Raw genomic sequence first — 288,358 nt, 5'->3', positions numbered from 1 at the left:
TGGTACACTGGCTCCTTCCTTAGATAAGAAGACCAAAACTGTGCACAAACCTCCAGATACGATCTCACCAAGGCTCTATACAATTGCAGCTACACCAGGAAAGATAGAGCTATTCCTTTGGGATGGGCTCCACTTAAAATGGATGGGGACTGGTATCCTGGCAAATCGTATAACTCGGGCTGTGGATATGGAAGCAGGGTGGAGGAGGCGTGGAAGGTGATGGGTGGGTGGTGGTTGGGTGGGACACTTTGAATGAAGGGAGGTTTAGAAATCCGAAGAGGTGTATATGCTGTAAACAGTTAAACAGTTGCCTGTAACACTGTGGTTAAATACTCTGCCCAGTATGATGGTCCAAGGCAGGACCCTGACGTATGTCATGGGAACATTGGAGCAGGCGTAGGCCATTCAGCTCATCAAGCCTGCTCCACCATTCAAACAGATCATGGCTGCCCATCTACCGCTAAGCTATTTTTCCCCAGTAACCCCAAATCCCTTGATGCCATTAGCATCTAGAAATCTATCGATTTCTGCCTTGAAAATGCTCAATGATTGAGCATCCACAATCCTCTGGGGTAGAGAATTCTGAAGATTCGCCACCCTCTGAGTGAACAAATACCTCCTCATCTCAGTCTTAAGTGGCCTGTCCCTTATCCTGAGAATGTGTCCACAGGGTCTAGACTCACCAGCCAGGGGATACATCCTATCCACATCTACCCTGTCACATCCTGTAAGAATTTTGTAAGCTTCAATGAGATCACCTCTCTATTCTTAGAAACTCTGGAGAATGCAGAACCAGTTTCCTCAATCTCTCCTCATAAGACAATCCCACATCCCAGGGATCAGTCTGATGAATCTCTGCTGCACTCCCACTATGGCAAGTATATCTTTCCTTAGATAAGGAGACCAAAACTGCACAGAAACCTCCAGATGCACCAAGTCTCTGTACGATTGCAACAAGACATTTTTACTCCTGTACTCAGTCCCCTCGCGATGAAGCCAACATACCATTTGTCTTCCTAACCGCTTGCTGCACCTGCCTGCTAGCTTTTAGTGATTCATGAACAGGGACACCCAGGTCCCTTTGGACATCAATACTTCCCAGCCTCTCACCATTTAAAAAATACTCTGCCTTTCTGTTTTTTTCTACCAAAGTGGATGACTTCACACTTATTCACATTATGTTCTGCCTGCCATGTTTTTTGCCCATTCACTTAGCTTGTCCAAGTGCCCTTGAAACCTTCTTGCACCCTTCTCATAACTTACATTCCCAGCCAGTTTGGAGTCATCAGCAAACTTAGAAATATTACGTTTGGTCCCCACATCCAAATCATTTACATAGACTGTAAACAGCTGTGGCCCCAGCACTGATCCTTGCAATACCCCTCTAAAAACAGCCTGCCATCCTGAGAATGACCTGTTTATTCCTACTCTCTGTTTTCTATTAACCAATCCCCAATCTATACCAATAGATTACCCCAATCCCATGTGCTCTAATTTTGCTTACTAACCTCCTGTGTGTGACCTTATCAAAAGCCTTCTGAAAATCCAAATATACCACATCCACTTCATCTGTGCTACAAGTAACATCCTCAAAAAACTCCAACAGGTTTGTCAAACATGATTTCCCTTTCATAAATCAATGTTGACTCTGCCCAATCATATCATTATTTTCTAAGTGTCCAGTTACCACATCCTTAGAAACCATAGAACCATAGAAAAGTTACAGCACAGAAGGAGGCCATTTGACCCATCTTGTCCATGCCAGCCCAAGGACACTCAGGTGCCCTTTCTAATCCCACCTTCCTGCACCTGGCCCATAGCCCTGCAGCTTACAGCACTTAAGGTGCAGATCCAGGTGCTTTTTAAAAGAGTTTAAAGTTCCTGCCTCTACCACCAACTTGGGCAGTGAATTCCAGACACCCACTACCCTCTGCGTAAAAAAGTTCTTCCTCATGTTCCCCCACGCCTTCTGCCACTTACCTTGAATCTATGTCCCCTAGTTCTAGAATTCTCCACCAAGGGAAACCATTTTATCCTGTCCACTCTATCTATTCCCCTCATAATTTTGTACACCTCAATCAAGTCACCTCTCAGCCTTCTTTGTTCTAAGGAAAATAACCCCAACCTATCCAATCTCTCCTCATAGCTACACTTTTCTAACCCTGGTAACATTCTTGTAAACCTCCTCTGCACTCTCTCCAGAGTTATTACATCCTTCCTGTAATGTGGTTCCCAGAACAGCACGTAATACTCCAGTTGTGGCCTCATCAGTATACAATCTTTTACAATTCCAACATTATATCCTTACTTTTATATTCTATACCTCTGCCAATGAAGGAGAGCATTCCATATGCCTTCTTTACAACCTTGTCCACTTTATATTGTCTTTTATAACAGCTTCTAAAATTTTCCCTACTACTGACATTAAACTAACAAGCCTGCAGTTCTCCTGTTCTCTCTCCCTCCCTTCTTAAATGGTGGGGTTACATATGCTACTTTCCAGTCTGCAGGAACCTTTCCAGAAGCTGTTGAATTTTTAAAGGTCACCCCCAGTGCATCCATTATCTCTATAACCAACTCGTTTGATCCTCTGGGATGTACTCATCTGGTCCAGGAGATTTATCAACCTTCAATCCAATTAATTTTTCAAGCACTACCTCTTTATTAATAATAATTTATTTCAGTTCCTCATTTTCACTAGTCTCTTGGTTCCTTAGACATGCAACTTCACTGCCATCTTGTCGCTATACATGTATAAAGCCTTATATCTATTAGCAATTTACATGGCAATTTTTAAAACGTTTTATGTTGTCTCAAAGTTTGCTTTATTCCAGAGTTTTTATTTGTCCATGACCTTGAATTTTTATGTTAAAGCAAATGAATTTTTAAGTAAGATTTGATTAGAAATCTACCACATCAGATGGAATAGACAATTGATGCTGTCACTGCACAACAGTTCACAATTTTGCATTCTTATGTAAAATTGAGTCGTTTATGGATCCATGATGAGTCCTATGGGATTGATTCTAAAGAACTGTTCTCTGAATGCTCCATTTCCTCTTGAATTTGACAAAAGGCACCCAGTGATATCAATGATGAAGACAGATGCCTTCTAATCCTAAACAAAAACAGAAAATGCTGGTAAAGCTCATCAGGTCTAACAACATCTGTGGAGAGAAAGACAGAGTTAGTGTTTCGACTCTGTATGACTCTTCTTCAGAGTCTTTTAATCCTAGCCAGGTTAGGTTAATAGACTGTTGTGGCTTCAAGCCCCACTCAAGGGAGTTGAAAACAAAAGCCCAGTGCAGTGAGTGCTGCACATCTTCCATTAAAATTTGGAATCATAAAATGGTCACAGCACAGAAAACGGCTATTTGACCAGACGTGTCCTTGCCGGCCCCTGTAAGTGCAATTTATAGTCCCACTCCCCCTCCCTTTCCCCATAGCTCTGTAATTATTTTCTCTTCAGGTGCTTATCCAATTTCCTTCTGAAGGCGGCCATTGACTCTGCCTCCTCCACACTCTCGGGCAGTGCATCCCAGGTCCTAACCTCCCAATGCATAAAAAAAGGTTGTCCGCATGCGGTCATTTCTTTTTTTGTCAATCACTATAAGTCAGTACCCTCAGGGTCTTGATCTTTCCACCAACTGGAACTGTATCTCTGTCTGCTCTGTCCAGACCCCTCATGATTTTGAATTTCATCTCACCTCCCCGCAACCTTCTCTTCTCCAAGGCAGAATAGCCTAGTTTCTCCAATCTACCCAAGTCTCTCATTCCTGGAACCATTCTCATAAATCTTTTCTGCACCCTCTCAAAAACTTTAACTCCTTCCTAAAGTGCGGTCCCCAGAATTGGACACAATACTCCAGTCAAGGCCAATGTTTTGAGGCCTGTAGGTTGCTCGGCTTATCCTTAACCATTTTTGAACAAGGATATAACATTTGTCATTTTCGGGTGAGGTATTACACCAGGGCAACCCCCTGCCCTCCCAGGTGAATATAAAAGATATTATGGTGTTACTTTGAAGAAGAGCAGGGAAGGGCTGCTTGGTGTCCTAGCCAATATTCTTCCGTCAACTAACATCATTAAAGAAAGATGATCTCTGGTCCTTTGTTATGTTGCTTTTTGTGGGAGCGTATTGACTACACTTCAATAATTGCATTTTGGGATGTCCTAGAATTGTAGACGCAAATTATTTTTTCCCTTTCTTTTTGATAGTTACTCATAGTGTGGAGTGTGTAGTTTGAATAAAAATTAAGGAAACAAACTTATAATTGAAAATGTTAGCCTAAGCCAATGAGCAAGCAAAATTGCAGCTTACTTTGAGATCATTGACTTTTTTAAAAATTAGGGTATGCATAATAAGTTGATGGAAATGCATCTCATTAAAATAAATTGATATGTGCTTGAGGTGCCACGACTGCAGGGCTACTGACTAAGAGTTAGAAGGTGGCATTAGATTGGATAGCTCTTTTTCAGGCAGCATGCACAGAATGAGCCAGGTGACCACCTGTGCCATAGGTCTTTCTGTGTTTCTATAAACTGAATGCCAAGTCAGTCAGGACTGATAACCCTGCTTATTTCTTTCCTGGAACCCCTTTGTTATATCATTGGATTTTCACTCTTTCTTGCGTGTATGTGATGTTTTCTTTCGAACTTAATACAATGGGAGCAATTTTAACCTAATTTGCCATGTCGAGTATCCATAAGATCAGGTGGAATGCTGATCCTGCCCAATATTACTCTTTGACTTTAATGGACTGTAAAAGTGGGTGTTCCAGCTGACAAGTGAGGTTAAAATTGCTCCCAATCTGTTGTCTTGTTTGGTGGCCATGGTTGCTTAACTGCACAAGGGTATCTTCCTGCCTTTTAGGGGTGTGTATTTTTTTCACATTGTGCCAAAAATGTATTTGAACACTTCCTAATATTTGTAGATTTACCCATTTTTAGGAAAATCAATGGATATGAAGATCACGAGGGAAAGTGGAGTTGAAATAGAAGACCAATTGCGCTCTTACTGAATTTTGGTACAGGCTTGAGTGGCCATGTGGCCTACTCCTGCTCCTATTTCTTATGTTCTTAACAGCTCAGCCCAATTTATTGTGGCCAATTTATTTCTCATTCCAGCACAAAATGGAGATCCTACAGGGTCAAGCATCACGTTCTATAAAGAATTTCCTGCTGAGCCATCGTGGGAAGTTCTCTTAAAGGAACTACTGAAGAGCAGATGCAAAGGATTCAAATCCATTCTAGCATTCTTCTAGTAGAAATAAGAAGAAGCCCCAACAGGAGCTAGAAATTTGAACGATAAAGCAGATCCCTAGAGTACAATGATTCTTTATCTCCATTAATAGTTCCCTGCTTTCCTGCTATTCACTTTTCAGATCATTCAACCCTGTCTTCAGGATGAGATATTAAACCAAGACCCCTGTCTGCCCTCTCAGGTGTATATAAAATATCGCATGATACTATTTTGAAGAAGAGTAGGGGAGTTCTGCTCGGTGATACCAATTGTTCTTCTGCTGGATGTGGAAAGGCTGTGGCTCGTATTCTGCTCTGTCAAATCTTAAATACATACTGCCACCATGTTACAATCTTCTCTATTTAATGTTAGAGTAGTAATCATATATCGAGGATTGGCTAAAAAATATAATGTGGTTTCTTCATTTGAAGATCAGGCGATACACAGATAGAGTTAACTAAGAGGCTAAGTATGTGCTTCTCACTCCTGCTGCTGCTGCTTGTGGACTGAGTAACAAACCATGGAGTTACTACAGTACCTCCTGTTGAGGTGGTAGTGGGTGGCAGCAGTTTAACTTATGCCCTCTTAAAGGTACGTTTACATTATATCACAACAGATGTCGTGGTAAATACTTAATGTTCAACGAAAATCATCAAGAAACGATTTGGTCACTGTCACGTTGCTGTTTGTGGGATCTTGATGTACGCAAATTGGCTGTTGTGTTTCCTGCAGAGATTACCTCAAAAAATAATGCATTAGCAATAATGTGGTTTCAGCTGCCCTGAGACTGTAAAAAATGCTGTGTAAATGAGAGCCTTTCTTTGTTTCCTTTTGCTTAATTCTTTTTCTCTTATGGGATTTTCTATGGTTCTACTTTTAACCCAACACCAGCAAAATGCTTATCTTTTCAGTTTCCAGTAAGTTATTCCCGAAACATTAACCTCTCTCTTTACCGAACACTCACTACCACCTTCTCAATGGCAACTAGGGGTGGACAGTAAATGTCGGCCTTGCCAGAAATGGCCCTATCCTGGGAATGATTTTTTTTTTAAAGTAATGTCCTGATATGTATTTCGAACATTCACGGTTTTTGTTTCTAGCACTTGTTCAGTGAACTTTAAAAATAGATTTTGTTAAAATTGTGATGACATCTTCAGATCACTAAGTAAGCCAGTGTGATGAACATGAATTGACATACAGCGTTCATGCTGAGTCACCTCTACGTTCATGTCGCTATCTCTACTGATATTCATTCAGGCCCCTGACTGTCAGGCTTAGTAATTCTTTTCAGTCAGTGTTCCTAATGACATCAACAACATTCATTAATTCAACAGAACAGTAGCTCAAAGCTGGCAGCAATGGATTGAAAGTAAGTGAGATTGATGTTAAATGTATAGTTTGAATTTTAAAAGAGAATTTGGTTGGGGAGTTTATTCTTTTATAAGTAAGGACAGGTGCCCTATTCAAACTGTAGTGCTCTGGTCACACTGTGCAGTACTCTGATCAAACTGTACAGTGCTCTGGCCACACTTACAGTCAAGCTGTATAGTGCCCTGGTCAAACTGTGCAGTGCTCTGGTCACACTGTGCAGTACTCTGATCAAACTGTACAGTGCTCTGGCCACACTTACAGTCAAGCTGTATAGTGCCCTGGTCAAACTGTGCAGTGCTCTGGTCACACTGTGCAGTGCTCTGTTAAAATTAAACAGTGCTCTGGTCATACTTACAGTCAAACTTTACAGTGCTCTGGTCAACCTGTGTGCATGCATGCTCCTCTTAAGACATTGGTTGAGGGTAGGATTTGGTTCAACTGTGATGCCTAAATAGTTGAATATCCAGCTGACACAGACTCTTACATGAAGAGAGACCACTTGAACAAAGCATTAGAGAAGGGCTGATGCCTGTGGCACTATAATCTGCAAATGATTTTGTTCCTTTGGTTCAAGTGATGCAATTTGATGTGTATCAAAATGTATTGTGAACCTGGAAGCTCAGAAATGAGGAGCAGTTTTGAGTTCATTACAAAGCAGCACGAATTAACACACAAACAGGCCATGTGACCCAACAGGCCCTTGTTGGTGTTTAATGCTCAAAACAAACTTCCTTCTACCCCTTTTCAACTAACTCCATCAATAAATCCTTTTATCTCTTTCTTCCTTGAGGACTTTTTTAGCTTCTCCTTAAATGTATCTGTATCATTCACCTCAGTTCCTCCCTGTGGTGACGAGTTCCACAATCTAAGCGCAGTCTGTCTAAATATGTTTCTTCTAAATTCCCTATTGGATTTATTAGTGATTCTCTTATATCTATGGCCCCTATGACAGGTCTCAGTCACATGTTTTTTTTATTCATTCATGGGATATGGGCATCACTGGCTGGGCCAGCATTTATTGCCCATTCCTAATTGCCCTTGAGAAGATGGTGCTGAGCTGCTTTCTTGAACCACTGCAGTGCATGAGGTGTAAATACACCCACAGTGCTGTTAGGGAGGATGTTCCAGGAATTTGACCCAGTGACATTGAAGGAATGGCGATATACTTCCAGGTCAGAAAGATGAGTGACTTGGAAGGGAAATTCCAGGTGGTAGTGTTCCCATGTGTCTGCTGCCTTTGTCCCTCTAGGTGGTAATGGTCATGGGTTTGGAAGCTGCTGTCTAAGGGGCCTTGGTGAGTTCCTGCAGTGCACCTTGTAGATGGTACTCACTGCTGCCACTGTGCGTCAGTGGTGGAGGAAGTGAATGTTTGTAGATGGGATGTCAGTCAAGCAGACTGCTTTGTCCTGAATGGTTTTGAGATTCTTGAGTGTTGTTGGAGCTGCACGCACCCATGTAAGTGGAAAGTATTCCATCACACTCCTGACTTGTATTTTGTAGATGGTGGACAGGCTTTGGGGAGTCAGGAGGTGAGTTACTTGCTACAGGATTCCTAGATCTCTGACCCGCTCTTGTATTTATATGGCTAGTCCAATTCAATTTCTGGTCAATGGTAACCCCCAGGATGTTGGGAGTGGGGGATTCAGCAATGGCAATGCCATTGAATGTCAAAGGGCGATGGTTAGATTCTCTCTTGTTGGAGATGGTCATTGTCTTGTACTTGTGTGGCACAAATGTTATTGGATATTGTCCAGGTCTTGCTGCATTTGGACATGGCTGCTTCAGTATCAGAGGAATCGCAAATGGTTTTTTAAAATTAATTCACGGGAAGTGGGCTTCACTGGCTGGGCCAGCATTTATTGCCCATTTATTACGCATCCCTAGTTGGTGCTGAACATTGTGCAAACATCCCCACTTTTGATCTTATGATAGAAGGAAGGTCATTGATGAAGCAGCTGAAGAAGGTTGGGCCGAGGATACTACCCTATATGAGGAAGCCCTGCAATGATGTCCTGGATCTGTGGTGACTGACCTTCACAAACCACAACCATCTTCCTTTGTGCTAGCTATGACTCCAATCAGAGAAGAGTTTTCCCCAGATTCTCCCTGACTCTAGTTTTGCTTGGACTCCTTGATGCCACACTCAGTCAAACGCTGCCTTGATGTCAAGGGCAGCCACTCTCACCTCATTTTCTCTTTGTCTAAACTATCAAGCCATTTCTTACACTTGATGACCTCTATCAGTTCACCACTTAGCTTTTTTTTTTAGAGAAAAGAGCTCCAGCCTGTTCAATCTTTTTTGACAGATATAACCTTTCAGTTCTGGCATCATTCTAATACATTTTTTTGCACTTTTTCCAGTGCCTCTATATCTTTTTTACATTATGGAGACCAGAAATCTTTGCAGTGCTCCAAGTGTGGTCTAATCAAAGTTTAATACCCATTTAACATAATCTCCCTACGTATGAATTGTATCCCTCTAGAAATGAATTCAAGTGTGTTGCTTGCTTTTGTTTTATGCCTTATTAGTCTGTGTTTCCACTTTTAGCGATTTATGTGTTTGTGCACATGATCCCCCTGTTCCTCTGCCCATTTACCATATATTTTCTAAGGAATTACCTCCTAGTTCTAATGTGTTAATTCATGCTACTCTATAGAGAAATTTGCTTCTCAATTCATGCCTATTTGCAAGTTTTTTAATGGTTTCCTGTATTTTTGTTGCGGTCCTCCCATGTATTTACTACATTCCCCAATTTGGTGTCATCTGCAAATTTTGAAATTATACACGCAATTCCTGGGTCCGAATCATTTGTGTAAATAGAAAGCAACAATGCTCCTTCTGTACTTCAGCACAATATATACTTCAGTCTCAGTCACTTCTCTTCCCTGTACAAACCTCGGGGTTATTTGTATTTTGGCCAGAGGATGGAAGTGGAACCTATCTCGACGAAAAGCCATGATTCATTTTGATGTGTGCAGGCTACAGCCTATTTAATCAAAACTCATGCTATCTAATATCTTTTGCGTGCTGACTCCTCTTTGTAAACCAGGTGCCCTGCTTTAATTAATAATTCAATGGAACTCCCCAAATTCAGCTTAATACATAAAAGCCCTTATTGAGGTCCTGGCACTAATTTATTTTCTTATGATTGCAGCTAAAAGATTTAAGCCGAATTATTTTCATTTACCCGATAGTATTCATTAGCTGACGTGTTTATCTGCTCATATATGAACTGAAAATGCTGGAAAATACTCAGCAGATCTGACAGCAACTGCGGAGAGAAGAACAGAGTTAACATTCCAGGCTTATGACTTTAAACAGAACCCAAAGAAGTCAGAGATTGAGCTGTTTATTTAGCAAATGCAGGTAGGTGGGGAAAAGGGAAATGTGGGGGGTAAGAAAGGTATTCAGCAAAGACAGTGAGAATGTAGGCTCTTTATGACATCGAGACAACTCAAATATGGTCCTCATGACCCTTCAGCAGAACTGGGTGAATCCTTGATTGGGTCATGAGGACTCGAAACGTCAACTCTTTTCTTCTCCGCCGATGCTGCCAGACCTGCTGAGTTTTTCCAGGTAATTCTGTTTTTGTTTTGGATTTCCAGCATCCGCAGTTTTTTGTTTTTATCAAATATGGTCCTGCAGCGACATGCTACCAGTCTGTCATGATCTGTTGAGACTCTTCCCCTTTCTGCTAGAAAACATGAGAAAGAATTCATAAGATTACTTACAGATGAGAAAGCCCAATTCACCCATCTTAATTCACTCATCCAAAAAAATACACTGCCGACAAACATTTGGTATCCAGCCCCTTTGAGGTGGCTTATGTGCACAAAAATGAGGTCACACTGACAAAACATCCTTTTGTCTTTGCCATTATTTAAAATAGGGCTAGTGAATACAAATATCACTTCGGCTTAAAATTTGCCACATAACCGAACACACAAATCTTTGCCTAAATTTACTTGATAATATTTCAGAGGCTGGGTTTGTCCTCCTTCCCAATTAGTTTGCTAAATACCATGCATGTTATTTAAGAGCTAGTCTGTGAATCTTTTTTCCATTGTATAGCATTGCCTAGGACTAATGTATCCACGGCCAGGAATGTTCTTGAATGCTCTACAATGGTCTTCGCATAAATAATGGCTAAATAAACAGTGGCACAAGAAAGTGCAGGCCTAAAGGGAACAGAAAATGTTAGTTAAATATCAAACACAATACGTTTCTGGCTTAAAATTAAAAAGAGCTTTAGAAAACACTTGGAGATCACAGAATCACAGAATCACACAGTGCAGATGAGGCCCTTCGGCCCATTGAGTCTGCACCGACATGTGAGAAACACCTGGCCTACCTACCTAATCCCATTTACCAGCACTTGGCCCATAGCCTTGAATGTTATGACGTGCCAAGTGCTCATCCAGGCACTTTTTAAAGGATGTGAGGCAACCCGCCTCCACCACCCTCCCAGGCAGCGCATTCCAGACCGTCACCACCCTCTGGGTAAAAAAGTTTTTCCTGACATCCCCCCTAAACCTCCTGCCCCTCACCTTGAACTCATGTCCCCTCGTGACTGACCCTTCAACTAAGGGTAACAGCTGCTCCCTATCCGCCCTGTCCATGCCCCTCATAATCTTGTACACCTCGATCAGGTCGCCCCTCAGTCTTCTCTGCTCCAACGAAAACAACCCAAGTCTATCCAAACTCTCTTCATAACTTAAATGTTTCATCCCAGGCAACATCCTGGCTGACAGATGCCAAACGCTGTAGCGAATTCAGCTACGTTTTCCAAATGGGGAATCCTGCATATCCATACCATGCCTGATTAGATTGTCTCTGTTTACCTCTGTACTCCACAATCACAGAGGGCAGAATCTTCCGGTCAGCATGTGGGGGCAGGCCTGACGCACGATGATGCCGGGCGTCTGTCCGTTATTTCATTCGGCAGTCGCGCGCTGGAATCGGCTGCATGCCCGCTGAAATGCCAGCGGCCTATTAAGGCCATTAAGAAAGTAATTAAAGTAGTTAAGAACTCTGCCCGTCCAACCTTAAGGTTGGCGGGCAGGCGAAAGGCCCAAGCAGCCTTCACATTTTTCAGGAAACCTCATCCACGGGCAGGGTGGGGTTTCCCCGAAGCTTTTATAAAATCAATAAATTAATTTTCCCATCCATACAGACATGTCCCAACTCTTGTGACACTGTCACATGAGGGGGGCATGTTTGAATAAATTTGGAAATACGTTCTTTATTAATTTTCATAACCATTCAATCTCCCCGAGGCAGCTCCGTACCTCTGGGAGATTGCCGCACCCTTTCGTGCGCTGGCCCCGACTCTCCCTCCTCCTCCTGCCCGCACAGGTGGCGTTGCTGGCCCAGCATTACATAGGGCAGCCCCTAGTTGGCCAGCCCATGTAAAATGGTGGCAGGCAGTGATCGGCTCCACGTCCGCCCCTGCCCGTTCCCACCAGCCCGGCTGCCTTGGAAAAATCCAGGCCATAAAAAAACACACAGGTTATCTGGACCTTAAAAGGAAAGACTTTCATTTATAAAGCAGCTTTCACAACCTCAGGACATCCCAAAGTGCTTTACAGGCAATGAGATACTCTTGAAATGTAGAAAACACAGCGGTCAATTTGCGCACAGCAAGATCCCACAAACAGCAATGTGATAATGCCCAGATCGTTAGTTTCAGGGATGTTGGTTGAGGGATAAATCTTCGCCAGGTCAACATAGGGGATCTCCCCTATGCTTCACATTCATACCATGGGTATTTTTTAGGGAGCACACAGGACCTCAGCTTAACAGCTCAACCAAAAGACAGCCACCTCCAACAGTGAAGCTCTGGAGTATCAGCCTAGGCTTTTGAGCTCAAGTCTCTTTGGACTTGAACCCACAACCTCTAACTCAGAGATGACTGTACTACTAAATGAGCACTTTATCACAGTGCTGTTTGTAGGAGCTTGCTGTGTGCAAATTGGCTGCTATACTTCAAAAGTACTTCATTGGCAGTAAGGTTCATTGGGGTGTCCTGACACCATGAAAGCCTCTTTGTAAATGTAAGAGTTTCTCAATCGGCATCCAGATATTTATACAGGATGTGAATCCAGAACAATATTTATGCATATAAAAACAAAAAAACTGCGGATGCTGGAAATCCAAAACAAAAACAGAATTACCTGGAAAAACTCAGCAGGTCTAGCAACATCGGCGGAGAAGAAAAGAGTTGACGTTTCGAGTCCTCATGACCCTTCGACAGAACTTGAGTGAGTCCAACAAAGGGGTGAAATATAAGCTGGTTTAAGGTGTGTGTATGTGTGGTGGGGGGAGGGGTTTGGGTGGGGGGTGAGAGAGAGAAGTGGAGGGGGTTGGTGTGGTTGTAGGGACAAACAAGCAGTAATAGAAGCAGATCATCAAAAGATGTCACAAACAACAGAACAAAAGAACACATAGGTGTTAAAGTTGGTGATATTATCTAAATGAATGTGCTAATTAAGAATGGATGGTAGGGCACTCAAGATATAGCTCTAGTGGGGGTGGGGGAAGCATAAAAGATTTAAAAATATTTAAAAATAATGGAAATAGGTGGGAAAAGAAAAATCTATATAATTTATTGGAAAAAACAAAAGGAAGGGGGAAACAGAAAGGGGGTGGGGATGGAGGAGGGAACTCAAGACCTAAAGCTGTTGAATTCAATATTCAGTCCGGAAGGCTGTAAAGTGCCTAGTCGGAAGATGAGGTGTTGTTCCTCCAGTTTGCGTTGGGCTTCACTGGAACAATGCAACAAGCCAAGGACAGACATGTGGGCAAGAGAGCAGGGTGGTGTGTTAAAATGGCAAGCGACAGGGAGGTTTGGGTCATTCTTGCAGACAGACCGCAGGTGTTCTGCAAAGCAGTCGCCCAGTTTACGTTTGGTCTCTCCAATGTAGAGGAAACCACATTGGGAGCAACGAATGCAGTAGACTAAGTTGGGGGAAATGCAAGTGAAATGCTGCTTCACTTGAAAGGAGTGTTTGCGCCCTTGGACAGTGAGGAGAGAGGAAGTGAAGGGGCAGGTGTTGCATCTTTTGCGTGGGCATGGGGTGGTGCCATAGGAGGGGGTTGAGGAGAAGGGGGTAATGGAGGAGTGGACCAGGGTGTCCTGGAGGGAACGATCCCTTCGGAATGCCGATAGGGTGGGTGAAGGGAAGATGTGTTTGGTGGTGGCATCATGCTGGAGTTGGCGGAAATGGCGAAGGATGATCCTTTGAATGCGGAGGCTGGTGGGGTGATAAGTGAGGACAAGGGGGACCCTATCATGTTTCTGGGAGGGAGGAGAAGGCGTGAGGGCGGATGCGCGGGAGATGGGCCGGACACGGTTGAGGGCCCTGTCAACGACCGTGGGTGGAAAACCTCGGTTAAGGAAGAAGGAGGACATGTCAGAGGAACTGTTTTTGAAGGTAGTATCATCAGAACAGATGCGACGGAGGCGAAGGAACTGAGAGAATGGGATGGAGTCCTTACAGGAAGCGGGATGTGAGGAGCTGTAGTCGAGGTAGCTGTGGGAGTCGGTGGGTTTGTAATGGATATTGGTGGACAGTCTATCACCAGAGATTGAGACAGAGAGGTCAAGGAAGGGAGGGAAGTGTCAGAGATGGACGACGTGAAAATGATGGAGGGGTGGAGATTGGAAGCAAAATTAATAAATTTTTCCAAGTCCTGACGAGAGCATGAAGCGGCACCGAAGTAATCATCGATGTACCGGAGAAAGAGTTGTGGAAGGGAGCCGGAGTAGGACTGGAACAAGGAATGTTCCACATACCCCAAAAAGAGACAGGCATAGCTGGGGCCCATGCGGGTACCCATAGCCACACCTTTTATTTGGAGGAAGTGAGAGGAGTTGAAGGAGAAATTGTTCAGTGTGAGAACAAGTTCAGCCAGACGGAGGAGAGTAGTGGTGGATGGGGATTGTTCGGGCCTCTGTTCGAGGAAGAAGCTAAGGGCCCTCAGACCATCCTGGTGGGGGATGGAGGTGTAGAGGGATTGGACGTCCATGGTGAAGAGGAAGCAGTTGTGGCCAGGGAACTGGAAATTGTTGATGTGACGTAAGGTGGCAGAGGAATCATGGATGTAGGTGGGAAGGGACTGGACAAGGGGAGAGAGAAGGGAGTCAAGATAACGAGAAATGAGTTCTGTGGGGCAGGAGCAAGCTGAGACGATCGGTCTACCGGGGCAGTTCTGTTTGTGGATTTTGGGTAGGAGATAGAAGCGGGCCATCAGAGGTTGGGCGACTATCAGGTTGGAAGCTGTGAGAGGAAGATCCCCAGAGGAGATGAGGTCAGTGACAGTCCTGGAAACAATGGCTTGATGTTCAGTGGTGGGGACATGGTCCAGGGAAAGGTAGGAGGAAGTGTCTGCGAGTTGACGCTCAGCCTCCGCGAGGTAGAGGTCAGTGCACCAGACAACAACAGCACCACCCTTGTCAGCGGGTTTGATGACAATGTCAGGGTTGGACCTGAGAGAATGGAGTGCAGTAAGTTCAGAGAGAGACAGATTAGAATGGGTGAGAGGAGCAGAGAAATTGAGACGACTAATGTCGCGCCGACAGTTCTCAATGAAAAGATCAAGAGAAAGTAAGAATCCAGAGGGAGGGGTCCAGGTGGAGGGAGAATATTGGAGGTGGGTGAAAGGATCCGTTGAACGGGGAGAGGACTCCTGCCCAAAGAAGTGAGCTCGGAGACGAAGACGGCGGAAGAAGAGTTCACTTATCACCCCACCAGCCTCCGCATTCAAAGGATCATCCTCTGCCAGTTCCACCAACTCCAGCATGATGCCACCACCAAACACATCTTCCCTTCACCCCCCCTATCGGCATTCCGTAGGGATCGTTCCCTCCGGGACACCCTGGTCCACTCCTCCATCACCCTCTACTCCTCAACCCCCTCCTATGGCACCACCCCATGCCCACGCAAAAGATGTAACACCTGCCCCTTCACTTCCTCTCTCCTCACCGTCCAAGGGCCCAAACACTCCTTTCAAGTGAAGCAGCATTTCACTTGCATTTCCCCCAACTTAGTCTACTGCATTCGTTGCTCCCAATGTGGTCTCCTCTACATTGGAGAGACCAAACGTAAACTGGGCGATCGCTTTGCAGAACACCTGCGGTCTGTCCGCAAGAATGACCCAAACCTCCCTGTCGCTTGCCATTTTAACACTCCACCCTGCTCTCTTGCCCACATGTCTGTCCTTGGCTTGCTGCATTGTTCCAGTGAAGCCCAACGCAAACTGGAGGAACAACACCTCATCTTCCGACTAGGCACTTTACAGCCTTTCGGACTGAATATTGAATTCAACAACTTTAGGTCTTGCGCTCCCTCCTCCATCCCCACCCCCTTTCTGTTTCCCCCTTCCTTTTGTTTTTTCCAATAAATTATTTGGATTTTTCTTTTCCCACCTATTTCCATTATTTTTAAATATTTTTAAATCTTTTATGCTCCCCCCACCCCCACTAGAGCTGTACCTTGAGTGCCCTACCATCCATTCTTAATTAGCACATTTGTTTAGATAATATCACCAAATTTAACACCTATGTGTTCTTTTGTTCTGTTGTTTGTGACATCTTTTGATGATCTGCTTCTATTACTGCTTGTTTGTCCCTACAACCACACCAATCCCTCCACTTCTCTCCCCCCACCCAAACCACCCCCCACCCCCCCACCCCCCACACACACACACCTTAAACCAGTTTATATTTCATCCCTTTGTTGGACTCACTCAAGTTCTGTCGAAGGGTCATGAGGACTCGAAACATCAACTCTTTTCTTCTCCGCCGATGCTGCCAGACCTGCTGAGTTTTTCCAATATTTATGGATACTCTGGTCTGGACTTCCCCCGTGAGTTTCTGAACCCTGCTGTCAGTCTCAAGTGTGGATCAGGAGCCTGCAAAGTGTGGAAACAGTCACTCACTGCGATTTTCCCTGAAACGGCCATTTAACGGACAGCGGGTGAGGTCACCATCCAACTGAGGACAATGGGCGGGTTCTCAAAGCTGGAGGGCCCAGTCTAAGGCCTTCCTGCTTTATAGTCGCAGCAGGATGACAATGTGGGTAAGTGAGGTCGAGCGTGCCTCAAAATGGAGGTCGTGCCTTCAACTTTCTCAAGAATTAAATGATAAATGGTCTTTGCCGGTGAGCCACACCCCTCTGGGTGGGTTTAGGGAGGAGAGCGAAACCCCTCCAAAGGGCAACCTGTGGCTACTGCTGCACCCAGGCAGGCAGGGGGGCCCTCTAAGCCTGGCTGGAGTGCTGATCCCCCTGGGCTGCTGCCAGCAGGGGCCCCACCTCCCAGAAGCTAGACTGGCCCCCACGCCACCCTGCTGCCTCCTCCCTGCATCCTGCCTCTGGGAAAGTGGCCTGGGGCGGGGGGGTTGGGCTGGAGCCGGGGAACCGGCACACAGGCCAGGAGTACTGTCCTTAGTGAATACCCATGAGGCTTGGGGGTGGGGGGGGGCTCAAAACTCAGCCCTCTGGGCCAGATGGACAGCAGTTCAGGGTGAGAGGAACAGATATCAGAAAGTATCTCTTTACATAGAGGGTGAGTAACAGTGGAATGGTTGCAAGATGGATTGAACTTAAGAATAAGCCGGACCTTGTAATGGGGAGAGAGAGCAGCATTAGTATCCTGGAGGGGTGGAATGAAGTGGGCTGCTGCCTTCTGAAACCCATTGACATCTTAGATTGTTTGGTGTATCCCTTATTCTGAGAGTCGAAACCAGGCTTCTTGTCTTCAATGAAGCTAGTTCATTCTGAACTTTATGTGACCTTGTACAGAATCACAGAATCTTGACAGCACAGAAGGAGGCCCTTTGGCCCATCATGTCTGCACCATTTCTCCAATGAGCATTACGACCCAGTGCCATTGCCTTGCCTTTTCCCTGGACCCCTGCACATTGTTTCTATTCAAATAATCATCCAGGATGCTTTTGAATGCCTCTGTTGAACCTGCCTCCACCAAGCTTCCAGGCCGTGCATTCCCAGACCCAGACCACTCGTTGTGTGAAAAAGGTTTTTCCCACATCACAATTGCTTCTTTTGCAAATCATTTTGTATCTGCGCCCTCTGGTTCTCGATCTGTTTATGAGCAGGAACAGCTTCTCCCTATCTACTCTGTCCAGACCCCTCATGATTTTGAGAACATTTCTATCAAATCTCCTCTCAGCCTTCTCCCCTTCAAGGAAAACAGTCCCAACCTCTCCAATCTATCCTCATACTGAAGTTTCTCATCCCTGGGACCATTCCTGTAAACCTCTTCTGCACTGTTTCCAGTGTGTTCATATCCTCCCTATAATGTGGCGCCCAGAACTGTATACAATATTCCAGATGAGGTCTAATGAATGTCTTATATGAATTCAACATAACCTCCCTGCTCTTGTACTCTATGCCCCTATTAATAAAGCCCAGTATACGATACGTTTTATTGACTGCTCTCTCCACCTGTCCTGCCACCTTCACTGATCTTTGCACATATACACCCAAGTCTTTCTACTCCTGCAACCTCTTCAACATTTCACCCCTCATTTTATATTGTCTGTCCATGTTCTTCCTACCAAAATGCATCACCTCACACTTCTCCACATTAAACTTCATCTGCCACTTATTTGCCCACTCCACCAACTTATCTATGTCCTCTTGAAGTTCCACACCGTTGTCCTCGCAGTTCATAACACTCCCAAGCTTCGTATCATCTGCAAACTTTCAAATTGTCCCCCTGCACACCAAGATCCAGATCATGAATATATTCAGGAAAAGCAAGGGTCCCAATACCGACCCCTGGGGACTCCACTACAAACCTTCCTCCAGCCTGAAAAACATCCATTGACCATTACTCTCTGATTCCTATTTTTCAGCCAATTCTGTATCCACGTTGCTACTGTTCCTTTAATTCCAAGATCAATAACTTTTCTCACAAGTCGTTTGTGTGGCACTGTGTCAAATACTTTTTCCAAAGTCCTTGTACACCATATGGGAAGCTGTCAAGCAACATGAACCTCTCTCTGAAAGACGCCACTATAACTCTGCCAAATACCCACCTGGTTTATGGAGCCCCATGATAAAAATATTAAATTATGGGATATTGCAGGAACTAGCCAATGTAATGTATGGATGATACGCTTGAGAGAGCAAGAGCACATTTGGCACCTTGCTGACATATTTTGACATCAAATATTTTCAGGGAAAGGAAATCTTCTGCTCCACAAACATCCAGTAGCACCATTTATATGGTATTAGCATAGCAATTGCCATGACAACGAGTCAGCGCCCCAAAATACTTACGGACATATTGAACTTTTAAGTAAGAAGTGTTTTTTTTTTTAAAAGGACACACAAGCAAAAACTGAGACTGTAAAGTAACCGCTTGCTGGAAAACCCTGTGTGAGTTACTCTTAAACAACTAGCTCAGAGAGAACGGATTGTCGCACCTAAAAAGTTATTGAAGCCTACTTCAGACAAAGGCACTTCAAAGGAAAGGATGAAATACAAAAACTGAGTGTCTTATGGTTGCAGAGATAGTGAAGGCTGATTACCATCTTAGCAGAAACCATTTCCTGTGATCTATATCCCAGACTGTGGACATGATGCGAGTTGAAAGGAAGCAGATCTGGGCAAAAGCATGTTTGTTTTTTTTCCATTTCAGGAATACACAAGAAAAGGGGTTAACAGCCAACTGAAATCCTGGTGCCTATGTGCTAGTTTTGGTGTTCCAGGCCTAGTGTGCGAGGGTGTGCTGTGTTAAAGTCACAACTGCAGAACATCAACTAGGCATCCCTGCACTTGCAGGTAATAAAAAAGTCCTCCCTCTCTCTGATTGCTGGTAGCAAGTCACAAGTCAGCAAAGCCACAGTTGAAAAGGAAACAGATGAACTGCTTTCAGCTCACCTGCAAAATCAATAATCTCCAAACCAGCTGCTCAACTGCCAAAGTCAGTTCTACCAGAATCATCCAACTTAACAACCACAGCATTTCATCATCTACCCCTCACGGACCAGCCAAAGACTGATATGTATATCTTTCTAACTTTTATTCCTGGACCCACTTCTCATTTCTAATCTGTATGCAAGCGTGTTGCATTCTTACTTTTTTCTGTCACATTTTAGCAACTAATAAACTCACTCCTCCTTTAACTTGAGAAAGCCCAATTAAATTGCCTCCTTTTGAAACATGAATACATTTCCACTGGGAAAAGGTATCTACAAGGGAAGGGATCCTTTTAAAGTTAATGTTGTTGTGACTAACCGAGGGGGATGAATAAAAAAGGGGAGCTAGTTCATTCCCCCCTCACCCAGGATCATAACAATTTGAGTTATCTTGTCCGGGATCCTAACAAATTGGGTAGAGAATTCCAAAGATATACAACCCTCTGAGTAAAATAAAAGTTCTCCTCATCTTGGTCCTAAGTAGCTTCCCCCTTATTTTGAAGTTGTGTCCCCTTGTTCTAGACTCCCCAACCAAGGGAAACACCTTACCTGCATCTAACCTCTCTATTCCTTTAAGTATTTTGTAGGTTTCAATTAGGTCACCTCTCATTCTTCGAAACTCTAGAGAAATACAGGTTCAGTTTCTCCAAGCTCTCTTCACAGCACAGTCCAGCCATCCCACACAGTACTCCAGGTAGGGCCTAACCAAGGTTCTATACAACTGAAGCAAGAATTCACTACACAAATCCTCTTGCGATAAAGGCTAATGTGCCATTAGTCTTCCTAACTGCTTGCTGCACCAGCATGTTAGCTTTCAGTGAATTGACACCCAGATCCCTTTGTGCTTCTACACTTTCTAATCTCTTACCATTTAAGAAATACTCTGCACATCCATTCCTCCTACCAACATGGGTAACCTCACATTTTTCCACATTATAGTCTATCTGCTATGTTCTTGCCCACTCACTGGACAGAATTTTCTGGCTGACGCATGGGTGGCGGAGCCCATACATCAGCGCTTAAAATGTCGCATGCACGTCCCAATGTCAGGGCGCGGCATCGCGATATTTAGCTGGGCGGGCGCTATGAAGTGTGACGCGCGTCTGCAATTATTTAAACGTCTTGTTAAGCCCCTTAACTCGGCAGCTGAAGCCCATTTTGAGGAGCCCGTGCGATCTTCACCTTGGTGCACAGGCCCAATGGGCAGACAGATAACTGATTTTTTAACAAACCTCATCCATGGGCGGGATATGTGGGCTCAAAGGGGTTGTTCGTGCTTTTTCTGAAGTATTTAATGTAGAAAGTGTTCTAAACTTGCCTGTGTGATTGTTGGCAGTTCAGATCGATTTCCAATAGCTTTCTCTGTACTTTGAAGCTTCAGCTCAGCAGTCTGCAGACAGTAATCTTTATAGCGCCTGCAGCTTTCCGGAGGCCTCCATTTAGCCTGGGGGTATGGGTTCTGACATCTCCACTGGAGGCAGCTCCTCTGAGGAGGATGGGAGGTATAGAATAAGGAGAAGGCCAGGAGTGGACAATCAGCCTCCAGGGGAGCCACCTTTGGGAGGCCAGGCGCAGGCACAAGGGGCGCAGAGCCAAGAGGTTGTCCAAGATGGAAGGGGCCGAGAAGATGCCACTATCCTGCTGCCAGGGTATACAGGTGGCGAAGCAGTTACCTCAATATGACTGAGGTGCAGTGCCAAAGGAGGCTCCAACTCTCAAGGGAGACAGTCAACTATATCTGTCAGATGATTGGGCCTGAGATCTCCCCTAACTGTGTGACTGGACACCCCATGCCAGTGGCTCTTAAGTTCACAGCTGCCCTCCACTTCTATGCCTCTGGCTCCTTCCAGGGGTCGGTGGGTGATCTTTGCGGTGTCTCCCGATCAGCTGTTCACACTTGTGTCAAGCAGGTTACAGACGCTCTGTTCAGATGGGCATTGACCTTCATCCACTTCCGCTGGGACCAGGCAAGTCAGATACAGCGAGCCAGAGGCTACACGGCCATTGCTGGCTTCCCCCGTGTCCAGGGTGCTATAGACTGTACACATGTGGCCATCAAGGCGCCAGCAGGTGAGCTCGGTGCCTTCGTCAACAGGAAGGGCTTCCACTCCATGAACGTGCAGATAGTGTGTGATCACAGGATGCTGATTCTACAAGTCTGTGCAAGGTACCCAGGCAGCTCCCACGACGCCTACATCCTCAGACACTCCCAGGTGCCGGGGCTCTTCAGTGCTCCAGCCCGGCTGGATGGATGGCTGCTGGGTGACAAGGGCTATCCCCTCAGAAGTTGGCTCATAATGTGTCTCCACCATCCAAGAACAGAAGCTGAGCAGCAGTATAATAAGAGCCAGGGCACCACAAGGGCTGTGGTGGAGAGAGCCATTGGTCTTCTGAAGATGCGCTTCCATTGCCTAGACCATTCAGGAGGCGCACTCCAGTACCCCCTAGATTGTGTCTCTGTGATAGTGGTAGCATGCTGCGCTCTGCACAATCTTGCTCTGGAAAGGGGGGATTCAGTTGACAATGAGGACCTTGACGCAGTGGATGAGGTTGCACGTGATGAATCCAGCAGTGATTCAGAGGATGAGGAAGCACAGGGCAATGATGAGGGGCAGCATGCCGACCCGCTACTACACCAAGGAGGCGTGCTGTCCCTCATCAAGGCTTCCTCAGCCTCTGAGCCACTGCTGGACTCATCATGTGCAGCCCCATCCACTGCGTCAAGGTCTTCATCGTCAACTGCTTCCCCCTTTCCAGCGCCGACACAAAATCACCAGTGACAAACCCATGGAGTGCCTGACGTGCCTTATGCTTACGTTTGCGGGTGCTACGTCTAGGTGCCATCGCTCGGAGTGGCTTGTGAGACAGCCTCCTGACTCTGCTTGGCCTCGATGACCTTGGCAGCCATCCTCTGGCCAGTGGAGCCTGTGCTGGCCCCACCTGGGAAGGAGTGGCCAGTTCCAGAACTGGCACCTCCCCAGTTGTCGTTGCCTCAACGAATGCAATGGTCACTGGCAGAGGGATGGAGGAGCTGCTGCCCTCATCTGGAGTGCCCTGAGAGGAGCTCGCAGCGATGACAGGCAGCTGCTGCACCAACGTGAGGTCACAAAGAACAAAGAACAAAGAAAAGTACAGCACAGGAACAGGCCCTTCGGCCCTCCAAGCCTGCGCCGATCGTGTTGCCCGTCAACTAAAACATTTTGCACTTCCGGGGTCCGTATCCCTCTATTCCCATCCTATTCATGTACTTGTCAAGCTGCCTCTTAAACACCGCTATGGGGATAGTGGTCACAAATGGGATAAGGCGACTTTGGAAGGTGCTAGAAACGCGCATCCTCAAGGGGCCGAGGGACATTTGTGTATGACCCACACATCTGACTGTATCAGTCTGTGAATGAGCAGTGTTGCTGCATTAACGATGGCAGCAATCATCAGTGCTTTGGATGGTGGGGAGACAGAGTGGATGGGACTGCGGCCCTCAAATACCTGGTCACTGCACCCCAGACTCGCCGGCACAAGCTGCCCTGGCACCGCCTGCCTCCTCCCCAGCTCCACGGCCTGATCCTCATAGGTGGTGAGGTGCTGCAGCACGGTGTGCCCACCACCAGTCCGCTGCTGCTCCCGCAGATTGCTCTCACTTTTTGCCTGCAGAACATAGAAGAGGATTTAAAAACAAAAAAACTGCGGATGCTGGAAATCCAAAACAAAAACAAAAACAGAATTACCTGGAAAAACTCAGCAGGTCTGGCAGCATCGGCGGAGAAGAAAAGAGTTGACGTTTCGAGTCCTCATGACCCTTCGACAGAACTGTTCTGTCGAAGGGTCATGAGGACTCGAAACGTCAACTCTTTTCTTCTCCGCCGATGCTGCCAGACCTGCTGAGTTTTTCCAGGTAATTCTGTTTTTGTTTTTGTTATAGAAGAGGATTTATTGGGGCTGATCGCTCATGTACTCTGCACCCGCACACCACACCCCAACCACAGTGGCCCATCTGAGGCCTCCAGCGGTTCCTGTCCACACTACTGGTGATCAGTTACCAGAAGATAGTACAGCTGCTCCCAACCCCCTCCCCCAACAGATACCTTGGACACATTTAGCGTCCATCACTTTGAATAACACACGGGTCTTAGCGCCCATGGCAAGGAGGCACAACTAGGTGCGGCACTGATGCCAGCAGATGGCATTTGGCTACAACACATTGAGGCTACCCTTGCACCATCTCATCACCATCAATAAGACATGTGTTGGAGTTCTGAGTATGTCGAGCTGCCTCCCCTGCAGGTTGCCCCCAGACTACTCAAATGCCACAAACACCAACATATGCTGCGGGGAGAACCCATCTTCTCCTCACCCACTAAGGCTGATGTAAGCATGGTCAGTACCCGTTTGCCCACCCAGCGTGCGCCAAATGCCCAATGCAGTAACGACACTAAGACAGGGAGGGGGTGCCTCAAAGGCTAAGGCTATCTGCTGGGTAAAATGGCCAAGGCCGACATGGTACTCACCCTTCCAGAATGCAGCAAATCATTGAAGCGTTTGCGGCACTGCATTCCGGTGCACCACACGTCGTCATGGGCACTGACGGCCTCCACCACCTCCTGCCACGCCTGCCTGGTGACGTGGGGAGCCCTCCTCCTCCCATCCTCCGGAAACAAGACATCCCGAAGGTTGGACACCTCTTCCAGGAGGACAGCAAGGCAGGAATCTGAGAACCGAGGGGTACAGTGGCCCCTCGCTGGCCTATCCTGCAACCTGCCCCCCTCCTCCTCCTCTGCCCTCACCTCTTGTACTCCCCGATGACTGGCCATAGTGAGCAGCCTAAAGGAGGCTGCTGGCTGCTCTTTATACAGACTGCCGGCTCCCCATTGGAACTGACGGTCTGAACACGCCCACCGCTGATTTAATTTTCCTGATGAACACGGGAGTCGGAAGCCCGATGGGCGGGCCTTAATTGGCCCGACTGCGCAAAATGGCGGCGTGGCCCATTTCGGCGGGATCGGCTGCCCGCCCATCAAGCGCAATATTCAGCCCTAAGTCTGGTGGTGGGTGGGAAAGTCCGAGTGATTCCCACTGTGCGATGGGACAGGTGAACACGCACGATCTTCTGCTTTTCGGCTCATTAATTATGTATCTGCCAGGAGACCGGCAAATCTGACATTTGTTACCTTCCAAGCTGCAGGAACCGTTCCAGAATCTATAGAATTTTGGAAAATGATCACCAATGCATCCTCTATCTCTATACTTACCTCTTTCAACACTCTGAGGTGTCGAATATCAAGGCCTAGGGAGTTATCAACCTACAGTCCCATTAATTTCTCTAATACAACTTTCTTACTAATACTAATTTCCTTCAGTTCCTCATTCTCCCTAGTCCCTTGGATCTCTAATCCTGGGAGATTTCTTGTATCTTCTTCAGTGAAGACAGACACAACGTAATCATTTAGCTTTTCTGCTATTCCTCTATTCCTCATTATAGATTCTCCTGACCCTGTCTGTAATGGACCCACATTTGTCTTAGCCAAACAATTCCTTTCTATGTACCTATAGAAACTTTTACTGTCCAATTTTATGTTTTTTGCTGGATTACATTCATATTCGATTTTCCCTTTCTTCGTCCGTTTCTTCGTGCTCCTTTGCTGTGTTCTAAAAACCTCCCAATCCTTAGGTTCACTACTATTGCAACTTCATAGGCCTTTTCTTTTAATCTTATACAATCCTTAACCTCCTTTGTTAGCCACAGCTGACTGATTTTTCTTTTTGAGTTTTTGTGCCTTGAACGAAAGTATAGTTGCTGCAAACTATGTAATAATTCTTTACAGACTATCCATTGCCTATGCACTATCATACCTTTTAATGTATGTTCATAATCCACCTCAGACAAATTGCCCCTCATACCTTCATAATTTCCTTTGTTCAAATTTAGCACCCTGGCTTCAGATTGAACTACCTCACCTTCAAACATCATGTGAATCTCTATCATATTATGGTCACTCATCCCTAAAGGTTCTTTTACAAAAGATTATTAATTAGTCCTTTTTTGTTTCATAATACTAGATCTAAAATAACTTGTTCTCTAATTGGTTCCTCAACATTCTGCTCTAGAAAACCATCCATAAACAGAATCTCATCCTCTATAGCATTAGTGCTCATTAGGCTTATCCAGTCTATATGCAGGTTGAAGGCACCCATGATTACTGTATTACTCATGCTACATGCTTCTCTAATCTGCTGATTAATACCATGCCCCACACTACCACTACTGGTTGGTGGCCTATAAACAACTCCTACCAATGTTTGCTGCCCCTTGCTGTTTCTTAGCACCATCCAAACAGGTTCAACATGTTGTTCTTCCAATCAGAGATCCTCCCTTACGAATGTACTAATCCCATCCCTTATTATCAGTGCAACACCACTTTTGGCCGGTCCTTCCTAAGTGTCAAATAACCTTGAATATTCAGTTCCTAGTCTTGGTCACCCTGCAGCCATGTTTCTGTAATGGCAATTAGATCATATCCATTTACTTTTATTTATGCCTTTAAATCATCAACCTTGTTGTGAATGCGGCATGCATTCAGGTAGAGCCCTTAACTTGGTCTTTTTGACATTATTCCACATTCTAAGCCTAGTTGATGCTTGCCTTTGTTTTGCCTTCCTTCTAACCTCACCTGCTACTTTTCTACTTCCTGTACCAGCTTTGCTTTCCTCTAATTTGAGCTACCCCTCAGGTTCCCAACTCCCTGACAAGCTAGTTTAAATCTTCCCCAACAACACTAGCAAATTTCCGTCCGAGGGTTTTAGGGCCAGAGGAGGTCGGGGAGAAGGAAGAGAGGTTATGACCCCCTTCCAATCAATTTGCATAAGCAAAATAGTGAAGATGCTGGAAATTGGAAATAAAAGCAGAAAATACTGCAAATGCTCAGCAAGTCTGGCAGCACCTGCGGAGAGAGAATCAGAGGCTGGAATCTTCTGCCCTGCACGAGTGGGCCTGATAATTTGGTGGGTTGGCGTCAGGACCAATATCAGACACTTTCCCATCTCCACCGGAAGTAAGTTCTAAGCAGGAAGGTCCATATTGTAATATATTAAGCAGTAGCAGCTTGCCATCAATAAAAAGAAAGTGTTTCATTTGATCAGATCTCAGTTTCACTTTGGCCTGTGAGCAGAAGACAGCATTAACAGCTCTATTGCTGATGTCTTCAAGTTTTCTATCCATGTATGGATGCTGTCACGCCAAACTGTCAAAGGCCTATTAGGGCCGTTAATAATCTAGTTAAGCTGGTTGTCTGGGCTGTCCATCCAATCTTAGGGTTGGCGGGGGGGGGCCGGGTGCGGGGGGGGGGGAGGTGGGGCAGGCGAAGAGACCAGGCGGCCTTCGCATTTATCATGAAACCTCATCCACGGCCGGGATGAGGTTTCATGAAGGCTTTATAAATTGAATAAAAATTTTTATTCAAATTCATTGACATGTCCCAGTTCATGTGATGCTGTCACTTGTGGGGACATGTCCGAATATTTTTTGTTCCTTTATTTCAATTCATAATAATCAAACTAATCTCCCTGATGCAGTTCTGTGCCTCAGGGAGATTTCTGCGCTATTTCACATGCATGGGAGACTCCCTCCCACAGCACCCCCCCAACCACACAGGGAGCACTCAGCGCTTTCAGGTGCGTATCATACCGAGATAGATAGGTTCCTGATTGGTAAGGGGATCAAAGGTTACGGGGAGAAGGCGGGAGAATGGGGTTGAGAAACTTATCAGCCATGATTGAATGGCGGAGCAGACTTGATGGGCCAAATGGCCTAGTTTCCGCTCCTATGTCTTATGGTCTTATCATGCTGGGTGGGCCTTAATTCGCCCACCCATGTAAAATGGCGGTGTGCAGATGATCATGGGCGCCAATCGGCTAGGCGCCCACTCCCGCTGAGCCCCCTGATGGGGAGAAAATCCTCCCCATGGTGTTCAGCAGTGGTCAAACAGTATGACAGCAAGATTGTGTTAGGAACAACATGATGAACAGCCTTAGATCATGCTACATGGCATGAGGCAACCCTTGACTTTTGGACAGACTGCTACAAAATCATAGCATTAGGGAGTGTTGCAAATGCAGCACGCTGACTGCAGAAAAGTTTGGAAGACGCGGTGAGATAGGATTCAAGTAAAGAGCTGGTAAACAGACAAATCCCTTGTGGTGAGTTTGCAGTGTATAGCCTGTCAGTTCCATGAGTGGGACAATGCATTGAGGGGGCCAGCACCGGCTTAGCTGAGTTAAGAGAGGTGAGTGACCAGGGTGTGGGCCAGATCGCTAATGAGCAAGGGAGAGTCAAGCAAAATAAAACAAATAAAGCTGTCATAAAAATCGGGAAGAAAAGTTTACAATTATAATGTGTGGCTTTAGGAGTTGCTGAACGATAAATTAAATAAAAGAAGGAGGAAGGTTAAAAGGATATTGTCAAAACGTTCACAAAATTTCCCAGTTTGAATTGGGATGCAGCTGACCTACTATCTGAATTCAAAATGTTTAAACAGTGTACAGAGCTATGGGGCAGTATTTTATGGCCCTGTCACAGTGGGGGTGGGGTAGTAAAATGTGGCATGCCATTCACAAGTCCATTGACTTCAGCTGGACCATAAAATCCTGCTGGTGTAAAATTCTACCCATGGTTTCTTGATTTTGGTGTGTCTGAAACAGATAGACAAGCCATAAAAATTTGCCTAGCAATTGGGAATGAAGGTCTACACAGGCTGAAGACATCAGCTAAGAGCAGAAGGGCTAAAGGATCCTCAAAAGATATGGAATACATTGGAAGACCAGTTCAGAAACAAGTTAAACTTCCGTATTTATCGACTAAAGTTCATGTCATTTCGACAACAGTCTTCAGGAACCATAGACTACTTGGTCAACAGGTGCACAGAAAAGGGTGTATACTTTGATTTTTCAAAAGCAGAGCTACCGGACAGAATTGTTAAGTAGGTGATTGCATCCGCTCTCATGGAAGAATTCCAGAAAGATCTGCTGGACAAGCCCCAAATGTATAGCATCGAAGAACTACTCAAGGATGGATATAAGTATAGAGCGACCCTCACAGGTCAACGAAGTTTACAGGTCCTAAGAGCAACCCCAATTGTTGATGCAGTCATGAGAACATCTAAAGCTAGCAGGACATATGGAGGGTGTGGCCTTCTACATGCACCAAGGAAATACCCAGCTTTCCAGCAATTCTACAAAGCAATAATAAAAACAAAAAAACTGCGGATGCTGGAAATCCAAAACAAAAACAGAATTACCTGGAAAAACTCAGCAGGTCTGGCAGCATCGGCGGAGAAGAAAAGAGTTGACGTTTCGAGTCCTCATGACCCTTCGACAGAACTTGAGTTCGAGTCCAGGAAAGAGCTGAAATATAAGCTGGTTTAAGGTGTGTGTGTGGGGGGCGGAGAGATAGAGAGGTGGAGGGGGGGTGGGGGGTGGGGGGGGGTGTGGTTGTAGGGACAAACAAGCAGTGGTAGAAGCAGATCATCAAAAGATGTCAACAACAATAGTACAATAGAACACATAGGTGTTAAAGTTAAAGTTGGTGATATTACCTAAACGAATGTGCTAATTAAGAATGGATGGTAGGGCACTCAAGGTATAGCTCTAGTGGGGTTTTTTTTTATAATGGAAATAGGTGGGAAAAGGAAAATCTTTATAATTTATTGGAAAAAAAAAAGGAAGGGGGAAACAGAAAGGGGGTGGGGATGGGGGAGGGAGCTCACGACCTAAAGTTGTTGAATTCAATATTCAGTCCGGAAGGCTGTAAAGTCCCTAGTCGGAAGATGAGGTGTTGTTCCTCCAGTTTGCGTTGGGCTTCACTGGAACAATGCAGCAAGCCAAGGACAGACATGTGGGCAAGAGAGCAGGGTGGAGTGTTAAAATGGCAAGCGACAGGGAGGTTTGGGTCATTCTTGCGGATAGACCGCAGGTGTTCTGCAAAGCGGTCGCCCAGTTTACGTTTGGTCTCTCCAATGTAGAGGAGACCACATTGGGAGCAACGAATGCAGTAGACTAAGTTGGGGGAAATGCAAGTGAAATGCTGCTTCACTTGAAAGGAGTGTTTGGGTCCTTGGACGGTGAGGAGAGAGGAAGTGTAGGGGCAGGTGTTGCATCCTTTGCGTGGGCATGGGGTTGTGCCATAGGAGGGGGTTGAGGAGTAGGGGGTGATGGAGGAGTGGACCAGGGTGACCCGGAGGGAGCGATCCCTACGGAATGCCGATAAGGGGGGTGAAGGGAAGATGTGTTTGGTGGTGGCATCATGCTGGAGTTGGCGGAAATGGCGGAGGATGATCCTTTGAATGTGGAGGCTGGTGGGGTGATAAGTGAGGACAAGGGGGACCCTATCATGTTTCTGGGAGGGAGGAGAAGGCGTGAGGGTGGATGCGCGGGAGATGGGCCGGACACGGTTGAGGGCCCTGTCAACGACCGTGGGTGGAAAACCTCGGTTAAGGAAGAAGGAGGACATGTCAGAGGAAATGTTTTTGAATGTAGCATCATCGGAACAGATGCGACGGAGGCGAAGGAACTGAGAGAATGGGATGGAGTCCTTACAGGAAGCGGGGTGTGAGGAGCTGTAGTCGAGATAGCTGTGGGAGTCGATGGGTTTGTAATGGATATTGGTGGACAGTCTATCACCAGAGATTGAGACAGAGAGGTCAAGGAAGGGAAGGGAAGTGTCAGAGATGGACCACGTGAAAATGATGGAGGGGTGGAGATTGGAAGCAAAATTAATAAATTTTTCCAAGTCCTGACGAGAGCATGAAGCGGCACCGAAGTAATCATCGATGTACCGGAGAAAGAGTTGTGGAAGGGGGCCGGAGTAGGACTGCAACAAGGAATGTTCCACATACCCCATAAAGAGACAGGCATAGCTGGGGCCCATGCGGGTACCCATAGCCACGCCTTTTATTTGGAGGAAGTGAGAGGAGTTGAAGGAGAAATTGTTCAGCGTGAGAACAAGTTCAGCCAGACGGAGGAGAGTAGTGGTGGATGGGGATTGTTCGGGCCTCTGTTCGAGGAAGAAGCTAAGGGCCCTCAGACCATCCTGGTGGGGGATGGAGGTGTAGAGGGATTGGACGTCCATGGTGAAGAGGAAGCGGTAGGGGCCAGGGAACTGGAAATTGTTGATGTGACGTAAGGTGTCAGAGGAATCACGGTTGTAGGTGGGAAGGGACTGGACAAGGGGAGAGATAAGGGAGTCAAGATAACGAGAAATGAGTTCTGTAGGGCAGGAGCAAGCTGAGACGATCGGTCTACCGGGGCAGTTCTGTTTGTGGATTTTGGGTAGGAGATAGAAGCGGGCCGTCCGAGGTTGGGCGACTATCAGGTTGGAAGCTGTGGGAGGGAGATCCCCAGAGGAGATGAGGTCAGTGACAGTCCTGGAAACAGTGGCTTGATGTTCAGTGGTGGGGTCATGGTCCAGCGAAAGGTAGGAGGAAGTGTCTGCGAGTTGACGCTCAGCCTCCACGAGGTAGAGGTCAGTGCGCCAGACAACAACAGCACCACCCTTGTCAGCGGGTTTGATGACAATGTCAGGGTTGGACCTGAGAGAATGGAGTTCAGTAACTTCAGAGAGAGACTGGTTAGAATGGCTCCCATTCTAACCTGTCTCTCTCTGAACTTACTGCACTCCATTCTCTCAGGTCCAACCCTGACATTGTCATCAAACCCGCTGACAAGGGTGGTGCTGTTGTTGTCTGGTGCACTGTCCTCTACCTCGCGGAGGCTGAGCGTCAACTCGCAGACACTTCCTCCTACCTCTCCCTGGACCATGACCCCACCACTGAACATCAAGCCACTGTTTCCAGGACTGTCACTGACCTCATCTCCTCTGGGGATCTCCCTCCCACAGCTTTCAACCTGATAGTCGCCCAACCTCGGACAGCCCGCTTCTATCTCCTACCCAAAATCCACAAACAGAACTGCCCCGGTAGACCGATCGTCTCAGCTTGCTCCTGCCCTACAGAACTCATTTCTCGTTATCTTGACTCCCTTATCTCTCCCCTTGTCCAGTCCCTTCCCACCTACAACCGTGACTCCTCTGACACCTTACGTCACATCAACAATTTCCAGTTCCCTGGCCCCAACCGCTTCCTCTTCACCATGGACGTCCAATCCCTCTACACCTCCATCCCCCACCAGGATGGTCTGAGGGCCCTTAGCTTCTTCCTCGAACAGAGGCCCGAACAATCCCCATCCACCACTACTCTCCTCCGTCTGGCTGAACTTGTTCTCACGCTGAACAATTTCTCCTTCAACTCCTCTCACTTCCTCCAAATAAAAGGCGTGGCTATGGGTACCCGCATGGGCCCCAGCTATGCCTGTCTCTTTATGGGGTATATGGAACATTCCTTGTTGCAGTCCTACTCCGGCCCCCTTCCACAACTCTTTCTCTGGTACATCGATGATTACTTCGGTGCCGCTTCATGCTCTCGTCAGGACTTGGAAAAATTTATTAATTTTGCTTCCAATCTCCACCCCTCCATCATTTTCACGTGGTCCATCTCTGACACTTCCCTTCCCTTCCTTGACCTCTCTGTCTCAATCTCTGGTGATAGACTGTCCACCAATATCCATTACAAACCCACCGACTCCCACAGCTATCTCGACTACAGCTCCTCACACCCCGCTTCCTGTAAGGACTCCATCCCATTCTCTCAGTTCCTTCGCCTCTGTCGCATCTGTTCCGATGATGCTACATTCAAAAACAGTTCCTCTGACATGTCCTCCTTCTTCCTTAACCGAGGTTTTCCACCCACGGTCGTTGACAGGGCCCTCAACCGTGTCCGGCCCATCTCCCGCGCATCCGCCCTCACGCCTTCTCCTCCCTCCCAGAAACATGATAGGGTCCCCCTTGTCCTCACTTATCACCCCACCAGCCTCCCCATTCAAAGGATCATCCTCCGCCATTTCCGCCAACTCCAGCATGATGCCACCACCAAACACATCTTCCCTTCACCCCCCTTATCGGCATTCCGTAGGGATCGCTCCCTCCGGGACACCCTGGTCCACTCCTCCATCACCCCCTACTCCTCAACCCCCTCCTATGGCACAACCCCATGCCCACGCAAAAGATGCAACACCTGCCCCTACACTTCCTCTCTCCTCACCGTCCAACACCTGCCCCTACACTTCCTCTCTCCTCACCGTCCAAGGACCCAAACACTCCTTTCAAGTGAAGCAGCATTTCACTTGCATTTCCCCCAACTTAGTCTACTGCATTCGTTGCTCCCAATGTGGTCTCCTCTACATTGGAGAGACCAAACGTAAACTGGGCGACCGCTTTGCAGAACACCTGCGGTCTATCCGCAAGAATGACCCAAACCTCCCTGTCGCTTGCCATTTTAACACTCCACCCTGCTCTCTTGCCCACATGTCTGTCCTTGGCTTGCTGCATTGTTCCAGTGAAGCCCAACGCAAACTGGAGGAACAACACCTCATCTTCCGACTAGGGACTTTACAGCCTTCCGGACTGAATATTGAATTCAACAACTTTAGGTCGTGAGCTCCCTCCCCCTTCCCCACCCCCTTTCTGTTTCCCCCTTCCTTTTTTTTTTCCAATAAATTATAAAGATTTTCCTTTTCCCACCTATTTCCATTATAAAAAAAAACCCCACTAGAGCTATACCTTGAGTGCCCTACCATCCATTCTTAATTAGTACATTCGTTTAGATAATATCACCAACTTTAACTTTAACACCTATGTGTTCTATTGTACTATTGTCGTTGACATCTTTTGATGATCTGCTTCTATCACTGCTTGTTTGTCCCTACAACCACACCCACCCCCCCCCCACCCACCCCCCCCCCCCCACCTCTCTATCTCTCCGCCCCCCACACACACACCTTAAACCAGCTTATATTTCAGCTCTTTCCTGGACTCGAACTCAAGTTCTGTCGAAGGGTCATGAGGACTCGAAACGTCAACTCTTTTCTTCTCCGCCGATGCTGCCAGACCTGCTGAGTTTTTCCAGGTAATTCTGTTTTAATTCTACAAAGCATGTGGCAGAAAGGGTCATTGGTAGTGGCAGTGCACTAGAACAAAGGCTGATGCAGCTACAAAGAGCTATGCTCAGATCCAAACAGACTATCCATAACAGGTAGCTTCAAACAATGAGAACAACCATCCAGCATCCCATAAGTAACACATACATAGGGTGATTGACAAACCAGTAAATGATGATAATGTACACAAGACAAAGAGCAGATACCATTACACCATACAAAATGTTTGCCAAGATTCAAATTATCTGTCCTAAGAAAGTTGGCAACAACTCGTTATTGGCCAAGATTGACACAGGGGAAAGTGCCAACATGCTACCCCTATCAATTCTAAAAGACATGGAAGGCCATGATGAAACCTATGACTGCATGACTTTCAGTGTACAATGGTTCACTAATTACATGTGCAGGATCCATAGTTCTGGAGTTCAGGTACAATCAATCTTCCTGGGTGTCACAGATGTTCTACATCATGGAGTCTAAAGGCTTGGTGATTGTAGGTCTGCTGGCATGCTGTGACCTCACACTAGTGACAATCCATGGAAGCAGTCGGACTTCACACAGCAGATCAACCTCAGAATCCAAACTTATTACATCAGGTCACAACCTAACATTGAAATATCAAGAATGTAGTGACAAAATTTGCAATTTCAAGGGAGCTGCAACATTACACTTGCAGGAGAATGCAAGTCCGTCAATTGATCTGGTCCAATTTGCGCAACACATATACCAGCAGCTACAATAACAAGCAATGAAAGATTCCGCACTACAGAAACTGTAGAAAACCATCATTGAATGTTGCCCTGATTCAATTCAGCATGTCCATGAACATTTGAGGCCATTTTGGCCTTAATGGGACCAGCTACACATCTCCCAGGAGTCATTTTTAAAGGCAGGCCATAATACCTGAATTTTTGCAACCTGATAGTCTTAAACAACTTCATCACTCATACACGGGCATAGATTGGACAAGAAGACCCACATGAGCTACAGTCTATTGGTCGGATATGAACAATGATGTTGAAGTCATCATCAAGAAATGCAATGCATGTCAAGAACATATGCCAAGTCAGCACAAAGAACCCTGCTTCAATATGAAGTTCCTACCCATTCTTGGTCCAAAATCGCATCCAGCCTCTTTCATGTCCATGCTACTGACTTCATCGCCATCATTGACTACTGTACCAATACCACGTTATTCAACAATTGCACAACACTTTGAGCACGGCAGTCATGCACACTCTGTGTGCTATTTTCAGTTTATTGGGTGTGCCTAGAGAGAACATTATGGGTAACTGTCTGCAATTTATTGGTAAGCCATTTCAGGATACATGTGAGAAGTGGAATATCGATCACACTGCTTCTTCTCCTCATTACCTTAGCTCTAGTGGCCTAGCTGAATGAATGGTTTTTAAGGTGAAATCTCTAATTCTCAAATGTAGACAGACCAAGCAAGATCTTACATTGCAATGTTGCACCTGTGATCGACGTCTTTAAGTGCAACCATTCCATCACCGGCATCGTTCATATTTGGCAGACCAGTCTGTGCCCATTTACCTACTATTACCCATTCTACACTCTCAGAAACTAGAGATCAACTTTTCAAACTGCAAAGAAGATGACCAATGCACATGATAAAAACGCTGGTACAGAATTGCCAAGTTTACAGTTGGGACAAGTTTGCATCCTGGAGCCCACAAAAGGTACTTGACAACCAGCTGAGGTGACAAGGTTTTGTTTGGAAACATGCTCTTATGAAGTCATTACATATAAAGGTGCATCAGTGAGGTGTAACTGAGGACAGATCAGATCCATTCCAACTTCTCAACCACTTTACGGTTCCATTGTATGGAGGACAAGATCCCAAATGAAACCAGGAATAACATCCAAGAATGACAATCCCAGAGATCATTTTGAGGAACTAAAGAAACATCTAGACAAGTTTACCATTACAAGATGTGGACATACCAGCAGAACAGCTCTAGGCTTTAGAGCATCACAGAGCCATCAGTTCTATATACTTATGTATTGGTAACTAAACATGAACATGCATTGTAAATAGCCCTATTTCTTTGGAAGGGGGAAAATATATTTAAAAAGAAAGAGGGTTGTTGTAATATGCCATTAAGGGATAGCAGTGTGCCATCACTGGAAGGGAAGTATTTCATGTGGTCTAGTCTTAGTTTCACTTTGGCCTGTGAGCAGGAAACAGCTGACACAGCTCTGCTGAGGTGTCTTCAAGCTTTCTCTCCATGTATATATGTGCTTGCATGCCTAGTCTAAATAAATGAACCCAAAATATGTTTACCCAATCCCTTATGAGGGATTGGTGTCCTTATATCATTAAAAAAAACGACAGCCCATGGTCAAACTTTCCACCTCACCTCCACTTGATTCCCTTAAGTGACCAATCTGTGAACACTTAAGGACCTTTTCCTGCCTCACCTGCAGTCTTCCCAGTTCCAAGTGTGTCTGCCAACATGCGGCCTGCCTGACTGGTAAAACTGTACCAGCTACATATCAGCTGTGTGGGGCGGGTGCAATAAGGCTCATACCCTGTTTTCCCCACACACTCCCCCTGCACCATCCATGCCTACTCATGCCACCTCATGCCTCCCCACCATCCTCTATGGCCCCACACACCCTCCATGCCAACCCATACCCCTTCACCCACTCCTCATGGCTACTCACACCATGCCAACCTATGTTATGTCGCCCATGGTCACTCATACCCTCCATGTCCAAAAGCAATGTTGAAATAAAAAGATATAGTACAAATGGTTAAATTCTGCAAAATGTAATAGAGAGTGGAGGTGGTGCTGCTAACATTCAATACCGGAGCATTTAACTAGCCAACTGAAATGCCAGGAAAACCTGCTCTATTTAAAGTCAGGGTCGAATTCTATCTTTGGATGTTATTATTGGATTAGGAAATCTATACAATGGGAAGCATGTTGGAATTCCACACTGGATGAGTTTTTCTGTGGTCACTATAAAAGAAACCTAATAGGAATTTGTTTGTTTTTGTTCTTTTGCTTTTGGGATCGCTGGTCTCCCTTTTTTGGAAAGCATTGATCTTTGCTGATGTGATTATACACCCCACTAAACATTCTGGCTCAAAGCAACTGCCTCAGAACAGCCTGGATTGCATCTAAAATTATCTCATCTGTTTGGTTTCGTACCATTCCTTTCAGTTCATTTGCCTGTCAGGCTATCAGGGAGCTTTGGGAAGAATTTTAACCCACCCTGCCCAATGGAATAGGGGATGGGTACATGGTTAAGATAGCTGCGCATAGACTTACCATCCTTGTTCCACTCAATTCCTGACTGTTGCCATTTTAATTTGATCCTCATTTTAGGTGGCTAAGGTGCCCACTAGAGTTATTAACTGGGGTCCTTTGATGTCATTTCTTACATTGCAACAGTGACTATAGTTCAAAAGTACTGTATTGACTCTAAGGACTTCTGAGTCTTGGGGTCATGAAGGTTACTATATAAATCCAATTTTTCTTTCCTTCTTTCATTAGCACCCCAATGGCATGCTAACAGCCTACTGAATGGGGTCAGTGTAAAACCTACTAAGAAAACAGAAGAGGCTTCTGAGCTGAGGAGTGGAAATGCTCCTCTGGACCCCACAGGGAGATCTGGGCCACGCTGCCCAGACATGACTTGGTGCTAACCGGAGACGCATCAACTTTGACCAACCTGAAGCCAGCTAGCTGCTCCTTTCCACCCATTTTGGGGATCAGCTGGGTGCCAGGATGTAAAGGAATTCCAGGAAACAAAATAGCCCAAGCCTTAAACTGATGGCACAAAAGGGTGTTTGGTGTTCACCTCACAACCCACGTGAAACCTGCACCCAGTTACAACACAGCCCATTTCCCTTTATTCCAAATGTAAAATAACATATTTCAAAATAAATGAGTTGATGCAGGATGGCATCGCTTAGCTTTGCTTCTTTAATGTACATAAAAATGGAAAATAGTTATTTTAACAGAAGGGGAGCATGTTTCATAAATGTCTCTTGCAATCACTAGCAAACTATTTATGTGTGACTTAAGGTTCATTTGAAGTGTCATGAATATCATGAAAGTTAATAAACTTACCAATAATACTATTAGTCATCAGCTTATGCCAATGTATAATTTATTTCATTTGTCATCACAAAAATGTCAGTGTGATTTGGTGACTTTCTCCAAGCATTGTGTTTGTCTACATTTCAACCAATGTGTGCAAGAGCTCAGCGAGACCTGACCACTTGCTTTTCCCTTTCTGGTCCAAATGAGATGCTTGGTCTCAGCTTGCTGCATTTCCTTCCTCTATTCTTCAATGCTTTCCCTCTCTAGCCCCCCTCTCCTTCCCCCTCATTTACTCCCTCCTCCTCCCTTTCTCCATCTCCCCTTCTCCCTTCCTCCCATCTCTTTCTCTTCTGCCTTTCTCTTCTCCATTTCCCTTCTCTTGCTCCCTTTTATTTCTTTCTCTTCTCTCTCTCTCTATTCTATCAGTATTACAATAGTCATTGCTCCTCTCTTGTTCTCCCTGAGTTCTAGGTATCCCACCTGACACATTCTTCTTTTTCCCAGCATCTTCACTGTAGCATAACCAAAACATTTCATTGTCTCCTATTCCCTTATTCTTTCCCATATCCTCAAAACTGTGGAACTTCTTAACTCTCCTCATTCTTCCTACAATGTACAAGCTTTTAAAATTGAAATTTGACATTGTTAAACACTACACTTCAGCTTATCATATTTTCTTTCTTGTCCTTTACATTTGCAGTTTTAAAAAAAGTGACCCCCCGATTGATTAAAAATAATACAACTTACATAACTCACGAAGAGAAAGAAAGACTCAACGACTTTAAGTGACCTTAAATTGTCCCAAAGTGCTTTACAGCCAATTAAGTACTTTTAGTCTAATCACTGTTGTAGAATAGAAAAATGTGGCAGCTAACTTGCATAGAGCAAGATCCCACAAACTGCAACGTGATAGCGATCAAATGAAATGGCTGGGATTTTCCAGCCCCTCCCGCCACAGGAATTATTGTGGGCGAGGCGGAAAATTTGACAAACTAGCAAAAGGTCCGGTTACTTTAGCGGGCAGGACCGGAAAATACCGCCCAGTGTTTTTAGATGTTTGTTCATGGATAAACATTGGTCAGGACATTGTCGATAACTCACCTATTCTTCTTCAAAATAGTGCCACGAGATCTTTTACCTTCACCTGAGGGGGCAGGCGGGCCCTTGGTTTAACATCTCATCCAAAAGATGATATGTCTGACAGTGCAGCACTCCCTCGCCACTTACCTGAGGTATTAGCATATATTTTGCACTCAAGTTTCTCAAGTGGGACGCAGAAAGTGAGAGTGTTTCCAACCAAGTGATGGCTGACAGGGTGTTCGAGGTACAGCCCCTGTTCCGTATGTTCTGAGTTAGCTGAACTGTGTGGAAAGGGCAATTTCATTTTCTTCTGTGTTAAGGAAGGACAAGGCCTAAGGATTCATAGTCCTTACTACTCTCTGTTAACCCCTGACATGAAATGTAGGGGTATCAGGTGAAGGCAGAATTAGGGTCAGTTGTAATGCCTTATTGCCCCTGCCCTCCAGCACCACTCCACATTCTAATGGTACCCCCAAACAGCACCTCAGGAAAGGACAAGCGAAAAGGGAAGAAAATGGGTGAAGAAATTATTTTTAGCAGATACCACTCCATTAGTTATCCTGTTACTTTACAGCAAGGAACAGGCAGCTGTGTAAATAACATCTGCTCAGTTGGGTAAAGTAATTTACGTAAAAAGATGTTCCTAATGCAAACTGCTAATATTAATCTAGCGTAAAGTATAACTAATATAACTAAAAGGATTAATAAGCTCTGGGTTTAAGTGGTCTTTCTTGTCGTCACAACATAAACTCCTCATCTTGGAGACTTGGACTTTGATTCCTTGGTAATTAAGAGAAAGCAGTCGCACTTGTCTGGTTGCCAGGCACTGCCACATGTATCAGCAGGAGCTAATGAGGTGGTGTACACTGTCACCATTCCTCCTGCAGGCAACATTGTGGATATGCACATGAACAACAAGGCCATACCGGCCTTTTGTTTAGTCTTGTTCGTCCTTCGAGGCAAAGTTCATCATCTGGAGTGTTTGGTAGGGTTCTGTTGGGCACGTAACTTTCGCTTGCTGCCCACCATGTGTCCTGCTTGCACATCCCCAGTGAACAGTTCCAATATCTAGAGCAGTGGCCTGGACTGAGACTGTGGGCGGAATTTTATATTCAGTGTGCGGATGCAGAGACGGGCCCGATACGCCTGAATGTAAAATGACGCGCGGTGACATCGAGCCTGCGTCCTGGTGTCACCGTGCACCCTTGCGATATTTTGGTAGGCGGGCACACAATGATGACGGAGGCGCGCCTGCCATTAATTAACGGGCCAGTTAAGGCCCTTGGGGCACCAATTGTCTGTGATTTTACGCAGCCCGTGCGATTTTCAGGGCGTCGCACGGGCACAACGAGCAGGCGGGTAGGCCACATTTTCAAAAAAACCTCATCCACGGGCGGGATAAAGGGCGGGGTAAGTGGGCTCGCGAATGTGAGTTGCTGTTAGTACTTCAGCTTATAACTTACTGCTGCTTGCTTGTGTGAACAGGACAACTTCATTTCGCTTCAGAGCTGCTTTGACAGAAATAAGAGGCTTCAGTTCAGGATTCCGGAGGAGTTATAACACTCGGGGCCTTCCAGGTATCAGACAGCCTTCTCTTACCTTGGGAGTGGGGATTGTGCTCTCCGCTGGAGGCACCTCCTCTGAGGAGGAAGAGAGGGCCAGATGGGGGAGGAGGCCAGGTATCCCTATTCAGCCTCCAGGGGAGCCACCTTTGGGAGGGCAGGCACAGGCACAGGCACAGGCACAAGGGTTGCAAAACCAACAGGAAGTCCAAGGTGGAAGGGGCTGCAGAAGGTGCCACTATCCTGCTGCCAGGGTTTACAGGCAGCGGTGCAGCTATCTCAATATGTCAGAGGTGCAGTGCCAAAGGAGACTGTGCCTCTTAAAGGAGGCAGTGACCTCCATTTGTCAGATGATTGGGCCTGAGATCAGCTTCAACTGTGTGGGTGGACACCCCATGCCAGTGGCTCTGAAGGTCATAGTGGCCCTTAACCTCTATGCCTCCGGCTCTTTCCAGGGGTTGGTGGGTGATCTTTGTGGAGTCTCCCAATCAGCTGTCCACAGTTGTGTCAAGCTGGTGACAGACGCTCTAGTCAGACGTGCATTGACTTTCATTCACTACTGCACGGACGAGACCAGCCAGTCAGAGTGAGCCAGAGGCTTTGCAGCCATTGCTGGCTTCCCCCTTGTCCAGGGTGCTATAAACTGTACACAAGTGGCCATCAAGGCACCAGCGGGTGAGCCCGGTGCCTTCGTCAACAGGAAGGGCTTCCACTCCATGAATGTGCAGATAGTGTGTGATCACAGGATGCAGATTCTGCAAGGTACCCAGGCAGCTCCCACGATGCCTACAGCCTCAGACACTCCCAGGTGCCGGGGCTCTTCAGTGCTCCAGCCCGGCTGGATGGATGGCTGCTGGGTGACAAGAGCTAACCCCTCAGAAAGTGGCTCTTGCGCTTCTCTGCCATCCAAGAACAGAAGCTGATCAGCGGTACAATAGGAGCCACACCTCCACAAGGGCTGTGGTAGAGAGAACCATCGGTCTTCTCATGATGTGATTCCGATGCCTGAGCTGTTCAGGGGACGCACTGCAATACCCCCCAGATCGTGTGTCACTGATAGTGGTTGCATGCTGCACTCTCCACAATCTGGTGCTGAAAAGAGGTGATGCAGTGGAGGAAGAAGATGTTGACACAGCTGCTCTGGCTGCACACCATGAGTCCAGTAGTGAGTCCGAGGACGAGCACGCTCAGGAGAATGCTGAGGGGATAGACGCTGACCTGGGGAACCTCCAGGGAGGCAGGAACACCCAAGAGGCTTTGATGCAACATTCCTTCAGCTAGTCTACCAAAGATGAACCACCACCACATGCCAGGGCTGCAGGCTTCATACTCGATACCTGGAACATTTGCTTGGTGAACAACATGCACCATGTGCCATTTCAATAAAGTTCGATGACAAACAAGTCATTCATGACACCATGGGTTACCCTGCACCTGCAGAACTAATGAAGCATCCAGAGGCTTGTTGAACACAAACACATTTAATGGTGTGGTGCCTGGCATACATAAAACAAGTTAAATGGAAAGGTGTGCTCCATCACACCTATTCATAATTAACGTAAAAGTGGGGGAAGAAAATATCACCAGTGGTAAGCCCATGTTGTGCTAAAGGTGCTTTAAGTTTTCGTTTGTGGGTACGATGTCTATGTGCTTTCACCTCACTGGCATTGGCATTGGGGACAGCCTGCTCACTCTGCTGTCCCCTTGGCTTTGGTGGCCTTGGCAGGCATCCTCTGGCCTGTGGGAGAGGGTGACCAGTGCCACAGCTGGCATCTCCCCAGTCGCCGCCGCCTCATTGGATGCCACGGTCACTGGCAGAGGGGCGGAGGAGCTCCTGCCATCATCCGGAGCGCCCTGAGAGGGACCTGCAGAGACAACAAACAACTCGTGCGCCAATGTCAGGTCGCTTTGGTCCTCCCTGCTCACCAATGATGGACGGGCACCTAGCTGGATACTGGGTGCCCAATCCATCTCCCAAACTGACACTGACCAGCTGAGGTCATTGCCAGTATGAGGGCTTGCAGGTCCGAGCGCATCCCCAGGAACCCCTGATCCTGTCCCTGGAGCTGCCTCTCCATGAGAATCGCCAATCTCTCCATGGAGGAGGCAGTGCGCTCGGCCATGAGGGTCATTGCTCATGCTCCTCCATGGACTCCTCCACAATGGAGACCATGGCACCCATTCCCTCATGGATCTCCGCCAGATCCTCCCACACACCCTGCTGGACTTCCAGCATCTGCTGCTTCAGGGACGACTCCAGAGGCCCATCATCAGCCACCGACTTAGCTTGTTCCTGTTCCTCAGCTATTACAGACATTCTGACCTCAGTGGACTGCACTGTTACCTCCCTGTGGCACCCCAACCTCACTGCGGCTGGTTGACCTAGGCGCATGGCACCTCTCCAGCTCCAGTGCCTCCTGCTCGTATCTGGACGGGATTAGAAGGTAAGGCCCTCCTCCCCCAGACCACAGCCTCTCAGCGTTACTGTGGGCTTTCTTGTCCTGAAAGGACAGAGGAACATTGATTGGTCCACCCTGTACCTGCAGTGCCATTGCAGCCTGGCCAACCCCACCTGAGGAACACCCCACGAGGCTCAGCCGACTCATGGCCCTGGAGTTGCAAGGCACTCATTCCAAGCAGCCAGGGCTCACCCTCCTGCCCAGATGCTGCCTCATTGACATTTTGCCATTCACACTCTAAGAACTATGAGGTCCGGGTTTGGGGGATGGGGCCGCCATTCATAACTGCTGTGCTAAGTGACCCATGCCAACACGATTGCAGGGATCATTGAAGCGCTTACGGCACTGCACCCATGTGCACTTCACCACGTCATGGGGCCTTGCCCAGGATGCCACCTCCTTCCAGGCATTTTTGGTGAGGTGGGTGGGTGGGGCCTCCTCCTCCCGTCCCTGGGGACAAGTACATCCCGGCGTGGCTGCCACCTCCTCCAGGAGGGCAGCGAGACGCTGATTGGAAAAACGCGGGGGCCGTCTGCCCTGCCAACCTGCACCAGGACTAGGGTCCTCCACGTCAATGGCAGCCTTCGCATGGCTGCTTTTGAATAGGCCACCGGGTCGCCATTGGACCCGGCGGACATTGAGCTCCCACCCCCGCCCGCCCCTTCTCACTGATGCCGGAGTCGTGTATTATGCCGGGCGGGCCTTAATTTGCGTGCCCACATAAAAAGGCAGAGTGGAGCCGATCGTGGGCAGCGCTCAGGCTCCTGACTGTCCCCGCCCACTCCCGACGAGCCTGTCTGACAAATGTAAAATCCTGGCCTATGGAGCAGCATTTACTTTGAGGTGAGAACCAATGCGTGGCAAACAACCTCATCCAAAGGGTGTTTTTCACAATTGTCATGCCCAGCAGAAGCACGTCATATTATGAACTTTCAGTCAATACTTTTAAGATTGGGCACAAACGAGCTGTCAAGGTGGCTGCCACAAATCATGTGACTTTTGGTAATTGGACTACAGACAATATGACGTCTCCTGTGAATATCTAATTAAATATGGACATAGGTGATGGTAACTCACAGCCATTTGTGGAATTCACACATCTTACTGTTGAAGTATGACACAGGCTATGGTGTTTCCAGACTGCCTGTCTCTATATACATACTGGACAAAAGGGAAGAATGAAGCTCAATGGCTACTATCAACTTCCCAATGTACTACAATAGCCTCCTCCATTCAAACTGGATAGGGTGGGCCTCAGAAGTGTTAACCCAGCAGTCATGTGATCGAAGCTGGTTTCAGGGACTGCATTCTTAGCACCCCAGGACCCACTAGGCATATCAGAACTGTCAGTCTTCAGCCAGTCTGAGAACCAGACTCAGAAACTAGGTGCAAGTTAGCAAGCAGCCAAAGTAGTTGACCTGTTCCATTTCAAAGTACACCTGAGAACAAACCTCCTGGGAACTTGATGACAAGAAACCTCATAGTCTGCTCTGAGCCCCTCACTTTAGAAGATCCTCACTCCAACTTTAGATTATCGAAACTATTCAAGAAGCAACAGGCCTGCCACGTGGGATACTGGAAATTGTAAATCAGAGACTGAATTAACAGTAATCTAAACCAGTGCACTATTTTTGTCTGTATCCAATCTATATGTGTATGTTTGTGTGTGTGTGTGCGAGCATATAAAACTGAGTGTGTGATGTTACGCTAATTTGAGGTGTGTGTGAGAATAAATAACCTTCTTTATTTTAAACTTGCAAAAGCTTGCTGCTGACTTTTTAACAGAAATACATATTCCAAGTTAAGAAAATACACAACTCTGTCCATACAAAACATACTGGGCAGGATTTTCTGCCACACCCACCGCCGGGATTGTCTGGCCCTGCCAAAGGTCAATGGACCTTTGGCTGGGCCACCGCATTCCCCACAGTGGGTCTCTCCACCCCCCCCCCACCATGGCAGGGCTGGAAAATCCCCCACCACTGATTATGAGCAGTAAGAGAGCAGATACTTTCTGCCTATGACGCTAGCCTGACGACTTACACAGCTCCCACTAGTGGTCCTAAGCATCACTCCATTCGGAAATTGCATAGGTTGGCATGCTGAATGGGTAACAGTGAAACATTCATCCAAACCCAGCTGGGAGGTAGGGAGTGGAGAGGAGGGAGGGGAAGAGTGGAAATTACATCACCTGATTGTCCAGTTAGAATGAGCCGTGGAGATCAGGATAGCCCCAGCTTGTGGTCCAAACGGAAACTATCAACAGGGATTTATGCTTCTAAATACTGTTGAACGAATGCTGCTGGAAATTGCATGGGAACAGGCTTGACCATAGATGTAATACTTCCCCTTCTATCATTGAACAGCCGGTTGAGCTTCACACATTGGGTCATATATCAAAACTGGGCCCTTTTTACCAGATCATAGAATCACCCGGGGAGAAATTTAGCTGCCTAGTCAAACTCTCAGAGTTGGGCAATGCATTTGCAGGCAACACCTGCAATGTCTACTCATAAGAAAGGGAACATGAGGCTGCGGGATGGGATCTGCAGCAGCATTAGTTGAAGGGACAGGCACACTGAATGCAGGTAGGTTCCATTTTTGGAACTTTTTCACATGCTTTCAAAACTCAAGCACTGTGTCCAACATTAGATGTGATCCCGCGATTGGACAGCATTTACTAAATAATCCCCGATATGCTAAAAATTAACCTGAAAGCCAGTTTAAGATTGCCAGTTGGACTCACAGTGTGGCACATGCGCATGTACTAGAAGATACATATAATAATACACAGGGCCCTGTTCTTTGCAGACAGAAAGAACATGTACATGCATTATGCCTGTTTCAGCTAAACACAATAAATGATAGCCATTCGCTGGTTCACTCCTCAGGGCAATGCTTTGACCAATCAGGGTCAAACTGCCTGGTTTAAATTTCAAACAATGCTTGTTAATGTCAGTCACCATTAACTGGCACATTCTCCATGGCAATGCCGATCAGAGACCACTTGCCAATCAGCACTCTCATCTCATATAGTTTAAAATTGTTATTTCCCCTGACGTTGGAGTTCTTGCAAATTGTCCTGATAAGTGCAAGATGAAAAGCTTTGACGAAATGTCATCTTTCAGCAATACTCAAGTTCTGCATTACCAAACGGCTATTTGTATGCTTTGTGCATCTTGACAGTGACAGGAGGGTGTCTGGTGGGCCAGCCAATGCACCCAGAATCTTGGTGTGCTTGCCTGTTCAGCACTCTCCTGTATTTTGGCCCACTGTGGTCCTGTTCTGAGTTCACTGTTGCAGAACTCATCTGTGAGCAGCGAGCTGGCAAGTGAACCACGCTTTTCCCCTTGTCAAGCTGCATCTCACTCATACACAGTGACTCACCGCATGCTAATTCCAACTCCATACTCATCTCCAAGATTTGTGCTGTGCCAGCATCTGAGCTGGTGGCCATGAGTTTCACACCAAATGAGGGGACCTTGTCATCAGTGCTGTGTTGTTTCTCTCCTTCCTCATCCTGAGGATCCTGTGATTCCTCGGTGTTTGGAAACAGGAATTCAGAAGGGTAAGCTTGGGTGAGGAAAGGGAGGGTGGGGTATGAAGCAAGAGGTCCATGGTCTCAGCATGCAATTTGCTCATCATGCCAGATAAGAGAATGAGGATGAAGTGAGAGATGGGAAGGGGCACAATGCAAGAAGATTCTGTCATCCTCAATGTTCCCAGTAACATTGGATGGCACCAGCCCTATTGCAGCGTGAAACATGATGCAGAGAATCACCTCCTCCGTGAGGCACGGGAGACGTTGGCATTGTTTTTCCCTACTGGTCCTGCTTTGCTCCCTCCTATTCTATTCTACCTTGGTCCTGCAAGAAAGAGGGCAGAATGTCAGTTGTTGTGCAGCACTGTGTTTTGCTGATATGCCTGCCGTAGCCGAATAGCTGGAGGTACGTGAGTTCAGTGAGGAGTGGGTGTGAGGCTAGTGAGGTGAGAAGTACCTGGATGTTAGGCATGAATGGCAGGGTAAAAACAGAATTACCTGGAAAAACTCAGCAGGTCTGGCAGCATCGGCGGAGAAGAAAAGAGTTGACGTTTCGAGTCCTCATGACCCTTCGACAGAACTTGCGTTCGAGTCCAAGAAAGAGTTGAAATATAAGCTGGTTTAAGGTGTGTGTGTGGGGGGCGGAGAGATAGAGAGACAAAGAGGTGGAGGGGGGCGGGGTGTGGTTGTAGGGACAAACAAGCAGTGATAGAAGCAGATCATCAAAAGATGTCAACGACAATAGTACAATAGAACACATAGGTGTTAAAATTAAAGTTGGTGATATTATCTAAACGAATGTGCTAATTAAGAATGGATGGTAGGGCACTCAAGGTATAGCTCTAGTGGGGGATTTTTTTATTTTTTTTTATATAATGGAAATAGGTGGGAAAAGGAAAATCTTTATAATTTATTGGAAAAGAAAGGGAAGGGAGAAACAGAAAGGGGGTGGGGATGGGGGAGGGAGCTTACGACCTAAAATTGTTGAATTCAATATTCAGTCCGGAAGGCTGTAAAGTCCCTAGTCGGAAGATGAGGTGTTGTTCCTCCAGTTTGCGTTGGGCTTCACTGGAACAATGCAGCAAGCCAAGGACAGACATGTGGGCAAGAGAGCAGGTTGGAGTGTTGAAATGGCAAGCGACAGGGAGGTTTGGGTCATTCTTGCGGACAGACCGCAGGTGTTCTGCAAAGCGGTCGCCCAGTTTACGTTTGGTCTCTCCAATGTAGAGGAGACCACATTGGGAGCAACGAATGCAGTAGACTAAGTTGGGGGAAATGCAAGTGAAATGCTGCTTCACTTGAAAGGAGTGTTTGGGTCCTTGGACGGTGAGGAGAGAGGAAGTGAAGGGGCAGGTGTTGCATCTTTTGCGTGGGCATGGGGTGGTGCCATAGGAGGGGGTTGAGGAGTAGGGGGTGATGGAGGAGTGGACCAGGGTGTCCCGGAGGGAGCGATCCCTACGGAATGCCGATAAGGGGGGTGAAGGGAAGATGTGTTTGGTGGTGGCATCATGCTGGAGTTGGCGGAAATGGCGGAGGATGATCCTTTGAATGGGGAGGCTGGTGGGGTGATAAGTGAGGACAAGGGGGACCCTATCATGTTTCTGGGAGGGAGGAGAAGGCGTGAGGGCGGATGCGCGGGAGATGGGCCGGACACGGTTGAGGGCCCTGTCAACGACCGTGGGTGGAAAACCTCGGTTAAGGAAGAAGGAGGACATGTCAGAGGAACTGTTTTTGAATGTAGCATCATCGGAACAGATGCGACGGAGGCGAAGGAACTGAGAGAATGGGATGGAGTCCTTACAGGAAGCGGGGTGTGAGGAGCTGTAGTCGAGATAGCAGTGGGAGTCGGTGGGTTTGTAATGGATATTGGTGGACAGTCTATCACCAGAGATTGAGACAGAGAGGTCAAGGAAGGGAAGGGAAGTGTCAGAGATGGACCACGTGAAAATGATGGAGGGGTGGAGATTGGAAGCAAAATTAATAAATTTTTCCAAGTCCTGACGAGAGCATGAAGCGGCACCGAAGTAATCATCGATGTACCGGAGAGACCAAACGTAAACTGGGCGACCGCTCGGCAGAACACCTGCGGTCTGTCCGCAAGAATGACCCAAACCTCCCTGTCGCTTGCCATTTCAACACTCCACCCTGCTCTCTTGCCCACATGTCTGTCCTTGGCTTGCTGCATTGTTCCAGTGAAGCCCAACGCAAACTGGAGGAACAACACCTCATCTTCCGACTAGGGACTTTACAGCCTTCCGGACTGAATATTGAATTCAACAACTTTAGGTCGTAAGCTCCCTCCCCCATCCCCACCCCGTTTCTGTTTCTCCCTTCCCTTTTTTTTCCAATAAATTATAAAGATTTTCCTTTTCCCACCTATTTCCATTATATAAAAAAAAAATAAAAAAACCCCCCACTAGAGCTATACCTTGAGTGCCCTACCATCCATTCTTAATTAGCACATTCGTTTAGATAATATCACCAACTTTAATTTTAACACCTATGTGTTCTATTGTACTATTGTCGTTGACATCTTTTGATGATCTGCTTCTATCACTGCTTGTTTGTCCCTACAACCACACCCCCCCCCACTCCACCTCTTTGTCTCTCTATCTCTCCGCCCCCCGCACACACAACTTAAACCAGCTTATATTTCAACTCTTTCTTGGACTCGAACGCAAGTTCTGTCGAAGGGTCATGAGGACTCGAAACGTCAACTCTTTTCTTCTCCGCCGATGCTGCCAGACCTGCTGAGTTTTTCCAGGTAATTCTGTTTTTGTTTTGGATTTCCAGCATCCACAGTTTTTTTGTTTTTATCTTATGAATGGCAGGGTGTCCTGCTGAGTGAGTGATGGGATTGTGCTGTGCTGAGCAACATGAGAGGTTGGGGGTAGCGCTCTGAAGAAGTCATACGGACCCGAAACATTAACTCTGTCTTTCTCTCCACAGATGCTATCAGACCTGCTGAGTTTTTCCAGCAATTTTTGTTTTTGTGTGAGAGTTTGGTGGTATGATTGATAGGAGAAGGCATGTGAAGATACACTCACAGACCTAGACTACCCGCTTGAATTCATTAAACTTCTTCTGGCTCTGCTGCCAAACCATCTGGGAGTTGACCTTCCTGGCCAGCTGCTCCCACTGCCTTCTGAGGGTGCTCCTTGAGGGTCCCTGATCTCTGTGGATCCATGGCATCTCTCCTCCTGCACCACTAATGCCCCCACCGCTACATCAGTCCCTATGGATGTCTAATTGTTTAATTTGTTCATGGGATGTGGACATCATTGCAAAGGCCAGAATTTATTTGCCATTTCTAATTACCCCCGAGAAGCTGGTGGTGAGGGAGAGCGTTCCAGGATTTTGACCCAGAGGCAGTGAAGGAACGATATATTTCTAAATCAGAAAGATGCCTGACTTGGAGAGGAACTTGCAGGTGGTGGTGTTTCCATGCATCTGTTGTCTTTATTTTACAAGGTGTTAGAGGTCGCGTGTGTGGGAGGGCCTGTTGAAGGACCTTAGTGAGTTGCTGCAGTGCGTTTTGTAGATGGCACACACTGCTGCCACTGTGCACCAGGAGTGGAGGAAGTGAATTTTCAAGGTAATGGATGGAGTGCCGATCAAGTGAGTTGCTTCTTCCAGGATGACATAAAGCTTCTAGAGTGTTTTGGAGTTACGCTTTTCCAGGCAAGCGGAGAGTATTCTATCACACTCCTAACATTGTGGTGGACAGGGTTTGGGGAGTCAGGAGATGTGTTACCCACAGCAAAATCCCCAGCCTCCTCCGACCTACTCTTCTAGCCACAATATTTATATTCAGTTTGCAAGAATTTACTTTGCAGCAATTATTTTGTGCGCCTTCTCTCTGAGAGACAGACTGCCTTTATATTGACCGAGTTTCCTGAAGTGGTCTGAAAAACAATGCTGCTGTCGTTAGGTGCACAGAGCTTACCAGTAGCATTAAGAAGCAGAAAGCAGGGCTAGATGTGCCCCAGTTTGTGCCACAATCGTTCACGTGAAGTCGGTACACAAATTTTGTGTGCTTCCAGTCTCAATCAGAATAGGCGCAGGCAAATCATAAATCAGGAAACACAACTTCTAGCCCGTAAAATCTTTCAGCACAGAAGAAGACCATTTAGCCCATCATGTCTGCTGGCTATTTGAAACAACTAGTCTGACCTTCTTGCTCTTTCAACATGGCCCTTCAGGTTTTTGGGAGAGAAGGGATGCATATTGGGTCTATGTTCATGTTTTGTGCAATTGCCCAGATTCTTTTATTTTAATTTGACTAAATTGTTGAATAGCCAATTAAGTTCACTGTGAAACAAATGGCTGATTATAATCTGGAGCTAAATAAAGGTCCTATGACAAAACGTAATTTGGTTCCAGGAAGAAAAATATGTTGGCAAACTGTTTCTTCTGTTCATCTGGATTGAACCTTCCCATGCCAGGATTTAATCTAAAGGTCACTGAGGCACTGGGCCACAGAACCAGATACTGGGAAAAGTCACAACCCCACAATAAAAAATGCAGAGAATTATTAACAAATCAGAAACCATGAACATAGGAACAGGAGTGGCCATTCATGCTCTTAAGCCTGTTCTGGCATTTCCTTAGATTATGGCTGACCTGTATCTTAACTCTATCCAGCTGTTTTTGGTTCCACCGTCCCTCACCTAACAATAATCTGTCGGTCTCAGTTTTAAATTTTCAATCGACTTCCAGCCTCCACAGCTTTTTAGGGGAGAGAGTTCCAGGTTTCCACTACGCTTCATACGAAGAAGTGCTTCCTGGCATCACCCCTGAATAGTCTAGCTATAATTGTTAGGTTTTGCCCCCTAGCTCTGGTGTAGGGCTTGTGCCCATAATGCTACTTTGTGTGGACTCAATGAGAAAATTTTATTTTTCTGCTTTCATTGAAGTACCAGTGTTACAACTTTGTTTTCATTCCAGCTAGCTCATTATATTTTAGGCACTTGTATATACTTAAGCACAGCTAATCCAAGCTTCCACAAATCTGAAACATCTGTCCCATTATTGCTCGGAAAATTCTGCCAAGCATACGCTCTCAATGAATTCAAAGAAGCTGGACTGGAAATGGTAAATTTTCAAGAATTCATTGATGGAATTTGAATTGTGGAAGACCCATTTTTTGGGATAGATCAGTTTGTGCACTGAACTCGATGAGTCCTTGTTGTTTGCACCTTGGGTCTTTTTCTTAGATCTTTTGTCACAGAAGATGAAACCTCACATAGCAAGTATGGAACAGGAGCAAAAACATTCTGCCAACATAGAACACAACAGGAAGCTGGAGAGCTTGGGTAAAACGTAACATGGGAACAGAAGGAGGCCATTCAACCCTTTGAGCCTGTTCTGCCATTGTATTAGACCATGGATGAGCTGGTTGAACATGGTTGAACCATCTAGCCATTTTGGTTTGGTAACCCTTAATATCCTTCCTTGACAAAAATCTATCAATCTCAGATTTAAAATGTGCAATTGACCCACAGCCTCAGCTTTTTTCTTGGTGGGTGAGGGGATGCGATGGCGGTGGGATAGTTGGGGGGGTAGTGGGGGGACGGGGGGGAGAGTTTTCCCCTATAGAAGTGTTTCCGATCATTACTCCTTGTAGTGTTCAATTGTTCTGGTGTTTGATTTGTTAAGCCTGGTTGTGAAAGCAGAGAAAAGTAAACAAAGCTGTAGAATAAGCTGGAAGCTAGAGCCAGAAGCATGGAGTAGACATTTTAACTCACTTAAATAAAACCTGTTACGCACCTAGAAATTAGTGTGTAACAGGTTTTATTCACAGTGTTTTAAAATGTCTACTCCATGCTTCAGTTCAAGCTTCTAACTCTTTCCTCTGAGTCCACACACAAATTTAACCATTCAAGCAAAATGAGCATCAATAGTTAACAGGCTGACATAATAAAACACAAAACACTACTCCCTGAAAGGTCTCTCTCTAATTTTAGGGTTATGCCATTTACTTTCAGACACACATGCCAGAGGAAATGTTTTCTCTTTATCTGTCTTATTAACTCCTTCCAAAAGAAAAAAGAAAGACTTATTTCTAGAGCACTTTCCATGACCTCAGGGCATTCCCAAGTGATTTATAGTAATTGAAGTATTTTTGAAGTGTTGTAATTATAGTAATATAGGGAACCTTGGATCATCTTAAATACCTCAATTAAACATGCTAGGATATGTCTGTTCAACCTTTGGTGCACTAACTCTGCATCCATTTCCAGGGTATCACAATGTGGGTGGACTCCCAGCATTGCAAACCGATGTGATTGAGGATGTTTCTTGAGCCCCATACCTTGACGTGGTCACTGAGGGCTATTTGTGTAGCATGCTAGAAATGCCAATCCATTGGCCGCATGTACACAGTCTGCACGCAGCTTTTGCAACACTCAAGTCCGCTGTGGAGTGTTTGGCAAGCCAGTTACAGCTGCATGGGACACTAACACATACTGCACCCCTCCCCATCACAACCCCACTAGGAGTCCTGATGAAAGATCCATGGGTATCATTGTTTGAATACATCCAGCTCATGATGCCAGCTGTCAGGACAGCATCATGCCCAAATCTAACAACCAGCCTTCTCCAAAGCCCGCACAGAGTGCTTGGGTCCAGCAAGCTCCAGAATTGCAGATGATGCTAGGGTTAGAAGAAGTGGGGAGCTAAATTGGATAGGCCCTGAACTCAGGCACGAGATCGCCAAGCATGATTTACCCATGGCTGTTCAAAGAGAAGTAAACTTCAAGCAAGCAAACTTCATGATGCCCGCTATTTACATTGACTTAGCCCTGTGCTGTATTATCATGGCTTTTATTTCAGAGCTGTGGCCAAGAGGATAAAGAGTGGGATGGTCAGTGACAGAAGAATGGTAATGCTTGGGAGGGTTGCCCAATGAGGATCTGGAGTTGTTATTCATGGGAACCAGAGTTGAATGTGCTCACAGACAGCCCATCCAGAACATGGATGTATTGGCTGACTCCTCTCTCCTCCTCCTCCTTCTCCTCCTCTTCATCTTCCTCTTCATTTATACATCATTACATCCTTTTCTAATATATGTCCTTAACATTGCAGAGATACAGAACAGAACTGTTGAATGATACCGCACAGAAGGAACCAATTTAGTCCAATTCAGTCGGTGCCAGCTCTTTGATCGAGCTATTCAATTAATCCCACTCCTCTGCTCTTCCCCTTAGCTCTGTAATTTTTGCCCCTTGGAATGTTTATCTAATTCTCTTTTGATGATTACTGTTGAATAAGGTATTAAGTAACAGGGCTCTGGAGTGAAGCTTTGATTGGCCAGGGCTCACCCTGTCAACCCTTTCCTTTGCAGATCGAATCCTGGTAGCAAGATCAATTGGCTTAAAATTAAAACATTGCATTTGAAGAGGGAAATTGAGCATTCATTTGCACAATCCAGCGCTGATGCATGGTCACAAGAAGTTAAATATCCACTGAATGGAAGTCCTTCCAATTCAGGTAGATGTTATTATTGTGTGAGGAAAGTGAAAGCCACACAGGTAGAGTCTATCATCCCTTGAGCATGTGGGAACCTACCTGCTCTGTAAAGTTGCGCAGTGCCCTCAGACTGTTGCCAGCTGTCCAGCGGAATGAGGAATACATGTACGTTTGAGCAGATACAAGGCACTGTTATTGCTTTCTTTTCCATTGATGAATAGCTGATTGGCTTATGTTGCTAAGTGGTAACCTGGATTGATCCCAAAGTGCAGAAGTGGTTGAAAGTTTGACAGCAACCAGCTGTAGAAGAATGACATAAAAATAATAACATAGGAACAGTTTGTTTTGAGTTGTAGTGTTAATATTATGTGTCTTATTATGCCTGTTTTCCTTTCTTTTCATCACCTATTTATAAAAACAACCTCATGCATTTATCTAGCATGTTTCACACAATAAGTGATCCCAAAGTACTTCTCAGCAAACAAAATTTGGCACTGAGCCATGTAGGGTTAAAAACTTGGTAAAGGAGCTTGACTGGGTAGACACCGAGAGGTTGTTTCTGCTGGCTGGGGAGTCGAAAACATGGGGGCACAGTCTCAGGATAAGGGATCAATCATTTAGGACTCAGATGAAGAGAAATTTCTTCACTTAAAGGGTTGGGATTCTCTAAGCCAGAGCCTTATGGATGTCTGTCATTGAATATATTCAAGGCTGAGGTGGACAGATTTTTGGTCACTCAGAGAATCAACTGATATGGGGAGTCAGGAGATGGGTCACTTGTCACAGGATTCCCAGACTCTTGCTTGTCAGAGGTGGTCATTGCCTGATGCTTGTGTGGCATGAAAGTTACTTGACACTTGTCAGGCCAAGCCTGAATGTTGTGCAGGTCTGGCTGCATGCAGGCACAAACTGCTTCATTATCTGAAGGACTGAAAATGGAACCGAACACTGCAGGCATCGGTAGACATTGCCATTACTAACTTTATGATGGAGGGAAGGTCATCAATTAAGGAGATCAAGATGGTTACATCAAAGACACTGTCCTGAGAAACTCCTGCAGCAATGCCTTTTGTCTTGTTAAACCCCACCTAAATCTGTACCCCTTAATCATCTCTAATAATCTTCTCGATGGGACCTTGTCAAATAATTTTTGAGAATTCATATGTACCACATTTATTGCATTTCCCTATTCATCAAATCTGTAACCCTTCAAAGAATACTCTGAGGCTGGTTAAGCATGGTGTTCCTTGCTAAACTCTGCATTAGATTCTCCTAATTATTCTTCTGTTCATCTAGATATTTAGTAATTTCAACTTTATTTTGATTCCAAAATTTTTTCTCCCACAGAACATAATCCAATTGGTCTATAATTTCCCAGATTGATTCTGTCTCTCTTTTTGACAACGGGTCTTTCATTGGCCACTTTCCAGCTCTCTGGCATAAATCCATTCTCACTAAAACACAGAAATATAATTTCTTGGATCTCTGCTATTTCTTTGCCCATTTCCCTCAGGGCCGTCACTTATATTCCATCAAGTCTTGGCACTTTGTCCTCCTTTAGGTTAATTAATTACTCATACTTTCCTGTGATTCATTATACGTCTCACCTGGCGTTCAGCCAATTCCAGATTTACCACCTCTTCAATATCCTTCTCTTTTGTAAATGAAAACAAAGTACTTGTTAAGTATCCCCACCAATTTCTACTTATCCCCAACTAACTCATCCCCTCCTCTTAGGCATTCCACCTCACAGCTAACAACATTTCCCTTACTGGAAAACTTGTATAATATTTTACTGTCCCACCGCAGACACTTGAGCACAATATCTAGGCTGACAATTTGCTGACGTACTGAGGGAGTGCTGCACTGTCGACAGTGTAGCCTTTCAAATCAGAAGCTAAAACAAGACCCCAAAAGGACATAAAAAATAAGAGCAGGAGTAAGCCATTTGTTGCCTCTAACCTACTTTGCCATTCAATAAAATCATGGCTGAAAACCTTTTTTGGTGAAAAAAAAATCACATGGAACTATTTCAAAGAGGAACAGAAGATACCTCCTGGTGTCCTGACTAAATATTCATCTCTTAACCAGCATCACTATAACAGATTAGCTGTATATGCTCTCTCCTTTAATCTTAGCTCGTCTCTAACCTCTTTCTTTAGCCAGTGTTCTGAAGCTTGAAGTAGCCTACTTTTTTAATGGCCTATATTTATTTTGCAACTTTAAAATCTCCTTTGGAAAAGATCCAATTATCGACCTCCCTATTAGTCCCATGTGCCAATTGTACCTCAACCTCACCTCCGCTAATTTGGTTGCAGGTTATCTGCAATAACTCTGATGTCACATCTTCTGAAGTGAAGCCTCCACAGGCGCTTGTGCAACAGCCAAGCAGAAAGTACCAGTGAATGGGTATGTTCGCCAACCTCTGCTCCTGTGTGTAGTCTTTAGTATAACTCAGGCTCACAAACTCTTGATTCAGACAGGTATGCACACCAATATGTATATCAGTCAATTAAATCTTTATTTAGGCAGAGTTCTACATATTCCAACAAATATAATGATTAACTATTACCATTTGAGAGTATGCCACTATGGGGAAACATTAACTGACAGGGTATCCTGGGAACATGGGCTGCTGATCTGTCCTCTCTGTAGACACTTCACCACACTTCCTGGGTTTATCCAATGCACACTTCCTTATCACAAATGCTTGACAAGATTTATTTCTCAGACTCTGCATGACCTTTAATACATTTGGCTTGTATTCCCTTGAGATGAAAAGGTCAAGCAGTGATCCAATTGAGGCCTTTGAAATATTAAAAGGATTTGATAAAGTAGATGCAAAGAATCTATGCCCTCTGGTGGGGGATTCAAGGAGGGAGGTTTGGAACCACTGAGCTCACCAGACATGATTTTACTCCATGAAGGTGGACAATTTAATTAGATACATGCAACAAGCTAAATATCTGTTTATATATCATCAGTACAACTATAGATAGCTAATAATAACTAATATGGTATTAATACGCAGTTCATAGGAATCTTGGGCACTCTGGCTGGCTGGCCAAGAGGCACTAATTCCAGTTGGACTCCCACCCGCTCAGAGCATGTTGAGTAACAGGAATTCTTGGAATTGATTTAAAATAAAAACTGGCAGCAAATACATTCTGATACAACTGTCTGTTAATAGTTACAGTGTCAAAATGTGAGGGTTGCATTGCAGAATGGATGAGATAGAGTATTTTTTTCTGCTTATGCAGCTTTATACAAGCCCAAAAAAGGTTTGTCAGGTTGTTTTTCAAGTCTTGGTTGGGGCTGTCACTCGCTGCATCCAACACTCACATAAGAGACCGGCTGCCTGGTCCATGGTGCAGTGGATAGCACTCTTGACTCTGAGTCAGAAAGCTGTGGGTTCATCATCTTACTCCAAAGACTTGAGCATAAAATCTAGGCTGACACTCCAGTGTTGTCCTGGGGAAGTGCTGCACTGTCACAGATCTTGTCTTTCAGATGAGATGATTGCCTTCTCAGGTGAATGTAAAAGCTGCAGTGATACTATTTCGAAGAAGAGCAGGTGAGTTCTCCCCAGTGTTCTGGCTAATATTTACCCCTCAAATAACATCACTAAAATAGATTATCTGGTCATTGTCTCATTGCTGGTTGTGGGGGCTTGCTGTGCACAGTTTGGCTGCCACTTTTCCTACATTACAATAGTGACGACAATACAATATGTGTTCATTTGTTCTAAAGCAGGTTGGGACATCCTGAGGTCATGAAAGGTGATCTATAAATGCAAGTCACTCCTTGTCAATTCTGCTGTTTATATGTAAATGAAATCATTAATTTCTCTGCAGGTTTGTGACCAATCCAGCATGACTAATCCCTTCCTAAAATTAATACACTTGTGGGCTGTTTGGCAACAAGTTTATGATGCATGGGACAACATGTTCTGTACTTATAAAACCTTAACAACACTTTAAAATCGGAGACATTATTAGTTAGAGCTTGAATCTAAATAACATGTGAGGACCTGTGCCAAACTTGGGAAAGCTGTCCCACAGGCTAGTCAAACAATAGACTGACATAGTCATACTCATGGAATAACACAGTACACCCAATGTCCCAGAGTCCTCCGTCACCATCCCTACATATGTGCTGTCCCACTGGCAGTGCAGACCCACCAGAGGCAGTGGCACAGTGATAAACAGTCCAAGGGAGTGGCCCTGGGTGTTCTCTACCTTGTGTCATGGCATCAGGTCAAAGATGGTCAAGGAAATTTCCTGCTGATTACAACCTACTGACTCCCTTAGCTGATGAATCAACACTCCTCCATGTTCAGCTCCATTTGGAAGAGGCATTGAAGGTAGCAGGGGAACAGAATGTACGTTGAGTGTCCATCACCAAGGGTGGCTTGGTAGCACCAGTACTGACTGAACTGGCTGAGACCTGAGGACATAGTTGCCAGACAGGGTCTGCAGCAGGTGTTGAGTGATCAAGCAACCGCACAAGGGAAAATTCTATTTGATATCATCCTTACCAATTTACTTGTCTCAGGTATATCTAGCAATGACAGTATTGGTAGAAGTGACCACCCCACAGCCCTTTTGCAGACAAAGTCCTGTATTCACGTTGCACCATCCACCGTGCTGTGTGGCGCTATCACTGTGCTAAGTGGGATAGAGTCAGAACAGATCTAGCAGCTCAAAACTGACATCCATAAGGCCCTATTGGCGATCAGCATCAGTAGAATTGTATTCAGCCATAATCTGTGACTCCATGGCCCAGCATATCCCTCATTCTACCATTACCATCAAGCCATGGGACCAACCCTGGTTCAATATGAAGAGCAGGAGAACATGCCAGGAGCAGCACCAGGCGCAGCACAAAATGAGGTTCCAACTTGATGAAAATACAACACAGGACTACTTGCGTGCTAAACAGCAAAAGCAGCGTGAGACAGAGAGCTAAGTGATCCCACAATCAATGGATCAGATCAAAGCTCTGCTGTTCTGCTGCATCCAGTCTTGAACAGTGGTGGACAATTCAATAACTATCCAGAGGAGGAGGCTCCATGAACATCTCCATTCTCAATGTTGCAGGGACGCAGCACATGAATGCAAAAGACAAAGCCGAAGCACTGCATCCATCTTCAACCAGAGTACCAAGTGAATGGTCCACCTTGGTTTACTCCTGAGGTTCCCCCCAACATAGAAGCCAGTCTCCAACCAATTTAATTCACCCCACATGATATGAAGAAAAGGCAAAACACATTGGATACAGCAAAGGCTATATGCCACAACAACATCCTGGCTGTAGTATAGTGCTGAAGTCTTGTGCTCGAAAACTAGGTGCAACTCGAGCCAAGCCATTACAGTATAGCTACAACATCGGCATCTACCCAACAATGTGGAAAATAGCTCAACTATATTCTATCCACAAAAAGCAGGACAGATCCAACTCAGCCAATTACTGCACAATCGATCCATTCTCAATCATTAGCAAAGTAATAGAAGAGATTGTTGACAGTGCTATCAAGAGGCACTTATTCACCAATAACCTGTCCATCGATGCTCAGTTTAAATTCTGCCAGTACCAGTCAGCTCCAAATCTCATTAGATCCTTGATCCAAGCACAGACAAAAAGTCTGAATTCCATATGTGAAGTGAGTGACTGCCCCCAACGTCAAGGCAGCATTTCACCAAGTGTGCATCAAGGAGGCCTACTCATAATGATAGGAATCAGGGAAAACTGCAATAGTTACAGCCATACCTAGCATAAAGGAAGATGGCCATGGCTGATGGAGGCCAATCATCTCAGCTCCAGGATATCGCAGCAGGAGTTCCTCAGGGCTATGTTCTATGCCCAACCATCTTCCACTGCTCATCAATGATCTTCCCCCCCCAATCATAAGGTCAGAATTAAGGATGCTTACTAGTGATTGCATCATGTTCAGTTCCATTTGTAACTTCTCAGCCACAGTCTGTGTTTGCATGCAGCAAGATCCGGACAACATTCAAGCTTAGGCTGATAAGTGGCAAGTCAAATTTGTGCCACACAGGGCAACGGCCATCTACACCAAGAGAGGATCTAACTATCTGCCCTTGAAATTAAATGAGTCCCCCACCAACAACATCTTGGCTGTCACCATTGACTCTATAAATTTAACTGGACTAGCCATATAAAGATTCTGGCTGCAAAAGAATGTCAGAAGCTGGGTTTTCTGCAGTGAGTAGCTCAACTCTCTCTCCCCAATATCTTTCCACTATCTACAAAGTACAAATTAGGAATATGATGGAATACTATCCACTTACCTGGATGAATGCAGCTCCATTAATACTGAAGAAGCTCAACACCCTCCAGGACAAAGCAGCCTGCATGAATGGCACCCCAACCACCACTTAAACATTCAATTCCTTCACGAATGGTGCAGTGTGTATCATCTACAAGATGCGCTGCAACAACTTGCCAACTTAAGAAAACCTTCCAAACCCATGACCTCTACCACCTAGTAAGACAAGGGCAGCAGGCACTAAGGAACACAACTATTCCAAGTCCCACCAAGTTCCTCTCCAAGTCACACACAGTCCTGTCTTGGAAATATACAGCAGTACCTTTACCGTCACTGGGTCAAACTCCTAGAGCTACTTCATTAACCTGTGGGAGTAACAATATTGCTGGGATTGTAGCAGTTCAGATAGGCAGCTCACCATCACCATTTTTAAATTTATTCTTTCACTGGATGTGGCCTTCACTGTCCAGGTCAGCACTTGTTGCCCATTCCTAATTTCCCTTAGATAAAGGGATTAAGTGTATCATAAAAAAGTTTGTTATGATACAAAACTAGGTTGGAAAGTAAACTCTGAGAGGACATGAAGAAACTGTAAAGGTATATAGACAGGTTAAGTGAATGGGGAAGAAGGCTGGAGTATAATGTGCGGAAATGAAAGGTTACTCACATTTCAGGGAGAAAGAATGAACGGTAGTTTTTGGAAAAAAATTAGTAACTATTAAATGTTAGTGTTCAGAGAGATTTGGGTGTCTTTGTACATTAAACATAGAAAGCTAACATGCAGGTACAGCAAGCAAACAGCAAGCAAAATGGCATGTTGTATTTTAATGTGAGTGGGTGAGACCGCACCTGAGTACTGTGTACAGTTTTGGACTCCATACCTATGGAAAGATATACATGTATTAGAGGGGGTGGGTGAAACAAAGGTTCACTAGATTGATTCCTGGGATGAGAGGGTTATCCTATGAGGAGACATTGAGTGGTTTGGGCCTATGCTCTTTGGAGTTTAGAAGAATGAAAGGAGATTTCAATGAAACATATACGCTTCTGAGAATGCTTGCCAGGATAGATACCGACTGGCTGTTTCAGCTGGGTGGAGAATCTAGAACTATGTGTCATAGTATCAGGGTAAGAGGTTGACCATTTAAGGGAGAGACAAAAAAAAACGTCTTCACTCTCAAGGTCGTAAATCTTTGGAATTTCTGACACCAGAGGGCTCTGGAATCTCAGCCATTGAGAATATTCAACACTGAGGTCAATAGAGTTTTGGGGCAGAAATTTCTGCCTGTCGGGCAGGTGGGCCCAACCCAATCTCCGGCGGGCGGGGAGCTGATCCCTGCCAGAGAAGAGGGCCCCGCTGCCATTTTAAGTGGGTGGGCCAATTAAGGCCCGTTCAGCGGGAAGCACAATGCGCTCCCTGTGCAGGCAGGGGAGGGGGGGGGGGGGCGGGATTTCCTAAAGTCGAGAATGCGCGCATGCGCACAGAAAAACACACAGATCTCCCTGAGGCAAAGTGCTGCTCAGGGAGATCAGCTCCGATTCAAAAGCTAACAATTAGTTAATAAAAAAATTCCCCTACCATGTTCCCTCATGTGACACTGCCACATGAGTTGGGACATGTCCATAACTTTTAATTAAACATTTGATAAAAATTTTAAAACCCTCATGAAACCTCATCTCGCCCGTGGATGAGGTTTGATGCTTTTTCCGAGGCCCACCTGTGCTCCCGGGTTGCACACCAACATTAAGGTTGGACACGCAGGTCCCGCATTGAGGCTAATTAGTTTTTTAGTGGCCTTAATAGGCCGAGCTGAAAATCTGAATGACGTGCAACGTATCCTCGCGTCATTTTATGCGTCGGCGAGCGGTACCCGCCTCCGATCGCCGACCGGGAAAACCTGCCCACAGAAGCAGGAGTAGGCCATTCGATCCTTCGAGCCTGCTCCTCCATTCAATATGATCATGGCTGATCATCCATCTCAACACCATATTCCCGCTTTCTCTCCTTAGCCCTTGATGTCCCTAATATCCAAAATCTCATCAATTTATTTCTTGAACATACACAGTGACCCAGCCTCCATAGCCTTCTGTGGTAGACCATCCTCTGAGTGAAGACATTGTCCCTCATCTTAGTCCTAAATGGCCTGCCCCATATCCTGAGACTGCAGCCCTTGGTTCTAGACTCCCCAACCAGGGGAAATATCCTCCCTACATCCAGTCTGCCTAGCCCTGTTAGAATTTTATACGTTTCAATCAGATCCCCTCTCATTCCTCTGAACTCTCATGAACACAGGCCCAGTCAAACCAATCTCTCCTCATATGATAGTCCTGGTATCAACCTAGTGAACTTTCACTGCACACCATCTCTCTCTCTCTCTCTCTCTCTCCACAGATGGTGCCAGACCTGCTGAGTTTTTCTAGCATTTTGTGTTTTTATTTCAGGTTTCAAGCATCCGCAGTATTTTGCTTTCATTCCTTATTTTAGTATTAAGTCCACTACTTCACCTGCTACCTGTTGAAGTTGTTTGTTGCCTTTTGTTATTATATGATTGTCAAAAGTTTTGATGTGTCTAACTTGATTACTTAGCCAGATATGAATTTAGTGGGTTTTTAAATGAAAGTCACACTTGAAGGGTTCTCAAAATTCCCACATTTTTCATATCATTAACAAGGATATGACTTTTGGACTTTTACATGAAACCAGACAACGAGAGGAGACAGAGACAGAGACAGAGACAGAATACGCATTCTTCCCTTTAAAGCAATCAACCCAGAGAAAGACTAAAGCCCATCAAAATCTTGCATAAAGAATCGTTACTAGCTACTAAGACAGGAAGATGACAATCAATTCAATTATGCGAACCCATCAATACTCCACACATACAATGGCTTTCAGTTCAAAACTAGTAACGGGGGCAGGAAGACAATGATAAACATCATGCGAGCCCATTAAAAACAACGAGACAACAATCACCTGGGGAAGCCCACCAAAATCAAACAAAGAACTAACCTTGGTTTGGATTGAGACAAGAAATTTGAAAAAAAATGGTATAACTAGGCCAGCAGATCTGAAGTGAGTAGTTTTGGGCAGGGACTTAGGAGGGTGAGCAGAGTTTAAGCAGGGAACTGAGCCAAGCAGAGGGAGGAGATCTGGAGGTTTGCAGGCCCGCAGGCAACATCACGGCGAGGGGCATGGGGTGGCAGGCTCAACCGAAGACAACAAGGCCGCAACCGCAGCCCTCCACGAAGATCGACCACCCACAACTGTGCCCTCCACCCAACTCCTCCGTGTGTTCCCATTCTTAACTAAGTGTACTTTGTAGGTCTGTATAATCTCAGTGTGATCCTAATGTTATAAATTCATTTGTGACTTCAATAAACTCAGTTTTTTTTTCTTGCACCAAAACCAGTTGTCTGCTGCACTTTGTCACAACCCCCAAATAAGTCCAAGGTCTAGAACCCAGGGAGTGGCAGTGATTCGAACCGCTCAGAAGTCAGAGGTGAAGCTGACACACACACCACCCCCTACACGCTGCAATTCACTGTGAATAAAATACCATTGTTAAAAAATATCATTATTAAGTTTTCGTCTTGGTTCATCTCACTATGATAAAGGTGCTACATTGATATGAGTTGTTGCTGCTATCAGCAGTTTCCAAATTCAGATTTTTTTGCAATGTGTCATGAAGAGATATTAATGTCTCTAATGTTATTGGAAATTATTTTAAAATGGAACTGTAGTAGGGTCCAAGGCTATGTGTATGACTGTGTGTGGCTTAATTGGATTAAAGCAAGGTAGTCTGGGTGCTTTGGTGTAAAGCAGTTTTGAGATGTTAATTAGATAAAACAGTAAGGAGGATAGAAAGTAAAGTGTAAATTTGCATTTGTTGAATAAAGCATTCAAGAGTAGGAGTAAAATCTTGCACCTACCTGGGAAATGCCAAGCAATGTGTTTATATTCCTAAGAAAATTAGTGGGATGAAAATGTTATTGTTAGAAAATGTAACGTTAAAAGTCTAGACACCATGGAAAATTTACATTCAAAGGAGAATGAGGTATAAGCAAAAAGGAGTTTGCGTGTGCAAGTCAGAGGCATGGAAGATCTAACCAGCCTGTAAACCCAAAACTGTGTCTGCAAAGGAACCAAATTGCAAGGAGCCTCATTTTGAATTGGTAAGGTCAAATGTGCTTTGCCTGGTGTCTGTTTAAAGTCTATGGGTTACTGTTGCCTTGGTGAAGGTTTACCTAGGAGTGATTAATTTGGGGACTTGTTTAAAAGTTATTGTGGTAGTCATTTGTAGACATGTATATGTGTTTAATTTGTTATTAAATTAATAAATGTATAATTTAGTTTTATATAAAAAAATCTTCTTGAAGCTCAGTGGTCTTATTCCTGAATTCAGAGCTGCATCTCATATATACCGAATGAAAAATATAGGTTATGACAGTTGTTTCACTCTGCAGCTTAAACAACTCAGCCTTTATCAACTGCTGTTTCATAACACAGTGAGATCATTATAGTCCTTAGCGCTGGAAAAAATATTGGACTGGCTGTATGATTTATAGAGCTCTTTTTTTCAGAGATACTCAAGTGTACAGGATGTTGTATATGTCTTTTCATCTACAATAAGGCTTAAATTAGCAACTGCGCCAAATTCAAAGAAAATCCCCAGGTTTACAAGTCTGTGTTATAGGAGACAGAGCCAAGTCTTGTTTTACAATGTGACTGATAGTCAGATATCTCACTCCAAGTTCATCACAACAGATTATCTGGTCATTATTGCATTGCTGTATGCTGGAGCTTGCTTTGCACAAATTGTCTGTCAACTTTCCTAGATTACAACAGTCACTATGTGTTGAAGGTTCTGAAGTGCTTTAGGATATCCTGAGGTTGTGGAATGAGCTTAGAATTGCAAGTGTTTTCTTCTTTGCTCTGGTGGGTTTTAGGGACAATTCAACATTTCCCTTGAGCTGTTGCATTTTCTTTCTCCAAGGTTATGTTTCCAATGGTTCTTCAAATTTCTTTCTGTCTCCATAATGGTGGTGTCGCATCCATAGGACCATAAGACGTAGGAGCAGAAGTAGGCCATTTGGCCCATCAAGTCTGCTTTGCCATTCAATGAGATCTGATAACCCTCAACTCCACTTTCCTGCCTTTTCCCCATACCCCTTGATTCCCTTACTGATTAAAAATCTGTCTAACTCAGCCTTGAATATACTTAATGAAACAGCCTCTACAGCCCTCCGTGGCAAAGGATTCCTCTGAGAGAAGAAATTCCTCCTCATCTCTGTTTTAAATAGCACCCACCCCCCCTTACTCTGAGATTATACCCCCTGGTTCTAGACTCTCTCACAAGGGGGAACAACCTCTCAGCATCTACCCTGTCAAGCCCCCCAAGAATCTCAGATGTTGCAATAAGGTCGCCTCTCATTCTTCTAAACTCCAATAAGTACAGGCCCAACCTACTCAACCTCTCCACAGAAGAAAATCCCTCCATCCCCGAGATCAACCTGGTGAATCTTCTCTGTACTGCTTCCAATGCTTGTATATCTTTCCTGACATAAGGGGACCAAAATTGTTCACGGTATTCGAGGTGTCTTCTAACTGGTGACTTGTATAGTTTTAGCAAGGCTTCCCTATTTTTATACTCCATCCCCTTTGAAATAAAGGCCAACATTCCATTTGTCTTACCTATTACTTGCTGGACTTGTATTATAGCTTTTTGTTATTCATGCACGAGGACCCCCAAATCCCTCTATGCTGTAGCTTTCTTTAGTCTTTCGCCATTTAAGTAATATTCAGCTCCTCTATTCTTCCTGCCAAAGTGCATAACCTCACATTTTCCCTCATTGTATTCCATCTACCACGTTTTTCCCCACTCACTTAACCTGTCTATATCCCTCTGAAGACTCTTTGTGTCATCCTCACCACTTGCCTTCCCACCTCTTTTTGTGTCGTCTGCAAACTTGGTGATAGTAGATTCATTTCCCTCATCCAAGTCATTAATATATATTGTAAATAATTGTGGCCCCAGCACTGACCCCTGTGGCACTCCATTAGTTACAGCTTACCATCCTGAAAATGCCCCCCTTATCCCAATTTTCTGTCTTCTATTAGTTAGCCAGTCGTCTATCCATGTTAATATACTACCCCCAACACCATGAGATCTTATTTAATTAATTAGCCTTATGTGTGCTACCTTATCGAACCCCTTTTGGAAATCCAAATATAATCCAATGCCCTGAACATGGAATCCTCTAGAATCAGCAACCAGGACATTTGCAGGTAGAGAGTTTTGTATCATGTAAGGAGTGAGGGTATAAATCATTACTGAGTTCCCTAGTTAATCAATATATGAGAGGCAGTCGTAATGAAGCTGACTATCTATTTCTAAATGCTGTGTAGATTAGGGTACAAAGGGATCAGAAAGGAAATTGGGACTGTAAAGTACACTTTACTATAATCATGTGTAAATGGTCATCTGAAATTATTTTGTCCATTATTTCAAAGGTCACATTAACCAGTTTATCTTAAATGAGTTAGTTGCTTCCATCAAAACAGTGCATAGAGGTATTTTGAGCAAACATGTTGGGCTGTTCATGTTAACGCAGCATGGAGTCATTTTAGACTGATATCTTGTGCAATTTCATTGCAATGGGATTTTTCTGGGACAGCTTTTTTTCACTGAACATCTTTTCTTTCCATTGAACCTTGGAGGTTTACAACTAGAGGGAGGTCATTTGGCTCAGCGTGACTGAGCTGGAGCTTCACTACAGTAATCAGAAATAATCTCTCTGGGCTTCTCTCTCTCTATTACCTTGTAACTTGTCATGGTCAGGGATGTGAGTTATATGACTGTGACATGGATGGTATCACTTACATCGCCTCAATGTAAAAGCCACAATATAGTAAGTGTCTTTCTAAATCATCAACAATGGGAGGAAGAGCTTTCCAAACCTTCATGGTGATAGCAATAGCCTTTTAAATTTTCACAATGACAATATAGTTGCCCATTTAAATCTTCAATATAATAGCAGTTACCCTTTTAAATTTTCACAACGATAGCTAGGTCCCCTTAAATCTTTGCCAAAAAAGCTTTTCTGTCCATATCTTCCTCTCGTTTTATTCTCCTGCTCCCCACCACCCAAACTTCGTCTCTTGATCAGATCCTCCAACCTGGATCAGGGATTAGACCATCATTCCCACCCCAACCCCACCCCCCGACAAGACCGCACCCCCACCCCACCACCAAACCCATACCACCATCTATGCAGCCGTGCCCTGTCAAGATCATTGCCTCTGCAAGTGACCAAATATCTCCCCATGATAGTAATTAATGGAAGTGAGCACTAGATATATTTAAGCCAAGTGTAGATTTCAAATCCAGAAAATAAAACAGATGGAATGAAAAGCAATTCTTTTTTGACATGTTGCCAAAAAATCAGCATGTACGTTAAAAACATACAAATAAAAAAAAGTGAATCTCAACATCACAGTCCCTGCTTTTCAAAAACCACCAATGTTACTAAATTTAATCTACTTTCATATTTTTATACTTATCCCTGTTAACTTCCTTTTGAATGTTTGTTCCCTACTCTCTCAAAGGAGCTGCCTTTTGCGTGGGCCTGTTTTCCACAGGCCCAGGGAGCCTTCGGTATGATATGGCTTCATTTTAGATGATGAATGTTGGTAGGCTATTTTACCATAGAGGGCATCAGAAAGTCAAGGATCATTTTCACCTGATGTCCCCACAAATGCATTTTCTAGCTGGAGTCACTGGATAGAAATCCAGGGGTGGACAGACCTTAGCTCAGTGCTATCCAAATCCTTTTTCAATGTGACCCCATTTTAGTACTTAAGATGAATGTGACCCCAGACACCAATGAAGACAAAAGACCAATAAAGCAGCATAGCAACATTCAGTATGTAATTGTTAAAGTTTACATATTATAGATCAACATATAATATACATCTATAATATAAAACATACTTCATATAAGTATGAAAAAACCTGAGGTATTAAGAGTACTTTTAAAAATGTTATTATTTTAGATACTCAGGTAGGTTTTAGCCAAACTCTCCATATTCCCTGGTGAAACCCATCTCCCCCAACCCTACACTCCATATCGTAATTAGCCTCTCTCCTCCCACTACACACATGCACACAGACACACACGCGCACACACACACACACTTATTCCCAATCCTCCTCTCCCCCACCACCCCACACACAACTCTTCCTGATCACCCCCACACACAATCACTCACTCAGCAGTCTCTCCTCCAATCCCCTCACTCACGCACAGCCCCTCTTCCCAACCCCTTCACACCCCACTCACTCACTCAGCAGCCCCTTTTCCCAATCTCTTCCCACCCAGCCCTGACAATCACTCACTCACTCACTCGCTCACTCACAGTCACTCAGCAGCCCGTCTTCTCAAACTCTTGCCCCCACTCACTCAATCAGGACTATCCAAATAGTTTCATTCCCCTGTTCTTTCCCTGTAGCCTTGTAGTTTTTTTCTCCTTTTTAAGGATTTATCCAGCTCATTTGTGAAAGTTGCTACTGAATCTGCATACTTTGCCCTTTCAGGCAGTGCATTCCAGATCATAAAAACTCACTCTGTAAGAACTACTCTCTTCCTCTTCTCCTCACCCCACCCCCACTGACTTTGTTTTACTAATTATCTTAAACTGGTGACTGACCCTCCTGCCATTGGAAATGGTCTCACCCTATCTACGCAATCAAATCCCTCATAATTTTGAACATAAATTATAAAATAAGAGCTAACATAAATCGAAATGCAGAATATTTATTTTAATTGAAAATTACTTGTTTCAAATTATTTACCCATTTTGAATTGGGATTGTGCAAAATGGTTTCCAGTATTGTTCAATGATTCTAATATTTCAAATGGAGAGCAAAAGAGTTAATGTTTCAAGTTAAAGACCTTTCACAACTGATGAAAGGTCATCCACCTTCTTTTCTTTTTTTCTCTTATGGGATGTGGGCATCTGGCAAGGTCAGGATTTGCTGCCCATCCCTAATTGCCCTTGAACTGAAAGACTTGCTAGGCCATTTCAGAGGGGCAGTTAAGAGCCAACCATATCGCTGTGGGTCTGCAGTCACATGTAGGCCAGACCAGGTAAGAATGGCAGATTCCCTTCTCCAAGGGCAAGATTTTCCCCTCGTTGGGCGGGTGCGGCGGGTGGGTCTGGGAATGGCCGTGAGACTGACTGCTGCCCGCGGTCAGGTTCCAGCTGTGATTTCACATTGGTTGGCTGTTAATTGACCAGCCTGCGTGAAACGCGCACTAAGAGTCTCAGTGCTGCTGGGGTGGGAGGTGGCGAGTACTGAAGTGTGGGCACGGGCCGGGGTAACGTGCAGTGAAAATTCATTGAAGGCACGGAGCTGCCTCAGGGAGCTGAAGAACTTTAAATACAAAAATAAACTTTTTACAAATGATAGAAACATGTCCCCACATGTGACTCAGTCACATGAAGAGGGACATGTGAAGAAGGATGTTGAAAGATTTTTACTGCTTTTTTTTAGTAACCGTTGGAAACCTCATCCTGCCCTTGAATGAGGTTTTGTGAAAAATGCCTGGCCTGTTCTCCCACCCGTCAACCCAACGGTTGAGCGTGATGTGAAAAATGCAACCTAATTCATTGCTTAAGGGCCTTAATCGGCCTTTTACTTGTCGGCGGGCATGTTACCGCCTCTCACGTGCGCCTGACGACCGAAAGATTGTGAGAGTGCTTGATGATGTCGGCACACTCGGCCTACATCATCGCGCACTGTTTCACCCCTATTTGGGTCGTGCACGCGGGATGAAAATTTCTGCCCTAAAGGGCATTAGCGAACCAGATGGGCTGTTACAGCAACTGATGATAGTTGTTATGGTCACTGTTACTGAGAGTAGCTTTATATTCCACATTTGTTGACTGAATTTAAATTCCACCAGCTGCCACGATGGGACTTGAGCCCATGTCCCAGAGCATTAGCTGGATCTCTGGATCACTAATCCAGCAGCATTATCACTGCACCACAGTCTCCCCTTAACCTGAGAGGTTAACTCTCCTTCTCTCTTTCCATTGATGCTGCCAGAGCATTCCTAGCATCTTTTGGGTTTTTTTTCAGGTCTTCCCAAAATATTTTACAGCCAATGAAGTAACTTATGAAGTGTAGTTACTGTTGTAACATAGGAAACACGGAAGCTAATTTGTACAGAGCAAGCTCCCACACATGGTGCAATGATAATCAGTTTTTGTGATGTTGGTTGAAGGATAAATGAGGTGAGGACACAGGGATGGACTCCACTGCTCTTCCTAGAAATAGCACCATGGGACCTTTCATGCCTGAAAGGGCAGACAGGACTGTGATTTAATCTGAAAAAGAGCACCTCCGACAGTACAACACTGCATTGTCATTCTAGATTAAGTGCTTAACTACCTGGAGTGGGATCTAAACCCCCAGCTTCGGACTCACCAGGAGAGAGTGCTACCCCCAAGCCATAGCTACCATCTAAGACAAACAGGCCTCAATGGCTTTGCTCACCTATATTTATTGCCTTTTTATTTTCTTCTTAGGCATCAAGGCTGGTTTGCTTCCAATCCAGTTTGATGGGTTCTGAGAGAGCTGATAAGTTCAATGCATGATCTGCAGACTCTGCCACATGCGTCGGAGGCGACATTTGGAGGTTCAGGTGGATGGGTTGTTGTGATGTTTGTACAGTCTCTTTGAAGTCTCAACTGCATGTTCCTGACAAAGTTACTCAATGCGCTCAGTGCCTTCCCAAATGAACATTTCCCTTTTTGGATGGTGTTAACCAAGGTAAACTTACCTTGGTCCAGGCAAAGGCCAAGGGCTCCATTTCCTAGAAGGCCACGAGTTTCAGTGCAAGCGCAGTGCGCAGCAGCATGTCTGACCGCCCATGTTCTGTTCTGGGTTTCTCCTACTGCAGTTACAGGGTTCAACCATCCTGACAGCAGTGCACCTGTGTGGAAAAACAACTCAAAAACCCAATCACAGGAACCAGGCTTTGGTGCCAGAAGATGGGAGATCTGCAGGACTGAGAGGAGGGAACCCAGGGAGTGGGAAAACAGCAACTGGGGACACAGGGAGAGGGAAAAGGGAGAGGCCCCAGAATGAGAGAGAGAGAGAGAGAATCCAGAGAGGGAAACCACTGGAGCAGAGAAGACCGGGAGGCAGTGACCACTGATAGAAACCACTGGGGAGGGAAACCATTGGGGAGGGAAACCACTGGGGTGGGGAGAAAAGTAAGGTGAAGGCAGAAAAGAAACTACTGATAAAGACTCCAGATAGTTGGGTCTAAAGAAGCGTGGAGAAGCTGTAAAGGTCACTGGCTCCATGCTGGAAAGGGTTGGGGCTCAGAAGAAGCCCTGGGGGCCATTTATAGCTTGGTGTAGCTGGAGAGCTTGGAGCTGGGTGAAATCCAGGGGCAGTGTCAGCCCAGTGAAGCTTGCCAGCTAATGAAGAGCTGAAATCGCACCAGTAATAGGAGGCTGAAGTGCATTCTCAGGGATCCAAGGGAATGTGGTCTCAAAAGACGAGATTGAAACCCTGTTGCCGAGGAGATCTGGTTCAGAGCAGCTTTGAGGGAATTCAGAGGCTTGATATTCAAAAGTGAAAAGTTTGGAATCCCTCATGAGGAAGACGGAGTTTTAACCAGATTGATTAACTCACAGTGTTCACTGATGCCTGAGTGGGTTGCTGAGAAATCCTTGGGATCTGTCTTGGTCGCATTTGCTATTCAATGGCCTGAATTTTACCTTTGGTGGGTGTGCGCAATTGGCGGGCCCAGGAGTGGTCGGGAAACGGACCGCTGACACCGATTGGCCCCCCCGGCCATGATTTCACACAGGCTGGCCAATTAAAGGCCAGCCAGCTTGAAACGTTTGCTGAAAAGCTCAGCACTGCTGGGGTGGGGGGCCGAAGAGAGTGGACAATGATGTCACCGCAGGCGCTGGTGAACACTGTGAGAAAGCTCCCTGAACGCAGATGGCTGCCTCAGGGAATGGCAGAGCTGAAAACCTTCAAATAAAGTTTAAAAAAGATGCCAAAAAACGTCCATGCATCACAATCAGCCACCTGACATTATAGCTGATAAAAATGCTATCCACAGATATTTATTTTTATTTTATTCCATAACAGAAATCTCATCCCGCCCTTGGATGAAGTTTGATGTAAAGGCCGCCTGGATGATTCGCCCATTCGCCAGCCATAAGGTTGGACAGGCCACGAAAAATCGGAGACAATTCACAGAATCACAGTGCAGATGAGGCCCTTCAGCCCATCGAGTCTGCACCGACATGTGAGAAACACCTGACCTACCTACCTAATCCCATTTACCAGCACTTGGTCCATAGCCTTGAATGTTATGACATGCCAAGTGCTCATCCAGGTACTTTTTAAAGATGTGAGGGAACCCATCTCCACCACCCTCCCAGGCTGCGCATCCCAGGCTGTCACTACCCTCTGGGTAGAAAGGTTTTTCCTCACATTCCCCCCTAAACCCCCTGCCCCTCACCTTGAACTTGTGTCCCCTTGAGACTGACCCTTCAACTAAAGGGAACAGCTGCTCCCTATCCACCCTGTCCATGACCCTCATTATTTTGTACACTTTGATCAGGTCACCCCTCAGTCTTCTCTGCTCCAAAGAAAACAACCCAAGTCTATCCAACCTCTCTTCATAACTTAAATGCTTCATCCTAGGCAACATCCTGGTGAATCTCCTCAGCACCCCCTTCCAGTGCAAACACATCCTTTCTATAATTGCGCCATTAATGGGCTTAATTGCCCTCTTAATTGTCGGCGGGCGCTTCCGACTTTCACACGCGTCTGCCAAGCGAAATATCGCACAGGTGCGCGATGACATTGGGACGCTCACCCAACATCTTCTGGCACAATTTTACATCCGATCAGGTTGGGTGCACAGCTGCCCACGGCACGTAAATTTCAGCCCAACGTGCAGTGCGGGTGTTCGACCACAGTTAGCCTGTTAATTCACATTTACTGTTAATCCTCAATGCTAGTATCGGATAGATGTTGTAAATTGTTTCATTTTTCTGACCTTGTATGGTTAAGTTTATTGTTCTGGTTCACAAACCATGGAACCTTGAAGCTTTATTCTCTTGGATCTCAAACTTTGTCTACTTGAAACAAAAAGTTACAGGTCCCCATCCGGAACGTATCAAAAGTCGGAGCTCTGGTCCACCTTGGAGGCTCCTTCCGTGACCGAGTTTGGAGTAGAACAGTTATTTTGGGAGTCTGGTGTCAGGCACATGAGCGACATTTCCTGCCCAGCAGAGCTGGTTTTGTGTGATTACCGCCTCAATACTGAGCATGTTGACTAGGGAGAGGGCAGTGCTATTAGACTGCCTTTCTTCTGATTGCATTTGGAGAATCTTGCAATGGCACCACCGATGATATTTCTCCAGTGCTTTGAGGTGCCTGCTGTAGGTTGTACAAATCATAAAATCACATAGGAGCATGGAGATCAATGCTACTCATTAAACCATGACCTCAGTTTTGGGTCTGATATCCTGATCGTCAAATACCCCTTTCCTCAGTCAGCTGAAGGCTGAGCTGGCACACTGGAGACGATGATGAATTTCATCACCTATGTCTGCCTTTGTCTAGAGGAGGCTCACAGGATAGGAAGTGGCCCACCTTTTTCAGGATCACACCATTGATCTTAACTGATGTAGGGAGGTGTTGCGCTGTGGGAGCTGCATATCTATTTAAAGTGCTATTTATTGTATCCTTATCAAGGCAACTTGTGTGAAATAACCCACCTATAAGATGTAATTAAGGTGAAAATATATGATTGGGCAGCTTGTATACTTATAACAGATTTTGCTGATTAACAATTTCTCCAGACAAGGCAAAGTTATCTGAATACTTTTCAGCGAGGGAGCCTGGCCCTAACAAGTGAAGCATAGCTGCTTTAAGGGAATGCAATGAATGGAGAACCATTCTGTGGTTGCTGCTCCCTTGAATTTGTTTGGCCAGGCAAGACAAGCTTTGTCAGTTCTCAGCGGACATAATAGGTGGAGCTCCATCTAAACTGTTTCTTTCTTGTGAGAAAAGATCATGTGAGGTTGACGTCGTACATCACAAAAAAGGTGCGCATGTAATGCCAACTTTCCCCTGATTTCCATGTTCTAACGTGGAACTCATGATGGTGATGATGGAGACTGCAGCCTACCTTGTCCTATATTCTCAACTAAAGGGGCAAAATTGTTTGACTATAATAATAAATTATAATACATCTATATATATATAAAGCTTTGCACAGATTTCCAACTATTCACTCCTGTTGTAAAACAAAAGGTATTCTTAATTGCTATTGCCTCCATCTGAAAGAAAGACTTGCATTTATATAGCACCTTCCACAATCTTAGGCTGTCCCAAAGCATTTTACAATCCAACTAGCTTTTTGAAATGTGGCTTTTGTTGTAATGTAGGAAAAGTGATAGCCAATTTGTGCACAGCAAGACCTCAAAAATTGCAAATGTGGTAATGCCCAGATAATCTGTTTTCAGTGATGTTGGTTGAAGGATAAACATTTGACATGGCACTGGAGAGGACTCCCCTCTTTTTCTTCAAAATAGTGCCATGAGAGATGCCATATCCATCTGAGAGGGACCTCAGGTTAACATCTCACTTGAAAGTCAGCACCTCTGACTGTGTAGCACTCCCCCAGTATTGCATTGGAGCCTCAGCTGAGATTTTAGGCTCAGGTCTCTGAAGTGGGGACTTGAATCCCACAATCTTATAGTCAGAGGTACAGGTGCTAGCAGGTGAGCCCTGGTTAACACCTTTCTGCTCACCATTATCTCAGCACTCCAACAAAGTTTCACATCACTGAAACTGTTTGCATGTCACAGTGATGCAATTAAAACTATGGCATGCAAGATAATGAATTGTCAATCTCTTAGTGTTAGAGGGTCATGGGGATGGGGTGGGGAAGGAGGTGCAATAAGCCTGGAACATAAAGCTCATCTCAGTAATGGGGACTACAACAACAATCATTGATTGTTGTATGAACCCATCTGGTTCATTAATGTCCTTTAGGGAAGGAAATTTGCTGTTCTTACCTGGTCTGGCCTACATGTGACTCCAGATCCACAGTAATGTGGCTGATTCTTAACTGCCCTCTGAAATGGCCTAGCAAGTCTTTCAGTTCAAGAGGTATTAGGGAGGGGCAACAAAGGCTGGCCTTGCCAGCAATGCCACATCCCATAAAACAGTAAACCAAAAAAAAACATGGGACATGCTTCTTATCCTCTCAGCCAGAAGGAAAAAACAGTTTGGACCAGTATTCTAAATCCCCACTTTTTACTGGTGTTCCATTTTAAGGTTTACAAGACCAGTTTGGACCAGTATTCTAAATTCCTGGTTTTTCCTTCTGTGAGAATGTTGGGATTTCTCCCATTGTTCCCTCCCCTTGATCTCATATACCAGTCCCACTGGACGGTGCATCGCCTGAATGGTATAGCTGCAGTTCGCGTAAAACCATTTACTATCACATTGACAGTGATGTTGGCAACAGTATTAATGAATTGAAAAATTTGCCACATGTGGGATTAAGCTAGCCGGAGCATATAATTTTGTGAAATTTCTTTACAAGCAAGCCCATTGGAATCCTAATGCAAGTGTGATATTTCTTGGCAAACTCGCCTGGCTGGGCTAGATACATGATGCATATGCAGGGCTTCAGAGGGGTCTGGTGTGAATGTGATTCTTGTCACCCTGGCCTGTCCACTTCTAACTTCAGGATAGATTTGAACTGGTTCAAGTGGCGCCCACTGGGAATAATTCCGAAACATGGTGAGAATCTCGGATGAGTTTGAGAGAGAATGACAGAATAGCTATGGCGTAGATGGAGGCCATTCGGCCCATTGTGTCTGCACTGGCTCTCTGAGCAGTTTAACGTAGTGCCAGTCGCCTGCCTTTTCCCCGTAACCCTGCACATTGTTTCTATTTAAATTATCATCCTATGCCCTCTTGGATGTCTCAAGTGAACCTGCCTCCACCACACTTCCAGGCAGAGAGAAAATAAACACTAGAATTTTTAAAACGTAAAATGTCACAGAATTTTGCAATAGATCAAGTGATGATAAAAGATCAGGGGTGACGGGAGATGTCATTAACATTTCTCGCTGGTCTTTTATCTCCTGACTTCATGACCGCCAGGTGACGTGGAAAAGAAACGTAATTTTGCAAGTGGATTCAATGCCGCCAATTGATCGCTTCAAATTGTGGATTTTATTTCCGTGCCTCGAGTTTGAATGCACTGAAACCCCTCATTGAAAGTTTGTTAAGGCTGTCTATGCGTCAGCTGGTGTTTTACACCTCCAGTCAGCAGAGTTGACGTTTAAAGAGAGAGGAGAGAGAGAGAGAGAGAAAAGCGCAGTGAGGTTTACCTTTTCTCTCAAGTCTTATTCGTGAGTTACCTTAGCTACCAGAGAAGCCAAGAAATTGGAGTGATTCCGTAGAATCTACAATTGAGGCACGCACACACACACACACACAGACACAGAGACACAGACACACAGACACAGAGACAGAGAGAGCTTAGAAACTGCGAGCGCTGGGTTCCTCCTGAAATTGACATGCGATGCGCTGACACTAACAAGGGCTGGTTCAATGTAACAACACGGGCGATGGAGGAATACGAGACTCTAGCGTATGACACAGCCCTGAGCACCTTGGTGGCGGTCCTGGTCTATGTCCTCCTGAAAGTGAGCGTCGATGGCTACCGGCAGTGGCGAGCCCGGGTGAGGGTGCTGATCGTGGGCTCGGGTCCCGTGGGGCTGACGGCCGCCCTGATCGCCGCCCGCTCGGGCAAAGTGCAGCGCCTGGTGCTGCTGGAGGAGCGCTGCCGGACGGCGCTGCTGGCCAGACCCCAGCAGATCGCCCTGGACCCCGGCAGCGTCCGCTTCCTCCTGGGGCTCGGCGTGGACTTCGATAACATGGAAGGGTGCTGGCACAACGAGCACTTCTTCACCAAGGTCGGGGTCTTCCAGGAGTACTTGCTTAGCCTCCTGGAGAAAAGGAAGCAGGAGATGGACATCCAGATCCACCTGGGCACCAAGGTAAGTGAGGCAAAAGGTTGGGGTCACCACTTACTAGTCATCTACAGCCGAGAAGGGAGACCGTCAATCTGGAGGGGTCAGTGCATGGGACCCTTAATTGATAACAGATTTGGTGACTATCACACCCACTGCTGGATGTTTCTTAATTAAAACCTTTTCTCCTTGCGTTACCCCCCAATCCCCAAAGATGTTGATCTTTTAAAGTGTGCTTCATGTTCTCTTGGGGTGCGAGAGAGAGGGAGAGAATATTTACAGGGGGTCCTCCAGGAGTGTGTAAATCAGCCGTGTTTCCCTTGCAAAAAAAAAGTTAAACAATCAACGGTGAAGTCTTGTTGACATTTTTTTTAAAAATCTGAAACATTTGATTCAATTTTAATGCCCATGTGACACGTTGGTTTCTGTTCCGGTTTTCTTTATTTCAATTATTAAACTAGCAATTTCATTTTCTTAAAATGTCATATTTCAATACACACAGGCACTTTTTTTCTATCCTTGCCATGTTCATGTCTTGTATAGAACCCAGTTTGTTTTAAAAGATGACAACCCCATTATCATTTTGTTTTTAAAGATAAGTTCGGTGCAAGTCACACTTGTCTTGCTCATTAACCGCTGCCGCACATACTGGATTATGTTAAACCTTTCATTCCTGGGATCGTTCTCGTGAACCTCCTCTGGACCTCTCCAGGGCCAGCATATCCTTCCTGAGATACGGGGCCCAAAATTGCTCGCAATATTCTAAATGTGGTCCGACCAGAGCCTTATAAAGCCTCAGCAGCATTGCTTCTCTCAGATTAGCTAAAATCTATTTTAAACCGGGAGTTGTTGTGGGATCTGTGCATGCAGGCAAAGTAGATGTTAAGCGCGCCCTATCTGCAGGTTCCCGCGGTGCCAAGTCTGATGCTGAGGGCGTGGGGTGATTTTGACTGGATGTGTTTTGCCTTCCCCATTTATTTGACCTGGGCTATGACTCCGTCTTTGCTGTAACCTACACCAACTGCCTTAATTTCTTATGTCCTGTGACGCTATGCAAGGTTTCTCTGCTAGTAAATGTTATGCCCTGCTTTAATGCTGATGTTTCACTCTTTACAACGCTTTACTCAGTTAATTTCAAACTTCTCAAATGCTCTAAGCCCTTCAAAACATGCCATTTTTCTCATGTTATAAGACTATTTTAAAGCACAGCTTACAACTTATTTACAGCATTTATGTTCATCTTTAGCTGGTTAAGCTGCATCACCGTTCCTTCACTGTTGTTGGGTCAAAATCCTTGGAGCTCCCTTCCTAACAGCGCTGTGGGTGTACTAACGCCAGGGAAAACAGCAGCGATTCAAGAAGGTGACACTTAACCACCACCTTGAGAGTAATTAGGGATGGGCAACAAATGCTGGCCTTGCCAGAAATGCCCAAATCCCATGAATGGATATAAAGCAAAAAAAATGTTCAATTGCATTTGCTACATCATCTTTTAACTGAGATGTCAGTACATTACTTTGTTCATGCATTGTCATTGCTATGTCGTGGAGCAATTCATTGTGTTCATAATCAATTTGCTCCTCTGTAGTGGGGAAAAGGACAAATGCTGGAAGCACAATAGAATTGTGGTGTAGAATTTGTTGGGAAATAAATGTGGGTTTAATGTGCAGGAGGAAAAAGAGACTCCGTGAGTTACAAATCACCACAATTTGTTGAATGGTTTGTGCTACTCTTAACCTTGCGAATAGGGGAGCTCTTTGTCCATATTCCTGAGTTTCAAGAAGTTGCTGCATTTGCCCAGTAAATATATCACAGGAAGCTAGGGCAGGTATTTGACAATATAAGAACCATTTTTGATTAGATTTAAATTCCTGCAATCCCACTCTTCCTCAGCCTAGAAACAAGAGCCACTCGTTTGTGTAATGTCTTTACTGTAATATTTATAATGTTTTTCACTGTAATAAGTCCCAAATTACTCCACAGAAGCACAAATAAAACAAAATATGACACTCAGCTGCATAAAGAGGAACTTAGCCAGCTGACCAATGGCTTGGTCCAATAGTGATTTTGAGGAATGTCTAAAAGAGGAATGTGGGGTGGAGATGTATAAGGAGGGAATTCCAGAGATTAGGGCCTTTTCAGCTGAAAGCATAGCCCCCAGTGGTGGAGAGATTAAATTGGGGATGCTCAAGAGGCCATTATTAGATAAGCACAAGATATCTGAGAGTTGTGGGCCTGGAGAAGATTACTGAGTTAAGGAGGGGTTGAGGCCAGGGAAGAATTTGAAAACATGGATAAGAGTTTTGGAATTGGGAAAGGGAACAATTTTAAGTTGTGGAGTTTCATTCCTGTGGACTTCAAGAGTATAAAATATTTCATTTAATTTCCCCACCCCCCCCCCCCAACTCCTAATTCAGTCTATCTTTCCCTTTCTGTATCTAATTTGACTGATTTCACTCCATTCCCTATCCCTTTGTTCCTGTTTTTTTTATTTTTTAAACCTCATTAGTTTAGGAGATACCCTGTTGCTTTGAACATTCACCATGGTCCCAGAAGACTTATTGAGCTTGCTGTGCTGTTATCAGATTGCACTTCCTGCAATTTGTGGTGCAAAAATTTTGAGTTCGAGCCTAAGGAAAATATCTAATTAAAAAGGGGCCATGCTATGCAATGTCCTGCTCTAAATGCACAGTGGGACAGTTTTAAGGTTTTGTGTGTAAGTTCTGACTAAGCATTTCAAGTCACAATTCTAGCCAGTTTTATTTTCTTCTTTGAGCTTCCAATATTTTATTTAGATAACCCTCTGGTCTTGCCTTGTAAAACTGAAGCGTGAAACTTATGGAGATTTAGCCTCCTGTTATGGTATTATATTTTATTTTATTGGCACTTTGCAGCCAGCGTTATTCATTTTATTTTCTAACCAGCCCCCAAAACATATTCTGTGCTGCTACAAGGTTCTGATTAACTCATTCCAAAGAGGAACTTGCAATTATATAGTGTCTTTCACATTATCAGTATATCCCAAAGTTCTTCACAGGCAATGAATTGCAATGAATTAAGGGCCCAAACATTCCTTTCAAGTGAAGCAGCATTTCACTTGCACTTCCCTCAATTTAGTCTACTACATTCGCTGCTCCCAATGTGATTTCCTCTACATTGGAGAGACCAAATGCAGACTGGGTGACCGCTTTGCAGAACACCTTCGGTCTGTCTGCAAGCATGACCCAGACTTCCCTGTCGCTTGCCATTTCAACACTCCACCCTGCTCTCATGCCCACATGTCCATCCTTGGCCTGCTGCAATGTTCCAGTGAAGCTCAACGCAAACTGAAGGAACAGCACCTCATCTTCTGACTAGGCACATTACAGCCTTCCAGACAGAATATTGACTTCAACAACTTTAGATCATGAACTCTCTCCTCCATCCCCACCCCCTTTCCGATTCCCCTTTTTCCAATAATTTATATATATTTCTCTTTCCCCAACTATTTCCATTATTTTTAAATATATTTCCATCCATTGTTTTATCCCTACCTTTTTTAGCCTATTTAGACCCCTTCCCTTCCCACCCCACCCCCACTAGGGCTATCTGTACCTTGCTCATCCTGCTTTTTACCCTTAATGTCACCATTTGCACATTTCTTAGCTAATATCACCACCGTCAACACCTCTTTGTCCTTTTGTCTATGACATCTTTTGGCAATCTCCACCTATCACTGGCCATATATCCAGCTCCACCTGTCCCACCCACCACCCCCCCACACCCCTCCCCCCCTTAAACCAGCTTATATTTCACCTCTTTTCTATTTTTCCTTAGTTCTGTTGAAGAGTCATATGGACTCAAAACGTTAACTGTATTCCTCTCCGCAGATGCTGTGAAACCTGCTGAGTTTTCCCAGGTATTTTTGTTTTTGTAATGAATTACTGTGGTGTAGCTACCGTTTTATATTAGCAAGATTTGACATTCAGTAAATGGGATAAAAGGCCAGTTACTCCATTTTGTTGTTGGTCGAGAAGAGGTAGGTCACTGAGATCTCCCTTGCTCTACTGATCAGAGTTTGGTTTGACATCTCATGCTAAGTAAAGCTCCTCTGACAATGCTGGAGTGAATCAGCCTAGATTGTGATACAAGTGCCTATTCTTGAATTTGAACCCACCAGCTGCTGGCTCAGAGGCGCACATCCTATCACTGAGCCAAGCCTGACACTTCACTCCCCTCTGAATTGTAGATATGCTGTAATGCATGTACTTTGTTCTCCTTGTATCACACTCCTTTCAGATAAGACATTAAATGAAGGCTGATAAAAACAAAAAAAACTGTGGATGCTGGAAATCCAAAACAAAAACAGAATTACCTGGAAAAACTCAACAGGTCTGGCAGCATCGGCGGAGAAGAAAAGAGTTGACGTTTCGAGTCCTCATGACCCTTCGACAGAACTTGAGTTCGAGTCCAGGAAAGAGCTGAAATATAAGCTGGTTTAAGGTGTGTGTGTGGGGGGCAGAGAGATAGAGAGACAGAGAGGTGAGGGGGGGGGGGTGGTGTGGTTGTAGGGACAAACAAACAGTGATAGAAGCAGATCATATTTGCAATCTTGGTGGATGCAAAAGATGCCATAGCACTTCTTGAAGAAGAAAAGACGAGCTTACTTCATATTCTGCTCAACAATTATCCTTCAATCAATATTCCTTTCTTTTTTAAAAAAAACCTGGTCACTTGTCTTATTACTATTTGAGAACAAATTGCCTGCCATATTTCCCTACATTGCACTGAAGTACCTCATCGACTGAAATGTTTTGCAACATCCTGTGCTCTTCTTTTCAATTTCCTTTCCAGGAATTCAAAAGTGGAATTTTTTTTTTACTGTACCTAGCCTTCTCTTCCTCTTAAAGTCTACAAGCTACTTAAAATTCCAGTTTTGCATTATTTAACACTACTTCATCTGTCCTTGGTGGGATTCCACTGTGACCTCTGTTTCTTAATTTTAAAGTTCTCTCTGCTAAAATAAAATACTTGGATACATTTTTCTAAGCATTAGTGCTGGGCTGTGATGTACTATTGAACTGTGACAATGTTCTAGGAATGTAATTGTTTTGCCGTCTGCAAGGATTAGCAGGATTGAACTAGCAATATACTAATGCACTGCTCAAGATCGGGAGATGAAAAAGTCATTTATATTCTAATGCAATAGGCAACAGTTTTATGTACAGAGGAAATAACCAGTTTGGTTTTACACAATGTCAGTATGCCCACTGAAGCTTCCTGAAGGGTTTAGCTTAGTCAATAGTAAATCTGCTATACACTTCAACATACTTTCTTGGTGCCATAATTTTAATATCAACATATTTTTGGCCTCAAAAGTGTGGCTTGGTTGGTAACACTTGAGTCAGAGATTTGTGGGTTCAATTCCTCATCCAAGAACTTGAGCAAAAAAACCTCTGACATTCCAGTGCAATACTGAAGGAGTGCTGCATTGTTGGAGCTACCTATTTTTGGAAAGGCCTGGCTGCTGCTGCTCAGGAGAATTTAAAAGATCCAATGGCACTTTCAGAGTAGATAATTCTCTGGAAGAGTTATCCCTGATGTCCAGAGCAAGTATTTATCTCTCAACCAACATCATGAGAACCAAATTATCTGGGCATTATCATACTGCTGCTCGAGAGCTTGCTTGGTCCAAATTGACTTATGTTTCCTACATTACAAAGGTGAATGTATTTCAAAATAACGTCATTAGCTGTAAAGTGCTTTGGTAGGGGATAGGATTCGGGTATGAAGTACCGCATCGGCTGAAGTGTTTTGCAACATCCTATGTTCTTTTTAATTTCATACCTATAATAGGTTTTCATACCTATAAAATTGAGCCTGTACCGATTCTCCAACCTCTATCCCCCTCCCACATGCCCCACCCCCTCCACCTATTTGCTTTCTTCTCCTCTCCAAAGAAACTTGGTCTCATTGAGTTTTAGAGTTCCTCTATAACTTGTCCAAGTAGGATCATGTATGAATTAATATTCCCCCAAAATGAATAATATTGATATAAGACCTATAGTAAATGGTGAAGCCAACTGATGGGAGAAATATTTCTGCCACCTTTTTGGCTGTGAAGATCCTATGTAAAATAATTTGCAACTCAACACTGACACCCTTTATCTATATAGAGTCTTTAACATCATGATACTTGCCAAGTTGTTTTGCAGAGACTTCAGCCCAATTCTTGATGATTGGCACCTAAATAGCTCCATATTCAACTCTAGAGTAGTCAACTCTTGCTATAAGGGATCGTGAGGCTTGTGGCTGCTGGGAATAGAGGGACAGAAGTTCCATTGATACAGCAGGGGTGACCTCAGAGACCAGTGCCAGGGCACATTGTTGGAGGGGTTAGTGCTTGAACTGCTAGTGGCTGATGCTGAAACTGGGTGACAAAATTGATTCGAATATATTTCATCCCTCAACTGAAATTCATCTTAGATGCCCCTCACACAAACTTCCTGTGATTGGAAAATCCTATGTTGCATTTATGAATCAATATTTATAAGTTCTTGAAGTATTTCAGTAAAATTAGCCCCATCCTCACCCATGAGTTTTCTCTGGAGTCTGAGGGGGAGAGAGCTCTTCACCGTATGGTCAAGACCTGCTGAGCAATTGTACTTTCTTCAAGCAAAAATCTTTGCTTGTGACCCAGCATGTCCATTTGAAAGGAGTTTAGATTTCTTTCCTGTGCTATTTTTACCCAAAATGTCAGTCCTGAGAGGTCCATTCATCACTTTTATTTTTGCTTGAAAGTCCAGGAAAGACCCGTTATTCATTTGAACAATTATTTCTTTGTTGCATCAGGAAACACACACAATTCTCTTTTTTTCAGCTTTGTTGTCTCCTATTTTCTTCCTCCCCAATTCTTTGAGGCCATTGACCCCTTGCTTGGAGATATCTCAAAGTCCCTCTGCTACTTGGTGAAACAACAATTGCCCATCTGTGAATTCAGACTGTAAATGCTACTGGAATTTTTTTTAACTGTTAGGAAAATGGGCGGGTATCTCTGTCAAGCCTGGTCCTGTCTCCTGATGTTCATACTGGCATGCTTCCAATAGAAAATTTACTGTCAACCTTTGCTCGTTCGTCCCCCTCCCCCTCCCACTCCGAGTCAGACAGTTGGAGATTTCAGTGCATAACCTGGACTGATTGCAGAAAATAAAAGCTCATGGTATAGTGGGGTAACATATCGGCATGGATAGAAGATTGGCTGGCTAACAGGAACCAGAGAGTAGGCATAACTTTTCAGGCTGGCAAGATATAATGAATGGTCTGATCCACAGGGATAGGTGCTGGGACCTCAATTGTTTACAATTTAGATAAATCCCTTGGATGAAGGGATGGATGGGGTGGCTGCCAAATTTGCTGATGACAAGATAGGTAGGAAAGTAATTTGTGAAGAGGGCATAAGGAAGCTACAAGAAGATTATAGGTTGAGTGGGCAAAGATCTGATAAATGGAACATAGTATTGGAAAATGTGAAAATTGTCCATTTTGGCAGGAAGAGTAAAAGAGGCATATTATTTAAATGGTAAGAGGATGCAGAGGGGTTTGGGCGTTTTAGTGCTTGAATCAGAAAAGACAGGTAAAGCAGGTAATTAGGAAAGCTAATAGAAGGTTATCATTTATTGCAAGGGGCATTAAATACAAAATTAGGAAGGTTATGCTTCAGTTGTGCAGAGCACTAGTCAGACCATCTGGAGTACTGTGTACATTATTAATCACCTTATTTAAGGAATGATGTAAGTGTGTTGGAAGCAGTTCAGAGAAGGTTTACCAGACTAATACCTGGAATGGGCGGGTTGTTTTATGAGGAAAGGTTGGACAGGCTGGGCTTATGTGCACTAGGGTTTAGATGAGTAAGAGGCAACTTGATTGAAACCTTTAGGATCCTGCGGGGACTTGACAGGGCGGATGTGGCAAGGATGTTTCCTCTAGAATCTAGAACTAGGGCTTATGGTTTGAAAATAAGGGGTCGCCCATTTAAAACTGAGACTAGGTGAAATTTTTTCTAAGGATTGAGTCTTTGGAACTCTTCCTTTATGAAAAGGCGATGGAAGTAGAGCCTTTTGAATATTTTTAAGGCAGAGGTGGATAGATTCTTGGTAAGCAAAGGGGTGATAGGTTATCAGGGGTAGGCAGGATGCAGATTTGAGGTTACTATCAGATCAGCCATGATCCTATTGAATGGTGAAGCATCGAGGGGCCGAATGGCCTACTCTTCTTGTTTGTGTGTTTAATGCAGTGTTGAGGGTAAATATTGTGCAGCACGATTTTGAAGGAGGGTATGGAGTTCTCCCCAGTGTCCTAACCAACATTTTATCCATCGATCAGCCTATCAAATTGCTATCTTTTTGGGACCTTGATGCCTGGAGATTGGCTGCTGAGATTCCTGCATTGCAGCAGTGACTGCATTTCAAAAGTGCTTCAAGTAAAATATTGCAGATGCTGGAAATCTGAAATTGGAGGAAAATGTTGCAAGTGTTCAGGTCACAGAGCAATTGGGAAGGAAAACATTTGACACTAGGTCAGCATTTCTGTTTTGAACTTCAAAAATATATCATTAGCTATAAAGCATTGAGACATCCTGGAGTGTTGAAAGGTGCTACATGAAAAACAAAATTGCATTTTTTAGAAATCAGGGAGGAGGTGATTGGTAAGAGCTGGGGGAAGGGTAGGGTAGAGTGCGGTCCATGTAAGGTTCACCGTGTGCCTGGAAAGGAGGGCCCCTTGCCTGAGCTGCCCTCTGTGGGATGTGACCCTTAATTGGCCACAAGTGGCTCTTGGCCCTTGGGCAGGAAGGATCTCCTCCATCTTCCTTTGCTGGTAACATGGCATGGTGGTGGGAGGATGATGTGCATTGCCTCTTCCCTTGCACCCTCCCCCACCCCCCTCCCCAATACCCATTCCTGGAGCTGACCATGTTAGGGTTAGGATGGAATATGGGGAATTGGGCAGAGAAAGAATGAGACAGTGGCCTTTAACCACTGGGATCTGGGTTCATGTCAGTCGTGGGATAATAAGTCTCCTGTGCCTACTAGCAGCAAAGTTTCAAGGTGAAGTGAGTGTGGTCTGCCTCCAATCCATTTCATTCAGATGACTCTAAGGATTGTTTGAGTAGGATGCATGTAATTGGGAGCAGTTATCTGATGCTAGTATTCGGGCATGTTAGCAGACTCCAGAGACTTCAAATCTGGCTGTGATATACCTGGGAGTGCTTGAAGCTGACATTGGCTGGAATAAGCAGACCTCTGATCATATACTTTCCTTCAAGAGGTATCTACACTGATCCCTGCAGTGTTTCTCCAATGTGTAAACATTGATCTCTGTACAACACATTGAGACAATCCACAGTGATGAACCTTTGGAAGTTCTGACAGTTCATCATATTATTGATCGTAGTTGAGACTGATATTAATAGTTCAGGTGAACCTGTCTTTCTGAAATGTTAAGATGGGATTCATTTAAACAGATAAATGTCAATGTTGATCTTTTTTTAGTCGCACATTGTGGAGTTTGTGCTGGATACGCAAATATTGAAGTCTTTCTTCACTTCAGAGGATTAGTTGGATTTTTTCATCTCATGAAATAAGATGATGGAGCTAATTTTAAAATGTTTAAGGGGTGATGAACATTCAATTCTGCTATCTGGTGGCAGGATGCCTTGTGAAACCGTGCTTCCTGTACTTCTAATACATGTTCTTGTGCATTACAATTGCTGTCAAGAAGGAACGAGAGTCCTAATTGTTGTCACGTGTTATGGAAACATGCATAGATTCTGATTCTGCCAGAACACTCCTTTATCACTGAGTATTATCATTATGGAATTCCTAAGTTTCTACATAAACAACATTACTACCTTAATTACTAAGAAGGAAGTGGATAAGAATCAGAGTTTTCTGCAGTATTACTTTGAGTCTGAACAAACTTCTAATGAGCTTTAGCTGTGTGGACTTTGTGGTTGCCTGTCCATAAGGCAGGGTATGATGGTTTCTCATCAGAAATCAATGTCCCTTTTAAAATGCTAGTGTGCACGGCTCGATTTTACCAATGCGCTGTATTTTTAAATTTTTCTGCATGACCAGATACTTGTGGTATTTAGTACGGAACAAGGCATGTGTGGTATCTTCTAGGTTGATGCACGTGTGTGCAGCTTCGCAGGAACTTTAAGCAGTAAAGGCATTGTTTGCATTTGTGATTTTATTTTAAAATGGGGGGAAAAAAACAAGAATTTTCAATTTTAGTCTTCCCAGCACACAGTGGGAACTCATACTGTGAAATTCTACCATTCCCACACCAATATTTTTATTGGATATAAAATTATAGCTTGGGGATACACAGACTCCCAATTTGCACTCTTATATTGTCAAGAGTGATGGAATGGAAAATGTCCCCTATGGTTGTTTTGCATTTTATAATGTCCAATATTATTTACTTCATCTGTACTTGTGTGTAAATAAATTGAATGAATTATTTTAGACTGAAAATCTAGTTTTGGCATGCAATTATCCAAAAAAACACTGAAGACATGGTGGAAAGCCTACATGAATTCTAATATGCACTTCACCACAATCTATTGCATTATTAGATGTGGGCCAATTAATTTGAGGACAGAGACCAAATGACAGAAATTTCAGGTTGTGAAGACCATTTGAGTGAGAATGTGGCAGTGGTTGTGGTGATCTTCAATCAACGGTCATTCAGACAATTGCAAAAAAAAAGCAATTCCACTAATGTGAGCTTCATTTTGGTTGTCCTGATTGTCCGCTGCTTTTTACTATAATAATCTTGAGTGAATGCTGATTTGAGATAAGCAGGCCTGACTTGTGGAATGCAATTGAACCTGGTGGTGTGGGAGAGCAGAATTAAAGATGGCATGGAATCTAATTGATTTTTGTATTTGAGATGACATTAATTTTTTTTTTATACTATAAGGTTTACTTAGACAGTGTCAACAGGCTATTTGACTACTAGGGGCATCACAGCTGCATTCAATCCTTTGCTGGAATGACATGCCTGCATGTGGCTGGATACCAATCGGAAGCAGGAGAATTAATTTGTTTTTCTTCACTCCGGGGTCCACTTATACCCTGAAGATAGCAATCTGGTCTTGCAAAATGGCTCTAATGGCACCAGGCTGGCTTAAAATAAGGCTGTATAGAGTGACATTACATGTTCTGGTCAGAATGGAGGGCTTGGGTAATTCTCCTGTCAATCACTTCTAGAAATAACACTGGACATGACTGGGATTGATTCTATGCAAATAATTTATGTAACAAAGTACTGTCCTGCCTCCAGCTCATTGGCTGACTCATTACTTCTTTCAAATAATTGCTCTCGGCAAAAGTGCCAATGTTTCTCTGTCATTTCTGTTCATTCTTCACTCTCCCGTTCTTGTGATGTTGAGTCCTTGCCAATTCTAATTTGGAATAGGCTGGGCAGCAAGTTGTCTGAGTGGTTTTTTTTTGTGTGTGTGCAGTTTTGTTATTTTCATTCATTTTCAACACATACAACATCTGATCTTTCACGGTTGAGGGCCTAATAGTTCTAACCTTTGTGGCTGAAAGGAAAATTGAAGTGAGTTGAGCATGGATGAACAATTTAGCATTACATTTAAGCAGAGGCACTCCACTCACTTTGATCAAGGGATTGATTTTTGTGGTGCTCCTAGAGCCTTGAATAACAATCAATTGACTATTCATCAAGCACAGGAATTGAAGCTGTCATTCCCATCCAGTACGTTATGATCCCTGTGGTGACCAATAACTTTCAAAAAGAAATGAATTTCATTAACAACAAACAGAAATAACCGAAGGACAAGATTTCACGTTTTAATACTTTTAAGGGTAAGCAACAAAATCAACTAAACCGAACATTGCTGAACAGATGAGTAATGCATTGAATTAAGGAAAAGGTGCTTTTGCATTAAATAACAGCCGAGATATGCCTTACAACCCCTTGTAATGCTAAAGATCTGATACAAGTGTGGTGCACAACACAAGAATAAATCCAAAGTTGCTCCCAGCTCTCCAGCAGGGTTCACTTCTCTGTCACTCTTGGTCAAAACTTCCGGTGTCCTTTGAAAATCATTCCACTTGGCCTGAATCTTTCAGATTTGATGTTCACTAGCAAAGCCCACCTTCTTCCTGTTCCTTTAAATCTCAAAAGTCCTATCTGCTCTACTCCCTTTCTTTTGAACAGAAAACACATTCTCTTAACATTCTACTTTTCCATAGGGGTATATATTCCATACACTATAAGATTTGCCTTATCAGCAACCGCATAAAAGGGCCTGAGCCATTTGCTCACCATGCAAGCTTGATGCTGAATTAGGGCATGTCAAAGCTATGCTGTGGGATAATGGCTACCCTGATCAGATCATTGCTCCCTGTATATATCTCGCACTTGTGAATGGGCCTAAGGCTGCCACTTTCAGTCCTGAAAAATGCCCAGTCTACCTCTGATTACCCTGGAAGGGTAAGGGGTCTCAGAAAATTGTGCAACAAGTGAAGCTAGCAGGTTCACCCTGCTACTATGCAGTAGCAACACAAGTGGTATTCTCCACTAATAGGATGCTTTCATCAAGCCAAAAAGATGTTCTGCCTATCACACAAATGAGTAATGTGGCATTCTGAATTTCGGATGCTCCAGAGCTCTGAAGAAGAGTCATCTTGGACTCAATGTTAATGCTGTTTATCTCCACAGATGCTGCCAGACCTGAGTCTTTCCAGCATTTTCTGTTCTTATTTCTGATTTGCAGTGTTTTGCTTTTACCAATCAGAGTCCACTTACCAACTAATCAGCGCACTCTTCTCATGAAGTATAAATTGTTGTTCCTTTTAGATTTTGTATTTTTGCAGCTCTGTTTTGATGAGTGCAAGATGAAAAGCTTCGACAGCATGTCTCTTGTTTTCAGCAATACTTTTTTTGTACAATACTTTTTTGTACTATCAAAAGGATTTGAAAATTAATCCTTTTTATATTTTAAATGGTACCTAACACAGTTTTATTTATCCCATCTGAAAATGGGTTAATCACAAAAACTAAACAATTTTAATAACAATCTGGTCCACCAAAGTAATCTGATTTTAAATAACTTCAAAAAAACTATACAGAACCATTTGCTAGTTATATTGGCATGCAGTAGTCAGCTCCTCCCTTAACTAAAAAATAATATTTACAAGCTTTTCCTGTTAAAAGTCCCTGTTTGTATCCTTATGCCAAATGACCAGCTTAATTTGGACACCTGCAAACAAGCAATTTGTGGAATATGCAATGATGATGAATTTGAACTGAGAAACTCGATTTGCCCTTGAAATTCAGCAGTCACTTGGTGTGGCCAATGTTGTGTAAATTGTTTGCGCCTCCCCCAATCCAATGGAGACTTTCACCCTAGACGTGTCTCATTGTTGCAGTATTTTGCCATCGATTGTGTGTTTATTGAGTAAATGATCCATTTCGTGACGTACAATTTATTTCAAGTTTAAACAGTGTGAAATAAGACAAAAATATTCTGGAAATCCAAAAAAAAGATGGGCATTAATCATGATTTCAGAAACCTACAAATATTGGCATGCTGTAATGACATCAGCTGAAGTGAAGTATGTGATTTGAGCGTATCCTTTTTGTCAGTATTACAGCTAATCTGATTACATCTAATTGAGCTCTTGAGGATGTTGACATTATTGTGAGCTTTTAAAAAAATTTAGCCCAAAATAAACTGGTTTACTTTCTGCAAAACATCTGCAGAAATAGGTGTCCGTAAGTTCAAATTATTTGCTTTCTTGTGGCACTTTGAGATAGAAGCAGAATATGTAAAAGGTATGTATTCATTAGGTAGGATGTGGTGGGATCTTAAAAAATAAATAGCGGTACAGGTGAAGAGGTCAGGATGTACATCAAATTGTCCTGCAAAAATAAAATTTAAGACATGTTTGAAATCAGACTATAGTCTCTGAGAGAATACAGAACTCTGTGGTACGGAGGGATCTGGGAGACCTGATACATGAATCTCAATGTTAACCTGCAGGTACAGCAAATTATTAGGAAGGCAAATGGGTGGTGGCTTATATTCCATTCCCCTTGCAATAAAAGTAGGGAAGTTGTGTTGCAGTTGTATGTGGCATTAGTGAGATCGCATCTGAATATTGTGTACAGTTTTGCTCTCACTTGAAAAATGAGATGATTGTATTAGCAACAGTCCAGGGAAGGTTCACTCCACTCAGTTCTGGGATGAACGGCTTTTCTTATGAAGAAAGGTTGGACAGGTTGGGCCTATACCCATTGAAGTTTAGAAGAATGGGAGGTGATCTTATTGGAGCATACAAGGCCCTGAGGGGACTTGATAGGGCAGAGGCAGATATGGGGCGGGGGGGTGGTGTACCCCTTGTGGGGGCGGCTAGAACTAAGGGACACAGTTTGAGAATAAGAATCCCCACTTTTTAAGGTGAAGATAAGGAGGATTTTTTTTGATGGTCATTAGTCTGTGGAATTGTCTACTATCCCCACCCCCCCGCCAAAAGGATCATTGAATATTTTTAAGGCTGAGTTAGATAGATTTAAGGCAGTTGAAAGTTAAAGGAGGTAGACAGGAAAGTAGAGTTGAGGCCACAATCAGATCAGCCAAGATTTTATCAAATAGCAGGCTTGAGGAACCAGATGGCCAACTCCTGCTGCTATTTCCTATGTTTGTATGTAATTAACCTTGATTCTAATAAAATTTTCTTGTTGCTTTGAGCTGATTGTTTGGACTCCACACTGGGACTTAAATGAATCATTGAGGCTAACACTTGATGGTAGGCAAAAGTACCAGAGGTGACAGCAAGAAACTATTTTTAATGCAGTGTGTTGTTGTGGTTTAGAATGTACTGCCTGAAAGCATGATGGAAGCACATTCAATGGGAGCATTCAAAAGAGAATTCGCTAAGTATTCAGAGGACGATGAGGAAAGGGAGTGGGAGTGGGATAACTCTACTAAGAGCTGGCACACAAAGGATGGACCAAATGACCACCACCTGAGCTGTGCCACTTTATAATTCTATCAACACTGAGCACTTTAATGGTTGAGATCCTGTCCTTTGGATGAGATTTTAAACCAAGCTTCTATCAACCTGTTGATGTGGCATTTTGAAGGATGTTTGCCAAACCAACAATACTCTTTCAAATAATACCACTTAAATCATCCACCTGATTTATTTTTTTTTAAATTATCTCATTGCTGTTTGAGGGGCTATGGTGCAGAAAGGCTGCTATATTTGATTAAATGAGTGTTACCAATAGCAATCACTTGTAGCACCTCTGTGAAAGTTCGAGATGGTCAACTTATTTCTTGGCACACAAGATTATCAGTGTTTAACTTGAATTCCGTATTCCTCTTTTTTTATATACCCAGAATGGCAGAAGACTAATAGAAAAATTCAAAATAAAGAACTTGCCTTTGAATACCTCTCGAAGACCCAAAGCACTTTACAGCTAATTAAATACATTTTGAACTCCCATCACTATTGTGATATGTACCAACCAATTTGCACACAGCAATGTGATGATGTTGATTGAGGGAATAACGCCAGATCTAACTCCCTCGCCCTTCTTTGAAATAGCGTCGGGGCTTAATGTCATATCCAAGGACAGAACCTCGGACAGTGTAACACGTCCTCATGTGATCAGATCTGAGCTATTACCTCTTTAGAAAAGATTCTCTGTTAAATAAACTGTTTCATAGGTCCTTGGGGCTTGGATTTGTATCAGACATTGGCCACACCACTCCCCATCCTGTGCTGTAGCATATTCTAATTATATTTTCAGCAAATTGTGGTGTGAAGTTTTGACTCCAGGAAGATTGGGGCACCCAATAGTCTAAGTTATGGCCTTCATTACCAATATCTCAATGTAGTGAATTCCAGGCTGTAGTTCTTGTATTTTGGTCTTTGCAGTGTTTTGGTCTCAAGCAAGCCCTACAAACAGTAAGGAGGTGAATGACCTGTTCACCTGTGTTTAAGCAATGCTGTAATTGGGGTTTAGCCTGCAGATTGTAGGAAAAAAGGGCAATTGAGTGATGAGATTGAAGAAAAGGATGAGGTGGAGTGTGAGGCCATGTGATGCAGTACTTAAACTCAAGATGTTACTATGGTTACAAAGGATCATAATGGCAAAGCACTTATTTAATTTTAGTAGCTTTTCTCATCATGTAGATTCATCTGTAGTTTCTAATTCTTGTAAATAAATAATTGAGAGCTGATGAAATTTTCCAACAAATTGACTTCAAGGAGTTCCTGAATCTGATGGGAACATGAACTTTCATCAGTGTTTGTGTACATAACTGTTGACCCCAACAATGTTTGTCATTTAAATTGTTAGTTCAAACATCTCCCGTCAATAGACTTAGACTTGGAAGGAATATCTAAGTCTAACTCAAAAGGCGACTTCTGTTGTCTAAACCAAAATCAATTAACTTCCTCCAATGACTCAGCAAACTTACAGCAAGTTGCTAAGACATAAGAGAGCTGGAAGTTTTCAAGGTTACTGCCTGGTCAGTGTTGAGTTAGCTGACTCACCCCTGCAGAAACTGGCCCACTCCAGCTAGGACAATGACCCTGTTCTAGGAATTTGGAATGGGGTCTTCAGCTTGAGACAAGAACAGTTGGCGATCCTGACCCATCACCCTACCATAGCAAAGTGTGAGGGGGCCAAAAATCTCCAGGCCTCAGGATCTCAATTCCAATTCCCCAATCTTTATGCTTTGATATCTTATACCCTAGAAATAGGGATAGTGAGGGAAGATAGTGCTGAAGTAGATCAGCCATGATCTAGGTGAATGGTGAAGCAGGTTCAAGAGGCCAAGTGGCCCACTTCTATTTTCGATATTTCTATTAACCCCATTTCACTAAGTACTCAAGAGAAATCTGAGTGAGAATTATGCAATTGCCTATCCTATTTGTGAAATACCATTGTTAAAAACAACTGTTGCTCTGTTAGAGACTCTTTTCAAAGACAGTCAGGATTGTAGATTTTTTATTTTTAACTTTTTCCTTTCCAATTTTCTTGTCTCATTGGTGCTGGGCACAGATCTGTTGCTGATGACCAGTGTGGTAGCTTGCTGAATCTGATTGTGTTCTCACTTGATATTTACACAAATGCATATCTGCCTACCTAAGCTGCTGGATGGGAATTATGAATCTTAGTTTTTTTTTCATTTTCCTTGCCTCCCTATTTCCTAGGTAGGGGTGCTGGTCAATTTTGGTGGGTCAATTGCTGCCTCAGCTAAGGGTAGCTAGTTCACCACAGGCCAAGGATCAGAATGGGCATGTTCTTATCTGCACATTTCTATGGATCATTTTTTTTTATTAGTCAGTCATGGGATATGACAACACTGGCTAGGCCGGCATGGATTGCCCATCCCTAATTGCCCTTGTTCAGAGGGCAGTTAGAAGTCAACCACATTGCTGTGGGTCTGGAGTCACAAGTAGGCCAGACCAGGTAAGGACAGCAGATTTCGTGCCCTAAAAGGAAAGGACAGTAATGAACCAGATGGTTTCTTTTTATAACAATCAGCAATTATTTCATGGTCATTGGGCTTTTAATTCCAGATTTTTTATTGAATTCAAATTTCACTATTTGCCCTTGGTGGGATTCAAACCCTGGTCTCCAGACCATTACCCAGGGTTGCCTGGAATACTAGTGACAATGCCACTATGACATCACCTCAGTTTACCAGCTGAGCATTGTGTCAAAATTTGTTGAAGGAATAAAATGAGTAATTTAGAGACATTTATAGAAGCTTCTGGATGAATGATGTGTTAGATTTGTGCATTGTTCTGTATCATTATTTCTGAATCTATTCACCAGGAATTTTGGAGTAAGTATGGTAAATTTTAAGCTGATATCTATCAACTTCTGCCTTGGTTTTGTTCATTTTTGTTTGAGAAGCAGGGGAGAATGAATGCCAAGTCCTATCTTGAGTCACTTGTGTTAATTCCTAACAATATTCACTGCTGGGATTTGATCTCTTGGCTAACCAATTTATGGGCTCATTGAAGGATATTGTTTTGACCTTGGTTCAGTGGTAGCACTTTCTCACCTTGGAGTTAAAAGGTTGTGGGCTCAAGTCCCACTCCAGGGACCTATGTTGACTATCCAATGCAGTATTGAGTGTGCTGCATTGTCAGAAGTGTCGTTTTGGTCCATTGACATTGTGGTTTCACGAGCTGCTAGATACAAATAATATCCTTCAAAACATGGTAATGGTGCTGGGTGTTAATGCTGATGAACAGTAAAGTGTGAGATTTCCTACTGTGATCTGCCTTGGTTAATGTTGTAGATGCAGGATCCTTTTTTAGATTTTGGAGGGTTTAAGACCTGAAACAAATGGGTAGAAATAGTGGGGGTGGGGAGGAAGGAAGGAGTTCAGGAGTGGGTGTGTGCAGGTATGCCCCTCATCGGGGATGTGCTGCCATTTTACATGGTAATTAAGGCCCGCTCAGCGTGACTGTCAGATGAGGGGACATGTCAGGGAAATTCTTTTTCTATTTTTAACATTTTTGAATTTGGCACTGATCTCCCTGAGACAGCACTTAGCCTCAGGGAGAAGATTGCACTCTTTCGTGCACATGTGCAAAAGAGCGCACTCCTGGCTGAGGGAATTTCTCCCCCCACTCCCCACCCACCCGCACCGGGAGCGCATAGCGCTTCCTGGCAGATGTCATGCTGGGCGAGCCTTAATTGGCCCGCCCATGTAAAATGGCGGCACACCCCCAAACGGGGGTGCCGATCGGAGGTGTGCCTGCTCCTGAACTTCACCGCCAGCCCCCACCCACCCCCCCACAACAGCGAGAAAATTCAGCCGATGCTTTCTCTGAACCTCGCCAGGGCTCCTGGCCTGCCCATTAAGGTTGGACGGGCAGGTCCTTTAACTACTGCAATTACTTTTTAAATGGCTTCAATTGGCTGTAGGCTGGTCGGTGGGTGCACAGCTGACTTTGGCTGCGCTCCTGCCAAACTGAAAATTGAAGTGAAGCGGGGTGATGTCAGGAGTTCTGCCCGGCATCATTTTATGCGTCGGTGTGCAGGTACCCCACCACCCCCCCCACCACCACCACAAACCCCCACCCCCCTCACCACCACAAAAACCACTGCACACCAGCCAGGAAATTCTGCCCATTAACTTCTGTTCTCTCTGGATTCTGCTTGACAGACTGAGGATTTCCAGCCTTTGCTGCTTTTCTTTAAGTTCCAGCATCCACCAGTATTTTTCTTCTGTTTGGGCACAAGTGTTTTGATTGTGTTGTATCTTTGGTTTACTTTTACTGAATTATTGTTCTACCAGGCATTGAGGCACAGCTACATGAAGTCGAAATATTCGTGTTACATTTACCCAAAAGTCAGCAAAAAGATAATTTAGAAATGTTTGTGTTTTGACTGTTGAAAGTGCTTTAGTCCTGTAGAATGTTTGAAAAGATAAAGCAGTTTTGTGTTGCCTCACTATGGTCTGGGGATAAACCCTGCATTCTTATTTATACCACTGTTTTAATTGTTCCAATTGCTGTTGTTCTGTCAGGGGTTGACTTGGAGAACAAGCTGGAAGCACATCCTTATCTGGGCTACTTATGTCCCTTTGGACTAGGAGGAAGCCTTCCTGTATGAGTTAACCAGAAAAGGGTTCCAGAGTCCCATCGGCACATGGGCCTTTCTTCCCCTGAAGTCCATTACAAGGATCCACCTCAGTGAACACAGGCCAGACAATGGGAGTTGAAATCAACTCGAGTGAAGATGAAGAGAACAAACTTCCCTTGTTTTATCCTGCTGGAAGAGGCAGATTTGTGGACACATGGTTTCACAATCCAGACTGTCATCAGCATTCTGTGGGAGTTGTGGCTTATACTTGGAGTGATGGGCAAGGCTTGGAGGCACTTTGCATGTGGCTGCACCTTCTGTGTAGTTAAAACTCCCCAAGATCAACACACATTTGGCTTTGTTATCCTGAAAGAATGCATACAACTAGAAACATTTGTGCAGTCTGGTTGGAAAACAAAACATAACCAAGGTTTTAGCATTACGTGACTAAACAATCTCCCGTTTTAAGACATTTTTTTGGTCAAGGTGGGTAAATGCCAGTGTAGTAAGGTAGAAGAATTAAATGCTGAAATGGTCAGTCACACTGAAAGACTTGGGCTGACTAGAAGCAAGCCTTGCCGTTGGATATCCTGTAACACATGCCGAACCAGAGAACATCTAATGGTTTGTTTTAAGATTTAATATGTTGTAGGAGGATATTTTGATTCTTTGTGGTAGCAGTTCATTACAGACCTGTTGGGGGTTAGGAGATAACTGTCTCCTTCATTTGAGTACCAATTCCACTGCGGCTTACAAATAGAGTAATACGCTTGTCCAGCAACTGCTGAGGGATATTGACTGACTGTGTACATTTTTAATACTGAAGCAAAAATCATGTAGGAACTCTTGGTTCCCCTTCTCCTGATCACATCACAGAACTTGGGTAAGAGTCTGATCAAAAGTTCCCTGCTATTAGGAAGGAAAGAGTTTATATAATGTCATTCACTACTTCAGGATATTCCAAAGCACTTTACAGCCAAAAAATAACTTCTTTTTGAGAGTAGTCTCTATTGTGATGTAAGAAATGTAGCAGATAATTTGCGTACCGAGGTTCCACAACTGGCAATGGGATGACTGGCCACCTAATTTGATTATTTTATTGGTTTTGTTTGAGGGATAGATATTGGGCAGCACACCATCAAGGACTCTCCTGCCATCTTTTTTTTTGAGTACCACATGACCTTTTGCATTCATCTAGAAAGGAAGACCAGGCCTTGATTTTAATAGCTCCTCTGATACAGCAGACTGGGTTTTTGCAGAGTCTCCCCAACTCCTCAGACCCTTAAAAATGGCAGATGGGACCCAATTCTGTGATTCCCACCCCCATTCCTTGTGGCCCCAATTTTTGCTAGCACGGGAGAAGGGTGTGGACAGTGATCCCACACCCTGCAGTCCTGACCTGGCTACCTTTTTATTGTGAGGATCTCCTAGCTCCCTGCAATTTTCATGAAGTTAGGCCAGCTTCTCAAGGGCTCTTGGTCCAAGACTCTTCTAAGGGGCCGTGAGCCACAATCTAGATGAGGGAACCTGTTTGAAAGAGAACTTCAAAAGGCCATTAGTATACACATCTGTACAGAACCAAAGGCATATGTGGAAGAGCTTAAAAAGCATCCATTCATAATTTTCATGAAATCAACTATTGAAACCCTATAAAAGTGTCAATCAACCAGACTTTTTAAAGTTTAAATAGCAGCAACTTGAAATCTCTATCTTGTACAAATAAACATGGATCTATTTTGACTGGCTCAAAGAAAAAAGCTGTCAATCAAGCAACGTTTGCCTAAGTATGCACCTCTGTTTTGACAAACTAATGGAAGTTTCAGCTCTCAGCCAAGCATGCAAGCTTGGAGGGGCATGGACTTGGGTGAAAAGTATGAGGAGCCATTGGGGTTTGGGAGACATGAGTTGGCGTGGATGGGGAGTGGGTGAGGGTGGGCGAAGTGATGTTAGTGGGTCTAATATTGAACAAAACAACCAGAAGGAAGTCCCAGACAACCATGGCAGGCCTTTCAATCAGCTCGCTTTGGCACCTGGCATCCCCTGCGGCCACATCTATGCTGTTTCTGGGGGCAGTGGGTCTGACTCTCTGCACCCTCCCTCCGGAACAAAAATATCATTTCAGGGCACTTTTTCCTGTGGCCAGTGTGCCAAGCTGAGATTTCCTGACTCCTGCAACCTGCCTCTAACATGAAAATCCAGCCCTGTATCTCTGACTGTGCAGCACTCAAGCACTCCCTCAGTAGTATCAGCCTAGATTTCTGCTCGGACATTAGAGTTGGGTATGAACCCACAACCTTCTGACTTGAATGTTTGATCATTTTGGAACTAGATGATTAGCAGTCTATTTCACAGATGAATAAAAACTATAATCACAATTCAATACCAGTTTTATTACAAGTTGGTAGTTAAGCAGCAAACTGGGTGCCTCCATGGTGAAGAGGGGGTGAAATCTGAGAAGCTAACAATGCAGCTCATAACCAATAATTTCCAAGTTGATAGTGTTTTACCACTTGTATTTCTCTCTAGCTTCATTCCTGTTAGTGGCAGGTATCTGGGAGAATGTAATTTCCATTTTGCAAAGGTTATATGGTTTTTAAATGAAGTATGGCAATTTAACTACAAATTAAACAGCCTACCTTTGAAATCTAGTACTTCAGCAGAAATTCCCATTGACCAAATGACACCATTTTCTCAATCAGACAGGACGTCCTGAGACCCTTAACCATACCCTTAGAGAATCCAAACCAAGCTGCTGAGAAGCCCATAGACAAAAGCTCTCCATCTGCATGTGGGGTGCATGGTCTTCCTTAAAGGATACACCTTATTTAACTAAATCCAGCAAATTCAAGTGAGAGCTGGTGTTTGGGACCTTCATAAACTGTGTGGTGTTTAGCTAGAATGAACAAAGCAGCTTACAAGTAGAGGGCTAGCTGTTAGTCCAACTGGGACCACCCTATACTTCAGGTGACTGACTTGAAGCATTAGCTGAATAGATCTTGAACTTGGTTTAACAATTTGATAAGTACACCCTGGCACCTTGTAATTATCCTTCTGGATTTTGAAGCCTGGTAGTGCCATGTTATCTGATTCTGCAATTGATGCCTGTTCTTTCCATGAGTTGGAAGGAGTAAATTTAGCAGAGAACTGCTTCTGACTTCTTCCCTCTCCCAAAGGTTGAGTCCTTTATTTTTTCTCTACATTCCTTCCAATTTCCTTCACCTCCTTTCTCTGAAAAATGACAGACTTATAGGATCCAATAGCACTTTTTTTTCCCTGTTATTGTTAGATTCTTCCTGTGTGAGCTTGAATAGCGACTATTGGCAAATTATTCAATTGTCCAATCATTCTCCTCCAATGACCATATGCTTGCTCTCAGAATGCAAGTGTTGCTGGAACGGCTGTATTCAGTTCCTAGCTGTCGTGAATGTATTGAGCTGTTGTGTAGTGTGGAACCAGGGTCTTGTACGCTGCACTGTAAAAAGATGGCAGCTTCCCTTCCCTGAAGGACATTAGTGGGTTTCTGTACTAATCTGGCAGCTTTCATGGTTACTTTATAAAAGCACAGATTTTTAATAAGTTCAGGTTCCCAATGTTCCATGGTGAGATTAGAACTCTTGACTTCCGGGTTACTAGTACAATACAGTCAACACTAGCTGGCTATGCCCATTTCTTATGTGTGGTGTTGTGGTGGACACGGAAAATCAATTAGAAAACTTAAAGCTATCTGACATTCCATAGAATCAGAGAAAAGTTACGGTGCAGAAAGAGATCATTCAGCCCATCGTGCCTGCGCCGGCCAAAAAGGGAGAAAAAGAAACTAGCCGTTCATTCACTTATAATCCCACTTTCCAGGATATGGTTGGTAGCCTTTGCAGGTGACATCACTTCAGGTGCAGATCCAGACACCTTTTTTTAAATGAGTTTGTTTCAGCCTCAACACCGACTTAGGCAGTGAATTCCAGATGCCCTCTGAAAAAGTTTTTTCTCATGTCCCCTCTAATCCTTATACCAATCAAATTAAATCCACAAATAAAAATACCTGGGAGAAAATCAGCAGGTTTGACAGCATCTGCAGAGAGGAACACAGTTAACGTTTTCTGTATATTCCTCTGTGCAGATGCTGTCAGACCTGCTGAGTTTTTCCAGGTATTTTTATTTTTTGTTTTGGATTTCCAGCATCTGCAGTTTTTTGCTTTTATCTTTGGTGTTTAATTGACTGCCACTTCTCTTCAAGGAATGCCTACCTTGAAGTATTGCTCTTCTCTCTGACAGGATTTCCGTCTATTGCTCTTATCTCCGACAGGATTTCTGCCTCTCCTGCCTTGTTCACCTTCATTGCTTTCTCTACCTGTCCCACCCCCCTTAAAATGCTGGAAATACCCAGCAGGTCTGGCAACATCTGTGGAGAGAAAGAGTTAATGTTTCAGGCCTGTGACCCTTCATCAGAACTGAAATGTTAAACATTCTCTCTCTCTAGATGCTGCCTGACCTGAGTATTTGAGATTTTCAGTATCTGCAGTATTTTCTCGGTTCTTTAATCTGAAGGCATGAATCAATGGACGCAATAAAACTGCCTTCAACTTTTCTTCAAATTTTTTGGAGAAAAACATTGTGTTTTTTGTCTCTGCTGCACTCTGGGGGCTTGAGTTTTCAAAGATGGCTTTTAGTGTCTCCAGACCATGCTGGGATAACCTCATGATGGTCTCTTTTGCTTTGCACTGAGAGCAGATACGCTTGAAAGTGAGTGGCACGGTGCAAACATGCATGGAGCTGAGACCTTCAGGTCAGCAGCCGAATGCAATTCCACATTTAAGTCTCCTGCCAAACGCAGCGCAGTTCAGAACCGTTGTACTCCGCATTGGAGTGGTGAGGGGTGGGGTGGGTGTTAACCGACAAGGAGAGTGGGCAGGTTGTGGCACATACAAAGTTTTGAAGAAGTAAAAAAAAAGCTAATCTGTCAAGAACCCAAAGATTTCCATATTTAACTGCAGTACGTTCCTAAGAATGCTGGAAAACCTCGAACTGAAGCATCGGAGATTGAAGTGTGCAGAAACTAAACTGGCTGCAGCTTTAGCCCTGGATTCTGACTTTAACTTTGCAAACTGTTCGAAATTCACCAAATTCAAGATGGGAGCACAGCAGAGAGATTGATGGGGCTGAGTAATTAACAGGATGGGAAACATCTAAATATAGATCAAGACAAGCTGCTGCTTTGCTTATGGGAATGTTTTTTTGCTCATGGGACTCATTCTGGACAGATGTGTTTTTTTTTCACAGCTTGGAAGTGATTTCCAAACGCTGTCGTTTTCTGTTTGGCTTGTGTTCTGTGCTTTCCAGCTCTTGGCTTTCATGGAAGTACAATGCATCTCTATCCTAATGAGGAACCAGAGGAGCAACACTAGCAGGTGCCTTTTCAGGCACCAGCCACTTCCTAGGGCAGAGCTCCGGCTCATAGAAGGTGAACATTGGGTGTACAGATGGAGGATTTCTGGACAGGACTTGAGCATTTGTGCATCCATAAACGCAGCCCCCTTGAACAAGGCCTCCTTACAAGATGGGCACATTAACAGTGACTGCCAATGTCATAAGACAAAAGTAAAAATACCTGGAAAAACTCAGCAGGTCAGGCAGCATCTGCGGAGAGGAACACTGTTAATGTTTCGAGTCCATATGACTCTTCAGAACTATTTAAAAATAAAAAAGAGGTGAAACATAAGCTGGTTTAAGGGGGGGGGGTGGCGGTGGTGGGTCAGGTAGAGCTGGATAGAGGGCCTATGATAGGTGAAGATAGCCAAAAGGACAAAGGTGTTGAAGGTGGTGATATTATCTAAGGAATGTGCTAATAGGTGACATTAAGTGTACAAAGCAGGATGAGCAAGGTACAGATAGCCCTAGTGGGGGTGCGGTGGGGGGAAGGGATCGAAATAGGCTAAAAGGTAGAGATAAAACAATGGATGGAAATACATTTAAAAATCATGGAAACAGGTGGGAAAAGAAAAATCTATATAAATTATTGGAAAAAGGGGAATTGGAAAGGGGGTGGGGATGGAGGAGAGAGTTCATGATCTAAAGTTGTTGAACTCCATATTCAGTCTGGAAGGCTGTAAAGTGCCTAGTCGGAAGATGAGATGCTGTTCCTCCAGTTTGCGTTGGGCTTCACTGGAACAATGCAGCAGGCCAAGGACGGTGGAGACTGTCAATATCATCTTAGCTCTGAAGTACTATGCCTCCTGGCTCTTTCCAGAGATTTTCGGGTGACATTTTCAGGCTTTGAAAATTGGCTGTGCATGTGCACATCTCCCAGGTGTCTGCCATGACTGCCAGTTACATCCACTTTGTTACCGATGAGGTCAGCCAGAATGAGAGGGGCCCTCCGATTTACTGCAGTGACTGGATTCCCCCAGTTCGAAGAGTCATGGGCTGCATCCATGTGGACAATCACCTTGGATCACCGAGCAGTATTCATCACGTGAAAGGGATTCCACTGCATTAATGTTCAGCTGGTAGCTAACCACGACATGCCTGTGTGAGCATGATGCCTTAATTCTGCCAGTTGGAAGTCCACCACAAACATCCATGCCTCTAAGCAGAGTCAGTAGATGGTTCCTCTTAAGTATGTAGCTGATGACACCCCTGAGAACTGCTGTCACAAATGCACAGGAAAAGTACAACCAGTGCCACATAGCACATTTGAGCAAGCCATTTGTTTGCTGATGCTATTCAGGTGGCTGGATGAATCTGGAGGTACCTTTTTTCAGTGTACACGAGTAAGGGTATCCATGATCATAGCGGTGTGCAGTGACTTACACAACTTAACACAACAGTGGGGGCCAGACCTTCAGGAGGAGGAAGGTGACAACTACCCGGTACCTTTTGGAGGAGGGGGCTGATGTAGCCAGAGTTCCTCCTCCATCTGTTCACTTAGCTGCCAGGGATCCTTGATGGACTCATACATGCACAATTGAGTTAATCTGCAGACATGCAGCCATATAAATACATCAATGCTCCCTACCCGCCTGACCGCCCCCTCAAATAAACAAGCATTCATACCGTTGATAATTCTTCCATCTCACTGACCTGTCTTCTACTTTCCCAATTTCTTCCAGACTGGCCACTTGACAGGTGAGAAGCCACAATGGAGATGACTGGACAAAGGAGATTTGAAATAAACTTTATGCTGTATAAACATTGCTAGCAAAAGTGACAATCAGATGCATTTTTTTTTAAACCTCCAAGTACTTTCCCAGTTGAAACTACAAAATCGCTCTCTACCTTTTTCTTGTTTCTACATGCTGCTATCCCTGATGGCTTCAGAGTTAGAGACAGGCTGCTCATTTCCCTGGGCTGACTGCTGAGATACTTGTGGATGACATCCTCTGTCTTGGAGCACCTGAAGGGCCTGCGTAGGCTGTCTCCCTTATGTAGAAGAGGCCCTGTCTTCGGAACAGGAGGCAGCATGTGGGGCTCTGACCGAATGGGGTTGGGGGGAGAAGTGGGTGCACCCTGAGCAATGACCCCGATTCCAAGTGCCCTTTCTCCATCATGACCCACCCACACTTGCTGCTAGCCAAAAACTGGAGAGCGCTTTGCTGCAGTTTAGTGAGATTCTGAACGGTCAAGGTGAGGTCTGTCTCCATTGTCGCTAAGGTGACATTGAGTGTGCATGTTGTTGGGTAAAGGCCAGCTGGCTCCACTAACAGGCCCATCTGGTGCTCCGTGCAGGTAACCATTCTTTCCATGGATGTAGACATCTTGGCACTCAAGTTGGAGACACTCCATCAATTATGCTCAGTGTCTCTGGAAACATTGACTATGTTACTTTTTCTGCTATTTCTCCAGAACAGTCTTCTCTGCCAATGATCCTTGAGGCTCAATATCTGTGTCCAGCTGAGCAGGTCTTAGAGGCTCCTCCTTCCTCCAATGGGGGCTCTCCACAGATGTCCCTGTTACCAACGCCTGCTCTTGCTTGTTGTGGTGTGTAACTCATCATGTGACAACCCAGCTACATGTCCTGGAGGCCCCACAAACATGTATCTGAGCTGGTGAATGGTGTTGCTTCCTCAAGAATGTGAGACCTCCTCTGAGCAGACTTACCGCTTCTCTGGTACCAGCGCCTCTGACACTTGAAGGACCTGTGGGAGATGAATGGCATGAATTAGAACTGACAAGGTGAAAGGGTTCAATGGTCTCATCTTAGAGGGGAAAGCTAGCTTGGGTATCAACTCAGTTGTGCATAAAATGGGTTTGGATGTAACTGAATACCGAAGTGGAAAGGATAGTCCAAGATTTCATTGACTGAACACTCCAGGGGCTAATACCTGCAACCTAGGAAGGAAAGGGCTTGGCTCAACCACACTGCTGACTAATGTGGGGGAATGTAAGCTCCGAATATCATTAATCATATATAGCTAGGCTATTTAATACGCTTTAATATTCAAAGCTTTTAACTTGTCAGCTATCTTCTAAAGAATTACCCTTTAAAATAATATTGCAATTTTATGATCTCAGACTTTGACTGCTGCTGTCGTTAATGCCCAGCATTCATTGGTGTTGATTTTCAATGGTGCATTGAATTGCCTATGCTGTTGCTACTCATTTTATGTTGCTTGCTCAGTAATTAGATTATTTTTATTCATTTATGGGATGTGGGTGTTGCTGCCTGGCCCAGCATTTATTGCCCATCCCTAATTGTCCTTGAGAAGGTGGTGGTGAACTGCCGCCTTGAATCACAGCAGTTTCTGTGGTGTAGGTACACCCAAAGTGCTATTAGGGAAGGAGTTCCAGGATTTTGACCCAGTGATCGTGAAAGAATGGTGCTATATTTCCAAGCCAGGATGGTGAGTGGCTTGGAGGGGAACTTCCAGGAGATGGTGTTCCTATGTATCTGCTGCACTTGTCCTTCTAGATAATGGTTGTCGTGGGTTTGGAAGGTGCTCTCTAAGGTTGGATGGGCGATGTAAAATGACAAGACAACTGAGCTATAAATGGGGTTAATTGTCAGCGGGCGCACTTCTGGCTTTGGCGCGTGCCCACTGACCACAATTATCGTGTGAGCGCGGGATGACATCTGGATGCTTGCCTGATGTCATCCCGCTCGATTTCACACCCGATCGGGTCAGGCGCACGCCCGCTGGCCTGGTCAACGTCAAACTCAGCCCCTTGGGTGTACGTCTGATGCTCTGGAGACCAGAAGGTCTGGGGAAATGGAATTTGTGAAAGCTTACTTTTGATACAATTGGGGACTTTTTTTTTAAATGGACACTTAGTGTTTTGTCCTTTTTTTTGGTTGACGTGACCTTCATTATTTAACTGGAGGCTTCGAATTATTTTGAAGTCTAATAAATTCCATTTGCTGTTCATCGGTCAAATTTGTGAAGATTTCTTTCTGCACCCAGCCGTATATACCTAAAAAAGAAGTTGATTCAGTCAGAGTTCGTGGGCATATATCCCAGTTATCTGATTCACAAAAGTGCACACGTGTCCATTGTAATGGGTCATACAGAAACTGCTATGCATTTCCATCTGCTTTGAATGCATTTGTGTAAAGAATGTGTAGACAGAATCAATAATTTGCCCTTTTGACACTGCAGGACTAAAATGACCATTTAATGCAGTCTGTTTCTCAAGTCTGAGTGGGTAGGCACTACTGAGAAGGAGTTAGATTATGCTCGACCTACAATGAGCTGCGTCACAGAATCATAAGGAGGCAGGACTGCATTTATGATTCTAAAAGCTATTAATTCTAGCTCTGTAATAAGGATGCAGACCAGGCCCTTCCATTTTCCATCTCCTGCAGAAAGAGTAACTTGGATAATCACTCAATGCACCCAACTCTACCACTCCTCAGTGTGGTCAATTCAGGATTGGTGTTGACAAAAAGGCCTTAGCCTTTGCCAGACAGCTTGATTGGATTAAACTGTATGACATGGGGGTGACACAGCAACATCTGGTGTTGGGTGAGGAGTTGCTTTAAAAATATTAGTCCCAAGTGCTTTCATGGGCATTAAAAGCAAAATTTGACCTGGGCCATGTAAGACCATACTAGGGCAGATGGCCAAAAGCTTGGTCAGAGAGGTACATTTTAAGAAGTGTCTTGAAGAGAACTTGAAGGGGGGACTTATTTTGCTTTTAAAAGTTTGAATTTTATATTAGTGATTTAAAGTGTTTAAAAATAAAATGCCTTATAACATGTTACAAATCACCAGTCAGGAGACACCCACGTTTGCTGGTGTCCTTACAGGACTCAAAAATCCTTGGATGTTTGACTGGAAAAGCCCCCAGTGAGATATTATATGGACACTTAAGAGAGTAGTAACACTTGGCTTTAGTATGTTGGTTATTCCTTCAGAGCAAGAGAGAAACCGGTTCTAGAATGATCAAAGTCTGAATAGAAATGTACAGCAGGTCAATGGGGGAAGGTGGGAAAATCATAACTAGAATAGATCTGACTGTGGGTTGTTGTTGTTTGAACATCTTTTTAATTTTCTTGAGGGAGCTTTTTGACTGAAGATCCATCAGTGATGGCTTCTATATGGTGCAATATGTGGTGCCCTAGCCTAATGAGCCGTCCAACAATTCTTTGTTCTATCCTCCCAATTAAGGGATATATAGAAACAAGAGACCAAACTTGTCTAACATGCAGCCCATTGGCCAGAGTCCAGCCCGCCAATGGTTTCTATCTGGCCCATGGACCAGTGTCAAAGTACAAGTGGAAGTGGCAGATTCTGAAGGGAGCTGTTCCTCCAAACAAGGGCTATTTCTCTTCCTGTGTTTGCTGATAGGTCACTAGTGAGAGAGAAACAGTCTGTGATTGGAGGAGCAATGAGCAGTGGGAAGGTGCATAGCGGCACTCGGCCTGAGGCCTGAGCTGACCCACAAATTCTTGCTCATGAAGGCCACATTTCAGAACTGAGAGTTTTGCAGCCAAAAATGGCAACACTCAGCTGTGCAGTGTTCCATGACAACATCTCAAAGCAGACCCTCCCTCAGGTAGGTCAAGCACTTCCACCCTATCCAGTTTTGGGTTAAATATGCTGGTATTTGAACAGTGTGCCCAGAGATGGAAACTAGGCAAAAAGAAAACTGCTTTATTTCAGCCAGGGGGTCTTGAGCACTAGAACGGTGGTGGTGGTGCGTCTGTGTGGAGAGCTGGTGGGGAGAGGTTGCCCGCTGGGGTGGCCGTAGGCAGTAGGTTGATAAGTGTCCTCTAAGGTTTCCTGCATAGTGATGCATGATAGACAATTTTTAGTAGTGTCGTTATTTAAGAATTGCCTACGAGCTTGGTGTAGCTGCAGCAGTTACAGTGCTAGATATCTCGCTAAATCAGTGTTCGATATTGTGACGAGAAAGTAAACTAATTACTCTTGTTTGAAGCCTGCTCATAAAAATGCACCTTTTTTGTTGTCGTTTTGATTAATAGCGCAATTTCTAATACCTTTGTTTCCAAAATTTACTCGCCAGTTCAGTGAGTGAGAGAAAATTTAAAATGTGGCCCTTTTACACAATAAGGTCGGACAAGCTTCCTGCAGATCTTCCCTTACAACTTGGAGCTGGTCCAGCTGGTTGACCTCAATTGAAAGCTGGAAAAGAACAGCCACCTTCTGTGGCTTGGTGCGTGTGTGTTTGTGTGTGTGTATGGGTTACATCAGTGGTATTTATTTTTAATTAGCTTAGAAATCAGGAGAGGTTTGTATAGAATTTGGAGGTAAATATAAGAATTGCAGCTCATGTGACCAATATATAATATGTATATTAATGGAATATAAATTGGGGGATTTGGATGATCAGCTCTACCATGTTACCATCCAGGCAGTGAAGACAGAAATTTATCCCTGTCCAAAATCTCTCACTCCTCTGGACTCCATCCCTGCTGCTCCCTCACCCCCTGTTTACTCTCAGTATCAGCCTTTTCAATCACCTCTGTTCATTCCATCTCCGTTCTTTTTGGTTCTGACAGTCTTTGCAAAACAGCTCTATGGCAGTCAAGTTAGCTTGGTATTCACGGTGTGAAAAACAGTCAAATCCCTTTCACTAACACAGGATGCCAAAGAGATCAAGTATTTTTTTTCTTAAAGAAACTCCAGCAAATGGGGATAACGTGATAATGGAACTGAATAGAGTAATGGATCAAACCACAAGAAAATGTGTTGTGAAGTGGGGGAATCAATATTAAACTCTGTAGATGAGCAGGAGAGAAATTTGAAATTGAATTTAAAATATTCCTAACATATTTGTAAGACACAAATATTAAATGTAGACTAAAGTCTCCTTTTTGGGCCCAATTTCCCCGGTCCCACCCTGTCCCTGTGCGGAATCATAAGGTTTCAAATGTTGCGAGGTACCCCTGTAAGTGTCAGCTATGGTTCCTTGCTGGCACCCTGTTGTCTCTATCAGAAGTTTATGGATTCCAGTCCCGCTCCAGATGCCAGTGCAAATTCGAGGCTGGCGTTCCTATGCTGTACCGCGCTGCTAGAGATGCTGCCTTTCAGATGCAACATTAAATCAAGGCTCTACTTGCCCCCTCGAGTGAATGTCAGTCCTTTTCCTGGGCCCTGTGTGCCTGTGATTGTCATCCCTAGCTCCTTGCATGTCATAATCCACGCAAGTTGTAGGAAAATGGGCAAAAATTCTCCCACTAATGGTCCCTGCTGCTTTAATCGTCAGAATGGTGGGAACATCAGTGTGAAGCCCATTGCAAGGCACCACAACTCATAAGTGAGAGCATCAGAAGCTGTAGCGCCATTGTATCCCACAATGGCGGTGAACATTTCCGCATTCACTGCAACTGGGAAAGGAAATTCCAGGGCATTAGTGTTAATACTCCAATGGACTGACTTGGGTCACACAGACCTATATTTTCTGAAGTTGTGAAGATGTCTGTGATGTGTATATTGCTGGCATATTATTAACTAAACATGAGTAGGGTCAAGGATGGGAGTAAGCACTTGGAGCAATTGCACTTAAATTCTCTCCTGTATTAATTTGCTATACGTTGACAGGAATGGTCTTGAGGGCCTGGAAATAAAGACTCTTCGATATTCCCCTCAGCAATGAATGCATGTTTAGAGAGTGTGTTTTGTACATGAAGTCTGCTCAGCTCATGGGGAGATATGATAAGATGTGGAGAGAACAACATAGGATTTTAACAAACAAAAAAAGAGTTGGAAAAGTTCATATCCTGTATCCACTTTTTAGACAGTTTATTGGCAAAGAAAGATTGTTCTTTTCTCAAATGAGCTGAATCACTGAACTGGTTTCAGCTGAATAAACAAACAATGAGGGCATTGGCTGAGATTCAAAAATGTCAGCCTGGCTCCATTGGTAATTTGTGCCTCTGACCAAGCAGGATGAGCACATAAGATTTCAGTAATTGCTCCACTAATTTGGTCAACAGTGCCATTCAAAGAGGGAGGGGAGAAAAACTGTATTCCTGACCAGCATTCCTCCCTCTGGCAACATTGTTTTGATTGGTCATGTCTCCATCGCTTACTTGAGATCCTGCTGTGCACAAAATAGCAGCTGCATTTCCTTTACAGAACAATATTAATACAGTCTGGTGTGCCAACATGTTTAGATTATATCTAATTCATGTTAATACCCTACCTACTGTTAGTTTATATTGTCATTGCAACTAGACTCATTTTGAAGAGGTAGCCAAAGAGAGGACAGGGAAATGTCTTATAGATGTTATTTATATGGATTTCCAGAAGGCATTTGATAAAGTTCCTCATAAAAGGCTGTTAGCTAAAGGTGAAACTCATAGAATTGAAGGCCCATTCTTGGCCGCCTTGGTTAGAAAGTTGATTTTTGTGGCAGGAGACAGTCAAGATAAGGAGCATGTACTCTAATTCAAAGCATGTGACTAATGGTGTCCTACAAGAAACTCTGCTGTGGCTTCAACTAATCGCCATGTTTATGAACAACTTAGATAATGGGATAGAAAGCCATATATCCATATTTTACAAGGACACAAAGATCTGTCACTAGTTTAGGCAGAAGTGTAACATTACAAAGACATCTTTATAAGTTAAGTGATTGGGCTAGATTCTCAAATCGATTTCCATGTAGTGTGAGTTCATCGACTTTGGGCCCAAATACGGTAGAACAGGTTATTTTCTAAATAGTGAAATATTAGAGACAGCAGCGGTCTCTGCAGACTTGAGGATCTAGGTAGGCGGATCATTAAAATGCTATGAACAGGTACTGAAATAATCAAAAAGTCTCATGGAAAATCTCTTGATCTAGAGAACTAGAATACAAGGGAGGTAGTGTGGCACAATGGGTAGTGTGTCTGCCTCTGAGCCAAAAGGTCCATATTCCAGTCCCAATCCAGGACATGGCCAAGAAAGGTTTGTTCATAACATGGCCAAACAGGTTGAGGGTCAACTTGTAAACCCTTCCAACATGTACCAGCGGCAGGCAGTAAGAGTGGGAGAGATTCCTGCTCGGCCATGTGATGAGACCCAGGAGAGAGGGGTGCAAAACACTGCGGTGTAAATGGAGTTCTCATTTTTGCCCAGATAGAACAGCAAGAGCTTCAGACTTGAAAGACAACTTAACAAAAAAAAAAATGGAGCTCTCATGTCTGAATCACGGACCATTGCTGATCTGCTGCTTCTGGCCTTTTGGGCAGCTTCATGGTTTCGATTTTTTTCTTTTAAAACTCCACCAGAAAACCACAAAAGTTGCCCGAATGTCAGTAGCAGCCCGAAATAATACCTTTTATAAATGTTCTGAGCTGGTTCTGGATATTGGAAAGGTTGATCAGAGGTAAATACTTCATTTGAAGGGTAAATTTAGCAAGGGTGTAAAGCAAATATCCAACCTAAGCCTGTCTCTACCTGGTAGCTGGGATAAAATTGGGTCCCCAAATCCTTAGTTCCAAGTTTATAGATGGTTTGTTTATAATATGAACACAAACAACTGCTATGTATAAGTCTGTCATATTTCAAATGGCGCGCGCTCTCGCTCATCTAAACTGGATCTAGGTAATATGAAAGCAAAATACTGCGGATGCTGGAAATCTACAGCAAAAACAAAAATACCTGGAAAAACCGATGTCTGACAGCATCTGCGCAGAGGGATACAGTTGACGTTTCGAGTCCGTATGACCCGAATGATCAGAAGATCTGCTTTGGCCATGCTGGTTGTGGGAGAAATATGACACACACAACACTAGAAACTGTATAGTTGAAGCATTTATGTCCAGATGAGCAGACAGTCTCCATGTAACATCACATCCAAAATATGGCATTTCTGATAATGCAGCCCTCCCTTGGTGTTACACTGAAGTGCAGCTCAAATCCATAACTCCCTGACTAGAGGGCTATCAGACCTGCTGAGTTGTTCCAGGTATTTTTGTTTTTGATCTAGATAATGTTTTTTCATAATTTGCCATTCAAATTTTCAAAATTTTGAAAGAACCAAAAAAAAATGAAGAAACTGAAGAGTAGCATCTGTTGAACTCACTATTTGCTATTGACTCATCCTGGGCACTAATGAGCAATACTGCTCAGACTGTTGAATCTGCCTTTGGCTGGCTGCATCACAGCTCCAGGCAAAAATACTATATTCGTGTCAGGGCTTTGGGTGAGGCTGAAGCCTTCAGGTGAAGGGTGACAGAAAAAAATAAGTCATATATAAATGCAAATTATTAAGTTCTCAAAATCTCAAAACGCTTCCTGACCAGCGACTTGCTGTGGTCCCTGTTGTCCGGTTGGCAAACCAGTGGCAGACAAATACAAATTGCATAAACAGGAAATGAATGATCAGAAGATCTGCTTTGGCCATGCTGGTTGTGGGAGAAATATGACACACACAACACTAGAAACTGTATAGTTGAAGCATTTATGTCCAGATGAGCAGACAGTCTCCATGTAACATCACATCCAAAATATGGCATTTCTGATAATGCAGCCCTCCCTTGGTGTTACACTGAAGTGCAGCTCAAATCCATAACCCCCTGACTAGAGGGCTATCGGCTGTGGTAATTTGAACCCATAGGTATTAAAAGCTGGTAACCATGTTGCTGTGAAATATGTAATTTTAAATATTTTGTTCAAAACCTTATTTCGGATCTTAGACATTTCAATTACTAACACAACTTTTGTATGTTTAATTGGCTTATCTTTATTCCCATTTCATTGGCAGTTCAGGATCAGCTGTTTTTTCTAAGAATTGAGCAGATTCCCTTTGGCTATTTGCTAGCTTTTTTATTCATTCATGAGATGTGGGCTTCGCTGGCTAGGCCAGCATTTATTGCCCATCCCTAGTTGCCCTTGAGAAGGTGGACTGCCGCCTTGAACCTCTGCAGTCCATGTGGTGTAGGTACACAGTGCTGCTGGGGAGTTCCAGGATTTTGACCCAGCGACAGTGAAGGAACGGCAATATATTTCCAAGTCAGGATGGTGAATGACTTGGAGGGGAACTTCAAGGTGGTGATGTTCCCATGTATCAGCTGTTCTTGGCCTTCTAGATGGTAGTGATCGTGGGTTTGGAAGGTGCTGCCTAAGGAGCCTTGGTGAATTCCTGCAGTGCATCTTCCAAATGGTACACACTGCTGCTACTGTGTGTTGGTGGTGGAGGGAGTGAATGTTTGTTTGTGGATGTGGTGCCAATCAAACGGATTGCTTTGTCCTGGACGGTGTCAAGCTTCTTGTGTTGTGGGAGCTGCACTCATCCAGGCAATTGGGAAGTATTCCATCACACTCCCGACTTAAGACCATAAGAAATAAGAGCAGAAATTAGGCCAATCGGCCCATCAAGTCTGCTCCGCCATTCAGTCATGGCTGATAAGTTTCTCAAACCCATTTTCCTGCCTTCTCCCTGTAACCTTTGATCCCCTTACCAATCAAGAACCTATCTATCTCGGTTTTAAGTACACTCAATGACCTGGCCACCACAGCCTTCTGTGGCAATGAATTCCATAGATTCACCACTCTCTGGCTAAAGAAGTTTCTCCTCATCTCTGTTCTTAAAGATCTTCCTTTACTCTGAGGCTGTGCCCATGGGTTCTAGTCTCTTCTACTAATGGAAACATCTTCCCCACGTCCACTCTATCCAGGCCTTTCAGCATTCTGTAAGTTTCAATCAGATCCTCCATCATCCTTCTAAACTCCATCGAGTATAGACCTAGAGTCCTCAAATGTTCCTCATATGTTAAGCCTTTCATTCCTGAGATCGTTCTCGTGAACCTCCTCTGGACCCTCTCCAGGGCCAGCACGTCCTTCCTGAGATACGGGGCTCAAAATTGCTCACAATATTCTAAATGTGGTCTAACCAGAGCCTTATAAAGCCTCAGCAGCACATCCCTGCTTTTATATTCTAGTCCTCTCGAAATAAATGCCTTCCTAACTACCAACTCAACCTGTGAGTTAACTTTAAGAGAATCTTGGACTAGGACCCCCAAGTCCCTTTGCACTCCAGATTTCTGAATTCTCTCCCCATTTAGACAATAGTCGATGCCTCTATTCTTCCTACTAAAGTGCATGACCTCACACTTGCCCACGTTGTAATCCATCTGCCACTTCTTTGCCCATTCTCCTAACCTGTCCAAATCCTTCTGCAGCCTCCCTGATGCCTCAATACTACCTGTCTCTTCACCTATCTTTGTATCATCTGCAAACTTAGCCAGGATGCCCTCAGTTCCTTCATCTAGATCATTAATGTATAAAGTGAGAAGTTGTGAAAAGGGTCCCAACACTGAACCTTGCAGAACTCCACTAGTCGCCGGCCACCATCCTGAGAAGGACCCCCTTATCCCCACTCTCTGTCTCCTGCCAGACAGCCAATCTTCTATCCATGCTAGTACCTTGCCTCTAATACCATGGGCTCTTATCTTACTGAACAGCCTCCTGTGTGGCACCTTGTCAAAGGACTTCTGGAAGTCCAATTAGATAACATCCATTGGCTCTCCTTTGTCTAACCTACTTATTACCTCCTCAAAGAATTCTAACAGATTTGTCAGACATGACATTCCCTTAATGAAACCATGCTGACTTTGCTCTATTTCACCATGCACTTCCAACTATTCTGAAATCTCATCCTTAATAATGGACTCTAAAATCTTACCAATGACCGAGGTCAGGCTAATCAGCCTGTAATTTCCAATCTTTTGCCTCACTCCCTTCTTAAACAGGGAGGTTATATTAGCGAATTTCCAGTCCTCTGGGACCCTCCCTGACTCCAATGATTCCTGAAAGATCACCACTAACGCCTTCATTATCTCTTCAGCTATCTCCTTCAGAACTCTGGGGTGTAATCCATCTGGTCCAGGTGATTTATCCACTTTCAGACCTTTCAGTTTTGCTAGCACCTTCTCCTTGGTAATGGCCACCATACTCATCTCTGCCCCCTGACTCTCTTGAACTTTGGGGATGTTACTCGTGTCTTCCACCATGCAGACTGATGCAATGTACCTACTCAGTTCCTCCGCCATTTCTTTGTTCCCCACTACTACTTCTCCAGCATCATTTTCCAGTGGCCCAATGTCCACTTTTGCCTCTCTCTTACCCTTATATATATCTAAAAGACTCTTGCAATCTTCTTTTATGTTACTGGCTAGTTTACCCTCATATTTAATCTTCTCCCTTATTTCTTTTTTAGTTGTCCTCTGTTGGTCTTTGTAGGCTTCCCAATCCCCTGCTTTCCCACTGCACTTCGCCGCATTGTATGCTTTCTCTTTAGCTTTTATGCTGTCCCTGACTTCCCTTGTCAGCCATGGTTGCCTCGTCCTCCCTTTTATGCTGCTGCTTCCTAGGGATGAATTTTTGCTGTGTCTCCCAAATTATTCCCAGAAACTCCTGCACTGCTGTTCCACTGTCTTTCCTGCTAGACTCATCTCCCAGTCAATTCTGGCTAGCTCCTCCCTCAGGCCTCTGTAGTTGCCTTTATTCAACTGTAATACCGTTACATCTGATTCCAGTTTTTTCCTCTCAAATTGCAGGGTAAATTCTATCATTTTATGGTTACTTCCTCCTAAGGGTTCCTTCACCTTAAGCTCCCTTATCAAATCTGCCTCATTACACATCACTAAATCTAGAATTGCCTGTTCCCAGCTCCACCACAAGCTGCTCCAAAAAGCCATCTTGTAGACATTCCACAAATTCCTTTTCTTGGGATCCACTACCAACCTGATTTTCCAAGTCTACCTACATATTGAAATCCCCGATGATCACTGTAACCTTGCCTTTCTTACATGCCTTTTCTATCTCCTGGTGTATCTTGTGCCCCACATCCTGACTACTGTTTGGAGGCCTGTACATAACTCCCGTTATGGTTTTTTTACCTTTGAAGTTCTTCAACTCTACCCACACAGATTCTACATCATCTGACCCTACATCATTTCTTGCTATCGATCTAATTTCATTTCTTACTAACAAAGCAACCCCACCCCTTCTGCCAACCTGCCTAACTTTTCAGTAGGATTTATATCTTTGGATGTTTAGCTCCCAGTCCTGATCCCCTTGCAGCCATGTCTCCGTAATGTCCACCACATCATACCTGCCACTTTCAATCTGCGCCACAAGTTCATTTACCTTATTTCGTATACTGCGTGCATTCAGATACAACACCTTCAGTCCTGTATTTCCCGTCCCCTTTCTCATTGTCGTCCCTTTATCTGATGTGCTTGAAGTTAGATTCCTAGCCTTTTCCAAACACTGTCCTATTTTGTGTTCTGGAGACTTTAATAGCCTCTCCTGGGCTCTCCTTTTTAGTTTTTTCATAATTTTCCATAAAGTTGAATCCACCCCCCCCCCCCCCCCAACACGTTAACCTTCTGCTTTGTTTCCCATTAGTCATACTTCTTGGAGTTTTTACCCTTTTTGCTAGAACATTGGTCCCAGATCGGTTCAGTTGGAGACCGTCCCAACGGTACAGATCCCTCCTGTTGAGACTTGTAGATGGTAGACAGGCTTTGGGGAGTCAGGAAGTGATTTACTCATTGCATGATTCCTAGCCACCATTCAGGAGCCTTTTAGCTGCTTATCTTTGTCCATTGATCTGTAAAGGTTGTCTAGCAAAGCACTTCATTTTATGCATGGAAAAGGAAATTATAATGTGTGAACGGATCTGCAAATGTGGATGTACTGCTGAGGGCTTTCTTTTTGAAGCTCATGTTCCCTTCCCTTGAAGTTGCTAAGACCTATTGAATGTATTCTATTAGGAACACCAAAAGATAAGACCAGGCCTTACATTTAATGCTCAAGTTAGTCATTGCCCCAGCTCTTCTGATCCTAGGTTCCTTCCCTCCCTCTTGCCCCACCTCCAGAGATAGAATCTATGATTGGAGGAGAAGCAAGGGTGGGAGATAGGGAACCTATGATTGGAGAAGCTGGAACACTTATTCTGGCTGTTGCTATTGGCCACCATGCTAGAGTCTTTCAGCTGCATTGAACGATTTGTGGCGACTTATTCTGAGAGGTTAAGGGGTAGAAAAATAAACGAAAGGACAGAAGGCAGTCCCTGCTGGTATTGAGACCAAAGCAGGCCAGGAGTACTGTCACTCCACCTCAGGCCAGACCAGGTCGTCATCCACAACTGCAACACCAGCCACTCCAGGGGACTGAAACTTGCTTCTTGTGATACCAGTTGTCTTGAGTGAGAAGTGAATGCTGTGTCATATGAATGTACAAATTAGGAGCAGGAATTGGCCACTTGGTCCTTCAAGCCTGCTCCACAATTCAACGAGATCATGGCTGATCAGATTGTAACCTCAACTCTGTTCCCACCTACCCCCAATAATGCTTCACCTCCTTGCTTATCAAGAATCTATCTACCTCTGCCAAAAAGAGTCTGCTTTCACTGCCTTTTGAGACAGATTCTCCCACAATTGGAAACATCCTCTCCATCTTGATCCAGTCAAGACCCCACCAGGGTCTTTTGTTTCAACCAAGTCACCTCTATTCTTCTAAACTTCAGCAGTCTAGCCTGTCCAGCCTTTCCTCATTAGACAGCCTACCCAATACAGGTATTAGTTTAGTAAACCTTCTCTGAACTGCTTCCAATGCATTTACATCCCTCCTTAAATAAGGAGACCAATACTGTACATGATATTCCTGATGTGGCCTCACCAATGCCCTGGATAGCTGAAGTATAACCGTCCTACTTTTGTATTCAACGCCCCTCACAATAAACAACATTCTGTTAGCTTTCCTAATTACTTGCTGTATCTGCAAACTAGTGTCTTGCAATTCATGCATTAGGATCGCTGGATCCCTGTGCTCTGCAACCTCTCAACATTTAGATAATGAGTTTTATTTTCCTGCCAAAATGGACAATTTCATACTTTCCCACATTATAATCTGTTTGCCAGATCTTTGCCCACCCACTGAACCTAGCTATATCCCTTTGTGGCCTCCTTGTGTCCTCCTCACCTCTTACTACGTACCTATCTCTGGTTGCTAAATTTGCTGATGAGACACATCTTTGGTCCCTTCATCTAAGTCATTTGTATAAATTGCGAATAATTGAGGGCCCCAGCACTGATCCTTCTGGCATACCATTTGTTATGTCTTGCCAACCAGAAAAAAGACCCTTCTATGCCTGCCCTCTGTTTCCTGTTAGCTAGCCAATCTTCTGTCCATGCCAGTATGTTACCCTCCACACCGTGAGTTTTTATTTTTTCGTAATAACCTTTGATGTTGCAACTTATTCAAATACCTTCTGGAAAGAGTCAGTCTTCGGGGAGGCAGGAGTGACCTTAGACAGCAGTAAGTGAATGGGACCGTCCCCTCTTGTCCCCTCATGTCTCCCTTCCTTTCCCTTGTACAACTCCTCCAGTGTGAGCTGCAGCATGGAGATGGTCTGTCTTTTCTTTATAGAACAGGTACTTGAAATATGAAACAAAACCTGAGGTTTCCTTGCAGTCTGGGTTGTAAGTATTGATTCCTTCTCCCAAATATGAAATGTACTGTCACCATGCACATATGGTGCAGTGTGCAGGAATGTTGATGATAGTTAAGGCAGTCACTGAAATCAGTGTTAATGTCTGCACGGTGTTTAAAAACAACTAATGGGAATATTTCCTGTCAAATTCACAATATTAATGCTGTTAAAATAAAATTTGTGCAACTTTTTTAATAGTTGCAATGGGATCACCTAAAGGGTGCACAAACTAATGCTGCATTATATTGCTGCTGCTCTTAATGTTAATGACCCATGCTGCATATACGTGGGAAATATTTGAAACCAGCTGCCAACAATGTGCATAGTTTTTAATAGTTTCTCATTGTTTGGTGAATCTTGAAAAGAGAAAAAATAACTAGCATGATTGAGGGAGAAGGTTAAAGTGGAGCAGGGGAGTCCAGGACAAGTAACAGTGTGAATAAGGGGCCCAGAAAAAGGTCAAGCACTAGGACCCTATGACTTGTCTCCCTGGCTCTGCAAGCGATGGAAAGGAATTGGAACCTCTACCCTAGCTATCCATAACTCCAGGCTACAGTGTGGTAAGGTAATATTAGACTTGGAGGGAGTGCAACATAGATTTACCAGAATGATACCTGCACTCTAAGGATTAAATAAGACCATAAAACAGGAGCAGAAATAGGCCATTCGGCCCACACAGTCTGCTCTCATTTAATGAGATCATGGCTGATCTGAATCCTCAACTCCACTTTCCTGCTTTTTCCCCATAACCCTTGATTCCCTTACTGATTAAAAAATCTCTCTATCTCAGCCTTGAATATACTTAATGACCCAGACTCTGCAGCCCTCTGGTAAAGAATTCTGCAGATCCACCACCCTCAGAAGAAATTCCTCCATCTGTCTTAAATGGGTGACCCCTTACTCTGAGATTATGCCCTCTGGTCCTAGATTCTCCCACAAGGTGAAACTACCTCTCAGCATCTACCCTGTCAAGACCCCTAAGAATCTTTTGTTTCAATAAGGTCACCTCTCATTCTTCTAAACTCCAATGAGTACAGGCCCAACCTACTCAACCTCTCCTCATGAGAAAATACTTCCATACCTGGGATCAACCTAATGAACCTTCTCTGGACTGCCTCCAATGCCAGTATATCTTTCCTTGGATAAGGGGACTAAAACTGTTCACAATATTCTAGGTGTTTTGCCAAGACTTCCCTATTTTTATACTCCATTTCCTTTGAAATAAAGGCCAAAATTCCATTTGCCTTCCCTATTACCTGCTGAAATTGTAAGTGGGTTTGTAGTCCTTTAAGTTTAGAAATGTATGTGGTGACTTAGCCTTGGATATTAAGGGCACAAATGGGTTAGAGAGAAACTGTATCTGCTGCTTGGAGAGCATAGGACTAGGGACATAGCGTTAAAAACTAGAACCAGACTTCAGGAGCAAAACTAGAAGCATTTCTAAATGCAAAACATGTTAGCAGTTTGGAACTCTTTCCGGGGTCTGACTCCAGACTCACAGCAATGTGGTTGACTCTTAAATGCCCTCTGAAAAGGCCTAGCAAGCAACTCAGTTGTTTAAAAAAAAAAGAATGAAACAGGGTGGACCAACTGGCATTGACCTAGGATTGGTGCCAAAATTGGGAGAGCTGTCTCACAGACTAGTCAAGCAACAGCCTGGCATTGTCATCCTCACAGTCATATATCTTGGATAATGTCCCAGACACCAAAATCATCCTTGGGTATGTCCTGTCCCACCGGCAGGGCAGACCCAGCAGAGGTGCCGGCACAGTAGTAAACAATCGGGAGGGCGTTTCCCTGAAAGTCTTCAACATTGACTCTGGACACCATGAAGTCTCATGGCATAAGGTCAAACATGGGCAATGAAGTTGTACCACAGCTGACAGAGTTCTAAAGGATGTAGCTGCTAGACTGGGTCTGTGGCAGGTGGTGAGGGAATCAACAAGGGTGAAAAATATACTTGACCTCATCCTCACCAACCTGCCTGCTGCAGATGCATCTGTCCATGACGGTCATCGTACCGATACTATGGCACAGTCCTTGTGGAGATGAAGTCCTGCTTTCATATTAAGGATACCCTCCATCGTGGTGTGTGGCATTACCACTGTGCTAAAAGGGATAGATTTCGAACAGATCTAGCAACTCGGGACTGGGCATCCAAGAGGCACTGTGGGCCAACAGCAGCAGCAGAATTGTACTCTAACACAATTTGTAACTTCATGGTCTGGTATCTTCCCCAATCTACCATTACCATCAAACCAGGGGATCAACCCTGGTTCAATGAAGTGTGCAGGAGGGCATGCCAGGAGCAGCACCAGGCATACCTAAAAATGAGGTGTCAACCTGGTGAAGCTATAACACTGGACTACTTGTGTGCCAAACAGTATAAGCAGCAAGTGATAGACGGAGCTAAGTGATCCCACAACCAATGGATCAGATCTAAGCAACTCACCTGGAGGAGAAGGCTCCACAAATATCCCCATCCTCAATGATGGGGGAGCCCAGCATGTCAGTGCAAAAGATCAAGCTGAAGCATTTACAACAATCTTCAGCCAGAAGTGCCGAGTGGATGATCCATCTCGGCCGAACCCAGAGGTCCCCAGCATCAGATGCCAGTATTTATCCAATTCCATTCACTCCGTGTGATATCAAAACTGCTAAAGGCACTGTATACCAAAAAGGCTATGGGCCCTGACAATATTCCGGCAATAGTACTGAAGACCTGTGCTCCAGAGCATGCCACACCCCTAGCCAAGCTGTTCCAGTACAGCTACAACACTGGCATCTTCTCAGCAATGTGAAAAATTGCCCACATATGCCCTGCACACAGCAGAACAAATCCAACCTGACCAATTACCGTTCCATCAGTCTACTCTCTATCAGTAATGTAATGGAAGGGATCATCATCAATGCTATCAAACGGCACTTGCTTAACAATAACCTGCTCACTGACACCCAGTTTGTGTTCTGCCAGGGTCACTCAACTCTTGACCTTATTACAGCCTTGGTTCAAACATGGACAAAAGAGCTGAACTCCTGAGGTGAGATGACAGTGACTGCCCTTGACATCAAGGCTACATTTGACAGTGTGGCATCAAGGAGCCCTAGCAAAACTGGAGTCAATGGGAATCGGCTGGGGGGGGGGGTGGGGGATGATACTCTCCACTGGTTGGAGTCATACCTAGCACAAAGGAAGGTGGTTGTGGTTGTTGGAGGTCAGTCATCTCAGTTCCAGGACATCACTATAGGGGTTCTCAGGGTAGTGTCCTCAGCCCAGCCATCTTCAGCTGCTTCATCAATGATCTTCCTTCCATCAGAAGGTCAGAAGTGGGGATGTTCACCATTCACAACTCCTCAGATACTGAAGCAGTCCATGTCCAAATGCAGCAAGACCTGGACAATATCCAGGCTTGGGCTGACAAGTAACATTCATGCCACACGAGTGTCAAGCAAGGACTATCTCCAACAAGAGAGAAACTAACTATTGCCCCTTGATGTTCAATGGCATTACCATCGCTGAATCCCCTACTATCAACATCAAGGGGGTTACCATTGACCAGGAACTGAACTGGACTAGCCATATAAATACTATGGCTACAAAAGCAGGTCAGAGACTAGGAATCCTGTGATAAGTAGTCCTCCACCTGACTCCCCAAAGCCTGTCCACATACGAGGCACGAATTACGGGTGTGATGGAATACTCCCTAGTTGCCTGGATGAGTGCATCTCCCACAACACCACCATCCAGGACAAGGGCCACTTGATTGGCACCCCATCTGCAAACATTCACTCCCTCCACCACTGACACACAGTTGCAGCAGTGTGTACCATCTACAAGATGCATTATAGGAATTCACCAGGGCTCCTTAGACAGCACCTTCAAAACTCATGATCACTACCATCTAGAAGGACAAGGGCAGCAGACACATGGGAACACCACCACCTGGAAGTTCCCCTCCAAGCCACTCACCTGCTCACCATCCTGACTTGGAAATATATTGCCGTTCCTTCATTGTCGCTGGGTCAAAATCCTAGAACTCCCTCCCTATATACATCCTTTCTTAAATACGGGGACCAAAACTGTACTCGGCACTCCAGGTGCGGCCTCATCAACACCTCTGTACAGTTGTAACAAGTCTTTTTTTTAAACTCCAATCCCCTAGCAATACAGGCCAAAATTCCATTTGCTGTCTTAATTACCAGCTGCACCTGTATGCTAACTTTCTGTCATGCACAAGAACACCCAGACCCCTCTGCTGCACATTTTGGAGCATCTCTCCATTTAAATAATAGGAAGAATCAAAAGGCAGACTATAAAAGTGTATGACCTCACTTTCCTACTCAATAACTGAAGTGTTGTTGTGTATTTTATGCCACAGGCATGACACTAATTTGTGTGTATAGGAGTTTTACTTACAAGAGCTTTTTTTAAATGTCTGCTCCATGCTTACAGCACTTAGTCCACAAACTGTGGAAGTTGATGAAAGCAGAGTAAAATAAACACGCAGGCTTAATTAATCAAGCACAGTAGGCATCAATAGTAAACAGACAAACTTTATTAAACACACAATAGGAACACGGGAGCAGGAGTAGGCCATTCAGCCTGCTGAGCCTATTCCACCATTCAATTAGATCATGGCTGATCATCTACCTTAACTTTACCATGTTATCCCCATATCCTTTGATGTCGTTAGACTCCAGAAATCTATCTTTGTTTTGAACATGCTCAATGATTGAGCTTTTATGGTCCTCTGAGGAAGAGAATTCCAAAGATTCACCACCCTCTGAGTGAAGAAATTCCTCCTCATCCCAGTCTTAAATTGCCTACCCCTTATCCTGAGATGTCCCCTGGTTTTAGATTCACCAGCCAGGGGAAACATCTTGTCTATCTCCTCCTGTCATGCCCTGAAAGAATTTTGTATGTTTCAATGAGGTCACCCTTCATTCTTCAGGGAATACAAACTGTCTGCTTGATCTCTCCTCATAAGACAGTCCCGCCATCCCAAGGATCAATCTGATGAACCTCCATTGCACTCTATGGAAAGCATAAGCAGGCTAAAACTCTACACCATACTCCAGGTGATGTCGCATCAAGGCTCTATACAAATGCAAGACATCTTTTCACTCCTGTATGCAAATCCCCTCATGAAGGCCAACATACCATTTGCCTTCGTAATTGCTTGCTGCATCAGTATGCTAGCTTTTAGTGACTCGTGAACAAGAACACCCAGGTCCCTTTGGACGCCCATACTTCCCAAATCCCCTTCATTATAAGAAATATTTTGCTTTTTGTTTTCTGCGAAAGTAAATAACTTCACACTTATTCACATTATATTCAACTTGCCATGTTCTAGCCCATTTACTTAGTCTTGCATCTTCCTCACAACTTACATTCCCACCCAGTTTGGTGTCATCAGCAAATTTGGAAATATTACAATTGGCTCCCACATCCAAATCATTTTTATATAGATTGTGAATAACTGGACCTAGCACTGATTCTTGTGGTACCCCACTAATAACAGCCTGCCATCCTGAGAATAATCCATTTATTCCTACTTTCTTTTTGTCTGTTAATCAATTCTCAATCCATACTAGTATGTTTTTCCCAACCCCACGCACTCAAATTTTATTTACTAACCTCCTGTGTGGGACCTTATCAAAAGCCTTCTGAAATTCCAAATACACCACATCCACTGATTCTGCTTTATCTATGCTACGAGTAACATCAAAAAGCTCCAAGTTTGTCAAATATGATTTTTCCTTTCATAAATCCATGTGGACTCTGCCCAATGTTATCGTTCTTTTCTAAATGTCCAGTTATCACATCCTTTATAATAGATTTTAGCATTTTCCCTACTGTTGACATCAAACTAATAAATAGTTTTATAGTTCTCCATTTTCCCTTTTTTCCTCCCTTCTTAAATAGTGGAGGTACATTCTGCAGTATCTTTCCAGAATCTATAGAATTTTGAAAGATAACCACCAATGCATCCACTAACTCTCTAGCTGCCACCTTCAACACTCTGGGATGAAGCTTTTGTGGTCCAGGGGATTTGTCAACCTTCAATCTAGTTAACTTTTCAAGTACTACCTCTTTACTAATAGTAATTTCTTTCAGTTCCTCAGTTTCACAAGTCCCTTGGTCGCCGAGTATTTCTGGGAGATTTTCTATCTCTCCTTCTGTGAAGAGAGATGCAAAGTAACTGTTTAGTCTCCCCCATTTCCCTGTTCTCCATTATAAATTCTCCTGTCCCCACTTGTAATGGGCCTACATTTGTCCTTGTTAATCTTTTCCTTTCACATACCTAAAAGCTTTTATAGTCCGTCCTTATGTTCCTTGCTAGTTTGCATTCATATTCTCTTTTTCTTAATTTGTTTCTTGGTCCTCCTTTTGCTGGGTTCTAACTTGCTCCCAATCCTCAGGCTTACTACTTATTTTCTGGCTTTTAATAATTGGAAACTACAATAATTAGCCATGTTTTAATTTTCAGATATAAATCTATGATTTATGTAACTGCCTCCTTTTATCCTGTAGAATGAAACCCCTTGATTGTCCCTTGTTGTAAGTGATGGGTGATCTTTGATCATAACCATTTTGGTTTCAGTAAATGATACAATGAGGCAAATTGACATCAGCTTCACATTTAACTCGCATCATATAAACCTACTTTTGTGTGTTTGCATTCAAAATTGTTACCCAAGAGATAAATGGCAGATGTCACTGGCTACAGTGAAATACTGGGTTAGAACACATGCCCATAAGGGAACCCACCCAAGTTTTCTATTCATAATGAGACTTGCTGTTACACCCTGGGCACATGAGGTATTTTGTCGACAATTCAGGCAACTTTTACATGTGTATTTGAACATCATCTGGTGATTAAGACTGTGAAATCATGCATGTGGGAAAGAAGGCTGACTTTGAACCTAGAGTGCCCACAACTGGGGTTTTTCCTTGTCTCCTTTCTAGATCTGTTGTAGACTCATCAATTGCCATGATTATTCAACAATTCCATTATCACAGCACAGAAATAAAACATGGCAGATGATGAAAATCTGAAATTTAAAAAATGCAGCAAATAGCAGGTCTGACAGCATCTGTAAAAGGAGAAAACGTTTTGAAGCTTAGAATAGATCATCTTTTGACCTTGATGGAAGGTCATTGACTTGAAAAATTAACACTCTTTCTCCTCTCGCTCCTCCAAATGCTGCCAGAGCTGCTTAGTGTTTACAGTATTTTGTATTTATTTCTGTATCATATGACTAAGAATGGTAAAAAGGTAAACTAGATGAACCTTTTTTGTCTGGTAATTCCTCTGTTATATTTTTTAATATATATAAATTGAATTCGGTTTTCTTGTGTCCTCTGAGAACATACTAGTGAAGTAGAGCATTTCTAATACCTAAAAATTGAAAACTTGCATAGCTTCAACCAATTTATTAGATGGCTAGTTTATTCATGGTGGTTAATCACGTTTAAATACAATGAGTACTCTGAATAGTGGGGGAATGAGAATTTCCCACCAAAAATGACCAGATTGTACTGATGAGGATGATTTGCTTGTTACCAGTGATTGGCTTTCACTCATTTTAGAGGAACATTTTTAATAAAGCTATCTTAATCACTCTCAGAAGATAAATGCCCATCCAATGGGGAAGAATTGGTTTTCATGCTCAGAGTTGCAAAATTATTAATACTTTAAATAGAGTTTTTCCTAACAATTAACTAATCTCCGTGTTTTTGAATGAGATCTTTCTCTTGTTGAAGCCTCACTCTTTCCCTGCTCTATGCAATAAACCTGCTTTAGCTTCTGAACATCTATTCTTATTTTCTCTGTTCTATCTTTTGCACTAGACAGAATGAAAGGTTTGCATATTTATGTTGTGCCGTTCACAACCTTGACATCCCAAAGCGATTTACAAACAATATAGTCATTCTTGTAATGTAAGAAATGTGACAGCCAATTTAGGCACAGCAAACTCCCACAAACAAAAACATTATAATGTGTTTTCTTTACTGATGTTAGTTGAGGGAAAAATATTAACCAGGGCAAAGAGGGGAAAACTCCCCTGCTCTGAGTGGTGTAATGGATTTTTTTTACCTTGAACCTAAAGACTTGCTTTTGAACTTAACTCAGCAAAAGACAGAGACCTTTATATAAAAAAAAAACGCTTAGTCTGAAGAACTAAAATACCAGATTAATTTTTCAGCATCTTCCAATTGTAAATCTAATCCCCTTTAAGTGATTGGCCTGTTTTGCATTAGCTGATAACCCTTTTGATAAAAGACAATACTAACATTGTCTGATTGCGGTCTTCCTTTTGTTACCAAAGCAAATGCTGATTAATTTTAATAATATATGCCTCTGGTATGGTTGCTATGGAGATTTGGATCCAAGTTTGACCTTCTGTTTCCGGGGACTGCAGTGAAATTTGATAATTTATTTTGACTGCTGACTGGATCCACGTTTTATTAACAAAGTAGCAAATCACATTTTAATCCTATTGACTTGGTGGAATTGTGTAGGTAACGTCTGTCTTTTCCTTTTATCCCCACCCTGCACCTGCCAGTTCAATGAGGAATACCTGAAGAAGATCCCAGCATGCGACTTGCCCCGTGTGATTGTAGTTTGTGATGGTTCATGTGGCGGCTCGAGCTCTGTGCTTGGAGTCAGCTCAGACTACATTGTGGAGTCCTGCAATGCTTATGGTGCTAATGCAGCCATAGAAAGAGCAGACCAACGACAGGTACAATTTTAATTTCCTTGTGATTTATTTTCAGCTAGCTTTTATATTGGCTTCTTTCCCCACGCTATCCCCCACACATAGCAGATGAAGATTCCCCTTCACAAAGACACCACCACTTATTCTTTTGGTCACTATCTAATGCAGTGGGTCTCCCATGGCATTGCTCAATGAGTCAGTATACTATCAATAAAGTGTAAAGTGTGATGGTGCGAGGGCTGCAGAAAGTAAATGGGACACTTGGGTGATCTATGGTCTACATTTCAACATATTCTAGACAAAACAACCCTGAACTAGCTCACGCTCCATCTTATCTGCCTCATCTTTAAATAAATTGAAGCTGTTTGGTTGCAAATGAGGTAGCATCTGCACACAAGGGCAAGTCCCGTCTCTCCTTTTTACTGTAGGAAAATGTCCCAAGGTAGCACACAGCACTATGCAGCCCAGCCAAATGGGAACATTGGAGCAGGAGTAGGCCTGCTCCTCTATTCAATAAGATCATGGCTGATCTGATTGTAGCCTCAACTCCACTTTCCTGTGTGCCCCATAACCATTGACTCCCTTGTCTATCAACAATTCATCCAACATGGCTTTGAAAATTCAATGAGCCAGCCTCCACTGCTTTCTGGGGAAGAGAATTCCACAGACTAATGACCCTCAGAAAAAAAATTCTCCTCCTCTCCTGTCTTAAAAGGGAGACACCTTATTCTTAGTGTGCCTCCTATTTCTAGTCTTCCCCCATAAAGGGAATCATCCTCCTTGTATCTGCCCTCTTATAGTCCCCTCAGGATCTTGTATGTTTCAATGAGATCACTTCTCATTCTTCTAAACTCCAATGGGTACAGGCCCAGTCTGTCCAACCTTTCTTCATAGGATAAAGCCCCACATCCCTGTAATGAATTGGATGCACCTTCTCTGGGGACTGTTTCTAATGCAAAACTGTACACATTACTCCAGATGTGGTCTCACCAATGCCCAGTACAATTTCCCTACTTTTTTAATCCACTCCCCTTGCAATAGACACCAACATTCCATTTGCCTTCCTACTCACTTGTTGTAACTGCATACTAACATCTTGTAATTCATGTACCAGGACATCCAGATCCCTCTGTACCACAGAGTTCTGCAATCTTTCTCCATTTTAAATAGTATACCGCTTTTCTATTCCTGCCAGAGTGGACAACCTCACATTTTTCCACATTATACTCCATGTGCCATTTTTTTTGCCCAATCACTTAACCTTTCTATATTCCTCTGTAGACCCTTAAGCACCTCTTAAATTTATTTTCCTATCCATCTGGGTGTCATCCAGCAAATTTAGCTGCCATATATTTAGATCAGGAAGTCCTGACTCATAGAACTGCCAGCCAATTGGAGGCCAGCTCCTCTGCAGTACTGGCAGCAACACGAGACAGTGACCAAGAAAGAGACATTCAGCGATGAATTCTGACCAGCAAATAAGTCTGGGATCTCACCGGGGCCAGGCTGGCAACCCCCAGAAAGGGCAGTGGAGCGTGTTGGACAAGGCAGGGGGCTGGGTGGACATGGAGGGAAAGCTGTCGTGGGAGGAGGGTGGCAATGGGACACAGAAGGCATTCCTGCTTTTCTCACTGGCCAGCAGCCCTCTGAGGCAAACCTGAAAGCCAGGCTGAATGTTTGGTGCAGGCCTGTCCTCGCGCTTGATAAATCTGAGCACTGCTTGGATGAGATTCTTAGATGGGCTTTAATTGCCCACTTACAGCCCCCATATGGGCCACAGGCAGTGTAGGCTCACTGACACCTCCCCCCACCACCCATAAAATGGTCGTGGATGTAATGGGTAGGTGTGCCCACCAATGGCATGGTGCCTCTTTTATGGGTCCACCCAGCCATTTGCCTGCCAGTCAGTGGTCTCAGTTCTAACACCTTCTGTGTGAAAATTGGTTGCATTTCCTACCTTACAAGAATGGTTATAATTGTAACAAGTACTCTCTGGTTGTGACTCACTTTGGGGATATGTTGAGGTTGTGAGAGTTGCTATCTAAATACGATTCTTAACTATGTCAATTATTTTTGATGCTTCAGTTCATTACATTATTGTCAAACAAGTGTTCTTGATAAAGCAACGTATCAAATAATAATTTCATGAGTTAGCATAATGGTTAGCATTTCCTCATTCGTGAACATGTGGTGCCTTGTGGCCGTTTTATGTTGAATTACGGTGAGCAGTGAATGGTGGCCAAGCTGAAAACTGATCTAATTATCCTTTCTAATTTTGCTTTCGGGTGGGCTCAGATCCTTTATTGAGGGATAAGCTGGGTAAGTAGGATGGTAGTTCTGAGCTGGTTCTTATCTGTGGACCCTAGGCATGGTACCTGATTACTAGATGGACTGTAGTCATACTCTGGTACTTGCTTGACACTTGTTAGCACCACTTCTAACCAGGTTAGAGTAAGCCTGTTGTTCCTGAGCATTGTGTTTCAATGTGTCTCTCTTGAAAGTCCAACTCGTGACTGTCAGTGATAGGTCATAAATTAGCAAATCCCACCAGTTAACCCTATATACTACAGTAGTCTGTAGTATGCATTCCTTTTAATCACACCTATCGGAATTTTCAAAATGTTGAGCTCTGGCACATTTTCTTAATGTTACTGGGCTATCAGGAGTGGAATAGGAATAATTGGATAGCTCTTTCAAAACAGCTGATGCAAATGGGTAGGGCTGAATGGCCTCTTGTCTGGTTTCAATCAATGCTGGCAAGAGGGAAACAGAATTTGCACTTGGCTTTTGGCATGTAAATGACGTGAAATCAAAGGTCGACAAAACGCATGAGCCACTGCACTTTATTTTCATGCTTCTCTCATAATTCTTGATCTATGAAATTTATTTTAGCAACTTTGAAATATTCCAGAACACACAACACTACCTAGGTTCCTCGATTTAATCTGATGTTTTGAAAGTTGCTGTGGGAAATAATATTATCTAGTTGTGTGGAGGGGGAAGGAAAGGAGATGTTCTATATCCAGTAACCTTAGTCAAATCAAAATAATTTAATTTAGATCCATTAATAAAAATACGGATGTGGTCATAATTTTAAATGTTTTTCTCCTGTAATTAGTTATAAGAGAAAAACAATGAGCTTTGGACTTTTATCAATCCTGTGTCTCCACATATATATTTTGTTTGGTTATTTCTGTTTAGTGTAAAAAGACAGTGCATTGAAATCAGGATTTATCTCAAAGCATGTACTTATGTCCAGTCTTCGCTCTTGTGGAACTGTCTTTCTGAGGGTGCTGTCTAGGTCCTTGTAACTTGCCTCGCAAGGTGGCATCTCTCACTGTTTCAAGTATACATGGGGAAAAATGTTCCCATCGGCGAGCAGGGGCGGGGCCCGCTCACCATGTAAAATGATGCAGGATGATGTTGGGTGGAACTCCCGATGTCATCCCATGTCATTTCCATTTTCAGGTCAGCGGGGGTGCAGTCGAGTTAGCTGCACACCCATCAACCTGTCAATGACCTGTTGAGGCCATTGAAAAAGTAACTAACGTTAATGGACCTGCCCGTCCAACCTTAAGGTTGGTGGGCAGGCCGGGAGCCCTGGCGGGCTTCAGAAAAAGCATGAAACCTCATCCATGGGCAGGATGAGGTTTCATGAGGGTTTTTAAATTTTTAATAAAGGTTTCAGTAAAAGTTATGGACATGTCACATGAGGGGACATGTCAGGGAAATCTTTCTCATTTGTGTAACAATTTTTAATTTGGAGCCAATCTCCCTGAGGCAGCACTTCACCTCTGGGAGATCAGTGTGCGTGAAAGAGTGCACTCTTGGGGGAATTTTCCACCCCCCCTACCCAGCCTGTACAGGGAGTGCATAGTGCTTCCTGGCGGATGTCACACTGGGCGGGCCTTAACTGGCCCACCCACGGCACAGCCGATTGGAGGTGGTCCCACACTCCCCCACCCCACCCCCAATGAGGGGGGGAAATTTTTCCCATAATCTGTCTGCATTGTAATAATCTTCAGCCTTAGATACTTACAATTTATTGTTATATTACTGATTGAGTGTGGCTGTAATGATACGCTGTATACTTAAGAAGCCCACAGGCCACTTGTTTTTCGATCGTGAAGTGAGAGGAAGGGAGCAAGCATAGAGGCTGATCATGGTGACAGTGTAAAGAGATAATTGGGTGCCCTGTCTATAGAGAGAAGAATTGATGGATAGGTTGAGAGAACGGTTATTGGGCTGGACCTGTGAACATGTTTGTTGGGCTTAAAGGACTTAATTCCTACTAAGAAAGTTTGCTTGATTGCCCATGGGAAAATTTCAATTTGGGAAAAATAAAACAAAAGTCCTATCATGTAAGTACTGACTTCATGCAAAATCCAGCAAAGGCAAGACCAAACTACAAACTGTGCATAAACATATGAAATAAAGCTATAATCCAGTGAGTAGAACAGGAGGAACTGTTTGAGGGACAAACCAAAATATCAAGGAATTATCATATTTTTCCTAATATTATTGAGATATTGTAAATCAGCTTGTGTGTGGGGGGTTTCTGTGGGTGTGGGGAGGGTGGGGATGTGGCTAATTTAATTAAACTAGAGATGGGCATACTGCAAGGTTTAAATTATCAAAGAAGTGAGGTGTAAAACAGGCATTTGAAATGGAGATGAATAGAGCTAGTGTGTGAATGAAATTTGCATTTAGGTAAGTGAGAAAGGTATTTGATTTTCAAAGGAATGTGATAAGACTTTTACAGCTGGCAAGATAAGTAAGGCAAAGTTATTAGCTTGATTTCCACCACCACCCCCCCCCCCCCACCCCCAAAAAGTGCTGGCCATAATGATAACATGAAAGATTTTATATTCTGGGAAAAGTAACTTCTAAAGACGAGTGGAAATGTGATTTACAAATCAAAAATGATAAAATATAATTAAAGAAGGGTGGAAGGCTGTGTGAGGTGTGATCATGTGAGATCTGGAAATGTGACTGTGTGAAACAGGCTTGGGGTGGGAGGGGCCTGAAGAAGTTTGCTGTTCCAGTAACCAAAGTTGCACTAGAAGCCTTTGGAAATCCATGATCCAGTTAGTGCTTGTGGTTGAATTGCTGGGTGACTTTATACATTTGAAATCTATTTGGACTGTTCCCATAAAGTGGGTGTGTAGTTGTGAATCTAGTTAAGTAGAATTTTAGGAACTGTATGTGTAATCTTGTGTGCATTTAAGTTTTTTTTCTTAATGTTTTAATTTAATCTTTAAAATCTCAAAGTGGTAGTGGACTCATGGCCTCCGACTTCACTCAAGCCACCTTGGGATGAATACAAATTGCAAAATAGTTGTGAAAGCGTGGCTAAGTTTCCCTTGTGGATTTGGTCACACTAGCAATTACTACCTTCCATAATCACTAAAAGAAGGAAGTCTATTGGAACAATGAAGATGAATTATTTGGTTGAGCAAGTGTGTTTAATTAGTGTCAATACAAAGCCTTGCATATCACCAGGCTATTGTTGTTGGGTCAAATTGTTTTAAGGGGCCTTGCAGAGAGAAAACAGAAGGGAAAGTGTTGGAAAAAGGGCTTAGAGCAAGAGTTCCAGATAGTGGTATAATGAAGCAATGAGAGAGTCAGCAATACTGTTAATATAAATGTTCATTTAAATTTCACTCTACAGTTTCTCTATGCATGTTCCTCCTTTCTACCCTGCTCTCTAATCAGAAAATTGTGGGTTCGAGAACCTAAGTTCATGACCTTGGTTGACACTTCAATGCAATACTGGAAGAGGACATGTCCTTTGTTTGAAGTGAGGAAACTCTCGCTTTGGGTTCCCCTGAAGATTCAACTTCGAGAGATATAAGATCAGCTTCTAATGTACACTGACACCTAGCTGTATCTGTAACATTTTTGACCTCTTCATTGCCTCTGCCCAACATTTAGTCTTTAAGCAATAATTTATTCTAGCTAAATATGAAGAACAAAGCCATTGCCATCTTCCCCTACTGCAAATTCCATGCCCTTGCTTCCAGTTTCACTCCTTACCTGCCCATACAGCCAGCTAACTAGGGCTGAACCAGGTAGTTCAACAGAACCCCAAAGCTGTAAACAAAATTTCTAATGCCACATCCCCTCCATCACAAAGTCTTCCATCTCTGGCATATACTTTCCTCCTTCCCAATCTGCCACTGAAAGTGGTAACAATTGCCTAATGATCTCATCGATTTTACCATCCTCCAACTTCCACAAACCTTACCTCAACAAAAACTTGCACCATATTTTTTCCCACACCAAATCCTTGCCCATTATATGTGAATGTTGACCTATATTGGCTCTAAACTTGACCACTGGCTCAAAATTAAAGCCAAGGCAGGAATTTTAAATCCCACCCCCTACTTTTTTTGAATTTACTCCTGCCCTAAAACAACTTTTTTTTCCCCCTTCCCTGCAACTCCCATTCCTCTAATTCCAGCCTCTTGTGAAACACCCCCAGGTCCTTTCACCCCAGTATTGTTTGCCATGCCTTTGTGTGCCTAAATCTTGTGCCAGCAGGAACTGTCCCTATATATTAGCTGATCATCAACCCAAGAAACTGAATCAAGGTTCCCCACTGGGACAATGCAGCTGTGAGAAGAATTCTAGCCAAAATTTCTAACAGTGCATTGTTCTACCAGTACTGTGCTGAAACATCACTTCAGTTTATATTCTGCATTCCTGCTGTGGGGCTTGAAACCACAATCTCCTGATCCAGGGAATAGATAAATATTTGGCATACTTTTGTTTTAAACCATGAAGCTGAACAACTGACATCAATTGCATTAAAGGATTGCTATTTTCTTTGTTCTTAAACATTTCTGACACACATCTTATTGCCTACTGTTGCTCTGGGAAAGTGGTGGAGGGCCAACTGCTTGAAATGTTCTAACTCCATAGCTGACTAGGCCACTTTGGAGGGCATCAAGTGTTAACACCATAATGTGGACTGAAGTCACTTGTAGGCCTAGTCAGGTAGCAGTGGCAGGTTTCCTTTCCTACAGGGCATTAATGAGCCAAGTTGGATTTTCATGACGTTCAAACAATGCTCATCATTTTCTTCTGGCAGTTGTTGAGCGTGATGTTTTTTTTTGTGCCAATTGTATTCGTAAGTTGGAAGTAGTGCTGCTTTCTCTGAAGAAAAGTGTTTTACTGAACACCTTTTATTTCCACCAAGGCTGGGCTCTTTAAAATGGAATGCCCACTCCAGCTTTGAAGATGCATTTTCAAAAATATTTGCATGAACACAAGGTCTGTAGTAGCAAACCTGGTTTCTCAGGACTCTGACACGTGGATCACACTGCTCGTTTAGTTTCCCCGCATTATAGGTGTTTCATTCAGAGTGAGAAGGTATAGAATTGCTGCTGGTTGACATTTGGACCAGAATGTCCAGTTTGTGAGTTGATTGCTCATTACAGCTGGAATTAAACTGCACTGTGAACTGAAATTGATGAGAGATCATCATGAGGGTATTTATCTCACCTAGCATCAGGTTCCATACGTAGACTTACGGTGCCCATCTCCAGCTCTCTGCCACCTCACTCATCCCCTCCATTGTCCTTGTGATCTGCCTACTTGTCTGGCATCCAGTCTTGCATAGACTGCTCTTGCCTCTGGTTAAACTTGGAAAGACCAAAGACAATGTCTTTGGTTCATATCAAAAACCCTGTACCCTTGTCACTGAGTCTATCCCTCAAGCTGCTCAGTGTCTCAGATCGGAGCTGAATGTTTGCAAACCTCGGTGTCTTTTTTGAGGCTGAACTGAGTTCTGGCCCCTTACCCTCTCCATTGCAAATACCAACTATTTCCACCTAAGTGGCAGTGGACTTCTTGGCCCCAGGCTCAGCCAGCTGCTGTCGAATCACTCATCCATGTCTTTATCACCTTCAGACTTGATTAGTCCAATGCTTTCCTATGGGAATGGGAGAGGATATCCCACTCTCCACAAACCTCAGCACATCTAAACCTCTACTGCCTGTATTCTAATATAGTTTCCCATCTCTGTGCATTGTGACCCCTCCCAATACTACTTTTGGTTTGATGTCAATATTTATTGATTCTGGCTCTACAAAGCATCTTGGAAGACTTTACAATGTTAAAAGGCACAATATAAATACCAGTTACTGTTGTACTATTCTGTACTATTCTGCTTTGTCTTGATCCATATCTAAAATCAATCTGTTGGGACAAAAGGCATTACAATTGCACTATAAAATGTTCACTGAGTTCAATCCTGTTGTATAATGAATCATTTTGTCACTTCTGAATCTCACCATGTGAAGTCATTAGTTACTTAAAATGGATAACTAATCATATATAAATTTATATGAATGGCAACAACTTGCATTTATCTAGCCCCTTTTAACAAACTTACCAAAGCTTCACAAGACAATTCATGGACACTTTGGGGAAATTAATGGACATTGATCAATGGTTGGGAAGAGTTAGAATAAATGATTTGAAGGTTTTGAAATTGAGGAGAGTACTAACCAGGAGAGATTGCTGAGTTCTGGAGAATGGGGCCAAAGTAGCTGAAGATTAATTTCTCCCACAACAATTTGCATTTATATGGTTCATTTTAAAGTAATGAACAATCCCAAGATGCTTAACAAGTTATCAAATAAAGTTTAAACTGAGCCACAAGGTGTTAGGACACCTGACTGAGGTTTAATGGAGCATCTTAAAAGAGGAGAGCAAAGCTGAGCAGGTTAGTGAGGAAATTCCAGAGTTTGAGGCCTTAGCAGCTGAAGGCATGGCTGCCAATAGTGGGAAGATTAAGAATGGGAATGTGCAGGAAGCCAGAATTGGAGGGGCATACTAATTTGAGTTGTAGGATTGTAGGTTAGAAATAGGGAGAGGTAAGGCCAGGTAAGGATTTTTTTAAAAAAAGTGTCATGGACTGAATTTGTTGTTCAAAATGTGTTAATGTGAGGTTAGTGTTCCTTAGGCTCAGTCAGTTCTCCCAATTTACATGATTTCCAGCAGCAAGCTTTAGTGAATTAAAAAAATATTTTTATCATTCACTTGACCTTGAGGTTTAAAAACATGATGTGTGTCTCAAAGATTAGATACAGATGAAGGAAAAAAGTGCAACTGCAATCTGGAATTACTTTGGTCTCTTTCATGGCAGGCATGTAGTTTCTTGGGTAAGTTGATGCTTTAGCTGGAGTGGAGGCCTTGCAAATGCAGAGGATTCTCAGTAAGCGCTTATAGTTGAATTGCCAGAAGTTGGGCTCTCGGGTGAATTTGAAGTTGGAACAGGTTAGGGGGTGGTGGAGACCTCCCACTTTCTAGGTATGGCTATATATGGCCTTGGCTGTGTAGTTGTCTTGCACTGGTTCCAAAGCTTAGATGGTGTTTCTGATGGTATCTGTCCCAGAACAGTTACTGCTGTTATTTTTAAAAGCAGGTAACATATACATGGCAACCCATGTGACCTGTTTCAAGTCCAAAGTTCTTTTCCAAATAAGGTGCTGTTAGGTCAGTGAACGTTCTGTGTATTGGCTTATAACACCTTGAGAGTTTGAGACCTCCAAGTTGTTTTTGTGTTTGTATTGTGATGGCTCCACATCCAATGAAAGGTCGATGGGATCCTCCTTATTTGTCTACCACCCATGACGTTTCGATGTCTCTTTATCCCTGGTGAAACATGGAGATGAGTTGTCTGCAAACCCATTCTCTGTAGGTTTTGGTCCATTCTAAACAAGATGTGTGAATCTCACGTGGTTGAGATTCTTTTGATCAGGCCCATACTTGATCAGGTATTGGCTGCAGACTGTTCTGTTAACAGTTCAAATGCCAAAAAGTCACATGGTATGCTGCAGTCAGCTTGACATTTTTTGTCTTTTTTTAAAAAAGAACTAATGTGAAGTTTGTAATAGCTTTGTGCCTGTATTGGGCATGACACAAGGACGAGAATTTTTTAAGTGCTTCCTGGTCAGGCAATGCCCCAATGTAGATCGGGTAGGGTGCTGATTGAGATTAATGCAAGATTGGATTGTACAGTAGAGTTTTGGAGGAGCTCAGGCTTGAGTGGAAGATGGGAGGCCAACCAGGAGAGCATTGGAATAGTCAAATCTAGAGGTAACAAATGGGTGAGGTTATTCAATGAATTTAACTTTCTTAGGTGATGCATGCAAACATAAGTGGGAACCAGAATAGGCCATTCAGCCCCTTGAGCCTTCTCTACCACTTGATAAGATGTGGCTGATCTGCTTGTAGCCTCAACTCCATTTTACTTTCTACCCCCATAATCTATGATTCCCTTGTCAATCAAGAACTTATGAAACTTGGCCCTAAAAATATTCAATGACCTGCCTCCACTGGTCTTTGGGTAAAGAGTTCCACTGATTAATGACCCCTGAAGAGAAGATTTTTCCTCATCTCTCAAGTGGGAGACCTCTTATCTTTTAAACTCTATCTCCTAGTTCTAGTCTCTCCCGTAAGGGGAAATGTTTTCTCAGCATCCACCCTGTCAAGTCCACTCAGGATCGTATGTTTCAATAAGGTCACCTCTCATTCTTCTAAACTCCAATGGGTATGGGCCCAACTTGTTCAATTTCACTCAAGGAATCAATCGAGTGAACCTACTCTGAACTGCTAATGCTATTATATCCTTTCTCAAGTAAGGAAACTGAAACTCTGCACAATCCTCTAGATATGGTCTAATCTACACAAATATAGCAAAATTTGCTTACTTTTATATTCCATTCCCCTTTCAATAAACTCCAATGTTCCATTTGTCTTCCTAATTACTTGATGTACCTGTGACACATGTACCAGGGCACCCAGATCCCTCTACTCCAGAGCTTTGCAATCTATTTACATTTAAATAATATACTGCTTTTCTATCTTTCCTGCTAAGTGGATGAGTTTACATCCTACTCCATCTGACATTTTTGCCCACTCCCTTATCCTGTACAAATCCCTTTGTAGGCTCATTATGACTTCCTCACAACTTGCTCTTCTACCTATCTTTATGTCATCAGCAAATTTAGCTACCATAAATTTGGTCCCTTCAACCCAGTCATTGATATAGATTGTAAATTGTTGAGACCATAGCATTGATCCCTGTGGCACTCCACTAGTTACAACTTGCTGACCCAAGAAAGACCCAAATACCCCTACTCTTTGCTTCCTGTTAGCTAACTGATCCTTTATCCATGGTAATATGTTACCCTCCCACCCCACACCATTAGCTCTTGTGTAGTAACCTTTGTGACCCCTTGTCAACTGGCTTTTGGAAATCCAAATGCACCACATCTACAGGTTCCCCTTTATCCATGTTGCTTGTTACTTCCTCAAAGAACTCCAGTTAAAAATTAGTCAAACAAGATTACCCTTTCCCAAAAACATGTTGACTCTTATGATTTTCTCAGTGCCCTGCTATAACAATCTTCATAATAGATTCTAACATTTTCACTACAGCGAACATTAAGCTAAGTGGCCTGTAGTTTCCTGCTTTATCTCCTTTCTTACTTGAATAGAAGAGTTATGTAAACACTATTTTCCAATCTGATGGGACCTTTCCAGAATTGAGGTAATTTGTAAAATTAAAACCAATGCCCCTACTATCTTTGCAGCCACTTCTTTAATATTCTAAGATGAAGTCCATCAGGTCCTGGTAACTTGTCAGCCTTTAATTCTAATAATTTTCTCAGCTTTTCCCTCAAGATTGAAAGTTTTTAAGTTCCTTCCTCCTTTCACCTCTTGATTTACAAGTAATCCTGGGATGTTACATGTGCCTTCTACAGTGAAGACAAGATACAAAATATCTGTTCAATGCTTCTGTCAGTTCCTTATTTCCCATTAATTCCTGGAGACAATCTAGAGGACCCACGCTTACTTCAGTTACTCTTTTCCTTTTCAAATATAAGGTACTTACAGAAACCTTTACTTATCTGTTTTTATATTTCTAGCTAGCTTTCTCTTATATTCTAATTTCTCCAACCATATTATGTTTTTAGTCTTTCTTTGTGCAGATTTTAGAAACCAGCAATCTTCTGACCCACCACTAATCTTTGCAGTATTGTATGCTTTTTCTTTCACTTTGATACTATCCTTATCTTTCTAGTTAGCCACAGATGGTGCATTCTTCCCATAGCCTTTATTTCTCAATGGAATATATCTTTTGTCTCTCACTGCATTTCTACTGACCTACCCTTAACCTATTTTCCTACTTTATTTTATCCAGTTCTATCTTCACACCCTTTATAATTGCCTATATTTGCCTTTATTTAAGTTTAAAACACTAATCTTAGACGAACACTTCCCTTCTTCGAACTACATGCAAAATTCTAGGATAACTGCTACCTAGAGGTTCCTTTACTATGTAGTTATTGCACACTACCATGCCTAGAATAGTCTACTCTCTGGTCAACTCTGGAATGTACTGCTCTAAGAAACTGTCTCAAAAGCACTCTATGAACTCATCTTCCAGGTTACCTTTGCAGATCCAATCTGTCCCATCTATATATGTAGATTAAAATCACCCATGATAATTGCGGTGCCTTTTTTAAGAAGCCCCCATTATTTCTTCCTTGCATCTCATCCTACAGCACCATTACTGTTAGGAGGCGTATAAACAACTGTCACGATTGATTTATTTCGTAAGCTATTTACCTCATCCCCACCCAAACTGATTCTACACCTTGACCTTTAGAACTAAGGTCATCTCTCTTGTACTAATATCATCCTTAACCATGCATAGGTTAACAAGTTCAGATCAAATTTCCTGTGTATGCCATTTTAACATATCAATTAACCAAAGAAAAATAAAATTGTCCGAGCCCACAGCAAAGCATTACAATTGATGTGCAGCAGTATTATGCCCTAATGTAAACTCGTGAACTTGGCAAGGCTCTGAACAGTTTGAGTAATGTAAAATTAGACCGTGCAACAAAACTGATAGTTTTCTTTCCTGAGTTTGATTTGAATGGTTGATACATTAGAAACTCTCCATGAAGCTGAATTTGTATGACACGAGTTCAAGTTTACTTTACTTGTTTGTAATGGATGCAGACCAATGTTTAACCAATGATTAAATATAAACTGAAACATTCTTGTCCATCTCTAGTCCTGAATCACAAACAGCTTTGGGTGAGATTTTTGTTACTGAAGTTGAAGAAATGAGCAGGAATTTTCTGCTATTGTATACAAGAGGAAATTGTTGAATAATATATATATGTGTAATGCTTTCTGAAAAATTGAGTAGTTGCCTGTTCACTTCAATATATAGTCTTACATCAAAAAATCTACTTTGTGAAACATTTCCTATTTTCCTGTGGTCACTTCTGACCTGGAGTTATTCTAATTAGGTGTCAACAGTGGCTTGTTGGTAGCTGTCTTGTTTCTGAGTTAGATGATGGGTTCAAGCTACACTCCAGATCTTGAATACAAAACCTAGGCTTTAAAAAAGAAAGCACTTGCATTTATATGGCACTTTTCATGACTACCAGATGTCTCAAAGTGCTTTACAACCAAGGTAGTACTTTTGAAGAGTAAACACTTTTTGTAATGTAGGTAACGTGGCAGCCAATATGCTTACAACAAACTCTTACAAAAATACAAGGTAATGCCATGGGATCTTTTACATCACCCAGGAAGGCAGATTGGGCCTGTGAATTTCAGATGAGATGTTAACCAGCAACAGTGCAGCACTCGCGCAGCACTTCACCGGTTTGTCAGCTTTGATTTTTGTACAAACCCTGGAGTAGGACTAGTACCCAGAACCTTGTGCCTGAGGCAAGGGTGCTACCAACTGAGCCACTGCTGACACTCCATTGCTCTGCTGAGTGAATACTATAATATCAGTATTGCTGTTTTTTTTAATGAAAAATTAATCTAAGGTCCCCTTGGCCCCTCCCCTTAGGTGGACATAAATAAAATCCATGACACTATTTCAAAGATGAGCAAAGGAGTTCTTAATGGTGTCCTGGCCACCATTTTCTCCCTCAAGCAATTACATGAAAAACAGATGACCTGGCCAGTAACTCATTGTTGTTTGTGGCACTACATTGGCTGCCATGTTTGCTACATCACAACAATGAAGAAACTTCATTGGCCGATAAGGGCTTTGGGATCTCTTGGAGGTGAAAACTTGCAAAGGGCGACTGGTCCAACATCGTCAACTTCACATTGCCCAAAATTAATGTTCAAATAACTTACATGTTTTTACATCAACACTTTGCTTAACCATTAGAAGATACGTTTATTATTAAATTGTGCTTTAGTGTGCAGAGGTTTTAGGGGAGAAAAAGAACAGCTTACTTGGAAGGCATTAAAAATATTGTCTCTGCCCATTAATGTAGCAGTGAGGAGTAAATGTATTGTGTGACTTGGCATGCAGGCCAGTGAGATCCAGGTTGGGGGTGTGTGCTATAATGTGTTTACTCACATCTCCTGAAGGGATGGTTGGAATGTTACAAGTATTTTTGGTAAAGAATAAATGGACACACTACCACTATTGTCTGAAGAAATGTACTATCTTTGCGTGGAAGGGTGGAGGGAGAATGTTAGAGAAAAGGTAGATAAAAGGAAGACAAGATAGAATCAATATCTTATCAGAGTATCTGATCAAGAAAGAAGCATTAGTCTCGAGTTGTGTACACTTCTTTCTTCAGATAGAAAGAAGGGCCAGAGGTTAATTGTTCTTTAGCCTGCATAAGGGCTCAGACTGCAGCTAATTGACTGGAGTTCAAAGATTAGTGTTTTGCAGTAAGAGTAGTAATCTGATTCTCACCATGTATTTTAGTCTTTGGCACATAACTACACACAGGCCCCCGCCCACCCCTTCTCCAGCAGAACTGATCTTGGTAAAAGTTCAGCTCTTGAGAAACTGGATAGTTCATTGGGGTGGACTGTTCCATATTCCATTTTGCAAATTAGAGCAATGAAGAAGCTGAATATTGCTGAAAGGGATATGGTGCTGAAACTTTTTGTCTTATACTCATCAGTGTTGTAATGAGTCTTTAAGGAATATCAACATGACACCTCCAGAAGGGAAATGTCATTTGATTAGTTTTGCTTCTGCTTTGAGCAGAGCACACAGCTCTGATGCCTTTAATTTTTATACCTATATATAGCTGCTTTCATGTGTCTAACCCACAGCGTGTTTACCTAATGCCTTATGAGCAATTGTTATCTTGTACAGTAAGCCCAAGATATTATATCATTATAACATGACAGGACAAATTCCCGAATGTCAAATTTCCACAATTTATTGTCCTATAGTACAGATTAGGTAAAGTCCTGCTTGGTAACATTTGGGGGCCAGTGCTAAAATTGGCAGAGCTGTCTTGTAGACTAGTTGAGCAACAGCCTGACTGTCATAAGGAATCATACCTTACAGATAACACCCCAGACGCTACCATCACCATTCTTGGGTATGTCCTGTCCCACTAACAGGACAGACCCAGCAAAGGTGGTGGTACACTGGTATACACTCTGGAGGGAGTTGCCCTAGGAGTCCTCCAATATCAACTGTGGACCCCATGAAGTCTCATGGCATCAGGTCAAACATGGGCAAGGAAACCTCCTGTTTAATTACCACCTCAGCTGATTCATCTGTATTCCTCCATGCTGAACGCCTGAAAGTGGCAAGAATGTACTCTGGGTGGGGGATTAGAATGTCCAACACCTATGAGTGGCTCGGTAGCACCACTACAGACTGAGCTGGCTAAGTTCTAAAGGGCATAACTGCTAGCAGCTGGGCCTGTGACATGTGGTGACCAAACCAATGAGGGAAAAACATACTTGACCTGCTTGCCACGGATACATCTCTCCTTTTACAGTATCAGTAGAAGTGACCATCGCACAGTCCTTGTGGAGACAAAGTCAAAGTCCTCTTTTTACATCAGTGATATTCTCCATTGTGTTGTGTGGCATTACCACTGTGCTAATTGGGATAGATTGAACAGATCTAGCAACTCAAGACTGAGCAACCATGGAGGCGCTGTGGGCCATTAGCAGCCGAATTGTTTTCAAACACAATCTAACCTCATGGCCTGGCATATCTCCCAATCTGCCATTACACCAAGCCAGGGGATCAACCCTGGTTTAATGAAGAGTGCAGGAGGACATGTCAGGAGCAACACCAGGCATACCTAAAAATGAGGTGTCAACAATGAAGCTACAACAGGACAACTTGCGTACACAGCAAGTGATATACAAAGCTGTGCAATTCCACAACCAACAGATCAGATCTAAGCTCTGCAGTTGTGCCACATCCAGTCACAAATGATGGACAATTAAACAAATCAGTGAAGGAAGTGGCATCACAAATCCCTATCCTTAATGATGAGGGAGCCCAGCACATCAGTGTAAAAGATAATGCTGGAGCATTTGCAACGATATTTCAGCCAGAAGTGCTGAGTGGATGACACTACCTCAGGATAGTGCCCTAAGCCCAACCATCTTCAGCTTCACGAATGACCCTCCTTCCATCATAGGGTTGAAAGTGGGCAAATTCGCCGATGTGCAATCATCAGCGCACAACGTTCAGCACCATTTGTGACTGCTCAGATACTGATACAGTCCATGTCCAAATGCAGCAAGACCTGGACAAAATCTCCTTAATGTTCAACAGCATTACCATCATTGAAACCCCCACTATCAACATGCTGGGGGTCACTATTGACCAGAAACTGAACTGGACTAGCCATATGAATACCATGTAAATACTGGCTACAACAGCTGGTCAGAGGCTAGGAATCCTGTGGCCTCCTGACTCCCCCCACCCCCTGACCCGCAAAGCCTGTCCACCATCTACCAGGCACAAGTCAGGAGTGTGATGGAACACCCTCCTTGTCTGGATGAGTGCAGCTCCAAGAACACTGAAGAAGCTTGACACCATCCAGGACAAAGCAGCCTGCTTGTTTGGCACCCCATCCACAAACATTCATTCCCTGTACCACAGAAGCACAATGGCAGCAGTGGAAGATGCACTGCAGGAACTCACCAAGGGTCCTGAAATAGCACCTTCCAAACCCATGACAGCTACTATCTAGAAGGACAAGGGCAGTAGACACATGGAATGCCACCACCTGGAAGTTCCCCTCCAAGCCACTCGCTGCCCTAACTTGGAAATATATCAGCTGTTCCTTCACTGTTGCTGGGTCAAAATCCTGGAACACTCCCTAACAGTTCTGTGGGTGTACAGAACATAGACTGCAGCGGCTCAAGAAGGCAGCTCACCACTACCTTCTCGAGGGCAATTTGGAATGGGAAATAAATGTTGGCCTAGCCAGCGATGCCCACATCCCATGAATTAATCCAAAAATTGTTGATATGTTTGGAATTTGACATTGCATCTGTGCTGATGAGTGCAAGACAAAAAAACTTTGACAACGTGTCTCTCTTTCAGCAGAATTCAAGTTCTGTTCCACCAAGCAAATGAACGAGTTAGAATTCATTATCACTAAAGGCATATGGACAAACTTGGTTGGCCCATTGAAAGTTCAATTGTTTCCCAGTGGCCCCTGTTAAATTGATCTGTGCAAGATTTAAAAGGAATACTCTATTCTGAGCTTGATCAAATGAAGCTTGTCAGTGAAACTGGCTGCCATTTTGAACCTATTAATCCTGGAGAAATTAGAAACTGAAGTCCATTTAACCCAACAAACGGATCTATTTTTTTGTGTGATTACATGTTCTTACCTTGTCATTTGATCATCAAGTTAGCCTCTGTAGAAAGGATGGTGATATTATTGTAGATGAACATTAATAGACGACAGGATAATTTAGCAAGCACATTACTATTGCCCATTTTGTACACTTTTTTTTTCCATTAATTTTTTTTAATAAGGTCTTCCATGGCCCACTGGAAGCTGCACTATGGCCTGTAAGAGATCACAGCACTGGCTATTTTAGTTGTTTTTGTTTGTTCTGGTTTAATTTCCCTTGGTGCTCAGCATTTATTCATGAAGTCCTAGTTCTCCTGAGAAACGTTTCTTTCCACCCTCCCTCTCACAGCATTTTGTCGATGACTTGCCTGAACTTTTAAACAAATTTGATTAAAAGACTAAAAAGTTCTCAAAAGGAAAAATGCTCCTAGGCTTTCCATACTTGCACAAATACTCAAGAGTGTGTGTCTGACAGGCATCCAAACATTCCAAAATGTTTTCATGTGATTTCTTGGTTTAATCTCAATTTAATGTGTAATGAGCTGGCATGATTCATTCGAGCAAATGCCACTTGCAGCCTCAGCTGGCAGGAGAAGATTGCAGCAACTCACCAAGCCTCCTTCAACAGCACCTTTCAAACCTGCAGCCTCTACCACCTAGAAGGAGAAGGGCAGCAGACACATAGGAACACCACCACCTGCAAGCTCCCCTCCTAGGCACACCATCCTGACTTGGAACTGTAGCACCATTCCTTCACTGTCACTAGATCAAAATCTTGGAACTCCCCGAACAGCACTGTGGGTGAACCTAAACCCCATGCAGCGGTTCAAGAAGGTGGCTCACCAATACCTTCCCGAGGGAAGTTAAGGATGAGCAACCAGTGCTGGCTTTGCCATCCCATGAACAAATTTAAAAATAATTGACATTCCCTTTATGCTTTTTTTCCCCTCCCCCTCTCCCTTGTGATTCAGTAAACTGGCACTGACGATCACATTATTGGAAACGGACATTCAGTGACAATTTCCTAAGGGGATGGATAATTCTGCAAGGCACAATTTGAAAGGGTGGTGGAAGCAGTTTAAATTGTAACTTCAAAAAGGAAATTTGGAGTATACGTGAAAAGACAACATTTAACATTGGCCGGGCAAATGGGACTGATTGGTAGCTCTTTCAAAAGAGCCAACATTGACTTTTATGACTCTAATCATGTGGAAAGTTGTCAGACTAGCTCTTCACTAATTCTGTATTCATAAATTGGTGATAAACTGAGCAGTGATGTGCCATTAGTGAGCAAGCATGAAAATGAAGAAAGATCCTGATCAGAAATGGCATGTTGGGACTGTCTACCAATAACACAAAACTAAATCGATCAAATTCCTGCACCTAGTTAGAGCTGTCTTGAGGGTTAACCCCTTTTCCCCAGCTGAAAATTTACAGATTATGGAATTTATATATTATTTTTAAAGAGCCAACTCTGAATAAAAGTAACCATTTTATGCTGAGTGGCCTGTTTTGATGCTATAGTCTGAAACACATTCTCTCAGATTCATTCTGCTTCAAGCCAAAATTGAGGGGAAAGAACAAACTTATTATGGAGCATAAAAAAATAGAAAGAGAAAATAAGAGCAGGAGGAAGTCATTTGGCCCTTCGAGCCTGCTCCGCCATTCACAATGATCACAGCTGATCCTCTATCTCAATGCCATACTCCCGTGCTCTCCCCGTACCCCTTGGCACCTTTAGAGTCCAGGAATCTGTTTATTTCCTCCTCCAAATATATATCCAGTCACTTGGCCTCCACAGACATCTGTGGTAGATTATTACATAAGTTCACCACCTTCTGAGTGAAGAAGTTTCTCCTCAAATCAGTCCAAAATGATATACCCTATATCCTGAGACTGTGACCCCTTGTTCTAGGCACCAGCCCCCTGCTCCTAAGCCAGAGGAAACATCATCCCCACATCCACTGTCTATCCCTGTCAGAATTTTATATATCTCAATGAGATCCACTTTCATTCTAAACTCCAGCGAATCCAGGCCTAGTCAGCCCAACCTCTCCTACAACAATCCTGGCACTCCAGGAATCAGTCTGGTGAAACTTTGCTGTACTCCCTCTATGGCAAGTATATCCCTCCTTCAGTACGGAGACCAAAACTGCACACAATAATCCAGGTGTGGTCTCACTCAAGATCCTGTGCAGCTGCAGTAGGACAATCTTACTCCTGTACTTAAGTTATCTCGCCATTCGCCAACATACCATTTGCCTTCTTAGCTGCTTGCTGCACTTGCTTGCTTTGTGATTGGTGTACAAGGACACCCAGGTCCCTTTGCACATCAAGATTTCCCAATCTATCACCATTTAAATGATATTCTACTATTCTGTTTTTCCTATCAAAGTGGATAACTTCACACTTATCCACATTATACTGCATCTGCCATGTATTTTCCCACTTACTCGATCTGTCTAAATTATCTTGAAGCTCCTTAACACCCTCCACACTGTGCTCATCCCCACCAAGTTTTGTGTTGTCAGCAAACTTGGAAATATTACATTTGGTTCCCTCATCCAAATCATTGACATACATTGAGAGTTGCTGGGGCGCAATCACCGATCCCTGCGGTACCCCATTAGTCGCTACCTGCCATTCTGAAAAAGACCCATTTATTCCTACTTGTTTCCTGTCTGCTAACTAATTTTCAATCCATGCCAGTATATTACCCCCAATCCCATGTGCTTTAATTTTACAAACTAACCTCTTATGTGGGACTGGAAACTTTTTCAAAACCCAAGTACACCATATCCCCCTTATCTATTCTGCTAGTTACATTCTTAAAAATTGCCTTTCATGACTTTTGTCCTATGGTGCTTCGCAGGCAATTAAGTATGTTTGAGTACCATAGTCAGAATTGTAACGTAGGGAAAACCAGTACCTGATTTGCATTCAGCTAAGCCCCACAAACACTAATGACCAGATAATTTGTTTGTGTTGTTGGTTGAAGGACAAATATTAACCCTGACACTGGGGAGGACTCCTCTGTTTTACAACTAGTGCCATTACCTCTTGTGTGCCCACTTGAAGGGGTGAGATGGGGCACTACTTTAACATCTTGTCCAAAAGATAGCACCTCTGGTGCAGCACTCCCTCAGTACTGCACTGAAGTCCTAGAGTGAGTCTTGTACCCATTATCTTCAAATTCGTAGGTGAAATTGCTACCATTGAGCCTTGGCAAATATTGTTCAGATTTGCAAACTATCTTTCTTGTGAATTGCTTGATTCCTCCTGATTGGTTATTGTTCTAGTCCCTTATGACGCAAGTAACTGCTCACTCTACATTGGCTCCATGAGGCAATTTCTTGTGCTGGGAGATGACTTTTGTCATCAGAGCTTCCTTGTAATTTAGTGGAAAATTGAGGTAATTTAAGTATTAAATTTGTATAAAATTTAGGACATTTGAGGAATTATAGGAAAAGATAATTATAACCAAGGAGTTAATTGTTTATCAAAGGAGACACTGGTTTATTTATGATTTTTTTTCAATTAATCACTTTAAGGTGTATAAAGAAATGTAAAACCTATCTAGGTCCAGAATTTGCTGGAATGAGACATTTTGCAACATTCCATGTTGGATTTGTTCTGCACCCTTCAGTTCCAAGAATATTTTTGCCTGAGTTGCTGGAGGTGGGAGCTGCTAAGTGTGGCGAGAACAACATATTTGTGACCTTGATAAACAATGGGACCAACAGTATACCTCCTTAACCAATGAGATTTGAGGATTGGGAAATAGACAGAGGAAAAAGTGAGGAGGGAGAATTCAATCTGGTGCAGAAAGAGATAGAGGGGGGAGTTGAAGTTTAGATTAAGCAAAAGAGAAAAGGAAGAAAAAATTGACTACAATTCACATGATACTTCACACAGTGTACTTTCTGGGAAAGAGGTTGATTCACAGCCATTGACATTCATCACTGAGTACTTGCGCTGTTAAATAGTAGGCCTAGCTTTCTGTGGACATGTTTAATGGGAAATTAATATGCTACTACACCAACTTCATGAAACTCGCGGGTTAGTTTCAAACAAGTTTCCATTTTTCAGAGCTAATGATGGACTGGTGCAAATGGTTCAGCAACTTGTTACATTTCACAGGGTATCTCTTCCTTGCCACAAGTTGCAGGTTGATTTGGTGCATTAATAACAGCTCACAGTGTTATTGGTCCAATGAAAATATTTCTAGTTAGTGGTCAGCAGCTCCTGTTGAATTCTGTATAGAGGAAAAGTGATAAATAGACAAAGCTATAACTCAAAATTGTAGAGGAATTCCATAATGTTGTGGAAAAGGAAATTGTACTTCGAGCACAAAATCTAGGTTGACACTACAATGCAGAAGGTAATGTATATAACACTGATCTCAGGATCTTCCCAAAGTGTTTCTAATCAATGATGTATGTTTGAAGGGTTGGTATCAGGAGCTAATTTGACCTCTGCAAGATCCCACATTCACAATAATGTGATAATCACACAATCTATTTTAGTCATGCTGGTTGAAGGACAAATATTGGCCAGAACTCTGTAGCAAGTTCTCCTGCTCTTCTTTGAATAGTGCCAAGGGATCTTTTACATCCACTTGAGTGGGCAGGTGGAGCCTTGGAGTGTGCTATGCGCCCCCGCAATATTGCAATGAGTGTCGATCTAGATTGCCTTTTGGAAATCCAAGTATGCCACATCTACATGTTCCCCTTCATTCACTTTGCTTGTTACTTCCTCAAAGAACTCTAATAATTTAGTTAAACATGATTTCCCTTACATTCAGGCAGCATCAATATGGTTTTGTGTATTATGATTTTCTAAATGTCCTGATATAACATCCTTAATAATGGATTCTAACATTTTCCCTTTGACAGATGTTATGCTAACTGGCCTGTAGTTACTTGCTTTGTGTCTCCCTCCTTTCTTGAATAAAGGTGTTACATTAGCGATTTTTGCATTCTCTAGGGCCTTTCCAGAAGTTAGGGATCTTAATTACCCTATGCCAGTTTTCATGGGGCTCAGGTAGTAATCCAGAGATTAATGTTACAATATAACGAGATCCTCATTATGCATTATTGGCTGGGAGCCTAGATGTCCATTGGTCTGTTGGAACATTGCGCCCAAGGGAAAACATTTGCCTGATTAACTGCTTTTTCTCTTAGATCTATTTCTCAATTGCTCAATCTTTATTTAGACAAGATAGTGGTGTCAAGTACTTACAGTTTCTGGTGTTGATTGAATCTATGATTCTGGGCTGTAGTAAAAGCTATTTTTTTTAAATATAACGTTATGAATGAATGACATTTTTAAAGCTTTTTCACACATGTGACATTGTTACTATAGGGTTGAGTTTTAACATAATTCACTGGGTGAATGGACATGGTATGGGGGCAGGTATAAGGGGCCATGGGGTGCGAGTGGCCAGACATAAGTTGGCATGGATAAGACCTTCTGAACTTATCTTTCAAAATGTTCCCTCATCCAGACTATGGTTCTTGACAATAATTCTGAGGGCCTTGAACCATAACCCTTGTAAAGCTCGGCTGACCCACAAAAATTGTGATAAAAACAAAAAACTGCGGATGCTGGAAATCCAGAACAAAAACAGAATTACCTGGAAAAACTCAGCAGGTCTGGCAGCATCGGCGGAGAAGAAAAGAGTTGACGTTTCGAGTCCTCATGACCACAAAAATTGTGCTGGGCAAGGAAATGCCTATCTCCACAATGAAGCTAGACAGGTCAGGAGTGCAGAATGTTGGCTTAAGAATCATACCAGCCTGCACCCTTATCCTGCCTTTGATAATATGGGGCACTGGAAATGGGACCAAGAATCCTGGAATCTGGTCCCGGTTACCATTTTTAAAGGTCTGCAGAGTCTCCATAACTCCATAGAAATCCAGCTCAAAGTATCCAGGTAACTTTTCTCCCCCTCTAATGCATCGCAGTATTTGTAGTTCAGACTTCTGTTCATTAACTCTTGAGCTGAGGTCCCTCAAGCTGCAGACGCTTACAGATGTGGTTGACTTAGTTCACACTGGAGCCCGTTGTGACCCATGTGCTACAGCTGCAACACCTCACCTACCTTGCCATCTTTACTGTGTTTGTTTAATTAAGTTTCAAGTTTAGAAATATTACCCGATTATAGTAATGTTAGAGTTTAACGAGTTACATTATAAATGCAGTACTTATTGACCCAGTATCTACTGCCCAGTTCAGAAAGAGTGAGGTGGAAAAATCTTTTTTAAAAAAAAACTCACCAATCACCTATCTGCTCACCAAATTAATGTCTCTGGCCTTCAACAACCTGGTCTCACTGTCTTTGATTTCCTCTCATGTAATGATCCTTTTTTCTAAACAGACCAGACAGTGGCACCTCCCTCGCTTAGCAAATTCCCAGGGTTAAGCATTTGTCCTTGCTGCACTCGGACAAAGCTGCATATTTTGGCTACTTCAGCTCCAGGAGTAATCCAGTTTTGGATTCTCACAACTGAATTGGTCAGAAAAAGGATCTGAGATAAAATTTATCTTTTTATACTTTGGTGCAAAGCTTTACATGCCTGGGGTAGAAATCAGATTTGAGCAGGAAGGCTGGTGGGTTCAATTTTCTGCCAGTACAATTTTCCATCAAAGCAAAATGCCCATCCCATCTAGATCTTGAGGCAAGGATAGACTCTATGTGCTCAATTGGTGCTGTCAATCAGATATCTAATTCCCAATTTATGTGTAAATATAGCATGTGATTAGAATGGATTGCTTTTAATGTATTCCATTCTCTTCATGCTGGAACTGAAATACATGGTAGATCACAAATGCATTCGTCCATCCTACGTTATTAAGTCGAAGGATGATTTCAGTGCAACTCTATCTCGTTAGGTCCTTTCTAACCTTCACACATCATCCTTCGGGTGCACGAAATAGAAGGCTATTCCCTCAATCCTTGCAAACGTTTCACTGCACATTTATAATACATGGTTGGAGCTCTGCACTTGCTGAGGTACTGTCTTTCACGCCAGCCCTGTCTGTTCCCTCGGGTAGATGTAGAAAATCCTATGACACTATTTGAAGAACAGGAGGGTTATCTCCAATCTCTTGGCCAATATTTATCCCTCAACTGTCATCACTAAAACAGGTTAGGCAGTCATTATCAGATTGTTGTTTGAGATGCCTTGCTATGTATCAATTGACTGCTGCATTTCTTACATTACAGCAGTGACTACAGTTGAGAGATAAATTGGTTGCAAAGTGCTGTGGGACACAATGAGTTTGTCAAAGTATAACCATAGGCCCTTTCAGCCTCGTTTTGTCTTGATCAGCCATCCAAAGTTTAACTAGACTGTCCTGCAGTCATATGTTCTGACCCAACAAAGTTTAACTGAAATCCATGGAGATTTCTTTTATTGGACACTTCTGTTGCATGACCCCCTGGCAGAACTGAGGTGAAAAGCAAATACTTTGGCTCCCAAGATTCAATTAAGAATACATTATTACCCAGCTGCTGCCGCTTTAACCTCCCAAAGCGCGTAGAAGTTGAGCAGCGGTAACCGGAGGAACCCAGGAGATAGTATACAAATAAAAGCATAAACTTTAGCCTAGCTTTATCAAACAAAATGACTTAGCACTCATGTTGCTATTTTCTTTTGGATGGTTACTGCTGCATTTCAGGAGAGTGGCAGACAGCAACATGAGGCAGAGAGTCTAGAAACTTCTATAATACTGCGATTTTTGGCTAGTGATTTATTATCATATTTTATGCCTCATTGATTTATACCCAATCTCCTTTTTGCTTATTGGGAACTTGGTTTTAAATAAAATCCAATAATGTTTGCTAGGGGATTAAACTATTGGCCCTGATTTCAGCTCTGCCTTGGCTAAAACCTAGGTTTAAATCCCCAATGCACCATGATTAGAATGAGATAAAAGATAATCTTGGAGGTGTTTTACTTTTGCTGCTTAAAATGAGCTTTGAAGAATGATGATTCACTCACTGGAGTTTTCATGATCCTATCCCTGAAATAGCCCTAATTTAATTCACAATTGATGTCCTCTGTGACCTTGGTGCACCATTCTTTGTCATCTGCTCAGATCTCTCCTCCACCTTTGTCATAGCTAACTACACCATCTTCCTCCAATGCCTCATCTGTTGTCCAGCTGAGTAGGATTGGCCTTGCCTGGTTCCACTTTTATCTGTCCCATCATCACGAGAGAATCTCTCAATGGCTTCTCTTCTGCTGCTCCCACACTATATTTCTAGTTGGATATATACTTGGCTGCCTCCTGGTTGTCCTCAATCGCTCTCCCTCAGCAATGATTATCCAAGGATATGATGTTTGATAATTCAGAGCTCTACCTCACTGCCATGGGCTTCTCTGATCTCAACACTCCCCCTATATTGTCAGACTATTTGTTCAATGTTGAGTTCTGGATAGAAAAGTAGGGTCAAGAGCAGACCATACCACTCTAGGTCAGCCTGTTCCACTATATAGTTAGGTTATGGTGATCTGTACTTCAACTCCATGCACCTGCAATTGATCCATGTCCTTTGGCCCAACTAATTAAATAAATGGTGTCAAAAGAAAGATTTTCATTAATGGAGTGCCTTTCATAACTGCTGGATGTCCAAAGCATGTTACATGCAATGAAATACTTGTGGAGTGTAGTCAGTTGTAATGTTGGGGAAACAGCAGTCAATTTGTGCACAACAAGCTCCCACAAATAGCAATATGATGCCCAAATAGTATCTAAATGATATTGGTTAAAGGATAAATATTGGTCCCTCCCCATTCTGTTTCGAAATAGTGCCATGAATTTTTCGACATCCAGTTGACATTTCACCTGCTCCACAGCTTAATGTCTCACTTGACTGAAGTCTGACAGTGTAGCACTCCTTCAGTACTGCATTAGTGTTGACTGAAATAATGTGCTCCAGTCTCTGTAGTGGCACTTAACCTATTACTTCTGACTCTGAGGCAAGAGTGCTACTAGCTAAGTCATGCCTGGCACTAAAATAGCATTTGAGAGCTGTTTCTAAGATGGTATAAAATAGTTGAAGTAATAGATTTTGTTGGTAACAATTTGTTTTGTAGCAAAGATTTTGGTTCCACTTGTAAGCAATCCAAGTTAGAGAATTCGGCAATATATTTTCTAACCACAGTTCAGTGTGTAGAGTTTTTAAAGCAACTATTCATCTTAAGGGCAAACAGCATGTTGATGACAATGGTGCCCAAAGTAGAAAAGCAGCATGTCTACTGTTACCTTGTCTAATCTGATCAGGTTGTTGAACTTTTTCTGAATTGGTCAGCTGTTTTGGTGGTGAGAGTTGGCATTGTGTCACAACCACCTCTCTCCTCAAGACAAACTAAAGACTTTTTGCCATTTCTTTAGAAGGACACCCAGCAACGCTCCCTTTTTGTGCATTTCATCCAATAGGGTTTGTAGGCTGGCATCAAACTTATTCTCTCCTTTCTCTTCAATGTCCTGCACCACTGAGCTGAATAGTATGTGTGTTTAAGGGGAATGCTAAATAAACATGAGACAAGATGATAGAAGATTATTCTGATTGGGTTAGACAAAGAGGGGTGTGGAAGCATAAACACTAGTAAAGACCAGGTGGGCTGAATATCTGTGTGCATACTCTAGTGTGCCCTGACCTATTGCTCACTGGAAATCTTATTGGAAACATCTATTACAACTACCTGATAGTCAACTCTAGCCTTACACAAAGTTTGCTACATAGCTGCTGCTTCACCCAACTTACTGTTGAAAGCTTTGAGACATTTTTTTTCTTAAAAGGGGATGCAATTAACATTTCCAACCCAGCTGTGTCATTGCCAGCACAGTATCCTGGAATACATGGAAGTTTCACTTGGTCAATACCAGTGAGTATGTGCAGAATTGTTAAAGCTGAAGGAGGCCATTCAGCTCGCATGTTTGCACCAGCTCTTCGAATGAGAAATTCACCTAGTACCGTTCCCCTGCCTTCTCCCTGTAACATTCTTCCTTTTCAGATAAGTCTAATTCTTTTCTGAATGCCTTGAATGAACCTGCCTCCATCACACAATCTCAGACAGAGCATTCCAGATCCTAACCACTCGCTGAATGAAAATGTTTCTCCTCAGGTCACCATTGCTTCTTTTACCAATTACTTTATATTTGTGCCCCCTTGCTCTCGATTCTTTCACACGTGTTAACAATTTCTCCCTATCGACTCTGTCCAGAGCCCTCATGATTTTTAATACCTCTATCAAATCTCCTCTCAACTGCTCCAAAGAAAACAGTCCCAACTTCAATCTATCTTTTGTAACTTGAAGTTCCTCATCCTTGGAACCATTTTCATGAATCTTTTCTTCAGTCTCTCCAATGTCTTCACATCTTTCCTAAAGTGCGATGTCCAGAACCGAATGCAATATTCCAGCTTGAGTATGAACAGGTTCAACATCATTGCTCTTGTACTCTTTGCCCCTATTAATACAGCACAGCCTAGGATTGTATGCTTTATTAACCACTCTGTCAACTTGGCCTGCTGCCTTCAATGACTTGCGCGCACACATGTACACCCAAGTCCCTGTGCACCCACATTACTTATATCTTTCCACGGAGGTGATGGCATAGTGACATTGTCGTTGGACTAGTAATTCAGAGACCTACGTTAATGCTCTGGGGACTTGCATTCAAATCCCACCATGGCAGATGGTGGAATTTGAATTCAATAAAAGAAATCTGGAATTTAAAAGTCTATTGATGACCATGAAACTATTATCAATTGTTGTAAAAACCCATCTGGTTCGCCAATGTCTTTCAGGGAAGGAAATCCGCTATCCTTAGTTCTGGCCTACATGTGACTCCAGACCCACAGCAATGTGGTTGACCCTTAAATAGCCTCTAAACGAGGGCAGTTAGGGATGGACAATAAATGCCGGCCTAGCCAGCAACGTCGACACCACATGAATTAATTTATAAAATAATTTATATTATCTCTCTTCGATCTTTCTAAGAATATGAATCACGCGAGTCACATGAATCTTGACAATTTACATGGTGGCTATTGCTTGCGTAGATCCTAATTCTGCAATGCAGTGGTGGGATAAGTTACCATTTGGAAGATTGGGTGGCTAATTATGCCGTCTGTGGTAATGAGCTGGTTTAGACCTGCAAGTTTTGATCCCTGGCTTATGAAGCTCCATGATTTCAACAGGACAGCTTGTAAATGGGTGCAATATTTTCCCCTTGTGCCTCTATATTAGAAAAGAGGGTGGGCATAGAGTACAGGAGTGATTCAACTAGGATCCTTACTCCTAATCATTATCCAATAACCCTATGACTGGCAAGTGGAGATCAAATTGCCGGTCAAGACTTAAGCTGTTGCATGAAGATTTGGGCCAGTCACTGGACTTTCCTGGCACCCCTGTGTTCACTGACCTAAACTGGCTTCCAGTCTGGCAATTCCTTGGCTCTTTTTATAAATTCTCATCCTTGTGTTCAACACCCTCCATGACCTTGCCCTCCCTATCTCTGTAACCTCCCGCCCCCCCCAGCCCCATAACCATCAGATTTCTGCACTCCCCCGATTCTGGGCTCGTCACTGATTTTAATTCCTCCACCATTGATGGCTGTGCCTTCAACTGCCTGCACCCCAAGTTCTGGAAGTCCCTCTCTCTTCTCTTGAGCCCCATCTTCTCCATTAAAGTTACTCCTTGAAACCTGCATCTTTGACCAAGCTTTTGGCCACTTGTCCTAATATTTCCTTTGTGGCTTGGCATTTTTTTTTTTAATCTGATAATGCTCCTGAGAGGCATTTGCGATGTTTTACTGCACTAAAGGCACTATATACATGCAGGTTGTTGATGGCAATGTCTTGGGGAAACTCCTTTTTCAAGAGCTGTTGCTTTTGGAAGAGCAAGGGAGTAAAGTTGGATTAAGAGATTGTCAGACTGCTTCCTTGGAGGAGCATGCAAAAATACATGACTAAGATTTGTGCTTAAGAGTTTCTTTAAATTTGAAGCAACCTTTGTCAAAACTAACATTTTGCCTTGCTAAAATGGGTCAAGCAGTTCTAACCTAAATGTGTGGAGTTCATAGCGTCCTCCACAGCTTCCAAAATATGTTGTTGTATTCAATCCCATGACACGCCTACCGCTGGATGTTAAAAGTGGGATGGCTAGAGAACAACATAACTATCCTTATAGTTCATGGCCACCTTGGGACAGACTGAAGGGAACCTAGTTGCAGTATGTTTTTAGCGCATGAGGTTTGTTCTAATGCTCTCAACAAAGTGGATTGCTGTTCCTTTGATCTCCCACCCCAGATGTCCTATTGCTGGAAGATCAAAGACAACATGGGGATATTAACCAGCTAGCAATACAGAGTCCTAGTTCCTAGCTGTCTCAGGAATTAACCCTCTCCACACATGGATACACATGTGGACACTTCATCCTGCAATGTATTAAAGCAGCCACACAGTTGCATATTAAAGCTTTTATTTCTGTAGTTTATTTTATTGCAAACTGACTTTTCAGGAGGCAAACACAATCTCCCTTTGAATTATTTTCGGGCCTTTCTTCAATGCTAAGCCCCCAGGCCATTGCTAAACACACTAAAAGCAGGTACACCAGTACAAACTACAATATTCTTGGTATTGTGAGACCAATGCAAAATGCATGCATCTGTAGAGGTAAATGAAACAGGAGCTTTATTTGGAACACCGCTTATCTGCTCTCGCCAACATCTTCCACAGGGCTGTATGAGAGATCAAATCAAGCGATGTTGCATCACTTCCTGTGATAACTGTCACTTTTTAAGATCAATTTAACTGAGTAGGGTCACGTGATTCGTTCAACCAATGTGTGCCAATTGCAGAGGAATAAATTCTAGGGAGGGACTTCCTTGGGGAAAAATGGCTGTATGAGGGGCTGACTGGATACAAGCAGCCGGGGAAACTCTCGTGTAAATAAAGTTTGTTTTGTTTAACTAAGGCCTCCCAGAGTGTGTTTCAACAATGCACACAGCAGGTGATGAGCATATTTAATGACTAGAATCAACCCATTAAAACCCAATATCCAATATAACACATTACGTTGCACCCACATGGGATGACTTCAGCTTTGCCCCCAGTCCTCTGAATGTTAAGGGTTTGAGAACTCAACAATACTGAAGATTGTTAGAGCTGTGAGAAAACTTGATGTGATTTTCACAGAATTGTTGTGTACTTTATTATAACTTGGCTTAAAAAGGTTTTTTTAAACTCAAAGATCGGAATTGAAATCCAGAGTTCTGAGGGTCCTATGTGAATAAATAAGGTTTTGAGCACTCTTAGTTCCAGTAGACGGCTGCAGCGACAAATGCCTATTATTTGGCACTGTATAAAGCTACTTTATTGAAATACCACAAGATGACTGGTGTGTGAAAGTGGAGGGAATAAAAACCCAGAATTGGTGCAGTAGGTTCTGAGGGAAAAACTTTATTCTTGGAATGTGGGTAACACTAACCAGGCAGCATTCCTCATCGATCCCTAGTTGCTCTGAAGCTTTAAGATGCAACCATGTAATGAGGGACTGGAGTCAGGGGCCAGAGTAGGACCTTGAAGGATGTAGTGAACAATTTTGTTTGTTTTTCAGTTGACTAATTGCTATTTCATTGAATGCAATGCTGCAGCTTATGGAGGTGGGATTTACCCTCCACTGCAGCATCTGCAACTTGCATTTATGCAGCACTTTTAGTGCAGAAAACACCCAAAAATGTCTGAGTTGTAATTAAACAAAATTGGGGACAAAATTGACAGAGCAAATATCTGCAGTGGCCAAAAGCTGTGTTAAAGAGGTGAGTTTTAAGGAATACTTTTTAAAGGGCCTGAGAGAGTTGGAGGTCTTGAGGGTTCCACGAAAGAGCGAGCTGGAATTTCAGGCACCTTTATGACCTCTGGATGCCCCAAAGCACTTTACAACCAATGAAATACTTTTGAAGTGTAGTCTCTGTTTCAATGTAGGAAATGCAGCAGCCATGTTGTGCCCAGCAAGGTCCACGTTCCAGAAGTTATTCCTTCAAAAGCTTAGCTTGTTAGTAGTAGTGATCCGAAGGTCTGTTTGTCGGAGTGCCTCAGGACAAAACTAATCTTGCAGGGGGAGGGGTGGGGGGTGGCGGAGGTGCTGGAAAAGGGAGGGTCTCGGAGGTTTTGGAGGCTTCACTTATATCAGTAATATCCTACCACCACCTGCTTCACATTTTGGAATTAGAAGTTTTTTTGTCCTTTTTTCCGATTATAGTGTACCATTGGGTGGAAATATGCACGTACCTCCTGTTCGCCATGTTGGGTGGGGGTTTAGTAGGCCTGTTAGCCCCCAAAGAATGGAAGCCATGTAACTGGGCTTAGAGTTTTTTTAATATGTTTTAATTTTGGATCTTGCAGTTTTATGGTGTGCTAAATCAGCACCAAATCTGAAAAAGAACCTCACTGTTTGGGGTGAATATATTTTACAATAAGGTTGGCCAGTCCAGAAAACTGCATTTTCTGCAGAGACTGGCATTGTGAAAGCTAACTTGTGACCCAAATAGCGCTATACTAAGATATGACATGAAGTTCAGGGGAAAGCTGGTTAAAGCTAGAGGAAGGCTGACATTAAAGCACACTTGTCCACCTCTTTGAGGTGTTTACTATGGTGAAGAAAGACTCTTTTAAAAAGGCTTTTTAAATTAAGCATGTGATTTATTTTGGCTGGGATCTTAATTGTCATCTGCCTAATAATCATCACCTGCAAGATCCGCTTCAAGTTACTCAGCATCCCGACTAGGAAATAAACCGCTGTTCCTTCACTGTTGCTGGGTCAAAATCCTGCAACTCCCTTCCTAACCGCACTGTGGGTGGACCTACACCACATGGACTGCAGCGGTTCAAGAAGTCAGTTCACCGCTACCTTCTCAAAGGCCATTAGAGGTGGTCAATAATCACTAGCCTAGCCAGTGACACCCACATCTTGTGAAAGAATAAAAAGTTAATTATAGGAAAAGATCACAAACAAGAGCAAATTGACCATGATTGATCCGGACCATTTTGATTTGCCTTAAATAGCTATGCCTTTGATTGAGAAAGGATGGTGCTTTCAGATTTCATGAACGCTTGACTCTTATTACGTCAGTGAAGACATGTAACCAATTTCTATGAAAGCGGAGGCAATGCAAATTGATGTATAGTGAACTCAGAGATATCATGTATTGTCTACAGGCTGGAGAAAAGAACATTAATAGTCAGGAGGGATAGCTAGAGGGCGAGAGATGAAAGTTTAACAGCCCTAAGGTCAGAATTCACATCAGAGACCCGTTGAAGAATGGAAAGAATTTTTAAATCACCACCAGCTGTGACAGCAAAATAGTGTGAAACGTTTGACCTGTATGTGCAGACTGAAGATACTATCTCCAAAACTAACTGTTTATATTCTTGGTCTAAACCCAAGTTTTGAATGTAAGGGTTTGGGGAAATATAGAAACAGGAGTAGATCATTCAGCTCTTTGTGCCTGTTCAGACGATTAATCAGATCATGGCTGATCTGTATCTCAACTCCATCTACTCACTTTTGTTCCACATCCCTTAAAAAAAATCTTTTGATCTCAGTTGCGAATTTTTCAATTGATCTTCATCTCCCTACTTTTTGGGAAGAAATTTCCAAATTTCCACCACCTTTTTGAGTGAAGGTATGCTTTTTGAGATGTATTTGGGGAGGTATAAGGGTAGCAGGGCAGGGTGGGATAATGGGCATAAAAGATAGTGGACATTTATCTGATCCACCCCTGTTCCATTCATAGATAATTTGATGTGCATGCCAGGAATTTTGCATTGAGTGGGCTCCAAGGAACCTATGTCTGCTGAGATCCTAAGGCACTCCCATGCTGTTGGAGATAAACTCCTAGGGACAAATTACCTACTTGGTGTAAATAGTTCGGTTTTTCTATGCTCTGTCTTCACCCTGGATTTGTTCTCTATAAGCCCCTTTAGGTATGCAGTTCTCTGATATCTACTCCACTTCCACAAAGTAGGTTACAGGTATATGCTGCTTAAATGACTCAATCTCCACAATTTGGAATGGTGTCAGTAGTTGGCCAATGTAGCAGACTGAAATCTAGCCCTGCTGCACTACCATCCCTTCAAAAAAAAAAGGTCCAGGGATTTTTTAAGATAGTGTTAAAGGTCTCTGTTCTTCTCATGGATTCCAGAGTGAACGTGTTGCAGTAGTTCAGAAACTTCTCCGGTTTGACCACCAGTCTGCTCTGAGTGAAATGTTTGTGTTTTCTGCCTTGCCACAACTTCACAATAGTATCCCATGCTATGGTAGTATGGGGCATCCATCTCCCACTACAGCCATCCTGCAATATGTGAGTTCACCACTTCTGTGCTGGGGGCTGGTGAGTTCAGTTGGCTAGATGGCTAGCATGGGGTTCAATCCTCATTCAGCCTGAAACAGACTTAGGGCCTGCCTTCTCAGCCTACCTGTAGCTTAAAAAAAAAATCACAGCACTTTGCCAGGTTTCAGTGAATAATCGCCAAAGGATCTGCCTGAAGAAGGATGTGGTGCCCTGGACCAATGTTCACTAGCAGTTAACCTCATTTTATGAAGTCGCCATCTGCAGACAAGATGAAAGATGATTTTTGTCTCTCTCTACCTGCTGCTGTGCTTGCTGCCAGATCAGTGTAGCATTATCCAAGTTGTGTTTAATCTGTGAAGAGTACAAATTGTCCAGTTTCTTGTCCGTTTGTGAGGAATTGCATTGGGAATTAGATCATGGAACAGGAGCTCATCCGCAGGCCCGAGTGTCATGCAACTTAGCTCCTGGCTGCTGGTACAGCAGCAGCCCGGGGGGGGGTGGGGTGGGGGGGGGATGTGTGCCCAGTGTTGGAAGCAAGTGGTAGTAGCACAAGATCAAATTCTGTTATGATTGCTATACGCACAACTTAGCATTGCTTGCTCTGTCAGGTATCCCACTGGCAGCTTCTTGGAATGCTCCGTATCTCTGAATCCTTTATTATTTCACTGTGCCTGGGGACTGGGTATAGTATTTAATGACTTAATTGTCTTATGTCGATTTATAAGAGACTGTAATTGATCCATGTTCACTGCTTTATTGGTTAAGCCTGGGTGTGGACTCAGAGTAAAGTAGACACCACAGAAGCTATGAGAAACTGAGCTGCAAGCATGAGGCAAATGTGATTGCAGAGATATTATAAAACTTTTAAATAAACCCGTTGCACACTTAGAAACTAGTGTCATCTCTTCATTGCTCTGAGATATATAGAATATACACAATGTAGGAAAGAAACACCCATCTTGTCAGTCAGAACTGGGTATGAAGCTTGGCCTCAAAGGTGAATGGATAATGTTGGCAAAACCACGGTACTCTGAACTACTGCAATGCCACCTCAAACTCTGAGGGCTTTTTTAACCTCTGAATAACCATGCTGACCCAATGTTGCTGTCTGTGCTGTTGAAAGCTGACGGCCGATCTTTCCTCTTTGTGCCACCTGTTGCTAACCTCAACTGCTCCTGGAGCCATTGCTGGTCTCAACTTTGTGTTGCAGAGTATATTTGATCAGTGATATAGAAATAGTTGAAGCAGAATAAGGTACAGGGCTAGGGGCGAGAGTGCAAGAAAGTGGAAATATTGCTGAAAAGAGACATGTTGTCAAATCCTCTCACTTTGCACTTATCAGGACAAATGTAAAAATGCCAAATTTCAAACAATCACAATTTATAATACAGGAGAAAAGGCTGCCAAATGATTGACAGGTCAACTCGAGCTGAAACATTGTGATGGAGAAATAAATGGAAAATGATAGGCTCCCAGTTAATTCAAAAATGCTCAAGGTTTGAACATTTTCATTTTGTTTGCAGAGAACGGGCCTCTGCATATGGATGTATTTTACTTAGTATTGCACTTCTAGCAAGCATACATGAGCCATGTTATGAGCTTGACTGATTAACTTAAATTGATAATGTAGCTAGTAGTAAGTTGTTTGCTAGTGTAGCTATTTGCACATTCAGGATTGTTCAGTACGTGCTGCCCATGCAGTTTTGCATTGCTGTTGCATAGGCCTGACAGTCACAGTGGGCCAAAATGCTTTTTTGAAAAATTCTGTAGATCCACTTTTAATCCTGTTTTTTTTTAAATAATTTATCCAGCTACACTTAAGAGCATTTAACCAATATAACATTGATTTTGTGGGGGAAGAAATTCTTTGAATCTCTAATCATATTTGAAGCTTGCCAATTATGCTTTCAGCCAAGTTTAAGTAACCTCTTGCATCCCAGAAATAAATATGAAGCAGATTTTTTGCAGGATTTTTAAATAAGATCCTTTTCCATGTTTATTCCCTCTTTGGCTTAATTGGACAGTCTCCAAACATTTATCGTGTGCCCATTGTACATGCTCACAAGTGCTCTCCTTATCATTCTTATTTGATATTTGATGTCCCTTCTCTACACCTGCAATGCTCGACTCAGCATATCTTCTGCATCCTTGTCAATGCAATGATGATCTTGGCAGCCCATTCATCCACATGTGCCAAACAAGATAGCGCTTGTAAGAAGAGACATTATTTCTTGTCCAGATTATTTATAGAACAGAAACAACAAATAGATCATACTTATGGGACATTACACAGATCTAAAAGCAACATAATATTTACACAGAGCCAAATGTAGACATGACCTAGTCCCATTTATAATGCTGATCACTTTAAACCTGTGTGATATCCTGTGCTTCTAAGTGGACTGTTTTTTGACACAAATGGTGTAATGTTTCCCTGATCAAATATCTGCATAAGTAACGTGGGCACTGACACAGTCAAACAGCTGACAATGATTCGAATCAATTATCTGGAGCTGTATCTCCTGCTGGTTTTTATTCTTTATGGAATGTGGACATTGCTGGCAGGTCCAACACTTATTGCCTATCACTAATTGCCCTCGCAAATGTGCTGGGAGCCATTTTTTTTAACCACCACAATCTGTATGAAGCTACGCCCATGGTGCTGTTAGGCAGGCAATTCCAAGATTTTAACCCAGTGACTGAGGGATGGCGTGAGACTTGGAGGCGGACTTGCAGATGGTGGTGTTTCAATGTGCATGCTATCCCTGACCTTCTAGGCAATAGAGATTGCAGGTTTGACTTGAAAGAATATCACAGACAATTGGTTTAGCTATCCAATGCCAGGTCTAGGCCAGCATTTATTGCCCACCTCTAATTGACTTTGGGAAGGTGGTGAGCCACTGCTTTGAACTGCCCCCACCCATGTGGTGTTGGTACATCCACAGTGCTGTTAGAAAGGGAGTCACAGGATTTTGACCAAGTGGCAAGTGAAGGAACGGAGATATATTTTCAAGACAGGATGGCGAGTGGCTTGGAGAGGAACTTGCAGGTGGTGGTGCTGTTTCCATGAATCTGCTGCCCTTGTCCTTGGTCATAGAGGCTGTGGGTTTGGAAGATGCTTCCCAAGGAGCCTTGGTGAGTTGCTGCAGTGCATCTTGTAGATGGTACATGATGTTCCAACTGTTTGTCGGTGGTGGAGGGAGTGAATGTTGAAGGTAGTGGAGGAGGTTCCAATCAAGTGGGCTGTTTTGTCCTAGATGATGTCAAGCTTCTTGTGTTGTTGGAGCTGCACTCATCCAGGCAATTGGAGAATATTCCATCACACTCCTGACTTGTGCCATGCAAATGGTTGACAGGCTTTGGAGAGTCAGGAGATGAGTTACTCACTGCAGAATTCCTAGCCTCTTTGTTGTAGCTACAGTATGGCTAATCTATTTCAATTTCTGGTCAGTGGTAACCCCCCAGAATGTTGATACATGCAAAAAGCACATGGACTATTTGGTCACCGAGATGGAGGCCATCTGATCAGTTGCATCTGCCACGTCCCTCCCCTCCCTTCCAATAGCCCACAGGGCCGAGCTTTCTCTTAAGCTCACCCTCTGCCCTTGCCTTGAACTCTTGAACTCGCATCATTCTCTAGTTTCTCTCCCGTATCTCCTGTCATGCCCTCTCTGTACTCATCTTGTTCATGACCCTGACCGCCTGCTCCCTAGACCCTATTCCCACTAAACTGCTGATTACCAAACTTCCCCCCATGGCTCCAATGTTAGCTGACGCTGTAAACTGTTCTCTTCAGGTGTTGTTCCCCCGTCCTTTAAATTTGATGCCATCACCTTCTCAAAAATCAACCCTTGAGCATACCACCCTTGCAAACTATCACCTGATCTCCAACCTCCCTTTCCTCTCCATAGTCCTTGAATGTGTTTCCCTCGCTCAAATCCATGTGCATCTTACCCAGAACTCCATGTTTTAATGCCTCCAATCGGCTTATTGCCTCTGCCACAAAGTGGCTCTAATTGATTTCAAACAGTCATATAAGATGAGGTAAAATACCCCACCTTATCCTTCTCCAGCTGTGTGCAGCCTTTGCATGGTTGACCATTCTCCTCCACTACCCCATCACTGTTGTCCAGCTGGGTGGCACTGCATTCACCTGGTTCTATTCTTATGTATAACTGTATCCTGAGTATCACTTACAATGGCTTCTCTTCCTGGTACTGCACAGTACCCGCTGGTGTCCCTGAAGGATTTGTCCTTGCCCCTCCTATTTCTCACCTATGTGCTGCCCCTTGGTGACATCACCTGAAAGCACATTAGTTTCACATGTACACTGATGGCATCCAGTGCTACCTCGCCACCACCTTTCCCACTGTCTCCACTAAATTACCAGACTGTTTATCTGACATCTGATACTGGATGAGCAAAACTTTCCTCCAATTAAATAGAGAAGATTAAAGCTATTGTTTTAGGCTTGTGCTGTAAACCCTGTTCCCTAGCTACTGATTCCATTCCTCCCTCGTGACTATGCTAGACTGTGCACGACCCTGGTGTCATGTTTGATCCCAAGATGAGCTGCCAATAACACATTCACACCATCACTAAAACTGCCTATTTTCCCCTCTGCAACTTTGCCCCTGTAGCAGCTCATCTGCTGAAAACCTCATTTATGCCCTTGTTACCTCTAGACTCAACTATTTCAACACCCTCCTGGTTTGTCTCCCACATTCTACCCTCTGTAAACTTGCGGTCATCCAAAACTTTACTGCCATGTGTCTTAATTCTCAACAAACCTTGTTCCCTTATTACTCTGGTGCACGCTAATGCACAGTGTCACCTGGTCAAACAGGACTTCTGGAGACTGGGATTTTCCAGCCCTACCGCGGCGTGTTTCTCTGTGGTGGAGGGGGTGAGCCATTCAAAACTTCATTGACTTTGACGGGACCAGAAGATCCCAGCTGGAGTTAGTGGCCCAGGCAGAACCTAGCTGAGCATCAGTGAGCAGGTGGCTGACCTGAGATGGGTAACACTAGCTGTAGAGTTTGCCATCTTGTTCTTCTGACTGGAGTAAGATGTCCAGTAATGAGTGAGGAGGAAAGGTGGGGGAGGGGCAGTGGTGGTGGTGGGTGGGTGGGTAGAGAAAGAAAAGAAAAATAGTAGAAGCCTACTCTTTCAAATCTGAGAGCACTGGAGTGAACCTTGGATGAAGGTGGTGCATTAACAGGATTTGATTTCATGCCAGTTTCAGATGGAGCGAGCAATCCAACCACTTCATCCAGATGTAATGACAGTTTGGTGGTCTTGTGTGGCACGGTGGGTGGCGTTTCTGCCTTTGAGCCAGCTGCTCCAGGGTTGAGTCCCACCTCCAGAGAAGGTGGATTCATAATGCAGCCAAAGAGATGAGTATGTCAACCTGCAAACGCTTCCAACACATGCTGACACACAGACACACGGACAATTAAGAGTGGGAGAGATCCTGATCAGCCAGGTGTTGGAAAGAATGATGGAGCCGATACCATCACTTTCCAAAACCCCAGACTACAATATGCATGTTAAAAAGTGCAAGTTGATGCAGCAACACTGACTCCACTGTAACACATCAATGACAATTTGGTTGGGAGAAACAGTTATTCATATTTTGTTGAGTAAATGAATGACTTAGTGGTCTAGACTCTGACAAAATGCACATTCCAATTTCATCAAGCGTAATTTACTCTGATGTTTATTTTGCTAGCAATGGTTCCAGAATATTTTCAGCTTCAATAAGTACCTCATAAATATTAATGCAATTATTATCCAGTTCGCCTTTTTAATAGATTCAGTGCAATCAATATATCTTTTTAAGAACCACTATAAAAATGATTCCAATTCCTAAATAACTTGTACCTGAATATCTGAGAGTAAGACATGGAAGAAAAATAAAATGTAACTCATGGTAGGAGATGGTGTTCCAATCCAGTTTATGACAATAAAGTATTTCAGTATAAAACCAAACAGAAACTCCCTCAGTGATGGAACTAAGTTTAGAGATCATAGGAACAGAATAGTCTTTCGCCCCTTGTTTGTTCTGCCATTCAATCCCCAATCAATGCTAGATGGGCTGATGCTAATGAGGATCTTGGCTTCTGTTCAACTAAAAATGAAAAGTGGGGCTGAATTTTTAGGCCCCAATTTGGGGCGGGGCACAGTTGGGTGGGCGAATAAATTCGTGCTGCTACTGATGTACTAGTTTCCCAGCATCATTCCACCCCTGGGTCATTTTCCTGGAAGTTGTTGGTGGATGGGGAGAGGTGAGTGCATGGTGGCAGAGCTACCAGCCTGCAAGTGACAGGCAGCTAATTTAATGAAGGCCTATCGTCAGAGGCCAACTGGAATTTTCCAATTGACCTTCAGGTTCGCAGAGACACCAAGGAACAGTGTAGTTGCCTGGAGACTACCTCCAAGGGGTGCCAGCACTCCAGGAAGGCTTAGAGGCCCAACACACCTGTCTAGGCTTCAGATAAAGCTGCAGGTCACCCTGTGGAGAAGCTCTCCTTCCACAATGGCACAGCTGCTCAGGAGATTTTGCTTATTTTAAACTTAAAACGGTTGGGCACCTCCATCTTGGGGTGCCCTCTCCCTCACCTGAAGAGAGAGCTTGCTGCTACTGAGCTGTAGTGCCTCCTATTGGCCCTCTAGCTTTAAGAATCCATCTGCCATTCTTAAACGGACAAGTAAGCACACAGTATGGCCATTCATTGGCTAATTTCATGGAAAATCTCAGCTTGACTGTTCCCCACATTTGACCCTAATTTGATCCTGATGCCAGCAAAGAAAATCTTGCCAGTGATTCCTAATCCTGATTGCTATCCAATTCCTCCCTGCTGGAAAGTACATGTGTGTGGCTGTTAAAGAAAGAAAGCCTTGTACTTATAAAAACACTTGACAACCTCAGGATGTCCCAAAGGACTTTTTGAGTCACTCTGTGGTGTTGGAAGTGCAGCAGCCAATTGAATACAGCAAAGTTTCACCATCATAAGATATTGATCAGAATATCTTTTTTTTTTGCAGTAATGTAGGTTGAGCGATTTAAAAATTGGCCAGCAGTGAACTTCCCTGCTCTTCTGCAAAAGAGTGCTATACAATCTATAACGTGCACATGAGAGAAATAGGATTTAGTTTTAACTTCTTGTCTGATGGCACCTGCTGAGTGCAGCATTCCCACAGTATTGCATTGAATTATCAGTTTAGGTTATGTGCTCAAATCTCTAGAGTGAGACTTTAACCCATGACCTCCTGACTCAGAGGTGAGAGTAGTACCTGGTTTAAGGCGACATGATGGGTGCCTTCAACTTGCCTATGATGTCTCCTCCCTGCCCTAGTGACCCAGTAGTTCACTGACATATTTCTGCCAGCATTTACACATGGAGCTGTGAAAACTATAGTTTTATGGAGGAACTCCCGAGATGGTTGTTACGTGTTGCGAGGTCCTTCTCAAAGATTTCCCTGAGCTTAGGTCAGGAGTTCTGATTTGGATTCAATAATGAGAAGAAACTGTGTATGATCATTCTTGGCTTTCCTTCCATACCACTTGTTGGTCAAATACTTATATATATATATATATACATATATATATATATATGGTTGCTAAGATCATGCCCACAACTACTTCTGACAAAGATTAAGCAGAAACAATAATAATCTAATATCCCTTAATCCATCTCAATAAATATTTATCCACTCCAGATGTTCCCCATCTGTTCTTTAAGCAGACTTAAAAAAGTTCATTTGTTGCAAACGTCTTATATATTGCATTATAGTCCACATTGTACTACAGCAGGCTTTATGCCTGGCAAATAAACACGAGAAATTGATTTAATTTTACAGATGGCTGTAGCACAAAATGTTACTGAGCAGACTTGGAGAAAGCAACAACAAGTCTGCTTACAACTTTAGCTTCTGAAGAGACTGGAAGCTTTGGCAAAAATGTTATTTGTGGTACAAAAATGCAGCAAGAAACCACAAGACTGCGACTAGCTCAAACACTTTTTTAAAAATCTTTTTCTGTTTGTCATGCAGGTCCCAACCCCGGAAATCCGCGCTCACAGTTTGTACTTTGACCTTTCCGCTTATGGGATAGAGTTCTCCTCCTCCACCAACAAGGAAAGCTCAGAGCCCTCCGCCTTGAGGCCAGGCTCCCACTTGAAAATTTACGGTACTTTCCGCAACCGATACATGGCTCTCGCCTGCCCGGTGTCTGACTCCAAAGTAGTCAAGTTTCTCCGTCATACACCTAACTCGTCGGTGAGTGGAATGTCAAGGAGCTCATTTCAAACTTAGCCAAGACTTTACGCTAGGCTACTCATTTGCTCACTCTGCTACTTTGTGTCTTAGTCTTTTACGATCCTCGCTGTTTCTCCAATCCACTATTTTGTGCTTATCAAACTTTCAGATTGCATTCCCTATGCCCAAGCCTGAATCATGTCTGTTGTTTTTTTTTTATTATTCATTCATGGAATGTGGACATCACTGGCTAGGCCAGCATTTATTGCCCATCTCAAATTGCCACTGAGAAGGTGATGGTGAGCTGCTGCAGTCCATGTGGTGTAGGTACACCCACAGTGCTGTTAGGAAGGGAGTGCCAGGATTTTGACCCAGCGACAGTGAAGGAACGGCAATATATTTCCAAGTCCAGATGGTGAGTGGCTTGGGGGAGACCTTCCAGGTAGTGGTGTTCCCTTGTACCTGCTTTCCTTGTCCTTCTAGATAGTAGTGGTTGCCGCTTTGGAAGGTGCTGCCTAAGGAGCCTTGGTGAATTCCTGCTGTGCATCTTGTAGATGGTACACACTGCTGCTACTGTGCATCAGTGGTGTCTGTACCTGAGCTGCATTATTTCCAACACTTCTCCAATTTGGCCAATACCCATTTACTCTAACTTTTTGTTTTCTGTCAGCCAACTATCTATTGCATACTGCTACATTCCATGTAATACCACACGCTTGATTCCCAAAATGCTTTCTGAAAATCCAATTTGACCCTGCGCTGACTGACCTTGATTAACCATTCATCTCAATTTTCACCACAGGCTATAGTTCTCACCCTTTCCTGCCCTCGCACCCAAAGATTTTAAGGAGGCTTGTAGCAATTATGGCTTTAGTTAGCGTGTAATTTACCTTTTAAGAATAATACTTGTTAAACAAGATCACATGATCTGCAGTAACCAATAGGAGTAGTGCAGGCTACCTCAGCAGTCAGTGTAGAGATGAGTTGAAGCTGAAAGCACATATGCAGTTGCTGTTGAATACATTTGTGAATAACCATTGTTTCCAAGAAGTATCTGCAGATCACCTCTATCACTAATAGTACAACTCGCCCACCCTACAACAAACTGGCGACAAGGATAAAATCAATTTAACAGAAGAATCAATGTTAAAAAGAAATTGGCACTATATCTCACCCGGTGATTGTAAGTAGCATTGAAGAAGTTATTCTCTCTCAAAATGCCACAACTTTGGAGAATTAATCCTTTTGAACCAGCCATATATGATTGGTCTCAATACATAGAACATCTTACCTCTTTTTTTCAAGCAAATGAGATTATGGGGAAAGAGAATATGCTAGCGATCCTCTTGAGTACTTGTGGGAGCAAAACCTACTGTCTGATTTGAAGTTTGATGGCACCCAGAGATCCAGATTCTAAGAATTTCAATGAATTAGTGGACCTCATGAAGGGTCACCTTCAACCCAAGCCCTCAGTCAAAATGCAGCGGTTAGGTTTAATTCACAAAATAGAGGCTTGGTGAAACGATTGCACACGACCTGGCAAATCTGAAGCAACTAACGGAACATTGTGCATTTGGTACGACTCTAAATAACGTGCTCAGAGATTGTTTAATGTGCGAAAGAGGACACTATTCAGAAAAGGTTATGGCCGAAGTGAATCTGGATTTCAAGAAGGCGCTAGATTTAGCGTTGGCCATGGAAAACACAGTAGGAGATTCACAACCAATACAGGGTGTGCAAAATGGTGCCGTCCTCCACATTGGGCGGGAAACCTCAGCTGAACGAGGTGTGAAAAATTGAGACTCCGCCAAAGAATAAAGAAAAATAACTTATCAGTGAAATTGAAGAATAATTTTAAGAGTTGGAAACAAGCAGTCTTTTAGCGATTGGCAGTTTAAAAATAATCAAATGCTACGATTGTCACAGAAATGGATATATAATGGAGCAATGCAAGGAAAGATTCAAGCAGGCTTATAAATAAAAGAAATCTACAATGTAGGAGAGCCTGAAACAACAAATTCAGACATTTACTCGTTTAATCTGAAAGTTTGGAAAGACAGAGCCAATATTTGTCATAGTGAAAATAAATGGCAGACCTATTAGAATGGAAGTGGACATGGGAGCTTCCACTACAATTGGGGAACACACCTTCAGATATCTAAATAATGGTGAACATCAATTAAGTTTAGAAGAAATAGCTGCCAAGCTAAAAACATATGAGTGAAGACATTCAAGTAAAAGGTATAAGCAGAGTAACTGTCCATTATGGAAGTCAATCAGCAAAGCTACCCTTGATGGTGGTAGCAGATGAAGGGCTAAATCTCCTGGGATGAAATTGGCTAAAGGCGATTTAATTTAGAATGGTCTAAAATTTTTCAGTTGAGCGCAAGTGGGCTACCAGAGCTACTTAGAAAGTATAAAAGCAAAAGCTCTGAAGAAGAGTCATAGGGACTCAATGTTAATCTGTTTTCCTCTCAGATGCTGTTAGACCTGCTGCGTTTTTCCAGCATTTTGTGTTTTTGTTGTACTTGGGAAGTATGCCACAATATTTGAGGATGAACTGGGGAAAATCCAGGGCCTGCAGACCAAGATTTATGTGGATCTGGAAGCAAACCTTTGCTTCATGAAGGTGAGACTGGTGCCACGTGCCCTGCAAGGAAAATTTGACATTGAATCAAACAGGCTAGAGCAACTGGGCATTCTAGAACCCATGCAGCTCTCAATAGGCAGCACACATAGCCCCCATCCTTAAACCTGATCAAAGTCTCCAAATTTATGGAGACTACAAACTGATAGTTAATAAAGTAGCTAAGCTAAACAGGCACCCATTCCAAAAATCAAGGACCTGTATGCCAAGCTGGTAGGAGGGACAACATACACAAAGCTTGACATGAGTCATGCTTATCAACAACTAGAGTTGCATAATGCTTCCCGGTAATTTGTCACAATTAATACCCACAAAGGGTTTTACCGATATACATGATTGCCTTTCAGTGTCTCCTCTGCTTGTGCCATCTTTCAGAGAACAATGGAAAGCTTCCTGCAGGGACTGCCTCAGGTTGTAGCCTATTTAGATGAAGTATTGGTCGCAGGATTCACTGAAAAAGAGCATTTGGCAAACTTCGAAGTCTTACACTGCAGCTTGTAAGAAACTTTTTTTTTAAAAAAATAGTGCACGTTCCAAGCGAGGGGGGTAATCTATTTGGGTCATTGGGTAGATTCACAGGGCCTCCACCCGGTTGAGAAGAAAATGAGGCACCTGCATCAAAGAAAGCCTTAGAGCTCAAATCGTTCCTAGGAATGATCAGCTATTATGGGCGGTCCTTACCCAATTTATCTACAATGTTGGCCCCCCTTCATTCTCTACTCAAAGAACCAACTTTGGTCTTGGGAGGTGTCCCAGAAAGAAGCTTTCATAAAGGTGAAACAATTGTTGCACCTGTCCAACTTATTAGTGCATTGTGACCAGACGTAAGAATTGGTGCTGACAACGCGATGCATCTTTCGACTGAGTGGAAGCAGTGCTTTCTCATCGGGTGGATGACAGCTCAGAACGGCCAGTAGGTTACTTATCAAGAGTGCTCGCCACAGCAGAAAAGGAATACTTACAAATAGAACACAAAAGCATGTCCATCATCTTTGGTGTCAAGAAATTTCAACAGTTTAGAGGGCTGCCATTTTACAACCATTTCAGACCACAAACCATTGCTAGGATTGTTTGGAGAGGACAAGGCTATGCCACCCATAGCCTCAGCAGGGATACAATGATGGGGACTTAATTCTGGCAGCAGATGGATAACGCTTTTGTACATAGGCCTGGCAATCAAATCGCAAAGTCCAATGCCCTTAGTCGTTTGCCTTTACAGGAAAATGATGAGCACATCCCAGTTCCTGGTAGGTAAAATTTCACACAAGTAAGTACAATGTGATACATTTTGGAAGAAGAATGAGGGGAAGCAATATAAAATTAAGGCCAGAATGTTTAAGATTGGGGGGGCTTGGCCTCTGCCATCTGAAGAGTCAGTGAGGAACACATCCCCGCCAACTCAGTCTTGCTGCCATTTTTTGCTCTAACAAACATTGGTTGACAGTAGGTGGGGATTCCACACCTCCCTCGGGAGGAAGTCCCACCTTTGAGAGCTGCCAGCCAATCATTGGCAGGTGGCTCTCCAGTCCAACCAGGAACAGCACTGCAATGGCTGGAAGAGGCTTCCTAAGACTAAGTCATGTTGGGGGTCTGGGTGGGGAGGATAGGGGAGGCCTGGAGTCGCGAGGGGGTTGGGGGGGGAGGTGATTGGGGTCCTGGGGGATAGGTCTGGGTGGGAGAGGGAGGTCTGCAGGTCACCAGCACTCGAGGGGAGGTTGCCTCCAGTCAGAAGGGGGCTTCTGATGGAGGTGCCCACCCACCACCACATTCCTGCCCCAGCTCCCCCTGCCAACCTTCACACCTGAGATCTAACTCGCTTCATTTCCAGCCTCCAATCCTCCTCCCCCCACCCCCCACCCACGCCTCCCAAACTCAGCTGCCATCTGCCTACCAGTCTTAAAATTTGAGTAGCCGCTTAAGAAGCTTGAGTGGGTCAAGAGTGGGCTTTTTGTCCGAGGCCCTGCCTGCCCAGCGTGAAATTGCTCTAAGGTCAGGGCGGGCAGGAAATCTTGAGTCTGTGCAATTTCATGCTCCCCACCCCCAGCTCAGAGCCCGCCGGGTGTGGAGTAAGGGAAGAGTAAAATTCTGGCCGCAGGGTTCATTTCTAAAGAGGGCACAGGAACAGGCACAGTGTGGGTATATGTGCACAAGTTGTTGAAGGTGGCAGGACAAGTTTGAGAAGGCAGCTGAAAAAGAGCACAGGATCCTGGGCTTTAAATATAGAGACATGGCATTCAAGAGTAAACAAAGTTAAGTTAAACTTTTATGGGACACCCATTTGGCCTCAACTGGACTATTGTGTCCAATTTTGGGTGCTATGCTTCAGGAAGGATGTGAAGGCCCTTAGGGTGCAGATAAGATATTAATAGTTCCAGGGATGAGTTATGTAATCGATGGGAGAAAGCCAGGATTGTTCTCAGAGCCGAGAAAGTTGAAAAGAGTGAAATCAACATACAAAATGCTGGGATTACTGAGTTGCCAGCGTTTGTGGGGAGAGAAACGTGTTCAGATGAAATTTCAGGTCTGTGATCTGTTGGCCCTTTCCCTCTCCACAGGCACTGCCAGACCTGCACGTTTTCAGCACTTCTGTAATCTTTCAGATTTCCAGTGTCTGCAGTATGTTGCTTTTGCAATGTTGAGAGGCGATTTGATAGAGGTGTTCAAAATCACGCGGTGTCTGAACAGATTGGAGAGAGAAACTTCCCCTTGGTGGAAGGGTCATGAACTAGAGGATATCGACTTGAGGTGTTTGGCAAAAGAATCAAATGCCAACATGAGGAAAATCTTAAGCCGTTAGTGGTTTTGATCTGGAATGTGCTGCTCGAGGGCCTGGTGGAGGCAGATTCAGTCGTGGTCTTCAAAAGGGAATTGGATAAGCACTTGAAGGCTAAAGCTTTACAGTATTGTAGGGGAAAAGGTTGAGGACGTGGAACTGGCTGAACTGATCTTGCAGAGAATCAGCACATGTGTGATGGGCTGAATGGCCGCCTGTGTTACAACCATTTTATGATTCTGTTCTGTAATTCTAAACAATCCAGCTCTAAGAATCCGTAAAATGTTTGAGTTAAAATGTTGAGATTGGCTTTAATCCATGCCTCCTACCTGTGTTCATAACTTGAAACTATTAGTGTTGGAGGAGTACAGTTGGTGGTTGCTTTGTCTTGTGTGCATTTCTCTGAATGAAAATCATCTCCTTGCTATGAATGTAAACATGAATGTAAACATGACGTAAACAAATCACGCATGGTTAATGGTTGACCTTTTGTTGTCTGCTCTTTTGCGCTGCTTTGCCCTTGAGCATGTATCAATCTGAAGACAGTTATGGTGTTGTGGTGGAAGGTCTATTCATTACATATTATAGTGTGACCTGTCCTTTGATTCCATGAGGCTATTTTTCATTCTGTTCTCCAAGGACTTCAATGCATTTCTTGAATTTGAAGGTAGAAGCAGTCACCCCAGAATGCAGCAATGTTATGAGAGCCCACCACTGCAGATAAATATCATCCCATAGACCAGAACATTGACATTCGTGGTCAGATGAAGGTTGTCCCACTTAGTAGTTGTGGTTTTTTTTTTGTAAAAATATTCATCACTTAAACTTCAAATTACTTTGCCCAATTTTCATTTCTATTACAAGTAAGGGGTTGTGTTATCCTGGATACCATCCCCTGAACTTCCCCAATATAGACCTCTTTGTATTGCCACTTTACAGCTGAATTGGTACTAAGATGCAGTCTACTTCATAATCTTTAATACTAGCTGATGTGCTCTTCAATAATAAGTAATTTTGTTGATTGGTGGGTGGCATATCCAAATGCAGATTAAGAACATAAGAGATGGAGCAGGAGCCAGACATATTGCCACCAGTTACTCCACTGTTCAGTACAATCATGGCCAACCTTCTAGCTCAATTGCATTTTCCCACCGTATCCCCATGTTCCCTGATTCCCTTGTCACCTAACAATAACAACAATTTGCACTTATACAGTGCATTTAACATAAAATGTCCCAAGACACTTCACAGGAACAATTATCTAACAAAAATTGACATTGAGTCTCATCAGGGGATGTTAGGGCAGATCAACAAGCCAGAATTTGAGGATCAGCTTAAAGGATGAAAGAGAGGTTCACGGAGGGAATTCCACAAGCTAAGGCCTGGGCAGCTGAAGGCAGAGCCATCAATTATGCACCGATTAAAATTTGGGAGCTCAAAACTGGAATTGGAAGAGCACAGATATGAGCTTTTGTAGGGCTGAAGAAAATTAGAAATAGGGAGAGGTAAGGCCATGAAGTTGAAAACAAGGCAAACTCAGTCTTGAATCTTCTCACCGGCCACTTCTGGAATTGAAGATTCCAGGGATTCATAGCCCTGTGTGTGTGATTGTTCATAGCCATGGTATTGCGAGGTGGAACCCACATTTGCATTTCTCTTGTTGCTGTACAACTCGAACTAAACATCAAGTAGTTATCACTTCACCAGTCATGACATCTCTTGCCATGGTGATCAGAATTTTTTTTTAAATGAAAAGGACTGAATTTCTGAAGTGTCTTAAGTTAGGTGTTTGCTAAGTGCAATGCATCAGAGCAGCTCAGTGGAGTGTGATGCAGCAGGAAAATACTGGTACAGTTATCTATGTGGAACTCCCAGTCTTGATAAGGTGCTACTCAGAAGAGCCCAGTCACTGCCTTGTGGCAGAAAGGGGAATTGAAAGGAGAGCTTCCACTGGAGCTGCTCTTACATCCTCTCTGATAGCTGACCAAGAAGCAGCAATAGAATAAGGTTTCTTGACCTTATTCAAGACCTGTAGTCAATTTGTATGATTTGGGTGACACTGGTAAGAAATTAGGACAGAAAAGTCAGTAACTTAGCCAATGGTCTGCCCAATTGCCAGGATAGCCACTATTCCATTTCCATGAGGATGGGATGCTATCCACTGTGCCACAGGAATTCCTTTTGATTTCTCCACTATGAAATGTAGAAAATGCAGGTCAGGGAGCATCTGTAGAGAGAGAAACTCAGTTAACCTTTTCAGGTTGATGGTCCCTCAATGGAGGTTTTTGGTTTTTCTAATAGTCTCTCCATCAGCTCGTCAATTAATCCAAAGTTCACATCCAGAGTCCTCTCTTGCACACTCATCAGCTCTATTCTTGATAACTTCCACTGCCCAGTGGATCAACTTTAAGATTTATGTCTTCAAACCTCTTCACGCTCTGCTCCAGCCTCCACTCATCTTGGCACTATATGATTATATGATGGCTCACCCTGTCTTGCTCTGTCTACTCCACCATTGTTGGCTGCTGCTTCATCGACTCTCCCAACCCTGTTTCATCTTGCTTCCTTCCCCTCATTGTAAAGCAACTTTAAAAGTCTGTTTCTTTGATCTTGCACCATTGAGCACTCCCTGTTTCTTGTTTGACCTGAGCCTCGCTCTCTTCTAGCATGCTTTAAGTGAAGGGGCACAATAAAACACAAGCAGTTGTTGTCCACGTGAGGTGGATATTCTCATTGCATAACAGGTTAACATTTATTTTTCTTGCCCTCTTTCCCTATTTAGATGAAGGAAATTGAACTGATGTACCCACTGCCACAGGATAAGCTTGGCATTTGGCGTTGCCACACCTTGTGTCAAGCTTTGATGCGTTTTGGATAATTCTTGTGCGCAGTAGCATGAATAGAAAGTGGCCGACGGGTGTTAACACAATAACTGCCTTCAGTTCAATAAACATTGCAGCTGCAACTTGGCTTTTGTTGGAGGCCTGCCTAATTTTAATTTCATCTCCCACTGTTAAGCTAATGTGACGTTAATGCATAATGAATTGATTAAAGACTGGTTCTTTTTCTTTTCATTTCACTCACTGATGCACATAAAAAGTAAATGTAGCTTATCTCCATCCATCCAACTTGTCAAGTCTGCTATTCATTTGAAGTACTGATGATGATATCTTCCAGCCTATTCAGTAGTAAGTTATTGATATACCAGTTACCTAGTTACCACTGAACAAATCGATCTTAGGGAAATGATCCTGAAGGATGAAGCAGCCAATGGCCAATACCTTGGTGAGCATGGAGGAGTTTGGCCTCTTGTAGGCAACAAGAATTGGTTTATCTTTCATTTGATCAATTGCTCCAAAAACCTGATCGGAGTCTTTTGTGGAGGGATGCTTAGAACTTTTATGCTGTAGCCCTTTTGACATCTGAAATACACCCAACTCAAGTAACCACTGGCTTTGATTTTTAAAGGTATGCGATGTGACCCTGGCATTGGCTTTGTTCCCAGTCGCCTTTTCAGAGTCTCTGTGATTGATGTTCTTCATGCTATGCTCTGATTTTATCTTCGATGTGCCTGAGTCTTATGCTTGACAGCAGTGGGACGGTGATGTACGTGGCTAATGATCAGTGTTCAAATGAAAACAAACAACTCACAGTGCTCCAATGCACAATGGGAGCACATTACACTCTGGTAACCCTGCTAAACATAGCAAGCAAAACCAATAAAGGGGCAGTAATGCAGTTCCAGTCCGCACTGCGGATCATGGGGTCCGAGTCATGCACGGGCTCAACTGAGCTGAGGTCAGCCGACCTGCAGACTGTCAATTCTGTCATAAGTCAAGAGAGAGGATTTTCTTACCCTAACTGGCAGTGCCTAGATCTTGAAAGGCCCTTCCTGTGTGCGATGAAGAAGCAGCAAACAATGCCTGGCCCAAAAACAGCTGTTTAAATCCCAAGGTCGAGATGAAGATCCGAGGACAAAGCTACCCACATGGAAGATATTTTTGTGATCCTTCATTTTCAGGACCGGTTCATAACAGGTGCAGAGTGATTTGAGCTCTACTTGGGCATCCCACCCCACAACACCACCCACCCCCCCCCCCACCTCCTGTCCCAAGATCATGTGGTTTCAGCCACATTTAAATTAATTATTTGGTCCTAACAACTTGTAGTGTACAGTTTTGGCCACCTTAATTCAGGAGAGATTTCCTTGCATTGAGGGCATTCCAGAGAAGGTTCACCAAGTTGATTCCTGGGATGAAGGGAGTGTCTTATGAGGAAAGGTTAAACAGGTCAGCTAGGCAAACACACACTGGAGTTTAGAAGCTTATTGAAACACATAAGATTCTGATAGGACTCAACAGAATAGATGCTGAGAGGATGTTTCCCCTCATGGGGAAATCTAGAAATTGGAGGCACAGTTTCAAAATATGAGGTCTCCCTTTTGGGGCAGAGATGAGGAATTTCTTTACTTAGCTTTGATATGATGCAGTAAGCTTTGATATGATGCAATGCCTTTCCTCATCAAAAGCAGAGACCACATCAGTTGGAAGTATATTCCAGATGGTTCCATTGTATGCTGGGGAAGAAAACCCTCCTGATGGCTCAATCTATTTCTGCTATTGCACAGTTTGAACTAGTGTCCTCCTTAATCTGTTAAACTGGAATATTCTCTCAATTGGCATGCTGTCTGGCCCTTTAATTATTATATGGACCACTATCAGGTCTCCTCTAAGTCTGCTTGCTCTACAATAAAGAGAAATTAAGGAAACCTCATTAAATACCTTGGGAGAAGTTGAAATTTAAGAGGAGCCACGAGTGGTATAGAAGTGGTACAACATACTACTGGTCTTAGCACACTATGTAATTCTCATGTGAATTAATTCTCATGTGAATTAATTACTTAATCATTTATATAGAATGTTTTCCTGAGCCAGAGCTGTGGTAACGGAGCACCAGAAACCAGTCTTCTGTCTCTCGCCACTCGAATGGTGTGACTCAATAAGGAGGCTTCATTAAGTAAAAGGTTCCTTATGTTACTGAATAATCACTAGTTTCATCACCACTGAATGACAAAGGCCTAATCTCTGTCAGGACATATCTGCCCAAGGCCATTGCAATAAATAGATTCTGGCTATTAAATATTGCAGACATATTCTCGATGTGCTTGCTGCATGCTTCACAAGTAAAACTACCCATTCATGAACATCAAAAAAAAATTCCATCCACAGTAAATACATTCCTATTACCAACAGGAATGAATTATGAAGTCTGATTTTAATACGATAATTTTCACTTCTATCCTCCCTTCCAGTTTACAGGGCTGATATTACGTCGAAATACCTAGGCCTCACTTTTTCCCGCGTCGGGCGGGCGGGGCAGTCAGCTAAGCACTGCCATTTTACGTGGGTGGGCTAATTAAGGCCCCCCCCCCCCCCCCAAGTATAATATGCGAGCGGTAGTGCTGAGCGCTGTGTGTGTGGGCGGGGGGGAGGACATGCACAAAGTTGCCCCAGGGAGATTGAAGCGGTTTTTAAAAAAAGTTTTTAAAGTCATTAAAAGTTTAATGAAACATACCCCTCATGTGACTGTGTCACGTGAGATGGGACATGTTTTTATTTTTCATAGGAACTTTTTATTTAAGTAGCAAAAGCTTTAGGAAACCTCATCCCGCTCGTGGATGAGGTTTCCTTAAAAAAAAAATGTAAAGGCCGCCTGGACTTTTTGCCTGCTGACCAATCGTAAGGTTGGACGGGCAGCGTAAACTTGACATTAATTATTTTGTTAATGGCCTTAATAGGCCTATCAATTAGCAGTGGGTGCACAGCTGACTCCAGTGCATGCCTGCCAAATGAAAGTGCACGATGATGTCAGGATGCACGCCCAATGTCATCGCGTGTCATCTTACGCGCTGGCATGTTGGGCCCGCCCCCACACGCTGACTGTAAAATCCTGACCCTAGAAATTGCAGCACAGAAGCAGGTCATTTTACCCAACGGGCCAAGGTTAGTTTTATGCTCCAGACGAGCCACCTCCTACCTTGCTTTATCTCAGTCTATTTAAACGTAGATTCTTCTGTTCCTTTCTCCCTTATATTTATCTAGCCTTACTTTGAATGCATTTATGCTATCCATCTCCACTGCCTCGTGGTAGAATTTTCCACATTCAAATCGCTCTCGGGATGAAAAAAGTTTCTTCTGAATCCCCTATTGGATTTATTAGTGACTACCTTCTAATTATGACCCCAAGTGTTGGTCTCCTGCACAGGAGGAAACGTCTCCATGTCTACCCTGAGCCCCTTCATAATTCCATCTTCATCCTCAAAGGATACTTCAAATCTGGTTGACTGAGCCTTTAGTCATCCACTGTGACTTCTCTCAGACCACCTACTCACATGATTGTGTGCAGATATACATATGGTTTTCCAGTATTTTGTGATTAGAAACCCAAAACTGGAGTTAAACTAGGTCATGAGAAAATTAATTCTCCAAATAATTTTGGGACTTAGGGAAAGTATTCAACAAAGTGCCACATGGGAGACTGATGAAGATGATAATCCATGCCATTAAGCAGTAAGTAGCAGTATGGATTAAAAAAATTGGCACCATGACAAGAATCAAAAGGTGGTAGTGGATGGAAAATCTTCAGACTTGAAGGTGCTTTGCAACGGTTTTCCTTTGGGCTCATTTTTTTATTATTCATTCATGGGATGTGGGCATCGCTGGCTAGGCCAGTATTTATTGCCCATCCCTAATTTCCCTTGTTCAGAGAGCATTTTAAGAGCCAACCACATTGCTGTGGGTCTTGAGTCACATGTAGGCTAGACCAGATAAGGATGGCAGATTACCTTCGTAAGGGACATTAGTGAACATTTATGACAATCGACAATGGTTTTCATGGTCATCATTAGACTTTTAATTCCAGATTGTTTAAATTGAATTCAAATTCCACTATCTGCCGTGGTGGGATTTGAACCCATGTCCCCAGAGCATTACACTGGGTCTCTGGAATACCAGTCCAACAACAAAACCACTGCCACCACCTCCACCTTGCAATTGCTCTTTGCAATTATTATAAATGACCTAGACTCAAGTGTAGGAACTGACATTATAAAGATTGTAGATGAAACAAATCTTGGTAAAGTAGTACACGTTGAGAATATTTATAAACTTCAATGATGTAAGCAGGGTGGTGAAATGGGCAGAAGCATGGCAGATGGAGTTCAGTGGAGAGCAGTTTGAAGTGATGCATTTTGGGAGGAATAATATAGAAATACAAAAATAATTGGCACAATTTTGAAAGTGTAGATGAACATACCATTTGGTGTTCAAATGCACATATCTTCAATGGTGATAGGGTAAAGTGTTTAAAACAGCATTCGAGCTACTTGCTCACTAGAATCATTAGAATTTTCTAAAGCACTAGTTAGGCCTCAGCTGATGTACTGCAGGCAATTCTGGGCACCAGGAAAGATTTTTTATTTTACATTCATTCATGGCATGGGCATCGCCAGCTAGGTCAGCATTTATCGCTAATCCATAATTGCCCTTGAGAAGATGATGGTGAGCTGCCTCCTTGAACCAATGTAGTCCATAAAGTGTATGTACACCCATAGTGCGTTAGGGATGAAGTTCCAATTTTGACCCAGCGACAGTGAAGGAATGGCGATATAGTTCCAAGTCAGGATAGCGAGTGGCTTGGAGGGGAACTTCCAGGTGGTGTTCCCATGTGTCTGCTGCCCTTGGCCTTCTAGGTGGTAGAGGTCATGGGTTTGGAATATGCTGTTGAAGGAGCCTTGGTGAGTTACTGCAGTGCATCTTTTAGAAGGTACACACTGCCACTGTGTATCAGTGGTGGAGGGGGGTGAATGGCACCCCAACTGCCATCTTAATCAAGCAAGCTGCTTTGCCCTGGATGGTGCTGAGCTTCTTGAGTGTTGTGGGAGCTGCACTCATCCAGGCAAGTGGAGAGTATTCCATCACACTTGTGCCTTGTAAATAGTGGACAGACTTTGGGGAGTCAGGAGGTGAGTTATCCTCCACAAAATTCCCAGCCTCTGCCCTACTCTTGTAGCCACAGTATTTATATGGCTGGCACAGTTCACTTTCTGGTCAATGGTAACCCCAGGATGTTAGTGGGGGGTTCAGTGATGGTCATGCCACTGAATGTCAGGGGGAAATAATTAGATTCCCTTGTTGGCGATGTTCATTGTCTGAAAATTGTGTTGCGGGAATATCACTTATAATTTATCAGCCCAAGCCTGGATATTGTCCAGGTCATGTTGCATATGGACAAGGACTGCTCAGTACCTATGGAATCATGAATAGTGCTGAACATTGTGCAATCTGACCATATGATGGAGGGAAGGTCACTAATTAATCAGTTGAAGACAATTCAGCCTGGGACATACTCTAAGGAGCTTCTGCTGTAATGTCCCGGGACCGAGATGGTTGACCTCCAACAACCACAACCATCTTCCTTCATAATGGACAAAAAGCGAGGCTGTGGGACTAAGCACGACTCTTCTTTCAAAGAGAAAAAATGGGCACCATGGGCCAAATGGCTTCCTTTACTGCTGTATGTTTCAATAAAATGAAAATGTACCTGTTTCTCCACTTGCAAGGATGTAGCAAGACTATAGCATTAAGATCCATGGAGTTGGTTCCATGTACCACCATGTATGCTCTCAGCTAGAATGACTCTGCTGAAAGATATTCAATCAGCAGTGATCTGCTACCAGTGCTGTTTAGGTAAGGAATTGCAGGATTTTGACCCTGGGGTGATCAAGGAATGACAATAAATGTCCAAGTTGGTGTAGTCTTTGTCTTGGAAAGAAACTTAGAGGAGCCCTTCAGGTCCTGAAGAAGAGCCATATTGGACTCGATACATTCACTCTGTTTCTCTCTCCATAGATATTGCCAGACCTGAGTTTTTTTCCAGCACTTTCTATTTTTATTCCAGATTTCCAGTATCTGTAGTATTTTCTTTTATAATAGAGGTTCCCTTGTCCTTCTAGATGATGGTGCTTTTCACTGGCATCACGTCTTAAAAGAATACCTACGACCTGTTTTGCAAAGTATAAAATTTGGGAAATAAATGCCAGTGGTGAAAACTGAAACACAAAGCTTGGTTATGAACTGCGAGGACGATGGTGCGGAACTTCAAGAGAACATAGACAAGTTGGTGGAATGGGCAGATAGGTGGATGAAATTCAATGTGGAGAAGTGTGAGGTGATGCTCTTTGGTAGAAAGAACATGGACAGACAATATAAAAGGGGTGAAATTTTGAAGGGGTTGCAGGAGCAGAAAGACTTGGGTGTATATGTGCATAAATCATTGAAGATGGGAGGACAGGTGGACAGAGCAGTTAATAAAGCATATAGTATCCTGGCCTTAATTAATAGGGGCATAAAGTACAAGAGCAGGGAGGTTATGATGAATTTATATAAGACACTCAGACTTCAGCTGGAGTATTGCATACAGTCCTGGGCACCACGTTACAGGAAGTATGTGAACACATTGGAGAGAGAGCAGAAGAGGTTTACAAGAATGGTTCCAAGGATGAGAAACTTCAGTTATGAGGATAGATTGGAGAGGTTGGGACTGTTCTCCTCAGAGAGAAGGTGGCTGAGAGGAGATTTGATAGAGATCCTCAAAATCATGAGGGGGCTGGACAGAATAGATAGGGAGAAGCTGTTCCCACTCGTAAAAGGATCAAGAATGAGAGGGCACAGATTTAAAATGATTTGCAAAAGAAGCAAGTATGACATGAGAAAAACTTTTTCAAATGAGTTGCTCGGGTCTGGGATGCACTGCCTGGATGTGTGGCAGAGGCAGGTTCAATCGAGGCATTCAAGAAGACATGAGATGATTAATTGAATGGAGACAATGTGTAAGGGTACAGGGAAAAGGCGGGACAATGGCACTAGGTCATAATGCTCATTTGGAAAGCTGGTGAAGGCATGATGGGCCAAATGGCCTCCTTTTGTGCCATTAAGATCCTGTGATATAAATTATTCACCTTTTTTGTCATAGCAACTTGCTAAAGCAAGTATCAGGTTTTAACATGAGTGAAATGTTAAAGTTTTAGATGCATGGATTTACTGCACTTTGGGTCTATAATTGATGTCTATTAATTAATTAATTGGCTACCTGTTAGGATCTCCACATTCTGTCATAACTATCACTTTCTAGATCTTAAATGGTTAATAAAAAAACCTTATCACATTATTTCATGAGGATGGTGCCTATTTATGAACCTTGTCCTCTGATTTCAGCTCTGAGCAAATATACCTTTGTAGCTTGCGTAAAAATAAGTAGTGAAATTAATTCTAATTTAATGTTTTTGGTTTTCTATTTTCCCATTGGTTTTAATTGAGTGATTTTATTACATGCAGATGATTCCTTTTTATAATTGTAGTGATGTGGGTATTTTTTGCCTCTGTTGAATTTTGAATTTGTTTAGTGTTGCTAAAATCAACATCCAAGAGGTTAACTTCCAAGGTCACATGAAGTATTTCTTCAACAGAAGCTATTGATAAAAGCAAATTTTTGTTTGCAATAATGAGTATTCTTTTAGTGATAGAGGTACAAAGATGACACTAGTGTAATAGGTTTTATTCAAGTGTTTTTAAAACGTTGACTCCATGCCCATGTTTTAGCTCATTCTTCCAAGTAGCTTCTACAGATTTTTTTACTTTTTCCTAAGTGCGTACCCATGCTTTACTAATCAGTATAGTGAGCATAGATCAGTCATCAGACACTCATAATCAAACATAGGAAAATTGCATATTAACAGTGGGAATCCAAGGAGCCTTTTTATTCTTTCAAGGGATGTGGGCATCTCTGGTGAGGTTAGGATTTGTTGTCCATCCTTAATTGGCCTTAAACTGGGTAGGTAGGCCATTTCAGAATGTTGGTGACATCTTTTGATGATCTGCTTCTATCACTGCTTGTTTGTCCCTACAACCACACCAACCCCCTCCACTTCTCTCTCTTTCTCTCTCTCTCTCTGCCCCCCCCACATACCTTAAACCAGTTTATATTTCAACTCTTTCTTGCATTCGAACTCAAGTTCTGTCGAAGGGTCATGAGGACTCGAAACGTCAACTCTTTTCTTCTCCGCCGATGCTGCCAGACCTGCTGAGTTTTTCCAGGTAATTCTGTTTGTGTTTAGGCCATTTCTGAAGGCAGTTAAGAGTCAACCATATTGCTGGAGGTCTGGAGTTACATCCAGGCCGGGTAAGGATGGTGGATATCCTTCCCCGAAGGGCATTAGTGAACTAGATTTAGACAATCGTTACTAGACAACCTCACTGTTAGGGTTTTCAATTCCTAATTTTTACGAGTTAATTGAACTTAAATTCCACCGAAAGCAGTGGGATTTGAGCCTATATCCCCAAGGTATTCCTAGTTACTAGTTCAGTGACATAACCACTATGCTGCCATCTCTCCATGGTATACTGAATACTGAAATATTGTAGTCGGCTACAAAATATAATCAAAAAGACTACTGGAAGGTTAGCCTTTGACAGAAGGCCGGAATATAAAGGTGAGGTTTTTTTGCTGTAGCTACACACAGCCCTGATTAGACTACATCCGGAGTACTCTGTACAGTCTAGGATCACACCTCAGAGGGTATATTGACCTTGGAAGGAGTGTAATGCAGATTCAAGGCTCCCAAGTGTCTGATGTTGGATTACATAAACTAGGACTTGTATCCTTGGGCTATAGGTTAAGGGATGATTTGATTTGAGGATTTTGTGAGGAATTGGTGGGAAATAGAGGGAGACTTTTTTTTTCCCACTGGTGAGTGGGTCTAGAACAACGGGGCATAACCTTAAAATCAGAGCTGGGCCATTGAGGAGAGATGTTGTAGAATTGTGGAATCACTCATGAAAAAAGCTATACATGGTAACTCCATTTTAAATCTGAAACTGATGAGCATTTGCTCAATAAAGGTACAAAGGATTTGGAGGTAAGCCAGGTAGGTGGAGTTGGGCTGTAAATCAGCCATAATCTTATTGAATGCTGGAACAAGTTTGAGGGGCTTAACGGTCTGTAGCGATCTTCCAAGTGTATTTTTATTTTGGGCCACACAATGGAGTAAATTGGCTGGTGAGGGGAGGAGGTCTATGAGCTGCAAGCCTGAATGTTTTGGGTTCTTGTCAGCTAGGCTGTGCACCTTTTAGACTTGGACGTCTCGCTGCTTAAAATATCACTCTTCAATTCGCCCAGTGTAACGACCAACTAAAAAAAACGAGTCAAACATTAAAGAAAAGGCCTTCAAGCCAGTATTTGAGTCATGTCAAAGGAGGGCAGAGTCCTTGATTTGCTTGTGCCCTCTAGCATTGAGAGCTTGGTAGGCAGAGGCTTCATCTCGAAGATTGGTATTAGCAGTTCCCAATAAAAAGATGGACACATCAGGATCTGAGAGGCTTTTTGTTATTAAGTTCCATGTCAGCCTGACATGTAAGGTCAGTCTTTTTTTGAGGCTTCAGTAAGTTACCAATGTTTAATGGTCTGTGTTTCAACAGTTGCACCATTGTTACTTCATAAATACCTTTAGTGTATAATAACTGTTTGTACTGTTCATTGTGTGTAAGTAAAACCACTTATTGGTTGAAACCTTTGTCCCAATTCAATTAATATTTTTCCACTCCATAGAAAGAGGGCAATTCATATGGTGGCACATAGTGCATATTTAGTGTTTGGAGTCAGGGTTCTCTGTTGTTATCCTTGGACCTTTCTGTAGTTTATCCATGTACACTGGTCAGTTGAACCTGGGCAAAATAGCAGATGGTGCCCAGTTATTTCATGTTGAATGTTCCTGTAACTCTTGTGGATTAAGATTAAAGGGCCCCCCACAACCCCAGAGAAACTTGTTGAAAATAGCAGTTCTGCCTATTCTATTGTGATTGCTACAAATGAGTAGCTTAAAATGTTCAATCTGTGTATGGTATTCCATTACAGCCCCATTTTTAAAAAAAAAACATGGTTATTGCAGAGGAGTGCTAAATTGCCCAAGTGTGGGAATGTTGCTGCTCAAAGATTTTAAGTAACATGACTGTGCACAGGATAATTCAGGAAGCCATTTTTAGACCCATTTAAGTGGTAGAACATTTGAAGCAATTTCCTGTGACTTGATTTGGTTGGATCACTAAGATAAGAAACACTTTTTTTTAAGGTGAAGTTCATTTGGTATGAAACACTTTTCTTTGCATAGGTAGTCGACAATTAAGTCTCAAATTCATGCCTCTCACACACACCATTTGCTTTCTAATCCAAAAGGGTGTTGCGATCTGAGTCGCATTTAGGCCTAAACTAAAACTGGGTGTGTTTGACAAATTTTCCGATCCTGAGATTGATGGACTGATTGATTGCATCCTTTTACCTAAATGAACATCTACAGGGAGCCACAGGGACTTGCCAGCCAGTTTATTCATCTGTTGTACCACAGGCACAATGGGCCGAATGGCCTCCTTCTGCACTGTATCATGTTGTGATTTTTGCCATCTGCTTCTCGTTTGATGTGCAAAAAAATAAATAAATTTCGATTTGGTCACGGTGACCATGTCAAGTTTCAGGTCTATGAATTCCAAACACGCAGTTTGTACGGAGCTGGAATTCATATGAAATTTACTGCAATAACTTATCTTAATATTTAACTGGGTGTATTCAGGTGAGTTGATGCATCAGATGGTGAAAATGTAAAACAGGGAAAGGGATGTTAGCAAAGGGGAGAAGAGCTGGCTTGATAAAAACCACATGGTTACAGCACAACAGGCAGCCATTCGACCCTCTGGTGCTTGTGCTGGCTCTCTGAAAGAGCAATTCACCTAGTGCCATTCCACCGCCCCCCCCACCCTCTGACTTCTCCCCATAGCCTGCATTCTTTTTTTCCTTTTCAGATAATGATCCAATTCCCCTTTTGAAAGCCTCAGTTGATCCTGCCTCCACCACACCCTCAGGCAGTGCATTCCAGATCCTTACCGCTTGCCATGTGAGAATTTTTCCTCATGTTGCCATTGTTTCTTCTGCCAATTATCTTAAATACGTGCCCTCTTGTTTCCAATCCTTCCACCAATGGGAACAGATTCTCCATATCTACTCTGTCCAGACCCCTCATGATTTTGAATCCCTCTATCAAATCTCCCCTCAACCCCCTCTTCTCCAAGGAAAACAGTCCCAACTTCTCCAATCCCTCTACGTAACTGAGGTTCCTTATCCCTGGAACCATTCTCATGATTTTATTCCGCACTCTGCAATGCCGCATCCTTTCTTTTGTGTTTCAATGTGCCTTTCCTCTCTTTCCCTGTGGCAAAACACTAATGACACAGGGCCTTTTAGCTCCTTGTTGGGAGAATTCGAAAAAAATAACACATGGTTTATCTTTTGTATGAAATGCTAAACTGAAAACCATCTATCTTAGGTGGATTTACAATATCCTGTGACACTATTCTGAAGAAGGCCAAGAGAGTTCTTTTGTGTCATGGTCAATATATATCTCATTTGGTTAGTTTAACTGGCTATACAGATTTTCTAGTTATTACGTCAGTTGTTATTTGTGGGACTTTGTCTGCAAATTGGCTGTTGCATTTGTGACATTACAGCATTGGCTATACTTCAAAAGTACATTGTTGGCTATGAAGCACTTGGAACATCCTAACATTGTGAAAGGTGCTGTATAAATGAAAGTTCTTTGTTCCGCACGGTTCGGTGATCAGTCTTGTGTCTGTTTTATTATTCACAAGACTAATACCTGAAATGGGTGGGTTGTTTTATGAGGGAAGGTTGGACAGGCTGGGCTTGTAGTCGCTGGAGTTTAGAAGAGTAAGAGCAACTTGATTGAAACATATAAGATCCAAAGGGGTCTTGACAGAGTTGATGTGGAGAGGATGTTTCCTCTTGTGGGAGAATCAAGAACTAGGGGGTCACTGTTTAATAATTAAGGGGTCGCCCATTTGAGAGATGAGGAAAAACTTTTTCTTTGAGGGTCATGAATCTTTGGAACTCTCTTCCTCAAAAGGCGGTGGAAGCAGAATCTTTGGAACTCTCTTCCTCAAAAGGCGGAGATAAGTAATTCTTGATGAGCAAGGGGATGCAAGGTTATCGAGGATAGGTGGGAAAGCAGAGTTGAGGTTAAAATCAGATCATCCTTGATCTTATTGAATGGTGGAGCAGGCTCGAGGGGCCGAGCGGCCTACTCCTGGTCCTTATAGGCTTCTCGCCTTTTCAATGTCATTAAAGGAACACTGACGAGAATAAATGACAAATCCTCTTGTATTTCGCTCAGTGCGCTTAATATAAATCACATTCATCAAGGTGCTCATATGTCATGTCTAAAATAATGCATGGCTCTTGTCCTCTGCAAAAGTTTGCCAAATACATTTTAGTGAAAACATTGCTTCTTCAATTAATAAAGTAGCAGAACTCTATTTACATTTAGAAGATAAATTACAAAGTAATGGTGATAATTGCCGTTGGGACCCATTTTTCTTTGTTACAATGACAAAGCTCAGTATTGCTAATGAGGCTTGTTGAATCCTGATGACATTTTCAGTCTGACCTGTTCCAGGACAGAAGTACATGTTGCCTGCCATGTGAGGCAGATCAGGTTAATGTTCTTCTCATTGAGTAGAGACACTAAAAATGATTAATTGTGTGATTACATTGCCACTGCAAGTTATCATTGACACCATTTGTTTAATCATTATGTAGAAGTGATTGAGTTGCAGAGGATGTGTGCACATGTATCCAATGCTTACAAATTTGACTTTTCCCTCAAGTGCATCTAATGTTGTTACAATCAAGACTTTTTTCAACATCATTTGCTTGCTGCCAGTTTCTTTGGGAGCACCTCGCCCTCTACGATCTCAAATTGATGCCTTTTGTTCTTTTAAAATCCTGCTGTAGAACTAATTATAGCCTTGGTTTAGCAATTAACTCTCATTGTAATAACTTGGAAGTTTTTGTAGGATTCCGACTAAAATTTCCAGTTTGTCAAAAGCCAAAATAATCATTTGGTAGTACAGCACCTGAGTGTCGCTGAAAAAAGAGACATGTGGAAGCTTGCATTCATCAGGACATTTGCAAGAATACCAGATGTAAAGAAAGAACATATATGTTCATTGTGCCTGTTTCGACTGAACAAAATAGGTGACAGCCATGCTCTGGTTCATTCCCAAGGACAATGCCTTTAGCAATCAGAGTCAAACTGCCTGGTTTTAATTTAAATAAAGCTTGACAGTTAACTGTCAGCCATCAGTTAACTGGTACATTCTCTATGGCAATGCCTCTACCAGAGTTCACTTGCCAACCAATCTGCACTCTCTTCTCATGAAGTATAAATTGTTGTTCCCTTTACATTTGGTATTCTTATGAATGTCCTGAACAGTGCAAAATGAGAGGCTTCAACATGTCCTTTTCTTCCCCAAATATTGCATGCTAGCCCAACAACTATAACTTGCATTTATGTAGCAACTTTAACTTTGTAAAACATCTTCAGGCACTTAGGGAGCATTGAGGCAAAGTTTTACTGTATGAGCTGTTTTATATACAGGCTAAGATGACTACTTAGATTTATTTATAACTAAATTTACAACAAAAATATATTAGACAATGACCAGTTTAAACAAAGTCAATTGTTCTTCCAGAGTTGCATCATGTTCACAAAGAAACCAGTTGCTTCAGACAGAGTATTTCTCTTAATGTGGAAAACCAAATGCTCAGCCTGGGCAACCACCAATACATTTTAGCCTCCTTACTAGGTTCTTAGCTTATAACCTTAATTCCAATAGAAGATGGGACTATTAATATATATAATAAATCAAATGTACTATTGGCACGTCACAATAACAAATGAGTAGGCAAAGGGGACAGGATGACAAAAGTGGGGTTTAAGTAGATCAGCCATGGCACTGAATGGCAGAGTGAGCGTGAGTGGCTCTGAGTTCCTTCTGTTCCTGTTTCTTATGTTCTTTATGTATAGGTGTCCTCATCCCTGGTGATTTATTTTCTTTTCGGGAAGGATCTGTGTCATACAGGGGCAGAAAAGAACTTAGGGAAGAACTGAATTGCATTCGCCCAATTTTTAGTTGACCAGCCTGTTGTGTGAGGGAAAGCACTGACTTATATGTTGGCAGGCACATGGCAAATAAATGCTCGCTCTTATTATTCTTGCACTATATGAACGTTGTATGCAAGGGCCTGCCTGTCAGACCCCAGTGCCCAATCATTGAGCTCAAAATGGAAGGAGGCTTGGGGCTGACCCTGTAGATGGGCCTACAGAGGGGCTTTCAGAACACTGTCCTGCACAAGCACCTATTAGTAGAAGCCAGTGTTTTAACGATGTAAAGTAAATGAGCTGGGCACCTCACTGGCTGCCAATTTCTCTCTTTAAAATTTGTTCATGGGATGCGGGCATCGCTCGTCACTCACTAGGTTAGCATTTATTATCCATCCTTAGTTCAGAGGGTATTTTTAATAGTCAACCACATTGCTGTGGGTCTGGGGTCACATGTAGACCAAGCCAGGTAAGGACAGCAGATTTCCTTCCCTAAAGGACATTAGTGAACCAGATGGGTTTTTACAACAATTGACAATGGTTTTGTGGTCATCATCAGACTTTTTAATTCCAGATTTTTATTGAATTCAAATACCACCATCTGTTGTGGCAGAATTTGAACCCAGGTCCTCAGAGCATTACCCTGGGTCTCTGGATTGCTAGTTCAGCAAGAACCACAATGCCATCGTCACTTCTTACCCACCCTGGGGTAAATCTCGACTTTGTCCAATTGTGTAAAGCAGCCTATAATGAACTGGAGGTCTGTTTTACATCCCTCCTTACTTTGTTTCCATTGACAGGCTGCCACAACTCATAGTGGTCTGTTTGACATTACCTCAAAATAAAGTTCTATCCCTCTTATGTTAATGACCCTTCAGACTGGGCATATGGTTCCATTCAGATCAGCTCTTCAGGGTGAATGCCTTCCTTTAAAAATGCAGCAAAAAGGTTTATCATCAATTTGAAAGAAGTAATGGCATGTAAAATTATTCAGCTGCAATTCAATGTCTGCTTGATGCACAAAACTGGAGTTATTGCCCCATTTTAGTTCTGATCGTTCCAGTGTGAGATTTTACTAATTTTCACACCATCTGCCATTGCGGTCTGTTTGAGTGAATCTGGCACTTGAAGTTAACTTGCAGTGGGCCCATCACGAGGAACTGGGTTGGGAATGTAAAATGCGTCACGATTGTGCCAGATAGGCTTTTGATCCACTTTAGTGAAATGCTTAAGAACTAACATAGCATATTGCAGACTGTATACAGTTTGAATTGGAATGCTAAGTGTTGACTGCAATGTGAAACGATCCTTAACAACTGGCCTGCCAATAATGAAGTGACATTTCCACTTTTGAGGAGCTTTAAAACAAATAGAAAAAATCCCAATATTTCCATAAGTGTGAACTTTAGACCTGTGTTTGTTTGAAATTGGACCAAAAGGTGTGGCTGAAACCATTCTCCAATTGCTCATCATTTGACTTTGGGGCATCTTGACCCTGTTCCTAGTGAAACCACATCTGGAAGTGAATTGTTTTCAGAAAAATTGAAATAGAATGTCAATTAGGAGGACAAAACTAGCCTCAAAGCATAGATGAGATTAACTCTTCCTCCTCCGTTTGAGAGATCTTTAATTTTAGGTATTCCTCAACAAAGTTAATTTTTGCTGCTGCTAATAGTGTTTAATAGCTCACTCGTTGGGAAGTCCTGCTTTGAACATTCACTCCCTCCACAACCAAGGCAACAGCGTGTGCCATCTACAAGGTGCTCTGCAATAATTTGCCAAGCCTCCTACAACGGCACCTTCCAAGGCCTTGACCTTTACTCCTTAGAAGGACAGGGGCAGCAGTCACATGGGAACACGCTAGTTCCCCTTCAATACACCATCACTCACCATCCTGACATAGAAATATAGCCCCATTCTTTCAGTGTTGCTTAGTCAAAGTCCTGGAGTGCTGTGTACCTACACCGCATGGACTGCAACAGTTCAAGAAGGCATCACCATAACCTTCTCGAGGGTAACTCAAGTAAATGCTGGTCCTGCTAATGATGCCCAGAACTGCATAAAGCAATAAGCAGGCAATTTGGCCCAAATCATCTGTTCTGATCCTTTTTTTTGTTATGGGATGTGGGTGTCACTGGCTAGGCCAGCATTTATTGACCACCCTAATTGCCCTTGTTCAGAGGGCATTCAAGAGTCAACCATACTGTTGTGGGTCTGGAGTCATATGTAGGCCAGACCAGGTAAGGACAGCAGATTTCCTTTCCCTAAAGGACATTAGTGAACCAGATGGGTTTTTACAACAATCAACAATGGTTTTATGGTCCTCATTGACTTTTAATTCTAGATTTTTATTGAGTTCCAATTCCACCATCTTCTGTGGCAGGATTCAAACGCGTGTCCCCAGAACATTACCCTGGGCCTCTGGATTACTAGTCCAGCAACAATACCACTATGCCATTGCCACCTCCTAATACCCCACATGAGCAATCTCCCACCCTACTTCATCTCACTTAATCAGCATACCCCACTGTTCCTTGTTCCTTCATGTACTTGACTAGATTCCCCCATCCTGATATGGCTGTCATATAAAGACACAGCTTAGCAAACCATACAAGCTAGGAAGGTGCCAGTTACCTTGCCTCATAGCCCCATCCTCACGTCCCACTACCCCACCCACCCGCCACCACCATTTTAAAGCTCACTCGCTGTATTTTAAGAGGAGGCCTTCTGGTGCAGTAGGTGACGTCCCTGCCTCCTGAGCTGGAAACTCTGGGTTTGATTCCCACCCCCAGGACTTGATGGCCAAGCAAGTTGCATTTGTACTGTGGCCAAACAGTTTGAGTGTCAAACTGCTAATCCTTCCAACGCAGGCCAATGGCAGGCAGTAAGAGCAGGCAAGATTCCTGGTCAGTCATGTGATGGAAAGAGAGTGGAGTCTCTGCCATCACTATCCATAGCTCCAGACTACAACATGCACGAAAGTGAATGTCGCCACAGCAACTCAGACTCCGAGTGAATAGTAACCCATCACTGCGGCCACCACTGCATTATAAATGGTATGGGGAGGCCAATCGAGATGTGTTAATCAAGGAACCCTAGCAAAATTGTAGTCAATGGGAATCAGGCTATAAGTTTCCACTGGTTGGAGTCATACCTAGCACAAAGGAAGGTGGTTGTGGTTCTTGGATGTCAATCATCCCAGTCCCAGGACATCACTGCAGGAGTTCATCAAGGTAGTGTCTGAGGCCCAACCATCTTCAGCTACTTCAGCAATGACTGTGCTCCATCATAAGGTCAGAATTGGGGATGTTCGCTGGTGATTGCACAACGTTCAGATTTCACAACTCCTCAGATCCTGAAGCAGTCTGTGCCCATATGCAGCAAGTCCTGGGCAACATTCAGGCTTGGGCTGATAAGTGTCAAGTAACATTCATGCCCCACAAGTGCCAGGCAATTATCAAGTGAGTGAATCCGAACATCTCCCCTTGACATCAATGGCATTACCACCACTGAATCTCACACAATCAACATCCTGCGGGTTACCATTGACCAGAAATTGAACTTGACTAGTCATATAAATACTGTGGCTTCAAGAGCAGGATCAGAAGTTGGGAATTCTGCAGAAAGTAACTCACCACCTGGCTCCCCAAAGCCTGTCTGCCATCTACAAGGCACAAGTCAGCAGTCTGATGGAATACTCTCCCCTTGCCTGGATCCAACAACAAACAAGAAGCTTAACACCATCCAAGACACAGCATCCTGCTTGATTGGCACCCCAGCCACCATTTAAACATTCACTCCATCCACCACAGGCACATGGTGGCAACTGTGTGTACCATCTACAAGATGCACTGCAGCAACTCACCAAGGTTCCTTCAACAGGATCTTCCAAACCTGTGACCACTATCACCAAGAAAGACAAGGGCAGCAGATGCATGGGAACACCACCACCTTCGAGTTCCCCTCCAAACCACTCACCATCCTGACTTGGAACTATATTGTGGTTCCTTCATTGTCCCTGGGTCAGAGGTGCCCAACTTTCTCCCTAACAGCACTGTGGGTGTACCTACACCACATGGACTACAGCAGTTCAAGAGGTGGCTCACCACCACCACCTCGAAGGAAATTGGGGTGAGCGATTAAAAATGTTGGCCTAGCCAGTGACGCCCACATCCTGTGAAAGAATGAAAAAAGAAATACCCCAAACCTGCAACGTGTACTGGGGCCAAGTGGGCTGGAGTGTTTAAAGGAATTGTTGATCACAATGGGTAGGAATAGTATTTGAAATTAATTTTCCAGCTCCATTTTGAACTTTTATTAACATGCCATGGTAAAAATCCACTGTTGGTACTGGACAACCGCTGAGGACACAAGGGGCAGCATGCTCTGTCTGCTGGCAAGGTAGGATGGGCATTTAATTAGGCAGGATAGTGGCATACCTGAACCCTGCTGCCTTCCCACCTCCGCCAGAATTTCTTGGTGGGAAGGACCATGGTCGACCATCCCACTCCGCTGCCAACTAAGGCCTTTAAGTGGCTAATAGAATGATGAGTTGATCTGTTTTTCGTGAGAGAGGATTATTAATCAGGACACTAAGCTGTTGTTTCCCATTGACCTTTCCGCTTGGGAGTTAAAATGAATAGCTCGCACGTGAAGGATCGATTCTTAACTTGAGGTTTTGAGGATGGAGTGGCAAATAATCGAGGCAGAGAAACATACTGGCCAGATCTCAGGGCACAGAAACTGCTCACCCAGTAGAGAGGTGTAGGAGGAAGTGGGTGTTGCCCAAGGCAACGGAGGCCCATGATATCCTTGTAGGAGTCAGGGACGACATTCTTGCTTCTCCTGGCCCACAAAGAAAAGTTAGTGCTGATCTTTCTATAACACCGGCTGGGTGTATGGCAGGTTTTGCTGGTTGACATTCAGGCTAGCAGCTCATTGAAATTTCCTGTGGCCCCTACTTGAGCATAAGGCTCCAACTAGCATATGTTAATGAGACATCTACCTAACTCAGATAAACACCTCAGCCACTCAGATGACCCATATCCCATGACAAAAAGAGTTGCTTAGTTCTAAACAGTCATTTTTCCTGCCTTCCAGCAAATGGAAGGAGTTAAACACGTCCCCCACCCCAACTCCCATTATGTTCTTCTGTTCAACATAAACGTATTAACACAGATTAGTGAAACAATAATGTGGGCTCTTTATTTGAAGGTAAGACTATATATAGATAATGTTCACTGGGAAACTGTGAGGCACGTCTGACTTCTACCCTACTGCTTGCTGCCTGCCTACAAGCCATGGGACTGATACATCATCTCCTGGTGAGGTATGTAATGATTGACGGTAGTTTAAGAAATGCATCCTTAAAAGTACATACACATCATAGCAAAGCACCTCCCACTGTCCCCACCCCACCTTCGATTGTCAATGGATATTATAGCCAAACCCAATAAATACACACTAACAACAACCACCTCCATTTAAGCTGCTGATGCTGCTTGAAGCTACGCCTGACAGGAGATTTGCTGTCATGGTATGTCTCACTCATTTGTCTTATGCCATCCTTACACACCCACTGTAGCTCGTCTTCGACCATTCTGTGGTATCCATTATCCAACTTTGCCTAGGTCACTCCTCTTTTTCCCGCTGCCCTCCACTATGCCCTCGAGAAGAGATTTTTGTAACTTTTCAGTTTTGACCAAATGGGCCAAATACTGACATTTGCTTTTCTGGATTTCACTTTTTAGAGTTTTCTTTTTCTTGCAATTTCAAGCACTCCATCGGTTTTATGGTTTGTGCCTGGAATTTTGAACACATCTTGGCATTCAAAGGCCTCTTTTTTTCCACAGGTCTTTATTAATTGTCCAGGTTTCTGAGGTATACAGGAAAGTGGATAGAATGTATCATCTTAAGAGTTTTTTCCTTGTTATAAGCTTGAGCGTTCTCGTTGTTAACACATCCATCATCTTCACAAAATTACACTTCTGACTATCCCTTTCCTTCTTCTAATTTTGACATTGCATCTGTTATCTGCTGTTATCATTTGTCTTAAATAGACAAACTTATCTTCTTGTTCCAATGTGATCCAATCAACTTCAATCTCCACTCTAGTTTCTTCTAATGTATTCCTTCTAACTGCCATTGTTTTTGTCTTTTTGATGCTCATATTCAATCCATATTCTAAACTTCTAGATTTTACTTGATCTATGATATTTTGTAGGGCCTCTTCTGATCCTGCGAGTAGTGCTGTGTTGTCAGTGTACCACAAGTTTACCATGTTCTTGGCTCCAATTTTTAACCCCTAGAAATATATCTACTTATTTGAATACTTGTTCTGTGTACAGATAGAATAATTTGTGCGACAGTACACAGCCTTGTCGTGCTCCTCTCTTGACTTGAAACCTCTCTGTCCAACATCTAGCCTGATGTTCAGTCTTTGGACCCAGTATAGGCTCTGGATAAATCACACATCTTTACTGTCAATGTCACACTTCAGCAACATGTCTGTTAGGTTAAATATGCACTTGTTCCTACTTCAGGTATAAATCCAGACTCTTTCACCATCTCTGCTTCAAATGTTATTTCTTTGTTTTGATTTTCATGACCCACTTAACAAGATGACTCATTAAGCTTATAGTTCTAAATTGATTGCACTCCATTGCTTTGGGTTTCTTGGCTAATCACAAATAGTGAATTTCTCAAGTCACTTGGGATGTATCCTTTGGTATAGATTTGATCACAAATTTCTGTTATCACTTCTAATTCTGTGTCTCCAAGGGTTTTTTAGATGTTCTGTTGTTACTTCATCCATGCCTGGAGCTTTTCCTGTACTCATCAAATTCAAATCATTCTTTATCTCAGATATTGTAATGTTTGTCCATTGTTTGCCTCTGTCTTGAGGATTCCCTCAATTCAGATTGTCACACAATGTGCTTATATATTCTGTCCATCCTTTTTGCTACTGCATCCTTTCAAACAATATTTTACCAGTGTTATCGTCTAAGCACCCACTATCTTTTATCCCTTTCTTTCTGTCTAAGGTTTCACCTTCTGATGCACAACTCTCATTTTGTGATTTCTTTCCAGTTCTAATACTTCATCATACATCTCATATCATTTCTCTTTAGCCTGCCTACATGCATTTTTTATTTACTTTTCAATGTGTGTTTATTTTATATAGTGCCTTTAATGTAGTAAAATATCCCAAGGCGCTTCACAGAAACTACTTTTTTTTTTAGACAAAGTTTGGTAGTCACTTAAGATATTGGGAAAGGTGACTAAAAGTTTGATCAAAATGGCAAATTTAAAGGGGGAATGAGAGTAAGTTTAGGTAGAGAATTTCACTGTTTAGGGCCCAGCCAGCTAACCTAACGCACAATTTAATGCGATACTATTGGCATCATCCAATGCAATGTGATATCAAGTTTATAAAAATGGATGTATATCTTTCACATCGACCCATTGGCTGGGAGTAGAGAAATATTAAGTTCAGTCAGAGCAACAGGCTTCTGATCTTGTAATTGTTCCAGCAATTGGCAATGACAACAGGTCGTCATAGAAGTGACCTCTATGTATCCTTCTTTGTTTGACAGCAACTGAAATAGCTTCACAAGGACACGCAGCTGATTCTCTGTTGCACTATTGTGGGGTGGTAAAAAAGCAAGCAAGCAACTTGCTTTGTTTTGCAAGTAATTGTTTGCTTTTCAATTTTCTTTGCTTCCCTCTGCTGACTCATGCTAGACATGGAGCTTCCAGAGGTAGATGTAATCATATAGTAACTTGTCATTACAAATGTTCCTTGCTTTAGTGTCAATTTAAGCCGGTGGAGACTTTACTTTCAGCTTTGACACAAATGATCAATTAAACATTGTTTTAAACAATTGTTTTTTTGTCAGACTGCTCTAGCTAAGTGAAGATGAAGCTTATTGGCTGAATAGCTATATATAGTTTGAGGATCAACATTTTCATCCAATCCTGGATTAAAAACAGCACCAAAATAAAAGTTTTAATCTTGCAAATCTTCAAACAATAAAGAAAACCTTGCGTTTGTACAACAGCTTTCATGACCTCGAGCCATTCCAAAGTGCTTTACAGAAAATGAAGTACTTTTGAAGTGTAATTATCGCCATATTATAGAAATGTGGCAACCATTCTGCGCACAGCATGGTCCAAGAAACCACAATGTGATAAAAGGCTATAAGAACTGTTTGTGATCTTGGTTGAGGGATAAATGTTGGTTAGAACGCCAGGGACACCACCCCCAGAAGTCATTGTTTTAAAACAGTTGGCAAAGGGCCTGGAGGGGAAGATTAGACTTTTTTTTCACTTGGTTAGAATGCTCAACTTGAAAATGTAGAGGAAGTTGATTCCATAACTTTAAGAGAATTGGAGAGATAATTCAGGGTGAGAGGTTTACAGAGTTAAGGTCAAAAAAATGACTAAACATGGTTGCCCATTTTCAGAAAGCCAGCGCTGACATGACAAGTTCTAAGGGCCTCATTTTATGCTGTAAGTTGATATCTGCAATTGTTTTCCATGGAGGATGGACATAGCCCACCTGCCACCAACATATGGCAACTTTCCAGCAACCCTAATGAAACTTATTCCCCCCCCCCCCCCATTTTATTTTCTGGCCCATGGACACTGAGACCAGTGGCAGCACTCCTACCAACCCAGCTGAAATCAGGTAACTTCAGTAAAACTCAGGGGCTTAGACTGAGGCCTTCCTGGATTATACGTGTCAGTACACAGTGAGTAGTGGCATGAGTTCAGGCATGAGAGAAAATATCAGCTGGAAAATAAACTTTTTTTTGCCTGCAGGGTAAATTTAATTTTCTTTCTCCAAAGGTGTATCTTAAGTGGTCATTATTGTAAAATATACCTGCAGTTTGTTTTAACGCTCAGGGAGTAAAGTGGAAGCTTTCTCTGCAGAAATTTGGAAGATTTCTCTGCAGAAATGATCTGATGATGTAATGAATGAAATCTCCCATCTACAGAAACTTCCATTTCGTTGCATTATGAGTATTAAATCACTTTATACAGCGGTAAATTTCATAGGTCCCTCAAATGAGGTTTTAAATCAAGGTCCCATCTTCCCAATTTGTACATATTCCCACATGATGCTATCTGAAGGTCAGGGCAGCTCTCTGCAGTTCCAGTCATTATCCCTCAACCAGCATTACCAAATTGGGTAGTTTATCTGTTAATAGCCAAATTACCTATCTCGTTGCTATTTGTGGGAGTCTGCTGAGTGCAAATTGACTCCCACTTATCCTACTTTACAACAGTGACTGCACTTCCAAAAATATTACTACATTGGCTGTAAAAAAAAAAAACCCTTTGGAGCATCCGGAGGTTATGAAAGGCACATTATGAATGCAAGTTATTAATCGCTGATTCCTATGGTGTTGCATTCAAATCTTGCATTTAGACATTTGAAACATTTTATAGAGTGGTTATTTTCTGCCAATAGAGAGGCACCACACATCATGGAAGTAGTGGAACTCAACAGGTGAATATAGAAGTGTTGCTGCCATTGGATGTGGTAGCCAATGGCTGCTGGCAGCTTGAGCAACTGAAACACTCTGTCCCACATGTACTGACCTGTAAGTCCTCCAGCAGCTTTCAACTCTCGTATAGTTCAACCTGCCATAAGTTTCCTGCACTTTGTAGGGTAGTGTTTCCAGAGAAATGAGCAGAAGGATAAGTTGGGCTTTTGGAGAAATTGTCCGCTTAACAAAAGACTATGGATAAGCATGGGATATGAAACCTCATGAGGGGGAATAAAGGTGCATTAAAGTGGTGGGTTGGTAGTATATGTAACCATGCAAGGAGCTAACTCCACCTCCCCCCCTCCTATTGGAGTGTAAGGAAGCAGATGCTTTCATTGTTTGGCCACCAATATTTGGAGTGCTAACCCACCTCTGAGCTAGCGTAGGTTGAATGAATGTCTTCATGACATCAGGGAGCAGATCCATTGAATGATCCCTTGGATTCATAGAGCTGCCAGCAATTGGATACAAATTCAGGAATATAGCATTTTAAAAAAAACTGTAACCACAGATTCCATATTCAGCTAGTTTGTGGATCTATTTTCATTGTTACCTCAAACAAAAAAATGGAAGCACCAAATGCTAAAGCTTGGTTCATTTTGGATTTTTCCAAATATCTGAACATCGGAATCCATCTGCTAAATATTCACCTCATCTCTATCATGCTGCTTTTATTGCACTGATGCAAGAAGGTGAGCTGTTTGAGGACTGAAGATTTGAATACCCACGACCTATTTGCAATAGATGTGGCAGCACAGTAATCTCAATGCACCACTGGAGTAACACCCTGTGTTGACTGGAGTTTCCAGGGACAGGATAAGGCTGAGCAATAATTCAAGAGGACGGTGGAGAAAGGGAGCAAAAAGTAGCAGTGGAAAACACCTTGAACCCAAGGGCTCTGTAGTATCTGTATCTCTGTGCCTTTTGAGATTTGGTGGCCTTTATTCTTGCATACTCCAGGTCATTGGAATGGCCTTGCAGATCCCACTTTCATCCCTCCACTGAGCACTGGTATCTTATGTTGTCCAGCATGATCACGGCAGAGGAAGTGGGAGCAATCAATGCCCCACTATCATTGCCTCCTCCTTTACTGGCAAGCCTCCACGAGGTAAGTGGAACCTTTAGTCACCTTCCTCAGCAGCAATTCCCTCTCCATCAGTCTTGGAGTAGGGGGACATGTACTGGGTTCTGCCTTATTTCCCAGCCCTACCATATTACACAACCCACGGATGTTGACAACCCTTGAGGAAACTGAGGGAGCCATATGTCCAGTGGTCTACTAGTTGTGTGGAATCAAGTTCCTAAGCTCCATTTCTGCATAGTTTGACTATGGGGAAACTCTAAATTTTGAACGTTATGAATGCAGATCTGAAAGTGTAGACTGTATTCATCTACCAAATCATTCTAGATTTCAGTACAATGCAAGATATTTACAGAGAAGCAACAGAACGTTGGCCAGAAGTCACTCCTAGATTCCTATGTTTAAAGGGAAGGGTATCCTCTATAATTATAATTATAGTCTGCTGTTATATTCAGGATGGTGCGTGGTTTGGAGGGGAATTTCAAGGCATTGGTATTCCATTCTGTCTGCTGCCCTTGTCCTTCTAGATGATAGTGGCAGTGCTGGAGGTGCTGTCTAAGGAGCCTTGGTGTGTTTCTGACATTGACATGAATGGAAGCCCTCCAGTCTGCTGATGGCATAGTGCCACACTGCTGGCTAAGTGGCACATTCTGAGCAGTTGCAAAGCTGCTTTGATGTAGGAGCAGCATAGTTTGCAATGCATTCTTCATGATCAATGGTGGGTTTTCTTTACTCTGCTGTCATCGTGTGTTTTTGATTATCACATGGCCAGAATTTTATGTTGCAGGGTCGGGTGCGTGGCCGACCTGACTTCCCATGAAATCATGCGAGAAAGCGTCGGGTGTGTGTCCCGAAGTCATTGCGCCATCGTGCCATACGTTATTGGCACAGCCGATGGTAAATGCTGATTTGTTCAAATCCCAGAGGGAAACTTGAAACAACTGCCGCAACTAATTTTGCAATTTGTATGTTTCAAGATGTGGGCTTTGAATTCAGTAGTAGTAAGAGCATAAAGTTTTATTGGTTTTTACAAAATTAGATCAAACATTTATTAACAAAAATGACTTTTTAAGCACATACATGTGTCTACAAATTACTACTATGATAACTTCTAAATCCCCCTAATTAATCTGACTCCCAGTTACACCTCCATTAAAGCAACAGTAAGACACAGATTTTAAAGGACCCAGGCTAAGAAATATGATACCATGAACAATCCAATTCAAAGTGAGTTTTCTTAACTTCAGTTCATTATAGATGGAGGCTGAAGGCTTTTCACACTAGTTAGATCTAAAAATGCCTTATGCATCTTAAAAATCTTACACACAGCCTTTGCTCCTTTGTACATATTTTCCCCTTTGAATGCAAATTCCCATTGTTTCACTGTCTTTGAACTTTACCTTTCTAATAATAAAAATCTCTTATAGTACTAAGTTTACTAGTAATCTTTGGGGAAAAATAAACACACTGGGCAACATTTTCCCCCTGTCCGGGGGTGGGGGGTGGGGAGGGGGGGTGCAGGGGGGTGGTGCGGTGGTGCAGGGGGGAGTGTGGAAGTGCAGACGGGCTTCTGATTGTTGCCCCCAGTTGGGCGCATGCTGCCATTTTATGTGGGCAGGCCAATTAAGGCCCGCTCAGCTTGACATCCGCCAGCAAGCACTATGCACTCCCTGTGTGGGCAGGGGCAGGATTCCCTCAACCGGGAGTGTGCTCTTTCGCGCATGCACACGAAAGAGCACAGAGCTCCCTGAGGGTAAACGCTGCCTCAGGGAGATCGGCTCCGAATTAAAAATTGTAATACAAATGATAGGAAAATTTCCCTGATGTCCCCTCATGTGACACTGTCACATGAGTTGGGACATGTCCATAGCTTTTTATGAGACTTTTATTAAAAATGTAAATACCCTCACCAGTGGATGAGGTTTGATGCTTTATCTGAAGCCTGCCTGAGCTCCCGGCCAACCTGCCAACCTTAAGGTTGGATGGGCAAGTCCAAAAATGACATCTGAAATAAAGTTTGCAGCCCTTCCTGTCTGTTACAAGCCATTTTTATTCCCAACACCTATGAGAATCCTAAAAGCACATCCAGACCATGAAATATAGTACCATCTTTAAATGGTGGCCATGTTTACACAATTTGAACATAGAACACGTTTCAACTGAAACGATATCATCACTGACAGTTCCCCTTTTTATGGTGCTGTAAACTTCCACTAGTGGGTGCCACTTCTGGGTGCCCCCCCCCACCCCTGCCGAGCCCCCTACCTGTCGCTGGCAGTGGCATTAGAGGCAGCCTGCTGAGCGATGTTCTGTTGGTCCAATGACAGTTGTGGACGTCCTTTGTGCAGGCACCACCTGGGAGGGAGCTTCCAGCATCATGGCTGGGCACTCCTCCGTTGTCACAGCCTCATCAGATGCCATGGGCACTGGCAGAGGGTGGAGGAGCTGCTGCCTTCATCTGGAATGCCCTGAAAGGAGCCCACAGATACAACATGCAGCTGGCCTTCCAGAGTGAGGATGGTTTGAAACCCCTTAATCACCATCAATGGAGGGTACCTACCAGAGTGACTATGTACCTCATCTATCTCTCATGCTGGTGGGTGCCCTGCCTCTCCATGAGAGTCACCACCCCCTCAATGGAGGAGGCTGTACACTCGGAGCTCCGGGTCAATGCAGTGCTCACATTCCACATGGACTCTTCCATGACAGAGACCATGACATGCAAACCCTCCGGGATCTCTGCCAGATTCTCCCATGCGTCCTGCTAGACATCCAGCATCTGCCACTTGATGGTCAATTCCAGAGGCTCATCATCTGCCTCGGAATCAGCATCGTCCTGCTCTCTGACTGCTGTGTCCTGGGCACTCTGCCTCTGTCGGCTCCTTAAGCGAGTGTGATGTGCCCTCACCACTGTGCACTACCAACTGATCCGACACGGTATTGCCCACTGATGTGCCTGTATCTGTGCTGGTAATTGGTTCAGAGCAATGATGTCATGTGTGCATCTGTCCACGGCTCCTTACGTGTCAAGGGGAGGGCCTACAGGGCCTATCAGGCATCATGAGGATGGCACTTCTAAGGAAGGAGCAGAATATGTCAGTTCATTACATTGTAACAAAGTGTGCATTTTTTTTACTCGCTCATGGTATATGGACATCCCTGGCAAGGCCACATTTATTGCCCACCCTAATTGCCCTTGAGAAGGTGGTGGTGAGCTGCCTTCTTGAACTGCTGCAGTCCATGTGGTGTAGGTACACCCAGAGTGCTGTTAAGGATGGAGTTCTAGAATTTTGACCCAGCAACTGTGAAGGAACAGTGATATATTTCCAAGTCAGGGTGGTGAGTGGCTTGGAGGGGAACTTGCAGAGGTGGTGTTTTCCCTTCTAGATGGTAGTGGTCCTGGGTTTGGAAAGTGATTTCGAAGGAGGCTTGGTGAGTTGCTGCATCAACTACGATTGCTTGTCAGAATGCACAACTGCCTCACTGAGACATTGTGATTAGACGAGCAAAGGGGACTGTTGATTAGAACTTCTCGATGCAGATGCTGTAATTCTGCAGCTCCTACACATTTTCCCCAGTCTCTCACCTGTCCACTGAACTCTTACCTTCTTCTGGGGCCCCTGTCTCTACATGACCTATGGACCTTGCTCCACATTTGCATTCCATGTCCAGGGTGTCCAAATTGAACGTGGAAATTATCAGTATCCACCTGTTCGTGTGCGCTCCAGAGCATTATGGCTTCTCTTCTGTACAGGCCAAAAGTGCATTCATTAGTGTGCTGCTATCTATCTCACCTTTCCAGCCTTGCACCCCCCACCCCCAAGGAAATGCAGATTGAGGTGCCTGTCAGATTAACAGAACTCGCCGTTCTATACATGCAAGGCAAGTGGGAAAATCTTCCAGCCTTGGCGCACACAGGGATATATGCCTTTTGGCTCTCTGCATCTCACACCCCCCGAGGACCATGACGAATAGCCACCCTCCAAGAGATCTGTACATTTCCCATGCCAAGTCGGTGCTCACCCCTGTGGAGCGGAGAAGATCATTGAACTGTTTCCGGCACTGGATCCCCGTGCGCTGCACAACAACATACCTGGGCAGCCACCTCCATCCAGGCTGCTGGCTCCTGGTGGGGTGGCCTCCTCTTGCCTTCCTGCAGCATGAGTATGTCACACCAGGCACTCTCTGCCTCCACCAGAGTGCACAGGCACATGTCAGGGAATGGGGGGGCAGAATACCCACTGGCATTGCCTCCCACCCTGGCATGCCCAGAGGGTGCTGAGGCCATCATTCCAGCCAAGCATATGATCTTGCATTCTCTCGTTGAAAGCTCCTCCCCAACACCTGGCAGCATTCAGGGAACTGCCTGTGCTCTTATTAAAGCCCCTACCCCCCACACCCACAGGTTACCATTGCACCCGACGCTTGTCACACTCCCGCCCCTGCCACCAGCTCTGAGCCAATGTCCCGCTGTGCTTCACACTGACTGGCCCTTAATTGGCCAGCCAGTGACATCATGTCCAGGTTGCAATCACAGGCGGGAGTGGATATAACTCATCCACCTCTAGGCTCACCGATCGTGTGGACACAGTGTGCATAAAATTCAGGTCACGGTGATGACATTAGATTCTCACGTCTGATAAAGAGGTGAAGAAGCTCTTGGCAGCTGCTAGCTCACTTGAGAATGTTCAAAAGCAGCCTGGGAGTGCCTCATCTCCGACCAAGCTTTATTATGGAGATGTAAATAAAACCTTTTAATAAAAAAAAATAACCTCCCTTCGATAATTCTCAGAAACATTTTTAAACCCCCTGGTCTTCTCAATGCCTCTTTTTTTAAACCCTTTTTCGGGCCCTGAATTTTCACAGGGCCATTTCCACTGGTTTTCTACAGATTTCCTACCAAAGTTTTTTGATTCGGACAACTCGTACTGAAGTTAAAAGCCTCCAATTTTTTTAGGATTTTTTTTTTCTCTCATCCAGACAGCTGTGTACCATCTTTGAGTGGCTTCTCCGATTCAAATTGGTGGATTATAACAGGGACCCTCTTGTGGCAGTGTGATGTCCTACGCCTGCATATCTCTATGCCTTTTGCATGCTCTTTGGATGTGGAAGATTTCTGGGTGCTTTCGAGGGGTGCTACTGCCACCTCTGTAGAAATTTGTCTTTGCATCAATTCAACTATGAAATGTGGAATAGAGTCACCTGGAGTCTGATGGGAGGAGGTGTGGCAGGTTTGGTTTTTTTTGTCACCATTCTGTGTAGGACAATTACTTTGGTTTGGACCCCTCCTTCTAGAATGACAGGCAATGAAGGCATTGTTACTGTTTGCATGTGGTGGTGCCTTTACTCAGCCTTATTTTCAAGTTAACAGAAAACAATAAGTACTGGTTGCTTAGCATGTCTGCGTGCTGGAGCACGCCAATCCCCCAGCAACTTCTTGCACATCTTCCAGTGACTGACTGGGCCGCTCCTTCTAAACTGCAGTACAGATTTCCTCCCACTGCAACTTTTCAATTTTTGGCTACATTCCAATTACCATGATGTCTGCAGATCTGTCTTTGACCGTATTTGGCCAAAAGCCAAGTTTCAGCACACCGGGTTTGCTTTCAATCATTTCATTGTCCATCGCAGGCCAGATTCTACTGACGGCACTTTCTCTCATCTCAGCACTGAGCAGATCAGCCCAGTTTGTTGCAAGTTTCAACTTGTTATGGCACCTGTGGCTTTTGTAAGTTCTTCAGTCCAATGCCTTTCCCAATCTCTGTAGTCCACAGCCCACCCTTCCTGCTCATTGCATGTGTGGTCACACCACAACCAGCTTTTTTCAGCCTTTTTAAGTTATCTTACAGCATCCACTCTTAAGTGCATTTGTTTAAAAAAGGTTTTACATTTTGGCACTGGGTCACATCTTATTCCCTTCTTGACATCATTTCATCTGTCGTCTTTTACATCATCAATGTGAGTCAAATACCAGAAAGATTAAAATCAAGAATTGAATAACCACTAATACATGAGATACTATCCTTATCGAAGGGTGTATTTCAATACTGGTTCCGATGTCCTACCAGTGAGTTTCTGGGATATTTCTAACTTTCACCAATATTTGACTGTTTCTGTTCTAACTGATAACACCTTTTGTGATCCCTCAATAGACTTCTGCAACCCTGTCACCTGCTCAGGAAGTAAGTCATACCCAAACTTCTCAACACATAACGCAGTTAGCTCATCCGACTTTTTAATTTTGTTTCTGTCGTGGTGGTAAATATTTACAAACTTCCTGCTGGCTATTCTTATAGTTCTTTGGTGAAGCAAAAGGTTGGCTGGGGTAGTGGGCACCAAGTATCTCTCTCCCCATACATATAGGCTCCTTCCCCTGTGGTGACACACTACTTCCCTTCTCCCACATCGGCAGTGTGAGTGAGCTTCAAGCTGGCCTTGATAGTTTCCATGGTACAATTTATCTCAGTGCTACTGAACCCACATGTTGATTGGGAGTTTTTCTCCAGTTGGCAGGGGCATACAATGTTATTCCTCTGGGTATCTCCAGCCATGTTCCTATCATATAGTGAAGCTGGCAGAATTTTTAAAACAAAAACAGAATTACCTGGAAAAACTCAGCAGGTCTGGCAGCATCGGCGGAGAAGAAAAGAGTTGACATTTCGAGTCCTCATGACCCTTCGACAGAACTTGAGTGAGTCCAAGAAAGGGGTGAAATATAAGCTGGTTTAAGGTGTGTTGGGGGGGTGGGGGGGTGGGGGGTGGGGGGGGGTGGGGTTTGGGTGGGGGGAGAGAGAGAAAAGTGGAGGGGGTTGGTGTGGTTGTAGGGACAAACAAGCAGTAATAGAAGCAGATCATCAAAAGATGTCACAAACAACAGAACAAAAGAACACATAGGTGTTAAAGTTGGTGATATTATCTAAACGAATGTGCTAATTAAGAATGGATGGTAGGGCACTCAAGGTATAGCAACACACCGTCTAAGGCCCCAAACATTCCTTTCAAGTGAAGCAGCATTTCACTTGCATTTCCCCCAACTTAGTCTACTGCATTCGTTGCTCCCAATGTGGTCTCCTCTACATTGGAGAGACCAAACGTAAACTGGGCGACCGCTTTGCAGAACACCTGCGGTCTGTCCGCAAGAATGACTCAAACCTCCCTGTCGCTTGCCATTTTAACACTCCACCCTGCTCTCTTGCCCACATGTCTGTCCTTGGCTTGCTGCATTATTCCAGTGAAGCCCAACGCAAACTGGAGGAACAACACCTCATCTTCCGACTAGGCACTTTACAGCCTTCCGGACTGAATATTGAATTCAACAACTTTAGGTCTTGAGCTCCCTCCTCCATCCCCACCCCCTTTCTGTTTCCCCCTTCCTTTTGTTTTTTTCCAATAAATTATATAGATTTTTCTTTTCCCACCTATTTCCATTATTTTTAAATATTTTTAAATCTTTTATGCTCCCCCCACCCCCACTAGAGCTATACCTTGAGTGCCCTACCATCCATTCTTAATTAGCACATTCGTTTAGATAATATCACCAACTTTAACACCTATGTGTTCTTTTGTTCTGTTGTTCGTGACATCTTTTGATGATCTGCTTCTATTACTGCTTGTTTGTCCCTACAACCACACCAACCCCCTCCACTTTTCTCTCTCCCTCTCTCCCCAACCCCCCCCCAACACACCTTAAAACAGCTTATATTTCACCCCTTTCTTGGACTCAAACTCAAGTTCTGTCGAAGGGTCATGAGGACTCGAAACGTCAACTCTTTTCTTCTCCGCCGATGCTGCCAGACCTGCTGAGTTTTTCCAGGTAATTCTGTTTTTGTTTTGGATTTCCAGCATCCGCAGTTTTTTTGTTTTTATCTGGCAGAATTTTTTCTCATTTTGAAGGTTGCCAATGATAGAATTCCAGATGCAAGTGGCTGCTTTATCTTTTTGGTTCTCCATTTGGGACTGGGGTTCCTCGATGGTTCGCAATTCCCCTGAGAGTCCGTAAATCATGTCTACTTATATGAAGGGCCCGACTCTACTAAAATTGTAGGCGGGTTTGAACTGCTCTCCCCCTGCAATGGAGCCAGCGAGGGTAGAAGGACCGACTGCCTGCAGCTTTATCATGCCCCACTGAAAATTGTGGGGAATGGGGGTGAGAATCCAGGAATCGAGTCCTGTCCACCATTTTTAAAGGGTTCTTGAGTCAGCCCGGTTTGGCACAAATTCTGGCCATAAAATGATGTGTGAATAACAAAATCTTAATGCTCCTGATATGGCAAGAGACTACCAAGGGTTATGAGTGGCATAGAGTTGACCTGAAAATGCACATTGAGAGACATATATTGTGGGAGCCACTGCTGTGAACAGCTACCACTCTGGAAATCAAGCAAGTTGTCCTGATATAGGTTCATGTTATCACTTGTAGATCTACAGGAGGTGCTACTGAGAGTTAAGCTCACAAAGAAAACACTCTTTTCCTTCTTGCAGATAATGAAGAATATATTTCATCAATCTTTCAATGCATACAAAACAGATATAGAGCCCAGGGTGAATGACTTGACAATCCACCTCTTGCAATGCAGCCGAAGACTATTCGAGATCATGTTGTCACACAGAAGGGTCACAGCAGCCTACATCGAAGGAGATAATGTTGCAGTCACCATAGAGGGAGAAGCAGCTAGAGTGCTAAACTTTGATACAGGTAAAGAGGTGACTGTGCAATGAAGGTGAAATTCCTTATAATTGTTCTGTCATGGTTTCCCAGGAGTTCTGTGGGTAAATGCACCGCTAGAAGATTCCAGGGACAATCCCTGAGTCTCTGGGTTGGTCTATCTCAGCTGATGAGGTTAGAATTCTATAGTTGGCTCAAGCAATGGTTAATTTGCCTCTTTTCCCACCCAGCTTGCACCAGTCCAGACTTCACCCAGTGACTCTGACTTTCTGGGAACTGTGGATGTCACTTGAGGACAGGCTTTGGCTTGGTTCCAAAAAAATCAAGTGACTTACTGACCTGCACCATCCTAGGTCCTCACATGGAGAAACAAAAATGCCCAAACCAGAGGCCACTGATTAAGGTAGCTGGCAAACAAAGCAATGGTAACATGGAAAATTAATGCAGTGAGTTGTTAGGATCTAGAATGCACTTGCCCGAGGGGTAATGGAAGCCTTCAAAAGTGAATTGAATAATTTTCTGAAGAGAGGGAATGGGACTACGTTAGTTGTTCTTGCAAAGAGCTGGCATGGATATGAGGGGCCAAATGGCTTTCTGTGCTGTAACCATTCTATGGTTCTATGATTTTGACCGGGTTTCCCGGGAAACCTGTTGGGTAAAAGGAGGCAAGGAGGGCTGGATCCATCTGGTGTGTGGATTTACAATGTTGCTCTTGGGTCAGAAGGAGCAGGAGTCTTGCGGGATGTCTGGGAAGCCCATACTCCTGGGTTTCCAGTCCTGAACTCCTCCCTCCCCACAAATATCTGGCTTAGAGTCTGAGCATGAATCAGTTAGCCCCTTAGTTTTGATATTTTTGAGTTACTGAGATATTTGGGAACAGTGCACTAAGATGGTGACAAAATAAAAATCTAAAGCACTTTTAACCTGTGTTGTTAAACTGAGGTCTCATCACCCATTCAGGTAGCCGTATTAGAACCCATTGTACTTCTCGAAGAAGATCAAGACCCTGGTCTCTTGGCCATTAGTTATGTAACATTACTAAAACAGATCTGCTAGTCATTTATCTCACTGCTGTTTGTGCGACTTTGCTTGGTAAGAGTTATCTACCACACTTGTTCAATTTACAACTGTGACTATACATATAAGAAAAGCAATTGCCCATGGAGTCCATTTGGGCTTGCCTGAGGATAAGTAGATGCAATAATATTAAGTGTGTAGAATGCAATGAATAAAATCTGAATTAACGTAATGTTTTGATTCAAACGCCTTGATAAACTGGTTTTGTATTTATGGATATTGTCATGTGCTGCATGTACCTGATAATTGGTGTCATTTTGGTTTTGATTTGATGTAGTCACATATCTTTCTGCTTGCTTGCAGGCTGTGGAGTTAACCTTGGGCTTAAGGGCCTGGAGTCCTTGGATGAATTTATTTACAAAATGGCAACAGCAGTTGACCAAAACGATGTTTTTGAAGCACTCTCTGAAAAGATAAGACACTCAAAGCAAATTGCGGAGGACTTCCGCCTTAATGGCTTGACTGTGACCATGTTTCAGTGAGACTGCGGGGAGCAAAATGTCTCTGGAGATATCACAACTGCATGGATGGACCAAGAATGAGTAACATGCAAGAATCCTTTGAGCTCTTTGCTGTGTGGCTCATGAGAGACTGTTGGTAGAGGACATTTGCTCTATCGATAGAAGTGGTTACTATAGAGTGGGCCAGGTTTGGCAAAAGTAAAATTAATTTTAGAGGCTCCATTTTGGGTAAAGAGCACAAAACTAAGGAAATAATTGTTGGAAACACAGAATTATTCATATCTATATCTGGTTGCAGAAGAGCATCAGTCATAAAGTGCTTTAAACTGAGATTTTTCATAGTTTACATTATAATTCCACTTGCTAATAAAAAAAATCTCTACACACAGTTCCCCAGTGATTAGTTCATGAAAAATCAATCAGTATTTGAGAATTTCTGAATCATAATCTCTAGTGCTCATGAATTAGATCAATCAGTATCAAAGCATTGGCAGCCGCTAACCCTTATTCTAAAAATCTGTGCACCTCTGTATTAACAGTGTGGTCCTGCTGACTATTTGTAAGGCGCTGATGTAACAGGAACTTGAGTATTCCAAGATATAGATCTATGGTATATCCAAGAGAATCTAACTTATAAACTCTAATGGGATGCCCATCAGAATTAAGGTGGAGGAGTTTTATGGTGTATTTATCAAACTCAAGGTTATGCGAAATTATCATCATGGATTATGGTGAGGTCAAGAACATTGGGCCTGTCTACAGTGTTGTTATGTATTAGGGCGCACTAGTTCATCAGATTCTATGCTTGCTTAAGCAGTTCCCTATGTGCTTGAATATGGAGATTACTTATGAGTAACTTATAGTACTTTTCTATTATAAATGTTGCATAGCAAACCCAATAGTTTGCATTGATATAGTGCCTGCATCATGAAATGTCCCAAGACATTTTGCAGGCATACAGAAATGAACAGAGAGTCAAAGGGGAAATTGGAAAGAATGTAGGCACGTAGGAAATAGGGGCAGGAGTAGGCCATTCAGCCCCTTGAGCCTACAAGACCATAAGACATAGGAGAAGAAGCAGGCCTTTCAGCCCATCGAGTCTGCTCTGCCATTCAATGAGATGATGGCTGACCTGATAATGCTGAATTCCACTTTCCTGTCTTTTCCCCATAAACCTTGATTCTCTTACTGATTAAATCCCTATCTCAGCCTTGAATATACTTACCAACCCAACCTCTACAGCCCTCTGCGGTAGAGAATTCCACAAATTCACTGCATCAGAAGAAATTCCTCCTCATTTCTCTCTTAATCTGAGTAAGGGGTCGCCCATTTATGTCCACTGGTCTTAAACTCTCCCACAAGGGGAAACAACCTCCCAACATCGACCCTGCCAAGGCACCAAAGAACCTTGGGTTTCAATAAGGTCGCCTCTCGTTCTTCTAAACTCCAATGTGTACAGGCCCAACCTACTCAACCTTTCCTCAGAAGAAAATCCCTCCATACCTAGGATCAACCTAGTGAACCTTTTCTGGACTGCCTCCAATGCCAGTATATCTTTCCTTAGATAAGGGAACCAAAACTGTTCAGTATGCTTGGTGTGGTCTAACTAGTGCCTTGTATAGTTTTAGCAAGACTTCACTATTTTTGTACTCCATTCCCTTTTGAAATAAAGACCAACATTCCATTTGCCTTCCCTTGTACTTGTATGCTAGCTTTTTGTGATTCATGCATGAAGATTCCCAAATCCCTCTGCTGCAGCTTTCTGCAGTCTTTCTCCATTTAAATAATATTCAGCTCCTCCATTCTTCCTGCCAAAGTGCATGACCTCACATTTTCCCACATTATATTCCATCTGCCAAGTTTTTGCCCACTCACTTAAGCTGCCTATATCCCTCTGTAGACTCTTTATGTCATCCTTACCACTTGCCTTCCCACCTATTTTTGTGTCACCTGCAAACTTGGTGATAGTGCATTCACTTCCCTCATCCAAGTCATTAATATGTTGTAAATAATTGTGGCCCCAGCACTGATCCCTTTGGCACTCCACTAGTTACAAGCTGCCATCCTGAAAATGCCCCCATTATTCCAACTCTGTCTTCTATTAGTTAGCCAATCCTCTATCCCCAACACCATGGGCTCTTATCTTACTAAGTAGCCTTATCCATGGTACTTTATCAAATGTCTTTTGCAAATTCAAATATATTACATCTTCTGGTTTTCTTTTCTATCCTGCTTGTTACCTCCTTGAAGAATTCTAATAAATTTGTCAGTCATGATTTCCCCTTCATGGAGCCATGCTGACTCCTCTTGATTACATTATGTATTTCTAAACGGTCTTCTATTACATCCTTTATAATGGACTCTTAACATTTTCCCAATGACAGATGTTAAGCTAACTAAACGATAGTTATCTGTTTGTTTTATTTTCCTTCTGTCTCCCTCCTTTTTTGAATAAGGGTGTTACATTGGCATGTTTCCAATTCTCTGGGACTTTTCCAGAATCCAAGGCTTCTTGGAAGATTACTACCAGTAAATCCACTATCTCTGTAGCTACTTCCTTTAATATCCTAGGATGCAACCCATCAGGTCCAGGGGACTTATCGGCCTTTAGCCCAATTATTTTCCCTAGCACTTTTTTCTCTAGTGATAGTTACTGTATTTATTTCCTCTCTGTCTCCCACCCCTCTTATCTCCCTTGATTATTTAGTATTTTTGGAATGTTATTAGTGCCTTCTACTGTGAAGACTGATACAAGTTATTTATTTAACACCTCTGCCATTTTCTGGTTCCCCATTATTATTTCCCCAGCCTCCTTCCCTAAGAGGCCTATGTCCACTTTGGCCTCTTTCTTCCTTTTTTATATATGTAAAGAAGCTCTTATTGTCTGTTTTTATATTACTTGCTAGTTTACCCTCAAAGTTTATTTTCTCTGTCTTTATTATTTTTATGGTCATCTCTTGGTTTTTAAAACTTGCCCAATCCTCTGGCTTACCACTAATCTTTGCTACCTTGTACATTTTTTTCTTTCAATTTGATACTGTCTTTAACTTACTTGGTTAACCATGGTTGGTTTACCCCCTCATTGGAATCATTTTTCTTCACTTGGATATATCTTTGTTGTAAGTTGTGAACTATTTTCTTAAACGTCTGCCATTGTTCATCAATCGCCTTTTCTGCTAAACTCCTTTCCCAGTTCACTCCAGCCAACTCTGCCCTCATTCCTTTGTAATTACACTTATCTAAGTTTTGCACAGTTGTCTCCGATCCAACTTTTTCACTCTCGAACTGAATGCTAAATTCTACCATGTTATGGTCACTGTTTCCTCGGGGATCTTTTACTCTGAGATCATTTATTAAACTTGCCTCATTACACCTTACCAGATCCAAAATAACCTGCTCCCTTGTTGGATCCACAAAATATTATTCTAGGAAACTGCCCTGAATGCACTCCATAAATTCTTGCTCGTAACCACCTCTGCCAATTTGATTTTCCCAATTTACATGAAGATTAAAGTCACCCTGGATTAATGTACTGCCTTTTTTACATACCCTCATCTCCTGATTTATTCTCTAACCTATGGTATAGCTACTATCAAGGGGCCTATAGACTGCTCCCACCAGCATCATCTTCCCCTTGTTATTTCTTACGTCCACCCATATTGAGTGGAGGTAAGAAATAACATCTTCCAATCCAAGATCATTTATTGCTATTGTACTTATTCCATCTCATATTAACAAAGCTACCCCACCACCCTTTCCTTCCGGCCTATCATTTTGAAAAGCCACATACCCCTGAATATTTAGTTCCCAGCTCTGATCTCCTTATAAACCTTGTCGAGTGGGCTCAGCAGGGGTAGGCGGGGATGGTCGGGGAGCGGACTGCCGCCCGCAATCAGAGCCGGACTGCAATTTCACGCTGGTGGGCCAATTAAGGCCTCCCCAGCGTGAAATGCAAGTGACAGCTGCTTGGCAGGCGGGGGAGGAGGGCAACTTTGTGCATGCGTGTGAGTGCGAACTTGAAAATCTCCGAGGCACAGAGCTGCCCCAGGGTGATGAACAGTTTTCAAAAAAAATAAAGACTTTAAAAATGTTATAAAACATGTACCCCCCACATGACTGTCACATGAGCAGGGACATGTTATAAATGAAATGCAAAATGTTTTATTTCATTTTTATTTGCTGTTAGAAAACTCATCCTACCCATGGATGAGATTTCCTAAAAAATGTAAGGGCTGCCTGGTCTTTTTGCCTGCATGCCAACCGTAAGGTTGGATAGGTAGTGAAAAGTTTCAGTTAATTATTTTTTTAAGGGCCTTAATGGGCCTTTTAATTATTGGCGAGCGCACTGCCATTTCCTCTGCCCGCCAACTGAAATATCGCACAACTGTGCGTTGACATCGAGATGCTTGCCTGATGTTGACGCGTCTCGTATTACGCTCGAGTGGGTCGGGCGCCTGCCTACCTGCTGAGGTTAAAAATTCTGCCCCATGTCTCCGTAATGGCTCCAAAATCATACCCATTACACTGTTGTATTTGTGCCGTTAATTCATTTATTTTGTTCCAAATACTACGTGCGTTTAAGAGCCATTAATCTTGCCTTTTTACCATTTTTTCCCCCCCTTTGACCCTATTTGCTATTGTTTTTCATTTTGTGCACTCTGTCCCTTCCTGTCACGCTAAGGTAATGATACCCAAAATAGCTGCCCTGCAATGCTGCCATATCCTTTTGTTTTGTAAGCCTACATATCCGCTCTCCAGAACCCTTTCCTCCCCCGTACCCCCATTTACACCTTATCGGTGTAAAAAATTAATTATAATATCAATCTTTTTCTTAAATATAACTTGGTATGAAAGAGAAACTTAAGCACAAACTAAAGACCTTACTTTTACTTTAAAGACTCAAAATACTCACCAATCCTACTCTCAACTCATCTGCTTTCCCTGCACTCTGTCCCATGTCACATTGTGGTTCATGACGCTCCGCTGCTGGTCTCATTGCAGGTAGGCCTCTCAATCTGTGCTTTTTATCTCCTCCCACTCACCTCTTGTTTAAAATATACTATTTTGAGCCTTAGGAATAGAATAAACCTTAATCACTTACTTGATACTCACCAATTAACCAGCTTCTTCTATAGCTGAGTAAGAATCAATTCCTGGAGGCTGAGAAAGTTTAGATAAGAGCAACCAAAAACCTCTTTCCCTTCCTCTGCTTAACTCCCTGAAACACTCCACTATTTAATTAGATCGTGGTTGATCTTGTACCTAAATGCCAGTTTCTTGCATTATCTCCATATCTTCTTTAAAATCTAGAAATTATCTTTAATATTTAGAAGTGTATTGATCCCTGTCTTGAATATACTCAATGATTGTTGCCTCCATATCTCTCCTCATAGGATAATCTCACCATCCCAGAAATTAGTTGTTGCACTCCCTCTGTGACAAGAATATCTTTCCTTGGGTAAGCAGACTGAGACTGTACACAATACTTCCAGGTGCAGTCTCACTAAGGTGCTATACAATTGCAGCAAGTCATCTTTACCCCTGTACTCAAATCTTCTTGCAATTAAGGCCAGCACACCATTTGCCTTCCTGATTGTTGCTGCACCTGCATGTTAGCTTTCAGTGACTTTTGAACAAGGACACCTGATTCCCTGGACTTCAACACTGCCCAACTTCATATTTTTCCACGTTATATTCCATCTGCGATGTTCATACCCACTCACTTAGCCTTTCTAAATCCCCCTTGAAGCCTCTTTGCATCCTCCTCACAACTCTCATTCCTAACTAGTTTAGTGACATCAAACTTGGCAATATTACATTTGGTCTTCACATCCAAATCGTTTATATAGATTGTGAATAGCTGGGGCCCAAGCACGGATCCTTCTGATACCCCACTGCCATTGCCTGCCAACCTCAGAATGACCCATTTATTCCTGCTCTGTTTTCTGTCTGTTAACCAATTCTCAATCCATGCCAATGTATTACCACCAATCCCATGTGCTCTAATTTTTTTTAAATTAATTCCTGTAAGGGGCCTTGTCAAAAGTCTTCTGAAAATCCAAACACACCACATCCACTGTTTCCTGCTTATCTATTCTGCGAGTTACATACTCAAAAAAAACCTTCAACAGGTTTGTCAAACATGAATTCCCTTTCATTAATTCATGTTGACTCTGTCCAATCATATTATTTTCTAAAGTGTCCAGTTACCACATCCTTTATAATGGATTCCAGTACTTTTCCTACCACTGATGTCAGGCTAGCAGGTCTGCAGCTCCCATTTTCTCTCTTCCTCCTTTCTTAAATGGTGGAGTTACATTTGCTTCTTTCCAATCTGTAGGAATCGTTCGAGTCTACAGAATTTTGGAAGATGAATATCAATGCATCCACTATCTTTACCGACACTTCTTTCAACACTCTGGGATGTAGACCTTCAGGTCCAGGGGATTTATCAACTTTCGGTCCCATTAATCTCTCCAGTACTACATTTTTGCTAACGCTTTCAGTTCCTCATTCTCATTAGTTCTTTGGTTCTCTAGTATCCTCTGTGAAGACAGGTGCAAAGTATTTGTTTGATTTCTCTGCCATTTCCTTATTCCGCATTATAAATTTTCATGTCTTGGCCTGTACTGGCTACACATTTGTCTTGCTAATCTTTTCCCTTATACATTTTTTTATTCATTCATGGGATGTGAGCTTCACTGGCTAGGAGAACATTTATTGCCCATCCCTAATTGTTCAGAGGACATTTAAGAGTCAACCACATTGCTGTGGGTCTGGAGTCACATGTAGGCTAGATGGCAGATTTCCTTCCCAGATTTTTTTACAACAATGGTTTCATGGCCGTATTCGAATTTTTAAATTCTAGATTTTTATTGAATTCAAATTCTACCATGGTGGGGATTCCACTTGAGCCCTGGTCCCCAGAGTATCACCTTGGTCTCTGGATTACTAGTCCAGCAACAATACCACGATGTCACCACCTCCATCAGCCATGGAAGATATAGCCATGGGAGCTTTTACAGTCTGTTTTTTATGTTTTTCGCTAGTTTATTCTCATTCTCATTTTTTTTTACCAGTTTCTTGGTCCTCCTTTGCTGAATTCTAAAAAATCTCCCAGTCCTCAGGCTTATTGCTTTTTCTTAGCAACTTTATAAGCCTCTTTCTTTGATCTAATACAATCTTTAATTTGGTTGTATCATTTTTCCTGTTGGGTTTTGTGCTTCAAAGAAATTTATCTTTGTAAGCCATGTTTTAATTCTCAAAATGCTAGTCATTGCCTATCTACCATCATACATTTTTAGTGTTGTTTTACAATCTACCACAGCCAATTTGATTTCACCTTCGTAGTTTCCTTTGCTTAGATTTAAGACCCTAGTTTCGGTTGAGCTGCATCACTTTCAAACTTAACGTAAAATTCTATCATATTATGGTCACTATTTCCCTAGAGGCTCAAGTACAATGAGAATATTAATTAGCCCTTTCCCATTGCAGAATATACTAGATATAAAATAATCTGTTCTCTATTTGGTTCCTTAACTTACTGTTCTAGAAAACCATCTCGTATGCATTCCAGGACTTGTCCTCCACAGCATTAGTGCTATTTAAGCTTAACTAGTCTATCTGTAAATTGAAGTCCCTTGTGATTACTCTATTGCCTTTGTAACATGTACCTCTAATTTCCTGATTTTATACCATGTCCTACATTACCGTCACTATTTGGTGGCCTATAAACAACCCCCACCAATGTTTACTTGCCCTTGATGTTTCTTAGCTCCACCAAAACTGATTCTGCATCTTGACCTTTTGATCTAAGACCCTCTTTCATTAATGGACGGATCCCGTCCTTTATTAACACTGCTAACAGAGGTGACTGAAATTTTGGTGGATGATCTGGGCCTTAGAGATAGGGTGATAGAGGATTTGAGGAGGGAATTCCAGTCGAGACAGCTGAAGGGATGTTGCCAATGGTGGGGAAAAGGAAGAGGTAGATGTACAAGAAGCCAGTATTGGGAGGATGGAAGGTTCTACGAGGGGTTGAATGATTGGAGGAGGAGGTGGGGGAGGGGTGGTGAAGGGAGAAAGACAATACAAGAACATGGGAGCCACTATAGGTCAATGAGGATGGAAGTGATGGAATAGGGTACTAGTAACTGATCAGCTGCAGTTTGCAGAAGGTGGAAGATGGGAAGTCAGCCAGGAGAGCATTAGAACAGTTGAGTCTGGGAGAAACAAAACTATGGTTGAAGATGGTAATGTTATGGGTGTGAAAATAGGTTGCCTTTTTGCTGCGAATGATATGGATTTACCCCCATTAGTCACGTTCATTCAGCACTGGACCAAAGCGCTGGAACCCTCTACTTAACGGCAATGTGGGACCACCTTCACCACATGGACTGCAGTAGCTCATAAAGATTGCTCAACACCACCTTCTCAAGGGAAATCAAAGGTGGGCAATAACTGCTGGCCTTGCTGGAAATGCTCACATCCTCTGAATGCATAAATTAAAAATAAATCTCAGTTTAGGTTAGGATTTCAAGATGGCAAACAGTCTGGTTCTGGCTCAGCCTGAGACAGTGGCTAGGATATGGTGTTTGTGGCAGATACCAAAGGTGATGGCTTTACCAGCTAGAGTGGGGATTAGGAGGAGAAGTTGGATTGTCAGCAGTTTAGTGGGAATAGGGTCAAAGAAGCAGTGAGAAACTAAAGAAATACCCCAGTTCATGGCTAGAATGGGAGGAAGTCTGGAGGAAGTTTTGGGTTGGTAGGAAAAGGGAAGCAGTTGAGGCATCAGGAGACATAGCCTCAATTTAGTGATAAATAAGTTCATAAGCTCCTCATATTTGATTGGGGTTCTGGTGGAGAGTGGAAGAGCGAATTGATTTAGGAAAGGGTTAGTATCTTTGCTTTCCTGGATAATCTTGGAATGAAGTGTTCAGGCAGAAGAGAGCAATACACAGTGGTGTTTGAAGCATCCCATCTGGAGATGGGAGAGCTTGATTAATTGAGCACCAGATAGACACATGCCTGAACACATTTGAAATCAAGGGAGTGAAAATGGGAGCCATACCATGGTGATTGGCTCAGCTGGAAGAGAATAAAAGTTTTGCTGGTAACAAGGCATCCAAATGGAGTTGTTGGAGCGGATGAGTCGGTGCAGCATTATTCTTGTGAATGGAGGGCTGTGGGCTAGCCACAGATCAGAAGAAAAGAGCGATTAAAATGCTTGATGAATAAAGTTCATCTGCAAATATAGAACATCTTTTTAGAAAGATGGGTATGATTATTTGGCCTTTTTTTTAGCTAAGCAAACTTGTTTAGCCAGAAGCATTCCCATTAAATATAATAAATCATTTTAGAGTCTAGTTTAAATATTAATCATTTCATGTGATCCTTTCACAACAGAGAGAAGTGTTTATTTCAGTGAAGGTATGTCATTGCCTGCTTACGGAACATGAATGCAGATGGAGTTGAGGGCCAGATGTTAGATCCTGGAAGGTACAAACTATCGGAATTCTACAAAATGTAGACCTCCTATTGATGGTGATGTCACGGCAGTAACATGCTGATTATTAAATGGTATTTTCATTGCAAAAATGTGTGTTAATTAATTAAATTCCTAATTTGACAACATGGTGCCCTTGGATTGCATCTCCACTCTTCCCCTCAAGATTACCTTGAATTAAATCATAGGGCAGAATTTTCCGGTCAGCATGCGGGAGTGTGCCTGACACGTTGACGTGACATCATGCGTGCGTCCCAACGTCATCGCGCGCCATTGCGATATTTCGTTCGGCTGACGTGCCTTAAGGTTAGTGGGCAGGCGGAAAGCCCAAGCAGCCTTCAGGTTTTTCACGAGCGGGATGAGGTTTCCTGAAGCTTTTATTAAATAAATTAATTTTTCATAAATATTAAAACAGGTCCCCCACTCATGTTTAAATACATTTTTAACTCAATTCTTTAATTATTTTAGTGTTCATTCAATCTCCCTGAGGCAGCTCCGTGCCTCAGAGATTGCAGCGTGTGAGAGAGCTCTGGCCCCGACTCTCCCTTCTCCCCCTGCCCGCGTAGGTAGCACTGAGCACTATCAGCCGCGTATTACGCTGGGCGGGCCTCAGTTGGCCCACCTGTGTAAAATGGCGGTGCTGAGCCAATTGCGGGTGGCGATCGGCTCCAGGTCCACCCTACCCGGCCGCCATAGGAAAGATCCCGACCTTAAGCTGTGTTGAATTTAGGGGTAGGGATTTTGCACCCAGCCTGGTTGAAGTGTAGATTCAAGAAGGTGAGACTGGCATTGGGATGAGGTATGTACCTAATCTGAACCAAAAACACTCAGGACCACTGGCTCACAGTGGCTGAATAATGCGAATTATGTGTTTAGTATATGGGACTGTGGTATCTTGGAAGTCACATTCCATGATTTCTTAGTCCAAAAGTGTTTTTTGATAGGATAGCTACACATCATCCATTTTTTATTACATGTGAATATGGGAGTTTTGTGTATTCTTTCAATTGCTGCTGTAAATCATTGACCTGTAGCATGATCTCCTGTCAATTTAGCACTGTGGTTTTGAATTTTAAGACCTCGGATGCCTTGCAATTAGCATGCATTGACAGAAAAAGCTGTCAATTATCATTCCCTTCCTAACAGCACTGTCGGTGTACCTACACCACGTGGACTACAGCGGTTCAAGAAGGCAGCTCACCATCTTCTCAAGTGCAATTGGGGGTGGGCAATAAATGCTGGCCTAGCCAAAGATGCTCACAAATCGTGAACAAATGATTTTATGTCTTTGTCTCCCATTAAGTTCTAGATCTGGACCTGGTAAAGAACCAAATGTAGTATGTTCCTATAAAACAAAAATTTTACAATGCTGTCCCTGGCAGACAGGGAGAAAATTGTATATTGAAGCTCCTCCCGATACTTTAACAGAGAAAGATTTTAAATTACGAGCCGGAATGTACTTGGAATAAGTTGGTAAAAACATGGTCCCTTTTGGAATGTACCTTTTCCACACAAATTTCCAGAAGAACTGGTTTCCAATCTCAATGAGGTTACCTCGGCAAGTCACTGCCAAGGGGAAGAGCAGAGAGAAGATGGGGATATGCAATTTAGCCAGTGGTCCCCTCTTTTTAATGCTTTCCCAGTATGTGGGTGTCGCTGGCAAACCCAACATTTATTGCCCATCTCTAATTGCTCTTAAGCTGACCGTGAGTCACTTTCTTGACAACGGAATGGCTTGCTAGGCCATTTCACAAGGTCGAGAGTCTGGAGTCACACACACACCTGTTCAAGTAATGACGGCAGATTTCCTTCCTTAAATGGCAGTTGTAAACTTGATGGGTTTTTATGACAACCTGGTAGTTACATGGCCACCATTACTAATAGTATCTTCATAATCCCAGGTTTATTTAATTGAATTTAAATTCCCCAGTTGTTGTGGAAATTTGAGCTTGTGTCTCACATTCAATCCTAGCAGTCAAACTTCTGGGCTACTATTCCTACTGTGTTTGGCTCTGTGTAGTGACAGAACAATACTGCAGGGACCAGGCTGCATATTCTTGGATTGCATCACCGAATGAGGTGAGGATTGATGATCCAGGAATTGAGTCCAAATGAATACAACAATGGAAGTGTAACATTTTCCCAAAACCTCTCAATAACTGGTTGGTGATGAGGTTAACAGGTATAAGTCACACCCGATAGGTTCATGTGGAATCTACTTGCCTCTAAAGTAACACAAGTAGATTAACAGAAGCACAAGAGTCATGGACATATTCCATTGGGATGGGCAACAAATGTCGGCCTAGCCAGCATAGGCTAAGAAAATTTTATATGGTAAATAGAAGTACATACATACAAAATGGCACATTCCTGTAAACATGCATGTAAAGAAATGAAATTATTCAGAAAAAAATTGGTTCCAGATATTTCTCTGTAATATTGAGGACAAGCTTAGAACTAGACTAGCAGTGTGGCAATCTCATTCCCTATCCACACAAATCAGGAAGTCATGACATTGGCCAAAACTTTACCTCCAATACTAGAGGACAGTTGCTGGCAAGCCTTCATTCTGGAGGTATTTATCCATTAATTGACCTCGATGTTTTTGCCATTGATGCTTTAAAATAATCTAAGGCCTGACCTCTATGGATTAGCTAATCTCAGGTTTCCCCACATAGGAGAGATAAAATTAGCTTAGATGTTCTTGGGTTAGGGAAATAAACATTTCCCAGTTTCCTGATCATGAGCCAGGATTTCTTGCCCCAAGTGCAAACTGGAAGAGATCGGGGCTGGGTTCAGGTATGATGCCCCCCACAAGTGAATAGCCTAACTGTGCTCATGATCAAGGCCTGCACTAGCACAATAGCCATGGGCAAAGAGCAAGAGGGTGACAGCATATTATGGAACTGCACTTTGGAATAGAAGTAAATTCCTTTGGGAATTCTGTTCTGATGAAAGGTCATTGACCTGAACCATTAACTAAGCTACTCATTCAATCTGTTTACTCAACATGGTTTTCTTGTCAGATTGTACATCAAAGAATTCCTGAAATATCCTATTGAAATACCAGTGCATAATAAGCCATTGATATGTCACAGTGCTCCCATTATATTTTGTCAATACTGCATGAAGTGTAACCATCAGCTGCAAGTATATACCAATGGGAGCTAGTTCAACATTAGGTGTCAGTCATTCCATCACAAGACAAGTTTTAAACATCATTTTTTGCCTTGAATCCTTTCTCCTGCTATGTGGTTTCTGGGTCCTGATGCTAGCTGGGTTTGTGGCCATTTAGCTTCCAGTTAGAGGGTTAAGAAATCTATACTTCACTTGAGTGGGCACTGAAACAGTGGGCAAAGATCTAGCCCAAAGTGGTTTGAAGGTGTTTTTGCAAGACTTCTAGCATTAATAATGTCACCTTTTCCCAGAGCCAGCTGTCAATTTCGAAGTTATCTTACTATTGACATAAAAGGTTTAGATAACTGGTAGGTTGAAATCCTATTTATTGGTTATCCGTGCTCTAGATCCCACTGCTAGGTTAAATAACTTTAACCCAATGTTGTCCAATGGAAATTGCTGCCTGGTGTTAAGATCAGGTGAGGATCCTCATTTGACCACAACAGGATTTTTTCTTTAGAAGAATACGCTTTCCAAACAGTGAGTGTTGAGGTGCTGTGACTGTAAAAGACATGGGCATATTTCCTTGTAAGTTTTTAAAACACCTGGTCTGAATAAAAATAATAAAAACGCTCTTACTGTGTCTTTCACATGCATTCAATAGTACGTGCACACACACACACACATGCACACACCAAACACACACATGTAAGTTACAAAGTAGGAGGATAAATTAAGCGGGTTTTTTTTTAAGTCCAATAAAAGTTAGTTCTAAAAGCTTTTGTAGGTTGATGACTTGGATGGTTTCAGGCTGGGCTCAATAGTCCCTCTGGATTTGGCATCAAGATAGTTTGAAGTAGTTGACGGATGATTTATCTGTTCTACTGGAGGCAACAGCTGCTGGGTTGATTCATAAAACATTGCCTATGGTGAGTGGATGGTCAAATATCAGGCAGGACTCTCACCGGCAGGATGGGTGGAGAGACAGAGCAAGGGAGAGAGACTATACCCATTCAGGGTCCTGCCTCTTCAGCGCCTCTGTACACTGTATTGGAGGAAAGCAATTTCTTAAAGCACAAAAGAGTGTTACTTGGCTCATCACATGATACCCTCACCACCTGACCATCTACCCAAACATAGTCATAGCAATATGATTGTAAGTCCATGGTTTAGACATGATTAGAGTAAGGCTGGATGAGTTCCTTTTCCAGCCAGTGTTCATTGTCCAAAGTGATTATGTCTAATGGTTTGTCCCCCATCCAACTGAATTCCCAGGTGTTGTTTGGATGTTTTGCGAATGGGTCTAGAGATGTGGTCATTCACATTCCTCCAAGATGATTGTTTTTCATGGATTCTTCCAGACAGGCTGATTATATTTTAATGGCCTTGGAGCGTGTAAGGTACAGTCATGAAAACGTTCAGCCATCTTAGAAGCTGTTGTATAAGTCTCTGGAATGTTATTTCAATCTTTTAAAAGTCAACTGGAATTTTCAGCCAAATAATTGAACAAAGTAATGTTCAGTGTAAAGCATAGCTTTATAACACTAGCCACAGATGTGGCTACATCAACACTGATTTAGCCACATGTACTAATTTTAGGGGAAGACATCCTGTACACATTAACACAACCAACTGTGGTTCACATGAGTATATTCACTTAACGAACATCTACTGCCGTTTAGTAACTAAGGAAGTAAAGCAGTTGCAATAAGCAACTCTATTTTATGCCTTATATCAACAAATACACAAAAATGTTAAGATGTGTGCACACATAACATTTGAATGAGTATTGAGATCACATGCCCAATAATGGTTACTCATTTTTTTGCTTGCTAATCAGAAATACAATTAACCATACATTGCTCGTAACTAAGGTAGCCATAAAATAATTGAATGACAGTGCAGAAGAAGGACATTCAACCCATTGAGCTTGTGCTAGCCCTTTCATAGAGCTATCCAATTAATCCCACTCTTCTGCTCTTTCCTCATAGTCCTGCCATTTATTTCCTTTCAAGTATTTATTTAACTTTCTTTTGAATATGACTATTGATTCTACTTCCATCACCTTTTCAGTTAGTCAAATCCGGTTCATAACTGCCTAATGTGTGAAAAAGAAGTTTCCTCCTTTTGTCTCTGTTTTATTTTTGTCTATCACCTTAGATCTGTGTCTTCTGGCCACCGAGTCTTCTGGTACCAGAAACAGTTTCTCCTTATTTATTCTGTCAAAACCATTCATGATTTTGAACAATTTTATCAAATTGCCTCCTAACCTTCCCTAAAGAGAACTGTTGAAAAACACTGGGCTAAATAGAGTTTTGAAACTAATTATATATAATTGGGATCAAAGAGGAACATGACAGGATTGTCCCTAATTTGAATAAGCTATCAATAAGTGTGTTGAGCCTGATGGACTTAAATGAGGATCACTGGTGTTAGTTACTTAGTGGATGGTAAACTCATTATCATTGCTTATTGGGCATGTCTACCCTCTCAGGTAGATATAAAAGATCCATGGCACTACTTTAAGAACATACAAGCCTATGAATTAGGTTCAGATGAAGGCCACTTGGCCCCTCGAGCCTGGTCCACCATTCAATAAGATCCTGGCTAATCTAATTTTAAACTCAACTTTACTTTCTTGCCTACCCCCAATAACCTTTCACTCCCTTGCTCATCAAGAATCTATCTACTTCCTGCCCCAAAGATATTCAAAGACTCTGCCTCAACCACCTTTTGAGGGAGACAATTCCAAAGTCTCACAACACTCAGAGAGAAAAAAGTTTTCGTTAAATGGGCAACCCCATATTTTTAAACAGTGGCCCCAAGTTCTAGATTCTCCCACAAGAGGAAACATCATCTCCACATCCACCCTGTCAAGCCCCCTTAGGGCGTTATATGTTTCAGTCAAGTTGCCTTTACTCTTCCAAACTCCAGTGGATACAAGCCTAGCTTGTCCAATCTTTCCTCATAAGATAATCTACCCATTCTAGGTATTAATCTAGTAAACCATCTCTGAACTACTAATGCATTTATATCTTTCCTTTAAATAAGTACTCACAAAGTACTCCAGATGTGGTGTAACTGATGCCCTGTATACCTGAAGCATAACCTCCCTACTCTGGTATTCAATTCCCTTTGCAAGAAACAATAACATTCTATTACCTTTGCTAATTACTTGCTGTACCTGCATACTAACCTTTTGTGATTCATGCACTAGGACACCCAGATCCCTCTGCACCTCAGAGCTCTGCAAGATCGCACCATTTAGGTAATATGCTTCTCTTTTTGCTCTTCCTGCCAAAATGGACAATTTCACATTTTGCCACATTATACTCCATCAGCCAGGTCTTTTCCCATTCACCTAACCTATCTATATCATCTTGTAGCTTCCTCATGATCTCTTCACAACTTAATTTCCTATCTATCTTTGTGTCATCAGCAAATTTAGCAACCAAGTAGCACAATCAAATACTTAATCCTCAGTATAGGATGGTAAATCCTAAATTGGACAGAGCGCAAAACGGTCAATGTTAAGATAAAATTACCTCCTAGCGTTCTGCTGCAGTGATAAATGAGCTGGGTTTTGTGGCATTGAGTAATGGTCCTCATTCTTCAGAGGTCAAGTGAAACTGTCACCCGTCATCATGAGGCCTCACTGGCTGACCAGGTGGCAGCTATTGGGAATCTGAAAGTAGCAATGCAGAAGGCGGGGGTTGGGTGAGGGAGGTAGGTCGGGTGGAAAGCAGAAGGTCCTTCTGACACTGCCTGCAGCTTGCACTTTATGCCAGGTTAAGGATGACAGGTGGAATTTGAGAAAGAACATAGGCAGGAACATACCATTATCCTGAATGTCCTCAACAATATCAGAGATGTTCCAGCCTCATTTACAGCTGATGCAATGGTGTGGAACACCACCTCCACCAAAGGGTGCAGATAAAAGTAAAGTAAGGATGTTATGCTTCAGTTATACAGGGCGTTGGTGAGACCACATCTTGAATACTGTGTGCAATTTAGGTCTCCTTGCTTAAGGAAGGATATAAATGTGTTGGAGGTGGTTCAAAGGAGGTTTATTAGATTGCTACCTGGAATGAGCTTGTTGTCTTATAAGGAAAGATAGACAGACTAGAGTTTAGAAGAGTGAGCGGTGACTTGATTGAAATATACAAGATCCTGAATGGTATTAACAAGGTGGATGTGGAAAGGATGTTTCATGGGTGGGTGAGTCTAGAACTAGGGGGCACTGTTTTAAAATTCGGGATTGCACTTTTAGGACAGAGATGAGAATTTTTTTCTCTCAGAAGATTTGGAACTCTGCCTCAGAAAGCGGTGAAGCCGAGGTCATTGAATATCTTTAAGGTGGAGGTAGATAGATTCTTGTTAGGCAAGGGAATCAAAGGTTACCAGAGATAGATGGGAATGTGGAATTCAAAACACAAACACATCAGCCAGGATCTTATTGAATGGCAGAGCAGGTTGTGCTTCCTGCACGTATGTATGACCTTATCCTGCAGGAGTGAAGGAAAAATATCAGTGAGTGTGTTCCAATGTTTGGATGTTGTCTCTGCCATAGCTGAATAACTGGACATATGTAGATGCAGCAGGAGTTGAGTGTGAGGATGGCAGCATTGGTAGATGTCTGAGAGTGAGGGGAAGTATCTATATGCTAGGCATAAGTTCTAATAGCTTGAGATTTCTGATGGGTGGGTGGTGAGGATGAGGTGCATTGATTGCATGAGAATTGATGGTCTGGTGGATAGGGGATATAATGTGAAGATGCATTCAATGACCTTGACTGCTCGTGTGAGGTCATTGAACTTCTTCCAACACTGTAGCTAGGTCTTGGGAGAGACTCCAGGAATTGACACTGCTGGGCCTCCTTTTGATTGTGCAGCCAGTCAGAAGGGCATTCTATGATGAGCGGCATTTGGAAATCATTTAGATGAGTAAGAAGCACAAAGTTGCGTGATGCCTTCCTCAGTGTGGTTGGGTGCAGGGTAACTGCACATCATGACCCCTGTACCCAAAAATGGACCATAATAAAATGTCCTTAAGTTTCCTTAAATATAGCTCATAGGAACCAAGGAACTTATTGAGAGAAAGTTGATTTAGTTGCTGAAAACCCTTTCCAATTCAATGGTTTTTAGTTAAGCATTGGCGTTAAGTTGCCATAGATGAAATGTGATGAATATTATTCTTTTAACTGGTCAAAAGGGTTATGATACAAAATAAGAGCTCATGGTATAGAGGGTAGCATATTAGCAATGGATAAAGGATTGGTTAGCTAACAGGCAACTGAGGTTAGGCATAAATGGATAAATAATTTTCAGTTTGGCAAGTTGTAACTAGTGGAGTGCCACAGGGATCACTGCTGCAGTCTCAACTATTTCCAATCTATATCAATGACTTGGCTGAAGGGACCAAAAATATGGTTGCTAAATTTACTGATCAAAGATAGGTAGGAGAATAAGCTGTGAAGAGGACAAAGGAGTCTGCAAAGGAATATAGTGAGTGAACAAAAAATTGGCAGATGAAGTATAATGTGGGGAAATGTGAGGTTGTCTACTTTGGTAAGAAGAATAGAAAAGCAGCATATTATTTAAACGGAGAGAGATTGCAGAATCCTGAGGTACAGAGGGATCTGCGTGTCCTGGTACATGAATCACAAAACGTTAGTATGCAAGAACAGCAAGTGATTAGGAAGGAAAATGAAATGTTGTCATTTATTACAAAGGGAATGGAGTATAAAAGTAAGGTAGATTTACTACAGGTGTTGTTGTGACTACATTTAGAGTACTGTATACAGTTTTGGTGCACTTAAGAAAGGATATAATTCATTGGAAGCCGTTCAGAGAGGTTCACTCAGCTGACTCTGGGATTAAGAGGTTATTCTATCAGGGAAGGGTGTACAGGTTGGGCCTGTGTCCATTGGAGTTTAAAAGAATGAGAGTGATCTTATTGAAGCATATAAGATCCTGAGAGGAGTTGACAGAGTGAATTGTTTTCCCTTGTGGGAGAGACTAGAACTGAGGAATACAGTTTTAAAATAAGGGGTCACCCATTTAAGGTGGAGAGGAAGAGAATTTTTTTCACTCAGTGTCAGTAGTCTGTGGAATCCTTTTCCCCAGAGAGGAGTGGATGTAGGGACATCGAATATTTTAAGGTTGGGTTAGATAGATTATTAATTGACAAGGGAGTCAAAGGGAACAGGGGTCAGGCAGGAAGGTAGAGCTGAGGCCACAATCAGATCAGCCATGACCTTATCAAAAGCTAGAGCTGCCACAAGCGGCCGAATAGCCTACTCCTGCTCCTAATTCATATGTGCATGCACCTCAAATATACATGATTCAGAAACGAAAGCAAGCTTCATATAAGCCGAGAGCCTAGAAGGAAAAAACAGTTAAAAACTGGGAAATAAGAATACTGGTCCGAACTGGTCTTATTTACCTTAAAATGGAACACCAGTAAAAACTGGGAAGTACGAGTACTGGTCTGAACTGTTTTTTCCTTCTGTGAGGACAATTGAGGCTTTGGCCTTTTACTTGATATACAATTCAAAGTGGAGTTCGGGAAACATTAAAAATATTCAAATACAATGGAATCAATTTTATTTAACGTGAAGCGTGAAGTAGCTAGGAATGGTGGTAAAGGGGCAATTAGACCTAATCTATATGGGAAAAAAATAATGAATTTATTCAAATGGAATTCTGTGACCTGCATATATCACCACCGAATGTCAACATACATTGTTTATACCAAGGACTCTATGCTTGGTTTCTCATCACCTTAAGCTGATCCAATCTGTCCAAGATTTGACTGTTCATTTTGGGAAGATGTCAAATTGTGGTTAGAACTCTCATGGTTGACATAATGAATGAACTTTACAAAACCTTTAAGTAAAGAAAAAAAAATATTTGGACATTATGAGTGCTCCTGGAGGTCAGCATGTTCTCGATGATGACCCTAAGTTAGTATAATCCTTTGCCAGTTTTACAGTTGACGTGATGTCCCTCAGTGTGTGGTACGTTGGTCAATTGGTACCTAGTTAGGAATGTTTTTGACAAAGTTGAGTAAACAGCATGGATTTTGCTTTCTTCTTAAAGGGCCACGATACTTTTCACTTCCAAACAAAATTAAAACAAAAATGTTCCTACTTATTTCTAGCTAAGTTCTTTTAAATATTTAACAGTTTAAGGCTAACCTTTGAGTTCAGTATTATTCTTTTCTCAGCTTCTTAAAAAATGCCATGCCACAGGGTCTGGAATCAAATCGGTTTACAATCGTAGGAGAGTATGTTGTGCCCTTCCCATGATGGGTTTGGTGGTGGGGAGGCATTTAATCAGGTGGGAGGATGGTAGGTGGGATCCCCCCTATCTTCCTGCTGCCAATTGAAGCCTTTAAGTGGGCACTTAATGCCCAACTTAAGGGGCTCATCCTGCCACCGCTGGTATTAACCTAATGGCGGGTGGAGGACGCTCCACATGGGGAGCACGACAAACAAATTTTCACATGTTTGCTTATAGATTCCTATGGGGGGGCCCTTCATTTAAAGGCACTAAGTGCCTGACCAAGTGACTAGGCATCAGGAAGGGGAGCTTCTGAAAGCCACTCCCCTACCCTTGCTGCCAACCCCTTCCCCCCACCCCATGACCCCCACCCCGCAACCTCCATCCCACCATCACTTACCTATGGCTAGGCCGCTCTTCGATCCAAGGCCTCAGGTGGGTATAGTACCAACAGTAGCCACCGCTTGCCTGGTGGAACTGCTGAGTACAGAAGAGCTGTGAGCCCCTGATTAACTGGCCACTCTCAGTTCACAGGACTTTTCCCCCCAGGGCCCTTGATCCTGGGGGAATGCCTGCTGCTGGCATAAGATGCAACAAGTCTTTCCAAAGGGGCAACATGGAACTCTTGCCAGCTCTCCAGCCGTTTGCCAAAACCTCATCACCTTCACAAGATTCCTCCCATGGAAGCATTCATAATTAGACCATCTGTGAAATGAATCAACAGTAACAGATGGTCAGACATCTGTTTCCTCAGAGGGCCTTATTATGAATGCTTGGCTGAGCTCCAAATCTCACTATTTGATTAACTCAGCAGGGTCTGTTCGCACAGGTGGAAGTGGAGTATTTGCTTTGATTGATTGACATCTTTATGAGATTATAATAAGTTATTCTTTCTTTGAACTCTTTCTTTCAATATATTGTTTATTTAGGTAAGTGTAAAAGGTGTGAAGTGATCTAAAGCTTCTGTTATTGATATTATAATGATGCTTTCTGACTGACACTTTTATAGGGTTATAATGCGGACAAAACAAATTTCTGAATGGGTGTTTTTAAATGCTTCTCAAGACTTTCCATTGCTAATAACTGGGTGGTGGGGGTGGGGGAGTAGCGGGTATTCCGGAATCAGGTCCCACTTTCCTTTCTAAAGGCTTCCGGAGTCAGCCAGCTCCATGAAAATGTAGCCCTCACTCTCCCACTCTCCCACTCTCCCACTCTCCCACTCTCTCACTCTCTCACTCTCTCACTCTCTCACTCTCTCACTCTCTCACTCTCCCATTCTCCCATTCTCTCATCCACATTATTCAAGAATGTGCAGCTGGCTTTTAACATCCTGAGGTACAAAAAGTCACATCAACATCACTAAAAGTATTACAGCCCTCACTCCTAAAATCAGCCTAGTGCACCTTCTTTGAACTGTTTCCAATGCAAGTATATCCTTTCTTAAGTAAGGAGACCAAAACTGCCCACAATTCTCTAGTTGTTGTCTCACCAATGCCCTGTACAGTTATTGCAAGATTTCTCTCTTACAATAAGGGCCAGCATTCCATTTGCTTTCCTGATTTCCTGCTGTACCTCCATGTTAACTTTTTGTGATTCATGTACAAGAACACCCAAGTCCCAATTTACCATTGGACTCGAACTCAAGTTCTGTCGAAGGGTCATGAGGACTCGAAACGTCAACTCTTTTCTTCTCCGCCGATGCTGCCAGACCTGCTGAGTTTTTCCAGGTAATTCTGTTTTTGTTTTTGCAGCACAAGAGAGTTGCATATGTTTATTTACAAGGGCTTTGAGCAGAAATTTGTCCAACTTCCGCCATAAATCTCATTCACAACTCTCTTAATTGTAGTTCCAGTTACTTCAGATTGTCTTGGGCATGCTGGGTGTGTGGTTCACTGATGTCAAGTTAATGTGATGGGGCCTAAAATGTGAGAACCAAAGTTACCCCTTAAAGACACTTTGCGGCATAACAAACAGGTTGCAAGCAGCAAAGAGGGAACATTGTTTGAGGCTAGCACTAGAATATTTATTTCCAATATATAGCAGTTCCAAAAGAGATGAGCTATTCTTTTTAGCCATATTCTTGCTATTACAATAAGAACAACAATTGTAAAATCAAAGATGGTAGCATGAATCAAAATCCACCTGTTGACCTTGTTACAATTAGGTAAGGAGGGGTCAGATGGCTCCCTTCTTTTCCCACTCCCTATTTGATTGCAACAGGTTTTTTTAAAAAAGAGTATGTTTGCCAAAACAGTGAGTGTTTAACGGTTTACATGCTGTGACCATAAAAGACACAAGCAGACAAGTTTTCTTGAGTTTTAACAAAGAAAAGAGGATAGGTTTTATTGTATTTAACCTGGTCTAAGTAAAATAATAAAATATGCTACAATTTACACAAACACACACACATACATGCTCACACCCACACACCCTGAGGTTGATGACTTGGCTGGCCTCAGGCTGAATTTGGTGGTCCTGATGCTCCTGGTGTTGTGGCGATTTAAAGATGATTATAGAGGTACAATTTGTCTGTTCTCAGGTGGTTTCCTGATCCGGGTGGGATGTCGTAGCTCCACGACTTTAGAAGCTGTTACTGAACCTTCGTATCCTGGAACTGTAGCATCAGCAGGTACCTCCTTAGGCACAGGCAGTTCAGTGTTATTCACTCCAACAGAGACATCTGGTATGTCTGTCCTTGGTTGAGCAATCACAACAGGGACCACAGGTTCCAAAATGTTTACAGGTGGATCCTCGGTTTGTTGGGGTATCTCCCCTGTTCTCAAATAATCCATGTATTTTCGGGTGATCCGGCCCTCTCCTTCTACGTGATACAACAATGGTCCAGTCACAGAAACTATTACATCAGGTTACCAACTCAATCCACCATCAAAGTTTTGTACAAATACTATTTCACCAACAGTAAATCCTCACTCTCGACTATGCAAATCATGAGTCACTTTTTGAATCCCTTGACTATTGTCTACCTTCCCCTCCATGTTGGTAAGTACCAAGGTTAATCTTGTATGAAGGCAGTACTTCATAAATAATTCTGAAACTGTTGAACCTGTTGTAGTGTGGGGGTGCGGGGTGGGGGTGGGGGGGGTGGGGGGGGGGTGGTGGGTGGGGGGGGGGGAGGGGGAGGGGGTGGTCATTCAATAATGAAACGGGAAATGTGAAAGTTTAGTCTTCAATGATCCTCCCAATAATTTTTTCATCGCAACTTTAAAAGTTTGTTCTGCTCTCTCAGCCAATCCATTAGATGATGGATGATACAGTGATGTCTTTATGTGTTTGATACCATTCAGGATCACAAATCTTTGAAATTCAGTGCTAGTAAATGCAGTACCTTTGTCCGAGACAATGACTTCTGGCAATCCATGTATAGGAAATCTTTGGTGTAACCTTCCTATAGTCGCACCTGATGTTAGTGATCTAACTTCGTACGTGTCTAACCATTTGGAATGTGCATCAATTATTAGTAGAAACGTGGTGCCTAGAAATGGACCTACATGATCTATAGGCAATCTTACCCAGGGTCAACCAGGCCATTCCCACCAGTGCAGTGGGGTTGCAATGGGCAACTTCTGTAGTTGCTGGCACTGGAGACAGTGATTAACCATTTTTTCTATATCACTGTCTATACCTGGCCACTAGATATAGCTCCTAGTAAGCATTTTTATTTTGGAAATTCCAGAATGCGCACTGTGCAACTCAGTTAAGACCAGCTCCCTTCCTTGTGAAGGAACAGCAACTTGTGCACCCTCTGATAGGATACCATCCTGACTACTCAATTCATTCGAGAGAAGAATGGCTTCAATTCTTTGGCGACTGATTCCTGGGACCATCCTTTCGATACTTGGTCTCTTACTATAGACAAAGCTGGATCACGGTCCGTCCGGTTTCTTATTTGTCTTGGACAGACTGACAAAGAATCCGGGAAATTCATCACTAATACGATCTCTTTGAGAGTTGGAGCATGGTCAATGGCTCAACTGCAAAAGAAGGTGACTTATGGCATCTGCATTGGCTATATGCATCCCTGGTCATTGCATAAAAGTATATTCATATGCCGATAAAATCAAAGTCCATCTTTTTCTTCTCTAAACAGACGCAAGAGCGGTTTGTGATCAGATACAATAGTAAAGTGTCAGCCATGTACATACTGATGGAATTTTTTAACTCCAAAAATAATCAATAATCCTTCTTTCTCAATTTGTGAATAACCCCTCTTGGCCATAGAGAGGGTTCTGGATACATAACCTTGGCCTTTCTGCATCGTCGTCCATCTTGTGAGATAGTACCTCCCCCATGCCATAAGGGGATGCGTCGCAAGTTAGCACCAATTCTTTTGTCAGGTCGTAGTGTACTAACAAGTTCGAAGAATGCATGACCTTTTTAACTTTTGTGAAGACTTCTTCTGAGGTGACTTCCAAGACTTCCAAAAACGTTGGTTATTCTTTAATAATAAGTGTAGAGGGGCTAGGCCTGTTGATAAGTTGGGTAGAAATCAACCATAGTAATTTACCATACCCAAGAATGACTTGAGCTCTGAGACATTTCTAGGCAAGGGTGCCTCCTTAATAGCTATAGCCCTTGGGCATCCACCCGATGGCCCAAGTAAATGACTTCACCTGCCTGAAAGGTACACTTTTCCTTTTTCAAGCTCACTCCTGCTTTCAATAATTGTTACAAGAGTTCTTCCAAGTTATCCAAGTGTTCCCCTTCTGTTAACCTAGTTATTAGAAAGTCGTCCAGGTAAACCACGACTTGAGGTAGTCCTTGCAGCAAGCTCTCCATTGTCCTCTGGAAAATCGCACAGGCTGAAGAAACACCGAAAGGCAGGTGCGTGTTTTGACACAAGCTTTTGGGCAGGATCTTCGGGTCATCGGGTGGACAGGCCTGGGAGTGCTTAGGAAACGGCCCGCTGCCCACGATCGGCCCCTGCCTGTGATTCCATGCTGGCTGGTCAAGTAACAGCCAACCAGCATGAAAGGCACGCTGAGAAGCTCAGCACAGCCTGGTTGGGAGTGGGAGGAGGGTGAGCACAGAAGCCTGTGTACGTACAGGAGAGTGCACGCACTGAAAGCTCCTTTAAAGTAGGGAGCTGACATTTTAAAATCAAATATAAAGATTTTGAAAATCGGAAAAAAAGTCCCCACATAGGACTGACTCACATGAACAGAAAAATAATAAAAATTATGTCAAACGTTTTTTTTACATTAACATCGGAAACCTCATTGTAAAGTTGGATGGGCAGTGAAAAATAGCAGTTAATTAATACTTTAATGGCCTTAATAGGCCTCTTAATTGTCGACAGTCGCACTGCTGGCTCTCGCGCACACCGACGACCAAAATATTGTGTGAGTATGCGATAACATCAGGACGCTCGCCCAATGTCATCGCGTTATATTTCACGCTTAGGTATGTCAGGTGTGGACCCGCACATCAAGCAAATAATCCTGCCCTTTGTGTGTGTTTAGGGTTACGGATCCCCTGGATGTATCATCCAGTTCCAGCTGCTGATAGGCGCGGCTCATACCTAATTTAGTGTAAGTTCTCCCTCCTGCTAATTTGACATACAGATCCTCGATCCTGGGGATAGGGTACCTGTCCAACTTGGCAGCCTTGTTTACTGTTAACTTGTAATCCCCACAGATACAGATGGTCTGATCCAGTTTCAAGACAGGGACTATGAGTGCTGCCCATTCCAAAAATTGAACCAGCTGACTAATACCCAGCTTCTCTAAACAGTTTATTTTGGTGTCAACTTTCTCTCTCAGGGCATAAGGCACAGACCTGGTTTTAAAAAAAAAAGAGTTGCTTCAGATTCAACATAGATCTCAGCCTTCAGGCCCTTGATTTTCCCCAGTTTCTCTCGAAAGACCATGTCATATTTCTTTAGCAGCTCTGGCAGTCCTCTAGCTCTCAATTTGCTGTAAAATTTCAGACCAATTTAGTTTAATTTCTATGAACCAATCACAACCTAGAAGGTTTGGTCCTTCACCTTCTACTCCAAACTCAGGGAGCTGTGTTGTCAGGTGTTTGTAATAAACAGGTACAGTGGGTAATCTCTTTCACTTCACCAGTATATGTTTTCAATTTGGTTGAAATCTGCTCCACATTAACTTGATGAGTACCCTTGTTTAAATATTTGCATTGTGCTCCCCCACTACAGTAGTTGATGCATTGAACTCCATTTCCATAATCAAAGGTTTTCCATTGACCTGCAGAGTGACAGTGATTGCCTTTGTTTTCCCTACTTTCACATTAAATAGAGAATAAACATCGGAATTAGTGGTTTCTGGTTCTTCCACATTATGTACTTCAATCAGTTTAGTTTGCTGCCTGGGAGTCTGTGTCAATCTTGCTTTACATTACTTCGGTATGTGCCCTCTTTTTTGACAATAATGGGACTCCATCTCTTTAAAACAGCAAGTTTCAGGGATATAGTTACTTCCACATTGGTAACAATTAATTTTCAGATTTGCTGCTGAGCTGTCTCCTGTATATTTTTTTAAAATTTTCGGGTAGCAGGGACTGTTTCTTGCTTCGTGGCTGACTCCCTGGTTTTTGTGCCGTGCCTGGCGGCCTGTTCCCACCCCAACTGGAAAACGGCGCCATTTAGAACACCCTGTAAGGCCTATGAATCCCGCTCGGTGCTTTCCATTGCAAGCGCTATTTCCAATGCTCTTTAAAAATTGATACATACTTCAGCTAATAGCCGTCATTGAATGGTATCATCATGCACGCCGCAGACCAAACGATCCCTTAACCTATCGTTTAGGGTCTCCCCGAAGTCACAATGTTCAGTTAGCTGTTTCAACTTCACTACGTATGTTGCTATGGTCTCCCCTGGGGCTCTTACTCTCAAATTAAATTTGAACATCTGCATGATTAAGGTGGGTTTGGTTTGAAAATGACCTTTTACGAGGTCTACCAATTCACTGAAGGTCTTCGAATCAGAAGCGTTCTGGGCCACCAAGCTATGGATTAAATTATAAATTTTACTCTCACAGACACTTAGGAGAATTGCTTTCCTTTTCTCCTCCACCGTTACTTAGTTTGCTTGGAAAAAGAAACTGAAGCGTTCAATATATTGACTCCAATCCTCTGTGGATGAGTCGAAGAGGGTCGATCCTGCCAAAAGGTGACATACCTGGTAAGCATACATTCCCTTGCTTCTGTTTAAAACAAGATAGTCACATTCACTGGGTAAGGGGCAGCATCAGAACCAATTCTATCCTTGTCACCAGTTGTTATAGACTTGTTTTTCCAGGCATTTTTCTCTTAAGAAACAGTGAACTTTATTTACAGGACTTCAGCAGCAGTTACATGCTTCCATCAAGGTCCACAACTGGGAACAAAACTTCACCCTTAAGGTTCCCTGCGCTTAGGGCTGATTCGTTCACACTGTCACCTGATACTACACAGTACAATAAGTCTACAATAAGCTACAGTCACTACATTCCTCACAGCTACAGTTGTGACAGTAATCCACTCAAGTCTTGTTCCTTCAGCATTTCAATTGCTTGTCCTGTCCTGCAGAGAAAGCAGATGCTTAAACAGGCAAAGGGTGGGCTTGTTACATGACCATGGCTCAATGATTCAAACGTATTCATAGCTAGTGTATTCCAATTGTAGCTTGGTTACATCATGCCTGGGCATCCCTTGATGCTTTGCTAATGGGACAGGATATGTGATTTACTCATATTCCCCTGAGGGAATATTTCTTTGATGGCTTTTTGCAGCTATATGGTCTCTATCTCAGTGGGGTTGGAATGTAGAAGGTACAGTGATATAAATTGTGCAGCCATCTTTGGCTGCATGCTCACATCACTTGAACGTGTTTTTTTAGTCTCTTTTTAAAAAATCTCGATTCGGGTTTCCAACCGTGGATTCAAAAATCATTATTTAACATAAAGCTTGTTTTTGTCACAACCTTCACATAAGAGACTTTTCCTAACAAAAGTGATCTCCAGTTTCTATACTTAGATGCCAAACAGGCAATTAGTTACTTGGGATTAATCTAGGCATGGTTTAAACAACACTTCAGGAACTCACCATTAGTTTGTTTCTCCACTGTAACCATTAAAATGTCATGACTTTCTTAATTTCCTTTTAATGATTTAATTAATCATGCATTCTTCAAAGGGAATTTTCTTACAGCCAAATATTGGAACTAATCACATGAGGGTTCAGAAGAGCCTCTTTGTGTCCTAGATATCTGTTTCATGCCAGTCTGTTACCAGGGGGAGAATTTTATGGACTCTTGGTGGTGGCTCTGGGAGTGGAAGGGTGGGCAGAATTTGAGAATATGCCATTGGGCTACCTTGTTGACGTAATTCAGCCTCCTCCAGTTTTCCCAGGGGTGGTCCTGAGGTGGATAATCAGGTATTTAATTACAATCTTCCACTGACATTGCAATTTTCCCAGCATGACACGCAGGGCCCCATGCTTTGTCAGCGCCTCAGCATCTCAGAGTGGGGGGCAGCTGCACAGCAGCAGATCAGATCGGTGAGAGAGAGTTCAAGGGTTTAATGGCAAAAAAAGGGCAAACCTGATGCATTCCGCTGACAGAGGCTTGCCATTACATTCCTGGAGACTGATGCCCCTGAGAGTGCTGCTGGGTGTGCTGCCGTGGCAACGGCTTCCGTCAAACTGATTATGCCACCTTGGGGTCGTCTGGCTCCTGCTGCGCTCTCCAAGGGTGCCGGTCACCCTTGAAACGGGATGTGCTGAATCAAACTCCTGCCTCCTGGACCCACCCACCATCCCACATAGGCCGGCAATCCTGGGGGCCGGGTCTTACTTGCCTTCCTTCCATAAAATTGTCCCGGACGTTAATGGGGTCAGGACCCAGGGATAGTCCCAGTGGCCGAAAGTTATCTATGTCGCGGAGATTCTGACCCGTGTCTCTCATCATGTGTACAATTCCTTCCTTTTTGAATAAATGCAAAATTATGGCTTATCTTTTTAAAAAAAAAGAGGAACATTGGAGCCGCTGGACGATAAGAGATGAATGCCCGTCTAGTTTGCCTTCTATCATCCTTGTAGTCACAATGACACATGTTATTGGAGTGGTTGACCAATTAGAGCAACCAATCTTTATCAACCAGTCTACAACAGACCCCGGGTCTGAGCAAGGAAAACCCCCATTGGCGAATTATTGGGAACTATTGGTCCAAATCTACCCAGTCCTCCCAAAGCAGATGACACTTACCACATGACAAGTTATTCATATATTGTATCCCAAAATGTTACTTTCTGAAAAAAAATCTATTTAATTTGCACTTGAATGAATCAATACCAACAGCTTCCACTGCTTTCTTAGAGAGCGTGTTCCACAGATTGGCTGCTCATTCACTGAAATATTGTTTAATCTCAGAATGTTCTTTCCATGTTAGTTTGATTTTTTTGTGTGTGCTTTAAGGTGCTTTTTCAGGTTTGTTTAATTGGTTGTAAATAGTCCTTCATCTTGGTATCATCAGTAGTAGCACTGTGGGTGGAAGGACCCAACTTCACTAGACCTGGTAAATAGGTGAAACAATCTCTGGGATATTTAGGCCTGGATTTTACTCCAATGCAAACAAAGCACTGAGGCTCATCTCCATGGGAATAGAATTTAAAATTAGAGAAGCTAAACTTATATTGTACATAGGCCAGGCCACACTTGGTGTCTTGTGCACAGTTCTGGTCTCCATTTTACTAAAGGATTTAGAGGCACGAGGGAAGAAGCAAAAAAAAAATGTCAAGGATGACACCAGAATTGAGAGCTTATAGCTATCAGGAAAGATTGAATAGGCTGGGGCTTATTTCTCTGGAACGGAGAAGGTGGGACTTAACAGAGTTCTTTAAAATTGTGAAGGGGTTTGATAGGGTAAACGCAGAGAAAATGTTTCTGCTTGTGGGGAAAAGCAAAACTAGGTGTTATAAATCTAGGACAGTCACTAATGAAAACAATTGGGAATTCAGGAGAAACTTCTTTAACCAGAGAGCAGTTAGAATGTGGAACTTGCCATGGCAAAGACTGGTTGAGGTGAGCAGCAGAGATGCATTTAAGAGGAAGCTAGATAAATGCATGAGGGAAAAAGGAAAATAACGTTTTGCTGATAGAGTTACATGAAGTTGGCTGAGAGGGGGCTTGTGTGGAGCATAAATACCAACAAAGGTTAGTTAGGCCGAATGGCCTGTTTCTGTGCTATAGTTTCTATGTAATACCTAATGGTGCTTTGAGTGATAGAATGGATCCAGTAACCAAGTCCTTTTTCAGCTAAATCCCAGAGATAGCTGAAAACTGGCCAAGGTCATCTAAGTTAATATGCAAAACCAACTACAGGCTGAACCTTATTTCGGCTAAATTAATGGAGCAGGCTGTGGGCCAAGCCTATGTGTGCTAAATCAACACACACAACCAAGTGCCGACGTCTGTGCGAATTGATTTAGCATGATATGGGGGTATTCTGAAACACTTTCATGATCTCTTACAGCCCATAATATTTTGTGCACTAATTTCAGTCTTGAAGGTATGCACTGCTGACCTGACAATCTAATTGAAGTTTCATTATTTGGGATACCTGTCACACAAATTTACTCACTATTTAGAATCCTACAGCACAAAAGGGAGCCTTTTGGGCCATCATATCTATGCTGCTTCTTTGAAAGAGCTATGAAAATAATCCATCTCACCTACTCTTTTCCCATAAGCTTTACCTGGATGGTGTCAAGCTTCTTGAGTGTTGTTGGAGCTGCCCTCATCCTGGCAAGTGGAGAATAAAACTGGCTTGTGCCTTGTTGGTGGACAGACTTTGGTGAGTCAGGTGAGTTACTCAACACACAATTTCTAGCCTTTGACCTGCTCTTGTAGCTGCAGTTTCATGTGGCTGGTCCAGTTAAGCTTCTGGTCAATGATGACCCCCAGGATGTTGAAGGTGGGGGATTTAGTAATGGCAATGCTTTTGAAGGTAATGGGGAGATAGTTCGAATCTCTCTTGTTGGAAATGCTGTTTGCCTGGTACTTGTGTAGTGTAAATGTGACTTGCCACCTTTCAGCCCAAGACTGAATGTTGTGCAAGTCTAGCTGCATATGAATATGGGGGATTCCAGTATCTGAGGACTGATGAATGGTGCTGAACATTGTGAAGTCATCAATGAACATCCCCACCTCTGACCTTATGATGAAGGGAAGGTCATTGATGAAGCACCTGAAGGTGGTTGGATGAGGAACCCATGTAGTATTGTCTTGGAACTGAGATGATTGACCTCCAACAACCACAACTATCTTCCTTTATGCCAGGTATGACTTCAGCAAGCAGAGAGTTTTCCCCTTGATTCACATTCACTTCAGTTTTGCTCGAGCTCCTTGTTGTCACACTCGGTCAAATGTTACCTTGTTATCAAGGGCTATTACTTAGACCTCACCTCTGGAGTTCAACTCTTTTGTCCATGTTTGGACCAAGCTTGTAATGGGGTCTGGAGTTGAGTGGGCCCAAAGTGAGCATCAGTGAGTAGGTTATTGCTGTGTAAGTGCTGTTATTGGCACCATCTCTCACTTTGCTGATAATCGAGAGTAGACAGATGGGGCAGAAATTGGCTGGATTGGATTTGTCCTGATTCTCGTGGGCAGGACATACCTGGACAATTTTCCACATTGTTGGATGGATGCCAGTGTTGTAGCTGTACTGGAACAGCTTGGCCAGGGGAACAGCTAGTTCTGGAGCACAGGTTTTCAGCACTACTGCCTGGATATGGTTAGGGCCCATAGCCTTTGCTGTATCCAGTACCTTCAGCTGTTTTTTGATTTTTTTTATTGTTTCACGGGATGTGGGTGTCGCAGGCTAGGCCAGCATTTCAATTGCCCATCCCTAGTTGCCCTTGAGAAGGTGGTGGTGAGCTGCCTTCTTGAACCGCTGCAATCCATGTGGTGTAGGTACACCCACAGTGCTGTTCAGGAGGGAGTTCCTGAATTTTGACCGCATGATGGTGAAGGAAAGGTAATATATTTCCAAGTCAGGATGGTGAGTGGCTTGGAAAGGAACTTCCAAGTGGCGGTGTTCCCATGGATCTACTACCCTTGTCCTTCTAGATGGCAGAGGTTGTGGGTTCGGAAGATGCTGTCGAAGGAGCCTTGGTGAATTCCTGCAGTGCATCTTATAGATGGTGCACTTGTATCTGGGGAAATAAAAACAGGAAATGCTGGAAAAACTGAGCAGGTCTGGCAGCATCTACGTAGAAAGAAACAGAGTTAAAGTTTTGAGTCTGTATGACTCTTCTTCATTATTTATTTCAGTTTCTGAAGAGTCATGAATGGTGCTGAACATTGTGCAGGCAACAGTGAACATCCTCATTTCTGAGCTTATGATAGAAGGAAGGTTAGTGAAGAAGCGACAGAAGGTGGTTGGGCCTCGGACACTAACCTGAGGAACTCCTGCAGTAATGTCGTGGGACTGAGATGATTGACCTCCAACAACCACAACCATCTTTCATGTGGTAGGTATGACTCCAACCAGTGGAGAGTTTTTCCCCCGATTCTCATTGATTCCAGTTTTGCTAGGGATCCTTGATGCTACTCAGTAAAATGCTGCCTTGATGTCAAGGACAGCCACTCTCAGTGCACCTCTTGGGTTCAGCTCTTCTGTCCATGTTTGTACTATGGCTGTAATGAGATCAGGAGCCAAATGGCCCTGGCAAAACCCAAACTGAGTGTCAATGAACAGGTTATGGCTGAGTAAGTGTCACTTAATAGCACTGTTGAAGACACCTTCCATCATTTTGCTGATGATCGAAATTAAACTGTTGGGGCGGTAATTGGCAACGTTGGATTTGTCCTACGTTTCGCGGACAGAACATACCTGGGCAGTTTTCCGCATTGCTGGGTAGATGCCAGTGTTGTAGCTGGATTGGAACAGCTTGGCTACAGGCACAGCTCACTCCAGAGCACAAGTCTTCAGTACTATTACTAGAATGTTGTCAGGGCCCATGACTTTGCAGTATCCAGTGCCTTCAGCTGTTTCTTGATATCACATGGAGCGAATCGAATTAGCTGAAGACTGGGAATCTGTGATGCTGGGGACCTCAGGAGGAGGCAGAGATCATGAAAGAAATTAAATAAATGTACAGTTTGTTTTATTTACATCTCAAGTTGCTGATACTGACCTGTTTTGTTATTCTGGAATAGGGCGAAGAGCCTACACTGGGGTGAAGAAATGCAAATGGAGAAACCAGCAAATAAGAAATCTAGGCACACAGGGAACTAAATTGTCTAGACTTTGACGTTTGGTTGACTAGGGCCTGGGAGAGCACCTGGCCAGACCTTGTGATCCTACAGCAGCTGATTTTAAAATCCGCCATGGTGTCATTCTCTCCTTCACACTGTAACTTCTATGCTTCCACAATATCTTTGTTTCTTTAATTCTGGCCTCTTGCACATCCCTAATTTCTTTCAATCCACCTTTGGTGGCCCCGGTATGTTAATTATATTGGTAAGATACACAGGTGAAGGAACACGTTTAATTAAGTACCTAGAGTATTTATAAAGAGAGACTGACTTTGTTAACTTGTTAATTTGATCTTTTGTTTATTTGATATATTCAAAAGAGTATAAAGAGAAACTGCCCGGTGTGAAGGGAAGAAGGCAGGGAGGGAGGACCTCCCTGTAAGCCTGCTCCTGGGCCTGGCCAAGCTGGCTATTAATGAGCCCAGGCAGCGGCCAGTTGGGGGCAATTGTCCACCCTGACTGTCTGCCCCTTTCTGCGGCTATGATCACAGCCAGGTGTCCCTGGAGAGGGAGCACACGGTTTTCAGCTGGCACACCTGAGATCTTCCGTGGCTGGTGGGCACTGGAGTGCATCATCGACCTCCAAATGACATTTTGATTCAATTTGGAAAGTTTCCTTTAAATATTTTCCTTAGTTATAGCGCCCCTTTAAAGTTCTGTCAATTTGATTAAATCCGTTTATTGGATTAATTGTTCTTCATTTATAGTTGTGCTCAAAAGAGTATAAAGAGAGACTGACTTTGTTAACTTGTCAGTTTGACCTTTTCTTTATTTGATACGCTCAAAAGGGTATAAAAAGAGACTGCCTGGTGTGGAGGGGGGGTGGGGGGGGGTGCGCAGGCAGGGAGGAGGAGCTCCTTGTAAGCCTGCTCCTGGGCCTGGCCACACTGGCCATTAACAGGTCCAGCCAGCGGTGTTCAAGGGGATTGCATGAGCTGACTGTCCGCCCCTCTTCCGTGGATACAGTCATGGCCAAGTGTCCTGGAGAGAGCACGCGGAGTCCGCTGGCAAGCTCCAGGCCAACCACAGCCGACATTGTAATGATGTTGCAATTTAATTCAGTAAATTTGTTTTTGGTTACAGAACCCCTTAAGGGCTATCAATTGGTTTAATTGGCTTTCTTTCCCCGATTGGTTAATTTATTAATTTGTTTGATTGATATATTCAAAAGAGTTACAAAGAGAGACTGCCTGGTGTGGAGGGGGTGGCGGGGGGTGGGGGGGGGGCGCGCAGGAGGGAGGAGGAGCTCCTTGTAAGCCTGCTCCTGGGCCTGGCCACACTGGTCATTAACAGGTTCAGGCAGCGGGTGGTCATCCAGCCAATTGCCTGCCCACTTCCGCAGCTACAGAAAGGGAGCAGGCGGTGTCCACTGGCCTTCTGCAACTGATGGGCACCATGGGGGCTGGAGTGCATCATTAGCCCCCAAAATTACATTTCAGTTTCATTTGATAAGATTCCTTTAAGTTGTTTTTCCTTGGTTACAGTGCCCCTTTGGGGCTATCAATTGGTTTAATGGGCTTTTTCAATTGGTTAATTTGTTAAATTATTAAATTTGTTTTACTGATACTCGAAAGGGTATAAAGAGAGACGCTGGTTCAGGGGAGTGGTGGGTTGAAAGCAGACATAGGTAATGCTGCATTCTGTATATAAATAAATTCAAGAAAAGTATTGGTGTCCAGTTTCATCCTGTACCAACTGACTGGGGATAAAGTTACCATTGTTATCACTTTATATTTCACAAATATTAAACTCACTCACTCGCATTCCCAGAACCACTTCATCTGATTCAGGGTCACAGGGATTCAGTATCTATCCCAACAGGCAATGGGCACTAGGCGGGTACAACAATGATGGCCAGCCCATCACAGGGCACACACACTGGGGGGCAATTTACCGTGGCCAATTGACCTAACCAGCATATCTTTGGACGGTGGGGGGAAATTGGAGCACCTGGCAGAAACCCACACAGACACAGGGAGAACATGCAAACCCCACACAAAAACCGGAAGTCAGGATCGAACCGGGGTCCCTGGAGCTGTGGGGCAGCGCAGTGGTGCAGTGGTTAGCAGTGCTGCCCCCAATTGTTAAACGGTAAATCTAAATAAAATTGAAAAAAGCAGATAATCATGTCCTCCAGTGACATTTTCGCTATTCCCTCCCATACAGCTGAAAAATAAGTTTCCCTTACAACTACCTCCAGTTCACAGTGCCTCTCTCTCTCTCTTCAAGCCCACCTCAGCTCACCACAAAGCTCTTTCCCTCCAATATCTCCCGTTTGTATTGACAGTCTTCCCTCTACCTCCCTCCTCAATTCTATTTTCTTTTCCTCCTTACACCCAATTTCACATTAACACAACCCTTGTCTGTCTTTCTTAGTGCTGCTCCCCAATGCAACCTTAACAGAAGTCCCGAGCTCCAGTGCTGGGTATAGTTCTCCTTCTTGGCTCCAAGCTCGGTTTCCTTCCTCCTGCTCCTGCTCCAAGGGACTGAAGGTCTCTACAAAATGGGGGTGAAAATTCTGGCGAGAAAAGCAATTTCCACTCATGAGGGTAATTTTGGCCGATAGTATAAAATGGGGAACGTTGATTTAATCGGGAGGGAATTATAAGGCTGGGCTGATCCGATACCACATTTTGCACAGTATCACTCATAATTACAATTGCCCCCATAGGGGCATGCTTCTAGGAGCAGGAATAGGAAGTAGGGAACTAAGAACAGAACTTAGGAAGGGGAGGGTTCTGGAGCAGCCTTGTGGGGAAGGTTGACAGAAGGGAAGGAATTTAATGCTTCCTAAAAATTGTGGATTAACAGTTTGAGGTGGTGGAGGGGAAGGAGAGTGCCCGGTTTTCATACATAGATTCTGAATCAACCAAGCATGGTTAGATAGCACAGGTGTGATGGACCAAATGCCCTCCTGGGATGCAGCATTCTTCCTCGACATCTTACACATCCTCACATGCAAATGCCAACATTTCTGATGCAGCTTGCAACAACAACGCGAAAGAAGTGTAAATAACTTTCTCCCACTGCTATTACAGGCTAGTTGCACTGATGGGGCATCCTGGGTGATTTGCAGCTTGGTTCATGGGCGGCTAATGGAAGATGCAATGGGTTAAAAAGAAAATAAATTGCGTCACCCTGACACTCAAAAGGTTATTTGAATCAGCTGCCAGAGTTTCATAAATTCAACAAATTTCACCAAGCAATTCAAGTTCATATTAATTTGTAATGCTCAATACTCTGTGGACTACTTCAAGCACTACTTAAGGTAAGGAGGAAGAGTAAAAAGTGATGGGAGCAATTTAGCAGCAAGTTAATTTATAGGCAAAATTTTAGTAGATAATCAGTCCTTGATGTAACATTGGCAATCTCTAGTGTGTGACTGTTTGACATCAACAACATCAGGCAGACCGCTCCATTCATATACTAAGGGATTCACAAGTGCTGCTGACTAACCAGACTTGAAATCGTGGATGAGTAGAAACATATTTGCTGAAGTGTTTCCAGTGTCACGGGGACATGTGCCAGTTCCGATTAATGCATAATTCCCTAACCCACATTACATCTGTTCCTCCTTGCTTGGAAGCCGGGGTGGGGCGAGGGGGGGGTGGTGGGGTGTGTGTGGGGGCATTGGGGAGCGTTGGTAGGGGACGAGAGGTCAGGGCTAAGCAGCCATGAGCTTCTGTTAACGTGCAATTTGCACATTCCTATCTGGCTGATCCACGACAAATAGGGAGAGTCTTGATCCCTTTGTCTAAGTCGTCCTCTTTCACAAACTGCTGTAATTTTTTTTTAAAAGATGTACCTTTAATTAGTGGGCTTTTTTCCATAGCTGTACAGACTTTGTCTGATGAAAGTGAATTTTTCCTTGTGTTCAATTCAGATGTAATGAGGCCCAGCTGGCACACTCATAATATCTTATTAGACCTCTGTGCAATCAGTCAGAATGAGTTAGCTCTACGTTGTTAATTCTGGAATAAACCGAGGAAATTAATTACATCTTTCAGATACATGGCACACACGCCACCCAAATCTGCAGTTTCTGCAACATTTTGATTAATCCTGCTGCAACCATCCTATTCCTTGGTCTTTTGAGGAGGGCATTCAAAACCGCCAACTCAGTCAATTCTCAAATGGCTCTTTCAGCAGTCACATGGACTTTTGTCTGTTGTAGCATCTTCAAATGTTTTGTGTGTCAGCCTGATAAAGGACCCTTCTCCTTTTCATGCAGAGAAGTGTCATCAGCTATCCTGAGAATGCCCTCATTTCCACCCCCACCATCACCCCCAGTGTCCCCGCATCATGGCCGCCACTGGTTGGCTAAGGGAATGTCTCGGACAATGAGGGTCAAGGATGTCACTGAGCGACTGCAGAGCCCTGAGTGAGGAGGGTGAACAGCCAGAGTCGTGGTCTATGTCAGTACCAATGATATAGGTAGAAAGAGGGATGAGGTCCTGTAGGTAGATTTTAGTGAGCCAAGAATGAGAGTAGTTTAGGGGGGAGGGGGATGGTGCTATAGTGGTAATGTCACTGGACTAGTTGTACATAGACCCAGGCTAATGTTGTGGGGACATGGGCTCAAATCTCGCCGTGGCAGCTGGTGGAATTTAATTTCAATAAATAAAAATCTGGAATTAAAAGATAGCATCAGGAATGATGACCATGAAACCACCATCAATTGTCGTAAAAATCCATCTAGTTCACGATTGTCCCTTTAGGGAAGGAAATCTATCATCCTTACCTGGCCTGGTTTACACATGACCCCAGACCCACAGCAATGTTAGATGCTCTCTGAAATGGCCTAGCAAGCCACTCAATTCAAGGGTAATTAGGGATAGGCAAGAAATGATGGGTCTTGCCAGCAATGCCCATATACCGTGAAAGTAGCAAGCAAGATCTTAATGGTAGTCATCTCTGGATTACCCCTGGTGTCATACACAACTGAGTATAGGAGGATAGAGCAGGTAAATGTGTGGCTGGAGAGATAGTGCATGAGGGAAGGGCTTTAGATTCTTGGGGCATTGGGATTAGTTTTGGAGAAGGTGGATCTTGACAGACCCAGATGAGTTGGCCTCAACAGGGCTGGAACCAGTGTCTTCATGGGGTGGTTTACATTAACTTGACAGGGGATGGGAACCAGGATGTAACAATAAGAAGGACTAACAGGATGCACAAAGGATTGGGAGAGACAGCTAGCTCTAGATTAAGAAATAGTAAGACATTAAGCGGGGTCAGACTAAAAGGAAATACTTTAAGATCTAATTCAGGTTTATGGTGCATGTATGTAAATGCATGGACTGTGGTACATAAAATTGGTAAGTTGTGGCTGCAAATAACCATATAGAAAAATGGGGCCGAATTTTCCCGTCAGCAATTTGGGGGTGGGGCCCGCTCGCCGGTGGGAAAATGACGCAGGATGACGTTGGGAGAAACCCCCGACATCATCCCGGTCCAGTTAAATATTGAGGAAGGCGGGTGGGCGGTGAAATCAGCTGTCTGCCTGCCAACCTGTCAGTGGCCAATTAAGGCCATTGACAGGATAATTAAGCTTGTTAAAGGCCCTGCCCGTCCAAGCTTAAGGCTGGCGGGCAGGCCAGGAGCCCCAGCGGCCTTCTGAAAAAAGATAAAACCACATCCACTGGCGGGATGAAGTTTCATGTCCGTTTTTTTTAAAAAATGAAATAAATTTTAAGTGTTTATTATTAACATGTTCCACCTCGTGTGACATTGTCACATGAGGGGGACATGTTAATAATTTTAATATTTTTCTATTTTTAAAGATTTTTATACTGTCAGTAATCTCCCTGAGACAGCACTTAGTCTCAGGGAGATGTGTGCTCTTTCATGCGCATGTGCAAAAGAGTGCACTTTGTAAATGGGGAACCCCCCCCCCCGGCACAATAGCGCTTCCTGTTGGGCAGGCTGCTGGGCGGGCCTTAATTGGTCTGCCCACTCAAAATGGCGGCGGGCCACGTTTCGGTGGCGGAGTTTGGCTGCCCACCTGCTGCCGAGCTGGTGGGGCTTGCCCGCCCATTGAGGTAAAAATTCTGGCCATGATGTTTTGGCAATAACAAAGTCAAGGGTTATGGTGGGGGGGCCAGACAGGAAAGTGGAGCTGAGACCCAGAGGTGAAAGTAAGCCAGTACAGTCTAGTACAGTCCGGTACGGCCCGCTATGGTCCACTATGGTCTGGTATAGTATGGTACAGTCCGGTACGGTACAGTCCGGTATGGTCCATTATGTGTACTGGTAATAAAGTGACCAAAGCGTTCAGTGTAAATGGGTAAAATAGACTAGGTTTAACAGTATTGATAACAGAAAATCAGATTTATTCCTTGAATTAAATATATTTTACATTCTTTAGAAACAAAATGTTCCCCTTCAGTTTTCAGTTTTTACTTCTTGCCAGGTGGAAGACATTGACATGATTCTGAATGTTCGTGGAAACCGGATGGACCTCCCGACATCGATTTAGGCAGTGGAAACGACCACGGAGAACTCAGCCCTCAACCATGCATAGCCCTCCTTACTAACATCTGGGGGCTTGTGCCAAATTTGGGAGAGCTGTCTCACACAATAGTCAAGCAACAGCCTGATATAGTCATCCTCACGGAATCGTATCTTGCAGATAATGTCACAGACACCACCCTCGCCATTCCTGGGTATGTCCTGTCCCACTGGCAGGACAGACCCGGCAGAGGTGGTGGCACAGTGGTATACAGTCGGGAGGGAATTGCCTTGAGAGTCCTCAACATCAACTCTGGGCCTCATGAAGCCTCATGGTATCAGGTCAAACATCGGCAAGGAAACCTGCTGATTATCATGAACTGTACCCTCTCAGTTGATGAATCAGTGCTCCTCCATGTTAAACACACCCAGAAGAAGCACTGAGGGTGGTAAAGATGCAGAATGTACTCTGGGTGGGGGACTTCAATGTCCATCATCAAGAGTGGCTCGGTAGCACAAGTGCAGACTGAGAAGGCTGAGTCCTAAAGGACATAGCTGCTAGACTGGGAGGGGAAAACATACTTGTCATCATCCTCACTAACCTGCCAGCTGCAGATGCATCTGTCCATGACAGTATCGGTAAGAGTCACCACCACACAATCCTTGTGGAGATGAAGTCCCCTCTTCCCATTGAGGATACCTTCCATCGTGTTTTGTGGCACTACCACCGTGCTAAATGGGATAGGTTTCAAACAGATCCAGCAACTCGAGACTGAGCAACCATGAGGCTCTGTGGGCCATCAGCAGCAGCAGAATTGTACTCGACAACAATCTGTAACCTCATGGCTTGGCATATCCACCACTCTACCATTACCACCAAGCCAGGGGATCAACACTGGTTCCATGAAGAGTGTAGGAAAGCATGCTGGGAGCTGCACCAAGCATACCTAAAAATGAGGGGTCAACCTCATGAAGTTACAACGCAGGACTACTTGCGTGCCATACAGCATAAGCAGCAAGTGATGGACAGAGCTAAGAGATTCCACAATCAGCAGATCAGATTGAAGTTCTACAGTCCTGCCACATCCAGTTGTGAATGATGATGGACAATTAGATGACTCACTGGAGGAGGACGCTCCAAAAAGATCTACATCCTCAATGATGGAGGAGCCCAGTACAGCAGTGCAAAGGATAAGGCTGAAGCATTTACAACAACCTTCAGCCAGAAGTGCCGGATGGATGATCCATCTGGCATCCTCCAGAGATCCCCAGCATCATAGATGCCGATCTTCAGCCAATTCGATTCACTCCATGTGATATCAAGAAATGGCTGAAGGCACTGGGTACTGCAAAGACTATGGACCCAGATAATATTCCGGCAACAGTACTGAAGACTTGTGCTCCAGAACTTGCATGCTCCTAGCTAAGCTGTTCCAGTACAGCTACAATACTGGCATCTACCTGGAAATGTAGAAAATTGTCCAGGTACTTCCTGTACACAAAAAGCAGGACAAATCCAACCCAGCCAATTATTGTCCCATCAGTCTACTCTCGATCATCAGTAAGTGATGGAAGGGATCATCAACAGTGCTATCAAGTGGCACTTGCTTAGAAATAACCTGTTCACTGATGCCCAGTTTGGGTTCTGCCTGGGCCACTCAGCTCCTGACCTCATTACATCCCTTAGTTTCAAACATGGACAAAACAGCTGAACTCTTGAGGTGAGGTGAGAGTGACTGTCCTTGACACCAAGGCAGCATTTGACCGAGTATGGCATCAGGGAGCAAAACTACAGGAATTGGAGGAGAACTACTGGTTGGAGTCATACCCAGTACAATGGAAGATAGTTGTGGTTGTTGGAGGTCAGTTATCTCAGCTCCAGGACATCACTGCAGGAGTTCCTCAGGGTAGTGTCCTTGGCCCAACCATCTTCAGCTGCTTCATCAATGATCTTCCTTCCATCATAAGGTCAGTATTGGGGATATTCGCTGATGATTCCACAATGTCCAACACAATTCGCGACTCCTCAGATACTGAAGCAGTCCATGTCCAAATGCAGCAAGACCTGGACAATATCCAGGCTTGGGCTGACAAGTGACAAGTAACATTTGTGCCACACAAGTGCCAGGCAATGACCAGATCCAACAAGAGAGAATCTAGCCATCACCCTTTCTCATTCAATGGCATTACAATTGCTGAATCCCTCACTATCAACATCCTGGAGATTACCATTGATCAGAAATTGAATTGGACCAGCCATATAAATACTATGGCTACAAGAGCAGGTCAGAGGCTAGGAATCCTGTGGTGAGTAACTCATCTCCTGACTCCCTGAAAGCCTGCCCACCATCTTCAAGGCACAAGTCAGGAGTGTGATGGAATATTCTCCATATGCCTGGATGAGTGCAGCTCCCAAAACACTCAAGAAGTTTGACACCATCCAGGACAAGCAGCCCACTTGATTGGCACCCCATCTAGACACATTCACTCCCTCCACTACCGACGAACAGTAGCAGCAGTATGTACCATCTACAAGATGCACTGCAGGAACTCACCAAGATTCCTTAGATAGCACCTTCCAAACCCACGACTACTATCATTTAGAACAATAAAGGCAGCAGATGCATGGGAACACTACCACCTGGAAGTTCCCCTCCAAGCCACACACCATCCTGACTTGGAAATATATCATTGTTCCTTCACTGTCGCTGAGTCCCTCCCTAACAGCACTGTGGGTGTACCTACCCAACATGGGCTGGAGCAGCTCAAGAAGGCAGCTCACCACTACCTTCTCAAGGACAATCAGTGATGGACAATAAATGGTGGCCTAGCCAGTGATGTCCACATCCCATTTATGAATAAAAAAAGCTTTTGAGTGCCATGGTAACCTCTTACTTCTTATTGGCCAAGTCTGTCATGTCAGGTGTGCAATTTACAGTAGAAAGTAAATGAAAAAAATGCCACCTAAGAAGAGGCACATTCGACAGACCTTAACGGGTATGTTTAATCATGAAAGTGAGGAAATGTGGGTATGTCAGCCAAAAAGAACTGTGGACTTGCTATTCATTTCATGTGTGGGATCTCCTTATGTTCAGTGGAATCTAATGCCATGTGTGAAATTGTGGCTTGGCACAACAGGAACAGGGAGAGCAGCAAGATCAGCTGTATCGGCCAGTGTGGGAGTTCCTATAAGGTTAGTTCAGGCTTTTATTCCAACATTAAAGTTTGATTCTGGATTATTGGTCATTGCTATAATATCAAAGTCATTTAAAGGGATCCATCTAGTTAAGTGTCTAGGAGCAGAAGTGGGAAGGGGAGTTGTGACATGACAGTACCAATAAGAAATTTAAGTTACTTTCGCTCCTGCTAAGATCACAACCAGATCAGCCATGATCTTATTGAGCAGGTTCAAAGTGTCAAATGGCCTACTCCTTCACCTATGTTCCTAAGGGTTGAACAAGAGGACACAGATTTAAGATAATTGGCAAAAAACCCAAGGCAACGTGAGAAAAGATTACTTTATGCAGCGAGTGGTTAGGATCTGGAATGCACTACCTGAAAGTGCGATGGAGACAGATTCCATTATGGACTCGAAAAGGACATTGGCTAAGCACCTGAAGATTTTAAAAACCAATTGCTAGTGTACAAGGAAAAGGCAGGGGGTTGGGACTAGCTGAATTGCTCTTGCTGAGAGCCAGCATGGACTCAATGAGGTGAATGGCCTTCTCTTGTGCTGTTACCATTTATGATTCCATGATTCAATGGGTGAGAAAAGTACCTAGCATAATTGCGTGGAATTTTAATTTCTCCCCTGCAGTGTGGAATGATACCAGATCGATGAGATGGGGTTCGAACCCCTTCTACACTTCAACCAGAATAACTGGTCGCTTGTAGATCCTTGCTTCTGCAAACTGACTGCCGTAGTTACTTGCCTAACCACAGTCACTATAACTTATGGCGCAACCTGTTTTGGATGGTTCTGAGAGACAAGATATGTGAAGGGAACTGCTTTCTCATAACCCTAACATGCCAAACAAGTATACTGTGCCTGACTGCTGTGGGGGAAAAATGAGAAAAAGGTAATATTTCCTTTTTCTGGTCTGTCCGCAAGCATGACCCAGACCTCCCTGTTGCTTGCCATTTCAACACTCCATCCTGCTCTCTTGCCCACATGTCTGTACTTGGCCTGCTGCATTGTTCCAGTGAAGCTCAACACAAACTGGAGGAACAGCACCTCATCTTCCGACTAGGGACTTTACAGCCTTCCGGACTGAATAATTGAGTTCAACAATTTTAGATCATGAACTCTCTCCTCCATCCCCATCCCCTTCCAATCCCCCTTTTTCCAATAATTTATAAATATTTTTCTTTTCCCACCTATTTCCATTATTTTTAAATGTATTTCCATCCATTGTTTTATCTCTACCTTTTAGCCTATTTCGATCCCTTCCCCCCACCCCACACCCACTAGGGCTATCTGTACCTTGCTCGTACTGCTTTCTACCCCTTAATGTCACCTATTAGCACATTTCTTAGCTAATATCACCGTCAACACCTCTTTGTCTTTTTGTCTATGACATCTTTGGCAATCTCTTTGCCTCTACCTATCACAGGCCCTCTATCCAGCTCTACTTGTCCCACCCCCCCTTAAACCCGCTTATATTTCACCTCCCTTCTATTTTTCCTTAGTTCTGATGAAGAGTATACGGACTCGAAACGTTAACTGTGTTCCTCTCCGCAGATGCTGCCAGACCTGCTGAGTTTTTCCAGGTATTTTTAATTTTGTTTTTGTTTTATAATATTTCCTTTTCAGTTTCTTTGATTCCAAGAGTCACAAACATGCCAAATTCACATACCCAGACTGAAGGTGAAATATTTGTTGAGTTCTTCAAATCAGAGGAGACAAATGTGCTGAATTAAAGAATTGCGACAAGGTGACTCTTTCTCATGAAGAGACTATCTCACTGTGCAATGCAATCCAAAGCATCCAGTTGGTTCCCTCGGTTCACAGTGCTTTGAATACTTGCTCTGCGAGTAACCTCTCAGAGGGGACATTGCTATGAGGGAAAGATGCCTCTCAAATCATAAAAAAACAGCCATAATGAGGATGAGGAAAAAAAATACAGACTACAGTAGTTACCTCAAGCACAACAGATAGTCCAAGAAATCAAGCTGTGCTGAGTACGATCCAAACCTTGTAAAATGTGTTTGTGGATCCATTTCTTGGTATATTAGCACTGATGATAATCTCAGCAATATCTCCTTCACTCCACAAGAAAACAGACAAACAGTGAAGGATGTCATACATTCCATGCTTTAACCCCTAAAGTATTCATTTTGGTTGGTAAAATGTGGCTTTCCTTCTGTGTTTGGACTGTAAAAATAAACATTTGCAAACCTATAATTATGTTGGGATGGTGGTATGAATTCAGGGAGTGAAAGTTCAGTTCAATCTACAGCCACATTCTGGGCAATGAACAGAGCTGCAAATGTTGGTTAACACAACTAAAAAGATTATACCTGGGTTGCCTTGCAGTTTAGGGATCTGAGGCCAGGTCTTTATGACATGTTGAATACTCTTAAAAGGAAAAAAAAAGGTCACAAATAAATTAAAAAGTCTAATGATGACCATGAAACCATTGCTGATTGTTGTAAAAACCCACCTGGTTCACTAATGTCCTTTAGGGAAGGAAATCTGTCATCCTTACCTGGTCTGGCCATGTGACTCCAGGCCCACAGCACTGTGGTTAACTCTTAAATGCCCTCTAAACAAGGGCAATTAGGCAAGGGCAATAAATGCTGGTCTAGCCACTGATGCCCACATCCTGTGAACGAATAATAAAAAAAACCCAAAATGTCAATAACATTGAAGATGGACTGGATTCCTCACTTTTCCACAAACCGAGCGCCAATGAATTCTTGGCTTCTTGACTGGTCAACTTCAGCAGCTAACTAAGAGTCACCTGAGATTTATGAGTTATGGCTGGAGCCCCTAGGTATTAGGCAGGCATTGCGTTTGGCTTCAGCACCTAGGACCATTTTCAATTCTGAAGTCTCCTCTCTCTCAATCGTGCAAGTAGCTAAGTATGAGAGTGTTGAAGGCTATCTACAAGCCTTGAAGTTTTTATCGTTGCATTCCACTGTTTTTGCAGTTAAGGAGCTTGGAGCTCGGAAACAAAAAGAAATTGAAAAATCTACGGTGAAGAGATGCATGTACACAAATGTCTTAGCGTCAGTATGAAATGGTTTCCAGAGGAAGTCTCTTCTCTTTGGTCCGCAGTCAGGATGGCCCCTGACTCTGGAGATCAACCAAAGTCATTGAAGCAGCTTAACCGGTCATTGAGTCCCCTGCTATTGGTGGGATCTTGCTGTGCGCGAAACGGCTGCCGCTTTTCCTAACATTACGACAGCGGCTACACCTTGAGAGTACGCAATTGGCTGTGAAGTGCTTTGGGACATCCTGAGCGTCTAGAGCTCCATATTAAGTGCAAATCATTTTCTCTCCTTTATAATCCAGTCAGTCTCGTGGGAATGGTTTTGGGGTCATGGTACCGGGTCTATCACCTGCAAATTAAAGGTTAACCTGAAAAGGAAGACATGAAATGGAACTCAGTTCATTAAGGACTGCAATCTGTTAATCTCCTTTTATATAATGTCACCAGTGTGTAACATGGTTTTGCTTAGCAAAGTCATGAAGGTGGTTGACAGATGTTCTCTGGGAAAAGCAGGTTAAGTGCAATCAATATAATGTCAAAAATAGATACCAGCAAATGGATTGAAGATTGTAATCCAATCTAATCTCGTGGTTTCGATCAACCACTTTAGCTGCTCTCTTGCTTGTTTATAACATCATTTTAGTCCTCCTCAGGTAGATTACAACCTTGGAATACAGCCCTGTTAGCCTCGTAAAAAGCTCCACTCAGCTGCTGTTCTCTAACCCTACATTGAATTCTCAACTCTGTGGGGATAAAAAGTAATAATGGTTTTAAAAAAAAGTAAAGTAAATAATGATGGGCAGGGAGAAAGAATAATTTGTTTTTGTCCAAACCCGGATCGAAGATTAGTTCAAAAAGCCTTTCAATGCTGCCACCTTGTGGATCTAAAGATCATTACTGCTAGAGCAGTCACCTTACAGTAGCTTTACAAAGCGCACATAGGAACATGCCATAGAATCACCGAAATATTACGGTGTAGAAGGAGGCCATTCGGCCCATCATGCCTGCACTGGTTTTCCAAATGAACAATTCACTTAGTGCCATTCCCCTGCCTTGTCCCTCTAACCCTACTCACTCTCCCTTTTTAACAGTCCAATTCCTTCTTGAATGTTCTGATTAATCCTGCCTCCAACATGCTATCAGGCAGCACATTCCAGACTCCAATGACTCGCTGCACGAAAAGGTTTCTTCTCGCATCACCCCCGCCACCCCTGCCAACTACATCAAATTCGTGCCCTTCATCCTTTCATGAGAGTGAACAGTTTCTCCCTATCTACTCCGTTCAGGTCCCTCATGACCTTGAATACCCCCATCAACACAACATACCCAGCCCAAACCCCCACCCCATCTCCAAGCAAAACAGTCCCAGCCTCTCCAATTCATCCCCAAAACCAAAGTTCTCGATCCCTGGAACCATTCCCACAAATTCCTCCTATACTCTCTCCAATGCCTACACATCCTTCCCAAAGCACGGTACCCAGAATTGAAAGCAATGCCTCAGCTGAGATCAACCTAGTGTTTGACATAAATTCAATCGATATCACCTCCTTGCTCCTGTGCCCCATGTTCCCATTAATACAGTTTATTTTTTTTTAATTTTAATCCCAATGTTTCTGGTCATTTCAGGAATGTTTCCTATGCTGGTTTATTGTTGGGCTAATTCTGCTTGGTTGTTTTGGATATTGAGTTTGATAGCTTGAATAGGATGTTAAGGCTTTGGAATAAGTGGAAAAGGGGATTTACCAGAATGATAGTTGTTAGTTACTTGGAGAGACTGTAGAAGCTAGGGTTTGACTCTTTAATGTAGAGAAGTTTCAGGGGAGATTCGACAGAAGTATTCAAAATTATGAAGTGCTTTGATGCAGTATATAGGGAGATAATGTTTCCACTGGCAGAAGGTTGGTTGTCAGAGGATATAATTGGGAAAAGGATCAGAGGAAAGGACAATTTTATGCAGTGATTTGATATGATCCTGAAAACTCTGAAATGTCTGAAAGGAAGCAGATTCAACAGTAACTTCCAAGAGGGAATTGGATAAATACATGGAAAGAAAAGAGGGTGCGGGCGTGTGGGGAGAGAACAGGGGAAAGAAGAGGGGACAGATCTTTCACAAAACTGGTACAGCATAATGGACTAACTGGCCTCTTTCTGTGCTATAAGATTCCAGGATGATTCTATGACTGTGTTACTGATTGATTGAATGGTGTAATGCTGCTGGGAGGACTGGTTTGATGCATATTGTCAGCCATTCACTGCTCCTGCCTCATTACATTATGGAATTCCCTATCTAACACCATCAAACACTATCATCACCACAAGGAGTATGAGGGTTCGCCGCCCAGCACCTTCTCAGGTCAACTGGAGGTGAGGGATGGAAGGGATCATATCACCTCCATTGTTTCTTTGAATCTCTGATGCTCCCACCCCTTCACACCCACAAAAATGGATGCAATTGCTGGCCAGTCCACCTTCAGAAAACTTCAGCAATGTGTTGCTGCTAGATTTTGGCGGGTCTTTTCCAGTTGGGGGCAGGGTGGGGGTGGTTGGGCAGAGGGGTACGGTGTGTTTGTTGTTGGTGGTGGTGGGCAGGTGGTGCATTGGTGGTGGGGGTCTAGACGATTGTGGGGTGTAGGAGGGGATCGGATAACTCAAAGGAATGGGGCGAATAGAGATCTAGCGGGGGTAGGTGGGTAGTTGGTGGGGGTGTAGAGGGGCTGGGCTAGGGAGCAAGACAGGAAGTTGGATGGTAGAGCAGTAGGTTTTGTGGAGATAGAGGGGGATGGGGGTAGGGACAGGGGGGTAGAGAGGATAGGTAGTTAGGGTGAGAGGTGGTGTGCTGGGTCAGGAGGGTAATCACTTCCAGCATTTCTCCAGCTGAGGTCTAGTTCAAGGTGCACGGGTATTGAGGTGGTATCACTGACAACTTTACAGTATTTCGATTTGTGAACTTTGCAAACTTACACTGCACATTGGATGCAAATGTCCTGTTTGATGTCAAGCTTTTTTTATACATTTGTGGGATGTGGGTGTCGCTGGCTAGGCCAGCATTTATTGCCCATCTCTAATGGCCCTTGTTCAGAGGGCATTTAAGAGTCAACCACATTGCTGTGGGTCTGAAGTCACATGTAGGCCAGACCAGGTAAGGATGGCAGATTTCCTTCCCTAAAGGACATTAGTGAACCAGTTGGGTTTTTACGACAATCGGCAATGGTTTCATGGTCATCATTAGACTTTTAATTCCAGAATTTTATTGAATTCAAATTTCACCATCTGCCATGGTGAAATTTGGTGGGCTGTTTAACCAGGCTAGGCTGAGGGGCTGTTGTTGGAGAGTTAACTTCATTGTTGACAGAGCCCTACAAGCCATGAATTATTTATGGAAAGCTATTATACCAGATAATCTATTAACCGTAAATAAAACGCAAGCCAAACAATAAAATTACTTATTTACAACTTCACTTCGCTACTAAGCTCATTTACGATTTCTGGTATTTTCCCAGTAATTGGGAATTGTTAATAATTAATCAAAGCATTTCAATATCCTTTCCAGTGTGCCAGTAATAAATATAAGTAACAAGCCTGTGTACAGTGTGGAACGTTTATATGCACCTAATTGGTGCTTAAAGGGGCAATACCATCTACAAAAGGTCTGTAAAGACACATTGGCAGACAGCAGAAGAGTGATGAAAAGGAGTGGGTCTACACTTCCTTCATTGTTGATGTGCTGATGGAATGATAGCGTGAAACGTGGACAAACGAGGTGCCTGAAGAGATAAAAAAAAATACACTGCAACAGGATGTGGGGCGGAATTTTACGGCCTCCTCCTGCCGGCGGGACTTTGCTGTTTCGCCGAAGTCAACGGACTTTTCAACAGCTTGCCACACTTTCCCGGACCCCGCCCCCCGCGGGATTGTAAAATTCCGCCCATAATGTGGGAAAGTGTGCAGTTATCCACTCTGGAAGGGAAATAGGGAAGCAAAGTACTTTTTTGCAAGGTGAGAAATTGGGAAATGTTGGTGTGGGGAGGGACTCGAGTGTCCTTCTACATAATTCCCAGAAAGCTAACGGCTAGGCACAGCCACCAGTTAGGAGAAACAAATGGCATGTTAACCTTTATTGCGAAAGGATTGGCATTTAAGAGTGAAGAATTCTCACTGCAATTGTACAAGGCCTTGGCGATACCACAATTGGAGTACTGTGGAGCATTTTGTACAAGGCCTTGGCGATACCACAATTGGAGTACTGTGAAGCATTTTGTACAAGGCCTTGGCGATACCACAATTGGAGTACTGTGGAGCATTTTGTACAAGGCCTTGGCGATACCACAATTGGAGTACTGTGGAGCATTTTGTACAAGGCCTTGGCGATACCACAATTGGAGTACTGTGGAGCATTTTGTACAAGGCCTTGGCGATGCCACAATTGGAGTACTGTGGAGCATTTTGGTCTCCTGAACTAAGGGAGGGTGTACAAAGCCAACTGAAGTTTACGCAACTGGTTGCTCGGATGAGAGGATTGCTTTATGAGTAGAGATTGCGTTGACTAGGTCACCTAGAATTTAGAAGAATGAGAGGTGATCTTATTGAAACATATTATATTTTTAAGGGGCTTGACAGATGGATGCTGGGATGACGTTCCCCTCTGGCTGGGGAAACTAGATCTAATGAACCCATCAGAATAACGGGTCAGCCACTTAGGACTGGGATGAGGAGAAATTTCTTCACTCAAAATGTTGCGAATCTTTGGAATTTCCTACCCAAGAGATCTCCATCCAAGAATGACATCGATAGACATCAAGGGATATGGGGATATTGGGGAAAGGTGTATTGAGGTGAAGTAGGCTAGAATGGCTGTATGCTCCTCTTTCTTGTGTTTTTATACTGACATACGCATGTACTGACAGGACAGCTAATAAGATCAATTTTGAAATTCTGGGTGGTCATTAAGCATGATGCAGACAGCTCTGTTGTCAATAGGTGATCTAGAATGCCTTGATGTAGAAACATAGAAAAATAGAAGCAGGAGTAGGTCTCTCAGCCCTTCAAGCCTGCTCCACCATTCAATATGATCATGGCTGATCCTCTATCTCAGTACCATTTAGGAACATTTAGGAGACAGTGATCATTGTATTGCACATTTTAGGATAATGATAGAAAAGGATGATAGGCAATCCAAAGTAAGAATAATTCACCGGACGAGAGCCAACTTCGATGGGGCAAGAACGGAGCTGGGCCAGGTGGATTGGAACAAAAGATTGGCAGGGGAAAATCTGTAGCTGAACAATGGGCCACTGACAAAAAGGAATTGGTTTGAGCACAGTCAAAGTATATTCCATTGAAAGGGAAATGTAGGGCAAATAAATCCAGAGTTCCCTGGATGAAAAAGGAGATTGAACTTAAGATAAAGAAGTAAAAGTGCGCTTATGGCAGGTATCAGGTAGAAAATACATTTGAGAACCAAGATGTTCAGAGGGGATGTGAAAAAAGCATATTAGAGAGGCGAAGAGGGATTATGAGAAAAGACTGGCAGCCAACAAAAAGGGAAGTTCAAAGTCTCATAGGCATATAAATAGTAAAAGGGTGGTAAAAGGAGGAGTAGAGCCGATTTGGGACCTAAAATTACATATGGATGAAGGGGCCATGGCTGAGGTATTAAATGAGTATGTTACATCCGTCTTTACCAAGGAGGTAAATGCTACCCATGCAAATGCTAGTGACAGATGAGGAAACTCTGTCAATAGAAGGGTTCAAAATTGACAAGGAGGAAGTGTTGAATAGACTGATGGCACTTAAAGTTGACGAGGCACCGGGACTGAATGAGATGCATCCAAGGATATTGAAGGAAGTAGAAATTGCAGGGGCACGGGCCATAATCTTTCAGTCTTCCCTAGACTCGGGGTGGTGTCAGAGGACTGGAGGATTGCAAATGTTACGTCCTTGTTCAAAAAAGGTTGTAAGGATAAGCCCAGCAATTACAGACCAGTCAGTTTAACCTCAGTGGTGGGCAAGATTCTAGAAAAAATTATTTGGGATAGAATTATTAGTCACATGGAAAAAATATGGGTTGATAAAGAAGAGCCAGCATGGGGAAATTGTGTTTAACTAACTTGCTGGAATTTTTTGAAGCGGTAACAGAAAAGGTCGATGAGGGTAAGGCTGTTGATGTGGTGTACATGGACTTTCAAAAGGCATTTGACACAGTGCCACAGAACATCCTTGTGAGAAAAGTTATTGTTCATGCAACATGAATACAAAACCGGCTGAGAAAAGGAACCAGAGAGTAATGGTCAATGGATATTTTTCGGGCTGGAGGAAGGTTTGTAGTGCAGTTCCCCAGGGTTGGTATTGGGACCCTTGCTTTTACTGATATATATTAATGATCTAGATCTTAATGTGCAGAGGACAATTTCAAAGTTTGTGGATGATACGAGGCTTGGGGGTGTTGTGAATTGCAAGGAGGATAGGTGTGGAACTTCAAGGGGACATAGACAAGTTGGTGGAGTGGGCAAATAGGTGGCAGATGAAGTTCAATAGGGAGAAGTGTGAGGTGATGCAGTTTGGTAGGAAGAACATGGACGGACAATATAAAATAAGGGGTGCCATTTTGAAGGGGGTACAGGAGCAGAAAGACTTGGGTGTTTTTGTGCAAAGGCCATTGAAGGTGACAGGACAGGTGAGGAGAGTTAATAAAGTATATAGTATCCTGGGCTTTATCAATAGGTACAGTAGCAAGGAGATTATGCTGAACTTATATAAGACACTCATTAGACCTCAACTGGAATACTGTTTACAGTTCTGGGCACCACATTATAGGAAGGGTGTGAACACATTGGAGAGAGTGCAGAAGAGGTTTACAAGAATGGTCCCTGGGATGAGAAACTTCAGCTATGAGGGTAGATTGGAGAGGTTGGGACTGTTCTCCTTGGGGGAAAAATTTTCTCCCCATCGGTGGGTGGGGGGGGTGGGTTGGGTGAGAGTGGGCATGGGTGGGCATATCAGCTGTGCGCTGCTATTTTACGTGCCTCAGGGAGGTGAAGAGATATAAAATAAAGAAAATACAAATGTAGTAAAACATGTCCCTGAGCTGGGACATGTTATTAATTCAATGGTAAACCTTTTATTTCAATTTTATTTGCTTTTGGAAACCTCATCCCGGCTTTTCGCCTGCCTCCCAATCGTTAGGTTGGACGGGCAGTGAAAAGTTAAGCTTAATTGCCTATTTAATGGCCTTAACAGGCCTTTTAATTGTCAGCGGACATGCTGCCGACTCTGGTGCACATCCGCCGACCAAACTACCGCGGGACTGCACGTTGATGTTGACACGCTCAGCCAACGTCAACTCACGTCATTTCCCGCTCGCCGAGTGAAAACTTCTGCTCTTGGAAATATTATATTTGGTTCTCTCATTCAAATCATTGATATATATTGTGAGTTGCTGGGGCCCGATCACCGATCCCTGCTGTACCCCACTAGCCACCACCTGCCACTCTGGAAAAGGCTGGTTTATTCCTCGACAAAAATTGCTGGTAAAGCTCAGTAGGTCTGACAGCATCTGAGGGGAGAAAAACTGAGTTAACGTTTCGAGTCCACGTGACTCTTCTTCAGAACTAAACAGAAGTAAAAATGTGGTGAAATATATACTGTTTGAGTTGGGGGGTGGGACAGGTAAAAGGCTGTAAAGTGCTTAATCGGAAGATGAGGTGCTGTTCCTCCAGTTTGCGTTGAGCTTCACTGGAACAATGCAGCAAGCCAAGGTCAGACATGTAGGCTTGAGTGCAGAATGGAGTGTTGAAATGGCAAGTGACAGGGAGGTCTGGTTTATTCTTGTGGAGGAACAGCACCTCATCTTCCAATAAAGCACTTTACAGCCTTCCGACTTAACATTGAGTTCAACAACTTCAGACCATGAACACGCTCCTCCATCTTCACCCCTTTTTGACACCCTTTTATCAAATATTTATTTTCTAATTTTTATACACATATTTTTCCCTGCCTATTTTTATTATTATTTTTTTTTTTAAAGCAATATTTCCATTAATTGTTTTATCCCCACCTTTTAGCCTATTTCAATCTTATCTCCCATACTATCCCCTCCCCCCACCCCACCCCAACTAGGGCCATCTGTCACTTGCTCATCCTGCTTTCTACTCTTAGCACCTCCCTTAGCCACTATCACCACCATCAACACCCCTTCGATCTTTTGTTTATGACATCTTTTGCAATCACTCCTTTGCCTCCACCTATCACTGGCTTCTGTCCAGCTTCACCTGCCCCAACCTCCCTTAAACAGTATATATTTCACCACATTTTTACTTCTCTTTAGTTCTGAAGAAGAGTCATATGGACTCGAAACGTTAACTCTCTCTTTCCCCCCACAGATGCTGTCAGACCTGCTGAGTTTTTCCAGCAATTTTTGTTTTTGTTTCAGATTTCCAGTATCTGCAGTATTTTGCTTTTATCTTAGTGGTTTATTCTTACTCTCTGTTGCCTGTCTATTAACTAACTCAATCCATGCCAATATGTTACCCCCAATCCCATGTGGTTTAATTTTACACACTAACCTCTTACATGAGTCTTTATCAAAAGCTTTCAGAAAATCCAAATACACCACATCCGCTGGTTCTCTCTTATCTATTCTGCTGCTAAGTCCTTAAAAATTGCCTTTCATAACCTTTGCCCCACAGTGTTTCACAGGCAATTAAGTATTTTTGAATAACATAGTCAGAATCGTAATGTAGGGAAATGCAGCATCCAATTTGCATTCAGCAAAGGCCCAAGCACTGATCCCTGTGGTACCCCACTAGTTACTGCCTGCCATTCTAAATAAGACCTATTTATTCCTACCCTGTGTTCCCTGTCTGCTAATGAATTCTCAATCTATGCCAATATATTACCCCCAAGCCCGTATGCTTTATTTTATCTTATGTGGGACATTATCAAAAGATTTCTGAAAATCCAAATACACCACATTCACTGGTTCTTCCTTATCCAATCTGCTTGTTACGTCCTCAAATAAACTCCAGTAGGTTTGTCAAACATGATTTCCCTTTCATAAACCCATGTTTACTTTGTCTAATCCCATTGATATTTTCTAAGTGTCCAGTTATCACATCCTTTATAATAGACTCTAGCATTTTCCCCACCACTGATGTTAGGCTAACCGGTCTGTAATTCCTTGTTTTTTTTTTCCCTCCCTCATTTTTTAAATAATGAGGTTACATTCGTCGCGCTCCAATATGATCCAGTTGACTTAGGAAGGTCATGCTGCAATGGCTGACCATTAGACAAGTCAATCATGTAACATCATTGGAGCCAGCAGAGCTGCTTGATGGAGCCTCGGTGGGGTTATGTATAAAATTTAAGTACAAGTTTACACTAATTTACACACATCATAGGATACTGATAGAAAGACATTTTGATGATCTGTCTGAGGATTTGTCCACTAATGAAGCAAAGGTATATCAAGACCAGTCCATTTCAAACCGTGGGCCCATGCAATTCAAATGGAGCAAATCAGAGAATAACTGCAAAATAATTCTGTCTTCTGGCTTCACAGGCCTGATTCCTTGGGGCTTTGCGGTGAACGTTACCCATCACCTGCACCTTATAATAGGGTCACCTTTTGCTACTCTCTGCCCAATGTTAAGAATCCCATTTGAAGAAATAATTTCATGATGGAGCTCTTGGTATCTGCACCTGATGCTTGCCCTTAACGCCTCCATGCGTTACAGCCCTTCTAACCATCCGGAGGACATTTGTAACCTATTGCACAGCACTACCAATAGGGAATACATGACATGTCTCAACAAAATTAGGCATGGATACTTTCAGAGAATTAACAGCTACCAGTTGGTTGGCAAGCTGGTGGTACAAGTGACAATGTAGGGCAGGATTTCCAGCCTCGAGGTGGGTAGCAGGAGTCAGGAAAATTCCCACCTCTGCCCGTCTGCCTCAGGAGGAAATGCCTGCGAAGACGGAATGTTCATTCCGAGGAAAAGTTCCCAGGCAGCCAAGGCAGACCGCTTATAAGTTAAAGAGTTAAAATTAAAACAGAAAAACACTCCAGCCCTCAAATCTCACACCCCCTCACCCCGCACACACTCCCCATTCCCTATCCATGCCACCTCATGCCCTCTACCCACCCCATGGCCCCCTCATGGCTTCATGTCAAAGTGTAACCTACACCAACTCCCTTTGGCCCCTAATGCCCCCATGCCAAGATATGTCACTTAACTGCCCATTTACCCACCATGCACTTTATAGAACCAATGAACCCTATGGGGGCCACAGGATTTATGAAAAAAAAAGCTCTTAAAAAGTAGTCATTCGTTGATGACTTCCCACTTTCTTAAAAAAAAACACTTTTTAACTACAGGCCAATAAAAGTGTCAATCATCCAGACCCTTTAAAGTATCGATATCAAAAAGTTGAAACCTCTTTATCTTGTGTAAATAAACATTGTGCAATTGACAGCATAGATCAAAGACCCAGAGCTGTCAATCAAGCAATGTTTTCCCAATGCATAATGAATGCAAAATGAGGTTTGGCTGAGAGCCCAGAAATCAGTTAGAGTACAGAGACAGCTGATCCCTGGACAAACAACACATTGTTTGATTGACAGCTTGGGCTCTCCAATCTCTCTTGTCAATTGCACAATGTGTATTTACATTGGATAAAGAGGTTTCAAGTGCTTGCAGTTTCTGCTATTGATACTTTAAAGGCTCTGGATGATTAATACTTTTATTGGACTGTAGTGAAAAGGGTTTTCTTTAAGAAAGTGGAAAGTTACCAATGAATGGCTGTTTTTTTTAAAGCTTTTTTTACATATCCTATTTTCATTATAGGTTAATTGATTCTACTTAGTGTATAATGGGTGAACGGGCATGCAGGTGCTAAAGCTTGGCATGGGGGGGGGCACATGAGAAGGACCTTTTGAACCTACCTTTCAAAAGGTTTTCTCATGCAGAGTATGTTTCATGACACCTCTGAGGTGCCGTGAACCACGACCCTTTGAAAAGCTGGCCCGATTCCATGAAAATTGTGGAGGACTAGAACATGCTTATCCTCACAATGGAGTCGGCCTGGTCGGGAATGCAGGATGTGGGCTCATGACCTGAACCGAACCAGGCCGCAGCCTTAAAAGGCACTGCTAAAAATCAGGAACCCTGGGAATGGGGTTGGGAATCCTGGAATCAGGTCCTGGCTGTCATTTTTGAGGGTGCGTCGAATCTTCACATCTCTGGGTAAAGCCAACCTGTAATGTATGACTGCAGCTGTTGCCAACTCTGTCATTATTTCCCAGGACTTCAGCAAAAAACTGTTTCCAATATTCCCGTTCTCTTACAATGTACAAATTTTAAAACCCAAATTTGATGCCACCTGCACCTATTGTGGAGTGGTGAAGACAGGGCAGGTTTTACTAGAGAGATTTCCTGTCCAATAAGGAAACGGGCCAAAAAGTGTGGGCCAGCAAACACAGAGACAAACAGCACCTGTCCAGGAAAGTCACAGATTTTGAATCATTTGTTTCATTTGCATAAAGATCAGAAAATGCTTTAGATCAAGCAAACAAATTGGCTTATTTCCAAGAATTAATTAGCTGTGTTTTTCCTTTGAAGAGGAGTGTGCCTTTAATATATCCTTTTCTTATCTCTCCCGTGATGACCTTGATGTGTGTCATTGGCACCTGGTTTCCAATTTTAATGGCCAAACATGTTTGGATGGTGTTATCTATCTCAAGGGATTAATATAAGTGTTGGTTTTCACACCTAAGGTGTTGGTTTCTAACAGTAAAGGAACTGTTGCCCAAGGACCTTACAGCAGTGAACGAGATCATTCAGCCCATCGTCCCTATTCTGGCTCTTTGCTATTCAATTAGTCCTGCTGCGCCCCACTCATTCCCCAGAGCCCTGCTTAATTTTCCTTTTCAAATACAAATTCAGCTTTCTTTTGAGCTTTAATATGAATCATTTTCCATCACTCTTTCATCAGTGAATTCCAGATTATCGTTTCCCCACTGGATAAAAAAAACATACTCCCACCTCTTTCAAGTTCTTTTCTCAACTACTTAGGAAAGAAAATGATTCAGTTATAAGCTAGCTCCTCTTAAGACTCTTACAGACTTGAAACGTTAACTCTGTTTCTCTCTTTCTCCATAGAAGCTGTTAGACCTACTGAGGTTCCTCAGCATTTTTTTGTTTTTATTTCAGATTCCTAACATCTGCAGTATTTTGCTTTTATCCTTTTAAGTGGGGGGGGCGGGGAGGTGACTCCCTATGCTAATTTAGATATTTGTGCTTGGTGGTCTTACCATATTCTAATTAGCAAAACCAAGTTTCAGGGATGAAATCTACTCTGTTCGGAAAGTGATCGTTTGAACTGTTCAAGAGCTCTGTTTGAAGCAAGCCTAAGCCCAGAAGTGCTGAAACCAATTGACCCAGATAATATCAACTAACTTAACAGAAGCCAGAGAACCATGCCACGATAATAAAAATGGAAAATGCTGGAAAAACTCAGCAGGTCTGACAGCATCTGAGGAGAGAGGGAAGAAAGTTAATGTTTTGAGCCTGTATGACCCTTCTTCACAGCTTTGTTTTTGCTTTTACCATGTCACAATCATCCAGGGACCTTCAGAGAAGGGCAACCAAAGCTGGACTTGCCAGTGGTGCCCAACCTGAGAAAGAGTGATAATAAAATACTGCACAGTGAACAAGATCTATTCATCTTATCAACCAGGTGAGCTTTTGAGGAAGTGGGGCAGGGTGGGGGGTGGGAGGAAGAACTAGTGTGACATTTAAATGATATATTTATCACAAAACCAAAGAGCAACAGAGACATCTCGCTGGCTGAGTCCTTGGAGTTGTGGATGTGGATGTACAGCCTAGCATCACACTGGCACTGAAATTCATTTACCACATTACTCACTTATGTTTCACGCTGCTACTATGCAGTAGCAAGACGTGTGGTATTCACCACCAACAGGATGCTGCCGTTAAGACAGAAGGTATGTAAGCATTACATCCCAAAGACTGGTGGATTGTATCAAACAGCATGTCCCAGTCGCTGTTCACAACGGGCAGGGTACAGACTGTACCCAACCAGCCCTGGGCTTATAAAACTCAAAACACAGTGTTCAACATTAGATGTGATTCTGTGATTTGACAACATTTGCTAAATAATCCTCGGTGTACTAAGAATTACACTCACAACTAATTTAAGATTGTCACTTGGGCTCACAGTGTGGCTCATTTGCATGTACTGGAAGCTACATATATTAGTACACAGGGCCCTGTTCTTTGTGGACAGAAATACATGTAAACATATTGCGCCTGTTTCAGCTAAACAACAATAAGTGACAGCCATTCGCTGACTCATTCCTCAGGGCAATACCTCGACTAATCAGAGTCAAGCTGCCTGATCTAAATTTCAAACAATGCTTGGCAGTTAATTGTCAGCTACCATCAATGGTGCATTCTCTATGACAATGCCACTTGCCAACCGGTCAGCACTCTGCTCACTTACAGTGTAATTTTTGGTTACCTGCTTATATTGATATTCTTGCGGGTGTCCTGATGAGGAGTGCGAGGTGAAAAGCTTCAACATGTCTCTTGTGTTAGTGATGTTGGTTGAGGGATAAATATTGATCAGGATACCACAGAACCCTTCCCTACTCAACTTTGAAGTAGTGTCACAGGATCCTTCATGTCCACCCATGAGGGAAGTTGGGACCTCGGTTTTAGTGTCTCCTCTGAAAGCCAGTGCCTCCTGCGTGCAGCACTCCCTCAGTACTGGAGTGGAATATCAGCCTAGATTCTGCACTCAAGTCTTTGATGTCGGATTAAAACCCACAACCTTCTGATTCAGAGGTGGGAATAGTGAATTTTCGGCCCATGGGATTAGGGATTAAGGAAGTGGAGAGCTGGAAGTCACTGTTTCCACATGTGAAAATGTGTCCTAGCAATGAAATCCCTCATATGCCTGAGCCAAAAATTCAACTCGGTGTTGTCTCAATAGTCGTCAGTGGGAACATGAATTGTAATGACAGCTTAGTTAGGAGTTTGTGTTGTATTTTATAAACCTCCTGTTCTACAGAGTCGTGAATCCTGAAGAGGTATGATCATATCATATGAGATGTGAGGTCATGCACTGCACTATTCAGGCAGCTGAAGAGAGGTTTACGGGCAGAGATATGTATGTAGACTCGGGTTGGGCTGGCAAAGGAAAGGGAGACTGCTGAAGTGAAGCAGGTTACTCTACAATTGAGGATGAATGAAACCTATATATGTCCATCTGGAATGGTCTGTGACTCAGAGAGGGACTTGGAGATAAAAGTGCTCCCTTTATACACTGCCAATGGAGTTTAGATGACTCACTATTTGGTTGCCACTGTTAACTGTAAATGCCCGCTCCGCCATCATTTTTGCCCCTCAGCCCTGCACTTAAGTACTGGCTCCTCTGCGTTGGTGGGTATAGAGTTTGTTCATTGTGCAGCTTTTTGTTATTACCCCCTTCTCGGGTCGGGCACTGTTGTCAAGTCCAGTTTTGGTTGTCCATCTCTAGTTGCGCTCGGGAAGATGATGAGCCACCTTTTTGAACTGTTGAAGCCTTTGTGGTGAAGGTACTACCACAGGGCTATGACAAAGGGAGCTCCAGGATTGTGACCAGCATCGATGGCACAACAGCAACACCTTCCTAAGTCAGAATGGCGTGTGCCTTGGATGGGAACTGGGAGCAGGCGATGTTCCCTTGCACCTGCTTCCCTTGTTTTTCCAGGTGGCAGAGAGGTGTCACTGAAGAAACACTGGTGACTTTCTGTAGATAAACAATGCGATGTAAACCAAACGTGCTCAGTGGCTGCAGTGCATAAATGGTGCAGTGTACTCTTAAAGTGACATGTCCGCTGGAGATGGAGTCAGTGCCCATGGGCTTGAGAGGGGCAAACCTGCCTTTCCTGATTGTAATCTTGCTGAAAAGTGTGAATGTTGGTGGTGGGAATTATTTGGATTTGCCGTGACAAATAGACTCGCGGTTTTTTTAAATACATTCATTCATGGGATGTGGGCAGCACTGGCTAGGCCAGCATTTATTGCCCATCCCTAATTGCTTTCGTTGAGAGGGCATTTTTAAGAGTTAGGCACATTACTGTAGATTGGGAGTCACATGTAGGACAGACCAGGTAAGGACAGCAGATTTGCTTCCCTAAAGGACATTAGTGAACCAGATGGGTTTTTACGACAATCGGCAATGGTTTCATGGTCATCATCAAACATTTAATTCTAGATTTTTTTAAAATTCAAGTTTCACCATCTGCCCCGGAGGGATTTGAACCCAGGTCTCCAGATTCACATATGGGGAACATGCTGCAGCATCGCTAATGCCAATGGCTCCAAATTTCACCAATATCAAGTGACTTCAGGATTGGAGTTTCCAGCCCTCTTTACTCCAGTCAACTCCAGGAATCAATGATTAATCCCCAAGGCATTACTGTGAGTAATCCAAGGAGAAAAAACATTTGTGCGTTTTTGTAATTCATTCACAGGATGTTTTGGTATCGCTGACTAGGCCAACATTTATTACCCATCCCTAGTTGCCCTTGAGAAGGTGATGGTGAGCTGCCTTCTTGAACAGCTGCAGTCCCTGTGGTGTCGGTAACACCCACAGTGCTGTTAGGGAGGGAGTACCAGGATTTTGACCCAGCGACAGTGAAGGAACAATGATATATTTCCATGTCAGGATGGTGAGTGGCTTGAAGGGAACTTCCAGGTGGTGGTGTTCCCGTGTGTCTGCTGCCCTTGTTCTTCTGGATGGTTGTGCTTGTGGGTTTGGAAGGTGCTGTCTGAGGAGCCTTGGTGAGTTCCTGCAGTGCATCTTGTAAATGGTACACACTGCTGCTACTGTGCGTCGGTGGTGGAGGGAGTGAATGTTGAAGGTGGTTGATGGAGGTGCAGACTGTGTTGTTCCGGATGGTGTCCAGGTCTTGAGTGTTATTGTGTGTCTTCATTTAAATTACCGTTGGACACTTTTTTGTTTGTTACTAATAAAAATACCTGAGTAGGGGGAAAGGCTGATTGGCACCGGCAGGCAGTTCATCGCAATTATGGAATTACCAGGTAGCCAAAGGTGTGAATGTTGGGGTGGGTGGGGGGTGGGGGGGGGGTGGGGGGCGGGCAGAGGAAGGGCAGTAGATGTGGGCGATCACACAACCAACCCTCCTGGCATACACTGAAACAGAGTTGCCAATTCTTAATCAGTACATGAATAAAAGAAGAAAATTCACAGCTCTGTGCAGTTTCACAGTGACACATGGGTATGCGCATTCACCAGTAGAGGGCAGCGTAGGCTCATCATGACCAGAGCATGGTGCTGCGCTTGTAAAATCTTCCGAAAATAGGGGAGACTTTGCAACTCGCCTCAGATTTTTAGTGGCGAATGAGTATCGTTGAAGTAAAATTATTGAATTTCTGCTTTAATTCTATTCTTCTGTGAATTATAGACATGCTTCTGTGATGTGTTCCTGCTCAAAGATTGTCTATTTCTTTTCAACTCACACTACACATGAGCCAAATTAAATCAGTTTTAACACTAGGACCCCGTGCATTTGTCAAACAATTTTGCAGAATCTAATTAACAGCAGCAAGCCAAAGAACAGTCTAGCTTTTTAAAGGTATGGCTTTCAGACTTCCTTATTTCTAGTTGTGACTGTAGCAAAAGACAAAAAGATAGTGGGTAATTGGCAACACTGAATTGGAGACGCTAATTATCTGTAATACTTCCTCAGGATATGTCAATGTTTGTCAACTGATTGGAGTGAATTGTTTGGAGAACAGTGCCCTGTGTTGTGGCTGCTTTCTGTGAAGTAACATTTTACATTAAACTCCACATTCTTCACCGCACAGAAAAACTTTCATTCATTTAATGTTTTTTATAATTTGTCAAAGTCCCGAAGCCCTTCAGAGCCAATGAAGTGCTTCAGAAGTGTAGTCACTGTTGCAACTGGAGAATGGTTAAAGCACAGACAGAGGCCATCCAGCCCATTGAGTCTCTGCTGGCCCCCTGTGAGAGCAATTCACCTAGTGCAACTCCCACCTTGACCCCGTGACCCTGCCCATTCTTCCTTTTCAGACAACGATCCAATTTCACCTTGAATGCCTCAATTGAACCTGCTACCGCCACACATCTCAGGCAGCGCATTCCAGGCCCTAACCACTCGCTGTGTAAAAATATTTCTCCTCATATCTCCCTCACTTCTTTTGACAATTATCTTAAATCTGTGCCCTCTCGTTCTCAACCCTTCCGCCAATAGGAGCGGTTTCTCCCTGCCTCTGGTCTGCCCAGGCCCCTCATGGTTTCGAAAGCCTCTATCCAATCTCTCAACAATCTCTTCTCCAAGGAGAACAGCCCCAGCTTTTCCAATCCATCTGTGTAACTGAAGTTCCTCGTCCCTGGAACCATTCTCAGGACGTGGAACTCATTTTGGACTTGCTGGAAGGAGAGGGTGGGAATGAATTGATTGAGGTACATTTTCTCAGCAATGCTGCGCTTGTAAGATAAAATGCACCATAAACACCATCAACATCTGCATCTTCAGCCAGCAGCAGATCTGTCACAACTCTGGATTCCAAAAGTGTCCACTAACAGGATTGGAAACATTAATTAAAATAGATGCAGCTGCAGAATTATTTTAACAATAACTTGAATTTACAATTCAGGTTTAATGTAACGTGAGACGCAGGAGCATTATAAAGCTATATTTAACACCGAGACACATAAGTGATAGGACAGATAGCCAAAATGCTGGCCAAAGAGGTCAGTTTTAAGGAGTACCTTAAAGGAGGAAACAGGAGTCGAGAGGCAGGGAGGTTTAGGGAGGGAATTCCAGAGCTTAGATTCTTGGCAGCCGAAGGTATGGCACTAATGGTGGAGCAATTAAAATCAAGGATGCACAAGAAGCCGAAATTAGATGAGTGCAGATTTCTCTGGGTGTTGCGTGACCGGAGGAGATTACAGAGATAGGGAGGGGGTGAGTCCTGGAAGGGATCTGAAAACAAGGATAAACATTTTAAGATGGACCGTAATTTGAGCTGTGGTTCGTAAAGTGGGGCTGGAAACTGTTCAGATCTCTTTGCTGTGCTTTACGGCTCCTGTAACCTGGCCTTGAGAACCCAGGCAAGACAGTCTAGTTTTCACCTTTATTTTATTATTTGCTGCTATTCTCCAGTTGAAAACCTTGTGGGTCTGGAGTTTAAGAAAGGGCCTGTACTCTGAGCTGTTGCATCATTGTCAGCTGTGCCTCAATGGGTGTCAACCTCGCCTCTAAGTCTCAAAGCTGGGGGTTCAAGCCCAATTCCTGAGGTGGTTGACACTCCTATTGTAGGACTGAAGGAGTGCTGCAGTGTCAGAGGTCCCATTTTTTGCAGATGAATTATTAAACTGACTTATTAGGCCCACCTGCCCTCTCAGGTGAATACACAAGAAATCTTAGTCTATATTTATCCCTCAGCATCACTAAAACAAATTATATGACCTTTACCTCTGCTGTTTGGGGGAACATGCTGTGCACAAAAGGGTGGCCATGTTTCCTACAGTGCATACTTAAAATTAAAAGCATTACATTGGAGTTGAATGGCCTTAGGCCACCCTGAGGTCATAAAAGGTGCTACTTAAATGCAAGTCTCTCTCTCTCTTGCTTTGCCTCATTCCTTCACCCAGTTTAATAAGCAACAAAAATAAATGGTACTTGATCTGAAATCATTTACGATGGCGATGGCCTAACTTGTTTTCCGTAGGCACTTGCCGGTGTCACTTGTCAAACTTGATGCCTGTGAATTTATTTGCCCCATGCTTCTTTTCTTCGCACCATCCACTTGACAGGTGAAGACTTTCCAATCATAACTGCCAGAAGGAAAAGGTATCAGTAATCCGACAGGAGCTCCTATATCAGGCAACAGCCCTCTCTCTGACAGGGTCCTGGCTATTTTTAACGCTCGTTCCGTACACTCGCTCGAACCCGAAGCAGAGGCTTAAGACATAGCCGGCATTCCTGGGGATTTGTAAGACTGCCCTTTGACAGGTGCAACATGAAGGAGAGCAGGTTGCTTGTGGGTCAAAGCAAACTACTGGTGTTCACATGACACGGGATGTCTAATACAGGCCTGTGATGAGGCCGAGTCTTTAAAATGCACCCTCCGATATTAAATTGCGCAGGGAAGCTTGCCTTCTCGTCTCTTCATCAATTACTGAGGGGGACAGCTTTAGTCTTTAGCAGAATTAGATGCTGCGGTGTTCTAAATCCTTTCCTAAGAGTCCAAAGTGACAGCTTAGCCATTTTGCAGCCAAGGCCTGTTGGCCAATTTGACAAATTCATTTTCAGCCCCGTACGTTAAAATCACGTGGTTTTAAAAATATAGATTCCAAGCCATGGGATACACTGGCAGTCTCTCAACATTATGTGAGGCTTTGAAAATGTCCAAAGTTTTTTTTGCATCATGTTGAAGGGGAGGCGGTGACACAGTGGTATTATCACAGGACTAGTGTTCCAGTGACCCCAAGTTAATTCTCTGCAGGCCTGGGTTCAAATCCCACCACAGCAGATGGTGAAATTTGAATTCAATAAAAAATCTGGAATTAGAAGTCTAATGATGACCATGAAGCCATTGCTGATTGTTGTAAAAACCCAACTGGTTCACTAATGTCCTATAAGGGAAGGAAATCTGCTGTCCTTACCTGGTCTGGCCTACACGTGACTCCAGACCCACAACCACGTGGTTGACTCTTAAATGCCCCCGAACAAGGGCAATTAGGGATGGGCAACAAATGCTGGCTTAGCCAGTGACGCCCACATCCCATGAATAAATAAAAAAAAACCATTAAATCGTGAAGCTTTCCTCACTGGGCAAAATTTTTAGGTTAGCGTGTGGGCACAGGCCTGAACTGCTGGACATGAAATCGGGCAGTAGGCCGTCGGGCGAGTGTCTCAACGCCCTCCAGCGCTTGTGTGCTATTTAGCTCGGCGGGAGCGGGCAAAAGTTGGAAACTCGCCTGCTGACAATTAAGAGGCCGATCAGTGTAATTAAAGTTGCAATTGTCTCCGGTTTTCCCTGGTCCATCCAGCCTTAAGGTTGGCGGGCAGGTGAATTGGCCGAGCGGAGTTTGCATTTTGCATGAAGCCTCATCCAAGGGCAGGATGAGGTCTCCATTATTAAATTTTTAAAAAAAATCTATGGACAGTGTTTGTATCACGTATACGTTCAGGGGAATGATTGTGATGCTTGTTCCAATTTTCTCCCGATTTCAAAAGCTTCACTGAATGGTTTTCAAGTCTTAACCTCCCCCCACCACCACCCCCCACTGCCCCCCGAGGCAGCTTTCTGCCTCCGGGGAGCTTTCATTTCAGCGCTCGCCCTCCCCGCCGCATAAAAAGCAAAACGCTGAATCATGAAGCTTTTCTCACCGGGCAGAATTTTGACGTTGGCGTGCGAGCGCATGCCTGATCCGATCGGACGCGAAATGGCGCAAGATGGCGTCGGGCACCCCGGTGGCGCCGAGCATTTCGGCGCGTGCTTCAGGCTGGCTGGCCATTAATTGTCCAGCAAGCGTGAAATCGTGGCGTCGGCGGTCCGTTCCTTGGTCAGTCTCGGGCCCGCTGATCATGCCCAGCGCCAACCTAAGGACCCTGCCCGCTGTGTAATTGTTAGTATTTTTGTTTTTCTGAATCTTGTGCTTTTCTCTGGGTTTATTACCCGTTCTTAATTGCCCCTTGAGAAGGTGACGTTGAGTCGCTTTCTTGAACGTAACCATTTGAAAGGGCAGTTAAAGGTCAATCACCTAGGCCTGGAGTCACATATAGCAAATTTGCACTCAGTGAGAATCAAGAGGAAAAGTCTCCACTGGTTGGTGTCATACCCAGTACAAAGGGAGATGGTTGTGCGTGTTGAGGGCCAATCGTCTCAACCCCAGGTCGTCACTACAGGAGTTCCTCAGGTTAGTGACCCAGGTCCAATCATCTTTAGCTGCTTCATCAATGACTCCCCCCCACCTCCAGCATAGGTTTGAAGTGGGGATGTTCGCTAATGATTGCACAATGTTCAGCGCCATTCACAACTCCTCAGATATTAAAGCAATCTGTGTCCAAATGCAACAAGGCCTGGACAACACTCAGGATTAAGTGCCAAGTAACATTCGTGCCTTAAAAGTGAAAGGCAATGACCCAAGACAGAATGTAACTATCTCTCCTTGAATTTCAATAGTATTACCATCACTGAATGCCTCACTGTCAACATTTGAGGGGGTTACCATTGACCAGTCACTGAACTGGAACAGCCATATGAATACCATGGCTACAGGAGCAGATCAGAGGCTGGGAATTCTGTGACGAGTAACTCATCTCCTGACTCCCCAAAGCCTGTCCACCATCTACAAAGCACAAGTCAGGAGTGCGATGGAATATTATCCACTTGCCTGGATGTGTGCAGCTCCCACAACACTCAAGAAGCTTGACACCATCTAGGACAAAGCAGCCTATTTGATTGGCGCCCCATCCATCATCTCAAACATTCACTCCCTCCACCACCGAAGCACAGTAGCAGCAGTGTGCACCATCTACAAGATGCACTGCAGCAACTCATCAAGGCTCCTTCGACAGCACCTTCCAAACCTGCAACCTCTACCACCTAGAAGAACAAAGGCAGCAGTTGCAGGGGAACACCCCCACCTGCAAGTTTCCCTCCAAGTCACTCACCATCATGACTTGGAAATATATCGCTGTTCCTTCATTGTCACTGGGTCAAAATCCTGAAACTCCCTTCCTAACAGCACTGTGGGTGTACTTACATCACATGGACTGTAGCGGTTCAAGAAGGCAGCTCACCACCACCTTCTCAAGGACACATAGGGATGGACAACAGTTGCTGGCCTTGCCACTGACATTCAGATGCCAAAATTGAATAAAAAGAATTACAAGCCAGACGGGACAAGGAGTGCAGATTTCTTTCCCTAAAAGGCATGAGTGAACCAGATGGGTTTTTACAACAACCTCTTAATTTGATGGAGTCCATTACTGCTACTCACTTTTAATTCCATTAATTCAATTTAACTTCCCCAGCTGTGCTGGTGGAATTTGAAACCATGTGTCCAATCATTTGTCTAGACCTTTGGGTTAATAACAAGTTAACTTAACCATTATGCTATCGTACCCCTGAAGTTTTTAGTCATGATTTTCTGGATGTTAGGCTTGCTGCACCAGCTGGTCTTTACCAAGCCACCATTTTCAAATGTTCCTGTGTACAAAATCGAACTTGAGGGGCCTGTGCCATGAAGATGGGGTTTACATTTGGTTTCTTGCCATAACCAGGATCTATTTGGTTATGATGTCCCCCTTTTTATGAGCCCAACCACAGCACAAACTATACAAGAGCATGACAGTTATTGGTTTGAACAATGTAAAGCAGGGAGGTACAAAAAAGGAGGCTGCAGGTTCTTTTTATTGAGAAGAATAGCATCAATTTGACACACACAGTAAATGGTAGGACACTGAGGAGTGCGGAGGAACAAAGGGATCTGGGAGTTCAGATACATAATTCCCTGAAAGTGGCATCACAGGTAGACAGGGTTGTAAAGAAAGCTTTTGGCATACTGGCCTTCATAAATCAAAGTATTGAGTATAGGAGTTGGGATGTTATGGTGTGGTTGTATAAGACATTGGTGAGGCCGACTTTGGAGTATTGTGTACAGTTCTGGTCACTTAACTACCGGAAGGAAATCAGTAAGACTAAGAGAGCACAGAGATTTACTAGGATGTTGCCGGGTCTTAAGGAGTTGAGTTACAGGGAAAGATTAAATAGGTTAGGACTTTATTCCTTGGAGCGTAGAAGAATGAGGGGAGATCTGATACAAGTTTACAGAATTATGAGGGGTATAGACAGAGTAAATGCGAGTAGGCTCTTTCCAATTAGATTAGGAGAAATAAACATGAGAGGACATGCCTTTAAGGTGAAAGGGGAAAGGTTTAGTGGGAACATTAGGGGGAACTTCTTCACTCAGAGAGTGGTGAGAGTGTGGAACAAGCTACCATCTGACGTGGTAAATGTGGGCTCACTCTTAAGTTTTAAGAATATCTTAGATAGATACATGGATGGGAGAGGTCTGGAGGGTTATGGACTGGGTGCAGGTCAATGGGACTAGCGGAATAATATTTCAGCACAGACTAGAAGGGCCGAATGGCCAGTTTTCTGAGCTGTAGTGTTCTATGGTTCTAATCAGTCTCAGCTGCGGCTCAGTTGGTGACAATCTTAGTTCAGGTTCAAAAAACTTTAGGTTTACGTCCCACTCAGGAGATTTGGTGATAATATCTATAGGCTAGAATATTGCACAGTCAGAGGTGCTGTCTTCCAAATGAGACATTAAACTGAGGCCCTGTCTCCCTCTCAAATGGACATAAACAACTCCACAGTACTTTAGGGCAGAGAGCAGGGAGATTCTCCCCAATGTCCCAAGCTGCATTTATTCATCAACCAACAGCACTAAAAACTGGTCATTGTTATATTTCTGTATGTGGGACCTTTCCCTGAACAGGTTGGCTGCACTTTTCTTACATCATAACAGTGCTTCCCAAACGTTTTCCCTGTGGCCCCATTTTAAAGCTCCAGACTTTGCATAAGAGAACATTTACAAGAGTTGTTGAGCAGAGTGGGGGTGTTGGTGGTGGGCTTCACTTCAGCTGCTGAGCGGGGTGGGAGGATGGGTGAGGTTGGGTGTGGTGGGTAGTGTTTAAACGTCAGGGATTTTTAAAAAAACGAAATGCCTATCTTTTCACAGACATTGTTGCCTTGGAGCTCATGACCCTATAGGGGGTTGTGACTCACAGATTGGGAAGCCCTTTATTATAGTATGACTACACTTCAATACATTACTTCATTGGCTGTAAATGTCCTGAGGTCAAGAGAGGTGTTATAAAAGGTGCTACTTTACCTCTTTGCATGATGGGTTCTGGAATCAGAGGCAACAGTAATGCCAGGTGGGGCTATGGGATATTGGCAGCGCCCACTCCGTGGGCATGAACTAACATGTCAGGCTGGGCTGACAAGGAAAAGGCAGCCATGAATGGGCGGGTGGTGAAGGGGCGGGTGGGGGTGGGGAGTAGAAACGCAGCCACAAACAAAAAAGGGAAAAAGGCAGAAGTAGCAAATCCTGTGGAACTGCCAAAAAACTCCCAGGACTGAGTAAGGGGACACAGATTTGTACCCTCGAGCACCTGAAATCCTGCCATTTCCACCCTTGTTGCTCTGTTGCCGGAGGGTCTTGGCAAAAAGGAGGGTGGTATGAGGTTGGAGGAATCTACAAGAAAGCCACAGGCCTCGCATCCTTCCAAGCAGCGCGTTTTGGAGCCATGTGAATAGGCATCGGAGGATCTAGGGTTGACAATCCTCCAGGGTTCAAACCCTCCCCACTCTTTCTAGCGAGTCAGTAGGAAAACGATAGGTATTTTAAAAAAAAATAATTCTTTGAACACTTTTGTTTATGAGTTATATCAAAGAATGTAAGAAAAAGAAGCAAGGGTGGACCACTTGGCCCCTCAAGTCTGCTCGGTCATTCAATAAGTTCATGGCTGATTTGATTGAGGTCTTAACTTTACTTTCCTGCCTTAACTCCCTTGTGGATCAAAAATCTTTCTAACTCAGCCTTGAATATATTCAGTGACCCAACCTCCACTGCTCACTTTGGAAGAGAATTCTAAATACCCTCTGAGAGAAAAAAATCCTCCCCATCTCAGTCTTAAATGGGAGGCCCCTTATTTTTAAACGGTGTCCTCTAGGTCTAGACTCCCTGACAAGGGGAAACATCCGCTCCGCATCTACCCTGTCAAGGCCCCCCTCAGGATCTCATATGTTTCAATAAGATCACCTCTCATTGTTCTAAACTGCAATGGCATTATCCCTCATTTCCCTTAGTATCCAAACCTGTTAATCTCAGTCTTGAATATACCCAACCACAACATTCTAAAGATGGGGAAAAGTGGCTGGTTGATTACTAAGGGGTATGGGACTGGATGTGGGAGGAGGGATGGTGGGGTGAGGGGGTGCACTTGGGGGTGGTTGAATGTGGGAGATCATACAGTGAAATCTCCAGGTATACGTCCAAACAGAGTTGGCAAAAATACCACCCTCTCTCCACCAGAAGCAGATTGGTCAGGCATGTTCTCAGCTCAGTAGGTTTTGGATTGGAGGAGGCGATTGACGTGTGGAGAGAAATAGAGGGCCGGTCAACTCGATCTTCCTTCAGCCATAAAAAGGACTCACCGCAGCCAGAGAGGTGCCCGTTTCTTTGGCTTTGAACAACTGGCACCATCTGCAATCTCCATTATCAAAAGGGCCGTGCCAGCATTGTAAGATGAGCTACTGAAATAAGAGTCTGATCACTCATGATGTCACTGTGCCTGTGATTGGGTGTCTTAGCACGAAAGAAAAAATGAATTCATGCCAAGAAAATAACCTGTAAACAATACGGCAAAGATTCGCACTGCAGTCAGAACACCACCCACTGCACAACAAACTCTGTCTTCCTCACTCTCAGTGACCAACTTGCTAGCTTCGGAGCAGTCTTTATAGATCAGCTTGTTCTGGGATCTGAACCAATCTGAAACCTACACTGGAGGTGATGATGGCCTTTTGAACAAAGCAGAAAATCAAGCTGTTCAAGGGTTACCTTATAAAAAAGGGCATTTGGAACCTTTGGAGCTGAGTTTCAAATTATGACCAGTGAAGCTTAATGTTGGAGAGGGTTGTGGGGAGGCTGTACACACCAGAAACAGCTGGGGAAAGGGGAATCACCGGACACAGGTACAGCTTCATTCTGTGCTGTATAATTCCATGACCAGAAATTTGTCTGCCCAGGATTGTGCACACCTCACACCACGAACCCGGCTTCTTGAGGACTTGACATTATCTTTACTATATTTGTTGGCAGGCCAGCAACAACAACTTGCATTTATATAGCAACTTTAACATTGCAAAATATCCCAAGGTCTTTGGCAGGACCGTCTTGGCTAAGATTTGATACTGGGACACACAAGGAGGTATTGGGGCAAAAGCTTGATCAAAGAGGTAGGTTTTTAAGGGGCAACATAGAGGAGGAGAGCGACATTAGAGGAGGGAATTTTAGATGTTAGAGTCTAGGAACCATATTGTGTTGTTTTATATTAAATTAAAACAACATTTTCTGCAATGATAACATGTCTGTCATTTACGTAGTTCATACCTTTGGCAGTTACGGTAGATTCAAGAGCTTTTTAATAGATGTTGGCATTGGCTGGGAGTGCAACAATATTTGTAGGGGAACTGTGTAGGTTGAACTTCAGACATAAACTTAACTCTCACTTGTTGAAGTGAAGTTATTTTGGAGGTCAACATTCATCCCTCAACCAACATCATTAAGACAGGAATGAAAACAGAAAATGCTGGAAATACTCAGGTAGCATCTGCGAAAAGAGAAACAGAGTTAACGTTTCACATTGAATGACCTTTTCTCAGAACCCTGCTGTATCACTTCAGTTCCAGTTGCAATAGGTTTTAAGTAAGTGAAAGTGGGCCGGTGTGGGGGGTGGTGGGGGTGGGGGGAGGTGGAAAAAATAACAAATAGGGAAGTCTGTAATAGGTTGAAAGACAGGAGAGATTAAATGCCAAAATGGTTGGCTGTGTGGGCCAAAGAGGGTGAAAATGAGACAAGTAAAGAAACAATGCATGCCTCTAGAGAAGTTGTGAATGGCAGGATAGCTGTCTGTTGTCTTTTGGACTTCTGGACTCAACATTGGGTTCAGAAATTTCAGGCCTCTGCTCCCATTTTGCTAGTTTTGATTTTAGTCTCTTGTTTTTCACTTTTTCTTTGGAGAACATCTGTTCACACGTCTTTATTGCTCTCTCGCTTCCTGTCTCACCCTTTCTGTCCTTTTCACTCTCTCTGCGCTGGATTTTCAATTGCTGGTAGGGAGGAGGAAGGTTTCTCTGGATCCTGATGGCTCCAGGACTTGCGCCAATTTTCCAAGTGATGGTGGTATGGGTGGGGAGTGGGGATTCCGCTCACCTCCAACTAACAGCTCATGAAGCTCCTTGAGGAGCTCATTAATGAGCCAGGGAGGGCAAGATCAGAATTTCCAGTGTGAAAATCAGTGAAGCCGAACTGTCTGGTACAACCCAACTATTGGGTTCAATGCTGGAAGGAGCGAAATAATTTTTTTATATAAGGTGAAAAATGCCGGGACCTGGAGGATCTTGTGCTGATTGTGCATGTTGCCATTCATTTTGCTGCTTATATGCTCAGTGAGGCTGTTGGCCCCCCCAAGGTTCTGCCATCACTCTTCTGCATGGCAGCAGCAGGCTCCATCATGGTTGTCATCCGCCTTTGCCATTTGTGCTCTGCAGGCAGCTCCTGCCTTCTGTTACTGCTTGGCACCACTAATAGAACATTTACATTTCAAAATAGCGTCAGGGTCAGGATCCAGAAATTGTCTGGGTGTGGGTTCCTGTAGCAATCTACCTTTAAGGCAAATGTTGCAATGCAAAGTCACATCATTTTGGTACCCAATAGCAGAGCAGTACTGGCTACCTCTGTAGTCAGTAGTCTTGAGGTAGAGTCTGAAGAGAAAAGATAGAGTTTTGAGTTGTAAGCACACAAGTGTAGCTGCTGAGTTCCTTTTGTAAATAAACAGAATGTGTTTCTTCTAAGAATGGTCTACAGACCTTCTCTGGTCTTAGTACCAACTCGGTCACCCCAAAACAAGTGTGCAAGCCGGATCCTTTAGCCCCAACAAACCAGGGCACTGGATTCAACAGTTCCCGACTGTGACTTGAAAATCAAGCCTTCTGTGTGTGTCTCTGTCTGTGCCTATCTCTCTGTTGCTGTCTCTCTGTTTGTATCTTCTTTTCATTTTATCTCTCCCGTTCATTATTTCCCTCTATCTCTTGCTACCTCTCTCTCTCTCTCTCTCTCTCCCTGTCTTTTCCTGTATCTCCCTTTATGTCTTTTTATACCTCTATTTCTCTCTCTCTCTCTCTGTGTCTGCCAATCTCTTTGTTTCTCTCTCTGGGCGGAATCTTCTGCTCCCGCCAGAAGCGGGAAGTTTGGCCGGTGGGGGAACTTAATTTGGTGGGAGGCCAAAAATCTGGTTCCCAATGTCAGGGTGAACCTTAGGAATTCTGTTTTTGGGATTCAAGACGGGTTAAAGGCACGTCGAGCTTCCTAACCGACAATGCCAGGAAGGCCTTTTGCATGAATTAGCAAATCACGCATGTTTATTTAAAAGCCACCTTGCCGGAATTAACTTTCCCTGCCAAATTAAGTTCCCCGTCAGTCAGAAATTATTACATTCACGTTTAGGGCTTTATACAAGTGACGTGCACCTGGTGAGCCTCACTTCTTCCTGACCTTGAGGTGAGTGGATGCCGCTTTCAACTCCCTGGGGACTGCTCGTGAATCTCAGCCTCTTGACTGGGATCGGGTGTCGGTAGGCCAAGCTGTGTGAAGGCTGGACATAGGAGGCAGGCTAAAGTTGTAAGGCTGGGGGGGGGGTTGCGGTGTAGGGCGGACACGGGAGGCTGGAAGGCAGGTTGTCCAGGACAGGAAGGGAGGCAGCGAGGGAATGTGAGGGCACATTGACTTGGGATGGAGGGAAGGGCCTTGCTTGTTGGGTTTGGGCGCATGAGGACATTTCTCAGCAGGGCTGGTGGGAGGGAGATGGTCCTTGAGGATGGGATCGGTGTTGTCTATGGTGGGGTCCTGGGGGTTGAACTAAAGGTGCAGGGCAGTGGAAGGAACAATCACAGTGAGAGGGGGGTGTGGGATGCAGTAAGGTGGTAGGCTCAGGATGATAGCCGGGTAGGTGAATGTTTCATGGGTTGGGGGGTGTGGGGTGCAGAGTCACGGAACGGACAAAACAGGTAGCTCAGAGAACAGGAGGGGTCAATGTCAGGGTGAAAATAGGGACGGAAATGGACGTAGGCTCAGCGGGGAGGGACTGCATGGGGGGGGTGGGTGATGGTTACAGGAGCGACGGTAGCGAGGGATGTTCAATGGTGACAGAGGGGAGAGGAATGATTATATTGGGTGGGTGAAGGATGATGGTGGGGTGGGAGTTGGCAAGTGACAGGGGAAGGATATAGGGTTGTGGAGTGAGTCTAGCACCATTTTGGGATTCTCAGCTATGCCGTGCTGTCGCTGTAAAATTGTGCGACCTCAAAGTGGGAGGAGGGTCTTTTTGGGTGGGTGGATTTCAAGGTGAGCCCAACTGGATGACTAAAGGGACACCCTAATAATCATGAACCAACTGAGTAAGAACTACGAACTACGCTCAGTTGTGTTCTTCTCTCTGTAGTGAAGCCCACACGGCAGCTAGTTTGTCTCGACTCCTGGGTCTCATAACATCGAGATCCCAACAAGGTGTGGAGCTGCTGTTCATTCTGTGCAATTTGCCATCTGCTGCTATCAGAGGCAGGAATGAAGGGAGGGAGGGAGGGAGGGAGTGA

At 43.4% G+C, this 288,358-nt stretch overlaps 1 protein-coding gene across 2 annotated transcripts; it reads left to right on the top strand.

Annotated features, from left to right (window-relative positions):
* Positions 1 to 76,369: 76,369 nt before the first annotated feature.
* On the top strand, positions 76,370 to 213,421 carry si:dkey-234i14.6. 2 transcript variants are annotated; one of them, XM_041192130.1, is made up of 5 exons: positions 76,370 to 77,199; positions 127,264 to 127,440; positions 169,485 to 169,709; positions 211,287 to 211,500; positions 212,851 to 213,421. In XM_041192130.1, exons 1-5 carry the CDS (start codon positions 76,717 to 76,719, stop codon positions 213,027 to 213,029), a joined length of 1,278 nt encoding a protein of 425 aa, XP_041048064.1. In that variant the 5' UTR covers positions 76,370 to 76,716; the 3' UTR covers positions 213,030 to 213,421. The 2 variants fall into 2 exon arrangements, with proteins under 2 accessions (XP_041048064.1, XP_041048065.1); XM_041192131.1 differs by lacking the exons at positions 211,287 to 211,500; positions 212,851 to 213,421 and adding an exon at positions 177,891 to 178,231 and having other exon boundaries at positions 76,376 to 77,199.
* The last annotated feature ends 74,937 nt before the right edge of the window (positions 213,422 to 288,358 follow it).

This window comes from Carcharodon carcharias, chromosome 7 (assembly GCF_017639515.1).
Source record: "Carcharodon carcharias isolate sCarCar2 chromosome 7, sCarCar2.pri, whole genome shotgun sequence".
Lineage (NCBI taxonomy): Eukaryota > Metazoa > Chordata > Chondrichthyes > Lamniformes > Lamnidae > Carcharodon > Carcharodon carcharias.
This window is presented reverse-complemented; position numbering and strand designations above follow the sequence as displayed.

What these genes read in the sequence shown, in the direction of transcription:
- si:dkey-234i14.6 (XM_041192130.1), top strand. Translation starts at nt 76,717, where the DNA reads ATGCGATGCGCTGACACTAACAAGGGCTGGTTCAATGTAACAACACGG. An exon ending in AGATCCACCTGGGCACCAAG is followed by an intron (nt 77,200 to 127,263) that starts GTAAGTGAGGCA and finishes TGCACCTGCCAG; the next exon opens with TTCAATGAGGAATACCTGAA. An exon ending in AAAGAGCAGACCAACGACAG is followed by an intron (nt 127,441 to 169,484) that starts GTACAATTTTAA and finishes TTTGTCATGCAG; the next exon opens with GTCCCAACCCCGGAAATCCG.